General features: G+C 41.2%; 25 protein-coding genes, 5 long non-coding RNA genes, 1 other non-coding gene and 1 pseudogene across 69 annotated transcripts; 17 read left to right on the forward strand and 15 right to left on the reverse strand.

The window, feature by feature from the left end:
* Nucleotides 1-9,445: 9,445 nt before the first annotated feature.
* Nucleotides 9,446-13,958, forward strand: xk (X-linked Kx blood group (McLeod syndrome)). 2 transcript variants are annotated; one of them, XM_077536670.1, is made up of 4 exons: nt 9,446-10,058; nt 11,752-12,014; nt 12,477-12,787; nt 12,866-13,958. In XM_077536670.1, the coding sequence occupies exons 1-4, from the start codon at nt 9,814-9,816 to the stop codon at nt 13,307-13,309; spliced, it is 1,263 nt and encodes a 420-aa protein (XP_077392796.1). In that variant the 5' UTR covers nt 9,446-9,813; the 3' UTR covers nt 13,310-13,958. The 2 variants fall into 2 exon arrangements, with proteins under 2 accessions (XP_077392796.1, XP_077392794.1); XM_077536668.1 differs by having other exon boundaries at nt 12,477-13,958.
* Nucleotides 13,959-14,763: 805 nt separating this feature from the next.
* Nucleotides 14,764-17,194, reverse strand: dynlt3 (dynein light chain Tctex-type 3). The gene is made up of 5 exons (XM_077536632.1): nt 17,103-17,194; nt 16,429-16,470; nt 16,214-16,337; nt 16,062-16,139; nt 14,764-15,880 (listed from the first exon to the last, which is right to left on the reverse strand). The coding sequence occupies exons 1-5, from the start codon at nt 17,127-17,129 to the stop codon at nt 15,810-15,812; spliced, it is 342 nt and encodes a 113-aa protein (XP_077392758.1). The 5' UTR covers nt 17,130-17,194; the 3' UTR covers nt 14,764-15,809.
* A 662-nt stretch (nt 17,195-17,856) lies between these two features.
* Nucleotides 17,857-47,000, forward strand: sytl5 (synaptotagmin-like 5). 2 transcript variants are annotated; one of them, XM_077536433.1, is made up of 18 exons: nt 17,857-17,984; nt 33,387-33,644; nt 34,893-35,108; nt 35,447-35,559; nt 35,644-35,761; nt 36,132-36,254; nt 36,379-36,478; nt 36,563-36,692; nt 36,841-36,941; nt 37,050-37,145; nt 38,932-38,997; nt 40,121-40,299; nt 41,117-41,219; nt 41,304-41,465; nt 42,377-42,485; nt 42,612-42,753; nt 42,816-43,024; nt 44,083-47,000. In XM_077536433.1, exons 2-18 carry the CDS (start codon nt 33,418-33,420, stop codon nt 44,223-44,225), a joined length of 2,337 nt encoding a protein of 778 aa, XP_077392559.1. In that variant the 5' UTR covers nt 17,857-17,984; nt 33,387-33,417; the 3' UTR covers nt 44,226-47,000. The 2 variants fall into 2 exon arrangements, with proteins under 2 accessions (XP_077392559.1, XP_077392560.1); XM_077536434.1 differs by lacking the exon at nt 38,932-38,997.
* A 434-nt stretch (nt 47,001-47,434) lies between these two features.
* srpx (sushi-repeat containing protein X-linked) lies at nt 47,435-66,714 on the reverse strand. 5 transcript variants are annotated; one of them, XM_077536436.1, is made up of 11 exons: nt 66,595-66,714; nt 58,921-59,058; nt 52,168-52,224; nt 51,013-51,201; nt 50,653-50,829; nt 50,343-50,469; nt 50,126-50,247; nt 49,184-49,363; nt 48,248-48,381; nt 47,924-48,045; nt 47,435-47,861 (listed from the first exon to the last, which is right to left on the reverse strand). In XM_077536436.1, the coding sequence occupies exons 2-11, from the start codon at nt 58,979-58,981 to the stop codon at nt 47,678-47,680; spliced, it is 1,353 nt and encodes a 450-aa protein (XP_077392562.1). In that variant the 5' UTR covers nt 58,982-59,058; nt 66,595-66,714; the 3' UTR covers nt 47,435-47,677. The 5 variants fall into 5 exon arrangements, with proteins under 5 accessions (XP_077392562.1, XP_077392563.1, XP_077392564.1 ...); XM_077536437.1 differs by lacking the exon at nt 66,595-66,714 and adding an exon at nt 59,159-59,187; XM_077536438.1 differs by lacking the exon at nt 52,168-52,224.
* On the forward strand, nt 63,773-67,043 carry otc (ornithine transcarbamylase). Its single transcript, XM_077536440.1, has 10 exons — nt 63,773-63,920; nt 64,002-64,140; nt 64,220-64,301; nt 64,553-64,640; nt 65,825-65,978; nt 66,059-66,181; nt 66,268-66,321; nt 66,410-66,559; nt 66,617-66,754; nt 66,880-67,043. The coding sequence occupies exons 1-10, from the start codon at nt 63,838-63,840 to the stop codon at nt 66,937-66,939; spliced, it is 1,071 nt and encodes a 356-aa protein (XP_077392566.1). The 5' UTR covers nt 63,773-63,837; the 3' UTR covers nt 66,940-67,043.
* Nucleotides 67,044-67,545: 502 nt separating this feature from the next.
* gpr161b (G protein-coupled receptor 161b) lies at nt 67,546-74,177 on the forward strand. 4 transcript variants are annotated; one of them, XM_077536163.1, is made up of 6 exons: nt 67,546-68,111; nt 69,310-69,673; nt 70,494-71,215; nt 71,669-71,776; nt 72,613-72,738; nt 72,824-74,177. In XM_077536163.1, exons 2-6 carry the CDS (start codon nt 69,327-69,329, stop codon nt 73,099-73,101), a joined length of 1,581 nt encoding a protein of 526 aa, XP_077392289.1. In that variant the 5' UTR covers nt 67,546-68,111; nt 69,310-69,326; the 3' UTR covers nt 73,102-74,177. The 4 variants fall into 4 exon arrangements, with proteins under 4 accessions (XP_077392289.1, XP_077392288.1, XP_077392286.1 ...); XM_077536162.1 differs by having other exon boundaries at nt 67,568-68,138; nt 72,821-74,176; XM_077536160.1 differs by having other exon boundaries at nt 67,571-68,111; nt 72,821-74,176.
* Nucleotides 74,178-74,225: 48 nt separating this feature from the next.
* dcaf6 (ddb1 and cul4 associated factor 6) lies at nt 74,226-88,453 on the reverse strand. 3 transcript variants are annotated; one of them, XM_077536155.1, is made up of 21 exons: nt 88,061-88,453; nt 86,874-86,935; nt 85,884-85,976; nt 85,109-85,294; nt 84,910-85,023; nt 84,312-84,447; nt 83,885-84,096; nt 82,425-82,518; nt 81,071-81,190; nt 80,664-80,975; nt 79,684-79,863; nt 78,663-78,722; nt 78,067-78,250; nt 77,868-77,971; nt 76,559-76,847; nt 76,439-76,480; nt 75,592-75,730; nt 75,222-75,378; nt 75,052-75,140; nt 74,790-74,895; nt 74,226-74,720 (listed from the first exon to the last, which is right to left on the reverse strand). In XM_077536155.1, exons 1-21 carry the CDS (start codon nt 88,146-88,148, stop codon nt 74,662-74,664), a joined length of 2,826 nt encoding a protein of 941 aa, XP_077392281.1. In that variant the 5' UTR covers nt 88,149-88,453; the 3' UTR covers nt 74,226-74,661. The 3 variants fall into 3 exon arrangements, with proteins under 3 accessions (XP_077392281.1, XP_077392283.1, XP_077392282.1); XM_077536157.1 differs by lacking the exon at nt 79,684-79,863; XM_077536156.1 differs by lacking the exon at nt 76,439-76,480.
* A 467-nt stretch (nt 88,454-88,920) lies between these two features.
* Nucleotides 88,921-99,383, reverse strand: LOC144030148 (NXPE family member 3-like). The gene is made up of 5 exons (XM_077536158.1): nt 99,227-99,383; nt 96,342-97,123; nt 91,601-91,671; nt 91,305-91,511; nt 88,921-89,873 (listed from the first exon to the last, which is right to left on the reverse strand). Exons 1-5 carry the CDS (start codon nt 99,308-99,310, stop codon nt 89,305-89,307), a joined length of 1,713 nt encoding a protein of 570 aa, XP_077392284.1. The 5' UTR covers nt 99,311-99,383; the 3' UTR covers nt 88,921-89,304.
* LOC144030150 (uncharacterized) lies at nt 92,770-94,177 on the forward strand. Its single transcript, XR_013287207.1, has 2 exons — nt 92,770-93,228; nt 93,927-94,177. It is a non-coding gene; the product is annotated as an uncharacterized LOC144030150 (long non-coding RNA).
* A 2,962-nt stretch (nt 99,384-102,345) lies between the features above and the next one.
* On the reverse strand, nt 102,346-108,260 carry LOC144030714 (NXPE family member 3-like). 2 transcript variants are annotated; one of them, XM_077537251.1, is made up of 6 exons: nt 107,983-108,260; nt 106,960-107,108; nt 105,885-106,663; nt 104,971-105,041; nt 104,670-104,876; nt 102,346-103,579 (listed from the first exon to the last, which is right to left on the reverse strand). In XM_077537251.1, the coding sequence occupies exons 2-6, from the start codon at nt 107,098-107,100 to the stop codon at nt 103,017-103,019; spliced, it is 1,761 nt and encodes a 586-aa protein (XP_077393377.1). In that variant the 5' UTR covers nt 107,101-107,108; nt 107,983-108,260; the 3' UTR covers nt 102,346-103,016. The 2 variants fall into 2 exon arrangements, with proteins under 2 accessions (XP_077393377.1, XP_077393378.1); XM_077537252.1 differs by having other exon boundaries at nt 106,960-107,129.
* LOC144030715 (uncharacterized) lies at nt 104,345-106,754 on the forward strand. The gene is made up of 2 exons (XR_013287331.1): nt 104,345-104,545; nt 104,607-106,754. It is a non-coding gene; the product is annotated as an uncharacterized LOC144030715 (long non-coding RNA).
* A 1,451-nt stretch (nt 108,261-109,711) lies between the features above and the next one.
* Nucleotides 109,712-115,493, reverse strand: cep97 (centrosomal protein 97). Its single transcript, XM_077536505.1, has 11 exons — nt 115,033-115,493; nt 114,473-114,615; nt 114,227-114,385; nt 114,020-114,121; nt 113,536-113,649; nt 113,289-113,455; nt 112,958-113,122; nt 112,694-112,857; nt 111,579-112,095; nt 110,802-110,877; nt 109,712-110,334 (listed from the first exon to the last, which is right to left on the reverse strand). The coding sequence occupies exons 1-11, from the start codon at nt 115,064-115,066 to the stop codon at nt 109,933-109,935; spliced, it is 2,043 nt and encodes a 680-aa protein (XP_077392631.1). The 5' UTR covers nt 115,067-115,493; the 3' UTR covers nt 109,712-109,932.
* rpl24 (ribosomal protein L24) lies at nt 115,476-118,499 on the forward strand. The gene is made up of 6 exons (XM_077536506.1): nt 115,476-115,631; nt 115,757-115,832; nt 116,110-116,220; nt 116,930-117,066; nt 117,802-117,865; nt 118,367-118,499. Exons 1-6 carry the CDS (start codon nt 115,489-115,491, stop codon nt 118,445-118,447), a joined length of 612 nt encoding a protein of 203 aa, XP_077392632.1. The 5' UTR covers nt 115,476-115,488; the 3' UTR covers nt 118,448-118,499.
* On the forward strand, nt 116,420-116,599 carry LOC144031059 (small nucleolar RNA SNORA23). Its single transcript, XR_013287430.1, has one exon. It is a non-coding gene; the product is annotated as a small nucleolar RNA SNORA23 (small nucleolar RNA).
* Nucleotides 118,500-118,679: 180 nt separating the features above from the next.
* On the reverse strand, nt 118,680-121,672 carry mpc2b (mitochondrial pyruvate carrier 2b). Of its 2 annotated transcripts, none has more exons than XM_077536509.1 (5): nt 121,308-121,672; nt 120,223-120,263; nt 119,978-120,062; nt 119,626-119,737; nt 118,680-119,547 (listed from the first exon to the last, which is right to left on the reverse strand). In XM_077536509.1, the coding sequence occupies exons 1-5, from the start codon at nt 121,399-121,401 to the stop codon at nt 119,505-119,507; spliced, it is 375 nt and encodes a 124-aa protein (XP_077392635.1). In that variant the 5' UTR covers nt 121,402-121,672; the 3' UTR covers nt 118,680-119,504. The 2 variants fall into 2 exon arrangements, with proteins under 2 accessions (XP_077392635.1, XP_077392634.1); XM_077536508.1 differs by lacking the exon at nt 121,308-121,672 and adding an exon at nt 120,676-121,280 and having other exon boundaries at nt 120,223-120,302.
* A 1,726-nt stretch (nt 121,673-123,398) lies between these two features.
* On the forward strand, nt 123,399-129,887 carry LOC144030654 (NXPE family member 3-like; annotated as a pseudogene).
* A 2,317-nt stretch (nt 129,888-132,204) lies between these two features.
* Nucleotides 132,205-137,142, forward strand: LOC144030091 (NXPE family member 3-like). The gene is made up of 5 exons (XM_077536046.1): nt 132,205-132,294; nt 133,787-134,568; nt 135,124-135,194; nt 135,278-135,484; nt 136,536-137,142. Exons 1-5 carry the CDS (start codon nt 132,205-132,207, stop codon nt 137,096-137,098), a joined length of 1,713 nt encoding a protein of 570 aa, XP_077392172.1. The 3' UTR covers nt 137,099-137,142.
* A 2,801-nt stretch (nt 137,143-139,943) lies between these two features.
* LOC144030330 (uncharacterized) lies at nt 139,944-158,648 on the reverse strand. 2 transcript variants are annotated; one of them, XM_077536541.1, is made up of 3 exons: nt 157,714-158,648; nt 145,924-146,229; nt 139,944-141,572 (listed from the first exon to the last, which is right to left on the reverse strand). In XM_077536541.1, the coding sequence occupies exons 1-3, from the start codon at nt 157,733-157,735 to the stop codon at nt 140,296-140,298; spliced, it is 1,605 nt and encodes a 534-aa protein (XP_077392667.1). In that variant the 5' UTR covers nt 157,736-158,648; the 3' UTR covers nt 139,944-140,295. The 2 variants fall into 2 exon arrangements, with proteins under 2 accessions (XP_077392667.1, XP_077392666.1); XM_077536540.1 differs by having other exon boundaries at nt 157,594-157,736.
* On the forward strand, nt 149,859-152,104 carry LOC144030926 (uncharacterized). The gene is made up of 9 exons (XM_077537589.1): nt 149,859-149,977; nt 150,658-150,718; nt 150,806-150,856; nt 150,936-150,980; nt 151,125-151,189; nt 151,274-151,409; nt 151,538-151,576; nt 151,735-151,888; nt 151,986-152,104. Exons 1-9 carry the CDS (start codon nt 149,925-149,927, stop codon nt 152,102-152,104), a joined length of 723 nt encoding a protein of 240 aa, XP_077393715.1. The 5' UTR covers nt 149,859-149,924.
* Nucleotides 153,473-155,181, forward strand: LOC144030331 (uncharacterized). Of its 2 annotated transcripts, XR_013287233.1 has the most exons (3): nt 153,487-153,965; nt 154,672-154,915; nt 155,009-155,181. It is a non-coding gene; the product is annotated as an uncharacterized LOC144030331 (long non-coding RNA). The 2 variants fall into 2 exon arrangements; XR_013287232.1 differs by having other exon boundaries at nt 153,473-153,965; nt 154,672-155,181.
* On the reverse strand, nt 155,773-157,147 carry LOC144030333 (uncharacterized). Its single transcript, XR_013287234.1, has 2 exons — nt 156,875-157,147; nt 155,773-156,673 (listed from the first exon to the last, which is right to left on the reverse strand). It is a non-coding gene; the product is annotated as an uncharacterized LOC144030333 (long non-coding RNA).
* Nucleotides 158,649-158,809: 161 nt separating the features above from the next.
* Nucleotides 158,810-168,269, reverse strand: me3 (malic enzyme 3, NADP(+)-dependent, mitochondrial). Its single transcript, XM_077536539.1, has 14 exons — nt 167,386-168,269; nt 166,941-167,125; nt 163,954-164,087; nt 163,677-163,826; nt 163,003-163,078; nt 162,657-162,922; nt 162,472-162,581; nt 162,131-162,228; nt 161,935-162,048; nt 161,764-161,869; nt 160,534-160,676; nt 160,260-160,433; nt 160,037-160,135; nt 158,810-159,392 (listed from the first exon to the last, which is right to left on the reverse strand). The coding sequence occupies exons 2-14, from the start codon at nt 167,118-167,120 to the stop codon at nt 159,231-159,233; spliced, it is 1,812 nt and encodes a 603-aa protein (XP_077392665.1). The 5' UTR covers nt 167,121-167,125; nt 167,386-168,269; the 3' UTR covers nt 158,810-159,230.
* A 138-nt stretch (nt 168,270-168,407) lies between these two features.
* On the reverse strand, nt 168,408-174,752 carry LOC144030386 (immunoglobulin-like domain-containing receptor 1). Of its 3 annotated transcripts, XR_013287245.1 has the most exons (9): nt 174,452-174,752; nt 172,611-172,781; nt 172,074-172,223; nt 171,872-171,991; nt 170,520-170,666; nt 170,168-170,293; nt 168,982-169,802; nt 168,671-168,794; nt 168,408-168,557 (listed from the first exon to the last, which is right to left on the reverse strand). XR_013287245.1 is itself a non-coding variant. In XM_077536647.1 (8 exons), the coding sequence occupies exons 1-8, from the start codon at nt 174,504-174,506 to the stop codon at nt 168,546-168,548; spliced, it is 1,602 nt and encodes a 533-aa protein (XP_077392773.1). In that variant the 5' UTR covers nt 174,507-174,752; the 3' UTR covers nt 168,408-168,545. The 3 variants fall into 3 exon arrangements, 2 of the variants coding, with proteins under 2 accessions (XP_077392773.1, XP_077392772.1); XM_077536647.1 differs by lacking the exon at nt 168,671-168,794; XM_077536646.1 differs by having other exon boundaries at nt 168,408-168,794.
* A 182-nt stretch (nt 174,753-174,934) lies between these two features.
* Nucleotides 174,935-186,598, reverse strand: LOC144030385 (immunoglobulin-like domain-containing receptor 2). Of its 3 annotated transcripts, XM_077536643.1 has the most exons (10): nt 186,369-186,598; nt 183,538-183,870; nt 182,174-182,293; nt 180,538-180,594; nt 179,323-179,469; nt 179,065-179,253; nt 177,943-178,059; nt 177,559-177,763; nt 176,660-177,260; nt 174,935-175,289 (listed from the first exon to the last, which is right to left on the reverse strand). In XM_077536643.1, the coding sequence occupies exons 1-10, from the start codon at nt 186,409-186,411 to the stop codon at nt 175,254-175,256; spliced, it is 1,848 nt and encodes a 615-aa protein (XP_077392769.1). In that variant the 5' UTR covers nt 186,412-186,598; the 3' UTR covers nt 174,935-175,253. The 3 variants fall into 3 exon arrangements, with proteins under 3 accessions (XP_077392769.1, XP_077392770.1, XP_077392771.1); XM_077536644.1 differs by lacking the exon at nt 180,538-180,594; XM_077536645.1 differs by lacking the exon at nt 177,943-178,059 and having other exon boundaries at nt 186,369-186,594.
* A 716-nt stretch (nt 186,599-187,314) lies between these two features.
* LOC144031053 (cell surface A33 antigen-like) lies at nt 187,315-190,652 on the reverse strand. The gene is made up of 7 exons (XM_077537760.1): nt 190,601-190,652; nt 189,992-190,158; nt 189,100-189,313; nt 188,843-189,007; nt 188,345-188,461; nt 187,950-188,073; nt 187,315-187,869 (listed from the first exon to the last, which is right to left on the reverse strand). The coding sequence occupies exons 1-7, from the start codon at nt 190,650-190,652 to the stop codon at nt 187,380-187,382; spliced, it is 1,329 nt and encodes a 442-aa protein (XP_077393886.1). The 3' UTR covers nt 187,315-187,379.
* Nucleotides 190,653-192,594: 1,942 nt separating this feature from the next.
* pou2f1b (POU class 2 homeobox 1b) lies at nt 192,595-216,192 on the forward strand. Of its 6 annotated transcripts, none has more exons than XM_077536881.1 (14): nt 192,595-192,679; nt 200,298-200,369; nt 200,778-200,869; nt 203,956-204,135; nt 204,686-204,782; nt 204,881-204,972; nt 205,086-205,259; nt 205,346-205,486; nt 205,597-205,752; nt 205,876-206,058; nt 206,175-206,289; nt 207,716-208,052; nt 208,154-208,227; nt 210,026-216,192. In XM_077536881.1, the coding sequence occupies exons 1-14, from the start codon at nt 192,634-192,636 to the stop codon at nt 210,295-210,297; spliced, it is 2,031 nt and encodes a 676-aa protein (XP_077393007.1). In that variant the 5' UTR covers nt 192,595-192,633; the 3' UTR covers nt 210,298-216,192. The 6 variants fall into 6 exon arrangements, with proteins under 6 accessions (XP_077393007.1, XP_077393006.1, XP_077393003.1 ...); XM_077536880.1 differs by lacking the exon at nt 192,595-192,679 and adding an exon at nt 192,973-193,510 and having other exon boundaries at nt 205,346-205,487; nt 205,607-205,752; nt 205,879-206,058; XM_077536877.1 differs by lacking the exon at nt 192,595-192,679 and adding an exon at nt 192,973-193,510 and having other exon boundaries at nt 205,879-206,058.
* Nucleotides 216,193-219,166: 2,974 nt separating this feature from the next.
* lamp1b (lysosomal associated membrane protein 1b) lies at nt 219,167-223,599 on the forward strand. Of its 3 annotated transcripts, XM_077537368.1 has the most exons (7): nt 219,167-219,349; nt 219,436-219,513; nt 220,158-220,342; nt 220,418-220,543; nt 220,616-220,682; nt 221,778-221,945; nt 222,018-223,599. In XM_077537368.1, the coding sequence occupies exons 2-7, from the start codon at nt 219,453-219,455 to the stop codon at nt 222,155-222,157; spliced, it is 747 nt and encodes a 248-aa protein (XP_077393494.1). In that variant the 5' UTR covers nt 219,167-219,349; nt 219,436-219,452; the 3' UTR covers nt 222,158-223,599. The 3 variants fall into 3 exon arrangements, with proteins under 3 accessions (XP_077393494.1, XP_077393495.1, XP_077393493.1); XM_077537369.1 differs by having other exon boundaries at nt 219,167-219,513; nt 220,126-220,342; XM_077537367.1 differs by having other exon boundaries at nt 219,167-219,513.
* Nucleotides 223,600-224,810: 1,211 nt separating this feature from the next.
* Nucleotides 224,811-232,393, reverse strand: LOC144029979 (DCN1-like protein 1). Of its 6 annotated transcripts, none has more exons than XM_077535781.1 (7): nt 232,265-232,393; nt 228,042-228,258; nt 226,992-227,160; nt 226,711-226,841; nt 226,276-226,358; nt 226,095-226,191; nt 224,811-225,739 (listed from the first exon to the last, which is right to left on the reverse strand). In XM_077535781.1, the coding sequence occupies exons 2-7, from the start codon at nt 228,214-228,216 to the stop codon at nt 225,660-225,662; spliced, it is 735 nt and encodes a 244-aa protein (XP_077391907.1). In that variant the 5' UTR covers nt 228,217-228,258; nt 232,265-232,393; the 3' UTR covers nt 224,811-225,659. The 6 variants fall into 6 exon arrangements, with proteins under 6 accessions (XP_077391907.1, XP_077391906.1, XP_077391903.1 ...); XM_077535780.1 differs by lacking the exon at nt 232,265-232,393 and adding an exon at nt 230,796-231,518; XM_077535777.1 differs by lacking the exon at nt 232,265-232,393 and adding an exon at nt 229,440-229,596.
* On the forward strand, nt 228,652-240,759 carry LOC144029978 (transcription factor Dp-1-like). 4 transcript variants are annotated; one of them, XM_077535774.1, is made up of 14 exons: nt 228,652-231,055; nt 231,840-231,916; nt 233,806-233,883; nt 233,992-234,074; nt 234,173-234,239; nt 235,051-235,172; nt 237,092-237,213; nt 237,280-237,445; nt 237,534-237,680; nt 237,752-237,820; nt 238,095-238,246; nt 238,357-238,523; nt 238,597-238,672; nt 239,296-240,759. In XM_077535774.1, exons 4-14 carry the CDS (start codon nt 234,063-234,065, stop codon nt 239,432-239,434), a joined length of 1,239 nt encoding a protein of 412 aa, XP_077391900.1. In that variant the 5' UTR covers nt 228,652-231,055; nt 231,840-231,916; nt 233,806-233,883; nt 233,992-234,062; the 3' UTR covers nt 239,435-240,759. The 4 variants fall into 4 exon arrangements, with proteins under 4 accessions (XP_077391900.1, XP_077391899.1, XP_077391897.1 ...); XM_077535773.1 differs by lacking the exon at nt 233,806-233,883 and adding an exon at nt 231,633-231,699 and having other exon boundaries at nt 228,653-231,055; XM_077535771.1 differs by lacking the exon at nt 233,806-233,883 and having other exon boundaries at nt 228,653-231,055.
* A 143-nt stretch (nt 240,760-240,902) lies between these two features.
* On the forward strand, nt 240,903-246,142 carry LOC144029977 (rhodopsin kinase GRK1-like). 3 transcript variants are annotated; one of them, XM_077535769.1, is made up of 8 exons: nt 240,903-242,568; nt 243,256-243,383; nt 243,550-243,707; nt 243,784-243,867; nt 244,162-244,286; nt 244,359-244,560; nt 244,883-245,037; nt 245,497-246,142. In XM_077535769.1, exons 1-8 carry the CDS (start codon nt 241,870-241,872, stop codon nt 245,665-245,667), a joined length of 1,722 nt encoding a protein of 573 aa, XP_077391895.1. In that variant the 5' UTR covers nt 240,903-241,869; the 3' UTR covers nt 245,668-246,142. The 3 variants fall into 3 exon arrangements, with proteins under 3 accessions (XP_077391895.1, XP_077391894.1, XP_077391896.1); XM_077535770.1 differs by lacking the exon at nt 244,883-245,037 and having other exon boundaries at nt 241,139-242,568; XM_077535768.1 differs by lacking the exon at nt 244,883-245,037 and having other exon boundaries at nt 244,162-244,560.
* Nucleotides 246,143-246,820: 678 nt separating this feature from the next.
* Nucleotides 246,821-248,634, reverse strand: LOC144029980 (uncharacterized). The gene is made up of 3 exons (XR_013287161.1): nt 248,276-248,634; nt 248,064-248,170; nt 246,821-247,765 (listed from the first exon to the last, which is right to left on the reverse strand). It is a non-coding gene; the product is annotated as an uncharacterized LOC144029980 (long non-coding RNA).
* A 2,491-nt stretch (nt 248,635-251,125) lies between these two features.
* On the forward strand, nt 251,126-256,431 carry LOC144030586 (junctional adhesion molecule 2A-like). Of its 3 annotated transcripts, none has more exons than XM_077537019.1 (10): nt 251,126-251,254; nt 252,401-252,466; nt 252,584-252,694; nt 252,785-252,934; nt 253,560-253,741; nt 253,863-253,971; nt 254,047-254,154; nt 255,030-255,048; nt 255,113-255,164; nt 255,249-256,431. In XM_077537019.1, the coding sequence occupies exons 1-10, from the start codon at nt 251,215-251,217 to the stop codon at nt 255,285-255,287; spliced, it is 876 nt and encodes a 291-aa protein (XP_077393145.1). In that variant the 5' UTR covers nt 251,126-251,214; the 3' UTR covers nt 255,288-256,431. The 3 variants fall into 3 exon arrangements, with proteins under 3 accessions (XP_077393145.1, XP_077393146.1, XP_077393147.1); XM_077537020.1 differs by having other exon boundaries at nt 255,125-255,164; XM_077537021.1 differs by having other exon boundaries at nt 255,128-255,164.
* The last annotated feature ends 9,880 nt before the right edge of the window (nt 256,432-266,311 follow it).

A 266,311-nucleotide genomic window follows, 5' to 3' on the forward strand; every position in this document is an offset into this window, starting at 1 on the left:
GGATTGTATCAATTAAATGTTCTTATAACTGATTCAGTGAGTAGTAAAAATAGTGTGTCAAGTATAATGACATGAAATATAAGGAATACAAAAAACAAAACAAGAACCCTCTAAATTACACATTTTGTTTCAGGCTTTATGTGCGTGCATAGTTTGAGTATACACCTAGGTTTAGGCCAGGAGTGTTCAAACCTTTTGCAAAGAGGGCCGGGTATGGTAAGGTGAAAATGTGTGGGGCCTAATCAACCATTTAGTTTAGCCTGACATAATTTTTTTACATGCATATGTAAATATATATATGTGGACAAATGTGTACATATGTCTACAAATTTTTGTAGCTCGAGCTGCTTCGTCCAACTGGGAACGCTGCATTAAGAAGGATTTTTTTTTCCTTTGCCAACAGTGCATGCCATGACAACAGCGTGCGACGAAATAAAAAGCTTTCAATAACTTTTCATCGTCAACATCTTAAGATGAATCACACCAAGTTTGAAGATGATCGGATAAACTCTGTAGGAGGAGTTCGTTAAAATAAGACCCCTATGAAATGGCCAAAAAAATGGCAACATGTTCCAAAGTAAATCAAAATGGCAGACTTCCTGTTAGGTTTAGCATATGGTTCAAAAAGAGTTTTTTGTACCTCGAGGGCTGTTACATATGTCTTCAAATTTTGGTCACTCTAGGTGAAACGTACAGCCGGAAATGCTTCATTAAGTAAAAATTTTGAAATGCAAAATTTGATGCCCTGCCTCTGGCGGACTTCCTGTTAGGTTTAGCATATGGCACCAACAGGCTTTTTTGTAGATCATAGTCTGTTACATATGTGTACCAATTTTCGTAGCTCTAGATTAAACGTATAACCGGCAATACTTCAGATGAAACATGCCAAAGAATGAAGACAATCTGATAAGTTTTGTAGAAAATATGAGGCCTATAAAAGGCCCCCAAAAAATGGCTACAAATAGCAAAGTAAATCAAAATGCCGGACTTCCTGTTTGGCTTAGCATATGGTTCTAAAAGACTTTTTTGTACATCGTGGGCTCTTATGTATGCCTCCAAATTATCATTGCGCTAGGTGAAAGGTACAACCGGGAATGCTTCGTTAAAGAGGAGTTTTTTAGCTCAAAAAGTGATGCCCGGCCCTTGCGGGACTTCCTGTTGGGTTTAGCACAAAGCAGCAAGAGACTTTTTTGTACATCGTGGGCTGTTACATATGTCTACAAATTTTCGTAGCTCTAGCTGCTTCGTACAACTGAGAATTCTTCATTAAGAAGAATTTTTTTCCTTTGCAAACAAGTGCATGCCACGACAACAGCGTGCAGCGAAATAAAAAGCTTTCAATAACTTTTCATCTTCAACATCTTAAGATGAATCACACCAAGTTTGAAGATGATCGGATAAACTCTGTAAGAGGAGTTCGTTAAAATAGGACCCCTATGAAATGGCCAAAAAAATGGGAACACGTTCCAAAGTAAATCAAAATGGTGGACTTTCTGTTAGGTTTAGCATATGGTTCAAAAAGAGTTTTTTGTACCTTGAGGGCTGTATGTCTTTAAATTTTGGTAACTCTAGGTGAAACGTACAGCCGGGAATGCTTCATTAAGTAAGAATTTTGAAACTCAAAATTTGATGCCCCGCCTCTGGCGGACTTCCTGTTGGGTTTAGCATATGGCACCAACAGACTTTTTTGTAGGTCATAGTCTGTTACATATGTGTACCAATTTTCGTAGCTCTAGGTTAAACATACAACCGGCAATACTACGTTTAGTAAGAGTTTTGAAACTCTAAATTTGATGCCCCACCGCCGTCATATAGTATGTCGAAAACTTTAGATTTTTTACCATGGTGTTGTCCCAGGTCTTGAGATGGTACATCCCAAGTTTGAAGTCAATTGGATTACCCGTGTAGGAGAAGCAGGCAAAAGTATGACCCCTGTAAATGTGCAAAAATTGGCCAAAATTGGACATTTAAATACTCATATCTCACTTCCTGTCTATTTTAGGGTACACACATCAAAGAGGTTTTTGTTCATCTGGATGTGCTACAGGTGCCACACAATTTTCATAGCCGTCGGACAATCGTAGCGGGCCAGGGATCTGTTTAACCTATGTAGGTGGCGCTATGGAGCCATTTTTCTGTTATCACCTATGGCGACTTTAAAATATCAAATTTTTCGCCAGGCCTGACGTGTGTGTAAAGTTTGGTGAGTTTTCGTTCACGTTTAGTGTCTCAAAAATGTGATTGTTTGCGGAAAAGAATAATAACAAATAAAAAGAAGAAGAATAACTAGAGCTGCGAGCAGCTATAAAGGGCCCTCGCAACCCGGGCCACGTTGGGGTATTTGCACGTCGGGGTACTGGCATGTTGGGGTACTGTCAAATAGGAAACCATCTAAATTGTAAACGTTTTTGCCATGCTTTGTGTTTTTAAAGTTTCATGGAAAGGCCAAAAACGATGCACAATTAACAAAATAAAATCAAAATGGATTGGCACATGGCTATATAGAATACTTTTTGAATATATTCGGCATGCCTGCCAATATTCACACATCTAGCTGAATCATATAATCGGAAAGACTTCATAAAAATGTCTAGAGGGCGCTATTGAGCCATTTATTACAAATAGCACAACAAATCTCTAAATAAAATATTCATGTTCTAGACAGGTCTGGTGCGTGTGCAAAGTTTTGTGAGTTTTCACCCATATTTAGACTCTCAAAAAAGCATTTTTCTTCACAAACAATGCATGGCTACAGCAAAGGCGTGTGACAAAATAAAAAAATTCAATAACTTTTCATCTTAAATATCTTAAGATGAAACACGCCAAAGAATGAAGACGATCTTATAAGTTCTGTTGAAAATATGACCCCTATAAAAGGCCCCAAAAAATGGCTACAAATACCAAAGTAAATCAAAATGGCAAACTTCCTTTTTGATTCAGCATATGGCTTTAGAAACCTTTTTGTAAGTCTTAGGCTGATAGGTATCCCAATTTTTACAAATCTAGCTGAATCATAAAACACAAAACATTTGCAAAAGCTTCATAAAAATGTCTAGAGGGCGCTATTGAACCATTTATTGCAAATTGAATAAGAAATCTCTAAAATATTCATGCTGATGACAAGCCTGATGTGTGTGTAAAGTTTCATGAGTTTTTGCACATGTTTAGACCAAAAAAAAAAGTAACATTTTACTTGGCAAACAATGCATCGCCATGACAACGGCGTGCGACAAAATAAATAACTTTCGATAACTTTGCATCTTAAACATCTTAAGATGAAGCACACCAAGTTTAAAGACAGTCGGATAAATTTTGTAGGAGGAGTTCGTTAAAATATGACCCCTAAAAAAGGCCACAAAAAATGGCTACAAATCCCAACGTAAATCAAAATGGTGGACTTCCTGATTGGTTTAGCATATTGCTCCAAGAGACTTTTTTTGTACATCCTGAGCTCTTATGTTTGCCTGCAAATTATCATAGCTTTAGGTGTTTAATCAAAACGCAAAATATGGTGTGCAATTCCCATGCATTGCTATGGCAACAGCGTGTGACAAAATAAAAAACTTTCGATTACTTTGCATCTTAAACATCTTAAGATGAAACATACCAAGTTTGAAGACAGTCGGATAAATTTTGTAGGAGGGGTTCGTTAAAATATGACCCCTGAAAAAGGCCACAAAAAATGGCAACAAATCCCATCATAAATCAAAATGGCGGACTTCCTGTTTGGTTTAGCCCATGGTTCCAAGAGACTTTTTTGTACATCGTGGGCTCTTATGTATGCCTGCAAATTATCATAGCGCTAGGTGAAACGTACAACCGGGAATGCTTAGTTAAAGAGGAGTTTTTTAGCTCAAAATGTGATGCCCGGCCCCTGGGGGACTTCCTGTTGCGTTTAGCACATGGCACCAAGAGACATTTTTGTAGATCCTGGGCTGTTACATATGTCTACAATTTTTCGTCACTCTAGCTGCTTCGTACAACTGGGAATGCTTCATTAAGAAGGATTTTTTTCCTTTGCAAAAAGTGCATGCCACGATAACAGCATGTGACGAAATAAAAAACTTTCAATAACTTTTCATTTTCAACATCTTAAGATGAATCACACCAAGTTTGAAGATGATCGGATAAACTCTGTAGGAGGAGTTTGTTAAAATATGACCCCTATGAAATGGCCAAAAAAAATGGCAACACATTCCAAAGTAAATCAAAATGGCGGACGTCCTGTTAGGTTTAGCATATGGTTCAAAAAGAGTTTTTTGTAAATCGAGGGCTGTTATATACCTCTACAAATTTTGGTAACTCTAGGTGAAACGTACAGCCGGGTATGCTTTGTTAAAGAGGAGTTTTTTTTAGCTCAAAATGTGATGCCCGGCCCCTGGGGGACTTCCTGTTGGGTTTAGCACAGGGCACCAGGAGACTTTTTTGTACATCTTGGGCTGTTACATATGTCTACAAATTTTCGTAGCTCTAGCTGCTTCGTACAACTGGCAATGCTTCTTTAAGGATATTTTTTTTCCTTTGCAAACAGTGCATGCCATGACAACAGCGTGCGACGAAATACAAAGCTTTCAATAACTTTTCATCTTCAACATCTTAAGATGAATCACACCAAGTTTGAAGATGATCGGATAAACACTGTAGGAGGAGTTCGTTAAAATAAGACTCCAATGAAATGGCCAAAAAAATGGCAACACGTTCCAAAATAAATCAAAATGGTGGACTTCCTGTTAGGTTTAGCATATGGTTCAAAAAGAGTTTTTTGTAGGTCATAGCCTGTTACATATGTGTACCAATTTTCGTAGCTCTAGATTAAACGTACAACCGGCAATGCCTCGTGAAGTAAGAATTTTTAAACTCTAAATTTGATGCGCCGCCGCCGTCATATAGTATATCAAAAACTTTTCATTTTTCACAATGATGTTGTCCCAGGTGTTGAGATGGTACATCCCAAGTTTGAAGTCAATCGGGTTAACCGTGTAGGAGAAGCGGGCAAAAGTATGACCCCTGTAAATGTGCAAAAATTGGCAAAAATTGGACATTTAAATACTCATACCTCACTTTCTGTCTATTTTAGGGTACACACTTCAAAGAGGTTTTTGTTCATTGGGATGTGCTACAGGTGCCACACAATTTTCATAGCCGTCGGACAATCGTAGCGGGACAGGGATCCGTTTAACCTATGTAGGGGGCGCTAAGGAGCCATTTTTCTGTTATCATGTATGGCGACTTTAAAATATCAAATTTTTCGCCAGGCCTGATGTGCGTGTAAAGTTTGGTGAGTTTTCGGTCACGTTTAGTGTCTCAAAAATGCGATTGTTTGCGGAGAAGAATAATAATAAGAATAATAATAATAAGAAGAATTCCTACAAAAACAATAGGGCCTCGCAGCGGCACCGCCGCCGCCGCTGCTCGGGCCCTAACTAGAGCTGCGAGCAGCTATAAAGGGCCCTCGCAACCCGTGCCACGTTGGGGTATTTGCACGTCGGGGTACTCGCACGTTAGGGTACTGTTTCATAAGAAACCGTCTAAATTGTAAATGTTTTGCCATGCTTTTTGTGTTTGTTCACATTGCTATGGAATGCTTTATCGAGGTATTCGGCTGATAGGTATGCCTCCCAATATTCACACATCTAGCTGAATCATATAAAAAAAAAAATTCTTTGCAAACAATGCATCGCTACAGCAAAGGCGTGCCACGTTGGGGTACTTGCACGTCGGGGTACTGGCACGTTGGGGTACTGTCAAATAGGACAAGGACCATCTAAAATGTTTTTGACAAGCCTTGTGTGTGCAAAGTTTAATCAAAACGCAAAATATGGTGCGCAATTCCCAAAATAAATTCAAAATGGCGGACTTCCTTTTAGGTTTAGCATACGGCTACAGAATACTTTTTGTAGGTCTTAAGCTAATAGGTATGCCTCCCAGTTTTCACAAATCTAGGTCAAGTCATCTTTAGTTGTGTATCGCTTGAAACATACAATTGGAAATGCTCCATAAAAATGCATAGAGGGCGCTATTGAGCACAACGTTGGGTTACTTGCACGTCAGGGTACTGGCACGTTGGGGTACTGTTACATGGAACAAGGACCATTTAAAATGTTAGTTTTTTCCATGCCTTGTCTGTGCTAAGTTTAATGAAGAAGGCCAAAAATTATGTATAATTCCCAAAATAAAATCAAAATAGCGGACTTCCTCTTTGGTTTGGCAAATGGCTACATAATACTTTTTTGTAGGTCTAGCATAATCATACAATCGGAAATGCTTCATAAAAAGGTCTAGAGGGCGCTATTTATTGCAAATTGCACAATAAATCTCTGAAAATTCATGTTCATGACAAGTCTGATGTGTTTGCAAAGTTCCATGAGTTTTCATGTGTATAAAAAAAAAAAAAGCAGCACTTGACAAACAATGCATTGCTATGGCAACAGCGTGTTACAAAATAAAAAACTTTCGATTACTTTGCATCTTAAACATCTTAAGATGAAACACACCAAGTTTGAAGACAGTCGGATAAATTTTGTAGGAGGGGTTCGTTAAAATATGACCCCTGAAAGTTTTTCCTTGCCCGGTTGGAGGGTTAGATCAGGGGATGTCGCAACTTGTTTGTGGTTAAGTGCTACAGAAGTAAATGTGTCTTAACAACCTCATGATTGAATGTGTTTTCAATTCTCTAGGATGTGATTGGATTGTATCAATTAAATGTTCTTATAACTGATTCAGTGAGTAGTAAAAATAGTGTGTCAAGTATAATGACATGAAATATAAGGAATACAAAAAACAAAACAAGAACCCTCTAAATTACACATTTTGTTCCAGGCTTTATGTGCGTGCATAGTTTGAGTATACAGCTAGGTTTAGGCCAGGAGTGTTCAAACCTTTTGCAAAGAGGGCCGGGTATGGTAAGGTGAGAATGTGTGGGGCCTAATCAACCATTTAGTTTAGCCTGACATAATTTTTTTACATGCATATGTAAATATATATATGTGGACAAATGTGTACATATGTCTACAAATTTTTGTAGCTCGAGCTGCTTCGTCCAACTGGGAACGCTGCATTAAGAAGGATTTTTTTTTCCTTTGCCAACAGTGCATGCCACGACAACAGCGTGCGACGAAATAAAAAGCTTTCAATAACTTTTCATCGTCAACATCTTAAGATGAATCACACCAAGTTTGAAGATGATCGGATAAACTCTGTAGGAGGAGTTCGTTAAAATAAGACCCCTATGAAATGGCCAAAAAAATGGCAACATGTTCCAAAGTAAATCAAAATGGCAGACTTCCTGTTAGGTTTAGCATATGGTTCAAAAAGAGTTTTTTGTACCTCGAGGGCTGTTACATATGTCTTCAAATTTTGGTCACTCTAGGTGAAACGTACAGCCGGAAATGCTTCATTAAGTAAAAATTTTGAAATGCAAAATTTGATGCCCTGCCTCTGGCGGACTTCCTGTTAGGTTTAGCATATGGCACCAACAGGCTTTTTTGTAGATCATAGTCTGTTACATATGTGTACCAATTTTCGTAGCTCTAGATTAAACGTATAACCGGCAATACTTCAGATGAAACATGCCAAAGAATGAAGACAATCTGATAAGTTTTGTAGAAAATATGAGGCCTATAAAAGGCCCCCAAAAAATGGCTACAAATAGCAAAGTAAATCAAAATGCCGGACTTCCTGTTTGGCTTAGCATATGGTTCTAAAAGACTTTTTTGTACATCGTGGGCTCTTATGTATGCGTCCAAATTATCATAGCGCTAGGTGAAAGGTACAACCGGGAATGCTTCGTTAAAGAGGAGTTTTTTAGCTCAAAAAGTGATGCCCGGCCCTTGCGGGACTTCCTGTTGGGTTTAGCACAAAGCAGCAAGAGACTTTTTTTGTACATCGTGGGCTGTTACATATGTCTACAAATTTTCGTAGCTCTAGCTGCTTCGTACAACTGAGAATTCTTCATTAAGAAGAATTTTTTTCCTTTGCAAACAAGTGCATGCCACGACAACAGCGTGCAGCGAAATAAAAAGCTTTCAATAACTTTTCATCTTCAACATCTTAAGATGAATCACACCAAGTTTGAAGATGATCGGATAAACTCTGTAAGAGGAGTTCGTTAAAATAGGACCCCTATGAAATGGCCAAAAAAATGGGAACACGTTCCAAAGTAAATCAAAATGGTGGACTTTCTGTTAGGTTTAGCATATGGTTCAAAAAGAGTTTTTTGTACCTTGAGGGCTGTTACATATGTCTTTAAATTTTGGTAACTCTAGGTGAAACGTACAGCCGGGAATGCTTCATTAAGTAAGAATTTTGAAACTCCAAATTTGATGCCCCGCCTCTGGCGGACTTCCTGTTGGGTTTAGCATATGGCACCAACAGACTTTTTTGTAGGTCATAGTCTGTTACATATGTGTACCAATTTTCGTAGCTCTAGGTTAAACATACAACCGGCAATACTACGTTTAGTAAGAGTTTTGAAACTCTAAATTTGATGCCCCACCGCCGTCATATAGTATGTCGAAAACTTTAGATTTTTTACCATGGTGTTGTCCCAGGTCTTGAGATGGTACATCCCAAGTTTGAAGTCAATTGGATTAACCGTGTAGGAGAAGCAGGCAAAAGTATGACCCCTGTAAATGTGCAAAAATTGGCCAAAATTGGACATTTAAATACTCATATCTCACTTCCTGTCTATTTTAGGGTACACACATCAAAGAGGTTTTTGTTCATCTGGATGTGCTACAGGTGCCACACAATTTTCATAGCCGTCGGACAATCGTAGCGGGCCAGGGATCTGTTTAACCTATGTAGGTGGCGCTATGGAGCCATTTTTCTGTTATCACCTATGGCGACTTTAAAATATCAAATTTTTCGCCAGGCCTGACGTGTGTGTAAAGTTTGGTGAGTTTTCGTTCACGTTTAGTGTCTCAAAAATGTGATTGTTTGCGGAAAAGAATAATAACAAATAAAAAGAAGAAGAATAATAAGAATTCCTTGAAAAACAATAGGGACCTCGCAGCGGTCGCTGCTCGGGCCCTAATAATAATAATAAGAAGAATTCCTACAAAAACAATAGGGCCTCGCAGCGGCACCGCCGCCGCCGCTGCTCGGGCCCTAATAATAAGAATTCCTTCAGGAACAATAGGGACCTCGCAGCGGTCGCTGCTCGGGCCCTAAATATGTCAGACTTGAATCCTCCTGTTAGATCGGTTTCTCAGCAATAATGTTCCTGGGTCAATTTGACCCAAACTGTTGAGAAAACAATCATCACTGACATTATTTTTTTAAGACCAAAGTTGTTCAATGTTATTAGAATTTTACTGTTGCTCAATATTTTGTTTTTTTTGTAACATATATAAAAAGTTACGACGAACAACCCGTTACAAACACCGGAAGCAAACGTCACAACATTTGACAAATGGGAACGACAGTTGTAAGGAGGCGTGGCCAATACCGGAAGTAAACACAAGCTGCTCCCCAAAATAACTCGAAATGATCCTTAACGACAGCGTCTATGATGAGAATTCGTATTGTTTGGTGTCTTCGGATGGTTCTCGCCATAAAGGGCTTGGTTGTGAAGGCGTCGTGCCTGTCGCAACTGTGCTGCGGAGCGCCACGACACGCTTATATTGAATCCACGCCATTTTACTACAACGCACGGTAGCGCCCCCTTCATCCGAGGTGGCCGCTGTCGGGAACTACACCCGAGCTGACGAAGACGGCGCGGACGGTCTGCGGTCGCTAGGGCGGTGTAGCGCGCCAGTCCAGGGCGCCATCCGAGCCGCCGGCCTCCCCCGCTCCATGGCGGTGTGAGCGAGGATGCGAGCGCCCAGCTCCATCTTTTTGTCAGTGTGCCTGTTCACGGCCGAGACCACCGCGGCGCTCTACCTGAGCTCCACGTACAAGTCGGCGGGGGACCAAGTTTGGCAGACGCTCACCTTGCTCTTCTCGCTGGTGCCGTCAATGCTGGTGCAGCTGGCCCTCATCTTCTTCTACCGGGACCTGGGCAGGGACCGGCCGTTCATCTTGCTGCTGCACATGCTGCAGTTCGGACCCATCGTCAGGTCGGTGCTTTTGTTGCTTTGCTTCTTAATTTGGATGAAAAAAAAACACAAAAAGCACACAAAGGGGCTTGCGTGCGTGCTGGTTGTGCGCGTGAGCGCACGCGTACATCATGAGGTCGTTTCCATTTGTTGAGATGATCAGATCAGATGATCAATACACATTGATATCATGTCCATGCCAATTGCCCTCGATCGCTGCTGTTGCCTGACTTTTCTGGACACAAGCCATGGGCGCGATTGGGGGTGGGGATGGGGGGTTTGATGGGGCTCTGGTCCCCCCACCAGATTCAGAATGCCCCCCCAACATAGCAAAATAACTGTGCCAGTTTTATTGTTTAGCATACTCAATCTGTGCCCTACTTACGGATGCGTGAAACTGGAACTGCCATTATGGAGTAAACATTTTTTCACTATAACGTTCACACACATTTCCAAGTACTTTCCAAGTATAAAAAGTTAGCATTTTTCCTATAATTGCCATAGGGTATTGACATGCACATGCGCAAGTTGAAAAAAAAATACTTTTTTTTTGTTTAAGCATTTGGCCTACATTATACTAATTTGTTTGAAAGTTAAGTACAAATTATTTGTTATATTTTTATATCTGCACTACATGATTTATATCGGGCATTTATTGCCATAATGCCACTGTATGCACATACACAAGTTTTTAGCATTTAGCTTACAAGTATGTAAGAACCTGCTTGCAAAATGAATGAATTCTAAAGAAAGACATATTCTCCCAATATAGCATTTTCCCTTAAACTTGCACGGAATTAATGCCAGTTTGGCCTTCTTCGAATTTCTAGTTTGGACTTCCTGATCCTAAAATGGGGACCAGTTCCGATACTTTGAAGGAAGGTACTCGCCCATCCCTGCTATTTTGTATTTTTCATATTTATTTATGTATTTATTTTTACAGCTGAATTAACATGATCTTAAATGAAAAAAAATATTAAATTTTATTATTTTAACCCTATATATAAGGGATGAAAATATATTTTGCATTTTTTTTTATATCAATTTTTTTACAGCCTTTTTTTGAGGGGATTTGTTTTTGTTTTAATTCTCGCTTCTGTGAATGTCACTGATGCATTGACATCACTTACTTTGTGACATCTGTGTCCAACGTGTCCGTCTGCCTCCAAGATGGGAACGTTTCGAATCTTTGCCTGTAGAAAACCTCCCTCAACATATTACACACATTCACCGCTTGTGTGCCTTTTCAGTCGTACGTTTCATGCGCACCCGCGGATGTTTGTACGACGCCGTGACCTTGCGACCTTCCTTTTTCCGATACGCTGGAAAGGGCGATTGCATGTTTCCTCAGTGGAGGGCACGTCTAAGAATAGCATGTGACACCGTTGGCCTTCTTATCTTCTGACAGCACAAGCTGAGAGGGGAAGCAAACGCACGCATTTCCCTTATGTGAGCCAAAAAAAAAAAGAGAAGAAAATACACATGGAATGCGTATATGACTGCTGTCGAAATGCACACCGAATGGTGCACACGAGTGTTTCTCAACCTTTGTTAAGTTAGTTATGTACTTTCTCCCACACAGTGGAAGACTTTTACTTTGTACTTTTTGTCACTACATGTCATTGATATATTGTAGATCAGGCTGTACATATGAATATATATAAAATATCTAGAAGGAGTTCAAGTCACAAATGACGTTGGTTGTCGTTGGAAGGTGTTTGGAGGCCTTCTGGACGTACGGCAGCGCGGGCCGCGTGGAGGATCCTTACGTCAGCATCACCCGGAAGAAGCAGATGCCGCGCCGGGGCGAGCCCGAGGAGGTGGAGCGGCAGGTGGGCCGGGCCGAGGGCAAGTTGGTGACGCACCGGGCGGCCTTCGCGCGCACCGCCGTCATGCAGGCCTTCCTTGGCTCCGCCCCGCAGCTCACCCTGCAGCTCTACATTTGCGTGCTGCAGCGAGGCGTGTCCGTCGGAAGAGGTGACGTTTGGTTTGGTTTGGTTTTTAATGCTCGAGCATACAGAAGGCTTTGATGCAGCCTCTCAACTGCAAACAGAAATGCTAGTTATTACACAAACGGCCAGCAGGTGGCAGCAGAGCAAAGGAGATCAACCAGGGCCATGTTGAAAAAAAGATTTGTGAATAATTCTCATGCTAATTGCTGCAAAATGGAAACAGATAGAAACATACTTTTTTTTCCTGCTAATTTTTTTTCCTGATTTATTTTCCTTTCGTCTTTCTTTTGGTAGCTTCCATGTTTTTATAGAGCAATTGAACACAATATTCTGTGAGTTTTAACATACGCATGACAATTGTATTTTTTGGAAGGTTAAATTGAACATGACTCATTTTAGACCTCGATCTTCCTGATATTAAAGCCGTGAGCCTCGACTCGCTTCCCGAAACGAAAGACCCGGCAGAAGTTGTTGTGTTTTTGTTCAGGCACCCTGATGGCCATCTCGTTGCTGTCCGTCGTGTACGGCGCCGTCCGCTGCAACATCCTGGCCATCAAGATCAAATACGACGACTACCACGTGTCCATGAGCCCGCCGGCCTACCTGTGCATCTTCCTGTGGCGCAGCTGCGAGATCGCCAGCCGCGTGGCGGTGCTGGTTCTGTTCAGCTCGGTGCTGAAAATCTGGGTGCTTCCCGTGGTGGCGCTCAACTTCCTGGCTTTCTTCTTCCAGCCGTGGATCCTGTTCTGGAGGAGCCGCTCGCCCTTCCCGCGGAACATCGAGAAGACGCTGACGCGCGTGGGCACCGCCGTCGTGCTGTGCATGCTCACCTTCCTGTACGCCGGCATCAACGTGTTCTGCTGGTCGGCCGTGCAGGTCGAGCTCGGCGACCCGGACCTGATCAACAAGTCTCACAACTGGTACCGCATGGCGGCGTACTACATGCTGCGCTTGGCGGAGAACGCCTCGCTGCTGCTCGTCTGCTACGTTTACCGGAGCGACTTTTACCAGCTGGCGTCGGCGTCGGCGCCGCTGCTGGTGCTGGAGCTGCTGGGGCTCTACGCCGCCTGCGTTTTCTTCATGCTGCTCTTCTACCGCTTCTGCCACCCGTGCCGGCGGCTCTTCGCCTCCGGCGCGGGCCGGAGCTTCCGGGACTGCTGCTCCCTCGTCCGCCTGCCGCGCGCGCGAGCGGGCCGACGACCCTCGCGAGGAGGCGGAGCCGCCGGGCCAGGTCGTTTGCCGCCTTCCCGACGATCGGGCCTTGAATCGGGCCTTGAATCGGGCCTTGAATCGGGCCTTGAATCGGGCGAGCCAGCTTGACTCTTAATTGTGTCACGCTGACGACGTTCTATGTTTACACTTCATCTGATTGGACGATTTTCTACCATGTGCACGCTTCAAGTTGCAAAATACAGCTGATGTCATTTTGTATCGAACTACAGTTCGCATGAGATTTTTTTTTTTTTTTTTTTGCATGGAGAGAAAATATTGGGATGCCAGTATAGGGCTGAACCATTTTGAAAAATAATCTAATTCTCTCTCTAAATATTGCAATTTCATATGCAATAATAAACACAATAAATGTAGCTGTCTTACAATACAAACAATCACATTTATTATAAATGATTTGCAAAAATAAAGGCAAAAGAACACATAATTAAGATGAAAGATTATTACTTAGCTAAACAGTTTGACTGCAGATTACAAAAGCAAATCCGTACATTTATCAGTTCAAAAAAATATATATATACACACATACGCGATGTTGATTTGATTTCAATTATTATTCAGCCCTATAAGACAAGCCAAACTCTATAAACATTGTAAAGTGAAAATACAAGCTTGTACAACTCCCAAAAATGTAGATACATTGATGCCTTAAGATATGAGTTTAATTTGTTCTGCGACCACGTTCGTAACTCGGAATCACTCAACTCAAATCATCTTTCCCCATTGAAATGAAAATGACATCACAAGGGCTCAGATAACCAATCACAGATCAGCTTGTGAATGTCACATGACCACCTAGAAAACAGGTGAGCTGTGATTGGTTACCTGTTTTCTAGGTGGTCATGTGACATTCACAAGCTGATCTGTGATTGGTTATCTGAGCCCTTGTGATGTCATTTTCAGTCGACAGAATGTTGCAAAATGTGTTTTAAAGCTACTAATTGTACATGAAAAAATAATGAAAGTATCAAATTAATTCTAGACAAAATATTAACTTTTTATTGCTATATTGGGCTAAAGAAGTGAAATATCCCTTTAATTATAATGCAATTAACCTCAAGTATTGTCACGCCTAGCAAACATTTGGGAAGACAACAAGCAAAGAAAACCACAAACTCATCCAAGCGTACAAGTCTTTCATAGAAAAAAAAAAAAAAAAAAAACGTTTTTCACATATTTGCCATGCATGTGGTATGTGCGTGCATGGATGCCCTCTTTTGTGCTTTCCCTTGCACCCTTTTTGGGTTTGACATGCAGCCATTTATTGACATTTTGAGCTTACGTCACAAGTCAAAACTCGAAATGACGCCAAAAAAAAAAAAAAAAAAAAGCTTTGGATTTTGGATCGTTGTCATTTTAAATATGTGCTGCTGCTGTTGTGACGTTTGTGAAACTGAAATCACCAAAACTCAAGACTGCATGCAAATTTCTTTTTCCACGTTTGCACCGGAAGTCCAATCATTTTTTTTTTTTTTTTTTTAATGTAGTGTTTCATTAGTGTGCGTCAATATTTACACTAGGAGCACTCATATATGAATGATGTATTGTCGTTTCAACCTTCCCCCTCATGTGGCAGTGTCAAGTTTTATTTTTATTTTTACAAATTCAACTGAAATGCATTTGAACATTGAATAAATCTATATTTTATACGTAGGGTTGTAATTCATTATCACGGCACTCTACTGACCTCCAGTGGACAAAAGCTGAATTATTTACATGGGCTCAGCAATTGAATGATGAAATATAATTTTTCCTACATAAAACCGAACACTAAAAACGTTTGTAATGTTCATGCATTATTTTTTCTATACCGATGATAAGATTATTATTATTATTATTAGGGTGAGCTGGAGCATATGTTAGCACAAAACCTTCAGGCTTTGGCTACAAAGCAAAAAAAAAAAAAAAAAGTCAGGAAAAGCCTACTTGAAAAGCTAAAATTTATTTGCAGTTAATCAGAAACACTTTAGTTCGATGTGTGCCGAGTCCAATTCAGCTTGTGATTGGCTCATTCTGAACACAGGGTGTGCACACTTGTGCAACCACATTACAGTTGATTTTTTTCTTCACCCTTCAAATCGTTTTATTAAAATCACATCAACAGTGGGAACAGTTTGGAAATGATTCATAGTTTCTTTTTTTTAATTTTTTTTGCAAAACCTAAAATGGCCCCTGATAAGAAAAAGTGACAATTTGTAATACATATTTTAAATATCTATTTTAATTACGGAACAAAAGACATTTGAGGAAATATTGTTGAACACATTTGGACCAAACAAGTAATGAATAAATAACAAGTGATTCCCATGTGCATTTAAGAACTGCAAGGACAAGCTGACTTGGGAACGAAGCAAAAGGAGACGTCAACGCACGGAAACAGTCGAGGGCTCGCGACAAAACATTTAACACAAACGTTGTAAGCGGCGAGTAAGCGAGCTCCTCGGGACGTCGGAATGATCACGTGACTCGTCACATGACTCGTCACGATGATGTCACGATGATGTCATTTCAGTCCCAGGCTGTGAGTCAGGAAAAATACTGTAATCTGGCAAAGGAGGACCGTCATGATCCCGGCGAGATTTCGCTGCCGTTAAATAGCCACGGCAAAGACGCTGACCACGCAGTACATGGTGCGGTTCTCCCATCGGACTGTGCAGCTTCCTGAAAAAAAATGCAATCATCATAGTTGAAGTTAGTGCTTCACTTTTTTTTTACCCTTCTCTGCCGTTTTTGTACTCACATTTTGCCTCACAACTCAAAGTAAAAAACCAAACTACGAAACAGATTTTTTTTGTTTTTTTCCGTCAAGGTCCGAGCAAACCAATGCGGCGGATGATCTCACCATCGGTGGCGTTGTCCCAATAGCACGAATTTGCCGTGTGCAGCCCGGCGCCGCTCTTCTGCATGACGGTGCAGTTAACTGGGCAAAAACAACACGTGTCACATTGAAGCAAGCGCAAATCCTCGCTCATCACACGTCGCGGGCCAAGTCACCGATGTACTTGAACGGGCGTCCTTGCTTGACCAGGTGAGTCAGCGAGTGCTCCACGATGCTGGCGCTCCACTGGTTCACTTTACTTTGGCTGTAGTCCAGAGCGCCGATGACGCCCTCGATGCACTGTGTGCATCGACAACACACGCGAGCGCGATGTTGTCACCATCATCAATCATAACATAATCAATATGGTGGGACGAGCGGGTCCACTTGCCTCTTTAATGTTGTTAGTGGCTTCATCAGCATTGAAGACCACCTACGGGAAAAGTCAGCAGAATCATTTAGTTTGAAATTCAATTTGAATGAAGCAGGCGATCACATTTCAACGTCAATATTGGTTGCGTCAAATTGGAGAAACTAAATTCCAATTTATGGTCGCGAATAACAATTATGAACAATTGATTAATCTGTTGATTGTTTTTCAGGTTGTACCCCGCCTACTGGCCGAAGCCAGCTGGGATAGGCTCCAGCACCCCCGCGACCCTTGTGAGGAGTAAGAAAATGGATGGATGGATTATTTTTGATTCATTGATGACTTTGATCAAAACACTATTTCCCTCCTTTTTTTGGGGGGAGTTGAATTTAATTTAGCTGAATTTAGTGAAATGAAGTTGAGATGAATTAACTTAAACTCACTTAATCACTTAATAATAATAATAATAAATACAATAATAGATGTCGTATTTTACAAGCACTTTAAGAATTATATGCACAACATGCTTTTGCCAAAACGATAAGATAAAATTGTATTTCCTTTCCTCGTCCGACCCAGCCTGGAAAGAGAATTGCCGGGAAATGATCTTCTGTAGCAGAACGACCATCGGCAAATGCAAGCCAGCTACGATTTGCGTCAAAAGGTGACGGCTAATATCAACATGAAGCGTTTACCTCGTCGCCGTTGTGATACTCCTCCATTTGTGTACGAAATGTCGCCGCTGGCTCGGAGTCGAAAGGGAAGCACTTTTCCTGCTGTTCCGGTTTTGCGCAATGCGCATGCGTCAAACAACGAGCGCAGAAAAGAGACAAGTTCAGCCAGTCACTGCAATGGCGCCCCGTAGTGGCCGTATGCGCCACTACGACAATAATTGAAAAAATGCCATATACTGTATATATAAAACAACAACAACAAAAAATAAGTATTATAAGAAAAGACAAAACCAACAATAAAAAAATCCAGCAGCTTAAAAATAGTAAGGTTAAATATAAATAAGGATAAATAAAAATAGAATATAAATATGATATAGGCTTATTTAAGTGTATTATTAAAATGCCAGCAGTTATGACTAACTTAAAGTGACACTCCAGTGATAAAGCCTGATGGCTTGAAGGAAAAAAGCTTTGACAGAACTTGAAGGTTCTCACACTGAATGCTTCTGAACCTCCATATACTATATGTAACATACAATTATTATTATTGGTTAAAAAAATAATTCTTTATCAATATTGTATTTTTATGTGTATTATCGAATACATTTAGTAATATTTGTAAACATTATTGTATAGTTCTTATTCAGAATCATCGATTTATTATTATTATTACTGGACTCTCAAACAGTCGCGACCACGCACGCAAACACGCATCCAGGCCACGCCCCCTCAGCTCCAACCCCCCTCCCTGTGTGTGTGTGTGTGTGTGCGTGTGTGTGTGTTGACGGTGCACTCGGAGGCGCGCCGAGAACGAGAAGACGAACGAAGCCGCCACACGGTCACCGACAGCCGGACGAGCCAGGTGGTGTCGCCGGCGGCCCTCGGAGCTCTCCTGGCAGGCAGGTAAGACGACGCGAGGGAGAAAACTAAACAAAAAACAAGACAAAACAGGTTGTTGTTTTGTCACTGACATATGGCAGCTGCTTTTCGACTTGTTCTCGTGTGCGCGTGTGGGTTAAAAAAAAAAAAAAACAAGGTTGAGAGGAGGGGCGCGATCACGACCGCGGACGTGGAAACTTGGGCGGCTTTTGCACAGGTGCAATGCAGCAAAGAAACCATTTTCTCGCCGCGACTCTTTCGCTGTTGCCGCCGTGGAGGATGTTGGAGTGTCAACTCTTTGCACCGGCAAGTCCATTCATGCTTATTGGAGTGATGTAGTAACGCAGAAGCACATTCAAAGCACCCAGAAGCCTTTGCGGCTTTTCTGAACATGCAGGTCAGGTTCAATATTGCGTGCAAGTGGATGAAGAGTTGTTGCGGCGACGTCATCAGTCCGTTGTGTGACTGTGGCTTGTTGATGCATTTCTATGAACAACGCATGCAACGCGAGCTTTTATTTTGAAAATAGCTACACTATATAGTGGCCAATATCACCGCAAAGTGCCTTCATCAGCCATCACGCAGTCGTCATGAAAATGGAGCAGAATAATGAAACTCTAAAGTCTCAAATCAGATTTTTCTCTCAGTTTCATATTCGAACAAGGACGAGTGGATCTGAGGCAAGTGAGGCAGTGGCGCCCCCTGCCTGCCGTTCACTGTATGTGAAGAGTTCAAATAAAATAAATCTAATGGCGACAGACTCGAATAAAAGCTTGAATAAAAATCAATCAATCAATAAATCAATCAGTCAATCAATCAATCAATCAATCAATCAATGTTATTAAGGTGCTCAGTGCGGCGCGGTGGCTCACTGGTTAGCACGTCCGCCTCACAGTTCTGAGGACTCGGGTTCGAGGCCATGGCAGGTTGATTGGACGCTCTGAATTGTCCCTCGGTGTGCTTGTGAGTGTGAGTGGTTGTTGGTCTCTGTGTGCCCTGCGATTGGCTGGCGACCGGTTCAGGGTGTCCCCCGCCTACTGCCCAAAGCCAGCTGAGATAGGCTCCAGCACCCCCCGCGACCCTTGTGAGGAATAAGCGGTCAAGAAAATGGATGGAAGATGCTCAGTCTTTGACATCAATTTATTTCACCCATATTATAGATGTATGCTAATTAATTTCATTTTATGATAATGAACTAGTTGAATTGATATTTATTTTCATGTTTTATTTACAAATAATGAAGCCTCCCTCATTAATATGTTCCATCTCTTCTCCATGCTGCTGTTCTCGAGTAATGGCTGACAATAAATAAAACGCACGTTCGGTGTAAAAAAAACTCCAAAAAATAAAAGTCCTCCAACTGATTGCATTTGACATTTGCACAACATTTTGCCACAGTGGCTGCAGCCTTGCAGGATTTGCAATGTGATGCTGTGGAACCGCCGTGACGAAAACTGTTTTGCGCGCCAGGCTGGCGAGGGAAGAAAAAGAGGAGAAAAGCCTGCTGGGGACTCCCCGCTTGCTTGACTGTGGACGTGCGGGTTGACTAGAGGTCATTGCGTCATCACCACGGCTGGCATGTCCGCCCGCCCGCCGAACGCACACGCACGCCGCCGCGCCGATTGTGTGCGGGATTTCCCTCCCTCCCTCCCACACACGCACGCGCACGCGCACACGCCGGTGCAGTCGGTGCCTCCCCGCTCGCTTGGTATGCAGCCCCAAACCTCCTGCAGCCTCCGCCAGACAAGCGTGTCCCCCCTTCAGCCAGATGGGAATCAACGCAGCCTGGTATGATTAAGACATGCTTTCATCATCATCATCATCATCATCATCATCATCATCATCTGATGTCATGTCAGGCGTGTTGGCGTGTAGTGTTGAAATTCATGAATGGAGCAGCAGAAGACTCGAGCGAGAATCATGACGAAGTTCGAGCATGTTTGCCGCCTAAACTGGTGGCAGAAGAAATGCAAATTGGAAGGAGGAAGTCGATTTTTTTTAAGGCTGCTTCTTCTTTACTCGGGGTTCTTTCTGCTGCCTGCCTGCAAGATTGCAGATGTTGACCATTTGTTGTAGTACCACTACAATTCGTGGGGGGCAGTGTTGTGATTCAAAGCCAATAGTTTGACGTTTACATCTTTTTTTTGCTAGAAAAAAAATGATTTGATTAGATTTTTTATTTGCATATCCTTGCTACATTTTTGTGACAATCTAGTTTGACTTTTACATCTTTTTTTTCCTAGAAAAAAAATGATTTGACATTATTTTTTATTTATCAAACTGCAAAGTCGTCATCCTCTTGGCTTCTTTTCATGACAGATTGCAGGGAAAGTTTAGAGAGCTCCAGTAAATACGCTCAATTGCTCCACTTGAGAAAGTTATTACTACAGCAAACAAAAAAAAAAAAAAAAAGTATTAGGTAAACATTCGAAACAAGTTTTGGTGGAGCCGGTTTGGCCTGCGTTCATGCATGCTAAACGGTAAAGAATAAATGAAACACATTTCACCTGATCGTCGTGGGGGGAGGGGCTTGTGTGTCTTATTGAAGGAAGGACTGATGGAAAAATTAGTAGTCACAAATATTCTGATTGATATTGACATCACAATTATTCAGTATTTTAAAAACTTTGCATTATTTATCAACCAAAATTCATCAAAACTTCATAACTTAAAACAACAATCCGAAAATAAATTAGTAATAAGTAAAATAACGTAATATTAAATAATACAAATAAATGTCACAAACCAGCTTGTGCGCAGATGTAAAAATACCAACACTGGGTCTAACCCGCCTCTGTGCAGAATTAATCTGTTTATCACGTCAAATTTGTGCTGCCCATGAAAATAAAGCCTTAATCTCAGAAATATTGACTTTTCTGGAAAAAATAAAATCTCTTAGTTTGTTACTTTTCGCATCATTTTAATTTTATTATTATATTAATTTATAATATTATTATATTATTAATTTATTATTATATTCTGCAATTCAAAAGGATTTTGCTACATTACAAATGTTTTGGGGTTTTTTTGTATTTTTTTTTATGACTTTTTTTTCTAGAAAGAATACAACCTTATTTTTCGACATTCAAAAAAAAAAAAAAAAAAAAAAGTCCCCATCCCAACTTGTAATAGTACAGTACTTCTTTCTAAAAAAACAAACAAAAAAAAATTGCAATCTTGTCCAATTCTTGTCCATTACAACTGTCAGAGACAAAAAAATATCTTACTTTATTCTTGTAATGCTTTGAAAACTGATGTGATTTTTTTCAAAACATAAAATATGACTTGTTTATATCCATCTATTATCTCCCCAAAAGTGAAAATTCGGTGTAAACAAGACTTTACTTTGGTAATTAATTCTTTTTTTATTTCTTGAAAAATATGCTTTTTTTTTTTTTTTCTCATCAAACTTTCCAACTTTATTCTCACAACCATACGACAAAATATGTCGTGTTATTTCTGTAGTTGCAACAAAACTGGTTATGTCATATATTAAAAATGCTCAAATATGTTTCTTGAAAATGTTGTTATTTTGTAATGAAAGCATGGAAGTGCTTTTGTGACCTTGAAATCATTTGCAAAGTCACAGCATGTTTTCAAGTCAATGTTGAGCATCCTCGTCTGTCCCTCGCTAAACCGATCATCTGTTTTCCTTCCTGTGGCTTCTGCAACTGCTTTTGGGAGGTGGCGTCCGCTCATTTCCTGAGCGGACGCCACCCTCGCTTTGCTTTTAATTAGTGGCTGAAAGGACGCAAACAAGCCATTAAGGGGGCAAGTTCAGGCAGGTTCACATGTGGGCGCAGAAGTTGGAGAAATGCGACATGTTGAGACGGCGAAAGAAACACTTTAGGTAAAAAAAAATGAGCGGCTGTGCCATGTTTTGCACTCATCCGGTTGGAGCGAACAGCTCGCTATCGACTGAGATGCAAATCCAAATCTTTTTCGGTGTAACAAGAAGTTACAAGTTGGAAGGTTTAGCAAGTGCAGAGAGATGAATTGAGATCATGAATGCAGTCTTGCTTCACTTCCTTAAAAACAGCAAAGTTGGCCAAACCTCAACACGCAAACGCCACACAGGAAGTGACACATTTTGCATGTTTGGTTTTTTTACTCACAAAACAGAACTGATACATACGTCATCATTATCAATATCGTGATGTTGCATCGTTATCCTCCTTCTACAGCGTCAATACACCAAAATGATTTATCAATAATAGGAATGGAAGACAATATCATAATTGCCATGCAGTGACATAATTAACTCTCATATATTATCACCATCAAATATTGAGAAGTAGACAAAATATTGATTTTGGGCAAATATAGAATATTGTAAATAAATGTTTACATTCTTATACTGTTTTGAGTTTTCTAATAATAAGTCACAGTGTTCTATCACTGGTGAGTTATTTTTAGAACACACCCATGACACTCATGTTGTCCCTGGGGCTAACTAGTACCCGCTGGCACTTTCCTTTTTTTTCTTTTTCTCCCCCCCCCCCCCCCCCCCAAGACAATACACAGAGCAGTGTCCCTTCAAAACAGAAAAGAAGAAGTACCTCAGCATTGATATATGTAAATTGTTCCAGGTAAAAATAAATATATATACTAAATAATAAATATAAATAAATATAATAATAATAATAAATACAGTAGCGTTTAATGTTTTGTAGCACACCTTACTAATGTGTTATAATGTAACAGCAAGTGACTGTAAAGAGTTTTTATGTTAAAGTACGTCTTACATTGATGACTTTTTGGCAATTGTCGTCGCATGTCCGAGCGTTTGCAAAGGAGACTTAAGCAGCGCGTCCCTGGAAACACAACATGGCCGCCAGGTGTTGCGGAGACTTGATTTAGCCTTACTAGCAGCTGTGAAGCGGAGCATTATTGAGCCCATGTTGATGCATTTTTAATGTTTTCAACACTTCAACTGGCCCGCGTGTGTTTACTGTTTGCTGTACGTGCATCGATTCCCGCGTGAATTATTCAGGAGGAAATCGTCTGCGTCAAAGGGGTGTCGATTCCACACAACAGCTGCAGTAAGTGTAATGTGTAATCGCTCATGACATTAACACCTTATTAACACTGAAGAAGTGTCAATCAAATGAGATCATGTTATGACAAAAAAAACAAAAAAAAACAAAACGTAGACAACGCTGATTTTGAATCGATGCAGTCATATGTCGTGGTGTGTTTGAGTCATTCCGTGGCCACGCTTGTTGTAACTTCAATAAATTGTATCTCAGATTAACTCTCCCAATTGAAATGAATCGGAATCCGATCCAATCCCACCAAAAAACACCAACAGGCTTTTTTTTAAATAATAAAAACGTGCATTCCTTATTATACAAACGTACAGTAATATCTTTATTAAATACAATATCAAGAATGAACACTATTCCCAGCATTTTCTGCTTTAATTCAATAGAAATTGTGCTGTTCCTTGTGATGTGCGCCCACTGGCCACCAGGTGGCAGTGTGGTACATCACAGTACATTTGTTGTTGTTGTTGTTGTTTTCCCCCAATCTTAACTAATTATGTTGTTCTCTTTCGTGTACCTGATGAAGGTGTACAGTATATTATTCCTCTCACGTTCGCTCTTCATCCGAGTGCCTTCTGCACACGTCTGCGCTTCAATTAGCGGTTCCGTCGTGCCGTTTCCATTTGAACATGGCCGCCCCGCGCCAAACAACTTCCAAAGGGGCGAGCGCACGTGCCCCCGCTAAGGCTTCAAGTTTGTGACAAAGGACTCATTATAAGGCAGTGAGAAGAAAAATCTTGGCAAAAAAAAAAAAAAAGAGTGAGTCACGCATTCCTCCGAGCTCCGTTTTTATTGCGAGGCTCACCAGTGCAATTTGTTTGAGCTGAAAAGCCAAACTTTCTGTCGCCTACTGTTTGCTCAAGGGCACAGTCAAGCGGAATGTGCAAGTTGTGTGTACTCAGGGAGGAGAGCAGCCAGGACAGTTCACCTTCTGTGACACAAACACACAAACTATTGTGAGATAACGTGATCATAAAACTGAGCTGTCCGAAGCGTAGAGATGCAGAAAGTGATGAATTAAGAACGGTCAAGTGAGGTCATCAGTAAAACCCAGAAAGTTAAGAATAAAAGCTCATGGAGCAAATATTTTACGTAGAAATATGATGTCTATTTGAACACAGAGAGACGTTAATATTTGCTTAGCATTTAACCACCAATTCCCGAGTCTATTCAAATGGGTTAAACTTGTGCCAAAAAACACGTACTATAATACACAATTTGTTCAACGCAGTTTTCCAAGCCTCATATTCACTTTTATGAAAACATTGAGTGTAGATATGTGGCTTTTGGTAATGTTTTAAATCCGTTCATGTTATATCTGTCGTAACAGCTAGCTAGCTAGCTAGAGGTTAGCAAAGCGATGTTTCGCTAACAGCTAGCTAGCTAGCTTAGCTAGCTAGAGGTTAGCGAAGCGATGTTTCACTAAACTCTGTGAGTGTTCATCTTTCTGATTCAGCTTCCAAGTTTGCAAACTCTTTTTTTTTTTTTGTGCTTGGACGTCGTCATCATATCAGAGGTGAGAGTCCAACAACGAAGTATCAACAAGGGCGTTGAGACATTGCCTAGATTGGCTTTATTGACTGATTTCTTAACAGTTTAATATGCTGCTCATTAGCCGGCTAAACATTGCTGTAAACACGCAAACGTTTCCGTGTGTCGGGTCTCCAAGATTGTGAGTCACATCACGTTGCCATTCAATTTTTCCTGTGACACTAGTACACACGACAATATACTATGATTAATTCAGATTCAGCATTCATTTTGAACTCACATCATATTTGCGTCACCACCGATTAGTTTACAGCCGTCTCGGCTGCGGTATATTTGGAACTATTCTCTATTTGTTTTGAGGCTAACTCATCTGTGCCCAAAGAAGATCATCCAGTATTCAGTATGACATTTTATAGATTTTTTGTAAAACACATGATAATAAAAGAAGCACTCATTTTAATAAATTGTTCTAATAAACAATAATTGAAATCATTTTCTGGGGCTAAAATTTACTGCGGTCAGGCCAGCCGCCACTCGAAAAGACGAAGTCAAGCCAGCCGCCCCAACGATTGTTAATACTGTGCATTACGGTAACGTGCCGACGTGCCCCTGCGTTGGCCACCTTCAAAATAAAAGCTGATGAAACACCTGGTTTATGGTTTAAAATAAAGAATCATAAAAAAACAACGGTTTGTTATTCCAGAACCAGACCAGTTCTAAGGGACACTACTCCACCCCAGGTATCCAACCAAAGTACTTTGAACAAAATCTGATGTTGCATTTCAAAATAAAACTCATATGAACATTGAAATCTCGACTATTATTGCTGATTTCAAAAAATCATTAAAAAATTATGGTTTGTTATCCCAGGACCAGACCAGTTCTAAGGGACACTACACCACCCAAGGTATCCAACCAAAGTACTTTGAACAAAATCTGATGTTGCATTTCAAAATAAAACCCATTTGAAAATTGAAATCTCGACTATAATCCCTGATTTCAAAAAATCATTAAAAATTCATGGTTTGTTATCCCAGGACCAGACCAGTTCTAAGGGACACAACAGCACCCCAGGTATCCAACCAAAATACTTTGAACAAAATCTGATGTTGCATTTCAAAATAAAACTCATTTGAAAATTGCAATCTCGACTATAATCCCTGATTTAAAAAAATAATAAAAAATTCATGGTTTGTTATCCCAGGACCAGACCAGTTCTGAGGGACACTACAGCACCCCAGGTATCCCGCCAAAGTACTTTGAACAAAATCTGATGTTGCATTTCAAAATAAAACTCATTTGAAAATTTAAATCTCGACTATAATCCCTGATTTAAAAAAATCATTAAAAATTCATGGTTTGTTATCCCAGGACCAGACCAGTTCTAAGGGACACGACACCATCCCAGGTATCCCGCCAAAGTACTTTGAACAAAATCTGATGTTGCATTTCAAAATAAAACTCATTTGAAAATTGCAATCTCGACTATAATCCCTGATTTCAAAAAATCATTAAAAATTCATGGTTTGTTATCCCAGGACCAGACGAGTTCTAAGGGACACTACACCACCCCAGGTATCCAACCAAAGTACTTTGAACAAAATCTGATGTTGCATTTCAAAATAAAACTCATTTGAAAATTGCAATCTCGACTATAATCCCTGATTTAAAAAAATCATTAAAAATTCATGGTTTGTTATCCCAGGACCAGACCAGTTCTAAGGGACACGACACCATCCCAGGTATCCAGCCAAACTACTTTGAACAAAATCTGATGTTGCATTTCAAAATAAAACCCATTTGAAAATTTAAATCTCGACTACTATTGTTGATTTCAAAAAATCATTAAAAATTCATGGTTTGTTATCCCAGGACCAGACCAGTTCTAAGGGACACGACACCATCCCAGGTATCCAGCCAAAGTACTTTGAACAAAATCTGATGTTGCATTTCAAAATAAAACTCATTTGAAAAGTTACATCTCGACTATAATCCCTGATTTAAAAAAATCATTAAAAATTCATGGTTTGTTATCCCAGGACCAGACCAGTTCTAGGGGACACGACGCCATCCCAGGTATCCAGCCAAAGTACTTTGAACAAAATCTGATGTTGCATTTCAAAATAAAACTCATTTGAAAAGTTACATCTCGACTATAATCCCTGATTTAAAAAAATCATTAAAAATTCATGGTTTGTTATCCCAGGACCAGACCAGTTCTAGGGGACACGACGCCATCCCAGGTATCCAGCCAAAGTACTTTGAACAAAATCTGATGTTGCATTTCAAAATAAAACACATTTGAAAAGTTACATCTCGACTATAATCCCTGATTTCAAAAAATCATTAAAAATTCATGGTTTGTTATCCCAGGACCAGACCAGTTCTTGGGGACACGACGCCATCCCAGGTATCCAGCCAAAGTACTTTGAACAAAATCTGATGTTGCATTTCAAAATAAAACTCATTTGAACATTGCAATCTCGACGATAATCCCTGATTTAAAAAAATAATTAAAAATTCATGATTTGTTATCCCAGGACCAGACCAGTTCTAGGGGACACGACGCCATCCCAGGTATCCAGCCAAAGTACTTTGAACAAAATCTGATGTTGCATTTCAAAATAAAACTCATTTGAACATTGCAATCTCGACTATAATCCCTGATTTAAAAAAATCATTAAAAATTCATGATTTGTTATCCCAGGACCAGACCAGTTCTAGGGGACACGACGCCATCCCAGGTATCCAGCCAAAGTACTTTGAACAAAATCTGATGTTGCATTTCAAAATAAAACACATTTGAACATTGCAATCTCGACGATAATCCCTGATTTAAAAAAATAATTAAAAATTCATGATTTGTTATCCCAGGACCAGACCAGTACTAGGGGACACTACACCACCCCAGGTATCCAACCAAAGTACTTTGAACAAAATCTGATGTTGCATTTCAAAATAAAACTCATTTGAAAATGAAATCTCGACATTAATCCCTGATTTAAAAAAATCATTAAAAATTCATGGTTTGTTATCCTAGGACCAGACCAGTTCTAAGGGACACGACACCATCCCAGGGATCCAGCCAAACTACTTTGAACAAAATCTGATGTTGCATTACAAAATAAAACCCATTTGAAAATTGAAATCTCGACTATAATCCCTGATTTCAAAAAATCATTAAAAATTCATGGTTTGTTATCCCAGGACCAGACCAGTTCTAAGGGACACTACACCATCCCAGGTATCCAGCCAAAGTACTTTGAACAAAATCTGATGTTGCATTTCAAAATAAAACTCTTTTGAAAATTTGATTTTCAGACATTAATCCCTGATTTCAAATAATCATTAAAAAATAATGGTTTGTTATCCCAGGACCTGACCAGTTCTAGGGGACACTACAGCACCCCAGGTATCCAGCCAAAGTACTTTGAACAAAATCTGATGTTGCATTTCAAAATAAAACTTTTGAAAATTTAAATCTCGAATATAATACCTAAATTTTCAAATTAGTTTTATTTTGAAATGCAACATCAGATTTTGTTCAAAGTAGTTTAGCTGGATACCTGGGGTGCTGTTGTGTCCCTTAGAACTGGTCTGGTCCTGGGATAACAAACCATGAATTTTTAATGATTTTTTGAAATCAGGGATTATAGTCGAGATTTCAATTTTCAAATGGGTTTTATTTTGAAATGCAACATCAGATTTTGTTCAAAGTAGTTTGGCTGGATACCTGGGGTGGTGTAGTGTCCCTTAGAATTGGTCTGGTCCTGGGATAACAAACCATGAATTTTTAATGATTTTTTGAAATCAGGGATTATAGTCGAGATTTCAATTTTCAAATGGGTTTTATTTTGAAATGCAACATCAGATTTTGTTCAAAGTAGTTTGGCTGGATACCTGGGGTGGTGTAGTGTCCCTTAGAACTGGTCTGGTCCTGGGATAACAAACCATGAATTTTTAATGATTTTTTTAAATCAGGGATTAATGTCGAGATTTCAATTTTCAAATGAGTTTTATTTTGAAATGCAACATCAGATTTTGTTCAAAGTAGTTTGTTTGTATACCTGGGATGGTGTAGTGTCCCTCAGAACTGGTCTGGTCCTGGGATAACAAACCATGAATTTTTAATGATTTTTTTAAAATCAGGGATTAATGTCGAGATTTCAATTTTCAAATGAGTTTTATTTTGAAATGCAACATCAGATTTTGTTCAAAGTCGTTTGGCTGGATACCTGGGGTGCTGTAGTGTCCCTTAGAACTGGTCTGGTCCTGGGATAACAAGCCATGAATTTTTAATGATTTTTTGAAATAAGGGATTATAGTCGAGATGTAACTTTTCAAATGAGTAATATTTTGAAATGCAACATCAGATTTTGTTCAAAGTATTTTGGTTGGATACCTGGGGTGGTGTAGTGTCCCCTAGAACTGGCCTGGTCCTGGGATAACAAACCATGAATTTTTAATGATTTTTTGAAATCAGGGATTATAGTCGAGATTGCAATGTTCAAATGAGTTTTATTTTGAAATGCAACATCAGATTTTGTTCAAAGTACTTTGGCTGGATACCTGGGATGGTGTCGTGTCCCTTAGAACTGGTCTGGTCCTGGGATAACAAACCATGAATTTTTAATATTTTTTTTAAATCAGGGATTAAAGTCGAGATTTAAATTTTCAAATGGGTTTTATTTTGAAATGCAACATCAGATTTTGTTCAAAGTATTTTGGTTGGATACCTGGGGTGGTGTAGTGTCCCTCAGAACTGGTCTGGTCCTGGGATAACAAACCATGAATTTTTAATGATTTTTTTAAATCAGGGATTAATGTCGAGATTTAAATTTTCAAATGAGTTTTATTTTGAAATGCAACATCAGATTTTGTTCAAAGTAGTTTGTTTGTATACCTGGGATGGTGTAGTGTCCCTCAGAACTGGTCTGGTCCTGGGATAACAAACCATGAATTTTTAATGATTTTTTTAAAATCAGGGATTAATGTCGAGATTTCAATTTTCAAATGAGTTTTATTTTGAAATGCAACATCAGATTTTGTTCAAAGTACTTTGGCGGGATACCTGGGGTGGTGTAGTGTCCCTCAGAACTGGTCTGGTCCTGGGATAACAAACCATGAATTTTTAATGATTTTTTGAAATCAGGGATTATAGTCAAGATTTCAATTTTCAAATGGGTTTTATTTTGAAATGCAACATCAGATTTTGTTCAAAGTACTTTGGTTGGATACCTGGGGTGGTGTAGTGTCCCTTAGAACTCGTCTGGTCCTGGGATAACAAACCATGAATTTTTAATGATTTTTTGAAATCAGGGATTATAGTCGAGATTGCAATTTTCAAATGAGTTTTATTTTGAAATGCAACATCAGATTTTGTTCAAAGTACTTTGGCGGGATACCTGGGATGGTGTCGTGTCCCTTAGAACTGGTCTGGTCCTGGGATAACAAACCATGAATTTTTAATGATTTTTTTAAATCAGGGATTATAGTCGAGATTTAAATTTTCAAATGAGTTTTATTTTGAAATGCAACATCAGATTTTGTTCAAAGTACTTTGGCGGGATACCTGGGGTGCTGTAGTGTCCCTCAGAACTGGTCTGGTCCTGGGATAACAAACCATGAATTTTTTATTATTTTTTTAAATCAGGGATTATAGTCGAGATTGCAATTTTCAAATGAGTTTTATTTTGAAATGCAACATCAGATTTTGTTCAAAGTACTTTGGCGGGATACCTGGGATGGTGTCGTGTCCCTTAGAACTGGTCTGGTCCTGGGATAACAAACCATGAATTTTTAATGATTTTTTTAAATCAGGGATTATAGTCGAGATTTAAATTTTCAAATGAGTTTTATTTTGAAATGCAACATCAGATTTTGTTCAAAGTACTTTGGCGGGATACCTGGGGTGCTGTAGTGTCCCTCAGAACTGGTCTGGTCCTGGGATAACAAACCATGAATTTTTTATTATTTTTTTAAATCAGGGATTATAGTCGAGATTGCAATTTTCAAATGAGTTTTATTTTGAAATGCAACATCAGATTTTGTTCAAAGTATTTTGGTTGGATACCTGGGGTGCTGTTGTGTCCCTTAGAACTGGTCTGGTCCTGGGATAACAAACCATGAATTTTTAATGATTTTTTGAAATCAGGGATTATAGTCGAGATTTCAATTTTCAAATGGGTTTTATTTTGAAATGCAACATCAGATTTTGTTCAAAGTACTTTGGTTGGATACCTTGGGTGGTGTAGTGTCCCTCAGAACTGGTCTGGTCCTGGGATAACAAACCATGAATTTTTAATGATTTTTTGAAATCAGGGATTAATGTCGAGATTTAAATTTTAAAATGAGTTTTATTTTGAAATGCAACATCAGATTTTGTTCAAAGTACTTTGGTTGGATACCTGGGGTGCTGTAGTGTCCCTTAGAACTGGTCTGGTCCTGGGATAACAAACCATGAATTTTTAATGATTTTTTTGAAATCAGGGATTAAAGTCGAGATTTAAATTTTCAAATGGGTTTTATTTTGAAATGCAACATCAGATTTTGTTCAAAGTCGTTTGGCTGGATACCTGGGGTGCTGTAGTGTCCCTTAGAACTGGTCTGGTCCTGGGATAACAAGCCATGAATTTTTAATGATTTTTTGAAATAAGGGATTATAGTCGAGATGTAACTTTTCAAATGAGTATTATTTTGAAATGCAACATCAGATTTTGTTCAAAGTATTTTGGTTGGATACCTGGGGTGGTGTAGTGTCCCCTAGAACTGGCCTGGTCCTGGGATAACAAACCATGAATTTTTAATGATTTTTTGAAATCAGGGATTATAGTCGAGATTGCAATGTTCAAATGAGTTTTATTTTGAAATGCAACATCAGATTTTGTTCAAAGTAGTTTGGCTGGATACCTGGGGTGGTGTAGTGTCCCTTAGAACTGGTCTGGTCCTGGGATAACAAACCATGAATTTTTAATGATTTTTTTAAATCAGGGATTACAGTCGAGATGTAACTTTTCAACTGAGTTTTATTTTGAAATGCAACATCAGATTTTGTTCAAAATACTTTGGCTGGATACCTGGGGTGGTGTAGTGTCCCCTACAACTGGTCTGGTCCTGGGATAACAAACCATGAATTTTTAATGATTTTTTGAAATCAACAATAATAGTCGAGATTTAAATTTTCAAATGAGTTTTATTTTGAAATGCAACATCAGATTTTGTTCAAAGTAGTTTGGCTGCATACCTGGGGTGGTGTAGTGTCCCTTAGAACTGGTCTGGTCCTGGGATAACAAACCATGAATTTTTAATGATTTTTTTAAATCAGGGATTATAGTCGAGATGTAACTTTTCAAATGAGTTTTATTTTGAAATGCAACATCAGATTTTGTTCAAAGTACTTTGGCGGGATACCTGGGGTGGTGTAGTGTCCCCTACAACTGGTCTGGTCCTGGGATAACAAACCATGAATTTTTAATGATTTTTTGAAATCAGCAATAATAGTGGAGATTTAAATTTTCAAATTGGTTTTATTTTGAAATGCAACATCAGATTTTGTTTAAAGTAGTTTGGCTGGATACCTGGGATGGTGTAGTGTCCCTTAGAACTGGTCTGGTCCTGGGATAACAAACCATGAATTTTTAATGATTTTTTTAAATCAGCAATAATAGTCTAGATTTTATTTTTCAAATGAGTTTTATTTTGAAATGCAACATCAGATTTTGTTCAAAATACTTTGGCGGGATACCTGGGGTGGTGTAGTGTCCCTCAGAACTGGTCTGGTCCTGGGATAACAAACCATGAATTTTTAATGATTTTTTGAAATCAGGGATTATAGTCGAGATTTCAATTTTCAAATGGGTTTTATTTTGAAATGCAACATCAGATTTTGTTCAAAGTACTTTGGTTGGATACCTTGGGTGGTGTAGTGTCCCTTAGAACTGGTCTGGTCCTGGGATAATAAACCATAATTTTTTAATGATTTTTTGAAATCAGCAATAATAGTCGAGATTTCAATGTTCATATGAGTTTTATTTTGAAATGCAACATCAGATTTTGTTCAAAGTACTTTGGTTGGATACCTGGGGTGGTGTAGTGTCCCTTAGAACTGGTCTGGTTCTGGAATAACAAAACCGTTATTTTTTTTTATGATTCTTTATTTTAAACCCTAAACCAGGTGTTGAGCAGCTTTTATTTTGAAGGTGGCCAGCGCAGGGGCACGTCGGCATGTTACCGTAATGCACAGTATTAACAATCGTTGGGGCGGCTGGCTTGACTTCGTCTTTTCGAGTGGCGGCTGGCTTGACCGCAGTAATTTGTATTGCGAGTTCCCTGCAGGTGGTTAAAAGTCAAAAGGCATAATTGAAGACGATCGATTCTTTATTTCCTACTTGAAATTCTCTCGATGGCATTTTAAAAGGGGAACGAAAATCTCCTCATTGATAGTGCAGCTGCAGCACAATAATGAAGCCACACGGCTTCCCTAATTGTCTGAAAGGGACGAGAGGAACTCTGGCTGTCGGCAAAGAGGACGGAAAATTGAAAAGAAAGTGCTGTCAGGAGATTGCAAAACTGTTCTCAATCAAGGCAAGATCCGGAAGTTCATTACTATTTTCTATCATTGTCTCAATACGTTTAACGTTTGTCGAAAGGCTTCCCAACAAAAGTGAGCGTAGCATGATTTGCAAGTTCGAGATTCTTGTCTTGTCATGAGCAAGAAAAGTCGAGCTGACACTTTGAATGTCACCACCAATTAAATGTGACCTTACAACGACGACAATTCCGATTTTGTCACACCTGAAAATGCCAAGCACATCTAATTGCGGTTTTAATTCTTGCAAACGACATCTAATTGTCCTGATTTGGACTTTTCGTGCGCTGCTTGCACCGACAGAAGTTCACCGGATGTGAAGCTCGGATGATGGATGCGATGGAAAGAGGCGAACGTGGGGAAGCGGAAGTCGGCGTTGACCGCCGTACGGCGTCCCCGCTGGGCTGATTGTGCGTGCGGAGCCCGGGCAGCGATGGACGCGGCCGCCGACGCCGACGCCGACTTGAATCTTTCCTTCCTGCTGGAGCACGAGCGCGACAGCATCCTGAAGGTGCTGCAGAAGGACGAGAAGCTGAGGAAGCGAGAGGAGAAGCGGATACGGTGAGAATGTCACTTGACGGCTTTATCGAACAAAACTCTCAGCACGATACAGGCGTCCTGTCCAAACTATGGCCCGGGGGCCGTTTGCGGTCCACCGCCGATTTTTCTGCGGCCAGCGTCATTGAGTAAAAATGACATTTTCGACTAAAATGATAACACAATTTCTGTTCGAAATATTGTGGACACATTTTAGAAACAAAAATAGTTTATTCCACTTTCTGCTTTGCGTCCATTTATGAAGATAATACATTCATGATCCTTGGGTAACTGTTTTTAATAATGGTCAGCTAGTGTGCTCTTGTTTGGTGATGAATGTGGTGACGGGATTCAGCTGCAGTCTAGTGGGATACAGGGCCAAATGGCCGCCCCACAATCTTGAAAATTCATTAACTCTTTATTGAAAGAATTGATTGGGGAAATAAACAATCAATATATCTATTTTGAAAGTGGCTCTTGCATCCATAATCTGGCTGTCAGATTGAATTGGCCGTTGTGGTGGCAGAGATTGGGAAGAATTTGAGAATCATGTAGAAAATAAAATGAAAATAATTTCTCATTTTATTTTGCCATACTGTATTTAATAGTTTGAAATTCCTATGACTTGAAATCCCCCCCTCGGCCTCCATTATACAATCATTATGATCAGATATGTTACAAACGGAAACATCCTGAAACTTAAGGTGAAAATTCACAAATGAGTTTGCACCAGGAAGTTTTGTCAAAATGTTGTTCTGTTATTAATTTAGTGGGTTGTCCTTCGATATGTCCAAGAACCTTTGGGATGTTCTTCTCACATCTGATTGGCAGGTTGCTCCAAGGACTAACATTTCAAATTTATTCTCAGTCGAGTTTATCTTTGATTGGCGGCAAACAAGGTTGGCTTTGGTCACACCCGCAAGCACAAAAAAAAAACAGAAAATAACAAGCAACTACTCTGAAACGCTCCCAGATGACGAGTTTCTCACCCGAAATCGGCCGCTTGCATCCTCAAGCTTGTTCTTTTCATACATCATCTTATCTGATTGTAACACTTTTAGTTTACTGTAACTTGAGCTCATCTTTTATCACGTCTAAAATGTGGCCTCGCTTTGGTGGTATTACTTTAGAAATGTCCAAGAACAATTAATTTCTGATTGGAATCTTTGGTACCAGGAAATGACAATTTACCAAAAGTTCATACAACTTAAACTGAAGTCACATTCATCTATTGATACTTCTTTTGCTTTATGCTGTCATTTCCACCACCAGGAAGTTGAAGAACGAACTGCTGGAGATCAAACGCAAAAGCTCTCGGCCACCGCGAGACTCGGCGGAGCGTCAGTGCGCCCGCTGCGCCAAGACGCTGGGCCTCATCTTCGACCGCGGCGAGCTCTGCGACGAGTGCCGGCTGCGCGTGTGCGGCGAGTGCCGCGTCTCCACGCCAAGCCGGCGCCAGTGGAGGTGCAACGTGTGTGTCAAGACCTCGTAAGTGACCGCTTGGCGACGGTCTGTCTAGCACGGAGGTCGCCAACCTGCATTACATTAGCACCATAAAGGAAATAATAACTGCATAAAATTTGGCCTGTTTTTTTTTTTTGAATTGTGTAATAAAGATGTAAAATGAATCAGGGTTAAACAAATGTAACCACTGTCCAAACCCAAAAACAACAATACAGTAAAACATGAAGCTGACGTTTCCTGACATTCACTTTTGTCTCTTTTAAGGTCACTTATGACGAAAGCGATGATCTTCGTCTTCGATCTTCGCAGCTCTTTGTTGTTGTTGTGCGCTCGTCTCGATGTTGTTTCCATCGTGTGCGCAGGGAGTTGAAGGTGGTGACGGGCGAATGGTTCCTGGAGGAGCGATCGAAGCGCTTTGAGCACAAACTGTTGAGCAGTGATGTGGTCAAGCAAACAATCCTGAGCAGCCCGACAGGTGAATTTCACGTGCGCGGTCGCGCATCTCGTCTGGCCTTTTCTAAAAAAAAACAAGTCCATTCTCCACCTGTTTTGTCTCAAGCCACGGAGGACAGAAAATCCCCAGAGAACTCGAAGCTCCGTCCTGAGGCGGGGATGGTCGATACACCAAAATCCAGCAGGAGTTCCAAACATCTTGTGGATGGACTGAGAAAGAGAGGGTAAAACTCAAGAGATTTGCTTGTTTACTTTTGTCTTCAACGGGACGTGGGGAGGACGAAAGTCAGGCTACATTCAAATCTTGCTTTGCTAACTGCCAAACACGCTAACTCATCGACTCATTCGGTGACTGACTGTTTGACCTGCTGCCAACTCATTAGCTGATTGATTAACCAACCAATCGACTCACTTAGTGACTCGTCTAATTGGCTAACATTGACTGACTGTCTGACAAGCTGAGTCGCTAACTTACTGATTGCCTAACGAATTGACTTGCTACCTACACTGACTAACCAATCTAAATAGTAAAAATTCTGAGTGAGCTTCCCGTAAGCGCTAATCTGTGTATATGCGTTTGTGTGTGGATGGCAGGCGGATGAGGATGGATAAAGTGGGCAGCAGACCCCCGAGGTCAGAAAACGGCAAATCCGCTTCGGACGGAGACGCCCGCAGCGTGCGAAGCGTTAACTCTGCTCCGAGTTACCATTCCAACAGGTGCTGTATGGAAATGACGTCAACTTTAGCTTAGCGAAGCGCAAATATGCTGGATGTGGCGTTTCACTCAAGTTTTGACAATTAAAGTGGCATTTGACTACTTCCTGTGACTCGTTTCTGTTAGCAAAGGCAGCGACTCCTCCGAGACGCCGACAGCGATTTCTAACCGACGATCCAAAACTCCCGACAGACACTCGATTGGCAGCAGCAAGCGGAGGGTCAGGGTTAGCCAACGCACGCGAGCACGCACGCACACAACCGTGACGCTATCCTGGGTTCATTTGGACTAACGGCCATCTTGTTTGTAGCCTGACGGAGCGGAGAGCGTTTCCAGCTTCCATTCCAGCGGCAGCGCGCCTGAGAAGAAAGCCGAAGGGAATCGTGGGAGAGACTACGGCGCTCCGACCATTTCCGTGTCGCAGGCGTCCGTGTCGTCGGGTTGGTACTGTCGACGCGGTTTAATCAGATCCCGTACAAGTTTTATGTTATAAACCGCTCTAGTAAAATGATGTCCGATGTTGTAAATGTGTACATAGATTATGCTTGTATTCTTAATATTTCTCATTCTTCTTCTCTTGTCAATCAGATCACAGTCGCTCCGAGTTGGACCTTTCGGCTGCGGGTTCCGAGCACAGTGACGACACCTTCAGCCTCAGAAGCCGCTCTGTGCCGGGCCTCAATCAGACAGTAAGAGGAAAATGTTGACATCAAATGTCAAATGGTCTCATCGACTTGACGCAAGCGAGCTGCACGTTCATCCACGTTCACGTTCGCATTCGATGTGACGCTCCACAGCACTTGTCCGACCAGGACGGCGAGGAAGACATCGACGCCCTGATGTCGGCCCACGGTCAGACGGCGGGACGCCACCTCAGCAACGCCGTCTCCACGGTAACGACACAAACCGGCGCTCGCCGCACCTGGTGGGGGAAGCGTGCGTGTGCCTCGTGCAAACGTGCAACAGCTGTCGTGTTGACTGTGTCAATAAACGTTAACAGGCAGTTCAGACATCGCAAAGACAATTTTGCTGCTGCACAAACACACGACACCGAACTCAACATTGTTGTTTTATGATATGATAACGTTGATTGTGGCGTGTTTGAGATCCACACCTCACAGTACGTTGACTGAAGGCGTGGATGGAGGATGCGCTCAATCGTAATCCACTTGCACAATGAACACAACAGGAACTCAGATTATGCAGCAAATAGAACCATAATCAAATGAAGTTTCGATTTTGCAAAGTGATAATATTACAAGAAATAAGTTGTTGTTCTTAAAGAATAAAACGTTTGTTATTGCAATTACGTGTAATGTAATACAGTATTTTTTTTAATTATTATTTTCATCATCCTAAATGTAATTTTCACCTATTTCCATATTGAACAGTATTTATCGCCACACTACAAGCAAAATGAGATCATTATAAATGAAATGACAAACTTTGCCTCAGTTTGCAAATCGACTGTTTTACATTTCGTGAGAATAAAGTTGTAATTTTACGAGAATAAAGCTGGAACATTAAAACCAAAAGTTATTATCTCCTGAAAACAAAGTTGTCTTATTAAAAGCCAAAGTTTGACTATTATTAGGAAAAATTAATCTTTATTTAGAAAAAAAGCTTAATTTCATTTAAGAAAATATTAGTCTTGAAGTTTTTTAAGAATATGCTTTTCAAACATATTTTTTTTTTTTCTGAAAACTATTTCTATTGTTCATAAAGTCACATGAGAAAAAAGTTACATCCTTTCAACCGGTCAATAATCTTGTCAGAAAATAATATAATATTACAAGAATAAAGTTATGAAAACAAAGTTAGATTTTTCTATTGAGAAAGTCAAAAAATACTAATTTTGCAAGGAAAAAAAAAGTTGCAGTCTTATGAGAGGGAAAAAAAAACTGTTGCATTATTTGGAGCAGAAAGTCTTGATGCTGCATGAATAAAGTATAGTCATATATTGTGTAATTTTATTTTGTTCTTTTAAAGTCATGCCAGAAACCAGAAAAAAAGTCATGTTAAAACAAAGTTATTATTGTATTGAAGTGAAATCTTCAATCTATTTCTATATTTGTTCAACTACGCGACATCACTTAAACTGTCTCCAATATGTTTGTTTGAGCGTAATAAAAAAAAAAAAAAATGTTTTCAATTGGGATTAAAAATGTTTAATTAAGTCAATGTTGTCAGCAAATACCGAATTAATGATGCCAACAATGCACACAAATATTAACATTAGCATGTGTGATGGTTAGCATGCTAATGTTAGCAATAATATTTTTGCTCAATCCATACCCGCACACACTTCTTTATGATCTTTATAAGTAATAAGAATAACATTTGAAGGCTGTAATGCGATATGATGGACAAAGCTGAGCAAACACAACGAAGCAAGCGGCCTTCGATTCGATTATGTGCGCTCGTTGCTGATTTCACGGCCAATCCCGGACGAGCTTGGCTCTGATTATCGCCATGGTAACCGAGTGTCACGTCCTTCCTGGATGTACTGCCGGCCATCTCTGCAGCCCATCCTCGGGGGGCCCCCGGAGGGCGGATGGTGGCGGTGGGGGTTGCTTGTGCTTCATTTCCGTCTCTTCCACTGACATGTCAAAACGGCTCAGTTCTTTTCTCTTTCTCTTTCTCTCTTTTTTTGTTTTTCTCTTCTTAACGCTGCGCTAGTCTTCCACTCCCGCCTCAGAGAGGAGGTGGGCCTTCCTCAATGTGCCCGACTCAGACGCTGAGACAGTAAGACTCCCGCTCCACTTTTTACAATCCATCCATCCAAATGTGAAGCATATACAGGGGGGGTCCAAACTTTTTCATTTGAGGGCCACATGCAGAAAATCCGAAGGACGCAAGGGCCACATCATGTTAGGAAGAGAAATTGTGTTTAGTCCTCAAAATTGTACAAATCATTTATTTGTGCTTAAGCATATTTAGAAAAATGCTACAGTATATAAACTTGTAATATGGCAGTAGGGTTATTATAGTTTGGGAATTTTTCATTTTAATTTTTATTTTGTTTTGAGTTTTGTTTGTTTAAATTTAGTTATTTTTAAATTACTTTTCATGGTGGTTCTGTTAGTTTTTTTAAAAATTAGTTTGAGTTATTTAACAAATGCTTAGTTTTAGTTTAGTTAGCTTCAGTATTAGTTTTTTTTTTTTTTAATGTGTATTACTCGTACGCAACATTGAAAAAAAAAAACACCATGGGCGTGACGTCATTATTCCGGTTTATACCAAAATAAATCGACCAAAAGGCTCATGCATTAAATTAATTACCAAAGACTAAACCGAAGATCATTTTTGCTATATTTATAGTTTTATTTTAGTTAGTTTTGGAAACGTAAAATGTAGTTTCAGTTAGTTTTCTTTTTTAAAAAAGGATCTTCGTTTTAGTTTTATTTCGTTCATGAAATTGTTTTTGAATTTTTGTTTTTTCATTTTATTTTAATTAACTAAAATAACCTTTAATAGCATCTGTGTTTTTTGACACCCTCCCTTCTTACTTTGAACATCTCCAAACATTTTTCTTTTTATTTTATTTGAACTGAGTCAAATGCCATTTTTAGCAAGTGTCACGGGCCACCAAAAAATGGACGATGGGCCGCAATTGGCCCCCGGGCCGTAGTTTGGACACCGCTGTATATACAGTATACAATAGAAGGGTCATATTCCTTATTTATATATTTTGTATACAGTCAATTTTCAGGAAGGAAAGTATGAAAGGGTTCCAAAAAAAAAAGTCATTCTAAAGTTTTGAAAATGGAAACTCATCTTATCAACGACGTCATCTCACCTTCGCTCGTCTTCGTCGTCCTCTCGGGGCCATGACGGATCTTTTCTCTCTGTCGTTTGCGGCCACCAGAGCAGCATCAGCAGCATGATGAGCATGTACAGCGAGACGGGCGACTACGGCAACGCCCGCGTCAGTGGCGAGATCCTGCTCAACGTCAGCTACAGCTACAAGACGGGCGCGCTCAACGTGCTGGTCAAGGAGTGTCACAACCTGGCAACGGGGGACGAGAGGAGGCAACGCACCCACGCGTGAGGTCACACGCACACAAACGCAAAACAACCCGAGGCGGCGACATTTCGCCGTGTTCGTATTGAGCTGATACTGAGACATGAGCGAAACGTCATCGTTTGGAAGAGGCTGTTTGCCGTTTGCAAACTGCTAGCAAGATGTGAAAGTCACCAAGTGATCATTTCAATGAGTTTTTCACAGATCATTTTAAAAGAAGTCCATTCAAAAAGTCTTCTCTGTCGCCCCACTAGTCTAAGCAGTCTAAAAAATCTTTACTCCCCTTTTGATAATAAGAATAACCAATTAATTTCTTTCATTGGCGTGTTCACTTAGCCAACAGTAAAAACAACAAAAATGCTCCACTTTATTCATTTGCTCCAAAAAACGTATAAATACGTTCTTTTTCAAATGTTTTAAGTGTCCCGAAGACATATTTATACGTTTTTTGTTTTGTTTTGTTTTTTATTTTGCTAGCGCATACAGAAGGCTTTGATGTAGCCTCTCAACTGCAGAGAACGGGTGAAGCAATGGTAGTAAATACAAAAAACGGCCAGAAGGTGGCAGCAGAGTATAAGAGATCAGCCAGGGTCATGTTGAAAACAAGCCCCGCAATTCTAAACAGATTTGTGAATAGTGATGACATTTAGCTATATTCTAATGATAATTGCTGCAGAACGGAAACAGAAGAGACTCTAATCTTTCTTTTGGTAGCTTCCAAATTTTTTTGTAGCATGTGTTGTAGGAGAAAAACATCTAAAACTTGATTTCGTTTGAGATGTTTCCCTCCGTCCTCGTAAAATAAAGAAGTATGGTCACTTGTTGTTTGTTTCCTGACAGTTACGTGAAGACGTACCTGCTGCCGGACATGTCGCGCCAAAGCAAGCGGAAGACCAGCGTCAAGTCCAACAGCATCAATCCTGTTTTTAATGAGAACCTGCGGGTGCGTGCGTGCGTGCGTGCGTGTCATCAAATTGCAGTTTTTGCTTCACTTCAAAGCTGACTTGCGTCTTGTTGGTCGTTGTAGTACGTCATCAGCCACTCGCAGCTGGAAACGCGCACCTTGCAGGTGTCCGTGTGGCATCATGACCGCTTTGGACGCAACAGCTTCCTCGGGGAAGTCGAGCTGACCTTTGACTCCTGGGAGTTCGATTCCCAAATCGACGAGTGGTTCGGTCTGCAGCCCAAGGTCGCGACTCCACTCCGACACGCGTCCGTCTATGGAGGACCAAAAATGCCAAAATGAACAATAAATTAATAAATAACTGAATAAAAGCGAAAATAAAAAACGGATGTAAAAATATAATTCAAAAATTAAATTAAAAAAAAAAACAGATGAAATAAAAACATGTATGTACATGTATATGAAGAAATAAATACAAAAATAAATGTGGAAGTAGATTTAAATATCAATCAATCAATTAAAAAAAGCTGTGCTGTCAGCATGAAATGCGTCGTGAAAAGTTATTCAAATGAGGAGGCGGTCCTAAGCGTGTCTTAGCTTGCCAACATTTAATTCTACATATTTATTTCCACATTTATTTTTTAGATTTAATTTTTTGAATGTCGTTTTTAATGTTATGTTAGTATTTATTTATTTATTTATATATTTTGTTGTATTTATTTCCATTTATATTTATTTTTTTGTATTTAATTTTTTAATTGTATTTTTTATGTCTGATTTTATTCTCACATTTGAAAAAAATAAAAAATAAGACTCAAAAAATAAACATAATAAATAAGTGTAGATTTAAATATCAATCAATAAATAAAGTGGTGCTGTCAGCATGAAATGCGTCGTGAAATGTTATTCAAATGAGGAGGCGTGTCTGAACATTTAATTCAATATATTTTTATATTTACATTTTTGGAATCTCGTTTTTTTAATGTTATGTTAGTATTTTATTTTTTTTTAAACTTTTTGTTTGTTTTTTTGTTGTTCTTATTTCCATTTATATAGATTTTTTTTTTTAATTCTATACTTTTTTTATTTTGGTTTTTATTTTCACAGTGATTGATTGATTATTTTGTCAGTTTTGGTCCTCCACGCTAACTTGGTCACGCGCGAACTGTACGAGTGACGTGGTCGCGTTTGCGCAGCTGGAGAGCAACATGGCCGCCGCCATGCAGTACAAGGGAGAACTGACGCTTGTGTTGAAGTACATCCCTGCAGAGAAGAACCTCATGCTGCCTCTGGACCAACTACAAGGTATATTCACAACGAGCGTGGCGTGGCGCCTTCAGATACAAGTTCAATTTCACTCTTAACTCAAAGCACCCCGATTATATTAATGGGATTTATTTGATGTTTTTTGTTTTGTTTTGCTTCCGTCAGTGAAGAAAGGCTTCCTGAAGGGCAAGAAGAAGAAGAGCACCTTCACGCCACCCAAAGGGGGAATGGTGGAGCTGCTCGTCAAGGGGGCCAAAAATTTAAGCGCTGTCAAGTCCGGAGGAACGTCGGATCCTTTCGTCAAAGGGTGAGATCGTAACCACGCGTCTTACCAAGAAAGTTGCGCCATCGGGTCAATGTGTTGTGCAGTTACCTGCTGCCGGACAGCCAGAAGTCCACCAAGCACAAGACGGCGGTGGAGCGGCGCACGCTCAACCCGCGATGGAATCACACCTTCACCTACTGCGGCCTGCAGCCGGGAGACCTCCACAACGTGTGTCTGGAGCTCACCGTGTGGGACAAGGAGGCGCTGGCCAGCAACGTCTTCCTGGGCGGAGTCAGGCTGGGCGCCGGCACAGGTGCGTACAAAAGTGCAAGGCGCACTTCCTTCATCGTATTTACATATGACATCATCTTCGGCTTTCTTCATAAAATGTGCCGTCTGAATTATCATGTGGTGCCACCAAAAAAAACAATGTGGGACTTTCATTTTGAAAAACATTTAAAAGATAATCAACTCACATCTATTATGTAAAAAAAAATCAACTGGTATGTTGTGGTCATATTTGGACATCATGTGGTATGACCTGAAAAACAATAATTAATGTTCATTTTGACCAACAAATATATATTATCATTACAATTTTAATTGCTTGCTTGTTTCGTTTCAATGACTATTTCAGGGTTTCTGTAGGTATCAGGTACATTTCTGCCACTATACGGCATTTGTGTTTCATGTTGGACATTAGTGATAGGAACAGTATATTTTTCTTTCAATTGTAGTGTAAACATTAATTGTATTTCAAATTTGAATGCCTCTGGATATCATAGTAATGCTTTTTATTGCCATTTAAGGCCATATTTTGCCTGCTACTTTCTGTTTGATGGGAAATGATGTGAGACCGGATCATCTTATTATCTGGTTGGGAGGGACAGCTGACGTCATGTTTCAAATGGAAAAAAAAAAATAATAATCCATTTTGGAAATTTGGTTTAGCTCCGTTTACATTTCATTTCTGTCCAATGTGACATAAGCAGCAAAAGAAGAACATCATTTGCATAAGAAAAAGCTCCATTGAAAAGAATAAATGTATTTATCGAATTATTGTGAAAATATAAAGCTACAGGTTTGTTTTGTACTTCTGATGATTGATTGTGGAGTGGAGAGAATTTGTTTCATCTGGAATCAACAAAAAGCAACAAAAGTGGAAAAATTGTTTGCTATCTGCCGCTACTGATGATTTTCATTCAATCCGTGCAGAAGATTTCGATTCAACACGACTGGAATTATCATCATACTGTAACAATGTAATCAAAGAGTTTGGCTGGGTTCAAACGTTGAATCTGCCGTGGAAGTTGAGTAAAAGTCATCAACTCAAGAACCCTTTTTTGTTTTTCCTCTCCTGGCCCCCTCAAGGCACAAGTTACGGGAACGAGGTGGACTGGATGGACTCGTACGGGGACGAGCAGCGGCTGTGGCAGCGCATGGTTGAAAACCCCGAAGTCCCCCAGGAGTGCACCATCATGCTGAGGTCCAGCATGCGAAAGTGCACCGCGTGAGCACCAACCATTGCAAACACATTCCGGCCTCATCCGGCTCGTGTTTGGATTTTGTCTCGGAATCAAACTTGACAGTCTGTCACGCAGAGATGTTGCGCAATTGGGTTTTTTGTTTTTTTTAAACGCAGAACCCACGAAAGGATCCTGCTGCGTCTGTGTGCCCTTTTCTGCATCCAATAATCAGATGATACGTTTGCAAAAACTTGCTTGAAAAAGAACTCAAGAAATCAGTGATGAAATGTGGAATTATATTACCTAACTTAAGCACAATGATCTGCCAAGAGATCAACTTTCTTCAAGATCCTGTAAAGTGAATCCACAGATCCAAATGCAGTCATTTGCATACTTTGTTTTAACATGATTATGATTATGATATCTGGACTTGCCATCTGGCATACAGGGCAGATGCCTGGTGTCCTTTAGGGACGATTATTTGTTATTGTCATCCATTTGACCTCCTGAATAAGTACAAATTATTAAATTAATTCGATATTGTGGGGGTTGGCGATAGTTAAAAAAGATCACAATATTGTAAAAAAAGAAAAAGAGAGCTCATACTAATACATAATGTACTTTTGTCTATAACAGACCACCTACAATCTCTAATAACAATATTGAGGCACTTACTTGCTAATGCAAGCACACATTGATCGCTTCACAAGCAAATTCGGTTCCCCTTCATCTGATAATTAGCATCGATTTTAAACATAGAAGGCCAAAACATCCCTCATGAAAATTACATTGCACTAATAAACTAGCCACTAGAGGGTGCTAGAACTGCACAAATGGAAATCAACCTGACTTTTTTTTTTAACAGATGTTCCTTTTAAATATTGTGAACATGACGACGACGATATCACCATTATCAATAACATCCCTAATTTATAACTTACACTAATATTTGTAAAGTGCATGTTCTGTTTATCGTCCATTCTTTTTTTTCTTTCTTTTTTTTTTTTTTTTTTTTCAATTTTGATGATATATTATTAAATATAATAACTTATAGTACATAATCATGATAGAATTTAGCGGGGGTAGGACGAGATAAGTTCTTGTGAACATATGAATTCTGACTTCTCTGCTTCTTTCACGTTTATTTAATCATCTGTATGGCATGTTTGATGTTCAATAAACCAAACCAAACGAGAGACCTGCTCACAATTTAGAGGGAGCCGTCCAGGATTCACAATTTGGACAGCAAACAGTTAACGCCTGCTTGGACCATGTGGAAATACTGCCACAGATCAAAAGTAAAAAAAATAACTAAATATTATTTTCACTTTACAGGGGCTTTAAAACAAGAACGTAGCTGTCCTCAAAAACCTCCAGTCATGTCTTAAATGTAATCCATCCAACTACTCATTGTACTGTTGGTGGAAACGGGCCAAAAGAACGAGAGATGACAAGCGAAGAAACGGCATCGACGTGATGAGAAAGAAAAAGCGTCTCTTTGCAGTCTTACTTTTCCTGACCAACCGGTCTTGCCTTCCAAACGTGACCCATCTGCTCTTTCGCCCCCACCCAAACATCTCATTTCACTTCCAAACACGAAACACAAGACAGCTTTTTAGCTGTATCCAGTTTTAAGCACATCAAGATGGGATTCATGTTTTGGATCATTTTTAGCATGTAGCTATGATGCTATCAGAGACTTAAAAAAAAAAATGTATGAATCAAAGCACTGATAAATGGTCTGCTGTAAAGCACATCCTTGCAAGTACAATGAGTGAAAGTGTCCGTTTAATCTAGCTGGATAACGGCTTTCCCTATTGCTAAGCTAGCTTTCTTTAGCGCAATAGTAAAGCACCTACGACAAATACAAATACAAGCGGTGCCCTGATTTACGAGTGGCCCATCTTTGGAGTTTTTCAAAGTAATGAGCTTGTTTGATTTTTTTTTCTTTTTAGCTTTTAAGCTAATTTGATTCCGATACGCTGCCACTCAAGTGAGTTTATTGAATGGGACAAGAAGTCAAACATAGAAATACAAAATGAGAACACTCACTCGCTGTTTTTTGGGGGTGCTGCAATGGATTACAGGACTCATTTCAATGGATAAAAGTGATTTGATACATGACTCCTAAGTCAAGGTACAACTGTGACACGTTTGGGACCAAAGTTGTAGTCGCATCAGAACATCCGCGGACGTGTTGTCGTCGCCATCTTAGCTTGCCAATGTTAGCATTTAGCACCACTGTGCCTAATAAGCACAAGCTCACGCGGCGCAGTCTAGCTAGCATGATTTAGCCTCTTCTCCACCATTAAATTGGATAGACTGAAATTTATTGAGAACTTTCTTTGACGACATTCCATGCTTGCTTTTGATGAATAAAAAAAAATAAAAAATCTCTGACAAAAGTAAATATTGTATCCGACTTCCAGCTTTGACGTCACGTAAATGTAGATAACACTGTATCAGTGTGAACAGTTAGCCGCATGCTCATCGAGGGAAATATGAACAAAAGAGCACACAGGAAGTTGCATACTGATAACCACATCATTGGTTGGTTCTGATGGTGCCAAATAAACGCTGTATAAGCATTTTCCCATGTGTGCGAGCGTACGTATGTGCGCGTCATAGCATAGCATTTCTCTTAGTGCTACCAAAACATGTAAGCTCCAACATGATTTTAGATGAGAAGCTTGTGCAATAGCGCCTGCTGACTTTGGATGTACAGCATGTGTAATCTTGTGTGTCATGTTTCCAACGTGTCCTACAAATTTCATCTGGTTGCAAAAATATTTTGAAAATTAAAATAAAAACCTTTACACAGATTCCAGTTTCCCTGCATGATATTTTTCTTTACAAAATATTAAACTCGACTAAACACAGAATTTTGATTAATGTTGCATTTGTGAAATATGAATTAAGCAGCTATCTCAAGGGGCGGCCATTTTGCAACTTGCTGTCGAGTGAAAATGACATCACAGTTGCTCTGGGCTCAGGAAACGACCAATCACGGCTCACCTCAATCAAGTTTTTTTTTTTTTGTTCGTTTGTTTAAGCATTCTATGTAATTAGAACATTTTTACACCAGTATAATAAGAGTTAGAAATGTTAAAACGTTACTTCAATTTGGAGTTTGATTTGCTTGTCTGGAGAGTGCGCAAATATGTTTTAACGTACTTGTAGGCTAAATGCTACAAAGTTAGCATATCTAACCCCGAACCCATATTCCATAAATGTGCATAATACAAACAGACACAGTATTATACAAAGAGTGTGAGAATACATTATTATTGAGGAAGTGGGACATAAATAATATAGTTTTCCACTTAATACAGTAAAACTACTTTTTTTTTGTACAAACATACTTTTGTTTTGAAAAAAAAAAAAAAAAAAAACGTACCAGTAGACAAGACACAGGAATCAATATGATTTTCGTGACGTGTGACTTGAACGTCTTAAAAAAAAAATGGCTGCAAGTCCCCGGATGGGGGCGCTAAGTCTCATTATGATTGACAGGTCTGTCCGGCAGCTTGTTGCATCACCATCTCGTCCTTGCGCAAGGGCAAAGTGTCCACGGTGGTGAACAGCTCGGCCGCCGTGATCGGGAACGGGTAACGTTGCGTGTCGGTGCCCTGCTTGTCCACCAGGACCATCTGGAAGGACCTTTGCGGGATCTGGAGCAGTAACCTAGGCGACGCCCAGGACACGTTGATAGAATAAATAGAAATGACGTGCGTGCGTGCGTGTACCTGAGTTGCAAGGCGAGCATGGGAGGGAGGAGCCTGTGTCGAATGCGGCCAATCTGGGCGGGGTAATTCCCGACCAGCTCGATGACGGTGATGTGACGCAGGTCCAGTCCGCACTGGGCGTGCTGTTGTCGAAAAGTTTTGTTGTTGTTGTTTTTAAAAACATTCTACTTTTTGTCCTTTGGACGAAAATACTCAAGTCACATTTGATTCATGTCTATATGTGATGGTTCTAGTAAAAAACGGATGTTACTGATGATTGTAAGAAAACAGGGAGGAAAGCGTGTCATTTGTTCCCGTTTATGAAATCCGCCCTTCACAGCTCACCTGCAAATTGGTCATCTGGAAGCGGTAATTATGATTGGCAGCCGTCGGGGCGGAGATGATGAGGAGCCGTCGCTTCTCGTAGAACTGGTCGAGCAGCGCCGAGGCCCTTCGCACGCCCACGTTGATGTTCATGGCTGCGACCGGCAAAAGAAACAACCAACGCGTGGACCAACGAAGGCAAAGTGCAGCGAACGGAAGGAACGGAGCTCGAACGCAACACGTCGACTTAGCCGGCTCGGTTCCCACTCCCGTCAGGCTCACAGGAAGTGAAATTAGCACGCCAACGGCAAATAAATGAGCCACATGAATAATAGAAGAGCAACATTTGAATACATCACGTCGGTTATGTTTTGGCCTTCATTTGTCATTCTGTGCGCGCGCGTGGGCCAAGAAGGCAGAACATGATTTCACATGATCACAAAACTGCGTCGACTGCAAAGCTCTCAAGAGTGCTCTGGAATAATTACACCAATCATGTCATGTTGCATTCATAACTGACCAAAGAACAAATGAAGTGGAAATACAATTGAGTTAAGTTTCTTATTCTGTAGCAAGATGCACATAGAACAAGATGGATGGATGACACACAGATTGACAGCTAGCTCAATAGCTAGCTAGCTAGCTAGCTAGCGAGCTAGCTCAAGAGATAGATAGATAGATATTGTTATAATTGCTTCATGTTGTGTACGCCTGCCACCACGAACGCAGACGAAACGACGTTGAAGGTCTGTTCTTTTTCAACAGCGCCTTCTGGTGGATGGATAGATAGATAGATAGATAGATAGAATAAAAGTCAAATGCAGGGAGAACTTGTGTAATGTCGACTGTGTGTTGTGATATTTCCATCTCGTTCCTCAACGCACACGCACGCATTTCCCCAAACGATGTATTGAAAATCGGTTATTTGGTCCTCCGCCGATTTGTCGCGTTACGTACGCGCGCAGTTGGTGTCGCTACCGGACCAGGTGAGTCCGTACTGGCACACCCTTGCGGCGCTGCCCTGCAAATCGGCGCCGCCCGTGCAGGTAAATTGGCAGGTGGCGCCGTAGTTATCGCCGTCGCTGTCGCAGTTCATGAAGCCGTTGTCGGGAGGCGACAGTGGACTGCAGCGCCGCACTAAAGAGGGAAAAAAGCCATGGATGACATCGTAATGGTTAGAGCGGTTCTCATGCTATGCTCGCAGGACCCCCGGGGGCCACAAGACATAGATTGGGGGGGTCCCAAAAATAATTTATAATCTATAATATGGTTGTGACGTCAACACATCAATTTGACAACCAACCAAACATAAATAGACTTTTTTGGGGGGCTGTTTGTTGTTTGTTTTTAGAATAAACGGCACATTATTACTACACAAATAAATTTGCTTTCATTTAGGGACAAAATTGTCTTTTCCAAAATAAAAGCTGTAATATTAACACAATAAAGTCATGTTTGTTTGTTTTTTCTATATTCAGGATTTTTGTTTCTCTGAAAAGTATGATAATTCCAATAGCATTTAACAGAAAAATGTCTCTGTTGATAACCCTTAATAAATACATGTCGACTGAAGATGACATCACAGTTGCTCAGGGCTCCATCAACGGCCAATCACAGCTCACCTATTTTCTGAAGCTGAGCTGTGATTGGTCGTTACCTGAGACCCGAGCAACTGTGATGTCATCTTCAGTCGGCAGCAAGTGACAAAATGGCCGCCCCCTGAGATGCATAAAAATGGCTGGATTTTTCTGCATAACTCACACATTTAAAAATAAAAATACATTTGAATTATTGTCATGACTTGTTCTTCCTTTCCTACTGCATCATAATTTGAGAATCAACTTCGACTTCAACATATCAAACAGTTGTAAAAAAAGAAATAAAATAAAAAAATCCCACCTCTCACTCTCACAGTGAATCGACAGGTTGCTTTGTTCCCCGCACGATCCGACACGGCGTAGGACAACTTGTGAAGGCCTTCGGGAAAGTCCGATTTGGGAGCTTTCCCTTTCAGGATCACACTGCAAAAAAGTGGGATGAGCGGCTGTGATGATGCCAACGTGCGCATCCCGAACAGCAGCAGGAGAAGACGAGAAGCGGAGACGGACGCACGTACTCGGTCAGGATGCCGTCGGCCGTGTCGACGCCTTCGGGTGCGTCCCAGGTCACCCGGGCCGTCAGCTTGCCAGGCTCTGCCCACTTGTCCTTCACGTGAGGACACTTGATCTTTGGAGGGTCCTCGTCTGCGGCAAACGCAAACAACAATAAAGGGAAAAAAATTCATCAAGCACTTCATATCAGCTATGAATGTTTGTTTTTTTTAAAAGAAAAGGAGACAATCGTGTGGTTAAAAGTGTGTGGGTGACTGCAGTAACATGATTATCAGTTTAGTTTTTTGGAATTTCCGAGCATGGGCACAAGCTCACCGACACAAGCGGGGGCCGCCGTGCTCCAGGCTTTGTTGTACTGGCAGGTGGCCGTCTTGGAGCCCTTCAGGATGAATCCTGGCGAGCAGAAGAAGTCGCAGCGAGAGTTGTAGTAGGAGCCGTCCGAGCACTTGTAGCCGCCATGAATGGGCATGTTCATCTTGGGACAGCGAATCTCTGCCGAAGACGGACACAGAACAACACTCTCAAAACTGAATGGAGACACGGAAGAACAATGGAAGAAAATCAGCTTCTAAGGAAAAGGAAACGCATTTGATCCCAGAGGAGACGCAGGCGAGCGAGAAAACGTTCAACCTCAAACGTTTTGTTCATCTGCTGAAACCAAACGTTGGTCCTCACCTCGACATGCGTAGTTGGAGGACCAATGTTTGCTGGCCATGCATACGACCTCGCTGCTCTGGGACTCGTATCCTTGCTTGCAGCGGATTTTGCAGCGCGTTCCCATGGCGTTCTTGGAGTGGGATCCTCTTGGCGTGCGGCAGCTCACGTCGCCATGTTTCACCTTAATGGCCGCACACCACGCTGAGCCTAAAAAGCGCGTCTGAAGTCAGTCTGCTGCTTCGTTTGATTTCTTTGACAGTTTGTTCAATGAATCCCTGTTGAATCCCTGAATCCTATGTTACAAGCCCCAAAAAGATGTTTTATTAATTTATGGGCCATCATCTGCTTACTATCTTCATTGCACATTTAAAAAAAAAGTCTTCAATGACTCATTCAAGGGATTGAACTGAACTGCAATTGCTTTTGATTTCCTATTTGTAACCTTGAAGCAGCCCAAGCATATCCGTTTTTGGCTGTCGACAAAGTAGGCGGCTGCCAAGGGCCCCCAAGCCACCAGGGGGCCCCCAAGCCACCAGGGGGCCCCCAAGCCACCAGGGGGCCCCCAAGCCACCAGGGGGCCCCCAAGCTTTACGTGTAGTCTTACCTGAGGGCGATTAAAATGTCTGTCTCGAATTATTACATCCCATTTTGAATTAAAAAACAAACATCGGATATGTTAAGATGCTGTTTTTGTGTCAGTTTGTGACGCTACGTCAATAACGTCACGGTGTGAGGATGATTGGATGATTTTTCTCATAACGTGTGATAGATTGTGTTATCTTAGGAGAGGCTTTAGAATCTCTTCATTGTAGTTTGGCAAACTAGGGGCCCCATGAAGCTAGAAAGGGCCCGAGCCCAAGTTACCATGTCAACCATGGTCACGACATCGAGAAGTTAATCGACGGCGAGTCCGCCATCAGCACGTTTCCTTGCCTCTTCCCAGGTTGGATGCAGCATACGACCACTTATGTAAATCAAATCTTGCTTCGTGGTTTCACATCTGACTTTTCGAATCTGCAGTTTATTTTCCGCTGGCTCAGGATAAACACAAACACGCACGCACGCAGCTTATTCCCAGAATGACGAGTCTTCATTTTGGAGCTTCTTTCGCCATCTTCCAGCCCATTTTGACGTTCGCACATTTCACGGCAACCAAGTAAAGAGTGACGTCACCTTTGAACGCATGAGAATACCAGTCGTCATCATCTCCGTTGGCCTGCTGTCCTGACCCTGGGGAGGCAAGCAAAAGATAGAAAAAAGAAAAGAAAAAAGAAACAGAAAGCAACTCATAAGCAAGAGCGTCCAAGATGTTTGGCAATGTTTTGAGTACACTCTCCCGGAGCCCTTTTGCAAAACAGCTCCGGGATCAAGTTGAAAAAATTGCTTTTACATCTGAGAGCGAGCATGGGCGATGTGTGTGCGTGAATCTTTTGGGTTGAAGTCATGCAGAAAGAGTGAAAACCTCAAATGATCCATTTTGTTCCATCCACTTTGCACAAGGGCAACACTTTTATTTCCTCCAAGAGAATTTGTGGTGATTTTTGCTTCGGGCCAACAACTTCAACAGGGACTTGCTGTGTATGAAAAAAATTCTACAGTGCTGATTAATCTCAACAGTGTGTGTTTAATTGAAAGTCACTTCCAATTCTTTCTGTCCTTTTTCTGAGATGTTGTCAGGGAAACAGCACAATGACTGTGACATTAATTCTGCCCAGAAGCAAATATTATGTGACCAGGAAAAAAAAAATCCAATCAACCTAATTTCTTTTAATATACAAAATTGTTGTTGTTGATTTTTTAAATGGAATTTTAAAGGAAAGACAGACAATAGTAGAACACACCTGCAGTCATACAATTCAGAATTAGCCCACAAAATATTGTCAGTTGACAGTCACTTTAATGTACACGTAATAAAGGTTTTATGGTAGTGACGTCAACTAATTAACACTATATTTCCTGTATGAAAGATTATTTTGACTTCAAGGCTTCCGCAGCATTTGAGTTTTCTGTTATATTTGCCTGATCAAATGTTACACGTCAGTTTTTGAATGATATGAGAAAAGAAAAATACACCACTGAGAGTACATTCAAAGCATTTGGAAGCGTCTTGTTCCAAAATGACTCGTCATCAAGCACACTTACCACGAGCGTCGATTTCTCCTTCGCCGGCTTAAACAACAGTTGACAAGCGTCAAAAGCAGACATGTTTTCAAAGTGTGCCACGGGAATCTCGCCAAGACAGCAACATCGTCATATCAATCGTTTTCACATAGCTGAAGCGTAAAAAAAATAATTAAAAAAAGCTCTTTATATTTCTGAAGCCCCTTATGTTTCACACTTTGAAAATCATGTTCCCAATTTAGAGCCAGTTTTAATGTTAGTGTTTGCGAGCACATTTCAAGTGATACATGTCGAATATGCACAAATGAAGTCGCGTTGGTACGTTTGCGTCATCTTGCGGCGACCGACACAAAAGTGCCACCGGATGACGTCGCTCCTTTGCGACAAACTTTCGATGTTTGCCATCACCGCTTTTAGCCCTGATTTCATTTTTGTAATTTATTTTTTACTTTTATTTACAATTGTATGTGTACATTCTATGTTTGATCATTGTGTAGATTTTTCTGTAAACTACTGTTCCCTTGGCAATTATTGTTGACTTATACTGAAAATCTTTGATCGTTACCATGTTTGTATGTCTTACAGCAAAAAAAAAAAAAAAAAAAAAATCACCGCTTTTAGAAGTCGGCAAACGAGCGATGCAACGTGAGACCATCCGAGTTTTAAGACTTTAACGTTGCCATGCTAAATTTAGATGCAGTGTGATGCACTGCACTTAACTGTACTTAAAAGTCTGTGACGGACATACAGTAACTGTGTTTGATTTGTGGATGGCTGTTTTTTTTGTTTGTTTGTTTTTTTAAATCAATTTTTGGTGTTGAATTTTTAAGTACACAATATGTACCATTAAATCTTGTATAGGGCCTCTACAAGAAATACACAATAAAAAAACAACAACTAAAATTCATTAAAAACTAAACTAAAACCAAGCATTAAAAACAAAAACAAAAAAAACTAACATACCTACTTATTAAAACTAACAAAAAAAAACAACAAAAATTGTAAAACTACTAAAACCACTATCCAATTCCCTGTTTTTCTTTTTCTTTTCTCTGACGCATATCCGAATTGTGCCACCTGAGATGAGGAAAAAAAAATTACAAAAAATGTAATGTTGTCATTTGAAGCATGCATTGTAAATCCAGCCCAAGAAGCAACATGAATATTGATGAGTGAGCAAAGAGGAAGCATAGAAGAGGTCAGCAAGGAGTTCATCTCGCTCCACCTTGACATCAGCACGGTGAACACGAGGATGCACAGAGGAGGCGTGTTCCTTCCTCCTCCAGGCCTCATTTCTCATTGTGGCTTTTTCCTCGCCACGCTTCTCGAACCCGGCCGGCGCGCGCACACAGAACCAAAACAAAGCGCTGAGGTTTTGACTGACACATGAGGCATCATCGGTTTCGCTGCCTCGGAGGAAAACTTTTGATTGCGCTTGTTGAAGAGGAGAAAAGAGGAGGTGATAAATGGAAAATGGATTTCAGAAAATGAGACACTCAAGTGTTCCTTCGATGCCTTGGGGATTTCAAAGAGGAAATTGTCTTTGCAGAGTTTTGTGGCCTTCATTATCCTTTGCATTTTATTTTTTTTAATGGAATTATGGAAGCTATTCAACTTTTCGTTCTGTTTGTGTCTTGTAATTGACTAACTTATACATCACCTCTTGCACAAAAGTCAGCCGTGAAAAACAGCACACAAAAAAAGATGGCTGGATTTTGATCTCCAGTCATTTGTCAACTTGCTAGCTGCCTTCTGACACCAATTCTCATCCTTCCATTTGATACCAATGACAGCTTTCTTCACTGCATCTTTCATGAAGGACGTCGCGATCGGCTCGCCGTCGCTGTTCAACACGTCCACAAATGTGTTTGAATTATTCTGCGCCTCAGCACCAACATTATCCACAAAGTTGATTTGAATCCAAAGCGGTTATTCCGTTTATTTATTGATGCCACAGCGCCTCAACAAACCGTTTGTGGCAGAACATTCCCTGCTTCCAACTGAACTCCCTAATTGTCTGCACGACTATTTGAATCCCGCAAAAGAACAGTTTTGGCTTCACTCGCCTGATCAGAGGCCGTACGAGGCGACTCGCAACAGCGTGAAGCTTCTATTTATCTTCATCCAGCACAACGAACGCACTGGAGGACATGCGCCAACTTCAACAAAACGTCTTCACCACAGCTTGAACTCATCACTCGGCAACCGTTTTTATTGCGCAAGCGTGTCGTGCGTGAAGGCCACACAAAGTGGAGGCTAATAAAACAAGACAACATTTTTGGGGTTATGGACAAGCCAGAAGTCATTACAGTGCTACCTTGATTTACGAGTCACCTGATTTTTTTTCAAGGCCTTTTTTTGCGTGTGTCTTGAATTGTGATCAAAATTTAGAGTTACAAGAGTTAGATGGTGACAGTTTGGAAGAGAGTAAACATCTCTTGAAAAGAGAGGCCAAGACTTAAGCTTGAAGCTGTTTTTTACCACTACCTTTTGACGTTTGCTGCAAAATGAAACGTTAAACAAAGAAAATGACATGTGTATTTGATGAAATGACAACTTTGTCTTGTAAGCGTTTGCTAGCTTAATGCTAACACACAATTCAAAAATTATTGTCTATCCCCTGTGAAAAACTAATATTAGTATTAGCTTACTGAACAGTCTTCTTTGTGTTTATATGTATGTATGACTATAATATTCTGCCCCCTGGTGGCGAAGGCAAGTACCAAAAGCAAGATATTGTGTCACGATGAAATGTTTGATTGTTGATACACGTGTGACTGACCTGGCTTGCATCAAGTTAATGTGAATTAGAGATCGACCGATATGTTTTCTTCACGGCTGAAACTGATACCGATTATTAGTAGTCAAGGAGAACGATAACCGATATTTGGAGCCGATATTCATTTTCACTAAAAGGGAAAATATCCAACCATCCATCCATCTTCTTGACCGCTTATTCCTCACAAGGGTTGCTGGAGCCTATCTCAGCTGGCTTTGGGCAGTAGGCGGGGACACCCTGGACTGGTTGCCAGCCAATCGCAGGGCACACAGAGACCAACAACCATCCACACTCACAAGCACACACAATGTATTGAATGAGTTAAAAAAAAATGTTGTCAATAGACAACTTTGTTGAAAAAGCTCAGCGTCTTCAAAAGTTAAACATAAACTCAAGTAAATAGCTCCCTATTGTTTTTTACAATGAATAAAGTTTTCCCAAAATTCTCTGTGAAGTATTAAAATACACTAATCTTAGTTTTAATTCCAAACAAAAACAGAAGGTGCAGAGAGTGCCCAGGGTCAGCAGCATTCTTCAAAATGGCCGATACTGATATTTGTCAAAATGCCGAATATCGGCGCCGATAATCGGACCAGCTTAGGGATAGACCGATGTCTATCCCTAATGTGAATGTTCAAATGTTAGCTTATAGATCTACAAATCTGACAGGAATCAGGAACTCAAAATGATCAGAAGAATTATTTTAAAGGAGTTGAAGGATGAATTTGTTTCATTTCCCGGATCAAGGAAGAAGAGATGATGATGATGATGATGATGATGATGATGATGATGATGATGATGATGAAGTGTGAATGTTAGTAAGCGAGCAGCGATTGAGAGGACGCGGATACAACAGCCGCACACTAATGATTCATCCTGACTGGCACGTGAAAATATGTCCGCCGAGACATATGACACATCTCCCAGCTAACGAGCGTGTTCAAGTCTGCTCGCCTGCACCATCCTTTGATATTTGACTCTCGATTCAACTTCAGGCCGCTTCCTTTTCCCAGAAAGACGGACGGGGGTTGAAAGAAGTCAAAAGCGTTACCGGCGGAGGCGGCATAAAAGCTCGTCTTCCCGGCAAACCTCGGGGAATGACAAAAACTTTCAATTAGCGAGGCTGATTTGCAATTAGCTTCTCTCTGCGGCCTCGCAACACAAACTGCCATGAAGCGAATGCCAACGTGCGCTTCTGCCTTCTGGTGACGGAGGAGAATTACGATGACATTTCCTTGAGCTTGCAAATGCTGCTGAGGGTGCTGTCGACTTTTTCAACAGAAAGTCTGTTACTTCATCAACGATAACCATCATTGAGCTTCACAGCTGCATTCTTACAGAAAATGTAATGACGAATGTTTTTGATTCAACGGTCTACATGGTTGGAGTTCATATAGGAGAAATGTTCAGAAGGAACTTCAAGATCTGCACTTGCAGATCATGTCAAATTGGACAGGGGGTGTGATTTTACAATAATAATAATAATAATAATAATAATGTGAATTATATGAATTGATTTCTATGATTCAGTTTAAAGAAAATATTTGAATTTCTGTTATATTTATGAATGAATACAATGACGTAAACCACATGTGCAAGAACGGAGAATCTATTTTCCTGCATCTTAATGAAATTGACCAAAATTGAGTTACACCACAACTTAGACCTGCTTTCAGCAGACGTAAAACTTTATTCCTGCAAGTTGAAAATGTCCTCGATGCATCGAAACGCTCAATTCTCAAACATGCTAAAGGAGAAAAATCAAAATGTGCCCGTTTTTACGCATGCGCGTCAATGAAAATAGAGCACAAAGTTGCTAAAACGTGGTTCAATATGGTTCACTTGTTTCATTGCATATTTATAGCTTTTGATAATGGACCGGTACAAGATAGATAAGCGCTGAATTTTGTATACATGAATTATTTTTGACAATTTTATTGTAAACAATCATGAATCTGATGTTTTGGCAAATGTTCATAATGGAAACAATAAATAAATGAATGCAATGTAAATTGATTCTTTTTTTTTTTTAAATCTTAGATTTAATTTTTTTGGAAAAATAGCCCAGCCTTAAAGGAAACCTAAGGGTGCCAAAAAGTACTGCGGTATACATCTTCGACAGCAATTTCATACCAATTCATAACTTTGGACAATGGAAAGGTGAGGGAGACAAGAAAAGAAAGAAAAGAAAAAAAAGTCGTTTGTTGCAGAACAGAACTGGCGGCCATTTAAAGATTTGGACAACAGTAACACAAAGTCTGACAACAAGTCTCAGCTGTTTTGATACCCACTAATACATTTGGACAATTGGAAATGCAAAGATGCCAAAAATTGATCCGTGAAGTGAACTACATGTTGGAACTTGACTTGTCATTTTCAAACTCTGCACTCAACATAAACACATTAGTGGCAAAAGAAAAGAACCACCTGAGCAAATACAAACAAACGCGCCCATGTAAAATCAAGTGCACAAGCAAGCACACTCACAAGCAGATTGAAGACTTTTGGACATTTTCAGCGTGTGACGTCACGTGTGTGATTGCCAGACAGCACGCGGAACTTTCAAGTCAGCCCAGCTGCGAGCCGCCTGCCTCCCAAAAAAAAAAAAAAAGGCCACACTGGCCTCATGAGTTCACTTTTTATACGCTTGTGTGTGTGTGTGTGAGCACATGTCAGTGAAAACGCGCATTAAAGTGGCCATTAATGGCGACCTCGCAGGCGGCCTTCCTCCAAAAAGGGAAAAACGACCAACTGTGCAAGTCCCCCCGCATGCACACTGCACTCCCCCCGTTCCGCACCCCCTCCACGTACACGCCACTTAAAAAAAAAAAAAAAAAAAAAAAAAAGCGGCTTGACCCACAAATCCAGTGCTGAACATCGAACAAGCTTTTTTGCCTTGAGAAAATCCAGCCTATCAAAACGCAAGCGAGCCTGTCACGAGAGAGGAGACAGCAGCAACAGAAAACAAAAAAACAAAAGTAGGGCAAATATTTGTGAATGAAAAGCGAGGTGAAGTTAGTTGTTACCTTCATATGCAGAGCAGAAGCAGATGTGGACGCACAGCAGCAGCACAGACCGAATGTCCATGCTGAGAAGGGAAAACGACGCTCCTCAACTTGTGAAGATTTCCTGCAGGAAAACTTTCAGCGCATTCCTCCTTTTTCCTAAGAGAGAGAAGAAAAAAAAAAGAAGCAAAAGTCCCGCCTCTTCGCTCCACAAACAAGGGAAGACAGTGTGGCTCACCCCAGAGAGCCTTCAACTCACATGGACTCTTCATCACCTGATCAAATCCTCAGAGGGGAAAATCAGGACATTTTGGACTCTGAAAAAACGACGACATTCGGTCCCAGTCTAAACAGAGTCAAACTTATACTCGGAAGAGAGTCAAATATTACAACAGAAGAAGAAAAATGAATGATCAGTTGAGGTGTCAGCCAACCAATCATTGACTCGTGCCACTTCGACTTGCTGTCACTGTCAATATATGGCAGGTGTCATACACCTCCATTTTTTGGTCTCCTTTGGGACACATCAGCAATATTTTGTCTAGCATAGCTCAAGTACTTTTATTCCATGCTGAAGGTTGTGGCATCGTTCCTCAAACCTTGAGCTTTTTATTTGATTTTTTTATTATTATTATTGTTTTTTCTCTCTTCCAAGTGTTAGAGTGGGACCGAATAGTTTTTTTTAGACTGAAACTTACTCTACAAAATTTACTGTCACTTTTTTAATTTTGTAATAACAAATGGACCTTTGGCGTAGCTTAAAAAGTTTCAAGTTTACGCACCCAACATTTTGGAATAAATGATGCAAATCATACACAAATGTGTTGTACACTGCACAGATTATGACATCATCAGTCATGACTACATTATCAGTAAATTGTTCCATCATAGTGTGCCCACATTTTATAAAAAAAAGAAGAAAAAAAAAGCCAAAATTCTGTTTTCCAAAAAGGCATAACAAGATGCTTATTAATATTGCACAGGTGCTTTCAGCCGCCCGCAATAAAAGACCACTCTAAAATGTTGAGGGCGGGTTATGTGGTATGACCCCCAATTGCCTCATGAACTGCAACACATCATTTTTACACACTTGGTGATCAGACCTAATGAAATACTAACCTTTTCTTTTGATTCTTCTTATTATTTGCATAGTTTCTGTAATATGCAACGCAATCGAAAGAGCCGAGAGTCGAAAACGTGATTGGACTGTAAGAGGCACTTTCTGTTCCGCAATGAAGGACATCGTTTGTGCAGAAAAAAACGATTCCGGCTGTTTGTATCCAAGCCATTAAGCAGCTCATATTTCGCTTTGAATGAGGAACACATTGTAACTGCTTCAACAAAATATGAAAATTAGCACCTTTTCAAATTGTAGGACCAATTATGAGAAATTGAACACATCCACTAAGCTGAGTTCAAAATTCAAACCAGTGGGTGTCAAATAATGTCTAAAAAAGGGGAGAATAGTCTCGAAAAATATATACATATTGTCATAATCTTGCAAGAATAAAGTCAGTTACTGTCCAGTTTTAGATTTTTTAAGAAAGTTGTACATTCTTGTTTATTTTGCTAAAAAAAAAAAAAGCAAATTCTTTGGAATCTTCAAGAATAAAATCAATAAAAAATTGAAGTATACATTTTCAAGAAAAAAAAAAAACGCTAAATGTTTTATGTTGTTTAAATATTGAAACAAAAAAAATTCTGCTCTTTTTTTCCCGAGGAAATATGTTTCTTACAAAATATGTAACTTTTCTTTCAATGCGTGCAACTTTATTCTGAAAAGTAATTCCTTTTTGTCAAGGCAAGTCGTCATATTAAAGTGCTTAAGTGATTCTTGTCAGCAAATGCGACATGGCATCAACACTACCTCCATGTTTATTGATTTATTTTGCCATTTATGGATTATTTATTTCAGTCTACTTGCGTGGAGGAAATGGCAGTGACCACAAACTTACATATGAAGACTGAGGCTAGTGACCCACTAACAGCCAATGGAATACTGATTTTGTAACCTGCGATACTGCCACCTACTGGACTGGAGTAGAACACCAAGTGCTGAAATACAGAAAAGTATGCATATTTGTGATTCTGCATTCGTAGATTTCATCTAGAATCCAACAACAAACTGTATTTGACCTTAGATCAGGGGTGGCAAACTGCGGTCCTCGAGGGTCCTGCAGGTTTTGCAGATTTCCCGACTCGAAGTGCAGCTGATTCCAATTAACAGGCTCGTTATCAGGTTTCTGCAGAGCTTGCTGATGAGCTGATCATGAATCAGCTGTGTTGAAGAAGGGAAACATCCAAAACCAGCAGGACTGCGGATCTCGCCACCCCTGCCTTAGATAGTATCTGGGGATTGCTATGATATGTTTTGATATATTAGTCATCTGAAGTTATTCCTTGTTTTAACATTTTGGAAGACGACAGTTGACAGCATCCGCTTCTTTTTTTTTTTTTCCCTTTTGTTTTTCGTGCTTCCACTTCGTCTAATCTAAAGCAGCGACTTTTTTTTCTTTGTCTTTTCCACAGCTAATGTTGAGCTGTGTGGTTTTTTTTTTTCCCAGCCCGGTCAACCATGAGCGGCTCATTTGTTGCCGTCGGTCTGACTCGGCGGTCATCTTCGTCTCCCGCAGAGGACCCGACAGGCACATTTCTCATTTTAGAAACATTCACAACAGTGGCTGCGCATTGTGATGGTTTTTTTTTAGTTTCCTCCATCCTGGCCTGCTGTCACGTTATTGTGTGAGTCTTTTATTACAGTCGAGGACTCGGTTTGTGCGGCTCTTTTGGAATTTGGATTTCTTTTCTTTTCTCATCATCATTTCATTTTTCTCTTTTGGTCTATTTATGAGTTTGAATTAGGTTACAAACATCTCTCGTGACACTTTTGGACCAAAAGTACCGACAAAAGAAATATATTGGAAACCCCAAAGTGGAACATAATCCATATGATGCTGGTTAGCATCTAATATAACAAACATAACTAACATTACATAACATTATTATGTAATTCGAATTTCAAAACCATAAATTTTCGGGAGTATCGTGTATTGTGCGGCAGCCCTTGACTGTTTCTTTTTGTTTTGTTTTGTGCAAGAATGTTTTTTTTTTTAATTCACAAGTTGTTTCATTATTATTTTTTAATGTATTATTCTTATTATTTTGCTGTTGCCATATTCTTATTTGTTTCTAATTCAATACATCGCTGGCGACTTCCGATGTCACAGTTTGGCAAATTTCATGTCTTCACAAATCCAGATTATTGTTCAGTCTGCATGCGTGCGAGTTATTTTTTACAGTGTCGTAAAATGCTTTCTCTCTGTGACTAGTGGTGAACTAATAGAATGCAACAATGTAAGTTTGCAGTTGACGCCTGTGCTTAGTAGTTGACACTTTCCCACAGAGTAAGTTCGATTTTTTTGTGGTCATCATCACACTGGTGGTAACTATCGATGTTGGCATCACACGCAAAAAAAAGAAAAAGCAAAACTAGTGGAGTTCATGCTTTTTTTTTGCTTGCTGATGCGAAGATTTGTTTCAAGCACACGTAACACAAGTTGGAATGACTCTGGAGGTTTATGGGAATTCATGTAATTCACGGTCTAATTGTGATATTGTCAGACTTGCTGTTTAGTTCCACTAAATGGCTCCTCTAATCAAACAAAACAAATCCGTTAATATCCCCAAATGTGCATGTAGACAAACAGGCTGACTTCACAGCACAGCGAGGCCACGAGAGAGTTTGACTCAGCGTCACGCTGTGACACAACTCGAGACGCTTTCATAGCCAGCCAGCGTGCAAACGACTCCAGATGATTTCCAGTACATCGTTTGTGTGCGTGCGTGCGTGAGTCCTAATCTCTGAATCTTGGCGGAGGACGGAGCAACCAGATGAGGCCGAAAAGAGCAAATTCAATGAAAGCAAAGTATTACCCGTAGTGGGAAAAGCTATCAAGTGTGTCGTGCATGCTGAGTGAGGTCCGCACATTTCCTGGAAAATTCTCTCCTGTGAGCATTTACTGTTGAAGCTTGCTAGCCTGGAGCGCACAAAACTGCCACGATGTGTTTCGGAACATTTTGAAACCGAAATAAGAACAAGAAAGCCCTTTTTTTTTGTTGCTTAGAGTAAATGTAGCTCTTTTGCCCTCACTTCGACATATTTCATTGGCTATGTTAGCCCCAAAGGAATATTTTTTATGTTTTTGGAATGGCTTCGGCCTGAACACAAAAAGAGAGTCACACTGCTGCAGTTACCCAAAACAATGTATATATTAAATTATATAACATTTCAACGTTCTGAATTGTCATAAAAGAGTCTACCATAACATTTAATATCAGAATGATTCAACTTCAGGAGTGTTTGGCTTTAGAGGCTCCCCTATAATAAAACACTTCTGCAGGCTCCATGAATAAAAATAACACCATCTCATCTCATCTCATCTCATCTCGTCTGGCAAAATGGAAGCCTTCTAAAGTGCTCCCTTCATGAGGTATGATGATCATAATAATGATGATGATGATGATGATGATGATGATGATGAGTGGTTAGTGTGATCCATCTTTTCAAATCCCTGAAAAACAGCAGGAACTACATTACAGACGTCACTGAGCACTGAAGGCTGGTTTTCTTTTTGGTGCAACACTGCCCCCTTCTGGATGCAAAAGATGTAACTCTCCAGCTATTGAACACATGACCAGACATTTTAACCATTTGAAAGGGGGACTATTTTTGAGGCAGATGTGTTTAAAATAAAATAAAATAAAATAAATTTGACATTCTTAATAGCTTTTTAAATTTATGCTTAACATCCATCTCAATTTGTAGTATATTTTTATACTTGTGAAAATAAACAATCCCGAAGCCACACCCCCTTTCAAGTCCCCCCTGCAGATGAATCAGTTGACAGCAGCAGCAGCAGCACGTTTGATAGTTGCGCAATGTATTTGAAACATTCTGCCTGTCAAAGTTTACTTTGTGGGTGTTTGAAGGCTTTCAAAAACACACTCTTGCGTGGATTTAGGTAAGAGCGCGACATGCGTGAAATAAATGATGATGATTCGAAATAATAAGCAGATGAATTGATTTTGTCTACCTTTGGCAGGAGTGACGTCGCGGCGCATTGCGGTGCGAGTTTGAAGGGTCGCAGCTGCCTGACGTTGAAAGACTTCACTTCACAAGAAATCAAGACGCTTTTGTGGCTTTCCGCTGATTTAAAACATCGCTTCAAGCATGAAAAAGAGGTCAGAGTTTATGCACGAGCTTTTGGCACAACATGGTGGTGCGTTTAGGGAACACGTATTCTCCGGTTTCTATTTCTAGTATCTGCCTCTTCTGCAAGGCAAGTCCATTGCAATGATATTCGAGAAGAGGAGCACCAGAACAAGAATATCCACAGAAACAGGTGTCCTCACATCCACACGTGCACTTCTTCTTTTTTTTTTCACACTTTGATGCCACTTAAACAGTTTGCTCAGCATTGCTGGACACAACAACACTGCTGAGCGTGCACATTCGAAAAAAAAAAAAAAAGCTCAGCTTTACCATTCCTCGGCTTAAAATTAAACTGATCTCACTATGAAGTAGTGCAATGCGAACTACAACAGCACAAAACGGTACAAAAGATGTCGTTGAATACGTCCTATTGAATTGTAGGCTTTGCTTTGCTGGGTGGCCATCCGTGTTTCCTGACGTCCCAAGACTTCCATTTGGGAGTGAATGAGAGCTACACTGACACTGCAAGGTGAACAGGGAACACCCACACACCTTTTCCAATCAATTTCCAACGTGTATTTTTGGGATTTTTCATTTTATTGACATTTTCACTACGTTTCTCTTAATAACTTTCTCAGAAATGATTCATTATTATTATTCATTATTTCGCACCTATTTGAGAAATTTCTCACACATATTTCATGAAAATTAAGAACAAAATTAATACATTTGTGAATTTCAACCACATTTTTGACAAATTTGTCCCACATTTTTGATTAGGTTAGATAACACATTTGTGGAATTTCTCACATTTTTGAGACATTTCAAAAGCAAATTCAATATTTAACTTTTTTGTTTGAAAATATTCACAAAATTAACAAAAAAAATTATCTTGTCATCTCAATGAATTTCTAATGCATTTATCACATATTTTGGCAAGAATTTCAAAAGTCATATTTTTACATATTTATTGCATACTCCCATAGATTTCACACATATTGTTGATTTATTTTTAAAACATTTTTAATTTTTAGGAATATGTTATAGGTTTCTTGCCATTTCTTAAAAAAAAAAAAGAGAAAACAAATTTTGGCCACATTTTAATTTATTCCTTTTCAATAAATGTATTCTTCACTTTGTAAATATATTTCACTTTTTTTTTTATTACTAATTTCTCACATTTGTCAATAAATGTCCCCTAATTTTTCAACTGATACTGACAAATTTCTCACACATTTTTATTAAACTTATGACACAATTTTGTGAAATTTCTCATTCATTTCGTGACAAATAACTACATTTTTATTGACAATATTTTTTATACATTTAAGAATGCATCTCTCTTAAATTTCTGTCATTCTCTAATAGATCATAAATGTATTATTTACCATACATTTTTGGATAAATTCCTCACATATTTTTGACACATTAAAAAAAATTTTTTAATCCATTTTTCCCCATATTTTTCACAAAATCATTAATCGCAAAGTTTTGGATTTCTCACACGCTTTTAACAAATTCTAATTTCTGTCACATTTGTCAATAAATTCCCCAAATTTTCAATTGATTTTGAAAACTTGTGTGACACACTTGTAGATTTATTAGATTTTGCATTCTGAAAAAAAAAAAAAAGCGCTGTGGCAAATGAAAGTGGTTTCCCCAACGCAGCCCATGAAAATATGATTGACTTTTTGCCATCGTTTCCCACCACAGGGTTCTATCGGGAATGTGTGACATCATCCTCGCTCGGGTTTACAATCACTCCACACTCGAGGAACTGGATAAGGAGTCCTCCATTCCTGTTATTAACGGACTATCAGATCTGTTCCACCCAATCCAGATTCTGGCCGACTTCCTGACCTTGCAGGTGCCTGCAAATATTGCCTCTTATCTAAAAACATCATCGAATCATCATTCGATTACTTGTACATTATCGTTATCCTGCAGGAGCATTATGGGTCCCTCGCTGGACTGACGGTGAGCTGGATTGGAGACGGGAACAATGTCCTGCACTCGTTTATGTTGGCTGCACCAAAATTGGGAGTACACTTAAAGGTTGCTACCCCCAAGGTATTGTATGTCTCCACTTAAATATTTTCACATATTGTTGTGCAGGTGCAAGCTGCGTCCGATCGTTTATTTGTATTTTATCTCAGGGTTATGAGCCAGAACGGAGTGTAATTGAAGAGGCTGAGAGACTCTCTAAAAAAGTGAAGCTGATTTTTCCAACTCATCATTTTTTTATTGATTCGAATCATTTTTGAAAAGGTGCATTTCAAACATTTCATTGAATTCCAGCACCGTACGCAGCTTGTGTTGACCTCCGAGCCGACGGAGGCGGCTCGCGACAGCAATGTTTTGGTGACCGACACTTGGGTCAGCATGGGGCAGGAGGAGGAGAAGAGAAAAAGACTCCAAGACTTCCATGGTTACCAGATTACCATGCAGGTAAACATGTTTCCTCCTTCAAACAAGGCGCTTACCTTAACTTTGGATCATCTGCAGACAGGAAGTGTAGCCCGGCCGGACTGGACCTTCCTGCACTGTCTTCCCCGCAAAAAGGAGGAAGTGGACGATGAAGTTTTCTATTCATCGCGTTCCCTCGTCTTCCCTGAGGCAGAGAATCGGAAGTGGACAATTATGGTGAGAACGTGTATGGGCGGAATTTTGAATGGTTGCACGATAAGACAATTTTTTTTTTTTCCAGCAAAATTAATGACAACAGCATTGTGGCAGTTTATTTATCTCAGAATTCTCTCTTTGTATAGGGTTTGACGGTGTCGCTGTTGACTGACTACAAACCAAATATGCCAATGCTGAAGTTCTAATGTCAAGTTTAGATGGATTCAAGCCATCTCCTCCTAAATAATACGATCCAGCTATTGTTGTGTGTTTTGTCTGTTGAATTATACTTGAATTTAATTATATTGATTTCCTTGTGTGGCTGTTTTAATATGTGTCCCACTGAAACATGGCTGTGTAAAAATTTCTCTATGATAGACAAGAGCAATGAAAAAGTATGGTGTCAAAATTTGCTTAATGTATATCAAAATTCTGAACATATTTTCAGGAAACGTTTTCTCACTCGTTCGTTAAAGGAATGTCTCACTCAGTTTCCATATATTCCTCAGATTTGTTTTTAAATTGCTCCTTTTATGGACACCAGTGGGTATAAATAAAAAAATTAAAAAAAGACTAACGTTTCGATGTGTACAATTTTAAGAAGATTTTTAATATGAAACTTTTTTTCCCTTCACATTTGTTGTACATTTTAAAATAGATTAATCACGTATTATTTTACAAATTTCTCACAGCCTCAATGTGTTATGAGCAGAGCACGCCACCCTGTGGACAAAACGGGCAACACGGGGAGCTCTGATTGGTTAAACAAAAAAAATGACGTTTTAGTGCGGGAAGCTTTGTTCCACTTGGGTGGTCCGGACTTGTAAACGCTATTTATCATTTCAGAAATAAACTGACACCGCTATGTAAATAATCGCTTATTAACTTCTACAGAGCCAACATTGTTTGTATAAACTAAAAAGGGATTCTTGTGTGCCTAAATGACAAAATGTAACTTTGAGTTACCACATACTGCAGCTCCACGGTACATTGACACCCTTCAAATGTTGAAATGGCGCAATGTTTTACTAAAACATTCGCCTAAGAATGTTAAGAAACGGGGACAATACGACCCCCAAAGTACCTCGACGACCACCCACGCGCCGTGTGTGCGTGTGTACAAGGAAGGCGTCTGCCGGGGAAGGAAAGAGGGAGGTCGAAGTCGGGGTGGGAGGAAGACGCCATTGCCGCCGCAGCTGGTCGTGCGTGTGGAGGATTCGGCGGCCGGAGTCGAGGCAAAAGAGGCTCCGCCGGCTGGAGTACGCGTATTTCGGCTGAGTGCTCGAGCGGACCCTCGGCCGGCCGGGATGCGGACACGGACGAGTAACTGGAGCGAGGAGATAAAATGCGGGGGCACGTCGTCGACGAAGAAAATCAGGTCAAGTCGGGGATGAAGACGGAGAGGGTGATGAGAAGAAGGGAGACAAAAGAGAACGTTGCTCAACTAAGTTAGCTAACTAACTGGCTAGCCTAGCTGCTAATATAGCCTACTGTTCGAACAAAGTACTTTTTTTTTTTTTTTTTTTTGGCCAACCATACTCTGAGCTAAATTTATTTTCATATCTCACTGCAATTCTAGCACAAACATCGTTTCCATTTCCACTTTCTCCTCGAACTAAAACCACCGCCGCTGCATGCAAATAATGCAAACTAACGGAATCTATGCTTAAAGTCGACACTACTCTTGAAACATTTTGTGCTCCAATGAGTAGTTTTTTTGTTTTGCAAGAGATTTGATTTATTCTTATTCTATTATTTCCCGAAGTTCTGACGTCATTTGTAATTTGCATTCAAGCTCCCATTAAAATAACACCAGCATACATTTTCCATATTTTTTTGTCTCTATTTTTTTTTTGTTTTAATTCCTCACATATTCAATGACTTTCACCACATTTCTAAACGTGTCACGCATACGGTTAAATTTCTCACGTTTTTAAAGCACATCTTTACGTCACTACGTTTGAACTTTCAACACATTTCCCAAGTATTTTTGCTAAAATGATATTTGAGAATTCACTGAGACATTTATCTCGTTTTGAAAAAGTTGTCAAATTTACCATAATTTAAAACCCAAATTACAAAACAGCCCAGGCTATCTGACCAAACCATGTCTTGAAACCCTAATCCTGCACTGAAACCACATTTTGGAACCCTAACCCTTGCTTGATACTCCAACTATTTAATCTCCAAATCTTTAACTTGAATAGATGCAGATGGTAATTCGTGACTTGGAGTGTTCTGGAAAGATCTAAGTTGCCATGGCCTCCACTCTGCCTGCACACAGGTGTGATAAGTGTGTCATGAATTCATTTAAATTGTGCCATCAATGTAGTCCTCAATTAAAGTTAGAATGTAATTAAATGTGCAAGAAATGTTACAAATGTGATACTGACATTGCTTTAAATGTAAGAAATACAAATGTGATCAAAATGTATTGAAAAACTAATGAAAATGTCTGGCAAAAAAATGTAATCGTGTTAGAAAATGTGACGTTTGTTGCAAAATATGTAGTATTTAATGGAAAAGATGTTATTGTTTGGAGCTTTAAGTTACCGTTTCTGTGTGTGCCGTTCCAGTGGGCCCTCCCCTCAGCATGAACACCAGTAGAAACTGCACCCTGGTGGGGGGCGACGGCGGCGGGCTGGCCGTGCTGGAGTCGGTCTCCATCGTGACCATCACCCTGCTGGCCTGCCTGGGCAACCTCCTGATCGTGGCCACGCTCTACCGCCGCCCCTACCTGCTGACGCCCAGCAACAAGTTTGTTTTCAGCCTGACCCTGTCCAACCTGCTGCTGTCGGCCCTGGTCCTGCCCTTCGTGGCCGTCAGCTCGGCCAAGAGAGAGTGGGTGTTCGGCGTGGTGTGGTGCAACTTCACCGCCCTGCTCTACCTGCTCATCAGCTCGGCCAGCATGCTCACGCTGGGAGCCATCGCAATCGACAGGTTCGTGCGGCTTAATGATCTACGACGGCGTATTAGCGCCACGTATCATTTTTGGGGGGCAATATTCTCAGAAAAAGAAAAAAAAACTCGCAAATTTGCCTCTTTGTGTGTCAAATTTGAGAGTGGCAGATTTGCAAGAAGAAAAAAAAAAAAAAACTAAGACACTCATGAGAAATACACATAGCGTACTACTTGAATGTTTGCGCCAATACTCAGGTCAGGTTTTCAAATAAGGAGATAGCAGAGATTAAATATGATATTAAGCATTGGTTACGGCCAGCGACAAAGACGGCTCGCTTTGCGAAGGTCCACACCCTGAGGATCAAACATTTAAGTTCATTTGTTAAAATTGACATTTATGTTTTCAGAATTATTATTTACACATTTATACATTGTGTTTTTTTTTTTTTGGTACAAGTATCTAAGTTGATGTGTCGAATCTGTTTGCTCTCCGTCATTCACTTGCATTTCCCTAAAGTGTACTAGCTTCTGATTGGTTAGCGCCAGTCAGCTGATAGAGGATCAGGAAGTGTTGTCGCTCTCGACGAGTAGTATGACGAGTAAAGTTTAAATTAAGAATGAATCCGTCTCCAAAATAGAGATGTCTGATACTTGAGATTTTTTTCAATCCGTATCGCCCTAGTCTCCATCCTGCATTTTCATTTTCTCGGAATATTGGCCCCGCCCTCTAAAAAAAAAATCTTTATCTTTTTTTTCAATCGCACTCGGCCTGGGGCCTAACATTGAACTTTGATATCAAGTAGGGGAGCGTAAAATATCATTCTGCCACCTCCCATCCCATCCCATCCCATCCCGGCAGGTACTACGCCGTGCTCTACCCGATGATCTACCCCATGAAGATCACCGGCAACCGGGCCGTGGTGGTCATCGCCTACGTGTGGTTGCACTCCCTGGTGGGCTGCCTGCCCCCTCTGTTCGGTTGGTCCTCCTTCGAGTTCGACTGCTTCAAGTGGACCTGCGTGGCGTCGTGGCACCGCGAGCCCGCCTACACGGCCTTCTGGGTGGCTTGGTGCATCCTGCCGCCCTTCCTGGTCATGCTGGCGTGCTACGGCGTCATCTTCCGCGTGGCCCGCGTCAAAGCCCGCAAGGTGCACTGCGGCACGGTGGTCGTCTCCCAAGAGGACGGCGCCGGCTCGCAGAGGAACGGGCGCAAGAACTCCAGCACGTCCACCTCGTCCAGCGGCAGCCGGCGCAGCTTGGTGTACTCCGGGAGTCAGTGCAAGGCCTTTGTCACCATCCTGGTCGTGATCGGGACTTTCCTGGTGACCTGGGGGCCCTACGTGGGCGTGGCTTGCGCAGAGGCCCTGTTGGGGCAGGGGAGCGTCTCCCACGGGTTGGAGACTCTGGTGGCGTGGCTGTCGTTCTGCAGCGCCGTGTGCCACCCGCTCATCTACGGCCTGTGGAACAAGACGGTGAGGAAGGAGCTTCTGGGGATGTGCTTCGGCGATCGCTACTACAGAGAGTCCTTCGCCACGCAACATAGGACGTCGCGCCTCTTCAGCATCTCCAGCAGGATCACAGGTTGGTCTTCAACTTGTGCGCAGTTTTATTCATTCATACATTTTTAAAAGGGGAAGTAAAAAAAATGTTTGCAATATGCAAGCAGCAAAATCAGCCTGTTTCTATCCATCACGGAGCGGCCATATTGTCACTTGCTGTTCACTGATCATGACATCACAGTGGCTAAGGGTCCATGCAACGACCGATCACGTCTCACCTGGTTGCTACGTTTGATCATGTGACGTTCACAAGCTGGAGGACCAGGAAATGAGGTGCGGGTGGGTGGACGATGATGTTAGTCATGGACCTTTTTCAACTGTATGGAAATGGACAAAATTTCTGCAAGTTAAAAACAAAAAAGAAATGGAAAACTAAATCTTTCTGTTGAAAGCACGACTGCATTTTCCCACTTAAAACAAGGCGTCTTGTCTGTCAACCTTGAAATTTTGCAAACTCAAATGTGTTTTTCCCCAGACTTAGGAATGTCACCCCACCTGACTGCCATGTTGGCTGGAGGAGGACAACTGCTGGCCCCGGGAAGCAGCACCGGAGACACCGGCTTCAGTTTCACTCAGGACTCGTGTAAGTGTTGCACACAAGCAACCAGTCATTCCTCACGTTTGAGGAACTACAAATACACAAGAAGTTGATTTTCACTATTTTGACCTTTATGTTAACTCCACTACATTTTCTCAATAAATTGTATACTTTTATTTACACTAACCATCTTTCTTGGTACTCTTGGCTTTCACATCAAATCATGAAGAAAAAAACTAAGTTTGTTGACAGAATGCTTCAACTGCATACCACGAAACAGTCGAATAGTCCTTGCTCGTCAACCTACACAGGGAATGACTAAAGAAATACAGTGGGGCATGTTTGGTTTAGACACGTTTAAAAAAAAATATAATGTATACCTCTAATATGAAAATTGTCATCTTGAATTGTTCACTAAGCTATACTGAGCCAAGACATACTCTGGTAGTCACAGTGCTTACAGGGTCAGACCATTTAGCAGCATATGCAATATTGTAATTCCATAATGACAATGTAATGTAAGCTTACATCTATCTATGCCAGTGACGTATACCGCACAATTAAATTCCACTATGTCCGCAGATATAATTAACCTGCATGGCCACCTGTTGCTGTTCATCCAACAGAATAATGGCTGTGTTCCACTAAGCAGGCCCATATTTTACAATCAGGAAGTAAATTTGACAGTTTTCTTGATGTCCTGCCAGATTTTTTTTTCTAATGTAAAATATGCGCTTCGGCTGACGACAGGTTTGGAAATCACTGTTCTATCCGATGTTAATTAAAAAAAACAAATATTTGATGGATACAAATTGATAATGGAACAGTTTGTTTCCCTTGTGACGATATTTGAGCCCCGATTTGCATCGTCGCCCCCACAGGTACAGATGTGATGCTGCTGGACAACTATTCCATTGATGGCTCCTCCCATCCACATTATTCCTGCCATCCGTCTGGGAAGAGGAGGAGCTCTGTCACCTTTGAAGACCAAGTGGAGCATTCCAAAGGTTTTCCAAGCCCCCCCCCCGTTATTTCTAAAATGGCCAAGAGGTCAACTTTGTGCTCACCAAGCGGCTTCTTCCTCCGCAGCAGAGCACGCGGCATCAGTGCAGGTCCACGCCGAGGTCCACAAGTCCCTGGACACCTTCGCCTCCCGCCTGGCCAAAGCCATCGAGAGTGACGCCAAGCTCACCCTCTTTGGGGACATTTTGGCCGTTCCGGCGGGTCTCTTCATGGCCCGGTCGGCCCCCAGGCCCAGATACCTGGATGGTCAGAGACTGAGGCTGGAGAGTATTGACGAAGGCATCGTCAATGACGACCAGCCTGAGCCTTTTTCCACAGCAATTATCCAGACTGTCAACACTTGTTAGAATTTTATGAGACTCTGAAAAGACAAGGTGCATATTATTTCCTATATTCACATAGGAAAAGCAACCACTGCAACCTTATTGCTGCTCCTCTCTTGCACACCAGCTCAGCTCTACTGTTTATGCCAGTCAATCAGAAGATAATGTATCCACAATGTGGGCAGCAAGAAAACCAGTAAAGCAAAGACTGTTTATTTACTGAAATGTTTACAGGAATTCTGCTCCAACCGATGAGCAACTAGCAGTGGTTTTGCAATAGCAACTAGCTTTGTTAATGGAAAAGTATCAAGAATGTGTAGAGCTGAGTCAAGTAGCTACCGTGCAGTGACAAGGGGAATAAATATGTCATCTTATTTTGGTACTGTAGTCTGTCAACTAAAATGAAACATCATTCAATGGCAAAACTCGAATCAAGGCTAGCTCCCAAATAGTTTACTTGATACATTTGCAGTGGAACCGCCAAAATGGAACACAATCGGCGGCAATGGTTAAATGACGTCAGAGTATTTTTACCGGAGGAAATGTAAAATGAATTTCAGGCTCAAACCATCATCAGTGTAAAAAATAAATGACCCACAGTATTATTATTTTTTTTCTAAAGGTAAAACTACTCACATTTCGTTGACACCTGACAGATGTAATGGAAAAGGAAACCAGACATGTTAGGCCAAAGAGCAAAAACACATTTGTTGAGTCAATATTTTAGATTCAAACTGAACTGAGTCTTTTGTTTGACCTTTTTAGAAATTGTACATGTTTTGGTGCATTCCACTTAAGATGTTCCACTGTGCCAGCTTGTAATTCTTGATACACAATTTCTCTGTGTAATGCATTTTTCTTTTAAGTCTGATGCCAGAGTTCTGACTGGAACTCTGGAAAAATGTTATGTGTAAAACACTTAAATAAGCACATGGATGGTGCTTCAGTTGCCTCGTATGTTGTATTTTGAGTGGTACCATTTTTTATTTTTACACAAGTAAAATGTAACCGTTCCACTTTCACCACATTGTAACTAAAACTTGTATTGATTTCAATAAAAAGTTTGGTACGAGTGTCCACAATGCTGTTTTGTTTGCGTCACAATGGAGTGTGCATGCAGTGAGTCAGCCAAAAAAATGGCGCATCAGCACATTTGTCACACAGACATCTTTAAGATGCCTTGCAGCTTTATTTTTTTTTTCTTCCAAATTTTGAAAAAGTTTTTTTATCGAGACGAGCTGTATTTTTGTTCTCCTCTCCAATAAAAGCAAAGCCAGTACCCTTGTTTACATTGCTTCAAATCCAACATAACACTGAAAACTTATTAGAACTCGCTCCCGACAGAATAATATTGCACTTAAACTTACACACCAGCCACCTCTCACAGTAATGTATAAGGACGCCTTTTTTTTCACACAAACGTAAGTCATTCTTTTACATAAACATTGGTAAGAAAGTCTCTTTACAAAAAAAAAAAAAAAAAAAGTGGCAGGGAAATGGGTATTCAAAAGGTAGTATTCTACACTTGTACAAAGAAGTGCTCTCCAGCAAAAAAAAAAAAAAAAAAAAAAAAAAATCACCCATCTACTGCTCGTCCTCATTTTCTTGGCCTGATCCTTCAGACCGGTCGCCTTCGAGACGGTCTGCAAAAAGGTCAGAAGTTTGGGAATTTGAAGGTAAAAAGTTGACAAGAGCATGTGCAAAGGGTTTACCTGATCTGATGTGATTGAGGGATGCCAGCATTCGCAGCATGAAGGAGGCAGGCACTGTGATTGTGTTCCTCGTCTCCTCCAGCATCAGCTCATTCCGCGTTATCACCTGCCGGATGCAGCCGGTATAGGGAGGAAAAAGAAGAAGAAGAAAAAAAAAAGGGAACATTTGTAAAACTAGACTTTTTTTTTTTTTTTTTTTAAATGGATTGTATATAAATAGCTGGGCCTCTGGCCCACCCATCAAGTTTAAAAATTGTCCTACCTCACCAGCAAGAACACTGTTGAAAGACGGCGACTGCTCCAGCGGTGACCAGATCTTGATGTCATAGTCGATGCCGGATGAGGCCAGAACTGCACGGCAAAGGGAAACAATGAGTGTGGTGGAGTGATGGGTAGGAGGTCAGGTGGGGGCGGCTTGCAAGGGGGACTCACTGGGGTCGAAAGGGTGCGGCTGCAGGCAGTTGACCACGTGATTGTCGGCCTCCAGCAGCATGAGGTGCTCGGCCGTGTGCCGGTCCCAGATGAAGATGTGGCCGCAGTCGGAGCCGCTCATCACAAACTTGTTGCCCCAGAAGCAGGATTCCTTTATCTGGCACAAGATGGACCATTTAGTAAAAATTAACTCACTTTTGCTTTAGAGTTAGTTGTAATGTACTCTAATACGTGTGTCTGAATGCTTGTTTGTCTAGATGTGCCTTGTGATTGACTGGTGACCAGTCCAGGGTCTCTCACCCAAAGTCAGCTGGTTTAGGACAAGCACTATCGAAAACCAATGCAGAAAGCCGTCAAGGCGTGTACCAACCATAGTGCGAGAGTTGCGGTGGCCCTTGTACACCATTTTGACCGAAGGCCTCCTGATGTTCTGCGTCTCGCTCTCTTCCATTTCCCTTCTCTCTTTCCTCCTGCGAAACAACTCCTGGATGCGAGCCGCTGCCGAGCGCCTGAAACACGACGACACCATGTGACTCGACACGCAAGCTGCTATTTTTTTTTTTTTTTTTTAACCTCATGCTTTTGATTTAGAACTGGCTCAAGCTTTTAACAGGCAAAAAATAAAAATAAATAGTTACTGGAAGTCAAGCTCATAAAATCATGACATCAGTGTAAGCGGTGTGACAAAATATTGTAGCGTCATATTGTTATTAGTATCCATCTACACAGTATGTCTGCCTGGTGGTAGGTAGGCACTATGACCAAATATGGTCTTGGTCTTTCACTTGTATAGCGCGCCACTTTTCCACCCGTTTAGTGCTTCACACTGACATCCCAATCAAGCACTGATGGCGCAGCATCCACTGAGCCATGTCACCTCAATATGACGTAAACAACCTTTCAAAACATATTTTCCTAGTACATACGTTTTTTCATGTGAAGTGATCCGACTGGAAACAGATTAATGCCAATATGCAACACTACATACAAATATATTTTCAAACAATCACTTCAACAACATTCCTTGACAATCACAATTTGCCATTACCAGTCATCTATGTTGAAGTCTTTGGGACCTGACGTGTCTGTGGGTACCATGGCCAAGTTATTCTTGTCCATCATTCGCATTGGGTGCACCACACACTCAGTGGAGTCAGTATCCACATGCACAAGTTAGTTTTCTGTGTGTTAGTTATCCTCATAACACACGACGTTACCTGATCATTCTATCTCCGACTGCAGATCCTCTGGAATTTAGTCTAAATATGCAGTATGACAATCAATGATAAACGTTTCGAAATGGCACCATATAGAGATCGCCTGCCCGTGTAACGTACCTCTGACCCTGCCCTCTAAACCTGGTTGAGGGGATGAGGATGGGGTCGTCGTCGCTGTCGTCAGAGTCCTGGTTCCCCCTTGCGGGCTGGCTCTGGCCCTCATCTACGGCAGCAACCGCATCCGGCCCCTCCTCCCCCGGGGGCTCCTGTCTCCGGCAGTCCCCCGAAGTGTCCTCCGGAGGGCCAGCAGGACTCCTCTCCGTGGTGTTGCCCTCCGAGGAGCCTTCCGGTAGGCCATTGTCAGCCCGTCTGTTGCGAGCGCCGGAACCGGAGGCGTCACTTGGACGATCTGTCCCACAGATTCAAATACAATGGCAGTACAGTTGATGCACCTCATTGGGAAGGACCCCCCAAAAATATGTAGACTTTCCATCAATGTGATTGGCTAAAGCACAAAAGCTGATAGTTTGTATTTTATGCACATTTTGTGATACTCTAACATCTTAAATCGCTGATTCGATCAATGAGAAATTACAGCCGCAATGTTTCCCACATAAATGCTTGTGGTGGGCCGCCAACATTAGATTTTGGCGTCACCATCAATATGTAACAATTCTATTTACTTTTTCTTTTTTTTTTTATTTGCAGTGATTCCACACCGCTGTTTGTCTGTATCTGCTCATCCAACCAGTTTTAACCATAGGACTGCGGCCCAACCTTGGGAGATGCGAGTGCCAACTAGTGGACCGCGCAAAAGAATTTTTCTAATTTTCACCTTTGGGCTGCAAGGGCACCATATATAATCAATTCAGTACAACAGAGGTGTTGATTTATAGACATACTCAGTCACAATAATAGCTTTCTGCCACTAGGTGGTGATAAGACATCAGTTTGTGATTTACTTTTACCTAGTAAGTTTATATATATATGAATAAAAATTTGGGCTCCAAGGTAAAAAAAATAAATACATCTTAAGAACTGCTGTGCTAATTGATAGCCATACCACTTTCCTTTCTGGTCTAAAAGTGTAAATACACAGTACTTCATACGACTGAAGAATTAAAAATTACATTATGCAAGTATGAGAATTAGTCATTGTGATATCAGAGGCATTAACAGCTAAAGTAGTCTTACTATTTATCCCCACACCCCTTCCCCCCCAAAATCGCAAATATAAAAATTGTGTTTTGAGTTTAGTGTATTTTTACTGGAAAGAAAATCAGATAAAAAGCACGTTTTTTTCCAAGAGTAGGTTTTTGCCTTGGAAGATGTCTGTGTTTTGTCAGTGCTCAAGTTTTCTTACACATTTCTTATACTATACTAGATCATGGATATGTCAGCAACATTTGATTGTAAAGACATAACTCACGTTGCTCCAGCACAGGGTTCTCTGTGGATACACTCTGTCGGCCCTGCACTGTGTCAGATGCTTTGGGACCGCCACTGCCCTGAGAGCTGGATGTGCTGCTGCTCCTGAAGAAGCAAAACCATTTCACGGTATTTTCTTATCAATTAGTTGCTTGTTTTATGCAAACGAAACGGCATGTATTAGACAGAAATGGGCTTACCATTCATCGGTGAAGTCCAGCTTGATGGTGCTGGCGGTGGTTCCCTCCGAGCTGTAGTGCAAGCTGAGCACCGGTTCCGCCGCACTGGATCGGCTGGTGCTGGAAGTGGAGGTGGAGGTGGAGGTGGAGGGGCTGCACTTTGCTGGCAGAGGAGCGTCATCAGATTGTGAAACAGATGCCCCTCCTGTGAGGTAAGTGCACACACAACACAACATACCAACAGGAAGAATCACAATTAGCAAAACAAAGAAAAGAAAAAAAAAATTATTCTATATTATTGTTCACGTACACATATTGAAGAGATAACTTGTCATGAACCAAAACATTAGCACATAGAGATGCCAGTAAAGAGTCTGCATGTGTTAAATGAGGCCCCTGCGTAGTTATTAAAGATGACGTTTAACGACAATTGGCGTTGCAGTAGACCACATGATCACTTCTTTATGTTGTGTGCGTTCATGTTTATGTGGCCGGGAAGAGCAACACAACTTATTTGTCCTTAAAAAAAAAAAAAAGAAATAAAAAATGTCTTGTTGAATTTTGACATCAATCTCATTAGAGGACATCAATTGGAGCGTGTGGTTTTGGAGACGCACCCTGCTGCTCATCCAGAGTCATGGATCCCAGCTGTTGGTTTACCACCGATGAAGGGGAATCTGCAACATATATAGAAAACAAGATATAGATCAAATGATAAGCAACACGTGGAGGCCAAACATTGGAGTTGCACAGTCATTGAACAAAAGCAATCGACTCATTGCATTCGGACGATGTCCCCTAAATTAAACAAGAGAACAAAATGGTGTCTATTAGAAATTAGTTGTTGCACAACACCACCAGCAAACCTTGACAAGTACATTAATATAGCATCTGAAATTCATACTTGGCAATGCAGTAAACGCTGCTCCTCCTTCACTTACACAAGATGCCAAACATGCGGTGAGCACAGCAGCAATCAGCAAAGGTCAATTATTGGAAAAGGAACTCTTAAAACATGAACTGCCAATAAAGCAAATTGTTTACTGCAGGTGTGTCCAAACTATGGCCCGGGGGCCATTTGTGGGCCGCCGCCCATTTTCTAGCGGCCCTCAGCTTATACAAAAAAAAAATAAAAAATTGACACTGACAAGATGCAAAATACGCACAAGATGGAGCCATGATGAATCGAAGCTCCACATTGCCTACACGGACTAGCCTAGCAAGACTCTCGAACAAAGACTTGTGGCTTAGCTTCTGAATGACACCTCGCTTGGTCCAACAGAAAGAGGCTTTATCTGTCTCAAGATCCACATAACTCAATGAACGACATCGTGCGTAAAAAGGTCATACTGTATATCCCGTAATGGCAGGACATGGGCGTGAAGTTCCACAATCTCTTCTCCCGTCCTGTGATGTTGAATGAATGAAATTGATATCTACGTAAAACAGGCTCGTGGCATGTTAATAAGCACATTGTGGCATTTCTGTGAATGGAGGGGGCGATCACAGTGGGATTAGTGGTCATTTTGGAGCCTAACTGGCTTTGCACAAGCATGTCAAGGGTAAGATGGCAAGGGGAGCGGGGCAGGCAAAAAAAAGAAAAAAAAAACCCACAAAGGGCGTTGGGGCGAGGGTAACCTGAATGGGGTTGGGTCTCAGGAGCAGCAGTGGCTTCCAGTCTTTCTGGGGGTGCAGAGGAAGAAGAGGAGGCAGAAGAAGAGGCCGCTCGCCGCCCCTGTCCTGGGGGGTCGGCCAGCCGAAGTAGCCTCTGCAAACGCCTACACACTAAACTTATGGGCAGTCGATGAGGGCCGTACTCTGACAGAGAGGCGGAGGGAGAAAGGGTGGAGAATAGATTATGGAGGGGAGGACAGGAAATGGAGGAAATGCTGCTGAAGGAGAGGAACTGCTGCTTGAGAAGAGTGGCTGCTTCAACACACGCACATAAACATTCAAAAAGAGACAGATGACATTTTTCTACAAATTAAGCCAGTTTGCCAGGTATTTCAATGTTTCAAAGAACAGCTGTAAGAATTTTATAGTCATGTGAGAGGCCAACTGCAAAAATTCAACTTTGGACAGCTTTTAAAAGGTACATTTTGTGGCATTGGTATTTAACTCATTCACTGCCAGTCATTATAGAAAATTTTTACATTTCCAATACTCACGTGATATTACATTCAATAATTATATATAAACCGAATCGACCAAATGACAGAATAGACTCCCTACTTTTTGTCCCGTCCCGTTCTTTTATAATTGACAGCAGAAAAATGTAGGTTTGCCAAAATACAGCCATTTCTCCCATGGACTCTGAAACTGTGTTTATTTCCTATAAAATGGGGCAATGATGTCATCTACCGGTGGTTGGGCATCAGTAAAGTTGTTTCCAAGTTTGATATTTACAGTGGAGCATGCTCAGATTCGCCCCCATTTAGCACCGCTCTAAAAAATACAATTGACAAGTATACTTGTCAAAGGCAGTGAATGAGTTAAAAAAATTCTTAGCTACATAATTTCACACAACATGGTCAGTCAGCACTCCAGACACCCAAAGAGAGATGAAAAAAATAGCCAAATATAAAAAAAATAAAACAATCAAAAAGTGTAACACTTACCGGACAGCGCCGTTTCCGACACGGCGGGTGCTGTGGTCCCTGCAGTGGGGGTCTGTCTCCGCGACCCAGACGATGACGACGCTGACCTCTCGACTGATGATGTGGTGGAAGAGGGAATTACAGTTGCAGTTGCAGTTGATGATGATGATGATGATGATGTGGACGAGGAAGAGGACACAGGTAAGGATGCCACCGCAGCAGGACTGGTTCGTACAACTGGTGCGTCAGTTGTTGCTGGCCTCTCGGGGGCGCTGGTCCCCTGGTTGGAGGCTCCTACAGTGGCAGCGGGAATATTGGGGCGAACAGTCGTTCCTGGAATCAAGATGATTAAAAATAATAATATTAGACACCTAATAAACAAATCTTGTTTAAAACATGCCTATTAAAAAAATCAAATAAAATTCAACCTCGGGGTCGCGACTGAGGTCGAGTTCCTCGACTGCTCTGAGCCTCACTGGCTTCCTCGAACCAGCGTGACAACATGTCCGACATCCTCTGCATAAGGGACACGTTGGGGCTCTGCTCGCCTGGAAGAGAAAAATAGAAAGAGTCACAACTATAGCATGTGTTTATTTTCTGCATCATTAAGGGGCGCAAGACGACAAGCACAACTAAGAATAAAGGACGTGACAAGTTGATGAAAGAGGTTCGGGTTATATATAACGCACCAACACATTCGTAAATATCAGTAGTTGATGAGATGTACTGTCATCAGACACAACATGAGATACACTTGCACAATCTAATGAGATCCAACAAATGACAAAATCCTGTCGTATTCATAGATGACCACAATATAGCCTGCCAATCATCTTCCAACTGCTTATGAAACTGCATATGTACTGCATGGAAAGTTGTTTCATAGAAAGCTTACAAAATAAATGTCAGCTCTATTATAACTGTTCACTGATGGAAATAACATAACGCCATGACAAGTAAAGCTTGGAACACCATTTTGAGGTGTTGTTGAGCTCTAATTACTGTTACAAACACGGAAACTTTAAACCAAATAAAACTGTGACTTCCTCCCAAATTCCAAAAACATGAATGCTAAGGCAGAAGGCTAAATTAATTCAGGCCCTCTAAATTGTCCGTAGGTGTGGATGTGAGTGTTAATGTTTATCTATTCTGTTACCCCATCCATCTCTTGCTTAAGCTGAGATACTTGAGACTCCAGCACAGGTCTGACCTTAATGACGACAAGGAAAATTGTGACCTGTCCACAAGAAAATCGCTGCGGATGTGAAAAATTAAGCAATGCAATTGTTTTAAATACAGCCAGTCAGGTTCCACACACAAAAACAGAACTGTTTACCCCGCCCACCCCACCTTCACGAGCTGCGCCACAAGACTGGCAAAAAGGCGACATCACGGCAAATGTTAAACAATGAAGGGCTTCTTTAATGAATGTTTATGTGACATGAAAAACTGCTTTGGGCGGGTTTTCAATCTACTATTTAGGCTTAACAAAATGGCATTACTGTTGCCTCCTGTGAAAGACGTTTCTCGGCTTTTAAACTGATCAAAACACAGACCAGACCAGCAATGACAGGCAGCCAACAAAAATACTGAGTGCTTAAACTCTTGGTATGGAAAAAAAAAAAAAGTCACATAATTTGAATTCATTCCTGTACTTTGCGTAGGTGCAGTCAATGAGTGTATTACGTTTGTATGACCTTATTCTGACTTGTTGTAATATTGGCCAAGTGGAGATAAAATTGCAGTCGTCATGATGTTGGCGGCCGACCGTGATAGACTTACCATCTCGCTCCCTCTCGCTCTCGGGACGAGCTCGGGGTCCGGTGTCTGACCAGTCACCTCGCAGACGGAGGCGTTTCACTGGCGGCTGCCTCAGCTGTGGAAACACGCACACGCATGCACAGATACACAGAGATTAGCGGTTTGTCAATCAAAGCGTGTTCAAAAATAGCTGTGCTGCCAAAGCCAAACACTGCACATCTCAGTCAGTACGGCCTTCTCTCACGGCACACCACCGACGTCGCCTTCACTTTCCATTACCCTTCAGCCCCTCCACCCGCACCCATCTCAGCAAGGGCCGAAAATAGAAGACGGAGGTCTTAAAGAGTATCGGCCACTTAAATGAGGAAGCCAGGGCCTGAGGTGGTAACAAGTGGAGTGACGTGCACACTCAATCAGAGGAAGTAGAGCTGCAGGTGGAGGGGGGAAAAGACCCACCCCCCACCACTAACAGTACATCCACTTGAACTATTTGAGGCGAGTGGGAACACAGTGTGCGTGAGTTGCTCTATTTGGAAAGGAATGTTGGGTTGCATCTCGCCACAGCTGAAATCACGAGGCTTTGAAACACTGGCACCATGATGGAGCACATTTAAGACGCAATTCCTCGGACGGATCCCCTTTCCAAACTTAGCGCTGCCATGTCACGACCCTCATGGCTGAGTGTTGGAAAAACACTGCAACAGTGGTTCAAATAAGAGCATAGCAGGCCTGCCTCTTTTCTCCTCACTTTGATTTTCTGGTTGATTTGCTCCATTTGCCATGCTGCAACAATCTAACTACCTTTAGAGGACAGTTCTCACTCAAGGGTCATCTCAAGCCACCTCGATATTGTGTGGAAAAGCCGCTATTTTGCCACGTTGCAAGAACTGACAACTAATTACTACGACAAATTTTCTCTTCATTCAAGTACAAATGATTTCCTCCACTTTCTGCCGTTTATCCAGGTCAAATTAATGATGCTAAAAAATATACTCCTAAATTCTCTTGCTTTGGTTCTCATTTTGGTGAGCGCCATAATACAAGGGCAGATCTAATCTCGTGGGTCCACAATATATGCCAGCCACCAGAAACTTTATGCAGATACATTTTCTGGACACAAAGATGGATGGAAGCGTATGCATAAAGATGCTACATGAAGTAGCATCCATTTTTCAGGTCATAATAGTGCGCTTTGATTGACAAGTTCCATGCAGAATACTTCATTCACTGAACAAGCCATAACAGAGCTAAGGTGACGGCAGAACAGAGGTATGAATTTCGACACATTATACACCTGAAGATGAACATGAAGTCACAATAGACTATAAATTGTCCAATGTTCATAGATGTGAATGTGTCCATAGTTGATTCTCGAAACGTCCACTGCAATCGACGAGCCTGTTGCGACCCACAACCACTACAGAAAACGGGTGTATGGAGGGATGAATGGACTGAATGCATAAATCCTCCGGTGTCCTTACCTCCTCTCTCCTCTCCTCTGAGGGGCCCTTCAGCTCTCGGGCCTGGTCGTCTTTGGGGTCAAACAGGTAGATGTAGTCGGATGAATAGCTGACCAGCACCTCCTGGCCGTCCTCGCTGTAGCATAGCGACGTCACGCGACACGACTTGTTGGACAGATGAGCGGGCACGAACCTCACGCACATGCCCGTCGTCCCGCGGCCCATGTAGTTACCTATGAAAGGGATCCATAGCTTTATCGTGGCAAACCCATAGCCAGCTGGGATAGTCTCCAGTTCCCCCACAGCTGATGGAAACATGGTTTCCCATCCTTGATTTGTGTTAAAGAATCAGGATGTCATTGTTGCCACAGTCTGTCATTAGGATTCACAAATAGAAATTGAAAGGCAACACAACATTATTTTCCCTGCAACTGCAGTGTGGACTTACCGGTGGCCCTGGTGCCCAGCAGACGTCTGTCATAGATGCGCACAGAACTATCCGAGCAGCCCACCGCCAGGTAGTAGGGCATCAGCGGGGAGATTGAGATGGAAGTCGCCGCTCTCCGGCAATTGATCAGTATGTCCTGTCAAACAACAAAGCGACACACGGCTAAAGCAAAGATTTTGAGGCCCGTCTTGGTAGTTGCTCTTTGGGTTGTCTCAGCATTTAATTCTCAGTTTTGATATTCAATGTGTTAAAACGTCGCAAAAAGCACATTTTGACCCACAAACTGCAATACAAAACCACTTATTTCGAGCCTTGTAACTCGTTGAAGTTCACAGCCTGCACAAATAGGTCTTGTACTCGATATAATTTAATTGCACGTGTGCTTCGTGAACTGTCCAGTGAGTGGAATGCAATCTCCAAAACACTGAGTCAGGTGCAAGAAGTGATGTCGTGAGTGAAACTTGAGTTGTTGGAGCAGGATTGTTACATCCACTCAAGTTAATTACTGGTTCAATAAAACACAAACGGTGATAGTTTCCATCTCAGGAGGCTATTTTTGAAGAACAGCAAACACAGTACAACTGAGTCACAAGCGTACATCTTTGCAGTCCTCTTTCGTGCAGCTGGTTTTCATGCGGAGGTCGAACCATCGCACAGTGCCATCCTCCCCGCACGACAGGAAGGTGTAGGGGTCGTTTGGTACAGTCATAATCTGGCAACACAGCCGGCGACCAAATTAGGAGATCATTGTCAACAAAGGGATTTGTCAAGTGTTTTTCGTTTTTGTTTTTTTTTACCTCATAGGCGGTGCCGTAATGGCAAGTAAACTGACACTGTCTGTTGAACTCGGCACTCTTTTCCGTGTGGGTGTAGTAGAGGATTCCATCCCCGGAGCAGGAGATGATCTCCTGGTCGTTTGTGTGGGGCATGAACTTTGCACTGAAGATATTGGCCCGGTGGCCGGACCGGATTGACTTTTTGACCTGAGGAAGTCATGCGGAAACAAGATAGATAACTTACAGTTTCATCTTAGATTACAATTAACGATTATTTCAATAATGGATTCATCAATCAAATTTAAAAGAAAAAAAGTTTTGATTTCCATCCCTTTAATCAAAAACAGGACACTATTTCAAATTGACAGTGCAAAGTAAAAGCAGGCGTCTGCCAATGTCTTTATTTTGAAAAAACAGATATCCGAGAATATTTACTATTCAGAGGCTGAAATTCCTAGAATTCTGACAATTTTAAAACAACTACAATTATCAAAATATTTATCAAATCATTTGCTAATCAAATAGTTGTCAATTAATCTTTGCATCTCAAGTTTCATTGCAGTAGAATGGCTCTCGATTTAATCAATTCAGAATCAAAAGTTACTTTACAACTATGCCTCTAAAGTCGCACAAAACTTTGCATTCAGTATACGTGACATCACGCCAGACGTTAGTGCACCTTAACAGAATTGAGTTCAGTGAGAATTCAGGATTAAAGGACTCTCTGTCTGAGCTTTTTCTCGGTAAAGACATTTCAACCTCCTTTATTTGCCATTTGAACATTTTCCATACAGACCTTTTTGTTGTACGGGTTGGTAATGGCCAGGTAGGTATCATCCGAACCTGACAGGATGTATTCTCCCGTGTCGTTCCACGATATCGTGTTGACCTGAAGGGAGTCAAAGTGTACACTGTGAAAAGAAATGCTGTGGGAAAACTCAAGTGTGCTATAGAAAATAAGTAAGTAAGACATGACATGTTATTGAACACAACTCATATTGGATCTCAGTAAATTGTGCATACAGAGTGTGAAAGAGGGGTTGAACGACTTCATATTTTTGTAGTCGATGGCGCTGAGGCGATAATAGTCGAGTAAATGTCAATTAATCAATGATACGATATTTATTTTTCTGTTGTCAAATCGCTGTGCGTGCTTTTACCTCCTAACAAAATCCCACCCATCAAAGTTGGAACCCGTAAATTTAAACCAATTCACCTAACACAAGTGCAGGGTAACTACTCGCTAAAGTAGTGGCTTATAATGTCATTTTAAATTAACGAAGAAGGGAATGCTTTGCAATCCTGTGCTGTTGCAAATCTGCCGTTTTGTTACGTAGATGGTTGCAAGAGATTCATAAGCTTAGACTGTCTGTGAGAGCGTGAAGGTTGATGTCAATGAGGCATCTGTGCTGCCGAAGCCAAAACACGTGATCGCCAATTAATCAACTTGAAGCATTATCACCATTGCACAGTGGAAGTCAATGCATCAACTACTCAGTTCAACCCCTCGTGCTTATTTGTGTCTATTTGCCTAATGGCTACAAAAGCAAGAAAACTTTCATAATATAAGCAATATATCACTAGAAATGCCATTAAGTTATTTGCTTATGTCTCTGGATTTGAGCTTGGCAGAGCTAATGATAAAAAAAAAAAAAAAAGCACAAGGGATGATGTGCAGCCCAATTTCATCTTCAGTTGTTTGAATGTTTGTGACACAGTTTGACATGCGACTCATCTGTCAGTTTGGGTTTCTCTGGGCCTGAAGTCAATGTTGGCAGGTACTCACACAGCCATCGTGTACGTTCAGTGTTGCTTCTAGTTTCAGTCTCTGAACGAACTCTCTTCTACCTGGAGATTAAAAAAAAAAACATGTTTTAGGACTTCTGCCAGCTGTAATGCAAACAATATTACCATGATTTATTGTCTCTGTCCGCAAGTTTACTACCAGTATATTGCTTCCTGTGTGATTTCTGTGCAGTGTTCTGGTCCGCAGGTCGCCATTTGACACTAATCATCACTCATTTGATTTGAAATGAGAAATGAGAGTTACGTAGGGGTCACTTGCTGTTGTAGTCCAACCATCACATGTAAAAACCACTTTCTGACTCAAAGCAGTTACAGAGATGCATTTACGTACTGTGTATGGACAAAGTCTGGCAACAGTATGTTAATGTTGCTTAAAACCTGAGTCAATAAAGATTTCACGAAAGTACAGTTTAAGCCTGTCACGGTTTGTCAAATATGGTTCACAGGTACGTTTTTTTCTCCAATTGTTAGCAGTACACAATTTTTCGGTCAACAGACACGCAGAAAAGGGGAGCTTTGGTTCTTTTGTTTTTCTTTTCTCTTTGACATGCAGTGCATGTCGATGTTATCAAAAAGATGATATATTTTTTCAAGTGGGGTTGGTTCTGGGGCAGAATCACATTTCAAATGTAGGTCTTGATTGGACAATAAATAAATCTAAGAACCCCCTTCTGCAATGCTATAGTTTGGGACTGGAACACAACACAACCCACAAGTTGTATGCCTTCCCCTTTACCAGGCTAAATATAAACTGGGAGTGCTGCTGCTGCTGCTGCTGCAGTGTAACTAAACACAATGAGCGCTTCAAGTGTATCTGTCAAGCTAAATACAGCAAGTGACTAAAACTCAGCACCTGCCGCACCTATTCGGGACTTTCAGTCTTAAATTAAACCCAATCAGGTGTACACAGCTTGGCGGCACCCCAGAAAGGACTGATAAATAATTCACTTCGTAAGACAAGTCAAGTGCAGTGCAATTTCTCAAGAAAACAAATCAGACACGGCAATAATATAAGACTACAAGTGAGAATCCGTCAAATTGTTTCGATGCTGGGATTGCAGTCTTCTTCTTCTCTGTGGTAAACATTCGGTAGAGGAGCATACAGGAACAACGGATACACTACGTTCCAAACACGCTAGCTTTTCTTAATTTGTGTTATTTTCTTACCTAAATAGTTCGTCCGAATGGTGTTTGGCTCGCTGTATCCGATGAGGCGTTTATTTACATCCCAAACGAGGTTGCCGGAGCAGGACATGTTGACCGAGCGTGGCTTTTATTAATAAACAACCACATTGAAATTTAAGCTAACCGCCGCAGGGATTTCTTTGGCCATCGGTCCCTGTCAGTCGGGACGCTGCTAACGTTAGCTAACCGGGACAGCGCAGCGTTTCATGGCGGGAAGTGTGAAAAGAAGTTCTCTGATTCCTGACCCGGCTGTCTCGTCTTGCTTGTCCCCCGACAGCTCACGCCTGCTTTCCCTGGATCCGTAAATGTGCGTCCGACTAGCCTGGCCTGGTTTATTTTGTCGAGCAGGCAGGAGAGTGATCAGCTGTATCCAAATAACGCGATAAACGGCGAGATTTTATGCTGCATTCGAGGACGGTCGGAAATCGGAAAAATCCGAGTTGAACGACCTCAAAGCGTTCGTCGTGAAAGTAAACAACCAAAATGGCGGATAGTGATAAACTGTTTTTTATTTTGGTCCTCAAAACTCAATGTGACCTCCAGAAAACTTACCTTTTTGCAATTTTTCTTCATTTAATGTTTTAATCTTATTTCATAAGCATTCCATACAGTTAAGTAGGTGACCATAAAATTTCATGCAGGGAGATAGCGGCAAAACTGTCCCGTACAGTTGCCTAACTAAACGTGGAGTTATGTCAGAACGGTCAGGTCAAGTTGATGTTCAAATGAAATCCGCTCTGCCCGCCAACACATCTGCGCATGCCTACCATGCCTTCCTCCACGGAATGACGTCACTTTATCCGGACGGGACTTGATTTTTGTTTTGTTTTTTTTGTTTTTTAACATAAGTCACTGTCCAATAAAATTGAGTTTACTTGTTTTATAATTAAATATACTTCAAGCCAATTGATATTAGTAGTGTATTCTCAAAAATCTTGTTGAAACGTATACAATTATTATTACAAACATTTAAGCAATGTAATCTGTGATTCGAATACTAATTTATTTTAAAGATATAAACTTAATTTTAGTATGAGTATTGTACACAAAGGTTTCTGTTGGATTTCTACAAATAATTTTTGTTGCTGTCAAATCAAATACTCATCCTGATGATATTCTACATTTTTATTAACTACACATACGTATATATTAATGTCACATTTATTTGCTGCTTGATTTATTTTTTTTTCCCCAGTGTATTCTGCATCGCCATAGTTGCACATTTTCTACAGCTTGCCCTGGTTCCTGGTGTTGTCACGACAAACGTAGGACAACATCATGTCTACCATGGTCTTGACAATGGCCCTCGGAGGGTGCAGGTTGTGAGCTTCGTGGGACGCCAAGCACATCTGCCAGGCGTCCACCAGAATAATATTTAGACCCTTGAACATGGCGCGCAGCACGACATCCTGCTGCAGAGTCAACCAGTCGCTGTTGTACAAGCTGATGTCCCGTTCCAGAGACTGCGGATTGGCCGTACGGACCACCACCACCGTCCCCGGGGCCCGGTCCAGGAGTCGCACCACCGCCTTGCGGATATGCCGGAGCCGGTTTATGTACACCTCCATGGGGTAGGTGCCGAAGTGAGCCCAGATGCCGATCGTCACCACCGTGTTGGGGCCGCCGGTCAGGCCGTCCAGCTCGTTGGCGACGTAGCGCAACTCGCTGATCATCACTGGCTCGATGCGGATGGGTGTGCCGTGGAAGTGGTACTGCAGCAAAATGTTGTGGGTGCTGTCCACCGCCAGAAAGGGTCCCGACTTCTTTGGATTCTCCAGGTTGACCTTTTTCAAGTCTGGAGGGCAGAATGCAATGAAACTACATAAGAGGAAACAATGGAAATAGCATCAGATGCATGTACTTTAAACCTCGATAATCTTGAAAGACTATTCGGCCAGTGGTTCTCAACCTTGTCTCAGTGATGTACCCCCTGTGAAATATTTTCTTTTCAGCGCAAAGCATTTCTGATTGAAAAAGAAGAATAAATACAAAATAAAACAGAGTGCTGTGCTATCATTGATTGATTATTAAACTTTGGAATTCTATTTGTATTTATGTGGTCTTTTGAACTACTTAGAAATATAAAACTAAATAAAAGAATAAATAAATAATGTAATTCCAAATAAAGATTTGTGCACATACAGATTATTATCAGCATAGAGTGTCATCTTTTGGGATCTTAGTAAAGCTCTGTTCTCAAAAAGAAATAACTAACTGAATTTTAAATAAAATGTTCAAGTGATTGACGTGATTCTTGGTGGCATAGAACAAGTTGGGTCAAACCATTCTGGCATGGGGGAAATGCTGAGTTTATAGGACAATGACCTAAAATTGCCTACTAAATTCATTTTATTAACTTATTTTTTGAAATATTTACAAATACCTTTTACATATATTTTAAAACTTCATGTACCCACTGGAGTGCCTTCACGTACCTCCAAGGGGTACTTGTACCCCCATTTGAGAACCACTGGATTAGGCTATCTCCATATCGCAGGTCAATTCAGATTTTTTATTTTCTTTTTTGCTCATATGTGATATGCAACGGATTTCTTCTTATCAATGTAAAAAGTAATTTTTTTATTTTTTTTTTGTCAGCTGGCTTCTGGCCTACAAAGGGCGATGTGACAGACACTGGATGACGTAACTTGTCTAATGTATTTTATTTTGTCACATTTACAGAAATAAAACCCAACTCTGGATTCACATCTGTGTTCCGACAACACAACGTAGTGTGAAACTGTGGTCGGACGTGTGGACTGTTCTGGCCGCATATCGATGCCACAAGATGGCAGCAAATGACTTTTTTTTTTTTTTTTTTTTTTCCCCATTCGTCTGTGCTATGTAAAAGTGTAAACTCAAGTAAGGTCGCCTTATCAGCATTGGACTTTAAATCTTATTGAACTTCTATGCGAGGTGAAGCGAGGTACTTTATGTACTCTGTTGGCTTGTTTCTCTCTGAGTACGCAGATAAATATTGTTGTCTAAATTAGATTTCTTCATCTAACAGGAACAACAACAAAATTTCCACAACAAATAAAATGAGTATATCATTGAGAGTTTAAAAAAAGACAAACACTTTTTACATTTGTACCCAAGTACATTTCAGTTTGTAATTTGTTCTATAATTGAAGTAAAAATCTGTCGTTCTACTTTTACTCTAGTAGAGTTTCACACAAATATCTGTCTGAATACTTTTACAACGTAATGAGACAGAAGCACAGACCTGGAAGCATACTGAGAAGGTACTCGAACCACTGCCGCATGGTGGAGTCGCCGTACATGTACACCAACTTGTTGGTCAAACAGCGAGTGATGGCATCCGACTTGTCAAAGTGCCGCATTGAGATGTCGCCCAACGGCCTCCATGAGTCCTGGTAGTAGTATCCAGAGGTTGCTAACGTGACGGGATCTGATTGTTGACTGGTGGCTTCTACTCAATGACATGAACGACATAAACAAATTGCCCCCCCCCCCCCCCCCCCAAAAAAGGTGAGAGTCGACTCATTAGTCTGAAAGTACCTTTCCTGGAAGGCAACACACTGATGTTGACCATTGTGGAAGCATGGATGGGAACTTTGACGTTTTTGCCACTGATGGGGGGAAAAACAAACAAACAAACAAACAAACGAACAAAGAGCTTTAAAATGGTTGCAATAGGAATAGCACCAATACAATCACTAAAACTTAAAAGAGCATCTCTTGCCCCTGCCTTTGGCCGCCGCCCAGCCAACAGGTCACCTGGCTCTCTTGGCCCCTCCAGAGGTCAACTGCCAATGAGCCCCGCCTCTGAGCAAAGGAGTGGCCCAGTGAGCCGCCTACTGCAAACTGAGGTCCGTGTATGTTTGTCATGATAAGGGGTCGTTTGAGGAGCGCTTTGCCTGGTGGGCCCTCAAACAGGACCGGTTTGTCTAATCAGGGTTCAAAAATTCCGCTCCTCGAGGTCTGGAGTACTGCAGCTTTTAAATGTTTCCACCTACCAACACATCGGATACGAACAATCAGGATTGTTATCAGGCATGTTGATGAGGTGATTATATGAGTCAGGTGTGCGAGTGGGTGGAAGGAAACATCTAAAACCTGCAGGACTCTCGACCTCGAGGAAACGGAATTGGTGAACAGGGTTATTATAGTTTTGGAATTTTTCATTTTAGTTAGTTTTGATTTCGTTTTGTGCTTTGCTTTTGAAATTTAGTTAGTTAGTTTTCATGGTGGTTCTGTTAGTTTTTATTAGTTTTAGTTATTTAATAAATGTTCGTTTTAGTTTAGTTTCAGTTGGTTTCAGCATTAGTTTTTTTTGTTTTTGTTTTTAAATGTGCATTAGTTGTGTTCAATATAAAAAAAACAAAAAAACAAAAAAAAACACACCATGGAACCGACGTCATCTGAAGGCGCTTTTCTATTGGCTGCTGCTAGATGACATCACTTCTGTGTGACATACATTCAAACGTCCTTTCCCGGAGTGGGTATAAAAAAAAACAAAAAAACGTCCTTTTTCCAGTTAATATCAAAATAAATCTACTTAAAATCACATTTAGAGGCGGGACGTGATTTTGCACAACAGTTTACTTCCGGTCCGGGTTGCGAACGCGCAACTGAGGGGCACAAAGTTATGGAGAGAAATTTGTGTCTTTATTTTCAATCAAACAAAAAAGGAATTTGCAATCAAAAAAAAATTTCAATCAAACAAAAAGGGGATTTGCAATCAAAAAAAAATTTCAATCAAACAAAAAGGGGATTTGCAACCTCAAATAAATTTTAATCAAACAAAAAAGGGTTTTCATATAAAATAAAAATTTGCAAACAAAAAAAAACATTTCAAACATGGATTTGTATTTTAATAAAATCTTTTGCAAACATTTTTTTCGTTTTGTTTGCGAATCTGTTTTTGGGTTGCGAATCTGTTTTTTGGTTGCGAATCTGTTTTTTGGTTGCGAATCTGTTTTTTGATTGAAACCTGTTTTTTGGTTGCGAATCTTTTTCTGTGTTGTGTGGGCGGGGTCCTCCGTTCAACCGATGATAGAAGCCTTGTCATTGGTCAGCTTGGAAGCCGCTGCGACAACTTTCATTGGTCAGATAGGAATGGGGGTGTGACAATGTTCGTCTGACTATTTCCTGGTTCATTTTGTCCAGTCGCCGCCAGCATCGAGGTAAATATACCCCCCCCCCCCCCCCCCTAGTTTTCCGTTTTGTTTATCTGACATTTATCTAAAAGCAACCCTTGATCTATCGTTTATCCGGTGATTTGTTCTAACCATTACAATTAACGTAATCACTCACTCAGCATTGCTTAGCCATGTTAGCTAGCTAGGTAACTGATGGTCCGATACATGAGTCAGTCATGAAGCTATGTTGTTGGCAGTCAAAACACAAATATACGGCTAATTTGGGATAGCTGTTAGGATGAAGTTTTGTTTTTGTTTTTTTATACTCATAAAGAAACCTTTGCATTTGTTTCACATACAGGCAGGGCTGGGAATCGAATTTATTTACACTAGCTGCTTCCCCTAAATCTTGGATGTTTGAAGTAGAGATTAAATTCGTGATAATTCTGTGATTATTATTTATTGGTCCTGGTTGTTTACTGTATGAGTCAGATTGAAACAGAAGGGGAATCTGAGTTGTAGGTGTACTTTTGCAATTACACTGACTAGATTTTTTCTTTTAGAGTGCGAGCAGACCAAGGGGTAGAAAATGTAGACATAGCGAGATGCATGTTTACTGTAAGAGGAGCAGGCCAGGGCAGTTTTATTGCTGGTAAAAGCGTACATAACCAGAGGAAAAAACTTTATATGAGTAAAAGTTCTTGGAGTTACTGTAGCTTTCATAAATGTATTTGATATTACAGATCCAGCAAGCTGAAGAGACACGAAGAGACCATCACGGTGAACACGGGATCGTTATACCTGACATCCACTGTCGTTTACCTGAGGAAAGACTTGTTGCTTTACGGCAAATCAATCCAAACAAGGAGTCCTTGAGTTTTGGTCGCGTCATTTATTTGCAGACTCTCAATGTTGCTTCTAGTGCTAGTGTCTCGCGGCCCAAAGGGTCATTTAAATTTATGTAAAAAATGAAAATAAATTCCTGTGTAAAACAGTTTGACTTTTATTTCATAAAAAAAGCATGCATATGAACTAACAACCAGTCAATTATTCAGCATTTTATAGATTTTATACAGACATTTTTCTCAAGAAATGATTGGCCTGCCAACAAGAAATCAAGAAAGCTCAGAAAATGAACTGTTAAACTTAAAACAAACATTTTGGTAGGAACAGCCTGTAATTACTCAAAAAAATGAAATGGATGTGATTTATTTATTTTTTTTTTTGCCCTTTCAATTACACTGTGTCAAATCTGGCATCAAAGGTGATAGCAGTCAGTAGATGTGATTTAAAGGAATGGTAATCACTCATATGAGCAGTTGGAAATGTAATGGTGTTTGTGCAGGGGGTAACATAATGTGTGACCTGGCATTTGTACCTCACAATTGTGGTCAAAGTTTATTGATATTTTAAATTGCTCTCTGTCTGACATAAGCAGGTGCTTGTGGCCCTGCTCAGTTATCCACAGCATCACCTCATGAAGAGAGGTGACCAACCACCAACTTCATCTTCTGCATCTAAAAAGTAAAGAAAAGTGTGCTTGAATTAAGTACCAAACATGTAAAAAAAAAAAATCTGACAAAGTTATGTTTGACACATGTTTTGAACATTATTGAAACAGGAAAACTACAATGAAACAATCACAGGAACTAAATGTATTTATATTACGTAATCTCAGTCACTTCCTCTGTATTTCAAACACCCAAGACATAATAAATGTAGCAGAGGCTACTTATTTCAATGACCAGAACTTCTCATAAGTGATTAATAATTAGCATTTTATTAATGTAATGATGTAATGTAATAAAATAATCAGGAATAAGCATAATAACAGCTATCTCAGCAGGCCGTTTATTTGGGCCGTTTCTCGTACCAACAAAACATCACGATTCATGACTAGACTAACCAAAATCAAACGGTTACGTGGCCTGGATCCTAGTAGTAGCAATGTCACCGCTTTGACGGTGCATGAGTTCCCCCTCTTTTTCAACCTGACTCGTACAGTAAACAACCAGGACCAATAAATAATAATCACAGAATTATCACGAATTTAATCTCTACTTCAAACATCCAAGATTTAGGGGAAGCAGCTAGTGTAAATAAATTCGATTCCCAGCCCTGCCTGTATGTGAAACAAATGTATGTATGTATGTATCATGTATCGGACCATCAGTTACCTAGCTAGCTAACATGGCTAAGCAATGCTGAGTGAGTGATTACGTTAATTGTAATGATTAGAACAAATCACCGGATAAACGATAGATCAAGGGTTGCTTTTAGATAAATGTCAGATAAACAAAACGGAAAACTAGAGGGGGGGGGGGTATATTTACCTCGATGCTGGCGGCGACTGGACAAAATGAACCAGGAAATAGTCAGACGAACATTGTCACACCCCCATTCCTATCTGACCAATGAAAGTTGTCGCAGCGGCTTCCAAGCTGACCAATGACAAGGCTTCTATCATCGGTTGAACGGAGGACCCCGCCCACACAACACAGAAAAAGATTCGCAACCAAAAAACAGGTTTCAATCAAAAAACAGATTCGCAACCAAAAAACAGATTCGCAAACAAAACGAAAAAAATGTTTGCAAAAGATTTTATTAAAATACAAATCCATGTTTGAAATGTTTTTTTTGTTTGCAAATTTTTATTTTATATGAAAACCCTTTTTTGTTTGATTAAAATTTATTTGAGGTTGCAAATCCCCTTTTTGTTTGATTGAAATTTTTTTTTGATTGCAAATTCCTTTTTTGTTTGATTGAAAATAAAGACACAAATTTCTCTCCATACAAAGTCGGAAGCGCGATTATTTTTGACGCAGCCCACACGTCACAAACCGAACCGGAAACAAACTGTTGTGCAAAAAAACAGTCCCGCCATTATGTGTCAAATTATGTGTCAAGTTGTTTTTCATCAAAAAGATGAGAATATTTGACATGAAATATAGTTTTAGATCCGAAAAAGTTCAATAAATCTGCTGACAAAAAAAAACAACAAAAACAAACTACACAGGGGTAAAATAGTTGTCCTGACTAAAACTAGACTAAAACCTTGACACTTTTTGTTGACTAAAAATCTGTTCCACTGGTGGGAGATTTGTGGGTGAACGTCTCATTCTGTTTCAAACAGCACTGATCAAACATTGCGCACAAACCTCTGAAATAGCAAAGCTTCCTTTTTGGTGACGATATCTTTGGTGTAGCCTCCCATGGCGTGGTTGTATCTTGTGTCGCAGCCGAGACTTTTGGGCTTGTAGCAGTACCACGGCTCGCCAGTGCGGGGGTCCGTGTAGTTGCACAGTGGCCCCTGGTCTTGCGGCAGGAACATGTTGCACACCATCTTTTCAGAATGGCCACCTCGGCGAAAGATGCTGGAGAAGAAGACCCGATCGGGCCGGTTCTCCCTCAGCCGGTGCAAGACGGCGACGGCCTCGCTCGAGTGCACCAGCGTGACGTCCACCTGGGCCGGGCCCTCCCACAGCAGCGGGAATCGAGCCGAATAAAGTCCGTTGTTGTGGTCCAGCACCTGCCCGGCCACGCCCGCCCCGTATTTCGGGGAGTGCAAGCGAGCCAGCAGCAAATCGCCGCCGTATCGCTTGGGCCGGCCCTTGAAGTCGCGTAGTTGGACCCGCACTTCCAGCTGCTCGCCCACGTGCCAACTGCGGTTGTTTTGGGAGGTTCCGATGGTAAACAGGCTGTGGGCCGGGTCGCTGGTCTGGGCCAGGTCGGGCGATGCGGAGCCAGAGGGCGGCTGGGGCCAGGCGATGGACTCCAAAAGGTCGCGTTCCTCCAGTTCTTCTTCAAGTGTCGGTGGTTGGCCCAAATGTGGGCAGAAAGTTGCCTTGGGATGAAACGTTGGGAGGCTTGCAGAGAAGTTTGATGGTGGAATCCCGTTGTGGACCTTGTACAGTGCAGACAGTGGGTGGTACTTCCAGCTCTGAATGGATGACATGTTATGGATACTTGGTGACATATTTCAACTTTGTAACCCATAAACAAACCCAACCATACTTTTTTTGTGCCATTTTTGTTTGGTGGTGTGCCATGAGAAAAAGCAACATGCGCCTTTTCCAAGTAAAAGTTGGGAAACACTAACTGCAACAGACTAGAGAAGCTCCCATTGGATTCAACGTTGAGATTTGTTTTTTTTTTCTTTTGATGAAGCACCGCATGTACTTTTGGTAGCTAATGACGCATGGAGAAAAGCATGTTGTCATCAACCAACAAGTTGAACTGAAATGCAAATGGAAGCTAATATTTAGCTTAGCATAAACAAGCGTACATTTATTTACACATGCTAATTATATCACATTTTATACTTTGATATATTTCTTGGAATCAATACATCATATATAAACACAATGTATACCAGACGAAAGACCAAAGTCTTAGGTATATTTTCATATTTTGTGTTATTGTAGTTATAAGACATCAAATAGAAGGGAGTGAACATGTGACATGTTGCCCCACCAATGGATACGTTGTCACACTATATGGGGTAAGATGTCACGTTGGATTTTGCAACTAATAAAACAAGGACAAAATTATCATTGTTCTCCTGTTTTGTTTTGTTTGTTTGTTTGTTTGTTTGTTTTTACAGCCCAATAATTTTTTTCCCATTGATCTTGACAATTTACTACATTCATTGAGCAAACTTTAACATAAAATATTATGAAATAAATTCAAATCCTTAGGAACTGCTGGCATGTAGATCACAGCTGTCAGCCTCAAATGTTTGTTTTGCTTCCCTTAAACTGGAAATTTGAGATGAAATTGAATTATCCTGACATGTGGGCATACTGTAGTTCTAACAACTGGAAAATCTATTTTTAAACAATGAAACAAAACTCCTCACGCTTCAGACTCGTCATCTGATGAACAATGACGGCAAGCGTAAACAGACTTGCCAGACGTGCATTTTTTATTGGCCCATTCTTTGCATATGTGACAACAAACCAAAAAAAAAGTTGCCCCAAACTACCACGTTTCTAATACTTGCTCTAGTTCAAAGTTACCCGTGAATGATACAACGAGGTCCGGTCTTCCCTACTTTAAGTCCCTGAGAAGTGAGGAACCGGATTTGGAACCGGAATTGTCCAAATTCAAACAATGCCCAATCCTAATATATAGATGTGCTGTAAATGCAAAGCTAATACTTACCAGGGGTTGTCACAAAGGGTGGCATTAATTAAATACGATTGGCTGGGAGTGGCAATGCTCTGTGAATACAGTGCAAGAATTAAAGGATAATATTTGGAGCAAATTGTCTGTATGGTATTAATAATAATTGCCCACTTCCCCTGGATAAGCGGTTGATAATGGATGGATGATGGATGCTGTAGATGCACAGGCCCAAGATGTAGGACCTTTCAAATTTGACGGGGTTGCTTGGATTTACTTTAGCAGAACTTCAGCTCATTCCAAAATCGGAAAGACACAACTATGGGCTTCTTCTTCACCATTTGTTAGTGTTGCTTCTTATTTTGCGTGCTGATGCGCTCACTCACGCACAACCAACTTCCCAACTGCCAATATCGGATTGGTCAATCGAATTCTTTATGAATACATGCTGGGTGCCTGACAGACAGATTGCCAGACTGACTTGGTAAATTTCATGATCTTTTTTTTATTTTTTATTTTTTATTTTTTTTTTTTAATGCATGTCTTGCAAGAAATCAAGTTCTTTAGAAATCAAGTTCAACCAGGACTCGGCAAAATTATATGAATTTCAGAATTCAGTGGATGAATTAGAATTATTTTTGTTATCCATTCTCAACGTCCAACTTTCTTCTTTCCCAGGAAGAAGAGGGCAACCGATCCAATTCGTGACACTATCCGGCCACCAGGCCTCGTATTTGATTGCGTCAAAGTTTCATTTCAATCCCGTTTTTTTTGTAAATATTTCAAACACCTTTTTCTTTTCTTTTCCCTGATACTTATGTTCTGTTTTAAGAAAGTTACACGTTACAAATTCTGCCAGGGTATGTACAACTTAAGCATGCACACAAAAAAAATGAAAGCTTAAACAAAGTTCTCTCACCTCCCCAATGGTGATTTTGCGCAGCAGGAAGACGAGGCCGCCCAGAGTGAGAATGAATAGGATGAATTTCAAAACCTTTAACATGGTGACCGTGTGACACGACGCTGAAGTTTGCCCCACGGCCGCGCTCGCGGCAAATCATCTTTTCATACCACCTTAAAAGCCCGCAATTGCGCTATCTCGCCTGTAGATGGCAGTGTTTGCCATTGCAGAGGCACCACTCACTTAGGTGAAACTTGTTGACTTTGGAGGACTCCCGTTTCCACAAAAAACGAAATGGCGTTGACTTTCTCAACTGTTTTACACTCTACACATCGGCAGCTTTCAAATGAGACCTATTTTGAAAAATCCGATTGGCAAAAATTGTAATAAAACGGATTTAAACTTGTCAACAGGCGTTTTGACTGCAGAGGCTAATGGATGAAATTGATGGCAACTTTAAACGTAATTTATTCAAATTTTTGCCAATCACATTTTTCGAAATATGTCTTATTTGATAGCTGACAATGTGTAGAGTGTGAAACAGGTGAGAAGGTCAACGCCATTTCGTTTTTGTGGAAACGGTAGTCCTCCAAATAAATCGACAACTTCACCCAAAGTGGTGCCTCTGCAATGGCAACACTGCCATCTACAGGCGTGATAGCGCAATTGCGGGCTTTTAAGGTGGTATGAAAAGATGATTTGACGGGAGCTCGACCGTGGGGCCAACCAACTTCGACTTTACGTGTGTTGATTATCTGCCGTCGCCGCAGTGATGATGACGCCATGACACCGCCCTTACCTGCCCATCAGTCCCACGCAGAATCACATTGGCTCCATCCAGGAAGTAACCTCGCCCATTAGGCAGGAGCGACACAACTGGTGTGCTCGGAAATTCAATCTTCACACCTTCTGTGTGAGTCTTCTATTACATTTAACAACAGAGTTTCGGAACAGTCCGCAGTTTAGCAGAGTGAGCTGCTCGAGCATTTTCAATCACACCCAAAAATGGGGAAAACATTTTATTTTCAATATACTAAAAAATATTTGTATTCCTAGTAACATTTAAAACGGAATAGTTAACGGAGAATCTGTGATTCAGGTGTTTGTTCGTTTTTTTTGTTTGTTTGTTTTTTAAGTTTGACATGTCCTATTTTACTGGCTGTCCTTGAATGCTTTTCACGTCAGGCAAGGCAAAACCAAGCGACAATGTTTTGTTTTTTGTCACTCTTCACAGCTGTAAATATGACACACTGCTCGACAGCCTGTCTTCTCTTCAGTTTCACACCACAACATTTTACGGCTTAATGGTTTTTTTATGAGACAGACCACAGCATTTCTAAATGGTTTTAAGTATAGCCAATTGGTTTTGAAAACAGGACTTCCCAAGGGCTGTGCATTGTCTCCATTTTCCTGTTTACATTCCTATCTCTGGAACACAGCAGGAATTACTCATTTAAAGTGACAGTGTGTGATCTTTGGCACCATCTAGTGGTGAGCTAATAACTCAATTTAAAAAACTAAGTAAATGGGAAAAAAAAAAAGTTCTATCACATCAACATATTTTTTATTTTATTATTATTATTTTTGTAATCGTAGGTCAAGTAATCATGGCTGGAGCCTCACCTTACAAGAGGCTGACATGTTTCGCCACCATCATCCTGCTACTGATGCCCAAAAGACAACTTTGCGAATGTAGTTAGCCCTGGTGGTGCTAGCATCCAATGTCAGAGCCAGATGAATAAAGTTCTATTCCATTTGAATGATAATACAACTTCTTCACTTATAGTGTGTTTTTATTTCCTTCCAGTGAAGCCCTACTGGTTTGCACTTTCATCCTGGTTCTGATTCCGGAAAATCATACAGCGGTGCCGGGCCCGTCACGACAAATGTGGGACACCAAAATGTCCACCAATGAGTTTTTCCCTCCGCGACTGCCGAATTCTGCTCGGCCTGCATCAGGTACCCAAAGGTGAAAAAAGGCCCAAGGACAGCAACTTCACGTTGATATCCACTCAGACTCAATGTCCGCCACCTCTCACAGTATTTGGGCAACGTTCTGCCGGAGGTGGGAGTCGAAACGCCTACTGTGACAGGTGACTCGGCCAGACCTCCCTAGCAGAGCCTCAAAGTATTTTCTCTTGATGGAGGCCTAACAAAACATCATTCCGATGCAACAAATTCACGGATAATTAGTTTTAAAATGAAAAAGTCACGGAACCGTTGTTGGACGTATAAAAAGGCTTTGGTGGCAAAGATGCTTGCAATATCTCAATAGTACTAAAAGTGACGCCGATGTTCAGTTTACAGGTTTTAGCAAGAACAATAAAGTATTTGATTGCTTGAGCAGGCCGTACCAACTGATGTGTCTTGTGTTTGACTGTGTCTTACTTTCATTTGAATCCCATTAGAAACAAAATAATTGTGTGTTTTGTTTTCTTACAAGAATGGGACACATCTGACAAATTCTGCAGGGTATGTAAACTTACGAGTACAAACGCAGCATGCAAGTTGTACGAGTCTCAACTGAATTGTCACCAATATCAAGTACTGATACCACAAATACTTTTGATAGATACATCAAATTTCCTTCACAACACAATGACAGATCATTTTAAAGAAAGATGTAAAAATCCCAATCTTTCATTTTTCCTTGACCTTGCATGAAATTAACGGCAATTTTCTATTCTTCTCATTTCTAGATCCTGATAGTAAAACAGCCACAAGAGGACGTACGATACTGGCGAGTACCAATACTTTGAAATAAGATACCGATACCTGATATTAGTACTTGCTCATCCATACAAAAAACAAAAGACAACAAACTTGTCTCACCTCTTCAATGGTGAGATTGTGCAGCAGGAAGATGAAGTCAACCGGGCTGAGAACGACGAGGACGTATTTCCAAACATTTAATGACATGGCGATCGGGACTTATCCGTCGTCGCCCGCAGTTATGATGATGTCATCCTACCGCCCATATCTGGCTGGCCATTCATATTGGCTCCGACCAGCAAGTAAGCTGGCCCATATGAAAGGATGTGTTCAGAAATTCCATCTGACACCTTCAATCGACTATGACACTGTGAGTTTTAGATTACAATCGAACAAAAAACACATTTCCAAAAAAGTCCGCAGAATGCGCTTGGAGTGCATGTTTGTCCAAAGTATTTTTATCAAACGTATTCATCATTTCTGATTTAAAATTGGTTGATGAAGTCGCAAATTTTCAACTCAGGAAAAGGCGCTTTTTAAATACAGGATTTAAACAAACAAACTGCTTCTCAATTTACAGATCTGGACTTCTCTTCATGTCTGGTGGTGATTTTGTCCAAGCCTGTTGATTTCCACTGATCCGAACCACCAATCACAGAGCAACATTGTGTTTGGGGCGGGCCATGCAACTGTGACGAAACCAGGAAGTCAGCGACCACGCCGGAGCTAACAAACAAGCCTAACATGGATGAATGGACGCTACAATTAATACTGTTGTGGCAGATTTACTCACCGTTTCCTTTTTGAATGTTGAACAGCGAGAGGCTTTTCGTGCATTTCTAGCTGGTGGGATGTTCGTGCGTTTCCTCCTCTTCGACAAGAACGATGAACGGACACAAACGCATTTTCATCCGTGGCCGCGATTGGTTAAAACAAACGTGTACAATCCCGCATCGTCCAATCAGCTCAAATTATTGTACAGAATGTCCCGCCTTTCCGAGCAAATTCCCGTGTCGTGGTACCAGATGGATATTGCGGCGAGCTCCTTTGAGTGAAGCGCAATGTCAATCTACCACTTTCAACCCACTTTAAAGAATCACACGTTGCTTCTGGGCCCATCACGGCAAACATAGGACAACATCATGTCGACCATGTTCTTGACAATGCCCCTGGGAGGGTGCAGGTGGTGCGGTTGGCGGTGCGCCACGCACATCTGCCAGGCGTCCACCAGCATGACGTCGACACCCTTGAACATGGCGCGCAGCACCACGTCCAGCTGCAGCGAAAACCAGTCGCTGTTGTACAGGCTGACGTCCCGTTCTAGAGCCTGCGGGTTGGCCGTGCGCACCACCACCATCGTCCCCGGCGCCCGGCGCAGGAGTCGCACCAGCGCCTTGCGGATATGCCGCAGGCGGCGAATGTACACCTCCACGGGGAAGGTGCTGAAGTGAGACCAGATGCTGAGCGCCACCACCGTGTTGGGACCGCCGGTCAGGCCGTCCAGCTCGTTGGCGACGTAGCGCAACTCGCTGGCCATGACGGTGGAGAAGCGGATGGGTGGGCCGTGGCAGCGGTACTTGAGGAGGATGTTATGGCTGCTGTCCACCGCCATCAAGGGACCCACCTTTTTTGGACTTTGCAGGTTGAATTCCTTCATGTCTGCATGGGAGAACACAATACAAGTACATAAGAGGAGCGTTCAGGAGAAACGGGGTGGGAAACCGGGACCCAGCCCCAAATAGTTCAGTCTACCTGAAATGTATTTCATATAGCGCTATTATGCAAATAGCATTCGGGTGTGACCGCAGTATTGGGCTAGTACAGGGAGGGGTCTGCAACCTGTGGCTCTGGAACCACATGTGGCTCTTTTGTGGTATATATATATATATTAGATAAAATATTCTTCAAATTGATTGTGATTAAAAAAAAGGAATAATGAAATATTAAAAAAATGTCAGAGTCCAGAAAAAGAGAAATGAAACGTAGATGAAAAAGTTATATATTACCTCAAAATGTCCAAAAATGAAGAGGGAAGAATACATGTGAATGAAATTGACAAAAAAAAATGAATTAAAAAAGGAAGAAAAGAAAATATTAATATAAATACATATAAACTAACCATAAAATGTCCAAAAACAACTATAACTGTCTTTGGAATTATCATAAAATTATCATATGTCATAAAATTGCCAAAAATGTCAGAAATTTAACTGAAAGGAAGAAAAGTGTAAAAAAAAAAAAAAAAATTACACACACTAAAAAAATCCAAAAACACAAGACGAAAGGTCGAAGAAAACAAATGTTAAAGTATCGGCTGCTGCATATTTTTCTGTTATTTTTTGTTATTTATTTGGAGTAAAATGACTCTTGACAGTCCAGATTGCAGACCCCTGGGCTAGCAGGACTACATTTCCCATCATTCTTAGACACGGAAGCATGAAGCCGTTTGACGAAATCATGCTAGCGAGTCGATACGGATGGGAATGAGAACGTGATTGTGAAAGTAAATTGGATGGAATTTGAATTCAAGACGGCAAACTGAAAAGCTGACATCATTATATGAGGCAAACTTGATTTTTGAGAAAATTAAGGATTTGTAATGTGCCTTGTGGTCCGAAAAATACGGTAAGAAGTCAAATATTTGATAAGCGCAGTGTCAATGTTCAACTTTTGCATCATGTTCCAGTGGCGTACAATCATATTCGATCCAATTGGAGCTGCCACGTCACTATGAGACGGAAGCGCTCACCTGGAAGCACCGTGAGGAGGTACTCGAACCACTGGCGCACGGTGGAGTCGCCGTACATGTGAACGACCTTGTTGCTTAAACAGGTGGTGATGGCGGACGCCGCGTCAAACTTGCGCATGGCGACGCCGCCCAGTGGCCTCCACGAGTCCTGGTAGTAGTACCCAGATGTCGCCAGCTTTACGGGATCTGATTGTTGACTGTCGCTTTCTACGTCGACGGCAGACACACAGTAGTGACGTGAATAAATCTCCATGCCCGCAAAAAGTGAAAAGTGAGTTATTAGTCTGAAGGTGTGCAGCACCTTTCCTGGAAGGAAGCACGTTGATGGTGTCCGTTGTGGAAGCGTGGATGGGAACTTTGACGTTCACTTCACTGATGTAAAAAAAAAAAAAACAGAGTAAATTACAAAATTTGCAGTAATAGCAAAAAAAGATGTTTTTTTTTTATCGACTAGGGCTGTAACGATAACGGCAATATTGTGATAACGCAATATTAAAACTGAGCACAATATATCGTCATCATGTCACGATATGAAAAACACCACATCTGTTAAAAAAGAAAAAAAAAAGTCAGTTTGATTTCCATTAGGGCAGTTCTAGCACCCGCTGGTGGCTAGCGTTTTAGTGCAGTTTCATTTTCACAAGGCATGTTTTGTACCTTCTATGTTTAAAATCCACACTAATGGTCAGATGAAGGGGAACTTATTGGTTGTGAACCAATAAGTCAACATGTGGAGGAAGTCGATGTGTGCTTGCATTAGCAAGTAAGTGCCTCAATATTATCATTCAAACCACAAAACGTATAAATATGTTGTTGTTTTTTAATACTTTGTCTCCTGCACTCCCCAAAACATATATATGTTGTTGTTTTGTTTTAATACTAGCGCGTACAGAAGGTTTTGATGCAACTTTTTTTTTTTTTTTTTATGAAGTTGGATGTTTTGGGGCCCAATTGTTGTTCTGTTTATGAAACCATTTCAAGAGGTCGTACTGATGTCAAATGGAGTTTCTCCATCATTTTAAGAGAATGACCTCGAAGACTAGAAGAGTGAACTTTCTCGAAAAGTAGCCTTTGCGTTTGGGAAGATTGTGGTCCACAGATTGTTCTCTTTCAAATAACTTTTGAGCAAAAGGTCATACAGGGATCAAAACAATTTGGAGGCGGATAATTTTGAACAGCTCATGTCAATCAATCATTGAGTCAAACAGCACAAACCTCTGAAAGAGCAAAGCTTCCTTGTTGGTGATGATGTTTTTCAGGTAGCCTCCCTTGGCGTGGTTGATTCTGGCATCACAGCTGAGCATTCTGGGCTTGTAACAAAACCACGGCTCGCCCGAGTTAGGGTCCGTGTAGTTGCACAGCTGCCCCTGGTCCTGCGGCAGGCACATGTTGCACTCCGTCGTCTCCGAAAGAAGGCCGAGGCGAAAGAGGCTGACGAAGAAGACCCGATCGGGCCGGTTCTCGCGCAGCCGGCGCAGCACGGCGACGGCCTCGCTCGAGTGCACCATCGTGACCTCCACCTGAGCCGGGCCCTCCCACAGCAGCGGGAACAGAGCCGAATAAAGTCCGTTGTTGTGGTCCAGCACCTGCCCGGCCACGCCCGCCCCGGAATTCGGCGAGTGCAAGCGGGCCAGCAGCAAATCGCCGCCGTAGCGCTTGGGTCGGCCCTTGAAGTCGTGCAGGTGGACCAGCACTTCCAGCTGCTCGCCCACGTGCCAACGCTGCTCCTTTCTGGAGGGGACGATTTTGAACAGGCTGTGGGCCGGGTCAGTCGTCTGACAGAAGGTGGGCAATGCGGAGCCAGAGGGCGGCTGGGGCCAGGCGATGAGGTCCAACAGGTCCCGCTCCTCCAGCTCTTCCATCAGTGATGGCGGCTGGCCCAGATGTGAACAGAAGCTGTGATTGTGCTGGAAGGTCGGGAGGCTTCGGCACGTGATTGACTGGATCTGGCTCTGGAACTTGTACAACGCTGACATTGTGTGGTACTTCCAGTTCTACAGAGATGACATACAGTACATCGTCTGCATATGTGCTCACGTTTTTAACTGGAGCCGTGCATAAAACTCAATAAATTACATCGACTCATTTGAGTGGATTTCAATTTCATTATAATACTTGGATTAACATCCTGCTGGAATTTATTTATTTTTTTGCCAAAATGAGTGACACTAAAGTTTCATAATCATTTGGAGCAATCCCCATGCGGTCTTCTTTCGTTTGGGCATGACTATATTGTTACAAGGCCCCTCAATCGCATTACAAAAAATAAAAAATAAACAACTTCTCTCACCTCCCCATTTGCGATGTTATGCAGCAGAAAGATGAAGCCTAACAGGGTGACAATGATGAGGCCATATTTCAAAACATTTCCAGACTTCATGACTGCTTTGATAGTGTTGAGCCGCTGTCGCTGCAGAAATGATGATGTCATCACGCCGCCTTGAACACATGAGAAAATGTCTGTCAAAAAAACAAAAACAAAAAAAAGCAAACAGCAAAACGAGCCCCATATTCGGCCGAAAACTTGTCATTTGATGGCAGGTGTCATACAATGATTTAATTTGGCCCCCCAAAAAATCTAGGAGGTAAAGATTTGGATTGATTTTTATTATTCACTTATGTTTGATGGTGGTTAAACAATGTTTTTTTGTTTTGTTTTTACAAAGACTTGTAGCTGTTTTCTATAATAGTGGACACAGTTGCATTTTCATACCCTATTGAGATTTGTATTGACAGTATTTATATAGATTATGCATGGCCATTTATTTGTCACAATATTTCTTATTTCATTTGTAATTTACTAATATACCTTTACTATATCCTGTTTTGTATTTTCAGAAATTTGTGTATTTCTATTATTTGCACCCTTCAGTTGATTGTTTCTAGTGTTTGTCAAAATGATTTTACTGCGGTTGTTCATTTGACGCCTTTATATAGACCTTGTGACTGTCGTCTTTTTCTTGTAAATATGTTGACTGTTGTTGACACGAGTGTGTGCGGGATTTGACGTCTGTGCTTGTTGACGGCCACCAAAAGAACAGTGCATGCGATTACAGTACAAGAGTTCAGTCTTACAAATAATAATAATAATAATAATAATAATATTTTTTTTAAATGCTCCCAATCTGGAAAATATAGTCTTATCGTTCTCATTGGCGATTACAACGCAATATTCAGTAATTTAGTCATTCCACTGACGACCCCAACAATTGGTAAGAAAACCATTTGTGCTTTGTTTTAAAAGTAAACAAATAAAATACAAAGGCACAAACACACACAAAAAAAGCCGAACTGATGGAAAACGTGAACTTACACAAGCTTGGGGTCTGTCCACTACTCCATTCAAGGCGACCAGCGGAGGTAGCGGGATCCACGGCTCGCTTCGGGGGGAAAAAAAACAAAACGAGCGTCCTGGTTCTTGACAGGGGTTAGAAATGCATTTCAAAACCCAAATTCCACTGAATATGAATCCCAAATCACACCCAGCGTGTGCACAATTATAACTGTCGGCGTGACACATCATCGGCCGCGTTAAAAAACATATTTTTTTTGTGCTGGTTTGCTCGTCATCGACTGTGATTGGCTGCTTCTCTTCACCGCTTCCGTATTGGTCTTTCTTTTTTTCTTTTTTTTTTCAAAAACTTTATTGAATCCACGATATACATGATAAATGAAAACAAAGATATAGGAGAGAAATTGGCTACTATAGCTTATAATATTTCCTGAATAGAAATCTCTTTAACAATGACAGATCCGAATCCTATCTCGTCCGAATGGCCTTGGGTCAAAGAAGAATTACATTTATCTATATTTAACAATTACTGTACAGACCAGTAAACATCCAAATGTGGGCGTTGGCTTGTCACATTTCTAACCTCTGTTTCACCTATAAAATGTTTCATAGAAGGTTCAAATTTGGAATTGATACAATTATTTATGTCACTCCAAAAGTCTCAGAACCAACGGGATACTGTTTCCCTCTATATTATTGCAGTATATTGATTTTATAATCACTGCACCGGCTTCCCATGTTGCGTATCAGGAATCAGGATCAATTTTAAGTTGCCTTTATTGTTTTTTAAATGCAGAGATTGTATTTGATTAGATTATTTTCTATTTTCCCGAGTATTTTTTAGACTACTTTTTACTTTTATCTGTTACATTTTAACATGAGTAATATGTACTTTTTACTGGATGCACTTTCAAAACAAGGTCGTTATTATTATTATTATTACATATTTTTAATGGATGAAAACGATTAAAATGACAAACTTGGAAGAAAAAGCAGCCGTCAGCTCTGGCCTTCTTCTACAGTCGAGTTTTCATGTTTTCACATTTCTTGATTTGGGTTTCTTTGGATATTTGCTCACACATTCCACAAACCGTGAAGATTGTTTGACTACTCTTCAGTGATTTTTTATTTTTTATTTTTTAACTGTAGGGCCACAATCCAACAAAAAACATTGTGCTGGTCAGTAAATGTTACTTTTATAGAGCAAGTTCAGGGAAATAAATATAATAAATAAAATGAAAATTATTTAACTGCTGACTAACGAGCAGATGTCATTTGAGGCAGGTGTCCAATTAAGGAAAGGAAATTTACTGGGTGTGTCCTTATTTTCTGCTCAAAATGGAGTGATTCCATAGGTTGTTTTTTTTTCCAACAGAAGGGAGTGATTCCATATTTATTTCCCTACACTTGCTCTATAAAAGTAACATTTACTGACCAGCACAATATTTTTTCTTCATTTCTCTTAGTGTTTCTGAAAGCTAAGATGTTGCACTTTGGAATGACCTTATGACTGTTTCATGCTTTTTACCTGAGTTTGATCTACAGAATAAAACATTTGAGTGAATGCTCAAGTAAGACTGGTGATTCCATACTTTTTGCTCGGGGTAGTAAAAGGAAGAATATAAATCAAAGGTGATGACACACGTCACCAAAAGAAAACAAAACAAAACCAACAACTTATTTTTGTGGTGATAAGCTTGACTTCAGACTTTGGTAGAAGTAAACCAATAAACTACTTGTAGTTTGGATGTGTAGGTTATTGTTATTGAGTAGGTTTATTTTGTCAAAATGACAAACATCCAGTGAACAAGTGTGCAGTGATATGCTTTTTATTGCAATTGACGTTGCAGAGTCCTTTGACTTTTTTTCAGCAAATAAACGCGTACTCGTGTGTGATGGACAATAAATATAAGTGCAGTCTTCAGTCAAGCTTCCAAGGGCAAATAGAACATTGTTATGATGCACTTTCTTTCAGCGGACATCTGCCTGGCCATCTTGGCTTGGCATGGACGAGGATGGTCGCGATGTTGCCGCCTCCTCGGCTTCCTCCTCCTCCTCCTCCCTCTGCTGCAAGGAGGTGGCGTAGCGCTCCAGGAGGCTGCAGTCTGTGCCGTCGCCGTCGCCGCCGTCGGGCGCTCGCACAGTCGTCACGGGCCCACTGCTCAGGAAGTTGTCCTCCAGAACGTCCTGCTCCTCGCTCGTTGTCATCTGGAAGCCCGAGTCGGGGAAGGAGACGTCCGTGGCCACCTGGTTTGCTGCGCAGCTAGCGACGGGAAGGCCCGCCGCCGGACATGGTTGGGGAGGCGTGGCGACATGAGTGAGGCAGGCCAGCTGCTCCTCCACAGACTGCTTCCACTGCTGCATGGACTGGAGCTGGGTTGAGGCAAAAACAAATGTCGGTCATGCAGCTTTGAAATCAAGCTAGCGGGAAAAATCATTTGAATCGTCGGACATGGAACTCAATTTGTAGAAAAGATTCGGGCTGCGCCCAGTTTTGGTTTCTACTTCCTGTTTTATGTTCCCTTTCTCGACTGTCGGTTGAAATCTGTATTGACCGTAAATAGGACTTTGATTTGAATATTTTGATATGTTGTGTAATAATATTTGTTATATTTGACCCCTTTCCTGACTTCTGATTGTTGGAGATATTGATCACACTTCAGTGTTGCTCCAAGCATTCGAGTATATGCACAACGAGCTCCCTCCCGCATTCGGCAACAGTACGCAGCATTTCTTTCGTGCTTGGTTCAGTGGAAAAGCCTGATGACAGGAAACTTGTCGACTCACAAACATATTGCAACTCTCAACTCAAAGATGTATTCAAAAGTAAATCAGCTTACCTTTTTCCACAGAAACCTGACCGCTTCCTCTTGAACCATCCTTTGTATCCGCTCCTCCTCACACTGCTTTTGCACCCTGCAAATAAATGAATATTTAAGTCCTAATATCTAAACGTCATCATATATTAGGGGTGTCAGGCACTTACATTTTTTTTAATTGGAATTAATCGCATGACTTCAATAGTTGCGATTAATCACAAATTTGATACCTGTTCTAAATGTACAATAAAATATATTTTTAAGTTTTCATACTCAGTAACAAAAATTGGAAAAAAAAATGTTAAACTAATAGAAATATGGCTGCATCTTTTAGTCATTGATAAAGCAATTTCATAATCATTCAGAAATTGAGTTAAAATTAAAAAGATGTACTGTATATTGATTTGTGTTAAGGTCATTGTCTGCCACTAGATGTCATAATTGCATTTTTATTTTTTAAGATGTTGACAGCTCAGTGCATTTTTCTTTTCATATTGAGAGGCTATTACCGGTGAAGTAACATGAAATTCTGTACATTGCAAAAATACAACTTGATGCCAGTCTCCATAAATAATATGCATAATTAACAAATATATTACTGCTAAAGTTTGACTGGACGTCTCTGCTGCGTTGCCACTGGAATTCCCCCAGTAGAGACTTTACAAGTAAGGAGCGGTTATTAATTGTGCGTTTAAAACATTTGTGGCATTAAAGGAACTCTGAATTAACTCAAAATGAATGCACTAATTATATATACATGAATAAGACCAACAACAAAAAGGTGTCTATTGAGCGTACCTGTCGAATTTTAAGGACAACGATACGATGTGATCTTGCATCCTGCGCAGTCGGATCTCACTGCGCACCTCTCTGGCCTTGGGGTGACAAGACCGCGTGTACCGACCCCTCCACCATGACTGGATCTTAACAGCTGCTCTTGTTGCTTCCTCTGACTTGTTGACAAAATGTAAAAACATTTCTTGCTCTGGTGCTTCCAAATGTGGCGGGACAGTGTCTTTGTCCTCCGGCGGGGGGGCGCACCGGGGGGACGCCGGACGCCCGGGTGCCAGCGAGTCGGCTTCAAATGTCTCCGTCTCGTCCTCGCTGTCCGAGTGTGGCGGCCGTGGCTCAAGGTGAGGCGTGACAGGCATGAAGGTGGACTCGGAAGACAGCATGCTGCTGTTCAGCTTGTCCTCGTCGGTTTGCACGTCTTCCAAATGGAGGTTCTCATCTCCCAGCGGTGGGCTGCTTATACACGGAAGCAAAGCTGTGGACGAGTCATAGCTCATCCATGTGTTCAACTGCACTGCTCGCCCTGTGTGGAAAGACCCAAAAGTCTTGACATTGATTTGCCTTCATTTTTGGGGGGAAATAGTTATTAGCAATTTATCCCTGCTTATTCAAGAATTTGGGGGGTTAACTACTGTTAATGTTAAAGCGGAAGCGGTTGCTCAGGCAACAACCAATCCCAGCTCACTAGTTTTCTGAAGCTGAGCTGTGATTGGTTGTTACTTGCGACCTGAGCAACGGTGATGTCATTTTCACTCGTCAGCAAGTGGCAAAATGGCCGCCTTCTGATATTGATAAAACTGCTGGATTGTGCTGCTCAACTCATATTCCACTAACGCAATATTAACCAAAATAACATAATTATACTAGTGGGGCTAGATAGAACATATTGTCAACGTTTTTTGGGGGGTTGGCTTCCGCTTTAAAGCATTTTTGAGTAACATTGTACAGTAAAGTGAATATGAGCGGAAATATGAATATTGACTTCACAAGTGAATTATTACACGCAATTTTACATTGTGCTTTACACCCTGCGATTGGCTGGTGACAATAAATTGTGTAAGGAAATACAGAATATCAATGCTAACTATGCTCATGTAAGAGAGCAAACCGCCTCCTCTTGCCTTTTTCCCGGTCTGTTAGGACAGCCGCTGGTGGTGCTGGTGTTACTTTCGTCGCCTCTACAGTGTTCCCTCGTGGCGATGTCGTTTCCACAGCTAGTTGAGTTGGCCGAGGAGGGCTTGGACATTCCCCGCGGGTCTCTTCTAACAACTGCATTTGGTGAAACCTTGGGAAAGGAAGTCACGACTCATATCAAATTCAGGATTTTTCTTCTTTTTTTTTTTGCTGACAAGTATTTCCCACAAGGAAGGAGCTCAGGTTTCCACCTTTGCTTATTGAGGATCTTCTCCAATTTGGCATCTTCCGCCATCACCATGGGCGATGAAGTGGTCCGGAGGCAAACGGTGGAAAGGTACCGAACAAGTTCTACATGCTGGCCTGGTCGATAGAAGTGACCTTTTCCCTGACTATAGAGCCACTCCGCTTTCAGTCTGGAATTGGTTACAGAACATACAAAATGTTTACCAAAAACATTTAGCAAATTGTGACATTCTAGCACCAATGCCAATGAAAAGTTTATTTGAAGAAAAACACGATGTGTGTAATCTCCATAACTTTGAAAGTGGACAGCAACAAGGTCAAAATCGTCTTTCTTACCCTTCTTTTTGGGACACCACAAAGCCATCCAAAACTTTGAGGCTCTGACACCAGTTCATCACATACGGCCGGTAATCGAATCGCGGTGATGACGGGGTTGGCATCACACACGGGTTGTTCATAATGGACAACTGCTCCAGTTTGTGGAGGGGGGCCAGGTGTGCCACCTTTGGACAAAAGTGAGCATCTATAAAAGTGTACATGAAATCTCTGGATGCTTCTCAAGCAACGAATAAGGAGGATTTACCTCATTGAGATCTGTTATCTCGTTGGATGCTAACGACAGGATGGACAAATGGGCGGGGAGGTTGGCAGGCACAGTGCGGAGTGTTGTCACGCTGTTTCCATGCAGCAGAAGTGTCTGCAAAATTGAACCAACAATGATCTCAAGCCTTCTAGCATACAAACCGAAATAGTTAAATTGCACTTAAGTTTTATTAGAGAACATAGAATGGGAAATTATTTCAGTGTTATATAATTATGATTATTGAGCATGATTATTTACTCATAGACGGTCTAGGTAAGTTCAGTATTTAAGAAGTGCAAGTCCACATGCTTATGTTGCATGAAACATGAAAAGTTGGATATGTGGAAGTGGCAAATGACAAATTTGCTTGTATTACTGCGATAATCAGCACTTTAATTTGTGATTTATTGCTGATTTACAATATATACTATTTCAAATTAAAAAGCACAATGTTTCCTTTTTTCTTCAAGAATGCCATACACACCTTCAGCGCCACAAGTTTACTCAGATCCCCGATGTTAGATATGCTATTATCGGAAAGATCCAAGTGTTGAAGGGAAATGCAGTTGTTCAGCTGCTCAATAACCTGCACAAAAACATTCACAATTTAATACATATTTGAGAGAGTGAGTTAGTGGTTTAATCCATTTATATTGTATTTTTGTAAACAACAAAATCAGAAAAGCTTAACCTTAATTGCATTTCCTGACAGGTTCAGCCATTTGAGGCTCGGTAGGTCCCGCAGTCCCTCAATGTAGCCAATACTGTTATTGGGAAGATTAAGGACTTGCAACGCTTTGAGCTGAGAAACACCCATCATCCTGACAAGCCGATTGTTGGCTACAGACAGCTAAATAAGAAGAAAAGACCAAGGAAACACATGTACCAAGAGGGATATAGTACTGCATTGGTTTCGCGGGTTGGATAAGTTACGCACCTGCTGAAGGCCTGGGTTCCTTTCAAGATAGTCCAGTTTCATGATTTCATTTTGGTCCAGGATGAGTGTGTGTGTTTCCTCGGAGCAGATGAAACTGGGGTCAAGCTTCCGCATACCCCGAGCTGAAAGATCTACCACAGGCCCTTTTGGGATGAAATGCAGGGAGATAGAATAAAACGATGAGCAATGATTAATCACCATTATGAATTTTATGAAGTAAACGACAGGACATGGTCGTTAACGTTATTTACTAGCTTTAGATTAAATAAAGTGGACTAAAAAAATGTGTTGTTTAAGTTAAAGTGTTCAAAAGACCACTGAGACACGACTACACATTAAATATTCATATATGTTGCAAATCCATGTGCGATTAAATAAAATGCGCTTTGAAAACTGGCTGATTAAATTCTTCATTATTTGGCAATAAAAGCAGAAACTCGCAAGTGACAGTCCACTCAGAGAAAACAACACACCTTAGCTAACGATGGTGGAATTCAATATTCGTGGAGACTAGCCATGAAACAAAAACGCTTATATTAAAACATAAATGCCAGACTTACCATTTGTATCAAACTGTATATCTGATATCCCCATTCTGTCGCCACACACTCATAGAAAAATAGATGGTTAGCGTTAGCCTGGGTTACAAGACGCGTCTGTCGCTAGCAAGAAGTTCAAACGGTACGGAAAAAGTAGCATTACGGGAAATGTAGTTTAGATTTACTGCGCTCTTCGGTGTGATAGCTGGTCCAGTATGTCGTAAAAGACTACACTTCCTTCTCGATGTATACGGCAGGCGCGCACAACGACGCAATACCACGGAATATGTTGCCACGGCGATAAGTAATCGTGTGTTAATTGTGTTAACGTGTTAAAATGTCTAGTAATGATATTAGTCGCATTTTTTTTCTTATACATTCATTACCCCAAATTTCGTGACACTTCCGAGGACGTCAAATTGCTAACTGACGTTTTCTCGTGTATGATTTTTTTAAGTAAATAATATTAAACGTTGAATGTATTTTAGTCACCCATGTTATAAATCGTCAAGTGATTTAAAACAAAACAAAACAGTGAATTATTTTACAAACCCCTTTATTCAACTTCCGTTTCCGTCATCTTTCTTTCCGGTTTTGAGCCCTCTCGTAGCCGTAATGAAGTGAGTTTACCGACCACAATCACAAGCCATCTCGACATTTAAAAGACAATATTATTCTATCATGTCATTTAATAGAATAAACAAACACATTTCTTTCAGTGACGCCTTACATTTTTCGTTTTCAGGGTCGAGTTGTGCAGTTTCAGTGGGTACAAAATATACCCCGGCCATGGACGCCGATACGCCAGGATAGACGGGAAGGTAACCGTCAGCGCTGTCCTCGTTGTCACCCCAACATTTTTTGTCACTTTTAGTGTTCATATTGTGGCTTAAGATCCACTGAAATATCTGCGAAACAGTTTTGATATGCTGTTAAAGGTATAAGTTGCTTAAAATACAGACGGCCGACTGGAATAGGCCTACCCGGTTGACGCTAAATGATATGTATGCTAGCTAGCCGCCTGTAGCAAAGCGAGCACGCGTATTAAATAAACGTCAAGTTCGCCCACTTCTTCCTCTAATGAATTTTATTTCATAGGTGTTCCAGTTCTTGAACGCCAAATGCGAGTCTGCATTTTTGGCCAAGAGGAACCCTCGACAGATAAACTGGACAGTGCTGTACAGACGCAAGCACAAGAAGGGACAATCTGTAAGTAATAAGTCACTAACAGTGACCGTTATGTTTTACCAATTTTACTTTAAAAGTGTATACACAATAGTCAAACTAAACACCTCAAAGCCAGATACAGCTCACTCAGCGAATGTTTTACTTATGTTATACATAAAATAAATGAGAAAATCAGCAAAGCTTCACTGTACTTGTACAGGAAACTGAGCAGTTTGGCTGCGGGGGACGGTGTGCATGGTGTCCCTCTATGTCATGTGCTGTTGCTGGACTGTGTTTTGCAGGCTGCGCATCAGCGCTCACTCCACACCCCGCAGCCATAGAACACATGGAGATCATAGTACTGGCCTTTGTTGTCATTTGTGACACTACCAATGGCCGGCCTCCAAACTCTCCGACATGCCTTCATAGTTACGAATTATTTGAACGTTTGGTCTAGTTCAGGTAGGGGTGCGAGATATTGCAAAACTATCATTTTTATTATTATAGTCACAGTTTTTATTTTACCACATTTTTAGTAAAAAGAAATGCAAATTAAATTACACATGATATAAGAGAAGTAATGAATACACTTATTAGTTGATGAAAATCAACTATTTGTGCTTTTTTTCCCCCTCTATATGACTCAGTCCCTCACAAGTACATGTGTTCGCTGTACTTGCAAATATTGTATGTTTTGGGTGTCTTCTTTTTGTGACTGGGGGTTGGTGCTAAACGTTTTGTGTCCAAACAGGAAGAGGTGAGCAAGAAGCGTACCCGCCGTGCCGTCAAGTTCCAGAGGGCCATCACTGGTGCCTCCCTGGCTGAGATCATGGCCAAAAGGAACCAGAAGCCCGAGGTCCGCAAGGCCCAGAGAGAGCAAGCCATCAGGTAAGAGCACAATCAACATTTGCACGGTTATTGAACGGAAATTAACATTTTGTGTTATCAGCTGATAATGTACATCCTTTGAATGTCTGTAGTTCATGTCCCCCCCCAAAAAAAATCAGATGTTCTAATAAGTGAATATGAAGTGATCTTCATCATTTACTTTATGGTGATTGATTGTAACACATTTGATCACGGTGATGCTGCTGAGGAATTGAGGCAAAAATGAAGAGACAAAAACTGAACGCCCTAAGATTTGAAATCAACGCGTAGACGAGAAGGATGAAGGCAACAAAGAAAACAAGGGCGATTAAAATGCATGATGCTTTCTGGCATATAAAAAAAAAAAAAAAAGTCAAACAGGAGCAGAACACTTACCTGTTGTTTCTCATGATAGCCTGCAACAAATTTGTGCCACCACCGTCTAGTTAATAAATACCAACAGAGTAGGCCTGGGCCATTAATCGAAATATAATTGTGATTTTGATTATGATACCAGAGTTCCTAGATTAAGCGCAATAAGAGGCCGGGCTTGTGGAAATGTAACAACAAAATAAGATAAAAATGACAATTCTAAATGAATATGTGCAAAGATGCAAAACATCAAATCAGTGAATCATTTTATTAATCGTGCTTGTGATTATTTTTTCCATAATTGTCCAGCCCTACAACAGAGTAAAGTGTTGCCAGCCTGAGCGCTAGCATGGATTTATGGTTTTCTCTCTCTTGATTTTTCAGGGCTGCCAAGGAGGCCAAGAAGGCAAAGCAGGCAGCCAAGAAGCCCGCTGCCCCCAGTGCAAAGGTGAGAGCCGAGTTGACAGAGGATTTACAATGCACATAAGATGAGATGAAACCTCGTGAGGCTTTCAGCCAATTGGTTTGAGAGGGTTTATTTCATGATTGGATCTTAAGTAACCAATCACAAGTTGATTTGTATGATCATGTTAAAAATGTTGCATATAAGCTTGGTCAGTTTAGAACACATTACAGCCATATTATCCTGGCGTCCACTATAACTAAAACCATGAGAAATATTTTCCATGTTGTCTTTATGTGGGTGGTCAAAATCAGCCAAAAAAAAAAAAAAAAAGTGCTCAGCAGAAGAAAAAAGAAAAAAAGTGGGTTTGGAGGGGCTACGAGGAATTAAATCCATGTCAATATTGGCATGTTGAGAAACTCTTGAGGCTAGCATGTTTTATGTAAATGTTGATTCACCATGTTTTGTGTTTTATTCACTTTTTCTCCGTCACTATGTCTCCCTGAATTCAAATCTAAAAAGCGCTTCTATGCTAATGTCCTGCAGGCTACCAGCAAGGCTGCACAGAAGCCCAAGATCGCCAAGCCCATGAAGGTGAACGCGCCCCGTGTTGGTGGAAAACGCTAAGCCCTGGCTCCTCGTTTTTGGTTGTGAATAAAATTTTGTGGGTTAACCATCATCTGTGAGTTTTTATTTGAAATGTGGCAATCCAATATACGATACACTAATCTGAGGTTTGTATAGCATTTATTATAAACTGTATATATGAATAACATAACCTGCAACCATCTCAACAGATATTTAAACCTACTTATTGATGTTAAATCATGCAAAATTGAAATATGAACCAACAAAATAGCAGTTTTTGATCAAGATTTATTAGCCTTACGTAACAGGCATTACATTTCCACAGTGCCTCAAAGTGCCATTTGCTCCATCAATCAGTAGATAAGGTGACAAAGATCAATTATTGCCAATACAGTGAGGGCATTATAGTCATGGTGGGAAATAAACTATGATTTATAAGTTAATTTATACACAAATACATAGACTTCCCTAATAGCTAGAGGCATTTGATAGATATTAGCAATTTGGTACTAATGTTTGCTAGCAACCCTTGTGTAGCATTACAAGCTGCCCAAATTGAATAGAAATGTTGTTCTACAGCTAGCACTACTGGAAGGAAAAAGTGAAGCAATGAACTGATTATGTTCTCACAAATTTAAAGCCATTAAAATGAATGACAATGTAGTAACCATATTATAAATAAAAGAGCAATGTGATGACGCCCTTCTACAGCTTTGGACACATTCTTCAAAACCAAACATGTTTTTGGGAAATGATTGCATGAGGTAATGATTGCTACAGCTTAAAAATGATCTACAAACTAAATATACAATCAGTAATAACTTGTGCGTTAGAGGCCATTTTTAAGCATGTTGCTTGCACTTTTTAATTATTTTTTTAATTGGTTTTAAATGTCAACTATACACACCCTGAGGAAACTTTGAACTTTTGGGGAAAGTGCACATTTCCAGCAGGGAAATAGATGCTAAATATGGTCGGATCATGTTGCTGGCATGGATGTTAGGTGGAAACGGCGACGTGATGACGTACAAATGACGAGACGGACGTGTCGGGCAGGTCGGTCGGTGGCCAGGCCTGAAGTTGCCACTGTTGACGGTCAGGATTGTGTTGCCCCCTTGGCCTTCTGATCCTGCTTGTATCTGTTCGGGAACACAATGAAATGTGCTATATAAAGCAAGTTGGATTGCCTTCTGTCCTGTTTATATACAGGTAGTCACCTCCAAATCCTGTAGAGCTGGGAGCCTCCGGCGCTGCCCAAGAAGAAGTTGACGGCGAACAAGTTCCAGTTCTTTGGCACGATGACCAGCGAATATCTGGACCAGATCAGGCCTAGCCGAGGACAGCCAAGGTTATGCACACGTGAGTGTTTTGTCCAAAACGACAGATAACATTTGTTTGAAGAAATACGTCACCAGAAAAAAACAAAAAACATGAGAAACCTTGGATACCTTTGACCTGTATCTGCAGAATTGCAATATACCCTCTATTCAATCTAAGCCATTAAAACAGTAACAAAAAGGTATAACTACATATAATCGTTAAAAGTCTGACGCTGAAGTCTAATTTTACCTGTTGCAGTCAGTACTGCAGACTGGGAGGTGCTCAGCTTGTCTGCTGGCCGCGTCATGTCAGCCAAACCAGCTGCAACCAGGCCCTGAATAGGTTAAGCCACCACTTGAAATATCAAATACCACTAAAAGAAAAGCATCATCGGGGTTTGGAACAATTGTACTGCTAATCTGACCACTGGCCGGAAATCAATCCCCTACAAGCTATGTGAAACCTTCTATTTTGGATTGAAAAAATGTACTTACCCATTTGAACATCGGGGCCCAGAAAAAGACTGTTTTTGGACCTTGAATGGAAATAGAAGAAAAAGGGGTAAAACATGAAAGGTTTCTCTAGACATTATTTTGCACAGCTGGTTTGGTTGTCACAAATGTCAAACCTTCAAAGACACACTCTATAGGTTTACGAACAATAAAATGTGAAACCAGATGTGTACAGTTTGAACAGAGGCGGTCCATGACACTGTTAAAGACCTGAAAAATCTTCAAAATATCCTCCAAAAAAAAAGTCACAGGAAGTCTGAATGATGGCCAGGGCCCACAATTCTCAATGTTAACACAATTCAATATTTTTGTTTTAATCACAAATCCTCATCAGTGACTGGTCTCTCACATATAACTTGAGTAAAATCTCAGTCTCTGGACACCACGCAGTGTTTTCTTATCATGTGGGTCATAGGGTCTGTTCAAAGCTGCTGGCATGCATGTACTCCGCATAAAAAAGGTGGCAGAGGCCCATAAAAGGCTGGCAGCCTGCTTTCATTGTCTATCACCCACCAGTGCTGAAGGCTTAACACAAAAAAAAAGGACACTGTTTCTGCAAATCATTTTGGGAGGGAGGTGTTTCTTTGTTGCCGCCCCTTCATACCTGGTCACAAAGTTGTCCTTCACAGGTCCAATACCCTTGGACAGGGGGAAAAAAAAGAACAACAAAGACTACACTATAAAGCCCTCAAGCATGAATGTGAATTAACATTTTTGGACGCTCCATTTAGTTGTTGATGTTTGATTACTGGTTGGTTGGTTCTGTTGAAAATGAACACAAGACTTTTCCTCATATTCCTAAATCAGCGACAACCTAAAATAAACAATGGAATGGAAACAGTACACTTGACACTTGGCTTCGATCACTTATCTTTGTGGTTTGGACCTGAACACACCACTCATATCTCAGTTGTATGTAAGATCGCTTACCCTTTTCTGCATTAAGTTACATCAATCTCGGTGCTAGTTTATTGCAAATACGCGCTACTGTTTTTAAGTTATCGCGACTTTTTTTTTTTTTTTAAAGCTTGCTTTTATCGGAATGCGGGCCGATAAACTAGCCTTACCTGCTGGATGGTTGTACAGGGGTCTCAGTTTGGCAGGCAGCATATGCTCGATCCTGTCCAGAATCCTATGATAGGACACTCTCAATGCAGCCATGATAATAGTAGCTTGGTGGATGACAACCTGGAAACTGGAAGCTAAGCTAAACGACAGTCGCTATAATACTGAAGTACTTCGTATTAAATTTACACACTATTATAAAATCTTTCGCGACGTTGATATATACATAAAATTGAGATTAATTTAAGGTTAAGAAGGGAAATTACGCTATCGGACTTCTCTGCTAATTCTGTGTACTAGCAAGCAATGCTAGGCTAGCTGTCATTCGCTTCTCCCTGACCCAAAGAAGAGGTGACTTTCCGTTTGTACAGCAACCTTGGCCAATAGGGCGGGGCTAGAGAGTGTCACTTTTCCGATTGGTCTGTCTGTTGAGAGACCGTATGTGATTGGTTTAGAGTGTGACTCTTCTGTTTTACACCACGGCATATCCCGACTGGGTGGGGACATCGCCTCAAATAATTTTCTATTCAAAAATGTAAATTGTAAAATTTGTTGTAAAAAAAAAAAAAAAAAAGTAAATTAATTTGCTCTGTCAAAACCAGTTTTTTTGCTATGTTTTTGAAAGAGATAGATGTACAGTACGTTTACTTTATATATTCGGTTCTAAAAATGAGAACGCTGTCAAGACTTGGTTGTGTTCGCATTTTGATGTTTTCAATGTTTCTTAGTTTGAGACCCCTGCCAAATAAATAAATAAACAAACAAATAAATCAATCAATCTCATTACAGTGTGGATGGTTGTTCGTCTCTGTGTGCCTTGCGATTGGCTGGCAATCAGTTCAGGGTGAACCCCGCCTACTGCCCAAAGCTAGCTGAGATAGGCTCCAGCACCCCCGCGACCCTTGTGAGGAGCAGGCGGTTCAGAAAGGGGATGGATAAAACTCATTACATATATTTATACAAATTATTGTTTATCTTGTTATTGACATTTTGGTTTTGTATGTCTTGGATATGCTCATTGTATTTGCTTGTGTGAGCTGTATTTTGGCTGCATATCGCCAGTTAGAATAATCTTCTTCAGCAAATGAATTATTATTATTATTAACAACAACAACAACAACAACAATTTGTTGTCTACGTTTAATAATTTTCACAAAATGAATAGATAGAGCACAATTTCCACAACTAAGAAAATTAAATAAGCTATTATTTTATTGCCAAAAACAGTGAAAACTACAGAACTAATAATGTTCAGTTCTGATGATGGTCACTTGGGTCATGTCACTTGTGTGCTTGAGCCAACCACAGCTGAGTTTTGGGAATATCATGAAAAAAAATGCTAATCTTGCATTGCACAAATGCAATTTAAAAAAAAAATCGTTTTAGTTATAATTTTGACTTTTCCCCAGTATGATTAATGTTAGGAATGAGATGCTAAATGATTTCCTTGATGTAAAATGTTCTCGACAATACATGAGAACTTGGTAATTGATGACTTAACGATAGAACCCTCAGCCATAATATATCAAAAACCTGCGACATTGATGAGTTTATTTGGGAGCGAGCAAACAGACCATAACTTCATTTAGGGGAAATGAAATAAGAGGAACTGTTTATACATCAAAGAAACAAAAAATAATTGGTAAAATGTAATGATAAAACACATACTGAGTTTTATCAGGTGCCATTTATAAATACTTAATTATGTGCATACTAAAGATTTCTTCGTATAAGGAATCATTCGCGAACGACACATTTACTAAAATTTCTTTTGACTAGACTGAATCGGCAAACTCCTACGAAAAGATGACTCTGTGAGCTTCTACATTTTGAGAGTAGCTTCTATTGAATGAATCAACTGAAGGTTTTGTGACTCTCCGCGGAGGTCCTGCCTGTGGGCGAGGGTACTTAATTTCTCGCCCTGCATGGTTGCTGTTCCTTCCATTTGATTCTTGTGCTCGAAAAGGATTTCTCAACGCACGATCACTGTTCCGAAACTCGAATGCTGTTTGAATGGGACACTCGCGCTCGTATCAGGCGAACACGCCTTTTGTGTCGGTCGCTCGAGGTCCAACCACATCCAATCTGGGCCAGGTAAGGGCGCTGGGGTGACGTCATCACAACCGCGGCGACGGCAGATCAACGCGAGCGATGTCACGGTCACCATGTCATTAAATGTTTGGAAATGCGTCCTCATCATTCTCACCCTGTTCGGCCTCATTTTCCTGCTGCGCAACATCACCGTTTGGGAGGTGAGACAAGTTTGTTCAGAATTATTGATTGATGGATTTATTTATTGATTTATTCATTTATTTACATGCTGAAGATGTACTCGTAAATTTACATTTAGCCAGGCAAAATGTGTAAGATGTTTATTTAAAGAAGCCATAAGAGAAAACATTTATTCCGTTTTAATGGGTTCAATTGATGGTATAATTCATTTCCGAATAGCACACAGCCAGTGACGGTGTTTGCAAACGGCAACGAAACTGCGATAAGGAAAACTTGCCAGACTGGATTGTTGCCGAACTGATAAGAAATACTTTCAATGAGGACATATGCTGTTATTCTACAGCTTGATGGCACAATTGTTAACTGCCTTTTTTAGGTGTGGGATTTTGGGCATGGTTAGACCAGCTGCCACTAGAAAAAAACGTTCCACGTGTTATTACCCTTTTTTGAATTGTTTGTTCAATTTTGTAACTTGATTCCGCAATTGACAAAATCTCAATCCATTTTCAGCCAAAGCAGATTTCAACAATATGCACTTATTTAGGGTCATCTGTTTTGTTTATGAGGTCTTTAAATGCTCATTCAGCCATATTGAGCTGGTTGAAATGAAGTCAGTCCACTTCCTTATCTGCCATTTCCTCATAAAGAAAGATGCTCATAAAGATTTGTAAGTCGGCCACTGGCTTGTGGAAAGTACACTTCAGCCCTGTTTATAGACTTAGACTTGACTTTATTGATCCCTTTGGGATGGCTCCCTCTGAGAAATTTACAAATTCATATTTCTAACATATTCCAAGAATCAGTCAGGATTTGTTTTTTTAGTACGTTTTCTAATGTATGATTTTGACCTTACACAAAAGTGTACATATTTACTAAAAGAAGGATAATATCTTGTCAGTTTGCTCCGAAATGTACATCTGGCTCTGTTTAGTTTAGTGGATGTTAACCTGGGTTCGGTGAATCAGTCTCAGGGGTCGGCAAAGGTCAAGACACACCTAACTGGATTGATTTGTGATGATCAATCCCGCTTGGCCATCGTTGGCTGCAGGTGATCATTGCTTGGCCTATTGGAGCTGCAGGGAATTTGGTGTGCTCAGTATTCGACTTGTGGCGTTTGTGATGGTACGTCGTGTGATTTCTTAATGATTGTATTCCCTTCATATTATGACAAGCAAAAAAAAGAAAGTGGTCGGACAAATATGTGCAATATGAAAGCACATGTATAACTGAACACATGGTGTTCCACAGGGTTTAGTTCTGAGGACTCTGCTGTGTTCATTGCTGCCCCTGGGTTCCATCTAAAGAAAACAGCAGTGGTTGTTTTAATGTGCTCTAATAAGTTGAGCAATTCTAGTCCAGCACAACTAATAACTATCTAGCATACTAATCGAACAGTTTTCTTGTTGTTTTTGTTTTCTCTCCAGAACTCGAAGAACCAAATAGTGTCTGCACTGTACAAGGTCCACAACGGGATTCAACCATCAAACTTCTCCCAACGTTTCATCCCAAGCAAACTTTCTGTCCACATGTGGGCCAACCGCCATCACCTGAAGACCAACTGGAGGAACGCAACCTGTTGGAGTCCATCGCCTGGCCCCAGCCGCCCTCTGGCTCCGCATCGCCCGACCTGGCCCAGACCAGCGACCCGGCCCACAGCCTGTTTACCATCGGAACCTCCCAAAACAACCGCAGTTGGCACGTGGGCGAGCAGCTGGAAGTGCGGGTCCAACTACGCGACTTCAAGGGCCGGCCCAAGAATTACGGCGGCGATTTGCTGTTGGCCCGCTTGCACTCCCCGAAATACGGGGCGGGCGTGGCCGGGCAGGTGCTGGACCACAACAACGGACTTTATTCCGTTCGATTCCCGCTGCTGTGGGAGGGCCCGGCCCAGGTGGAGGTCACGCTGGTGCACTCGAGCGAGGCCGTCGCCTTGCTGCGGCGACTGAGGGAGAACCGGCCCAATCGGGTCTTCTTCGTCAGCCTCTTTCGCCGAGGTGGCGATTCTGAGACAACAAAATGCGACACGTGTCTTCCGCAAGGCCAGAGGTCGCAGTGCAACTACACGGACCTTCACTCCGGCGAGCCGTGGTATTGCTACAAGCCCAAAAAGCTCGGCTGCGACGCCAGAATCAACCACGCCAGGGCAGGCTACCTCAATAACATCATCACCGACAGGGAATCATTGCTGTTCCAGAGGTTTGTACAATCGACGATTATTTGACGTCAGTTGTTCAAAACGTATTTCAAACAGAACAAGCTCGACATTTCATGCGTCAACGTCATATTTTGTCCTTAAAATTCAAGACAATGCAAGAAAATGTCCTCAATCTAGTCACATATGTCGTATGTCAGTAATTTGGAATTGGTTCAGGACAGTGCGCACAAAAAAACAGGCCGCTGCAAAGTACGTTAAGCTTTTGAAACCAAAGTGAGTAGCACGACCAATTGATTGGAGTATGTAAAGCAGACGCGCGGCAGCAAATGTTGCTCCGCCCGTGACACGGAAGCATTAAAACTCCCCAAAAAAGCCACAGAGCGACGAAGGTTGTAGTGGATGTTGACTTTTCTCAAGGAAGTCTTGAACAAGGTCAAAATTTCTCGGTAACAAGAATTAAAACTGTTGCTGAGTATTTCTGCGACATTGAAGTTACTCGTCGTGGAAAATCAACAGCCGCTGCTACTCTTGCAAACAATCACAAACCTTTGACGCTCAATGGGATATGCTTTCAAAGGGGAAGTCAGCCCCAAAAGTCTCAACACAGATTTCTGATTAATATTACTTTGTTTGTGGAATATGAGTTCAGCAGCAAAATCGACCAGTTTGTATCAATCTCAGCGGACAGCCATTTTGTCACTTGCTGTCAACTGAGAATGACATCACAGTTGCTCAGAGCGCAGGTAACAACCAATCACGGCTCATCTTCAGAAAACAGGTAAGCTGTGATTGGTTGCTACCTGTGCAACTAGTGATGTCATTTTCAATTGACAGCAAGTGACAAAATGGCCGCTGCTGAGATGGAGAAGAAAATGGGTTGTTTTTGTGTGTGTGTGTGTGTGTGTGTGTGTTTGTTTTTTTTAATTCCACAAACACAATTTTTGAGTGGAATTTGAAGAGCTCAACCATTAAATTGTCTGAGCAGAAGTATTTTTTTTCCCTGTCAAGTATCACGATCATATCTACTTGTTGCAATCTTTTTTGAATGGACTTTTTGACATCAGTGGTGTGAACCTCAAAGCTCCCATTGGCGCAAACACAACAAGCACCATCACGGTGCTGCCATCCAGGAAAGGTACTGCGCACCTTCAGACTCATGACTCTCACTTGTTGTCAAATGGCCATTTATTTACATCATTGTGTCTGTCCTCATTGTGGAAAAAGGCAGCCAAAAATCGGATCCCATGAAGTTAGCGACGTCTGGGTACTACTACCGGGACTCGTGGAGGCCATTGGGCGGCGTCGCCATGCGTCAGTTTGACGCGGCGTCTGTCACTCAGTGCTTGACCAATAAGCTGGTCTACATGTACGGCGACTCCACCATTCGACAGTGGTACGAGTACCTCGTCGCTGTGCTTCCAGGTGAGCTCTTCCATCTCATAGCATTCTGGTGGCTTGGCTCGGGTGGTGGATGGAGATGGGGAAAATATTCACACTGTACTTGAGTACGTGCGCACAGATGCTTGGGGGGAGGGGAAAAAAAAAAAAAAAAAAAAGACTATGGAACTGATTTGACTTTAGTGAAGTTTAGTGAAAAAGTACATTTCACCAAGTCAAACATTATCACAAGCTAGCAAAATAATACAGCACTTCAAATCACCCAGTCATCATTCAGTTACCATGACAGAATTTGACGCAGTGGATGAAAAGACCAGAACAGATTTGGTTCAGCAGATGAAATCGTCCACTAGTTCGACTCAATACCATCTGACTCATCAAAGCTATTTTGAAATATGTTCAAACCAAATGACAGTAAATAATTAACTGCTCAATTCAGTCAGCCGATGTTTCTAAACTCGCGAAAGTCGCCGCCATCAAAAGGAGAATGCTGAATGTCTCCTTATTAGCACATTATAGACCAGGGGTGGGCAACCGTTACTCTCAAAAGTGCCATTTTAGGCCAAGTATATCACAAAAAAAACACAAAAAAAACTGTCTGGAGCTGCAAAAAAAAAAAAAAAAAGAAGATTGTGATGAAAGAATCTGTGTTAGTGTAATGTGAAGGTCCAAGAGCTAATTAGAGATGCACAACAACACAAAAATATAACCGTAGCATCCAATACATAGACATTCATTTTCGTTTGGACATAAAATCATGCTCTGCCTTTTTCTCTTTTTTTTGGAAATTTTATAGCTATTTTTGAGAGAAAAAAAAATGTTCTGGCGTTTTTGGTATCAATTTTTCTGACATTTTTGGTGATTTGGGGATTTCTCATTTTATTTTTGGACATTTTATGGTTATTTTTTGAAGGTTTTCTTTTTCTGCCTTTTTTAAAGTCAATTTTAGGACGTTTTTTGCAATTCCAAAGACATTTTCTGGTCATTTTCTATACCTTCTTTTGTTCATGGACATTATGGTTACTTTTTGAATTTTTTTCTGCCTTTTTTCCCTCCTCTCTGACATTTTTGGCAATTTCCTGTTTTTCCTCTTCATTTCTCTACCTTTCATCTCTCTTTTTCTGACAAATTAAAAAAATTGGATGACATTTTTTGAATATGAATTATTCCTTTTTTTAAATCTTAATAATTAATTCATTTTAAATAATATTTTATCTAAAGAATAAAAATGTAATAAAATATTAATTTCTACTATTTTTTTAGAGATCAACAGGGAGTCGCACAAGTAGAGATGTCACGATATCCAAGCATCATGATACGATATTATCACGATATGGAGCTCATGATACGATAATTATCACAATATTGTGGGGAGGCTGGCAATACCAAAAAGGTCACAATATTGGGGGGAAATCAGCTCGTACTAAAAAACACACAATATTTTTCTTTTGAACATTACAGCAATGCATATAAACAACCTCCAATCTCTAATAAGACTTAATATTGAGGCACTTACTTGCTAATGCAATCACACATTGAGTTCCTCCACATATTGACTTGCTTCACATATTACGTTCGTTCCCCTCCATCTGACCATTAGTGTGGATTTGAAATGTGGCAGGGCCAAAACATGCCTTGTGAAAATGAATCTGCACTAAAAGAACTAACCACCAATGGGTGCTAGAACTGCACAAATGGAAATCACCCTGACTTTTTTTTTTTGTGCTGCTTTTCAAATCGTGACATGACGACGATATATTATGGCAGTTTTATGATCGTGATATCGCAATATTGCCGTTCTCGTTACATCCCTACACAGGAGTGGGACGGAAGAGCCACATATGGCTCCACAGCCGCAGGTTGAAGACCACTCTTATAGACCCATTCAAACGTTCACCAAGATGATTGAAAAAGTCCTTTTTAATCAACTCAGCAAATTCTTGTACTCAAACGAACGTTTGATCAGTTCCAGTCAGGTTTCCGACCTCATCACAGCACAGAAACAGCTCTTATTAAAGTACTAAATGATATAAGATTGGACACAGACACGTGGAAGGTTGTCGGTGTTGGCTCTTATTGGATCTTAGTACAACATTTGATACTGATAATAAACTGTAACTTGGGCGGGGTTAAATGGAACCGTCGTAAAATGGTTCTTCAGGTCCTAGTTGGAGGAAAGGAGTCCATTTTTGTTTCCTCTTATGTAGCGTTATTGATTGTGTTCTGTCTTGCAGGGATGAAGGAATTCAACCTGCACACTCCCAAAAAAGCGGGGCCCTCACTGGCGGTGGACAGCAGCCACAACATTGTGCTTGAGTACCGCTGCCACGGCCCGCCCATCATTTACAGCGCCGTCATGGCCAACGAGTTGCGCTACGTCGCCAACGAGCTGGACGGCCTGACCGGCGGTCCCAACACGGTGGTGGCGCTCAGCGTCTGGGCTCACTTCACCCCCTTCCCCGTGGAGGCGTACATTCGCCGCCTGCGGCATATCCGCAAGGCGCTGGTGCGACTTCTGAACCGGGCGCCGGGGACGGTGGTGGTGGTGCGCATGGGAAACCCGAGGGCGCTAAATCAGGCGGTCAGCCCGAACCACAGCGACTGGTTTTCGCTGCAGCTGAACGTGGTGCTGCGCGCCATGTTCAAGGGTGTCGACGTCATGCTGGTGGACGCCTGGCAGATGTGCGTGGCGCACCGCCAACCTCACGACGTGCACCCGCCGAGGGTCATTGTCAAGAACATGGTCGACATGATGTTGTCCTACGTTTGCCGTGATGGGCCCAGAAGCAATGTGTGATTTGGTTGTGATTGCTAACTGTGTAGGGCCTCACTTAGAAAGTTGCAATTTGAATGATTATTTCTTCTTAAATGCAAAAAAAAGAATCCATTTTCCATTGATGTGTTGTGGCTATGCAGAAGATGGGTGAGTTGACGTTGGTGTTGGACAGACATTGTTTTGCAGCAACAGTTGTATCCAACAGATGTTTTCCAAACGGTACATTTTGAATTCATTTTCACACTTCCATCTTTATTATAATAAAGCATTTTTAGAAGCCAAGCCACGAGCATGATTATACAATTTGTAGCTATCTACGATTAAACAACATATTCATATCTGATTCCCTCTAAGGTCCGTGTCTCTTTTGGTCATTGGATATTACGTTTGGAAACAAGATATTGAAAATAGAAAATTTTCGTTTTAAAATAAACACCAAAATTGAAATACAGCTTGATTGCCTCATTTGTCTGTCTGGGACGGGTAAGGAAAAGTCTAACAACAGTTTGATTTTCAATTTGTATTTCAGAAAAGAAAACAAGATACAGCATGAGACACACACACACACACAAAAAAAAATTGCCGTAAGTTATATAATAATAATGGACAGCACGGTGTGAGTGGTTTGCACGTCCGCCTCCCAGTTCTGAGGACTCGGGTTCGAGTCTTCCTGGGTGGAGTTTGCATGTTCTCCCGGTGCCCGCGTGGGTTTTCTCCGGGTACTCCGGTCTCCTCCCACATTCCGAAGACATGCATGGCAGGTTGATTGGGCGCTCCCAATTGTCTCGAAATGTGCTTGTGAGTGTGGATGTTTGTACTTTACTGTGTGCCCTGCGATTGGCTGGCAACCAGTCCAGGGTGTCCCCCGCCTACTGCCCAGAGCCAGCTGAGATAGGCGCCAGCACCCCCGCAACCCTTGTGAGGAATAAGCGGTCAAGAAAATGGATGGCTGGATGGACTAGTTTTTCTATTAATATCTGTTTCCAAACGTAACATCCAACGACGAAAGAGACACGGATCTGAGAGGCTCTCAATACTCCATAGCGGTTTCCTGGAGTTGCCTAAATCACACTCTGAAACCAGTGTTTTTAATGTAAACAACAGAAGTTGCCACTATCAGTGGCAATGTAAAATGGCTGCCATCCTATGCTGCATTCAATGAAGGTGGGAAATCCGACTTATTGTATCAGTTGCAACCTGATGTAAACAATGAATGGCTGTTTCCAATACAATACATCCTTTTTTTTTGTTTTGGTGCATCACTATGGAGCCACAACAAATTTCGACTTCCAGCAAAACGTCTTTCATAATTTCCATCGGCCAATATAAATAAAGGTGTCGTAATTCCTGAGCATTTCATACATGTCACCAAATAATATCATGCATTATTCCCCCACGGACTTCGCCACTCGGACCAGTGCTCGGACCTTTAGTTCTTTGAGATGTTCCAGTGTCACAGTTCTTGGTCTGGGATCTGGAAATTCCCAAATTCCCACTTTCTTTGAATGCAGCATATAAATCCGTGCGCGTGCCTCAACGGAGTTTGATATTTTACGTATAACACAACTACAAACGTGAATGACTACACGCAAATTAAAAGGCAAATTGCAAAAGTTAATTACATGCACTTTTAGAAGCTGTCGGTCCAGAAGTGATGCCAAACAAAACATCGACTACGTTGGATTGTGCACCCACCGCCCGAGGTGCGTTAAAGGTGCGCCAGGAAGGTAAAAATTTGAAACTTCAACGGCAGAAAAAAATAAAATGAAATCAAAATAATTAAATAAATAAATAAAAACACACCAACAAATTGCTTTACATTTCAGGAGTTGTAGTAATAGCATATTTTGTAATAGGATAATTGTTTCAAATTTTTCGCATTCTCTTTAAAAACTCATTCACTGCCTTTGACAAGTATACTTGTCAATTGTATTTTTTAGAGCGGTGCTAAATGGGGGCGAATCTGTAAATATCAAACTTGGAAACAACTTTACTGATGCCCAACCACCGGTAGATGACATCATTGCCCCATTTTATAGGAAATAAACACAGTTTCAGAGTCCATGGGAGAAATGGCTGTATTTTGGCAAACCTACATTTTTCTGCTGTCAATTATAAAAGAACGGGACGGGACAAAAAGTAGGGAGTCTATTCTGTCATTTGGTCGATTCGGTTTATATATAATTATTGAATGGAATATCACGTGAGTGTTGAAAATTTGGCTGGCAGTGAATGAGTTAATTCCAGCCTAATGGGTGAAGTTACTTCCTGGTACAAGGGCCATCGACAGGCCAGGTAAAGCGGCAGGTAACAGCACGACAATAAAATCACGCTCACCATGTCCCGAAATATTTGGAAGTATATCCTGCTGATTTTTCTCACCTTGCTTGGCCTCGTCGTCTTGCTGGGTAACATCATCGTTGAGGAGGTAAGAGTTTGGTTCCCGGTATTTTCTTCTTCTCCTTCTTCATGCTGTAATATATTCATAAATTCACATATTTGTAGGATAATAGATGAAAACATGATTAATCAAGTCATTTATCCTATTTTCAAAGAGATTCAATCTGGACAGTGAACCTCAACTTCTAGGTCCATTTTGGGTGGGTCGCAAGAAAATAAAAATAATTAAAAAAATAAAAAAAGTATTATAATAAGTATTGTGAGGCAAGTAATTGTTAATCACTTGTGCTCTATTCACTGACTACTTTATAAAGAGCTCAGCCTAACTGATGTCATGACATTTGTCAAACTCAGTTGAAACTTTGTTGAAAAATGTAACATATTCTACATGTACTATTTTCAAGACTATTTCTAAACCAAAACAAAAGTTTGATCATTTGTAACTTCTAACTGGATTATGTCACTTGAGACTTCTTCCCAAACATCATCAAGTTTTTGCCCTAAATGGTGCAGAGCTGACCTTAAGAACTGTCCTCCCACCATGGAAACTTTGCTCTTATCCATTCATATGGCGTAGTTTTGTTGCGCTTGTTTCGGGTAAACTTTTTCCGGAGTTTGATGTTTGGCATCTCGCCCATTAAGGCTTGTTTTTATTAAGGCTTCTCTTCATTTTGAAATCCTTTAAACTTTCGAGTAAGTCTTTTCGTACTGGCCACACCTCTCATCATCCTCGACCTGATAGAAAACTTTGTGAAGTGGTTTACCACTGAGTTCACTTCCGTTGCCTTAGCCGCATGTAAGCGTAGCTCAGGGTAAGTTGTTTTGACATCTTCCACCTTTTCCTTCTCATATGGAAGGTTTTGCCGAAGAAGACAGTTGGGTCCTATCAACCGCTCGGACTGTTCGAGCTGGATTTCGGAGGTTACTCGTCGAACTATAACTGTGACTGATTTCCTATCGCATCACAAGCATCCCTTGTTATATTTGAGGAACCAAATGCTCCAACCCGGATCTGTCCGCTGTCCATATGGTTGCTTCTTCCTTTCTTTCTTGTGTTGCGGTCTCGAGCCACTTCATCTAGATAAAAGTAGTACTAATCTGCGTAAGCAGCAGATAAACTCAAATTTCCTGTTCAGGCTGTTTGACTGTTACAATTGAGGACGTTTGCGAAACAAAACAAATACCTCGTTGGCCGCTTGCCGTAAAAAGAGGTAATAGTGTCCGTTAATAGCCACAAAGTTTTTTTTCATTCCTTTATCATCTCTTCAGTCCAACTCGGAGCATGACCTATATAGCATTAGCACTAACAAGTGGACATGCGCAGTGAAACAAAGATTTCGGACATGAGCAAAACACAAAACTGTCCAAATTAGCATATTGCCTCTTTTGTTACGTTATCCTATTAGCAAAATGACACAAAATTATTACTTCAAGTTTATGAATATTTCTCAGTAATCTCGGAGTCATTCAAGTTTAGCAGCAACATTTTCAAATCTGAACGTCTCATAAAATTTCTTCAGAATTGGAAGTACCAAATGGTGTCAGCACTGTACGAGGTCCAGAGCCGGAACCAGTCATCAAACCTCTCTGGAAGCCTCCCAAGGTTTCATCATGAGTACACCTTCTGTCCACATTTGGGCCAACCACCGACACTTGAAGAAGAACTGGAGGAACGCGACCTTTTGGAGTCCGTCGCCTGGCCCCAGCCGCCCTCTGGCTCCGCATCGCCCGACCTGGCCCAGACCAGCGACCCGGCCCACAGCCTGTTTACCATCGGAACCTCCCAAAACAACCGCAGTTGGCACGTGGGCGAGCAGCTGGAAGTGCGGGTCCAACTACGCGACTTCAAGGGCCGACCCAAGCGCTACGGCGGCGATTTGCTGCTGGCCCGCTTGCACTCCCCGAAATACGGGGCGGGCGTGGCCGGGCGGGTGCTGGACCACAACAACGGACTTTATTCGGCTCTGTTCCTGCTGCTGTGGGAGGGCCCGGCCCAGGTGGACGTCACGCTGGTGCACTCGAGCGAGGCCGTCGCCGTCTTGCGCCGGCTGAGGGAGAACCGGCCCGATCGGGTCTTCTTCGTCAGCCTCTTTCGCCTCGGCCTTCTTTCTGAGACGACGGAGTGCAACATGTGCCTGCCGCAGGACCAGGGGCAGCTGTGCAACTACACGGACCTTCACTCCGGCGAGCCGTGGTACTGCTACAAGCCCAAAAGTCTCGGCTGCGACACCAGAATCAACCACGCCAAGGGAAGATACCGCAAAAACATCATCACCGACAAGGAAGCTTTGCTATTTCAGAGGTTTGTACGCTCAATTTGACATGAGCCGGTATTTTAAACAGAACAAGCTGATATGAGCCTCAAATTTGGGTAATTGGATAGTTAAAAAAAAAAAAAAAAAAATCTCTTTGGCTTTGTTAGTTAAACCTCAAATTATTTTATACATTTATCACCTTCCATTCTATACAGTAATTTCAAACATTCTCCAGATACCAAAAACAATTGTTACCCTTTTTACAGTCACAAATCATTTATCCTTGACTTCTGAAAAAGTTATCCATCAATTTCTTGTGTGTATGCAATAATATGATGACGCAATTAAACATGTATTTGGATTCACCATCATAACGGCCATCTGGGGGATGTCGTAACTACAATGTAGCTTGCGACAAAAATGAGTTTGACACCCCTGCTTTTAATGTTTGGCTGCCAACGTTGAAATGCTCAACCATAAAAATTGGCTGAGTAGAACTCTTTTTTTTTTTTATCCCTGTACAAATACCCCTGTCATATCTAGTTGTTGCTATTCCTGTTGCAAACTCTTATCCACTTTTTTTTCTCCTTTTTTTAAATCAGTGGCGTGAATGTCAAAGTTCCCATCAACACATCCACAATGGACATCATCAATGTGCTGCCTTCCAGGAAAGGTACGACGAACTTTCAGACTAATGATTCACTTCTTTTTGAGGAGGGCGATTTATTTACGTCATTGTATCTGCCGCCAATGTAGAAAGCAGCAGTCAAAAATCGGGTCCCGTGAAGCTGGCGACGTCTGGGTACTACTACCGGGACTCGTGGAGGCCATTGGGCGGCGTCGCCATGCGTGATTTTGACGGGCCGTCTGTCATCACGACGTGTTTGACCAACAAGTTGGTCTACATGTACGGCGACTCCACCATCCGCCAGTGGTTCGAATACCTCCTCTCTGTGCTTCCAGGTCATTACGTGTCTTATTGTGTTGTGATGGAAAGAGAGGTGGCAAAAGTGAGTACACATACTACAAAATTAAAAGTAGAAGTACTGGTTCTGCTCATTTACTGACTTATGGGGATAGTTTGGATTTTTGGACATGAATCTGTATTTCATCCACACCTCCGACCAGCACTGACTTTCCCCAGACAGCGTTCTGTGACACGAGTTCCGGTCCGGTTTTGGTCGAGAGGAAAGTAGTCCGGCAAGTTGGCTGGGGTCACGGAAGTCAAGCGTTTTTCTTCGAAAAACAATTTGTGTTCAAAAGAGTCATACATTTGCATCACAAAATTTCACCCTCGAAACAAGTCAGACTCCATTATCTGTTCGTACATATCACTGCACGGCGCGCTGCATACAGCTGATCTGCGTGACTTCCACCATAATTATAATTTCAAAAAGACAAACAACTGGTAGATTAGTGCGCATCTCTCAGCGTTATGCAGCGCACTGCGCAGTGATACAAACAAACGGAAAAATAGTGCCCGGCGGTATTGGAGTCTGACTTTTTTTTTTCTCGGGCTGGGTTTTGTGATGCAAATGTATCACTCTTTTGAACACAAATTGTTTTTAGAAGAAAAACACTTCATTTCCGTGATCCCAGACAACTTGCCGGACTACTTTCCTCTTGACAAAAACGCTGTCGGGTAAGTCAAGTGCTGATTGCACACCACTGGAGGTGAGGATGAAATGAAGATTCATGTCCAAAAATCCAAACTATCTATTTAAACTCCACATTGCACCCTTAAAGAGGAAGTCAACCCCAAAATTTTCTTTACAATATGTTCTAAGCGGCCCCACCTGTCGAAACATTCTCATTAATATTGCATTTGAGGAAGAGAAATAGCGAAATCCACCTGTTTTTATGCATCTCAGGGGCGGCCATTTTGCCACTTGCTCTTGACTGAAAATGACATCCCGGCTTTTTTTCAGTGCTTGTCCAAGTGTTCTTGTGAAAGATACTGAACCCCCAGTTGCTCCATGACCACTTGTCACCTCTATTGTGTTCTGCCCAGCAGACATGAAGGAATTCAACCTGCAAAGTCCAAAAAAGGTGGGTCCCTTGATGGCGGTGGACAGCGGCCATAACATCCTCCTCAAGTACCGCTGCCACGGCCCACCCATCCGCTTCTCCACCGTCATGGCCAGCGAGTTGCGCTACGTCGCCAACGAGCTGGACGGCCTGACCGGCGGTCCCAACACGGTGGTGGCGCTCAGCGTCTGGGCTCACTTCACCCCCTTCCCCGTGGAGGCGTACATTCGCCGCCTGCGGCATATCCGCAAGGCGCTGGTGCGACTTCTGAACCGGGCGCCGGGGACGGTGGTGGTGGTGCGCATGGGAAACCCGAGGGCGCTAAATCAGGCGGTCAGCCCGAACCACAGCGACTGGTTTTCGCTGCAGCTGAACGTGGTGCTGCGCGCCATGTTCAAGGGTGTCGACGTCATGCTGGTGGACGCCTGGCAGATGTGCGTGGCGCATCGCCAACCTCACGACGTGCACCCGCCGAGGGTCATTGTCAAGAACATGGTCGACATGATGTTGTCCTACGTTTGCCGTGATGGGCCCAGAAGCAATGTGTGATTTTTTAGAAATCAGACTAGGGTGAGAATAATTAAAAAATAATAATAATATATATATATATATAAAATGTAAAATGTAAAATGAGATAACAAATTAATGGACTAGACTCAATTCTTAGTTAGAGACCAATTGGTGTCCAAATGGCCTCTGTGTGTAGCTCCCCAAAGCAACCACTAGATGCCGCCAAACCTATACAACCAAGCCGCCTACTCAGCATAGCCATAACAGCCTATAGAAAGATAAATACAATTTAGGTATAAATAAATGGAATCCTAAATAATACACATATACCCAATCTAAATTCGACAATTGTTAACCTAATTTATGGATCGATCATTACAGCACATTGACGCCAACTATGAAGTTTTGCTGTCTTTTCTTTTATTTTCCTCACAAGCGATGCTGTCTTTATCGCTGATAATATTGCTGTAACTGCATTGAGTGAAAAAATGACCTGTATGTATTGCTCTCTCTCAACAATGACATGCATGATGTGGACCAGAACTAGAAATAACCTGTTAAGTGTCCCTGAGAGACTTTGGGATTTAACATGTCATGTATATACATGTTATTCATGCTTGCTTAATTATGGTTAGAACATTAATGTCACGATGTGGGGTGTTGAAGGCAGGACCCAAATGCAGGAGGCAACCAAAAAACAGGGCAAGGCAGGGATGCAGGTAAAAAAGGGGATTTAATTAACAAAAACAATAAACAAGGTACTATGAAAAAATTAACAAGATCAAAAAACAAACACAAGGCATGGCATGGCATGGAACACAGGGACAACAACAGGCACCACAGATACTACAAGCACAATGACTCCACCAGAACCGAACGGAAAACAGGGGACTAAATACACACAGGCTAATGACAATGACTAGACACAGCTGGGCAAGACACAAGTGGCAGGGGAAGCTGATTGGTGGATACACTGGGAAGGGAAGAAACACTCAGGTGGACGTGGTTTGACATAACGGGACAAGGGAAGAAACAAGGAACACATGACAAACGACCAAAAGACAACAAAAACCCACCCCCACCAAACCAAAACATGACAATTAATACATATATGAAGTTATTGATTTTAATGTTTATGATTGCTGAATAGAGCCAAGACCTTTGACATATTTTTATTCAACGTTGTGCACTTATGACTCATCTGTAAAGTATTTATGACTCATCCTTATGGCCCATCTGTGTGGAAAATTACTCAGAATAAGTCTCAACAAGTCTTTGCGCATTGATATGACGAAGGACGATGCGGAAGGACACTCACCTGAGGAAATCACTGATACGACCCAAAGTGATAAAAAGTCTTCACCAGCTGGGATCTCGGCTCTCTTTTTTCCCCCTGCGATGTGGTCTGGATGGAGTTTGTTTCTGAAGACGGATTCGCTGCTGTTTGGGACTTAGTTTTTTTACGAAGGATCTTGAATGGAACTTTCTTCACAGATTGGGTAAAGTACAAAACTTTTATTAATAAGGTGTTTAAGATGAAGGTATGAAAGATTAATCGCGTGTAGGGTGTGAGCCATTTAACCACTCCCATATCTTTAAATAATTTTTAGCCAAAAACATCTTATTCTGAATCAGGTCTTGAGCTTTTTTGAGAAATGATCAATCTTAGAAAGCTCTTATTAAAGGTTTGAATATTATTTTTGATCTCCTGTTTCCTATCTCATTTAATTTTTTATTGATTTTATGTTTTATTTTTAAATGTGACTTTTATGATTTACATTTGCTTTTATTATTGTCAATAAAATTGTTAAAAGACAATTTTCGAATCAATCATTTTATTGTTTCGTTTGAATTTTTATGTTATTCCTTTTGGACGTTTTTATGAGTCCAAGGTCATTTTATAAGACCAAATAAAATAATTAAAAAACCCAATTGTGAATTAATAATTTTATTTGTTCCTTTTCATTCTTATTTTTAGTAATCATTTTATTTGTTTATTTTAGTCTTATTTTATTTATTTTTTTAGACATTTTATAAGTCTAAGGTCATTTTATAAGACCAAATGAAATAATTGAAAAACTAATTGTGAATTAATTAGTTTATTTGTTTCATTTTAATTTTTATTTTATTCCTTTTGGACGGTTTTTATGAGTCCAAGGTCATTTTATAAGACCAAATAAAATAATTGAAAAACCAGTTGTGAATTAATTATTTTATTTGTTTCTTTTTATTTTTATTTTATTCTTTTTGGACATTTTATAAGTCCGCATTATTTTTCTTCAAGACGGACACAACAGCATCGGACGTCCGGAAGAAGGTAAGTGCACTCGAATAACATCTAACCAGTGTTTCCAACTGTATTAATAAAGTCAAATACTCCTGCTTGATATGAAACAAATCCGTATGATCCTCACAAGGATTATTAAATGACTAGGTCAATAACAAATGCAAACAACTCAGAGAAGTGGAGCTGCCAATGTAAGTGAGGTGTTCAGACTATTATTCCTGGGCTCTGTGTGGTTATTCACTCAGGATTGATAGGTGGATGGAAACGGATTGGCCTCATGATAAGAAGACAGTGAACAAACCTCGGTGAATCCACTTTGATATATCGGCTTATCTAATTCCCGTCTCCTCACGCTGACGCCTTAGAGCTGGTGAGGGAAAAGGGGAATTTCTAACCCTTTAATTGGAGAGTCGATCAGGACATATTTCCCGATTTAAGTCCTGCGGGTAAGCGGAAGTTGACAATATATATATACATATATGTATGCACAGTGCATATGATTGAATGAGATTGGAATCTGCAGTCAGCCCTTGTCAGGTTGATGTAACATTTTAAAACATTCAAATTCAAAATAGGGTAAGTCAAGACACATACAAGTCAACAGGTCATTCGTTCATTAAGCGGTCAGTGGTAGACATGATTTCTGCATTTTAAATGTAAATTCATAGCACCATGAAGATGAGATCAAATCAAGCTTCATTAATCAATGCTATTCTTTATAAGTGGCAGCGTGGATCAGTGGAAGAATGGTCGTCTAACAACCCAGAGGTTATGGGTTCGATCCCATGCCATTGTGACCGCGTCAACTTGAGCAAGACACTGAACCCGCACTTGCTCCTGACGCTCCGTTATGAGTAGTCAAATGTAAAACGCTTTGAGGGCCTTGTAAGGTGGAAAAATGCTACATAAATAAAGTACCGTTTACTAGCACGGGTGTCTCTTAGCATAGTCATTTTTTGGGAATTTTTTTACCACAAACTGAGCTAGCAAAACGCTTCGCGCTAGTGTGGGTTCTTGTGTGCATTTTTAAGTATTCCTTCGCAGCAAATGTTTGACCACAAAGTGAGCAAGCAAAAGGCTTCTCTCCAGTGTGGGTTCTTGTGTGGATTTTTAAGCTGTGATTACAAGCAAATTTTTTACCACAAACTGGGCAAGCAAAAGGTTTCTCTCCAGTGTGGGTTCTTATGTGTATTTTTAAGCTGAGATTACTAACAAATTTTTTACCACAAACTGAGCAAGGAAAAGGCTTCTCTCCAGTGTGGGTTCTTGTGTGTAGTGTTAAGCTTGGATTCTGAGCAAATTTTTTACCACAAACTGAGCAAGCGAAAGGCTTCTCTCCAGTGTGGGTTCTTGTGTGTTTCGTTAAGCTTCCCTTCTCACCAAATTTTTGACCACAAACTGAGCAGGTATGCGGCTTCTCTCCAGTGTGGGTTCTTGTGTGTTTTGTTAAACGTCCCTTTTCAGCAAATTTTTGACCACAAACTGAGCAGGTATGCGGCTTCTCTCCAGTGTGGGTTCTTGTGTGTTTTGTTAAGCTTCCCTTCTCAGCAAATGTTTGGCCACAAACTGAGCAAGTATGCGGCTTCTCTCCAGTGTGGGTTCTTTTGTGCCTTTTTAAGCTTCCCTGTTCAGCAAATTTTTTACCACAAACTGAGCAGGTATGTGGCTTCTCTCCAGTGTGGGTTCTTTTGTGCTTTTTTAAGATGTAATTACAACCAAATTTTTTACCACAAACTGAGCAGGCAAAAGGTCTGGCACCAGTGTGGCTAATCACATGTTTTTTCAAATTATGTTTGTAGCCAAATGTTTTTCCACACTGAGAACATTTCCAAGGTTTGCTGTCAGTGTGACATGTCACATCACCGTCAGACTGTTCATAGTCATCAGTGTGAGGAGAGTGTGACGTGTCTTCACCATCTGACAGAGCTAAACGGCTGTCTGCTTGTGATCCTCCACGGGGGTCCTCATCAACTTCGGTTGTTTTTTCTTGTCTTGAGCCGCTGCTTGGAGGCTCCGCCCCTTTGTTCTCTTCATATTGACATTCATCTTCAGTCTTCAAATGGACACCAGTCACGGGCAACTCTGTGAAATCCTCCTCCTCTTTTTTTATGTTGGGTACCTGTGGCTGCTCTTCTTTAATTTGTAGAGGCTCCAAGTCCTCCTCCTCTTTCACACCAGGGAACTCTGGCTGCTGCCGCTCAGGACAAAGATATTCTGCACTGACGTCTGTGGGACACAAGATACACATGGTTTGATAAAGTCACTTTATTGTGAGTCATTGTATTTCATATGTAAGATTATCACATGGGCCACATCAGCAAAAGAATAACAAATCTGGAAAATATTGCGTATCATCTGCATTTTGTTCCGGAAATCACTTAACATAACTCTGTTAGAGGTCAGAGGTGCCAACACTGATGATGTGTCTTAAGCTGCACCAAAAGTGTATATAATAACTATTTAATCTGGCTAAGCCAGCGACCTCCGGGAAAGGCCGGATGACACCATGAATAGTATGGCGACTGCTGGAGAGACAGCTGACAACTGGAAAGACAGTAACCGGGGCAGAGAGGGCCAGCAACCCAAACTGCAGCATCCGTGAGGGTGCACCCACAAACAAGCTACGGAAAGCCATAAAGAATCATACCCCCAGGAGTGCCCGAGAGGGGGGGAGGATGAGCACTCCAATAGGACTGATAACCAGGTGATGAAACGGAACGGAACAACGACAATGAGTGCAGTCTGTCCATGTGGCAAAGTCTGCAAGAACCCGCGTGGTCTGAAGATCCACCAGACCAAAATGGGATGTCTGACGAGGACGCAGGTGGTGCAACGCACAGGTCTAGTACCTGGTGAGACGCAAGAGGAGCCCGGCCGGGAGTCAACCCACAGTGCCCAGACCCTCTACGCCCCACAAGCCCTACCTCGCTTCAGGCATTCTGAACACCGCCGGGTCTTGTGGCCTGCTGCCAATAAAGGAAGAGAGTGGCACCAGTTTGATGAGGATCTTGACCAAATTCTGGACGCTACTGCAAGAGGAGGAGCAGACCAGAAATTGCTGTCGATGTCCGCTATGATCATCAGCATAGGTGGCGAAAGATTTGGCGTCAAAGAGCAACGGGCAACCAGACCCCAAGGGGAGCCAAATCGACGGGAGGTGAAAATCAGCCAGCTGCGGCAGGAGCTTAGACTGCTTGGACGGCAGTTTAAGGTGGCAAGGGAGGAGGATAAGGCTGGGCTAGCAGAGCTCCGTAGCATGGTGAGGAAAAGACTAACCACCCTCCGCCGAGCAGAGTGGCATAGGAGGAGAGGCAGGGAGAGAGCCAGGAGACGGGCAGCCTTCATCTCAAACCCCTTCGGCTTCACCAAGAAGATCCTCGGGCAGAAAAGAAGCGGCCATCTCTCCTGCACCGAAGAGGAAGTCAACAACTACCTCAATGTCTCCTATAGTGACAGTGCAAGAGAGGAAGAACTTGGGCCATGCAGAACCTTGATAACCCCGCCAGAACCCATCGTGGCATTTAACACCAAAGAGCCAACTTTGAAAGAAGTTGAGGAGGTTGTCAGGGCAGCTAGATCAAATTCAGCACCAGGCCCTAGTGGAGTGCCATATGTAGTCTTCAAGAGGTGCCCCAGACTCTTGAAGAGGCTATGGAGGATCCTCAGGGTCATCTGGAGAAGGGGGAAGGTTGCCCAGCAGTGGAGACATGCAGAGGGTGTATGGATTCCAAAGGAGGAGAGCTCAATAACTATCGAGCAATTCAGAATCATCTCACTCCTCAGCGTAGAAAGCAAGATATTCTTCAGTATTGTTGCCCGGCGCATGACGGAGTTCCTCCTGAGGAATACATACATTGACACCTCGGTGCAGAAGGGAGGAGTTCCAAAGGTCCCAGGATGCATTGAGCACACGGGAGTTGTCACCCAGCTGATCCGGGAGGCACGAGAGGGCAAAGGAGACCTGGCAGTCCTTTGGCTTGACCTCGCCAATGCCTACGGGTCTATCCCACACAAGCTGGTGGAAGCCTCGCTTGATCGACACCATGTCCCAGACAAGATCAAGGACCTCATACTGGACTATTACAGCTGTTTCAGTTTGAGAGTCACTTCTGGAGCTGTGACATCTGCGTTTCATCGCCTTGAGAAGGGCATCATCACGGGGTGTACCATTTCTGTGGTGTTGTTTTCCTTGGCTATGAATATGCTGGTGAAGTCAGCAGAAGTGGAATGCAGAGGACCACTAAGCAACTCAGGTGTGCGACAGCCCCCCATCAGAGCGTTCATGGATGATCTGACGGTAACGACAACATCAGTCCCGGGTTGTAGATGGATCCTCCAAGGCCTCGTCCATCTCATCAGCTGGGCCAGGATGAACTTCAAGCCAGCCAAGTCCAGGTCTCTGGTGGTGAGGAAGGGGAAAGTCTCAGACAAGTTCCACTTCTTTATAGGAGACACCCAGATTCCATCAGTGGGAGAGAAGCCAGTTAAGAGCCTGGGGAAGATCTACGATAGCACCTTAAAGGACACCGCAGCACTCCGTGCAACTTCAGAGGAGTTGGGGGCCTGGCTGACAGCGGTGGATAAGTCAGGGCTACCAGGCAAGTTTAAAGCTTGGGTATACCAACATGGCATCTTGCCTCGACTCCTCTGGCCAATGCTGGTCTACGACGTGCCAATGACCACCGTCGAGTGCCTCGAGAGGAAGGTTAGCTCTTTCTTGAGGAAGTGGCTGGGCCTTCCACGAAGCCTCAGCAGCATCGCACTGTACGGGAGGAACAACAAGTTGACTCTGCCCTTCAGCAGTCTGAAGGAGGAGTTTATGGTGACCCGAGCGAGAGAGGTGCTGCTGTATAGGGACTCAAGCGACAACAGAGTCTCCTCGGCTGGCATACAGGTGAAGACCGGCAGGAAGTGGTGTGCTCAAGAGGCAGTCGACCAAGCTGAGTCCCGCCTGCGGCACAGCGAGCTGGTGGGACCAGTGGCATGCGGACGAGCAGGACTTGGGAGCAACCCAAGACCTTCCTACAACAAGGCACAGGGGAAGGAGAAGCGCCTGCTTATCCAGGAAGAGGTTCGGGCAGGGGTGGAAGAAGAGCGCTGCAGTAGGACAGTAGGAATGCGGCAGCAGGGGGCGTGGACCCGGTGGGAAGAGGCAGCTCGCCGGAAGATCTCGTGGACAGAGCTTTGGCGATCTGAGCCACACCGGATCAAGTTCCTCATCCAGTCGGTCTACGACGTCCTACCAAGCCCATCCAATCTCCACCACTGGGGCCTGGCTGAGAACCCACTGTGCCCGCTTTGCCAAAGGGTCGGATCGCTGGAGCACATCCTGAGTTGCTGCCCACGAGCACTGGGAGAGGGACGTTACCGCTGGCGTCACGACCAAGTGCTGCGAGTCATTGCGGAGACCATCAGCTCAGGGATCTCCACCAGCAAACACCAACAGCCAGCAAGGCAATCCATCGCCTTCGTCAAAGCTGGGGAGAAACCACAGCAGCATCGGGGTGAAGCAGTTGGTCTCCTGGCAACAGCCCAGGACTGGCAGTTGAAAGTCGACCTAGGGAAACAGCTCAAGTTCCCAGAGAACATCGCGGTGACCACACTCAGGCCTGACATCGTCCTTGTGTCAGAAACAACAAGGCAAGTGGTCCTGCTGGAATTGACTGTTCCCTGGGAAGACAGGATGGAGGAGGCTTTTGAGAGGAAGAGAGCCAAGTATGAGGAGCTGGCAGGTGAATGCCGAAGTAGGGGATGGAAGACCCGGTGCACTCCCATAGAGGTCGGATGCAGAGGATTCGCTGGTCAGTCACTCGTCTGGGCACTCAAGATGTTGGGGGTGAAGGGTCTGCACAACAGGCGAGCCATCAAGAACATCAGTGACGCAGCAGAGAAGGCGTCAAGATGGCTGTGGATCAAGCGGGGTGACACGTGGTCACATGCTCTTAAGACACAAGCCGGGACTTGATCAACCCCGGCTGGGTCCCCTGGGCGAGGGTGTCTGTTGTGAGACCCGAAACACCCAATGAACCCAGGTGCCAACACTGATGATGTGTCTTAAGCTGCACCAAAAGTGTATATAATAACTAACTGTAACCTCTGTAACACTGATTGTTCCTGACATAAGAAAATATGTGACCGGCTCTGGCAAAGGGGTCCTCATGTGCCAAAAAATAAATAAATCAAAATTGGTCGATTTCTGCACTTAATTTCTTTAGGTTATGGGTTCGATCCCATGCCATTGTGGCCAAGGTGTTCTTGAGCAAGATATTGAACCCGCAGTTGCTCCTGACGCTGTGTTTTCAGTAGGGGAATGAGTAGTCAAATGTAAATAGCAAATGACACTTCATTTATATCGCGCTTTTCCACCTTACAAGGCCCTCAAAGCACTTTACAAGTTGACTACCCATTCACCTTCTGATGATGCAGCATCAGGAGCAATTGGCGGATCAGTATCTTGCTCAAGGATGCTTCAACGTGGTCACACTGGCATGGGATCGATTGCTGTAAGTGTGACATGTCACATCACCGTCAGACTGTTCATAGTCATCAGTGTGAGGAGAGTGTGACGTGTCTTCACCATCTGACAGAGCTAAACGGCTGTCTGCTTGTGATCCTCCACGGTGGTCCTCATCAACTTCGGTTGTTTTTTCTTGTCTTGAGCCGCTGCTTGGAGGCTCCGCCCCTTTGTTCTCTTCATATTGACATTCATCTTCAGTCTTCAAATGGACACCAGTCACGGGCAACTCTGTGAAATCCACCTCCTCTTTAATGTATGGTGGCAGCTGCTCCTCTTTAATTGGAAGAGGCTCCAAGTCCTCCTCCTCTTTCACGCCAGAGAACTCTGGCTCTTGCCGCTCAGGACAAAGATATTTTTCACTGACGTCTATGGGACACAGATACACATGGTTTGGTAAAGTCACTTTATTGTGACTCATTGTATTTTATATGTAAGATTATCACATGGGCCACATCAGCGAAAGAATAACAAAGCTGGAAAATATTGCGTATCGTCTGCATTTTGTTCCAGAAATAACTTAACATAACTCTGTAACCCCTGTAAACACTGATTGTTCCTGACCTAAGACATTATGTGACCGGCTCTGGCAAAAGGGTCCTCATGTGCAAAAAAAAAAAAAAAAAACCTTTGTCATTTTTTTTATTTTTTATTATTAGCTACATCCATGTATTATTTTAAAGGGAATTAAGTGCATAATTCGAATATATCAATATCTCATTTTGATTTTTTGGCACACATTTTTTTTGCCAGAGCCGGTGTCGGTACCATATGTGTTCGGCCTGCCATATCTATTCGGGGTCCTTCGCCTACAGATGACGTTACGCTACAGGATTGGCTGAGACGTTTTACGCTACAGGATTGGCTGAGATGTCGACGATTGTGATTGGTGAGGCAACTTTCCAGTCGTTGGAGGGAAAACACAATTCTGAGGAGGTGAAACATGGATGATTTTTATGAAGAAATTCATTATTATTTATCTAACGGGACTTATCATAGCCGCACTTCTGCATCAAAGTGTTCGGCGACCCGAAAGGCAACGATTCGTACCGCGTCAAAATCCTACACAATTCAAAGTAAGTAACGTTTTGACTTTTCTTTTTTTTATTTACAACAAATGGAAGCCGTTTAATTCTTCAGCTGCACCTATTTATTTAACTACGCGTACCCTCAGTAATTGTTTTTCTTCGACTTTAGATGAGAAGTTATATTACAGATTCAAGGGCAAGCTCCGATTGATCGTGTATCAGTCACAAGTCAGAGATATTTTAACCATCTGCCACGACAATCTGGGCACTGGGGGTCATCCAGGAAGACGCCGTACAGTGGAAAAAGTATTAGCATCCTACCACTGGAAAACCCTCAGGGAAGATGTTAAAAAATGGGTAAATTGTTAGTTTTATTGTTGTAGCTGTTATTATTATTATTGTTATTATTATTATTATTGTTGTTGTTGTTGTTGTTGTTGTTGTTGTTGTTGTTATTATCATTATCATCATTTTGGGGTGACTTAATTCGACTGGTATAATTCTCATGGCAAAATGAGCTATGCTCATTGTAGCTGCTTCCTTAAATCTGATGAAATTTTTTTGCTGCATCTTACTCAGTAAATATATAGTAAATATATAGTCCCTACTTTGCTCCAAATATACACTATACTTGTGAGGAAACTAGCAGAAATTAATTTATTTATTTTTAAGGTTGATGAGTGTCCTCGCTGTCAGAGGCATGAAAAAATAAAAACGGTTGCACCTGTCCTTCATCCAATTGAAGTGAAGGAAGCATGGAGTGTTCTTGGGATAGATCTAATTGGTCCCCTTCCTACCACCACAAAGGGCAAAAGGTAGCGTGAGTGAGTGAGTGAGTGATTGAGTCAGTGAGTGGGTATATTTGAAATTGATAAATGCAAAATATTTGGGTGAAAAGAACATAGAACATGGCTGTTATGGATGTAACAGATGGTTTGAACTATCTGCATTTTTATATTGCAGGTTCATTTTGACAGCCACAGACCTTTTCACCAAGTGGGTTGTAGCGAAACCTCTTTACACTAAAACTGCCATTGAAGTGTCAAAAAAAATTGTTAACATTCTCCTTGACTTTGGACTTGTTGAGAAGATCATTACTGACCAAGGGCGAGAATTTGTAAATGAGGTACAGTTGTGTATTTGAAAACAAACGTTGTATTAGTGACATATAATATTTGGAATGAATCATACTGAATCTTTGAAGAGATGGGGTCATGCCTGCAGGTCAACCATGGTGTTTTTGAGGCTTTGGGAGTCAGACACTGCATTACCTCAGCATACCATCCCCAATCCAATGGACAGGACGAGCGCACTAATGCCAACATAAAGGCTGCACTCTCTAAATACTGCGGGGAGGATCAGAATGATTGGGATGTCCATCTAAGGGGAATTGTGGCAGCTATTAACACATCGAAGCAGGTAATAATTGTAATAGAATGTTTGATGGAACCAGTTTCACAAAGACAGAGCAACTGTAAAATTATATCGATTTGTCCTTTTTTTGTGTGTCTAACAGCGATCAACAAAATACACACCATACTGTGCTCTTTTTGGAAGACACCCTCGCACACCAGGTGTAATAAACGTCACTCAAGAAGAGGGGTGTGACAAAGGTGTTGTGGTGGTCAAAGAAACCGAAGAACAGCTGGAGGACAAAATTGCAGAAGTTGCCAATCTGCATGCAAAGGTGATGATAAAATGGAAATGCTCGCATCTAAAAACGCTAACTATGACATCTAAACCATTTAATATTTTCTCAGGTTTACCAGAACATTCAAAACGCACAGGCCAGACAGAAGAAGTCGTATGACAATAAAAAAAGACTGAATGTGAAGGCTTTTAACCTTAAAATTGGTGATGAGGTCCTGAAAGCAAACAAGAAAAAGGAAGGCCGAAAAGGAGGGCGATTGGAGGCAAACTGGTCTGGACCATACCTAATCGCGTCACTTTCAGAGAAAGGGGTGGCAACACTTTCATACACAACTGGGGCTCTCCTGAAACAAAGCATAAATGTTGCACACCTGAAGCCATTCATCAGGCCGAAGTTGAGAGGTATTATAATTACTGTTAAAAAGACACTGCAGTAGAAAACTTGATCTGCAATACTTGCATAATAATGTTTTCTTAATTCCTCAAGGTGACAGCCTCCAAGGTGACAGCCTCCAAGGTATGCACATAATTAAATGTGTTTTGTTTAGGTCATAGCCAGGGGCTATGTCGGTAAAGAACAAAACCTAACTATACTCCAGATGTCACTTTTTGTTTTCAAAAAGGATTATTATTTTAAAGTGTTCTTTAATCACCAATAGTTGAGCAGGTGCCAATTTCTGGTAAACTACTCCTACATGAATCTCTACATGACCACGACTATTGGCTTGGCCTGGGATATTTGAAACCTATCAAGCCTGTTCAAGACATGCTGGTGGGTACAATATACTGTGTATGTGTGCACTTCTATTTAGGTTTTGAATACGTATTGTTTCGATTTCACTTTGTTTTATGTATTTTTTTTTCTCAATATAATTGTAGCTCGATTATGTGCTTGACAAGAAACGCTCTGGTGCAGAGATTCTTGTCAAGGATGGGGACATCTGTCTAACACGGCAAGACTTCTGGAGCTTGGGTCTTCCTCAGTATATGGAATCCAATGTAAGTATTTTAAAAATATATTGTTTTGGGCTACAGAAGACTGCACATAGTACTTCACGGTACTTCTGACACTCTGTTGCAGATTGGAAACGCATGCTTCAAGCTCATTGAAGAAGCTGCCAAAATACACGTATGGTTTTGTCATGTATTAAAATCTGCATTTGTAAAAGTAGGCCCTTATACTGTAGTTATCTTATTGTTACTGTTTTTCCTCAAAATAATGTATTGGTATTCTAAATAGTTAAACATAGCTGCTGTTTAAGCCTGTTTTCCATGATAAATGTTTTTTTTTATTGTTGTTGTCGTTGTTTGTTTGTTTGTTTGTTTGTTTGGTTGGTTGTTTTTGAAAATCAATGCAGGGAAACGACATCCACATTGTGGACATGTATGTTGTTCCAACATGGAAGGACAAACAAGTGGACCCAACAGATGCTCTTCCTGTAGGTTCTTATTACTTGTGATCGTCTATATTTGTTGACATAGCTTGACATACATCTTTGCAAATTCACTTCTTTAAAATGCCAGTGTGACATAATTTCCAAACACTTACTAATCATTCCTGCCTGGAGTCGACAACCTGGAAAAGCAGATCACTATTTACTTTGCGTGAGTCTATTTTGAATGCTTTCAGCAATTGAAGATTTTTTTTTTCAATTATTATTCTTAACATTTTTACAGTTTCTGCTGTATGTAATGTATGTTCTTTTGAAAACGATTTGCAGGTACTGAAGCCAGCACAAAAAGAACTGTATTTGCTGGACTCACTTAAACCAGATGGCTTTGGCGACCCTAATTTCCATACCATCTTTAGGTTTTGCAACATAACAATCAGCCCTGTTCTGTGGCTTGTTCTGCATGAATTCAAAAGTATTCATAGTATCCACAAAATGCAAGTAAACAGCTAATTGGTCTGATCTACCACAAAACCTCATTTTTAACCATTGCTTCACATCTGTCAGGTCTGATTGACAGTACTATGAATTCTAATTTGGGCATGCGTATGTTTGAATCTTCAAGCCTCGTTCAAAGGCTGTTTTAAAGGTTAGCCTCGTTCAATGGCTATATAAGGTATACTCTTGTTAAAGCCCTGAAGCCTTGCTATTTCTGATGATTTTTACAGTAACCTAGCTCATCACATTAATCCAGGCCAGTGGACAATTAAGTTTGGCAGAGATATTCAGGTACATCTAAGTACATTGGATTGTATTTTAAGACATTGATTTTACAATAAGACTGCTATATTTGTTCTTTAATATCTTCATAAACAGGGCTTTCCAAACCAAACAAGTGGCGACAGTTGTGGCATTTTCATCTTGATGGTAAACATTTTTCTGTCTGTTTAAATATGTTGTTGGTAATATATTCTTAAATGCTTGAACATATCTTTGCTTTTTGCAGTATGCACTCAGCATGAGCACAGGTGTGCCATTTTTGTTCACTGAGGTGGGTATTTATTTTAATGACATAGAAGGAAGTTCAGAAATTGATCATAAATTAAATTTCCTATACAACAATGTTTATAGTTGGCCAATCATAAACCAGAAAGTGTGTTGTTGTTAGCATGATATTTAAGATAATGTCTTTTAGGGGGATATGGCACACATCCGCAAATGGTGGTGCATCAGCCTGATGGAACGGTTCCAGATTGATGGGTAATATAATCTTTCTAATTTAATTTACTAAAGTACTTTCCAATTGGTTAACTTTTTTTTATGTCACTAATACATCACTTACAGCCATGGACAAAGATTGGCATACTGGACCAATGAGTCCAGAGCCTTGCTCCAAGGGTCACTGGAACCAATTTTCAGGATCCCAAAGGCCAGAAAGCGAGGCCATGTGGAAAGCTTGGCAGTAACACCAAGTGTACCGGTACTTATAGCTGAGTCATGTGGAAAAATCAGATTATTTGAAACAAGTATTTTATCATCCTACCTACAAGCTTGCTTGCTTGTACCTGCTTAATCACTGGGTCACTAATTGTTTTTTTTTCCTCAAAGGTTGAATTTGAAAAGGCCAACAGGTGCTTCATATTGCAGGTAATCTGAATTTAATATTTTATGCTCAACAAAGCGTCTGGTAAATGTTTTATTGTAATAGACATTTTACTTTAATTTTCCAGGTTTATGTGTTTGACAGATTTTGCCCACTCACTCTTAAAATTTTGGTTTTATTGTGCCTGACCTATATTTTACAGTTGCCAGTATGTATCCTGTCAGACATACTTAAAGAAGTGGTCCTCATTGAAGGAGATGGAGCAATCCTGAAACTCGCCGTCGTGTGCACTGCATTCAGGAACACAGTCTCCACTGTCAGCTTCAGGAGACAGGCACATTTCCAGTGGCTTGACAGTAAGGCCTTAAATTAAAGCTACACAACACAGAGTTTCATGTTTTTACCAACTCTAATTGAAATGTTCATTTTTGCTTCACAATTTATTTTCCACAGGTGTTGCTCCATGGAACAAGTATTCTGCTTCCCATGTTAATGAATTTTATACAATGTACAAGATTCAGAAATGCTGGGAATGTGGAACCCCTTATAAAAACAGCAGTCCTGGTATATAGCTTTCAGTGGATATTCTTAATTATGTTATAGAGCATGGTCTTCTCCGTGTATTCCGGTCTCCTCCCACATTCCAAAAGACGTGCATGGCAGGTTAATTGGGTGCTGTGAATTGTCCTTAGGTGTGTGTGGGGGTGGTTGTTTGTCTCTGTGTGCCCTGAGATTGGCTGGCAACCAGTACAAGGTGTACCCCGCCTACTGCCCAAAGCCAGCTGAGATAGGCTCCAGCACCCCCGAGACCCTTGTGAGGAATAAGCAGTCAAAAAAATGGATGGATGTTTTTGAGCATTGATGTTCAGTGTCATAAGTAGTCATAGAACATGCCATGCCGTCATTTGCCATTGGTCAGTATGATTGTTCATATAATCTGTATGGTATTTCAATCTTATTCACAGGATATGTTGGGACAGGGAAAAGAGAAGTACTACAAGCCTTTTACTCGGAAAACCCTCATCCGGGGTACTGCAGTCTCGTCTGCAGCCAAATGCAATTGGTAAACAAAAGTTTAACACTCTCAAAAACAAACACTGGATGACCTGATTAAAAGATTTACTATTACTCAAAGTGACACAGCAAAGAACATCTTTGTCGTATTTGAGTCAACTCTTTTTTCAAATGCACATCAAGTATGTTACTAGAATTGTGTTTTTGTTTTTTCTTTCACCTCCGTAAATCAATAAGCGCCATCCCATTTGATCCGCTAGTGACACACAGGTCATAATTCATGTGTTTTGTTACATCTCACCGTGGCTATTCTAATGTATTGATCTCTGGTCTTCCCTTGTCTAGGATTAAAGGTTTGCTGTGAAACCCTTTCAGACTTGTTTGTTGTTGTTTTGTGGATAAAGGAAGAAAATTCTGAACATATAAAGAAAAGTTGTGCATTCATTCATTCATTCACGTGTCATTCATTGATTTGTTAATGAATTTGACATCTTTAAAGAAAAAGTAAAATGTGCTACTGTAGTTGATTAAGTTAACTTGTGAGTTTCTCAAGTATTAGGTTATAGTAAATGTTTTGACTTTACGGTAGTAGGCCATTACCTTTGATTAATATTTATATCAATAGTCCATGAGACACACATGCAGGTTACAAATAAATTCGTAGTTACCTAATAACCTAAGGCTGAGTACAGAACATATTGGTGAGGAAATGTCACATCTCAGGCAATAATTGCATCATTTCATTATCATCATCATAGTAATTATTTTCTGCAATACGCACGACCCTCCGCACTTCATAGTGCAGTGTCACCTCTGAGGAGACATTGGCAAGAAAATATTAAAGATGTAATTTAAATAACAAAATGTATGGGCTGAGATTGCAAAACCGTAAATAAACCTAAGTATAAAAGCAGGATACTTTAAAGGTACACTCAGTATTATACAGTGGCATCTAGTGGTGAAATAATAAATCATTCGAAAAAAAAAACAATTGTTTGTGTTAGTAGTATGTAAAAAGATATGTTGTATCGCATAAACGTACTTTTTTAAAATATAACGGTTAGTCTAGAAATCGCAAATTATCTTACATGTCCGCGCCTCGCCTGCTAGTGTCTGCCATGTTTCGCCGCCATCTTTCTGCTACGGGTGCCGTCAAAGACAAATTTCAGCGCTCCATTTCTTAACGCGTTTTTGGAACGCACTTCCGGTTTGTATGGCGACCGCATGTCCACGAAGAAGAAGAGTTTCCGGTCCCCGAAGAGAGCATTATCAAGCATCACACTTACTTTGGGAATTTATTTTTTTTCAGCGCGACAAAACAAGAGTTTTTATTGTAGCCGCATTTGCCAGATGGAGAGAAATGAGGAACAGACTAGGTTTGGGACGTGCCGGTGCCTTCGACTGCTTTCTACTTGACCGGTAAGTAAGAGTACATTTGTGTTTACGTTTTGAGAGCGAGAGAAAAAGTATACTCCGTACTAATTAATACGATGTTCGTACCTTTGTTTTACGATCACTGTATCTGTTGATTAGCAACTCCGCACCACTCGAACGATTTCGTTATGTAGCTACTTGCTTTGAAAAAAAAAAAAAAAGATTCCCGCTGGCACGTTATATTTAGAGTAAATGCGCAAGTTATTGTGTAATGTAATGTAACTGTGATTTCGGAGGTATATTTGCCCATAACTTCAATAGAGAATCTAAAGCATACTGTATTAGTGGAGGAGTTGAAAATTATTTTCGTTGTGGTTGGTGAAAATAGGGTTCTCGAAATTAATTTTCGGCAGGGAATAACTTTCTGGACTTAAATGCTGGCTGTACCGTAAGCACTGCTAGAGTCTGAACTCTCTCACTCAAGTGTGTACTGGTCCATTGTGTAATTGGGTGCACAAGAATTTACAGGCTGCCACGTTTTCCACGGAAATTCGACAAGCAAGCAGCCTTTGCATATTCTATGCAGTATGCAGTCAAGTTACTTTTATCTAGCTAATACAATGTTTTGGGCCCAAAAACTAAAGATCTTACCTCTATTTTGGGGGCTTTGTTGGAAAGTTGGTGACATATAGTAGTATCATCAATTATTCTATTTTATTTTATAATTGTGTTTTTGTTTGTGTCACACTAGATCAACAGCCAAACTTGAGGGGTTCCAGAACCATATTCTGATGTATACAAGCATTCATGCACCGTTTAAATACATCACCGACCTGCAAGAAAAAAAAATATCAAGGGGAGAGTCAGCAGCCATATTGGAATGCCCCGAATGAGGACACTTGAATGGAGGACCCCAGAAGGCTTCGGTGTTGTACCACCAGTATCTCCACCTACCATATCTGAGCTGCAACAAACTGAAGTCAGCCGACGTCTTGGTATGTCATTTACATACATTGCACACTACATGAACTTTTTGTGTGAAGCAATACGGAATGGTCACATGTACAAGCACCACTTGTTTTACACAGGACCTGCTGACCAGGTGTCTGAAGCCATGGAGTGACTCCTCCCTCACTTTCCTCAGCAAGCCTTTGAAGAATATGATATCATCGTTGGTGGGAACATGCCCTCACTCCATAACATGTACTTGTGCAGTCAAGGAGCATGTCAAACTTAATAAAACCAGCAAACATTGAAGTGACTTCATTTTTACTGCAGTCTGTTCACACAATCAATGGACAAGCCTTCCTTAATTTTGCCCCAATAACATCATAGAGTAGGCGAAAAGTAGTGTTACAGATCATACTGTGTTCGGGAGAGTTTGAGGAATGTTGCAATGTTAATGGGGGGCAATGTCAGCACACACACACACACAAAAAAAAAAAAAACATCATGGTATTGAGTTAATCAGATATTTTAGCTGTGTACAACACATACCTGCTCTGTAACACTACTTTTGGCCCAAACCTGTATGTCTATTTTCCATATTTTGAAATGCACAGCGTATTGGTAAAATTCTGGAACAACTGCAATTCATGTATCTCATTATATTCTAACAGCATTTTTTTTTTTTTTTTTTAGTTAATATGTTCATTTCATGTAGACTTTTATTTTACTTTATTTTATTCATTCATTTTCATGTACTGTACCTTACATTCATTGGCCAATGAAGAATTCCTTGTCATTGCAAGCATTTATAATAATTCTCCAGGCTTTTGATGTTTTACATTTCTGGTCATGTAAAATAGTGTTAGGTTAGGTGTCGAATGAACACTGCATGTTGACGCCAAAGGAAATAGTATTTTTTTAGTTATTCAAAATGTACAAATTAACACACAACAACAATATACAAGTTATACAAACTACAACAACAAGTGTCAGACATGGACTAATTATATGCCAGGTAAAAAACCTTTGTATTGTCCTCGAGGATCTGGGAAAGTGTCACTTATTTGCTACAAGTCCACCAAGGTGCTGCAGTCTGGGATCCAGGTACAGGAAATCATGGTGGTGCTGATGTGGGATCCAGGTACAGGAAATCATGGTGGTGCTGATGTGTCAAAAAGTATTTCTTGGTGTCAGTCTATCAGCTGGACTTGGATATCTAAATGTTCCTCCATGGTCATTTCCTGTACGAGTCTCTGCAAGAAGGTAACAATTGTAGGTCAGATGAGGTACCAAACAATGAACTGAAAGTCACTGAGCCAATGAAGTACATTATTATATGAGCAAGACTATTTGTGAAAGCCATGTAAATTCCTGCACATCGAAGTACAAGGAAGCTGTTGTATCTTCAATCAAAACTAATTAAGTTGCTTAGTGATATTTATTAGGTAAAATGGTTCAACATGGTGACAAATCGATATCTGAGTAAAGGGTTTCAAATGTTTTTGTAAGCAGCACTTTTCTGAGTGGTTAGTAGCAACAAGACACGGGGGGAATTACGAGTCTGAGTTGCAGGTGTGTAGTTCAGTTAACACCATTATTTTTGTACGATATACTAAACATCAGCAAACGATGTAATCTAAATACCACATATTCCAAGCAAAGGTATGTTTTGAGCCATTCACATGCATGCTCGAATGGAATTATTTTTCCATGATGACATAATTGTACGTTACGAGACACCGCGTTCTCTTCCTCCTTTCTCTTCCTCGTCGTCTCTCTCGCCCCCTTTGAGATGGTCCACATGTCTATAAAACATAACATAACTGTGTGTTCTCTGTTGCATGGTTTAGTTGCACTAACAAATATGAACATAGATAGCCATTATCATTAGCTGACGTACAGTATTTCCAAACAATGCCGACAAAAATATTAATTCTGAAATTAAATGACTAAATCACAATTATTAGGGATCTGTACAGTATGTCTAACAAATGCAATTCACTTACGTCATCACTCGAGGGAATACCAGAAGTTGTTTGCGTTCTGTTCCGGTGAAATTGGTGGTAGGCTGTTGAAGTAGGGTCTCTCTGGGACGCCGTAGTTCGTGTGCTTAAAATCATTGCATTATCTTGTTTGACCGATAGATGGCGGTCGTGAGCTACACACTGGGGCTTTAAGATTGAATAACTAATGAAATAGATTGAAAAAATACATTAGAGAAGATAAATATAAAAGAATGGAGGTCAAATAGCACATAAATGCAGGAAGGAAAACTAATATTTACTCAAATCAATTTACTGCGATGCGGCGAAATATTGTCAGTTGACGTGCTAATGTGTTCCTATAATCATTACGACTGTTATTTGTGATGTATTGTGATACGTGAACAGGAAAATTAGGAAACCAAACCAACGTGAACACATTTGACACTGCTCGCTTGCTGTACTGACGTCATCGGCAAGCGCCGACCAGACGCAAAGGACCCCGAATAGATATGGCAGGCCGAACACATATGGTACCGACACCGGTCACAAAAAAACAGTTGCCCAAGACGCTAGCGCAAGCTAGCAGCTCGGCTAAAAGCATTCCCTAGTTAAGATGTATACTGTCTAATAATTACTCATTTTCATACACTTGTATTACATTTTTTACTTTTGTGCTGCTGCAGGGTCTTCAAAACAGCACATACCGTCCACTTATTAAACAACAGTGACTAGGTCTTTACCGTCTGAGCCCGCAACAGGTTTCAGCCAAGCGGCAAAGTGGGCCCGGCTTTCCCACTCTTTTCTGTACATTTGTGGGCGATGTTGCTTATTTGTCTTTCTTGCCTCTCGTCCCTACTCACCATCTCCTTTAGTAGCATTCATTTTGCTTCTGTTTATCTCTCCTTCTCCGTCTTCTGCTTTTGCCTCTCATTCACGTGTTTGGTGGTTTGAATCTTGCTCGACTTCCTGTTTGGTCGCGTGTCTGGGGCGGGTGCTCACCATTCAGCCAATCAATGCGTGGAGGTCACTCGTTGCTCACGCTCAGCAAAGCGCGATTGGCTAGTATCATGTCACATGAGAACAGATACCTTCAGGGTAATACTGTAATATGAAATGATCAAATTATCGTACATTTGCCATTTTTTAGGATTATTGATCATACAGAGGGACAAATTATCGTACAAATACGATAATTATCGTACACCTGGCAACACTACCCCCACTCCTCATACGTCGTTCGACTTAACCCTTGATTAATTACGCAAATAAAAATCAAAAACGAATAATTCTTTAAAAAAAAATAAAAAATACGCACATTGTTCGGGGAAAACGGCGGCTAATGGAGATAAAATCTCCACACAAAACAAAACAAAACACTAAACTAAGAAAAAAAAAAGAAGAAGAAGAAAGAAAAAGAAAGAAAGAGGGCGGTAAGGTCTCTTCAGGGGTGCTGGAGAGGAGCTCCATCGGGAAGTCGAATCTCGGATTCAGGAGGAGCAGTATAGTTTTTCGTCCTGGCCCTGGAACAGTGGATCAGACCTACACCCTCGGCAGGGTCTTCGAGGGAGCATGGAAATTCGCCCAACTATTCCACATGTACTTTGTGGACTTCGAGAAGACTAATTCGACCGTGTCCCTCGGGTAGTCCTGAGGGGGGTGTTTCAGGAGTATGGGGTACCAAGCCTCCCGATACGGGCTGTTCGGTCCCTGTACGAGAGGGAGACCTCTGGGATAACCCAGGATACGCTGGAGAGAGATGATGTCTCTCAACTGGCCTGGGAACACTTTGAGATCCCGTCGGATGAGCTGGTTGAAGTGGCTGGGGAGAAGGAAGTCTGGGCTGCCCCCCTGAAGCTGCTGCCCCCGCGACCCGACCCCGGATAAGCAGTAGTAAATGGATGGATGGAGTTGTTAATAATGGATACGATGGAAAAAAACACACCAACAAAACAGATGCAACTTTGAAAGTTGAATAGAAAGTGTAATGTTCCCTTTTGAAAACTTGAAGCACTAAATAACATCAACTCTTCACCACGCTTTAAAAAGTCACATCGACACGCTCAGTCTGCATCTTGACATAAAAGACATCCGTTTGGCAGGGAGTGCTGTTAGCCCGGCATGTCACCCGAATGCTGCTCGGTGCTAAAAAGATGACATTAGTGGTGGTGGGCTTGGAGGGAGCAGGAAGAGCCACAAATAAGTGTTTGATGGAAGGAGTGATTGGGACGCAAAACGTTTCCATGGAGACAGTCAGGAGTTGGAGTGCTTTTTTTCCGGTATGTAAAGAAACCCTGACTAAACTATATCAAAACAACAAACTGAACTATAATAAAAAAAAAACATCAGTAGTATGCACTTTTGTTTTAGGAGGCGATGGTCACACGTCCTGCACCTTCATGGCCTCCTGCGGCCAAGCGTACGTGTCCAGTGTGAACGAATCGTAGTCTGGACTGTAAATGTGAGAGAGAACAAACGCCTCTTTGTCCTTCGGCTCCGGGTACACCGACGCCACGTTGTGCTTGTACGCGTAGTTGACGATCTGCAAACAACACATACACATCATCAGGAAGTTCCTCTGCGTGATGTTTTTTTTACGGACTTTGTTTCAGACTCAGAATCGGCAGAGTTTATTATTAAATGCAAGTATTCATTTTTGTATTGTTTCTGTGGTTCACGTGCTCTACATGAGCCTTCTGAGGACCTCGCCTATGAATTTGGACACCACTAATGTCTCTTGGTTGGCCTCGGAATGTCTCGGGATCCCGCAGAAGAGACGGATGGATTGTTGACGTCACAGTTTCTCAGCTCCGGTCCTCGAGTACACTGTTCCGCTTGTTACTTTCAGCTGATTAGCGAATCGTTTGAAACACCTGTGTTGGCTGTTGGAGACATGGAAAACAGGCTGCGATGGGGTACTTGAGAACTACTAGTTTACATGGTCCGGTAGGTGCTGCTGTTTTGGTTAGCAAGGGTTCAAACGTGCTCAAAAGTATTGAATGTCACGTGTGAACGATAGCTAGGAACTCAATAATGCATTTCTTTGAGGGAGGCGTTTATTTGCCTTGAGTGGATGACGCACCCGCCAATTATGTCTGATAGACTAGCGAGTTGAATGTTTTTTCTCCCCCAAATTAGTGATAGTTGAAAAAGATAAAGCAATGAGTACATTATTTCATATCCAACCTTGACAGCGATCTTGAAGGACACCTCTCTGATGGATTTAAGAGGAGGGTAGAGCCGCCCCTCGGCCAAGTGCTCTTCGGTCACCATGTCAGCGATGGCCTGACAAAAACACCACAGCTGATCATCGGCATCGTAGAAAAACAGGAAGTCACGTGGAAATGATCTTTGGTGGAGGCCATAATAATAATCATCTTCTTTTTTTTTTTTTTTTTTAAAAAAGGACCTCTGCAGTGGTCAGGAAGATGTCGTCGGATATGTGTCGAACTCCGCAGGCGATGATGCCCAGTGCCACGCCGGGGAACACGTAAGCGTTGTTTCCCTGGCCGGGGTAGAACGAGCGTCCGTCGGCCAACGTCACCTTGTTGAACGGACTCCCGCTGGCGAAAATCCCGCGACCCTGATTGGGAGAAACAAAAAGCCAGCGCGACCACAAAGTTTCATCTCAATATCCCGTTCTGAGCGATTGCAGTGTTTTTTGATACACTAAGTGGTCTCACCTGAGTGATGGTGTAGCATTGCTCGGCCGTGCACTCGGCCTTGCTGGTGGGGTTGCTCAGAGCAAAGATGACGGGCCGCTCGTTGAAGGTCGCCATGTCTTTGATGATCTTGTCGGTGAAGGCGCCTCCGATGGCGGCGACTCCTTCGCAGCCGTCAAAACAACACAACGCTTTACGTTAGAGGCCAACAAAAAGATTTGTGTGTGTGTGGGGGGATAATAATTTGTTTTCTTTACAAAGCGCAAATTGCAAAACATTCTGAACAAAAGAAAACCAAATCACAGGATGTGGTGATTTTGTTATTTGTTTCAAACTAATGATGGCCAAATGAAACTTTTGTGAAGCTTCTACCCACTTGGAAAAATTGCAATGAAAGTGGGGCCATTCTTCACTGCCCTCTCCTGGCGAAAATCAGGACTGCACTGGATTTGAGACCATTTGAAGTCTTTCATGCAGTACAGTCGCGCACGCTCACACGCACTAAAACTCAACGAATCCATCCATCCATTTTCCGAACCGTTTATTCCTCACAAGGGTCACGGGGGGTGCTGGAGCCTATCGTAGTCTATCGCAATGAAACTGCAAAGTGGCCACTTGGTCCGGAATCGTAAATCAAGACCTGCGTTGCTCGTGCCACCTCAAAGACTAAATATCATCCGATTGGACCGCAAACCAGTCAGGTGGTTCATACGTCATTTCAGGCTCGGCAGGTGCTGCGGAATTGAGGAAGCCCCACAATTTTCCAGGTAGGATGAAATTTTGATAAGAAATGTGGCTCTTTTTTCAAGCTGTATTGTCAAAAAAACTGAAAATAATAATAAGGAGAGAGAGGAAGAGAGATTACAATAGTCCCGCACTACTTTGTGGTTCGTTTCATGCGGACTCACGCTATCGCCGATTTTTATTTGGGTCCATTTATGCTGCAATTTTTGTCTCTTTTTGCAATATTTGAGTAAATCAAAACTCTTTCTTTCATTCGCCACAACCAACAAAATATAAGTTGACATTTTTCATCTTTTAATTCCTCTTAGCCAACATCCCTGGTGAGCTATTTTTAGAACAGGCCAGTTGTTACTCTAATGCTTGCGTCAGTAAATTTAGCAACGTATGTTGAACAGCTCAGAATTCAGCTGAAGCCATCAAATGATGATAAAAAGACAGATTTGGTTTGACGTGATTTTGGGAACAACACAAATGTTGGTCATCCTTCGGCTCCGTCTTCCCACTCACCGATAATGGCGGTGGGCTTGATGTTGTGCACGGCCTCCTCCAAAGTCTTCAGGTGGGGGTGCTCGTGCGCAAACTCCTCCTTCTCGTGGTTGAGGTGACTTCGCCCCTGAACGAGAAGCGTTTTTGTCTCTACGGCAAAGCCGGTCAAGAAGCGCAACGCGCGTGCGTTACCTTCACAATGAGACCTTTGGAGTCCACCATAAAGATCCTTTTGGCGGCTTCCTTTCGAGACAAGCCCTCCTTGGCCATGGCCATCATTAGCAGGTGAGCGATGCCCAGAGCGGCCTTGATGGGAGAACAACATAACGTTTGGGAGAAGAATTCAAAGTAGACGCAAACAAGAAAAGAAAAGAAAAAGAAAAGTCACCTCGCCGGCGCCCTGGAAAACGAAGGTGTGTTGCGACAGTTTGTCTTTGGTGATCTTTAAAGCTGCCAACAGTCCGGCCACTGCGACAGAGGCTGTGCCTATGACAGAACATCAACGTTTTGGACTTTGGCTCGACTATGGCTCCATGCTACAAGCTAATAAGTTAGCCACCATTCGTTAGCGCTTGGATTCATATTATTGTTGGGACATTATAACTTCCATACATCCATTTTCTTGACCGATTATTTCTCACAAATGAGTCAATAAACATGAAGCAAAAATGAAGTCAAATATCGCCGCTACCTTGGCTCAATAACGGCGATAACTGTGCTAGTAGCTACCTTGGATGTCGTCGTTGAAGGTGCAATAGCGATTCCTGTATTTGTTGAGGATTCGGAAGGCATTGCTGTTGGCGAAGTCCTCAAACTGAATCAGGCAGTTCATCCCGTACCTGCAGGGTGACGGCGAAACGCGTCACCAACGTGAGATCACAGGCGATCACATGGCCGCCGCTTTTGCTTCCTACTTGTCCGTCACGGCCTGCATGAATTCGTCGACGAGCGCGTCGTACTCCTTCCCTCGGACGCGCGTGTGCTTCAGGCCGATGTACAGCGGATCGTTGAGCAGGTTCCGGTTGTCGGTTCCCACGTCCAGCAGGACGGGGAGGCACTGCTGCGGACGGACTCCGCCGCAGGCTGTGTACAGAGCCAATTTGCCCACGGGGATGCCCATGCCGTAGCTGCCCAGATCTCCGAGCCCGAGGATGCGCTCGCCGTCTGTCACCACGATGGCCTGGATGCAAAACAAAACAAACCAACAAATGACTGGAAAGAGGAAAGGGAGGATGCGGGAAGGAGGACGGCCAGGTTTGCCTTTATGTTGTCTTCAGGCCAGGAGTCGAGCAGGGTTGCAACGTGGCCTCGATCGTGGATGGTGATGAAGAGTCCTCTGTGAAGGACAACGAAAGACAAAACTTCGATAACACCGATTTCCTCTCCAATCTGATGCTGAGTCGAATTCAAACTGGTATCGGATTCTTGTAACATTTAAACTTACTAATCATTATATTAGGAATTTATTCCTGTAACATGAAAGGGATACTTTGCTTATTTTTGGCAGGCAAAAATGTCTAGAAAACAGGTGAGCTGTGATTGGTTACCTGAGCCCTCGTGATGTCATTTTCACTCGAAAGCAAGTTGCAAAATGTGTTTTGAAAGGTACTACTTGTACGTGAGAAATAATGAAAGTATCAAATTCATTCTAGACAAAATATTAACTTTTTATTGCTATAATGGGCTAAATAAGTGAAGTACATATTTAAAAGTTCACTCTTTTAGCATCACGTCTTTTGTCAATTTTTTTCCATATCCTCCGTCTCTTTTCTTCATTCTCAAGGTCATTGACTCGGTTTGCAACATGACTGCTGTGGTTGCCTTCGAAGCCGTTTTGATCCTCGTCTCATTCATGATGTCATAATCCTTGATAGTGCCATGCGATCGTGAAATGAAAAAACAAAAAGGGGTGTGCGGTTGTGCACTCCTCTCACCGCGGCCTCCTGAAGGCCAGGCCGTACTGCTGGCAGGCCAAGCCCACGGTTGGCGTGTAGACGATGGGCATGAACTCCTCGATGTCCGACGTGAGCACACGATAGAAAAGCTTCTCGTTCCGATCTTGTAGCGTCATCAGCAGGATGTACCTGGAAAGAACGAAGGAGAAGCGCACAACAAACCCTTTTGTTGTAACGACAAACTGAGGACAAATAGTTTGTTGTGGGCAGATATTTGTTGTACTTTGACTTTTGGAGTTCGAAATTGTGTTCTCACTTGTCCAGAGGATTGACGCGCGTTTCATAGCTCTTCATGACGCGCAGCACTTGGACATCCTGGGACAAGAAGCAAGGAGGCAGCAGGCCGTGGATGCCCAGCTGCAAGCGCTCCTCCAGGGTGAACGCCATACCCTGCGGCCCGGGACGGAAACCCGCCGGGAGGGAGTCAGCAGATTGCAGATACAGTTGTGATGGAAAAATCCATTCGGAAATATTTGAAGCGGCAATAACGGATGTAGTTTGTCTGTTGTGAGGCTGGAGCTGATTGTCAACAGACTCGCAGCCGAGCGTCATATTGATGCTATTTATTTCTGGCCAATGGTGCGACAGGCTGAACTCACTCCCCTTGAATTACCTTCACTTGTCACTTGCACTACAATATTTACGACTCCAGAGGAACGCTTTCAATTTCATTGCGAAAGTGGTTTGGCAGGCCTGCCGCAACGTCCCAGCGGTCACCAGCAGAGGGCGCGAGGCTGATTATTTTCACGCAAAACAAGCGACAGTCCGAACAGTTTCGGCGCTACCGAACAAGAAGAAGAAGAACGTGAACACAGATGATATTCCAGTTTCCTATAATTGAACAAAGTAAACCTGTTAAATATGCCATTAACTCCAACCCACTAATGACGTTCTTGGACCAAGAACAGTGATAGCTGATTGCTGTGAATAGCAAAAAGCCACAAGTCCATAATTGTTGCCCACCCCAGAAACGTTTCTAACTGCCTTCAGGTGCCATAAGGTGTCGGTGAAGCATTTTTTTTCTCTATTACACAAAGCTATGACCTGACTAAATGAAGCTCCTCCCTCCATTTCAACATTGTTCCTTGCACCCAAGTTGCCACAAGATGGTGCTAAAGCAATAGTTTTTTTTCTATAAGACATAGCGTACGGCTTAAGCAATTTCTTTCCTATTGTGGACACAAAACCCAAAATTATTTCATGAATCGTCTATCAGTAACCTACACTAAAAAAAAAAGTAATAAACTGAGGAAATGTAGTAAATATTTGTATGAAAAACACTTCTAGGTCATACATATAAAAACGAAAAGCAAAAAATATGTTATTAACTGAGTGTGCCTTCTTCGGCATGACAACATATCTTCCAAAGTCAGACACCACTTTGGAATTAAACAAATATGTTAATTAAACAAAATGGCTGATGAGTTTTGTTTCATTTTAGTCTTAATATTTGGCATTGGTTATTTTTTGCATTGTTCAGAAATGTCACCTAAAAATGACTTTTTCTGTTTTGTCTCTTTGTGCAAAAGTACTTTTGAGCTCTCGGAAATGAAAGTACTCTGCTTAAAACTGCTCTCATACTTCATTGCAAATGCAACTCTTTTGTGAAAACAACATTTCAGCTACAAACTTCTACTGTATGCAAAATAATAAAAACTCTCACTGTCCAAATACTTGTGGACACATTTCCTATCGCACGTGAGTCATCATGGAAACGCTGACTTGCGAAAGAATTTTGACCTTCCTCGTGTCGAGTAAAACCAATAAAAGTTTGCAAACTTCAAGAGTCTCGCTGAACACATCAAAATATTAAGGGAGGGGCATTTCCTGTTTTATTTAAGGTTGGGAACAACAGCCCCCTCCAATCCGCTGATGACTCGTTGTGGATGTTTAGTTTGGCCAAAGTGTTTGACTTAAAAAATATATATATATTTCCTGGTTTGTACCACTAATTATGCGTTGTTAAGACATAGGCTCAGTGAAAGTATATCAATGCTGTTCAGCAGTTACCTTGCTGTGTTAAATGAACTTTTAAGGTTCATAAAACATCCACTATAAATGGATATAAAGTTTTGTTAAATATTTACCAGCAACGCTTTACCACTTAATGTTTATCTATTAATCTCGATTGCGGTTGTTCTTAAACTTTGTACGAGGGCCACCTAAAAAAAATGCTGAACTCTCCAAGGCCAACCATCATGCTCAACATTAAACTACAGTAGTGAGAAAGCGATTTAATTCCAAAATAAAATTAAAACATGAGAGTCAAGACAGCTTGGAAAATTACTTCCTATGTCAAACACACAAATGACACATCAGTAGTCTACAAAAAAATAAGCAGATTTCCTCAAATAGTGGTCTATTTTACACCGAGTGAAAGAAAAGATGACGTTACTTTTGCTATGGCCAATACCAGCCACGTGTCCTGGTGGACAACTTTACTGCAACACACATCAACTGTTCACATGCCAAAGCCATGTCCAATAGAAAAATATTGTTTTGGTGCCATCTAGTTGCCAAGGAACTATCTTGGTGGGAGGGAGCCTTGCCTAATTGAGAAACATGCTTTGTCAATATCTTGTGGCATCTGTTAGGAAAAAAATAGATGCCTTTCACGTGGGATTGCTTGTCAAATAATTGTAGATGTTCGCTATGCAGCGTGGTTTGGCATGCTTCGAGGGGAATCACAGTATAATTATTAGGTAACAAAGTACTAATCAAGCGACTGAACACTAATATGGATGAGGAAAAAAAAAACGACAGATAATTGATATAGGGTTTTAAGTGTACTGTAATTGCCAACAGATGCCAAACAATGGTGGCAAATGACTATTTTTGTCAAAATGAAGCTCCACAACTCACTTTAACAGTTCCTTGGTTCCAAGATGCCAAAAAGCAGCATATTTATTCATGGAAAACAAAAAGTGACATTTTCACTAAATCTGAACAGGCGAATTTGTTTATGCCCGACCATGAATATTGGAGTGTATTAGCTAGCAGTCAATTTCACCTATTCATTGATATTATCCCTGATATTTTTGGGAAAGCCCCTGCATATTGTTGTTTTGTGTGGAAAATGATTACAAGCTATTTAAAAAAAATCGTTCTAATTTAATAATAATAATTTTTTAAATAGCACGACTTTGTGTTTTTCCATTTAATTGCCTATGGCCTAGAGGTGCTTCATCACAACTTTTGTGTAGGTTAGTGAGAGGTTCCGTCGTCCACTTTCCGCCAGCTCACCTTGTTGAGGTGGGGGTTCCTGGTGATGTCATAGCCACGCTTCTTGGTGCTAATGCTGCTTTTGTTGCTCGCCCCGCCGTGGCATCCCCTCGCCGCTTGAAAGGGAAACCCGCCGGCCGCCACGACCGCCGCGGTGCGTCTACACAGATGCATCGCCGCTCTTCCAGTGAGGGAATTCATGCTGCCTGCGCTCAAACAAACACAGTCACTCGCAAACTGGCAACAAGAAGCCGCAACACTGTCATTGATACCGACGCCTGTAAACAAACTGCCTCGTGAGGCTTCTTGTCCTTCATCTTGTGAATCCAACTAGTTTTTACTCAAAACGTAAATAAAATGAACCTACGTGCTGTTTAAATCACCGCGAATAACAAAAGAACATTTTCCTAGTAAGATGCTGCTAGCAAGCGGCTAAGCTAGCCCTCATCCCCCTCCTCAGCTTTACCTGGAGACTAATAATGCAACGCCGCCGTATTTGTGACTCTTGTCTTCATTAGCGTCGATCCCAATTTAAACGGTCCTCTCGGCCTGAGTGGATTTTCGAGGTGGATCTCGTGGAAGCAGCTGATCCCGGATAGTTTGACATTGACTCGAAAGATGTTCTACAGGAAAGATAGTCATGTCGTAGTGGTCACAGACGAATTAGAGAATGTCCGCTTTCTTGCCTATTAATTATTTGCACTTGACGTGTTTACATAAAAAACAAACAAAAAATGCTCTAATTTAGTGGAAGTAAACAGTCAAACAGTAATTCGCCGATTTTCAACTAATTCAATTTATTGACCCAAACTACAAAGCTGTAACCCCAGAGAACGATCTTGTAGTTAAACATCTTTGGTTCTACTTCCTGGTCAGAGCGCTTGACACTGAGAGCACCAATCAGATCACAGTACGCCAGGCTCGTCAAAGCTTAGTCCCGCCTCTAACAAAACTCACGCAGTAATTTATTTTTGGTACTTGGGAATAATGTTCACAATAAAATACATACATACATTTCCCGTCTGAAAGTAACAAAAGCACACCGTGTAAGTGGGAAAAAAAATATGGTGCAAAAAAAGGCTTCCATTATTTCTTGCGGTTCCCCAAAAGCACTAACCAGGGTCGACCCTACTTAACTTCGGAGATTGGCTGTTTTCAACGAAGTGTGGCTCAAGTCGAATACAAGTTCCGGGATGGGGTTTGTGTTTGTAAAGCAATTAGCATGTATCCCGATGATTGGGGATTTGTAGAGACCGAACTAGTTTTACTCAGCCAATCCAAAGTCCATAGCCCAAAACAAAACCATTCCAGCCCACCGCCACAATACGACGAGCAAAGAGGGTTTTTTTGTTTTGTTTTGTTTTTTAAATTAACATTGATATTCAACGATGGAAAGTGAACTGAACTCAATTGACAATTGCGTCCTCTGGTGGACATTTTGATGTACGGTCGTTTGGAGACAGCAGACCACAAATCCAACTCACAGTGTCTATCTAAACTGTTTTATTCAAAACAACATTTCATGGCATAACACTAACAGCAAAAACATTACAGTAAAACTGATAAGAACAGTGGTTCCTTGCGAGGTCCAGTTTTTCTGCCCCATATCGTAGCAGAGTTGTCAGTCTATTTATGTTGCTAAAAGAAGAAGAAGAAGAAAAAAGAAAGAAACAACTTACAGTATTTTGATGATGAAATGAACAGACATGAACACAAAAATGATTAGGTTTGGCATCAAAATATTGACTTACTACTAAAAATCACAACAACTAAAAAGTCCCTCCTTGATTGACAAGCAGAAAATATGGAGGCTACTTTTGCAATCAAAGAAATGTTTCAGATGACTACGCTGGTGTTGCTACGGTTGCTCCTATCCTACGGAGAGAAGTGAAATAGACGTGGTTAGGTCAAATGCCATAACATGCAAACAAAGCAAAAAAAAAAGAAAAAAAAAGGTGCTGTCATTATTCACCTCAGCCTAAATTAGAGCAGTTAAAGAAAACTCCACACCCAATGAAGGAAAGAATAAACAGAAGAGACAATGTGTGTTGGTGTTGCTTACGGAAAGTCGGATGTGGTTCCTGCGGTCGTTGGCGTGTCCATGTTGACTCTCCACAGAGGAGTAGCTGGGGGGCTTCTCGGGCCAATCCTTCCCTCCAGCCGCCCTCCGCCTGCCGCTGTCGTCTTCATCCGAACTCCAGGAGCCTTTGCGGCGTGGGGGCGAGTAGCTCTTCTCCCTCCGCGTGCTTCTGCTCCGCAGCTCCTCCATCAGGTCGTCCCGGCTGCGGGTCCGAGGCCTGGAGCCGCTTCTGCTCTGCTCCCTCCAGGTGCGGCGGTTCCCTCTTCCTTGCCTGCCATCCCGGTCAGAGTCGTCGCTGTAGTCGCGCAGGTTCCCCCGTGTTGGGGGAGAATGGTCTCTGTATCTGCGTTGTTGTTGGATGCTCCTCCCAGAGGGGTTGCTGCTAGCGCTGGACTGGCTGGAGAACCGTATCCCCCCCCTGTCCGGCTCTCCACCTCGCCGCCCCCTACGTGAGGAGAAGCTGGCAACACGCTGGACGATGGGCGGTAGCGTAATCACCCTCCTCTCCGTACCCCTTACGGCCATCTCATCGAGGGCCGACAGCATGCTGGGGGGCCCGGGGGTGTAGGGCACAACGGGAGGCGGCGGCTGGGGCGGAACCGCTCGCGGGGGCACATTCTGAACGGGATGCATCGGCACATCCAGCCCCCTCACCTGGTTCTCCAGGTAATCCAGCACGTGTCGGTTGCTTTGGAGGCTGCCGTTCAGGTGGTGCGGGGGGGCGGGCTGCTGCGGAAGCATGACGGGGGACAGCTGCATGGGCGCCATGGCAAAGTTCTGTTTGCCAGGGTCTGAGAATGAGCCTGAAAGGAATGTGAAATTAATGTAAGACTTTGGCCTCAATCAACTCATTTGCTCCCCAAAAAGTATAAATACGTTCTATTTTAAAGGTTTTAAGTCTCCCAAAGACATATTTATAAAAAAAAAATTGAATGCTAGAGCATACAGAAGGCTTTGATGCAGCCTCTCAACTGCAAAGAACGCTTGCAGAAATGGTAGTTATTACACAAACGGCCAGCAGGTGGCAGCAGAGCAAAGGAGATCAACCACGGCCATGTTGAAAAAAAGCTCAATTACTCACAATTCGAAATAGATTTGTGAAAAATGATGAAGAAAATGGATGGATGAATTAAATTTATAAAAAAAAAAAAACTAGTTTGGGACTCACCCGAGTACAACATGGGCACGCCCTGCATGGAGTTGTTGGAGCTGATGGGAGCGTAAATAGGTTGGCCGTGCATCCAAGGTGCCATGGCTCTCTTGGCCTCACGCAGCATCCTGTGTTGCATCACAGCTACAAACAAAGAGGAGACTCAGTGATATCATTCGAATGAAAATGCACTCGTGCCTTAGATCAAGCTCTCCATTATTGTCGATTTGTGTTTACAGAAATGCATGCCACATTACAGGGAAGGAAAACACGTCAACTGAGATCGTGATGATTTTAATATGCTTTTTGTAGGCCCTCAATATGTTGGAGTTATAAAAAGTAGCACACAAACGGCAATATTTTTGTGCACCTTTTTCCGGGCAGCAGCAGGTCTTGGGACAGCAAGGGCAGCGCACGTAGCAGCAGCACTTCTGGGGGCAGCACTGACAGCAGCAGATGCACAAGAGCATGATGAGCAGCAGGGCACCCAGGATGATTAACAGCACCGTCAGCCAGTCTGGCGCACATCACAAAATACTCCATTTTAAAATACAGTCAGGTTTATAAATATTGGAAACATGGAGTTGGTTCTCATCTTCTTTTTTTTTTTGCTCTAAAAAAACACCACAATGGATTTGAAATGACAACAAGAAGGGTTTTTTTGTTTTTGCAGATTTTCAATTTCAAATTAAGGGTATTTACTTCCAAAATGAGTGAATTGTGTAGGGAATTACAACAGTTTGTACGTATATACGTGTCACGCTTTTTAAGGGACCAAAAGTATTATTATTCCACTTATTTGCCTTAAAAATGAACTCAATCTTAAAATTGTCTTTTCAATAATACGTTCTATGCAGCCCCACGAGGCAAAACAAAGTATTCCGATTAATATTGTGTTTGTGGAATATGAGTTAGCAAAATTCACCCATTTTTATCAATCTCATGGGTCGGCCATTTTGTCACTTGCCGTCAACTGAAAATAACATGACAGTTGCTCAATGCTCAGGTAACAACCAATCACGACTCGCCAATTTTTCTGAAGCTGAGCCGTGATTGGTCGTTGCCTGAGCAACTGTGATGTCAGTTCCAGTCGACAGCAAGTGTTAAAATGGCCGCCCGAGATGGATTAAAAACAGCAAGATTTTGCTATTTGACTCCTATTCTACAAACAATATTAATCAGAATGCCATGTTTACACTAGTGGAGGCACATTCGACATATTGTAAAAAAATCAAATAAAATTGTGGGGTAACTTCCCGTTTTAAAATCTCCTGTTGCTTTCACACTATGCTTTTGGTCATCGTCCATCTGCACTGTGAAGCGCAGTCCAATGATTTCTGAAGCTTTTGGCTAAATACAAGCATATAATATTGGCTGAAACATTCAAGAATTCATCCTGCTGCTTTTGTCAGCAGTTCACAAAAGGGCACCAGTTCCATTGGCGACAATGATATGTTCAACATGATAGCACCACAAGCATTCTTCACTTATGAGGTGCTCATCAGGTCCATAAAAAGTGGATGCACATATGAAAACGGTTGTACTGTACAGTAATTTGTCCACCGGTCACCTGATTTGGACGTAAACACCCTCAAGTTAAAGCTGAAAGTATGAAGTTAAAGCAAACTGTGTTCGTTATATTCCAAATCAAATGTGGTGGCGTTTCGAGCCAAAAAAGATTCAAATATTTATCGGCCGCACTATAAAAGTGAGGATGCTTACGATACACGATGAGTTTCACTTCTCGATCCGAGTCACCCGATGTGTCGCCGGCGGCATCGATGGTGCAGAAGTACACGCCGTTATCCCACCACATCACCTCAGTGATGACCAGGTTGGCCTCTGTCAGGCCACACAATCACGTCATATCAAGTCTGGGTCCGATCATTACTGGGAGGCGACTTGGTTTCACATGCAAACTCACTGTTTTGAATTGTAATTTTGCGGTTCTGGTACTCGACGCCCAGGATGGGCTCATTGAGGCCTCTCTTTTGGACCACGGTGCGGACTGTGCGTTGGCGGTCCGGACAGTCGTTGGCGGGGTCCTGACCCAGCTGCAGAGCGGCCTGGTAGCCTTCGTGGACATACGGAAGCAGACAATGCAAACGCACTGGCGAGCTTGTCAAATAATACATTTCAGGGAAACTATTGAACAGTATAAACAAACCGGTTTCTTCCGTGTGTCTTGCCAACAATGCTTGCTGTACTAGTTGCAACACAACTGCCAATTATTTTGCAATCAAAACAATTTGATTGTTTTGAGGTTTCATTATGATATGATCAACATATTTTTACACTTGTATGTTGCCTTAGTCAAACCTTGATTCATTTGTACACTTATAACAGTAAAAATTATATATATTTTTTTTGATTGGTGACAAATTCTGAATCCAAACTAGCAGATTGTGTTTAACATTCAATTCAGTACTTCTCGGGAGATTGACGCAGTAGGAGTATTCACCTGTGGAGTAGTACTCCAGAATGGGGTCTTTACAGAAGGATTTGAATCTCCAGGTAACCAGCACATCCTGAGGATTCGCAGAGGTGGAGAAGTCGCAGCGAAGGGTCACAGACGCAAACAACATCGTACTTCGTTCTGACTCCGGAACGATCACCTGGATGCACAGCACCTCTAATGGGGGAAAAAAAAAAAAAAAAAAAAATCATTCACGTTTACACAAGACTGAGGTCCTCAAAACGGAATCACTGCAAATGGGACTGAACAAGATGACATTTGACACCCTTCCATTAGCCACAATAACAGCTGTCAGTCATCAAGGCCATGATAAAATCAGATGAGCAGCACGTGCCACTAATGGTTTTTGACACTGATTAAAAAATATACTGTACTGCTTCTATAAGATGAATTCTGATCAAATAAACTGTATACAGAGTGAGAAAGCAGACTGTATTTAAAAAAAAAAAAAGTGAAACACATAACTAGGACAAAGTTCAGACAGTCAACGCACATATTACAATATGCACTAATAGAAGAATCACGTTGCACACAACCAAACAAAAATGTCACAAAGTGGATATACAGGTTAAATGAAGTGTAATTACCGTAATCTGCCTGTCACTATAAATTGCTGGCCTAGATGAACAGATACTTTGTTTATACTACATAAATACTAGGTTTACCAATAAAGTGAAATTGGATCATTTCCCACAGCACAACTGACAAACAGTTGGTCGGGAATTACTGCACATGCAAAATGGAAAATCATGCAGACGTTGAATTCAGCATTACAAGGTTTTCTGACATGTTGCATTCAATAAGTTACTGCAAATGGCTGTTTATTTCATACAAATCTCAAATGTTGCATATTGGTGACACACACAATTCTATACTTGCATTTAAACTAAATATATTTAGGTTTGTTTGTTTTTTTTAAGGTTGTTATCTGTTATTCTACATGTCAAAGATTTAATGAAACATCTCTTCATTGATGCTTTGTCCACATTTTATTGTGGTGGGACTCCTTTCTTTCCTTTCTGGCCTGCATGGGGCGACCTGGATCTAGAAACGCATCTGCCTAAGATGACGTCACCCGGGAGGCTGAGCAACTCCTCAGGGCAGCATTATGATGACCGAATATGTAACAACAACTAATATACAGTGACCTGGAAAAAACAAAACAAAACAAAAAAACAAAAAAAACGGCATTTCTGTTGAGCCATTAATATTGCATCTTCTAAAAAAAAAAAGTTAACAACAGATGAGCCAACTTCAGGCCCTGTAGGAACATGAAACTGACCAAGTTTTTGCATAAGTTTCGAACCGACGGCATCAAAGTATCAATCAGAAGTATCCAATCATTTCTTAATTAGGCTACAATTAATTGAATACACATAATTGGTGCTTATGGGGATGCTTTTTAATGCAAATAATTACTGCAGTTGATTTTATTAGTGTGCTAGCGATGATCTAATAATTACTGCAATTACTATTTTTGTTAGCGTGATCGTGATTACTATTTGTAGATTTGATTGTGAACAACTACGACACGATCCGACTTACGTACACATTTACCCCTTCGTAAACCGACGGCAGGCTGCTGTATAATTATGAGACGTTGTAGGCCTACCTGTCGATAAAGCAGTTTAGCAATTAAGAAAAACTAAATACTAAGCGAACTAATCAACTGACGCAGACGGCCTTGCCCCAGTTGGAACTGTTGATAATTAACTTCAGGCTCGTCTGTTTGCTTTGCGTGAGTTCGCCCTGCATTCACAGGAGTCAAAAGAAACAATGGCGGAATGAAGGGGGGAAAAAAAAACCTCCAAATAATAAAGCCTCACCTGTTGGAAAGTAAACCAGCAACAGCAGCAGCGTCACGGATATCAAATTTCCCATCACCGCGTATAGTTCCCTCGATTTTTCCGTCCTTCCGCTACAGCGTCGTCGTGTATCGCGTCGAAGTTCCAAAACCCGCGAAAGATTCCGCTATGTGGGCAATAAACGCTTTTCCACATAGTGTGTGAGATTTTCCCTCAGTAAAACATGTTCTTCGAATGAAGTGTCATTAAGTGGAGACACTAGACAACAAACACTCGTTTATGTTCCCACAGGTGTACATGAGGAGGCGGGCCGGAATGTCTAGGCCCATCCCCCTACAGCCAAAGTGACGTCACCGACTCCGCCTCACTCAGATAGTGTAACAAGGAAATACAGTCATACAATCATTTGGAATAACATTTTCATTTTTGTAGTGGATACATTTTCAAACTAAACTTGTACTATGTACCGTATACTTGAACTATTGAGCAACATGAAACATAAAATATGCAAAATGTTTTTTTTTATTAACATGAACCACCAACAAAAACATGACAGCATTTCACACAGTTGTTTTTTTGTTTTTGTTTTTTCTGAAGTGTGTCAATAACCTCTGCAGAACAATTGCAACTTTCATTGTACAAACATGAAGATGTATACATTAATTACAACAGACACAAATACAAAATGAACCTGAGTTTCACTTTTGTAATAATACAATTGTAGCACTCAAAGGTAAAGGTCATGTAAGTCGTTCATGTGGCACATGCTGTGCGGTGGAAGAGATGGCGTTATCGATCCATCAGGACGGATGTGAAGCTACGGTCACACTTGCAGAGTGTTCCTGCTCAGTGTTGCGCTCTGTCAAGGAAATACAGTCACGGGTTAAGGGACCATGCGTTCATGCTGGAAATGAAGCGTGAGTCAGGCTGGGTTAATAGCAGGTAAGTGGAAAATAGGGATGTGGAATAAGTGATATTAAAAAAAAGCAAAATCCTATTATTGACTCTGTGTGAATGCTGAGATGCTGAAATGAAGGATTAGAGCGTATGGTGCAATGCCATGCAAATATGTCCCGCTTAGGTGATTTCGTTTTTCGGCCGAACAAATGTTAAAAGGTTTGTATTGTCATTCCATGGACTGGGGCTCGGATGACCTCGACTTTTTGCTTATCTCTGTTGACAGCAAGAGCAAAAATGTAAACTATATGTACAGAAGTATTTGGACACGTGGTGATTCCAATTCACACAAGTCAAAATGGGAGAAGATATTCAGTTGTGTTCATTCTAAATAAGACTCTGCGTCATTCCGGTCAACTGCTTGGCTTTATTTGTATTTTTTTAAATATATATTAGTGCCTAGATAAATTGAGGTCGTAAGAAGCGCAGTCCACATGTTAAATATCATTTTTCATGGATCATGAAACATGAAAAGGTGAAGTGATGAAGCCAGATTGGTTTGCATTATTGTTGTAACCCGATTTAGGATTTACCGAGTTATTTTTCAACCACACTTGTTTGTGAGAATTTTCTTGAAGTTGTCATTGCGAAAACTTAAAAACAACTGCAAGTCAATTAAGTCGATGGTTCATTTGCCTTTATCATTTTTGAATACATCTAATCTATAAACCCAAAACATTTATGTCTAATTAATCTGATTGTTTTTTGGAACGGAAATTAATGTATTGCTTTTGTTTGTTAAAAATAAATGGAAGGAGGATCTTGAAAAAATAATTGCATATTAAATTGGACTAAAAATAATTCAATGAATTCAATCAGATGACTTTTCAAAATTTTCAAAACAGCCCTGATGGTATTTGATGTCCACAGAAGTTTGTGTAACCAAACTGAGCTTTTTCCCTAAACTGTCATAATTGTGAAGAGGCACGTCCCAATACTTTTGTCTCTACTGTCATCCTCGAATGGACGCTGTGTTGTAGAATTATGAATTGTCGAATTATGCGGAGACAATCTTCCTATTATATGGACTTATTGTGTGAACTTTGGTTCTTGCCCATGACTACATAATAGTTCCGTTTGTTTGTTTGTTTGTTTTAAAGCCTCCTTTCGTCCATAAATAATGCAAACTGCACTCACATGGAGCAGACCCCAAAACCCAAAGCTCTCCACTACAGTACCATGACATGAATACTGTAAAAAATAGAATAATAAAGTAGTGGTGGTGCTCCATGACGGAGAGGGAGTCGTTTGGTCTCGCTACAAATAACTCACCAGGTTGCATCTTCTGTCTTTGTCCTGCGACGGGACGGTCATCGCCCGCTGGGGCCTCGCGTACGAGAACGAGCTGCTGTCAGGCTCCGAGGCGTCAAACTGCTCTGTTCTGACAGATTCTCTGGCACGGTACCTGCGGTCGCGCTCCGCCTCGCACTCAGAATACGGAGGCAACGGGTCGTCCTCCTCCGGACGGTTGCTCGGTGAGCGGCTGTAGCAGCTGTTGCCGCCCTTCCCTCTGGAGCTGCCTTTGGAGGGCGTGTCGCTGTCCTCATCGGGCCTTGCGCCGCCTCGGCCCCCCCTCGCTTTTCTCTCCATCGCGCGGGCGAGGAAACCGCCGTCGTATTCCCCGTAAGCGGGCGGTCGGCAGGCGAGTTCGCCGTCCCACGTGCCCCTCCTCCTCTTCTGGCGTAAAGGCGCGGGGCTGGCGCCATCCCAGCCGGCGTCTTCATCTCGAGAGCGACGTCTCGGAGGAGGGCTGCCATCGTGAACGTTTAGCGGCTCGGCCCGACGGCTGCGGGAATCCAACGAGCGCGCAAATTCCTCCAGTGAGGCGGCGCGGCCCCTCCTGCTCAGGAAGTGTTCCGAGCGAGTGTTGGACCTGTTGGGAACGAGCGGGACAGGACATGGATAAAAAGATTGACTCCAAGTGTGCTGCTTTTTCAAGAAGAAAAAAAAAAAAGTAACCCATATATCATACAAAATGTTATTCTGAATTTGAGTTTTCGGAGGCATTTATTCCAAAACATAACAAACAAGTCTATGAGTTGAACAACTTCAGAGTTTTAGTCCATTTATACATAAATCCATGTCCAAATCCTAAACAAAATGAATCACATGGTTTCTATGCTCAACCCTGTTTGTGATTTCTCCCGCAGGCAGAACGACCAAAAACGCACCTTCGGTCCAGTTCATGGTCAGAGTGGTTGTCTCCTTCCCGCCCGTGTCTCCTGGCCTGCGCGCGAGGAGCCGCTCGCAGCGCTGACGACTGGTCGTCAGCGTCGGCGATGGGCGCAAGCGCCTTCATCTGGACGGTGTGGTAGGTGTGTCTGAAATCTGCATTTCCGCCATCATGGAGAGAGCTGACTTCTGACAGGCTACTGGCTGTATAGACACACGTATTCAATCATGCAAATGAGGATATATCTCATGTTGTGAAATCAATAGGATGGTTAGAACGGAAACCAGCACGGCCTAATTTGGACACAAATGGAAAACGAGACACAGCCACGATGGCGCTACGCTACGGATTACACACAACGCTCTCATCTGCGCTGGCTTACGTTGGGGTGCAGCCATCTTGGCAGAGGGAACCTGGGGCAGCTCTTTTTTTATGCGGTACAGAACTTTCACAGAGCCCCTGCGGTCCCGACTGGCTTTCGGCCGATAAGCACTGCACGCTGTGGATGCCAACACACATATAGACGTACGCATACACATGCAAGGACTGCACACGCGTACACTCACGGGTCACAACATTAGGTACACCTGCACATTCAGTTATGAGGAGGAAAGTCATGCAAACATATACTGTCAGTAGACGGAACACAAACATGCTTCTACAGTTCTGTGCAAAATTATTCGACCACTATTTCTAGCCTTGTAATTTTAATGACCAAAATGGCCGCCCCATGAGAAGGATTAACCATTGATCTGTATATATTGCTGGATAGCCAATAGATTTGGCAGAGACATCTTTTATTGAATTACAGGTATAATTCTTTTAATTCAAAATATACACTGCGATTGGCTGGCAACCGGTCCATGGTGTCTCCCGCCTACTGCCCAGAGCCAGCTGAGATAGGCTCCAGCAGCCCCCACTACCCTTGTGAGGAATAAGCGGTCGAGAAAATGGATGGATAAAAATATCCAAGTTTCCTCCTGTAAACATCATGAAGCATATCATTTATATATGTATTTAAGGTGAGTTGTAAAATGTCTGAAATACTCTTTTTTTTTTTTTTTTACATTGAACAAATTTAAAACATCATAAATCATGCTGTTCCTGCTCATTTCGATACTGTAAATGTATCGAATGCTGTACTGAATGCAGCCGTATGCTGAGTAATAGATACAATTCAGTGGAAAAACTCAGGTGGATTTTGCTGCTTAGTTTATATTCCACACACGTAATATTAATCAGATATCGTGTTTAAACTAGTGGAGCTGCATTGAACTTGCAGTTTTATTGTCAAGAATTGTGGGAGCAGAAATTCCCTTTAATCTTTTTTTTGTTTGTTTGTTTTGTTTTTTGCTGCGTTAACAACTGATAGCATTGCTAAAACTACAAAAAACAAACAAAAAAAACACCAGTGACCTAATATTTTGCACTGTATTGCATATGAAACTACATTCGAGATGACGATGAACATGCCAGTTGATGAGTTTGTTTTAATGACACTCACCTCCAGCCAGGTTATTTTCCACTGACGGGAAAGTGGCCACGGACGGGATGGAGGCAAGAGAGGTGAGCTTTGGCTCCGTGCGTGATGACGGGGCAAGAGGCAACACGGCGGGAACGCCGGGAATGAAGTAGGGATACATTTGCATCTGAGCGGGCGGCGCCTTCGTCACCTTCTTCCCGGCCTCGTAGACTGCAAGGGCGACAGCAGGCGGTTCAAAGTCGGAACGAGTGGCCGAAGACGACGCGTTGCGGTCCGTACGGTGTCGTGGGCAGCAGCAGGTTTCGGGGCAGCAGCAGCACCTCAGGTAGCAGCAGCAGGTGTGTGGGCAACATTGGCACCAGCAGATGCCCATCAGCAGCAGGAACAAGACGCCGCCCACGGCCACGCAGCCGACAAACGCCCACTCTGTCACACGGACGCAAACAGATGCAGATGATGACGCGACATGAAGTCACTCAAAATGTTTGCCGCATAAATATCGTAAGGTGCAGTTCTGCAATATGCGATATGAATCGTGCTGTGCCATCGTCTATTGTGTCATTCAGGCACGGGACAAAGACCGGTTTGAAAAGTCAATTTTTGATGAGAAACTAGGAGATTTTTTATTTTTTTTTCGTCCTCCTCGGCTGAGCAGAGAGGGAAGGGGTGAGCAGTTACACACACAGGTTTTGAGGAAGACGAGAGAGAGCAACTGCGCAAACACCAGAAGACTTACATGGACGCCTATTTGATATATTGATTAATGCGGATTGTCCAAAAAAATTCAATACAACTTTTTTTTTATTAAAAAAACAAACTGGTGCCACTCATAAATAGTTAGCATGATGCACTGTTGTGAGATACTATATCCTCTCATACTGCAATGTATCTGTGTCCTATTGTTATCATATTGTCCAACATCCTGTCATATCTTATAATCTACTGAACACAATTATACGCTAACAAATTGACTGTAGAATTTATAAGAAATAACTGGCAAAAAAGTTGCCAGCTAACTCTTGTAAACTCTCATTTCATTACTGTGAAAATCTGTTACAGTATTTTACTGTATTTTCTTTTTTATAAGCATTTACTGTATAATAAGTACAGTTTCTTACTGTATTTACATGTTCTTAATAAAACAGCAATTCACTGTCATCTAGTTCACAACTATTTCTTGTATTCCAGTTTACAAAAGTTGCCAGTAAATTCATGTAAATAACGGGCTATATGCCACGGAAGAGGCGGGACTTCCGACTTCCGTGATTTTGCACTTGAGCTTTGATTCCGGTCCGGTCCAGAGAAAAGCCATGCAGGCATGGGGAGAACATGCAAAGACTCGATTTCACACGCTCAGCACTGTGAGACGGACTAACACGTCATTGTCAAAATAGTGGTTGAATGAATTGACCAGTGGAAGTAAAAACTAAAAAAAAAGGAGGTCATGATGCAGAATGAGGCAAAGCATAAAGCTGAAAAGTGTTGAAAATATACCTGGCATAATCTCCACATCAAACTCAGGTAGGATATCATCCGGCTCAGATTCCCTGCCTGTAGAGAGACGCAGATAAGTGGGGAAGGTCCGCAGAGGGAGCAGGAAGCAAGAGTGGAAGTCAGGTAAGAAAGATCACGCCAAATTGGCAGCAAGTATTGCTTGACGAGCGGGCGACACTCGCGCATCATATATGAAGATTCATTTGAAAAATGATCCAAAATAAACCAGCATCACTGAAGAGCAGTTTAATAGTTCAGTCGTCGACACACGCAGAATTAAAACAAATGACTTCACTTGCACTGTTTTGAACAAGCTAAGTCTCAAATTAGCAAAGAAAACTGTTAAGTCTCAAATTAGCAAGGAATCTTCCTGAAACACAAATATACAATTATCAAAACAAATGAATGATTTAAAACAACACAACCGACATTAAAGTTTGAAAATGGCTGAACTAAATTACTTGCTCTCTTTTTTTTGTATTGGCATGCTCGCCTGCTGAAAAGGTGTTTGCAGTTTTACAGCAATGCGATGTGGGAGGTAACAACCTAACAATCGTCCGACCACAATATCACTTTTGCGCTTCGTAATATTCAAAGGGAAAAAGTAGCATGCAAAGATGTTAACCAGCAACTATGAAGCAACAGAAAAAAAGGCAGCATGTTTCGCCTCAGATCAAACGTAACTCTGGCCTGCCACTCACATAACACAAAACTTCCTAACAAAGAGAGAGTGGAGGATTTGTGCAGTGAGTCGAAAAATGAAGAAGGGCTCAGAAATGTGGCGATGGAGGAGAATGTGAGCAGAAGGGGTGAATGTCATCATCAATCTATCATGTATCCAAATGAAAAATGATTAAGTACTACTATTTGCTAAATACTTGATATTTTCAGTAGATACATTGTATCTATTGAGGCATGCACGACATATATATTTAAAGATATAACCTTCCTAAAATAATGGCCTAGGTCATTTTTTCTTTTTTGCACTTCTTTTTTGGGTGAAAGTTCAGAAAGACGGCAATGTCTGACTGTAGCAGGTTTGCAGTGGTCTGACGTCCATTTCAGTACGACTGATCGAGCAGCGCGACCTCCTCGACAGCTTCAAAAGCTTGTGACATTTTTTGATATCATAATACTGCTTTAAACTTCACAACTTTATCCCGGACCTGCCTGGTGTGGTTTTCATGATGCTGTTTCCTCCCCAATATTCTTTTAACAGACCACTGAGACGATCACAGATCACGTGCATTTATACTGGGACTAGATTACACACAGGTGAACGCTTTCTTTTTTAATTATTATTATCATTAGTCATCACGGAACTTTTGGAGTCAGTTGGCTGCATAGAGAAAAGGGGGTGGGATCATTTTGCACGCCATTCTTTTCAGCTATTTATTGATTTTTTTTTTTTAAATGAAAATATCATATGAATTTCGTTCCGCTTCGCTATTGTGTCCCCACTTGGTGTTGACTATTCACCCAAAAAAATAAATCTAATTTTATGTCTTTATGTTTGAAATGTGACAAAAGATTAAAAAAAAAAAAAATCACTGGGGGGGGCTAATACTTTTGCAAGTGACTATTTCTCACGTGATGAAAGTGTTGGTGTCTCCAGGTAACGAAGCGATTTTCATACCTAGCACCAGTAACTCCAGGTAGGCCTCGTCCGTCCCCACCAGGTCGTCAGAAACGATGACTTTGCAGAAATACACTCCGCTGTCACCCCACTGTACCTGGCCGATGCGCAGGTCTGCTTCTGCACAAAAAGGAGAAAAAAAAACCATTTTAGGAACCCATTGAATGTGTCATACGTTGAACGTGTATGAGGTTCTACTCATGACGGATGCCGTCACTAGAGGGAGTCACACGCTACATTTACTTGGTTGACTTTTGGAATACATGTGTTCTTGTCATAGTAGTTTTGATGCAACATGCTTTTTGCCTTTACTTGAGTTTCTGTGCTAAATGCAGCCTGGCAGTCACATGATTCAACAATGCGTTTTTTCGCCTGTTTGCGCATTCTTCGATCCTTGATTGATTCGCGCGGAACTGAAGCGTTGCATACTATGATGATCTCACGTGACATCATGAAAAAATGAAGGTTTGAAATAGTTTTTCTCAAATATTCTTACATCAAATTTCAAATTGCAGGACTTTAGGATTCTTCATCTTAAAAGGGTTCCACTATCACCTGCATATTGTTGCAAAGTGCGTCACACCCGCTTGTTGAATGTGGTACACTCGCATATAATCAATAATAAGATGTGTGTCTTTTCCTGATAAGGCTTTGTGTTTAAAAGGGGTCCGCGGTTGAATAGAAGTCATAAAGGGGTCGTCACAGGTGGTTTGGGCCTATTGTGACGGAAATACAAAAGAGATTTATTGAGGGCAGTAATTGCCAACCATTACTGTTGTGGCAAAAACTAATGTGCTGTGATTGATCATCAAGTCATGGCTTCCGACAATTCTATCAGCTTTGGATTCAATTCAATTTCACACTGACAAAGTCATTTTGTGAATAAATTCAGCCATTATTGGCATTATTTTAAGACTTTGAGGCCACTCTGTTCAACAAGCCAGAGTCGTGTAAAAAAATAATTGAGCAATTTTTCAAAATTATTTTGTACTTCTTTATTTAAATAATTTAATTGATTTATTGTAGATAATAAATACAAAATATTTGCAAAATAAAATACAATTTATTGAAATAATTGATTAATTATAAATTCAATATTTCTTAACAATTAGCATCAATTATTTTACTATTAGAAATAGACATTTATATTTAAAAAATTAGTATTTTTTTTTACATTTTGTTACAAAATACTTCATCAATTAATCTGAATTTGATTATTAAAAATGATCATTTATTATTATTATTATTATTATTTACCTATAAAAATCAAATGTTGGACTGAAATGGATGGATGTAGGGATGGATGGATCATTAAAGGATGGATGGATGGATGGATGCCTTAAAAGACGAGAAAATGTTGTTACTGTTTATGATGGCGATATTCCTGTTGTCGTAGTGCTCGGCCAGCGTCACGGTGGTCCCTTGCGCCGAAGCCACCACGCGAACTGTGCGGCCGCTGTCGGAGCAGTCCAGGTGGGACTTGTCGGCGGGTTTGGAGGCGTGCGAACCCAGCAGGCGCTGAGCCATGTCGAAGGAGTCGCCGGTCCGGTCGCGGCAGTACGACTTGTACCACCACTGCACCACTGGCACTTGGGCGGAAGACGTCTGGTAGTGACACGGCAGGACCACCGACTGGAAGAGCATGACGTACTGCTTCTTCTCCGGCACCTTGACGTGCATGCAATCGCAGAGGCACACTGACAAGAAGAAACGACACAAGAATTCGATGATGTGGGGGGGGGGGAAAATACTCGTTTCCGAATAGCTGAGATAAAATGCAAATTAAAGCCCCAGTGTGTCATAAGTGACCACGAGATGTCTCTATCACCGCCAGTTCTTATTTTGTGTGAGCTAACGAGCATCTCGTCGAGTGATCGCGACTTGCCAGCCGTTGTGGAGCCCTGCGAGCGTCGGCGAAGGACTAAGTGAGCCGGATTTAGCCGGAGCAGCTAACAAGTGCGGCTAGTGGGAGAAGCTAGTTAAAAAAAAAAAAAAAAAGCTAGTAAAAGCTTGTGAGAGCAAAGCAAGTGACAAGCGATTGGGAGCTTTTCTTGATCATTTGAATTTGGGTGACACGATAGGCGCCTCTAAATAAAATTTCCAATTAATTTGACAGTAAAGTTCAACTGAAGTGATGTCACTTGTCACTGAACTACTTGATGCCACTTTTTCAAGGAATAGTTCACTATTTGCCAAAGTGCAGCTTATTGTGTATTGAGTTGAATTCACTGCCACCATTCAGCACTTGTAGGTCAAATTTCGACTTGCAAATCAAAGCCAAACAAAACAAACAAAAAAAATGGCAGAATTTTCTTTGGTGATGCGTCCCGATATTTTTCTGATGTAAAAACTACTTGCTTAGTAAAAGTTTGGCGACACCAACCAACCAACCAACCAACCATTTTGCAGCTGAATAAGCAGCCTTGGGAGATAACTTGTCTGGTATCAAAACAAAAGGCAGACGGTCGGTTGCCAGTGTGTCAGGAGGGTTAAATTCCAACGTGTGTGGGGGGAGCGGGTGCATTCGGAGGGGGTGTAAAGAGGCAGGGGGAGTCATCACAGACACTTGTTGCTGCTTTCTACCGTGTTAACTGGAGGAGGGGCAGGAAATCGCTGTAAACAACTCCTAAACACGGGAAATGACCACAAAAAAAGGAGCAACCGCCCTAAAAATGCATACCTGATAGCAAAGTCAGTTGATGATGATGATGATGATGATGATGATGATGATGAGTATGTCGTTTCTCAGTCCGAGAGGTGACTGAGCTCTGACATTCCTCCCACAAGTCTTTGCTTTGTTTCCCATTGTTTGTAAGCAGCACCCCCCCTTCGCCTGTCCCACTTGAGGACCAGAACGGGGGCAGGAGTTTACTCCCTCTGAGCCAATGAGAAGCTCAGGCCTGAGCCAGCTGCACTTGAACACACCAAACGACGACGAACCGTTCGTTCCATCCCACGAATACAGTCAGCAAGTCAAGTATGAGCAACGTGAGCACGTCGTTGGAATGAGATGTTAGGTGTCGTTTACAGCTCAGCTGCTTTCAGAAAAGGTTCAATTAGTAGCTTTTGAAATGAGATATTAAAGCATGCTTTCTCAAACATGCAAGGCCCAAAATGGGCGTTTTCTTTCAACTAGAGGATTTGATTGATTGCAAATCAGGCGCATCATTTCTTGCTTTTTGAGTCCGTGTTTAGTTGTGCTCGTTTATGTCACGGCATGACGGGAAAGTCTGTTTTAAACGTATACCAGTGACAAAGGAGCACATTTCCTGTCTGTCTTTTCCTTTCCACATTTCCTGCTTTTACTCAGTTGGACATTCCTTCAGATTGACTCATTTTTCTCCAACAAAAACTGATAAGACTCACTATACAGCTCCATGTTTGATAAGAAAAAATACACTGTTTTGAAAATACAATTTCAAATGTGTTCGAGAGGTTTTCAAGGTAGAAAAAAAAAGTAGATATTTCATGTAACCCATGTTTCATTATGGGGTGCCAATTTCATAGGTCATATCTCTAATGTTGGGCTGAGACCTCAGAACTCACAATTTGGAACATTTGTTATTAAAAAAAAAACAACAACTTTTGGTCATTGCACAAGCGTCGGTATAAAATGACTTGTTCTCTTTGATGATGTTAAACATGTTTAGGGGTCTCCTTCAGTTGTCACTTTTGTGGTTATTTAATCGTAATTACTCATTATAGAAGGAATTATTCTTATTATTCTTCTAAGTTGTGTGTATTGATACTATTAAGTAATTAATTGTTTTTGAAGTTAATATAACCTTAATTTTAAATAGGCTAACGTATTTTTAAATAAATTACATATAACAGGACACAGAGGGGAAATTTATGAACATGTATTCTGAAAATTCTGGACAATCAGTTCCTCTTCATTCGTTGATAATTAATGCGTAAGCACACACACAAGATCTGCAGTTTGCTAACCACAATCAGCATATCATAAGGCCATTACAGGTGTTTATTATACACTATTTTCTAACTATTTATACATTCATAAACAAGGTAATGGTAAAAACCAACCGCCGCCACTGCAAAAATCTAATAATTTGACGCAAATCTCTTTGATATGAAGCATCGTGTGGTTATGAAATGTTTCAGAGTCTTCAACAACCTGTTGCGCTGATAGTTGCAAAGACGCTAAATCGATGTAAAACAAAACAATTGCACTTACCTAAAGCTCCCGTTAAAACAGCCAAGCGATAGAATTCCATCATTGAGTCCGTTTGGCGATCAGGAGAGGGCGTTTATTGGCATTTCGAACGAACGGTTCGGTTGTCGACCGAGCGAAGAGACTCCGACCACCACAGTCGACGAACGGGACGGACTGTACCACTTCATTGCGAGGGGGAGGGGTCGAAATGTTCAGCCTTTCCCTCTGACATGAAAATGATGAAAGTAGGCTTATGCCTATACAAAAATGGAAGATAAAAGAACAAAGGAAGATAAAAGAAAAGTGTTCGAGCGCCTCACAGTGGCACAAGCGCAACATCACACATCAACAGACACTGAGGACAGAATCTCTCAACATTATGTAAACCCCGATTATGGAATCACCCACATACTGCATGTCTGATGTTTCGAACAAACCATTCTGTGTCAAAATCAATAAAGACTTTGATTTACGATGAATTTATTGGAACCAAGCAAAGCAGCACAAGTGAATGGAAGAGATTCCCAGTGAGTGGAAGGCTTACCAAGTGATGTCAAATAATCAAATTAGAACTCAATAAAGCACTCAACATGTACAGCATTTGAGAAAATATATGTAAGGAAGAATTACATAGGTGTATTTTTGGCTAAAATTCCACAGTTTTATCAAATTTCGCACAAAAAAACCCAACCTCATCACTTAGATCAGGGATGGGCATGGCAGCATCACTCTGAGTAGCCCCTTGATTCATTGTTTGTTTCAATGCTGAATATTGGATTTTTCTTACACAAGCATTGAGGAATATATAATGAAATATATTGTATGTTTTGTTCATATTGAAAATGGCATTTTTGTCAAACATACATTTAGTTAGGAAGTGCAAAAGTACTGATGAAAAATCAATCATTGAAGTTGCCCATCCCCGACTTAGATGTTAAAAACAAGCATATTGAAAAATAAAAAATGACATTAAAAACATTTCATAAAAACACTCCCATAGTTAGTTTTCTTAACATCAATAGAAGCTTCAAGCTAGTGATCATAGACATCATTATGGCGATCACGACTTCCACCATAGCGACCGCGCTGATCGTCGAGCCTGTCGCGACTTCCTCTGTCGTCGTACCGATCATCGAGGCCTTCTCTACTGCCACCGTAACGATGACGCTGATCATCGAGCCTATCGTGGCAGTAGCGACCGCGCTGATCGTCCAGCCTGTCGCGACTGTCACGGTGCTCTTCAAGCCTGTCGCGACTTCCTCTGTAGTCATTCCTATCGAGGTGGTCACGGCTGCCACGGCGTTGATCTCGCTGGCTATCCTGCTCTCGCTCGCTAACATATCTAGCGCTATCGGAAGCGTGACGATGATCCTCCTCCGGTGTGAGTCCAGCAGCTGCCATCTTACGACTGTCTTGAGGAATGGCGTCTTTGTATTCCGACTGCTTTGTTTCAACAGACTCTTCATCCCGATATTGAGTTCCAGCTTCGGGAGCATCGGAAAATTCAATTTCTTTGGGGGAACTGAGGCATCGAGAACAGAAACAGCACGGTTAAGAGTTGATTGACTAGATGAGATATATTCGGGACGAAACAGGACACACCCTTTAGCATTCTTGTTCTTTTGAGACCTCTTCTTGCAGCAAAAACAGATGAGAATGCCAAGAATCAGAAATCCAGCGACAACACCACCAATTATGCCCGCGGTGGCTCCGAAGTTCATGTTGGCTAGAATGCAAAAGAAGGACAGACAAGATGTTTTGTTCTTATGTTCTCAATTTTCTCTACATGTGCCCTGTGATTGACTGTTGGCCACGCAGTTCTGGCTGTAGTTTGACTTTGTAGTTAAGTTTCACAGCTTGTACCATGTTCTTGGTTTTTCCAGCTGTTGATTGGAAGCAGTGCTTGTTCAAAGTAGGCTAAAATCAGTTCCGGCCTAAAGTGTAGTGACTTGTCCGGGTCTATCACCCACACAGGTGAGCAGGATGTTGACACTCACCAGGCATCACTGCTAAGGTGAAGTTGCAGCTTTCAGAGCCAACTCGATTTGTAGATTCGCAGATGTAGAATCCAGACATCTCTCTTGAAATGTTAAACAGGGAAAGCGTTCCGTCCTCTGAGGTCAAGAAAAAGTAGATGGTAAATTTTAGGATTATTCACATATAGTAAGCTCTTGTAGTTGAACCTGCTATGCTGAATGCAATCTGTTCTCTCGTAATTAGTATTTAGTAATCTAGTATTTAGTCATTTAAAACAAAATCCTGTATTTGTTCCATCACGTTATAAATGTTATTAACTCTACAGTTGCTGTTTTCTGTGACATTTCAAGCGACCCTTTCCTACATAGCAGAAATTTCCATAGCAAAAGCAAAGCCCACAGATGGAGTTAAATGTTGGCTTTATATTTTGCCAGTTGTGCCACTTTTGGGGTTGTGTGGCTAATTTGGAGGTTTTCGCGATAAATGAATTGATGAAAATGTGGTCAAAGGAAACATACTCTCAGTCGTCTTGGGTGGAAAGTGTCTGGGTATGTTTTCTACACTGTAACTCTTCCATTTATACGTCGGTTTCGGGGAGCCCTCCTGAGACATGCAGGTGAGGGTCACATTGTGCCAATATTCTGCTGTCCCTTGCAGCCTGCACAGAGGCTTGGATGGAGGAACTGCAGGAAGAGAAAAAGAAAAGAAAAACATGAAGTCATGAATAATTGTGTTGGATAGAGCAGTGGCCACAAAGCATATGAATTGTTCTTACCCAGTACCAGAAGAGAAGTGGAGGCCGCGGTAGTTCCTTCATCGTCATTTGGTATTTTGACGCTGCACTGAAAGTGCCGACTGTCCTGTACGGTCAGTTTTGTTAGACGCAGTGTGCTCTGCTGTGTGGCAACGTCTACTTCCATGAACGCCCGACCTTCATATTTGGGTGCAATGTCGACTGCGTTGTTTAAAAAATAGCTGGCCACTGTTATCTGGAGAATGGGCATGGAAAAAAAAAAAAAAAAGAATAAATGAATCAATGTTTTTCACCTCGGTTAGTCAGATAATATACAGTACTCTGAATGGTTGTCGCAAACAGTAAAGTTTATTCTTTGAGAAGCTTTCATTACTCCATAAACTGATAACAGTGTTTTCACTGAACAGAAATCATCAGTAACTCTGGCAAAGTAAGATGGCTGCCCAATGATTTCAGGCTAGCCGCGAGGGCCCGCGCACTCTTACAATGAGAGCGCCACTGCCACCTACTGTACTGGATGTCAATGGCAAGTTATTCCAGTACTGTACAGCAGGATAAATATGAAATAAAATAAGTACAATGCTTAGCATGAGGTTTATCAAAAAAAATACAATATTGTTTATACATTCAGAGTAAACACAAACAATATGAGGAAAATAATTACAGATTAAACTCTCATACATTTCAGAACAACAAAAGACAAAAAAAAGTTAAAATAAATAAATAAAATTGGGAGTTACTTTTCAATCATCCGATCTAACACGTTTTATTAAAATATATTTTTTACGAATACATCCTGGAATGTTGTATAACAGAACATAAGTACTTTCACTTGGTGAAAGCTCCTGCCTTTTATTTTTATTTTTATATATTTTATTTTACAGCTCATGGGACAAATGCAAAGATGGCTCACCATCGGCTCATCAGCCACGTCAGGATATGCTTCCCATGTGAGAAGCAGCATGTTGTAGTCAGGATTTGCCGGTGTAAAGGAACATGTCAGAGTAATATCTGCTCCGCTTGCCGCCTCATATTCTTCCTGTGGGATTGAAACCTGCAAACTCATGCAGGTGGGAAGCACTGAAATGAAAGTGAAACACGTGCGATTCATCTGGTGTCGCTTGAAGTTAATGTACACATCATATTTCACTTGACTAGAAAATGAAAACTAGTTTGTGATTATTTGTCACACATATCGTCATTGTCCACACACAAAAAAAGATGTTTTTACTGTCTCGTTTTTTTTTTCTTTTTTCTTATTAATTATTAGTATAAATGTGTTGTTGTTGTTGTTGTCGTTGTTGTTGTCGTTGTTGTTGTTGTTGTTTGGACAACAACAATAGAAAAAAATTGAATATTTTTTTTCTCTGGTTGCATTGGGAGTTGTCACTACAAAAGCAAATGAACCATCTTCCGGTTTAGTGGCAAACCGTTGTATTAATGATTGACACTCGTGATCATAAATTCAAGGTGTGGTGTGGATTTTAAGAAAAAGCCCCCCCAAAAAACACATAAAGTGTACCTGTTAGGATCAGAAGAAAATTCTGCCATTGAAGTTGCTTCTTTGCTGTCATTGTTCAAATCAAATGTAAAACATAGAAGTGATGTCCTTGGAAGAAAAGGCCGCCAAACCTTCTCAGTGATCGCTCAGTCAGGTGTGGAGTGTTGATTCTTCCAGGTAATAAGTGAACTGTTATAGGTCATGTGACAACAAACCACCAATAAGGGTTTCGAAGAAACTCGTCTACCTCGAGCAGCTCACGGTGTGGAACCTCCGAAATGGAACACAATCTGTTCCCTGACATGTTTCATCCTGTATGTAATTAAAAAAAAAAAATAAATACATTAAAAAAAAAGATAAAGGGTCTAGCTGCTGCCATCATAAAATCATTACGATTAATAAGCATCATGTACTAGCATATAATAACTGTATTTACTTTATCATCAGCTTGAAACAATTCATGTGTATGTAATTAATAATTAATAGTACTGAGGAGACAGACCATATCTGATATTACGGAAAGTTCCTTATCGGGTCAATGGTTATTAAACAAAATATGCACAAAAAAGCCATAGAAAAAGTCAAACACACTTATGGAGTCTTATTGATGCTATTTGCTGAGGCCTGAAGTATTGTTTGACTTTTGATGCATATTTATTCATAAGATTTTGGTTGAACTACAAATTTTACCAATTTTGGGCCACGCAGCTTTGGAGACTCCACTGATGATACATATTTATAATACAAAAAATATTTGGAAATTAAATATTACGTACGGTTCGACCTCCAACCCTTTCAATAAATCATGAATACATGTTTTCCTCATTTTGACCTACAGGGTGTAGTATTAGACCAATAACACGCTCTCGAGCAACCGTTTTTTTTTGTTTGTTTTGTTTTTATTGCTTTATCAGGAAAGAGGAAATCTACCGCTATATAGCAGATATAAAAACACCATACATGAAGTTGAGTCATGGAAGTGGCCTTTGAAAAACCTGTTTTATTATTAACTTCCTTCCACAGTCTCTAGTTTTTACACTGTGTTGATAAGACTGAAGGTATTAAGTGAAACTTCTCTGGAAATGAAGCATATTTGCACTAAAAAAAAAAGACATTATGATTATCAGATTTAAATTACACGGTTACGTCAACCGGTTCCACACAACTGCATATTCAGAAAGAATATTTCCATTCTAAGACATCAGACATTTTGTCAAGCCTAATTTTCCTGAAAGTTTGAAATGTGAATTGTTCGATGTCAGATGCACATGAAAGTCGCTGAGCATCCTCATAAGCTAGTGTGTTGTATACGCTCTGTGCCAAGAAGTAGCACTTGGGCCTAAGTGACCTCCTCACCCCTGTGATGAATACTCTGCTCAGTACAATGTGTTTGCACTCTGTCGCCTCCAAGTTCCCATCAAATAGCTCTCCCACACTTTACTGGCACCGCTCTGCTTATATAATACGCTGTGATAGTGTGACCAAAATGGACTGCTTTGCCAGAAACAAAGGGGACAATATGGCTACATTTCTGTTGTTGTTTTTTTTTTTAAAGGTACAGTTTATTCTAATGTAGGTAGGTCTAATTATTGCACTCCGAGGGAAATCTGTTCCTGGGCCAAGCAGGAATAGGTACGGGAATGAAAAGCCATGATTCTGAGGATAACAATACAGAAAATTAACAAACCACACAACCACCATCGATAGGTTACATTTTTGTCCCATCTTTTCTGGCATTGTGAGTTCACTAAAAAACTATGGAAGAATCTTGTAAGATTTATTTGTAGTAATGTTATTGAAAACAAATAGATCTGCTGTTAAGGCTTGCTGAAGACTACATTACCAATTGAACCCACTTTATTTATTTTTTTACGTGATACTTTTTACTCGATTTCCAGTACAGAATAAGAGAAATAAATGAAACAAACAAACAAAAAACGATTTACGTATGTAAATAAGTCACTCCTTTTATTTAGGTTGCACAGGTTGCGCGTGCTTGTACGCGTGCGCGCGCCCAGCAGGCAGGGCTGGGATTTTCGGGTTAAATATTCAAAATGGCGGACGGAGGAGCAGCGAGTCAAGATGAGAGTTCAGGAGCAGGTAATCATTACAGCATTTTACATATTCATACTCCTATTCAAACGCCCGCTACAATTTATGAGAAACGAATACACACGCGGGGGGCAAACGTCGACATAGCGGCACGGGGCGATAAAGTCTCCCACCGGTTCATCTCGCCAAATGCTAGCCAGCTGTAGTTTGACATAGCAGGAAACGAGCTATTGGCAGTACGACGACAAATTACACGGGAAAACATGCCTCCCCCTTTGTGTGATTAGACGCCTGTACGGCCGCTACATATTCATACCTCCGTCGACAAACACAACTTAGCATATTTTATTAATAAACACCACGCCGCGTCCGCGTGTGACACATTACTGGTTTTAATCAAGATCCACGGTTAGGTTGAAATGGCGAGCTAGCGTTAGCCTCGAATGCTAAGCGCTGCTAGGCTTTGTGTTGATGGCAAACGGTGTGCGGTGCTTTTTGAACGAGCTTTGCATATTCATTTTTTTTTCCGCGAGAGGAGCGTCGGGCTACGCTGCTTTTGTTGTCACGAGTTGAAACAAAACGTCCGTTCAATGCTGTTGTGTTGTGCGATTAGTACCTGGTCACTTTCAGTGTGCTTTTTTTTTTTTTTTTTTTTTTGTCTTTTTTTTTTTTCCCCCCTCACCATCCTTTTGTGCTCAGCGCAGTTTGGATCTGTTGTGTTATTCATGCGGGGCTTGCTCGAGCCGGAGTGCGGCGTTGAGCAGATTTCATCGTCCGGTGGCCCGCCCGGAGCTCGGCCGCTGGCAACAACAAGCCGAGGAATGGGCTATGAATTCGGCGGCGTGTGTTTAAAAGGCCGGTTATTGTTAAGCAAGCAAAGTAAGTGCAGTTCCATTGTGAGGATTGTTAGTTTGACGTTGTTTGGTACACTTTGAGGACAGTTAACGCTTCACCTGGCATTTCCTCCGTTTTCAAAATGATTTAAACAGACTTTTTGGCGGCACCTTTGTCTCCCTTCACAGGTACAAAGGTAGTACCTGTACCCCCTCCTCCTCCCCTCTCCCCACCCTGGGGCAGTGGAGAGGCCCACTTCCCGGAAAGGAACAATAATAACAGGCAGTCAGGGCATTCTTAACTGTTCACTGGAGCTTTCATGGCTGGGCAAGACACAGCTTGATGTCAGTGTTTTGTTGTTTAAGGGGGGGATCGGCTTTTTTGACATGTTAAGACCTCAAACTTGTGTGTCAAGTTTCCCTTCAATAGAAAGCTTAGGAATAATGGTGCAAATGCAAAATTTGTCATTTGTCAGTACAACAGTTTTTTTTTTTTTTTTTTTTTTTTTTTTTTTTTTTTTTTTTTTTTGGGCAGGGGTTAATAATGGCGGCTTTGCATACGAGTGACCAAGCATTTTCCAGATACTGTATGAGGTGTTCTGTAGTTGTTTTTGCTTTGACTGGTGAACAAAAAATTGAGATATGAGTGCTTTATGATGGAAGAGATCTCAACTCGCTTCTCAACAGTGGTTTGGCAGAAAAAAGTTGAAAAGAGGCTTCAAGCCATTTGTTGCCCCTCTTTAGCTGAAATTTACTACTGTCAAATTAAACATAAAACAACCACATAGCTTTCCCTTAGAACAGACAGTTTAGCTTAATGCTAACAGTTCTAAACGCTGCAGGTGGACTAACGAATAGCACAGGAGTTGCTGTTACATAATATTTAAGCGACAGATGTTGAGTGCAAACAGCGGCGCAAGACACGTCTATAGACAATGTAACAGTACTCACAGTACAGTACTTGCATTTTTTTTTCTTTTTTAAATCATCTTAGAAAACTGACTACCGGTAGTTTACTGAGGAAAATCTGCATTTATAGCTGTATGTATGTATTATAAAGGTACTTCTCCCAGGTGGCCAAGGTGCACATGCCAGAAGGTGCTGAAATTAATTGCCATACACAAATGTCTAATTCTTTACTCTTTTTTTTTTTTTTTTTTTTTTTTTTAATTGTTTTTAAAAAGTACAATATTATAGAGTTTCTTGACTAGATTTCATTTTTTTGGAGGCTAGAAGAGATGAATGGTATTTACATTCACTTTAGTAGAGAAAGCTGATTTGAGATTCAAGTGTTATGAGTCTGGTGACAGGCGACATTAAACCTATTTACTTATCTTATCGTATTTCGATGCTCTTGGAGTATTACAGAACAAGCACACAAGTAATAGGGGATGGGTTAAAAAATGATTTTGGACAGGGTTATTGTAGTTGCAAAAATTTTCACATATAGGGTTTTCCTAAAGTTTGTAAGTCATGAAGATATTCTTTGCTCCAGTTGTATAAATGGTGTTAAAATGTACTTTCTTAGAGTATGCAAATATGCTTTTGCATATGTCCAGAATAGTATGTACTATGTATGTATTATGTTAAGACAATCATTATTGTTATTATTATTATTGTTATTGTTATTATTATTTATGTATTTATTTATTTTTTTGCTTGTTTTTTCTTACATTTTGTGTGGCACCTAGACGACTGATAGAGGAAATGTTCCCCACTCCTGGCATTCTGTTTGCATGTGTGTGTGCAGGAAAAATACGCAGTCTTTGCAAGTCAAAGCAGGGTATTGAAAGGAGCTTGGGTCTCATTCCTGACTTCCTGTATTTTATTTAAATTTGGTTTGCAGGACTATTAAAATGTACAAAGATCAAAACTAACTATGTCATTGTAACTCAATACTTTGTATTTGTTTTTCCACTTCACAAATTATTTTAGTATCAGTGTGAGCGCAAGTTTTGTTCAGTGATGCTGCTCTACATTGGTTGACTTTTGAAATTAAATTTACCGTTGTGATTGTAAAAACCTTCATTAACTTCTAGTGGATATTATTCTTCTGGTGGGTTCTTGTTACATTCCTGGTCTTGAGTTAATCCTTTGATGGTGGCCGAAGCCGGCCAAGTGATGCGTGTCGGCATCTTTAATGATATGGTGATATCGCGTGATGTCATATTGTGACTGATTAATTATAAATTACATGTGTCTTGTAAATTTTGGTCAAACTTTAAGAGGGCCATTGATGGACCTCTGTACTTGATTCTGACTAATTTTATTGTCTTGTGTAATAATATGCACCCTAAAAAAGTACAAGCGACGTATTCAACTCCTGAATATTTACATCAGATAAGAAGCCCATTTGCCTCCTCCCCCTTCCCCCCATTTAATCAGTTATACAGTTCACCCTGATTCCAGCCTTGTAGTTGCATCATGAATATTCATTGATGTAAACAAGGCTGTTATGAATAATGCATTAGCGGCAGTAATAAATTCAGAACATGCCTTCCCGAAGGTACAGGGAAAGCTCCAGTCACACAAGCTTCTCCGCCACGGAGGACAAAAATTGTAACGAATCACAGTTGTGTGCTTGTGCGCTGAACAGATAACTCCTTGTGTTAGATCTTAGACTTATTTATGTGCCAACAAGACAAGTTATATCTTTACACAGCCAGTTCCATGCCATATGTGTTGTTTTGAATTTTATGCCAATGAGTTGAAAATTACTTGGGAAATGTTTTGACTAGGAAGTAGCCATGACATTCCTGATTTCCTTTTGTGGTGGATCACCAAAAAAAGCCAAAGAATAAACAAAATAGGTGATCCCCAAACTGAAGTTTTGTGCCAGTTATGATTTTTTTCTACAATTCCTTGTTTGAGTACAAACCGTCTAACCTTTTCACATTGTTGATTGATTTTTAATGCCACCCTGACCCATCCATTTCATGTGAATTATAACTTATCCCAGCTGACTTTGAGTAAGAGAACTCGTCATCATTCAATCACAGTGTACATACAAACATTCACACTCTCATGTACAATTTAGTCTTCACTTAACCCAAGAAATCATGCATGAATGACAAGAACATGCAAAATCCACACAGGAAGGCCACAGCCTGGATTTGAACGGTTAACTCCCTCAAGCTCAAATGTTGTCTATTATAATATCCAGCACGTTTCACAGTCAGCTCACTGCTCAGACATACACACGTTATCTTGACGTATTCAGCGTGTATGGGGAAGATTATATAGGCGCTTGAGGAGAGTGCGGGTGTACTAATTAGGTTTGGTCTCAAGTCTTGTGTTGAATCTCTCCGCTCGCATTAACCACTGACAGCCTTTGTCGTATAACTGTGCTAATGAGAGAGCCATTTAAAATTCTCTGTCCTGGATAGTGGATAATATTCTCATGCATTCTTACATGGCAGTCTTTTTCTTTCTCACATTGACCGGCCGAATAACTACATGGAGCTTTTGCTGTCTCTGTCACATGGTGTGACGTTTGTGAACCCATGTTAGACAAAAGGCTGTATTGTAAACTGAGATGTGGTTCTGACTTTAAAAAAAAATCAATCAATCTGTAAACGATCTAGCAACCTCAAGTTAACAGAATGCATAATACACCGCGTTCCAAATTATTATGCAAATTGATGTTTTTGTCTGATGTTTATAAATAGTCAAATGGCACTAAGCATAATTTTTGAGTCATCTGTTAAGAGAATATTGTGACTATTTTCAACAAACCTCCAAATGATAACAGTATTTTTCTCTAAAATAGAAAATGTAGTTTTTGTTAAAATTCATTGATTAAAGCTGTTGGTTGCTAAGCTCCTCCTCCTTTGGACTGTGCCAAACATTCCAATCCAGTCGTTGGGCTCCACTGGACACATGTGGACCCCCACCACAAACACACTTCCCCCACTGTATTAACACACTGGCTAAAACGAATTCAAAGCAGCTTCAGAAAGGAAACACTAATGAAATGTAAAAGCTAATCTAAATATGCAAATTCCCCCCTCACAACCACCTCATAAACATCAGGGGCAATCTGGATGCCACCCACTTGCTGTGGAATGCTTGAGCCACAGGGGGTCCTACAAGTAATGACATGCTTGTGTTGTATTAATGTGAAGTTATTTCTTTCCGATTGACTGAGTACCCTCACATCCCTGCAGCCACCCCCATAACACCTCTTCCCTTGGGTCCGTGAATTCTGTGTATTCTCAGTAGCCACCCTCCCGTTAATACAGCCTGCCGACAGGAACCTTACACTGCTGTCTAGGATAGCTCCAGCCTCTACCTGCTCTGACTCTTACCTAATTAATTTTTAGCTCTGCACACCCCTTGCTCTCTGCAGCTCTTCCCTTGTTCTCCTTATTCCCTGTTTTTTTCCTATCATCCTCCAAAAGACATCCAATTAATATGCTAATGAGCTGATAAATATTTATAGGGGCCTTTAAATTATGCAGAAAGCTTTCATTTCGTCCCGGTGTGAAATGCGTCACCCGCAGGACTTCAAAGACTTGCATCGCTAACGAGACGGCGGAAGATTTGCATGCGGCTTTAATCAGCTGAATACTGATTATGCATCATTATAGAGTTGGAAGAAGCGGCTTGAGTTGGGGTGTGCCAGCTGCACTTGTCATTTGTTTCATTCCAGCAAGAGAGGAGAAACTTTTTTTCACCATTACACTGAAAGCTCTAATGTCGAACTCAGTTGTTCTAAATTTGAATCCGGTTTTCCCAACTGGATAAAATGTAAAGTGAATGAATCAGTTGCATACACACTTACCGTCATAAAATATTTCAATAAATTAAAATATAGAACAGTTGACTAGTTGTACTTTTTATTTTACAGTAATTCTTATATTCATCATGTATTTCATTTTTTTTTAGGTATGCTTGTGAAATGCAGTAGTATTGTGAAATACAATTGTCAGTAGTTTAATTGAAAAAGTTTAGTTAATTAGATGCAGTAGACAATGAAATATTTCATGTTTATATATTTTTTGAAATGTATAAAAAGTTATGCTAAAATATTTTCCTCTTAGTCTTGCGTTATTTCTACTGATAGCAGCTGAACTTCGAAACATTTAGTTATTTATTTTTTAAATACTAATTCCTCCACTGAATATCCATGAGTGAGATCGGCCAATACTGGTCACATTGACTGTGGCACTCGCATGGAAGCTCCGCACGGCACCATGTTTGTTTAGTTTGCCAGCGTCCATGCAATGTGAAGGAAAGGGGAGGGGCACACATGCTGGTGGTCTCTAGTTGCTGGCAGGCTGCAAAGTACCAGGTGCGGGTAATGTTTTATTTTATTTTATTTTTATTTTTTATTTTTTTGTGCATGGCATTGAAAATCGTTGGTCAACATATGCACACTTTTTATTCCGAAAATCAATGTAATGGGTCGTTCCATGCCAACATTTGACATGAAATGTAATCTCTCACATTCTCTAAAACATATGAAAGTTTCAGAGATATTTGTTTTGTTTTTGGCAGCAATAAGGACTCAAAGCATGTATGAATATTCAATTTTCATTGCATATTCAACTTCAATGCATATTCGATGAATGTTCACCTTTCTAAGACTATTCAATGAATATATGAAGTTATGGATATTTGGTACCCGTTTGGTGAAACTTGACCCAGTAAAAGGTATAAGGGTTCAAATGTATGGAAGGCGGCCACACTCCTTTTTTTTGTTTTTTTAAATTTATTTATTTATTTATTTAAATTGAACCTTTATATAACCAGGATAGTCCCGTTGAGATTATGGTGATAGGCTTGTTCATTAAAATTCTTTAAATTCCACTTAAAAATAATACGTGGTTTAGATTTAGGGATTTTTGTATCCCTGCACGCTGCAACAACACAATGATCATCACTCAGGTCGTTACAAAAAACACCCACAGATGAAAATTTATGTGGAGCGTTTGTAAGAATGAAATCAATCAAGGTGGACTTTTCAGGACTTTTAATATTTGGCCGAGTTGGCTGATTGATCAACTGGCTTATATTTGCAGAGTCACAGAAAGATTAAAATTTTTCAGAAGAAGTGGTTTCAATTGAAATAGTGCTTTTTTTTTTTTTTTTTTTAATCAAATAGTGCAATGAATGTAAACATAAATGGTAATGAACAGCCTCGGTTACTTTAGTTATAGTGCCAACTGTGTATGAACAGCGCTTAACACCACAATAGAAATTGAAAATGTTTTTTCCTCAAACTATAGACAAAAACAGTTGAGAGAGGGAGAGAGAGAGAGAGAGAGAGAGTTGGGGGGGGGCAGAGCAGAGCCACGAGAAAAGGAGGGCTGTTTGCTTAAACCCTGTTAACGTTGCCTGTGCGCGTATCCCAGTGTTACTCAGTCAAGCGCTACTGCTGCTATTGACCGCTGCTCGTGGGACACTGAAGAGCTGAAGAGCGGGAGGGGAAGGGGCAGTGGGAGGAGTATCGCGCCGGACGCACAGTCGGTGGGGAGAGTTAGCCCATCAGAGGTATTTTTTTCCGCCTTGATAGTCTCTGCAACTATGCTTGAAACCACAGGTGGAGCTTTACACTGGTGAGTTAATGGGACTGTGATCGAGTTGATTGATAGTTATGGGTCCCGTGGGAACGAAAAGCACCAACCTGACAGGTTTTAAGCACTTAAAACTGTCACATTTGTTGCCTTTTCGTTCCAAATAGTTATTTTATTGTTTTGGGCTGCATTGGTTGTATCGTGGACATCATGCCCAGACGAAATAAATTCAGGCTACTAGAATGGGAATAGAATAATAACTGTACGTTTGAATTGGATCATCATTGCTGTCTGTGTCTTGTCTGTCTCTTGCAGATGTTAAAGTGAATAATAATCATCAGTCAGAAACTACTAAATGTGCAATGGAAAGTGGTGACAGGAACACTGGTAAGTAACCTCTCCATCATTCCATTGCTCCTTGATTTTCAACAGGTCTCTTGTACCTGTAACAGTTTGACATTTTGTATGACTTAATTGGAACAAAGCAATGGTCAAATGTTGCAGTAACTTGTTCTTTGCATCGAGCAAATGAAACTAATGATTTATAACCATCATTCATTCTTTCTTTCATTCATATTCATTGCATAAAATTTACAATGAAATGCTTGTGATTATGCATGGTTCTATTGATAAACTAGACCCACTGAGGTTGATACTCTCTGACAACAGATGTCTCCAACCATGATGCGATTTTTCTTCATTGTGGGCTTCCATTGTCATGTTTGGACTTCGTTGTAAAAGCAAAAGCATCCTTAAACTCACCAGATGTCTGATTGACTGAGTTACCATCCGCAGGGATCCCAGTCAATGGATTGGATTTTCAGAGGCCGACCGTGCCAACCACAAGTGCAATCAGCAATGCACACGCACAAGCCCTCTTCCAACAGGTAACAAATGGTCACATGCTTCATTGTGAAAATCGGATTAGATTGAGGTGCAATGCTGTTATTTTAAATTTCTACAGCACTTTAACGTTCACAGCTGTACATAAGATGCAACTTAAACATTGACACAGTAATGAAAATGAGAAGAATTATAATGACAAACCAAACAAATAAAATAATCTTTTTTTTCAGCTGAAATATGCAAAAATTGCTCCCTTTACGTTTGCCCTTGAACATACAGAGATTTCCCTCTTGTTGCACAGTTTACATGCTGTCTGAAGTGGTTTGTAGATGGAAGTCTCCATTGACCGTTAGGAGGGTGCTGGGATGTCGAAATTGTAATATGGCGATCTCGTACAAAACGTCACTTATGTTGGCTGCTGGGTGAGGTTTGAATTTAAGCAACTAAAGTACTACAGTACTGTTGTCATTTGGCGATTGGCATTGGTTAAACCCAAATCACACGTGTCTTGCTCTTATTCTATGGATTTATTTTTTTATATTAATTTTTTTACCAAGCCCAATAACACTGAGACATGACAGTTTTTTCAGTCCAGCAATATTCATAAAAATCCACAATCTCTTGAAAGGTTCGGGCAGTTTTGCTTTTAGTTTCACTTTTCTCATGCTAACTAACCTTTACATTTGACATATCGCAATTAAGAATGTATAATGTTACTTTGCTAAGGTGTCATGTTAGTGATGGAATATTAATAAAAATAGATAACAAATTGAAGTCCCCCAGTGTCACAGAGGAGACCGGGATCCCTAGAGTTTCGGTTGTAGTGGAAGAAGGAATTTAAGTTAAGTTTGAAGAGGTTTGCTCTTCGGCGATCATGTATGCACACACCGGCAGAAAGAGCTCATTTAAATGAGCCCTGGCTCTTTTGGCGTTGCCAGGCAACAAGGCAGATTAATCAAGCCTGTATGCTAATTAGCTGCTCCCGCCGTTGCCCGGAAACAGATGGCAGGGAATATGCAAATCTATGCAGGATTTACATGCACTGCATAACAGCTATTTTAATTAGCAATTGCGGCACCTCCCCTCCCTCGCCCTTCCCTTGTCTCAAAAGACTGCGGCACATTTTTAAGTGCTCGATCGTTGCACTTTTTCTTTGACTTGAAATCCTCTCCCTTACTTACAGACTTTTTTTCGCTCACCAAAGACGATCAGTGTGTAGATAGCTTAAAATTTGTGATCTGAATTACACATGATCTAAAACATCTTCAGTGATAGTAAAAAAAGGCAAGCTCACCCAGTCAACAATCCTCATCTTATACCTCTCCCCATCCACCTGTCAAAGTTGGAAGACTTGGGAAGTGATCTTCCCACCTCCGTCCAACAGAGTGTGTTGCCTCAAACCCAGCGCATGTTGGCTGGGGGACAGATTGCAGGAGTAAGTGGCCTTTTGCCTCCATAGCCTCGTTTGTGACCATACGACTGGCTCAAGTGAGAAGGCTTGCCCTGATTTTGTTTGTAGAAGTGTCACCTTTGCCCTGTCTGCCTGCTACATCTTTGTGGCCCTCAGACTGTCTTTGAATTCTTCCTTAAGCAAAATATGTTTGGCCTTAGAAGGGTGAACCACATCTCGGCTCAGTGGCTGCGTTTCACAGCCGATGCCACCATGTGGTTGCAAAGAGTGGTCGACTGGATTGATGGAAGCAATTTTGCTGTGGCACCTTTTGATTTGAGTTACATCATAGATGTTTGCATTGAACGCTTGACTCACCTGCATGAGTCTCTCCTCCCCATTTGCCTGCTTAGCCTCATTTGTCTTGCTTTGACAGAAAAAAAAACAACTTTGATACCTTTGTCAGAAGTTAAGAGGATAAGAATATAGTATAATCAACAGTCGACACTTTCAGTAGTCCAATCTTTCAAATCTATAGCTAGAAACTTTTTCTAACATTTTGGTGTGCAGTCTGCAAGTTGATAATCCCATTTCCTTAAATAGTGCCTGTCTCTCAGGCTCTAATAGAGTTTTTGGGCGCATCATCAATTTAAGACAAATAAATGCCTCCCTCAAATGGGCACAGGCCATTTCCCCATCACAGATGAAATTTCTCTGTAATTAGGGTATTTCAAGTCTAGAAAGAGTTTCCACTGAGCACAATGAACTCCTTTAAATGTCAGCATCTACTGAAGCATGGAAACAGTCTCTTGAAGTGTGCAGTTGTAAATGAGTCGCAATATTAATGAAGTCCATTCTGCCTCTCATCTAATATGTATCCATATTGGTCACAATTTATTAAACTTTAAGCTTGGCTTCAATTAACCTAATTTGTAATATTCCAGCGAAATTATTATTATTATTATTATTATTATTATTATTATTATTATTATTATTATTATTATTATTATTATCATCATCATTATTATATAAATAAAGGCTATCTAGTATCTCCAATTGGGTAAATAAATAACCACAGCCACTAACAGTATACATGAATGTTTTACATATTGAACAGTGAACACAGACCATTTAAAACTGTAACTTGCCATTTTTAGGACTTACTTGCCAAAAACTTGGGAAAGACTTGACTTCAACTTGGTAACCAACAGACTTGCCTTGAATTTGACAAGAACTACCTGACTACACAAGCCATCTTGTTTGTAGTTGGAAATCTCCATTTTTAACAGTTTGTCTTTTACGAAAGAAACAGTTCTTGTGTCTTGAGTGTTAGGTTTACTGGAGAAAATAAACATTGTATCCCTTCAATGTTTGTTGTGACTGAATAAGATTGTATGGCTTGACTTGCCGGTCATGACTCGACTTCCTTGAAATTTGGTGGCGACGACTTTATTTTTATTTATTCATTTATTTTTTGCAAGTTACAGTAACTTGGGATTTGCTTGAGACTTGAAGGGCACGACTTCAGACTTGCTTGTGACTTGCACATAACGGTGTGTGACTTAAATTTGAATTATGTTCTTCTGATGCAATCCTATTTAACTCTGCACAGGTATTAAAGGCAACAGGGGTTTCACAAAAGTACCAACTCATCCATTGTCAAGTGAATTGTGTACCTTTTTATACCCTTCAATTCTCCCTTGGCGAAATCTTTTGTGTTGTTCTCTTCTCCCCCAGCTGACTCTGACCCCGGCCCAACAGCAGCTGTTGCTCCACCAGGCCCAGGCTCAGCTCCTGGCTGCGGCTGTGCAGCATTCAGCCAACCAGCAGAACGGCACTACTGGGGCCAGTATCTCAGCTTCCGCAGCCACACCCATTACCCAGCTACCCCTGTCACAGCCCATCCAAATCTCTCCTGTAAGATACAATCACATTTCCAGCCAATTTTCTAATTATTTTGATTTTTTTTTTTTTAAATGCGTTATTATAGTCCATTTCTCGAATTTCCTCATATAGTGACTGCATGCATTTATTTACTCAACTGCAAGCCTATGTTAGATATGGTGTTAATTTAAGGAAGGCCTAAAAGGGGAATGAGAATTAATGTACTCATAAATGTATAGGCAGCGCCATATTAGGGCAAAACAGTCATCAGCTGCAGACCTGTAGTGATCATGAAGCACCAGTAGAGGGTTCCCTGCTTCCACAGCGCTTAATTGAGCTGTGTCAAGGAGTCCTTCTTGGCGACATCAAAACTCTTGACAAACATCTTGATGATTTGCAACCATAAACGAATAACATCCAGCTTAAAAACTTTTATTTCAACTCCACTGTGAACATCGACTTTACAGATGCCATGTCTGCTCTGCAACCTGCACATGTTGCAGTAACGAGTGTACCGCAACACATAGTTTCAACGTCATCATATTTTGTCTTACCATAAAAAATATTGCCTTCATCTCGGCAGCTGCAGCAGTTTGTCCTGGTGCAACCTGGTCACCCGATCGCCACTCCGCTTCAACCCGCTCAGTTCATCATCTCACAGACACCGCAGGCCCAGCAGAGTAAGTGCAGAACAATCGCAGTGGGGGAAAAAAGATGATTTACAGTAATAAGCTGATTTTTTTTAATCTTCCATCCCTTCATGTTGTTCATTGTGTAGGCATATTGCAAGCGCAGAGTCTTCTCACTCAACTACCTCAAAGCCAAGCTAACCCCCAGCCGACGCAACCGAGCATCACCCTTGCAACACAGGTTGGTGTTGTATTACACTTATTGTTTTCAGATAAACATGTTTCATAATAACCCCTTTTGGCACTCTCTCTTAATCTAATTGCCGTGTTGTTTTTTTCCTTTGAAACATGCAGCCTGCCACTCCTACACGTACCACGGCAGCCACACCCATACAGTCGCTGCCCCACAGTCAGACGCCACCCAAACAGCTAGATACGCCCACTCTGGAGGAGCCAAGCGATCTGGAGGAACTGGAGCAGTTTGCCAAAACGTTCAAACAGAGGCGGATCAAACTGGGCTTTACACAGGTACCTTTCCAATGTAATGCATTTTATGGCACCTGTAATATTGAGGCTTTCTTTGCATTACATTCTGTGTCCCTACCTGTGACCAGGGGGATGTTGGCCTGGCCATGGGTAAGCTGTACGGAAACGACTTCAGCCAAACAACCATCTCTCGCTTCGAGGCCTTGAATCTGAGCTTTAAGAACATGTGCAAACTCAAGCCACTACTTGAGAAGTGGCTTAATGATGCAGGTTTGTCCCTGAGCCACCTCATATGTATTTGGTGTGTTCTGTGCGATTGGCGCGGTCATCTTGACAGTTCCTCGCCTTTACCTGCCTCTCCTTCCGATGCCTCGGTGCTGTTTGTGCAGAGAATCTGACATCTGACCAGGGGCTGTCCACCCCCAGTGCCCTCGGCTCTCCTGGCATGGGCATTGAGGGGATCAACCGCAGACGGAAGAAGAGGACTAGTATTGAAACCAACATCCGTGTGGCCTTAGAAAAGAGCTTTCTGGAGGTTAGAAACCAGTTGAATTTTCAGAAATGGTTCGCCGAAGGGTGGAGTAAGATGTTAAACGATGTGAGGGTTGCAAGTGAGCTGTACTGACAAGGTCTGTCCGGCTTCTTTGCCCTCTTCAAGCAGAACCAAAAACCTACCTCTGAAGAGATCACCATGATTGCTGACCAGCTCAACATGGAAAAGGAGGTGATCCGGGTCTGGTTCTGCAATCGCCGTCAGAAAGAAAAAAGGATAAACCCTCCGAGCACAGGCGGCATAGGTGGTACCCCCATCAAAACCATCTTTACACCCAGTAGCCCTTTGGTGAGCACGCACATGCACAAGAAATACAGGCTCAGTTGGCTCATTTGCCTTTAGATTTACATTTGGTTTTTGACAAATGTTGGCGTTGCAAGTAAGTCATATTTTTATTTTTCAAGGTGGCCAGCACAGCAAGCCTGGTGAACAGTCCGACTATAAACACATCCACCACGCTGACTGTAAATCCAGTGATGCCTCTCACCAGCACCAGTGTCTCCAGTTTATCCTTCACAGGTATGAGTGTCTTGACTTTTGCAATATTTCCTTTGTAGATTAATTACATTTGGAATAATGTGTCCAAATTGTAGCCATCCGAAAAACAGTCAAAGATTTTGCAGGTAATTTTACAAATATTTTGACATTCTTTAGTGTCAAATCAGCATACTCTAAGCAGTGGAATAAAATGAGCTCATTCACTCACAGCCATTTTCACTGAAACAGTCCCCTTCGCTCCCAGCTGTTTTCACTGGATTTTGACTGATTTTGCAAGGCCCACAGAATATTGTGTTCTATTGCTATGAAAACATGGAACCTACCAAAAGAAACATTAGACTCCCTTCTTTCATCAGGAAAAAAGTATATTTGTCTGTTTCCATTTTGCAACAATGAACATTAGAGTATAGCTAAGTTTCATCATTAGTTACAAATCTATTTAAAACTGGGGAAACTGCTTGTTGCAACATGGCCCGAGTTGATCTCTTATACTCTGCAGTAGGGGTGTTAAAAAAAATCGATTCGGCGATATATCGCGATACTACATCGCGCGATTCTCGAATCGATTCAATAATAGGCAAAATCGTTTTTTTTTTTTTTTTTTTTTTTTTTTTTTTTTTTTTTTTAGGATTCACACCTTAGGCATGGAAAAATGTTATATGAACGGAACATTAAGCCTTAATATTTTATTTTAATGCTGTTTAAACATGAAACAGATTACAACCTCTATAAGACTGAAATTTCAGATAAATAAATAATACATTTTCATATAAATCTTACACTCTACAAGCTTACTGATTAGTATTTTCTAAATTTGAATGAAAAAAAATCGCAACAATCGACTTATAAATTCGTATCGGGATTAATCGGTATCGAATCGAATCGTGACCTGTGAATCGTGATACGAATCGAATCGTCAGGTACGAGGCAATTCACACCCCTACTCTGCAGCCACCTGCTGGCCATTTTTGTAATAACTACCGTTTAACTGTTCTCTTCAGTTCAGAGGCTGCATCAAAGCCTTCTGTATGCTCTAGCATACACAAACATAAAAAAAACATACATACATATTTGGGACACTGGTAATATTTAAAATGGAACATATTTATACATTTTTGGGAGCAAATGAGTTAAACAACTATAATCAGCTTACTTACGTATGGATTTTCTTATCTCACCTTCGAGGATTATTTCTTAGTGTAATACTGCGAATAATATACAAAACACACAGGAAATGCTTTTATGCTGACTGAAGGTAGGTCAAGTGAGACTTTTGAGCATTCCTGATTGTGTGTGATTTGCTGTTACATCAGCACACATTTGTACACATATTCTGAACATTTTAGTACAATCCCTGGACCGTTAAGACCTTTGACTAGAGAGGTTCTACTCTATAAAGCTAATTTCCAACTCGAAATAATGCCTCATGAGCCACCTTCCTTCCCAGGCACAACAGTTGGAGCCACAAACACCGCATCTGTCATCTCCACAACACCCGTGATTACCACAGTAACCAGCTCTCCATCTCTAAGCCCGTCTCCGACGTCCGTTCAGTCCAGCACCACTGAGAATAAAGCCAGTACTCAGGCGCAGGCCATATTCACCCAGGCCCCGACATCCATAGGCGCCACCCTTGGGACGGGCCAAGTGATGGTGGCCGCTCCGGGTCTGTCCACAGCGTTTCAGGGGGCTGCCCAGTTGCCCACCAGCGCAAGCTTTGCGGCCATGGCTGCCGCGGCAGGGCTGAATTCCGGATTAATGGGCTCCGCTTCTTTTTCTCCAGGGTGAGTAGTTCCTCACAATGATTGAACTCCTATTATCATCTCTTCAGTGTTTTCTTTCCATTCTTCACAACTGATGTATCTATTTTGCTGCACGTTTCCAGTGGGGCTGTGCTCAGTCTGACTCCCAGTGGCCTTGGCAGTGCCCTAAACCCTACTCTCATGGCCACCATTCACGGTAAGTATAGTCTCATGCTGCATCTACAATATCCTACTATATATCATAGAGGAGCAAGCCCCAAAATCCTTGAACTGAGAAATGGCACTATGACAAAGGCAAAGAACCCCCAAAACCAACCCACAAAATATTACCATTGATTCCATTGATTGCTTCTTGCAATTATTTTAAAATTGTCTTCATGAAATTGATTTCATTATCATTTTACAATAATATGTTCAATGTGCCCCCACACTCCTTTGTGAACATCACATGACCAAACCCAGAAAACGGGTCATCCATCATTGGGTGTTTCCTAAGTCCTTAGGCACTGTGATGTCATTTTCAGTCCACAGCAAGTGGTTACGTGGCCGCCCCCGAGATGAATAAAAACGGATGGATTATGCTGCTTAATTCATATTAAAAAACTGCAATATTAATCAGAAAGCCGTGTTTAGTTGGGGCGAATAGACCTTATTGTTATCAAGGAAAATTTTGACTCCACTTCACTATAAAAGATTAATGCTACATAAAGTGGTATTATAGTGGAAGAAAATAGTCCAGCTCAAGGATGTTTTACTGCCATAATTTAATTTGGATAGCCTATGACAAGGCTTACTAGTGTGTGCCTCAAGGGTTGATAAATCTTTAAATGTATTAATAAAATATCAAGCAATTAAAAGAGTTTACAGATGAACACTACATGAATATGTACTTGGCATAAAGGTAAAGGACATTCCACTACAGTGCTATTGAGTTAAATGCATTCCCTTGCATACTTAAAGATAATTTAAACATCCCCTCCAGACAGGCAATCTAGCCCTACTTGGAATTGTAATTTGTGTCTGATGGATTTTCCCACTATAAGTTTAATCACCTCATTAAAATGACATCTACACCTTCTCGCCTCATTAAAAATACAGAATCAATGAATATGCAAATAACAGTTCCAGGGAAAAGGTCAGCTGATAGACAAGGTGTCTCCTCAGGGAAAAGTCGTTTTGTTTTTTCCTTCATTGTTACTATTATGTAGCATTCAGCTTCCTGCATCCCTCTCCCATCCATGGCAATTGAATTATTTATTTGTGTCACAAATTACGGTCCCACATCCAATATGGTTAAACTGAATTCATAGTTTGCCCTGAAATGTAGCTATAATGAAGCTCACATTTTACCAAATGAATAAATAAATGTAGTTATCATTTTGGCCATATTCGTACCTCCTGCTTACTGGACAATGCACTTTACTAACTGTGCTACCGAGCAGTATCAGACACCTGGTAATGATGGTAAGTTATATGTACGGAAGCGGGCGTGGAAAGTGATACTTAGAAAAAGTTCATTGTCTTTGCCATTGAAAATGAATGGGGAAAAAGGTTGATATTAAATGTTTAATTGTGCAAATACTGTAAGTAATGTGGAATCAGACGATATATACCCCGGGAGGTGTGAATTTTTGAAGCAAGTTGAAATTTGAATAGTGTAAATTGGAACTATTACATGGGAGTTGTTAGGCGGAAAAAAGTGTGGAGAATAAAAATCACAATAACAAATGTGGGAATTCTTCAGATTTTCTGATTGTGGAAAATCTGTTTAGATTTGACGAGCTGAATCACATCTTTACATTTAAAAACCATTGCGTTGCTGAATTCTATCGAATCGTCTTTGGTGGAGCGATGCACACCCCTAAGCATCACTCATAAAATTAAAGTGATGTGATTTTGGAAAGATGCGGCGAAGACTCTTTTCTACTAACAAACTTGGTTAAACTTAGTTCCTTAGCAGTATTTCTCATTTTTCACCACCAATGTCTTTGCAGCCCTGGGGTCAAGCGGCACAATCCCGATACCGGCACTGGATGGCAGCAACTTGCTGTTCGCCAACGCATCTGGCGGCAACGCGCCCAACCTGGTGACCACGCCCCTTTTCCTCACCCCCCAGAACCTGTCGCTGCTCACCAGCAACCCCGTCAGCCTGGTGTCGGCCGGGGCGGGCGGGCTGCAGGTCACCGCCGACGCCCATCACCAGGTCTCCACGGCCGCCGTGCCTGTGCAAGCCACGACCATTACCACTGCCTCCAAGGCGCAGTGAGTCCGGCTGCATCCGGAATGAACGCCCTGTTTCTTGAGCTGTGCACTGCTCTCCTCACACGCGGCGCAGGAATTAAGCAAGCGTTTTTGATTTTTGGCTCTGCGCTTCACTAACAAACACACATCCGCTCCATTGTATCTGTTTTATTATTGAATCTAATTATTTTTATTTTTATTTTCAACAACACAAAAAACGACAACGTAGTTGTTTCTGGGTTTTCCTCTCTTGTTCTCTATGATCCGTGGACACAGTTCCCAAATGGACACTGGCGTCCTCAAACCAGGAAGATAATTTGCTGATACCATCAAGCTCCTCACATTTTGTACATACGTCCTTCTATTTCAAGCGTTCTCACTTAACGTTTTTTCTGAACAACTTCGAAAGAAAAAAAATAGGATTTTATTCTAAACTTAATACTAACCTCATAATACACATTATCACTAACGGGGATCACCTTTTATATTTTTCGGGTGGGACATGCCTTGACATGAATCATATCAGTTTTATTTTCATTTTTTAATGCATTTTAATTTATTTTTATTTTTTTATTTGTTTGTGATATATTTCCCAACTTTAAGTTAAGTTTTAAATATCTTGTTTAAAAAAAAAAAAAAAAAAAGTGGTTGTATGGCTTTAAAAACAAGTAATAAGTGGCCGATTTAAAGGTTATCATTGCTTTAAGGCGTGTAGGGACCTGTGAGTCTCCGAGTTTCTCTTTCTGGAAACACTGACTTTTTACAGCCTCCGAGCTTGTTTAAACTGTTGCCGATTGTAGACACTGATGGAAAATGACTGAAAGCTTTTCACAGCTTTAAAAACACATGGCGTGAAACGATGGTTAACGACGGACCCCTGCGTGTGTTGTGTAAAGCTCAGAGTGACACTGAGACTTAAGTAACCAAATGATCCACAAAGCTCAGCGGTTTGAGCTAAGATCACCTGTCAGGGGGTGTGGTCCTCACACTAAATGTATGGTGATGTTGGCTAAATAGATTTATTTTGTTTCTATCTTTTTCTTTGTAATGGTAGTACCGGCGTTTCTACTTGTGCACAGTATCTGTACCAAAAACTGGATTTATGACCTTTTCTTTTTCCCTTTTTGTCTGCAGTTGTTCGAGTGGCTGCATACTCTAAGATACCAAAAATATTTGTTAAAATAATTGTAGTCGGTGTAGTCTAGTTGATATATTTATGAACAGAATCTCTCTTCATTTTGTCAGTGGAGTATAATAATGCAATATTTTGATCATTTTCCAAAGAGTGTTTTTTTTTTTTTTTTTTTTTTTTTTTTTTTTTTTTTTTTTTTTTTTTTTTTTTTGGGAGTTTATAATTGGCAGCACAATTGACCAAAAACGAAGGATAGGGCTAGGTTGGAGCATGATAAACTTGTTTCCTATTTTGATTTCACTGGGCCTCGCCCTAACATTTGCTCCCAGAGCCATTTGATGGCTCTGATTGAACTGTTTTAGTAGCAGCTTTTTGGGCGTCTGTGAAGCAGGAAAAAAACTCCTTTTTGGGGGGGGTTTGTACTAATATTTCAGCCATAAAACAACAGCTTGAACCAAAGTGGTTTTCCTCAATAGCGGCCGTGCCTGTCTGAGCACCGCAGTTGCTGTTCACAAATTCTTGATCTGGTGCAGTTGGAAAAGGACGGATGGAATGCCAGCTTTAACAGCCTGCACCTCCGTGTTTTCCTAATAGCTTTATTAGCACATTCTGTGAAGAGCAGTCTTTGTGACTCCAGATTCTGGAAGCCTCCAATATGTTGACACTAGGGATGGGCATTGGCATTGAGTAAGAATTTGGTGATTTGTTTCAATTGAAATTAAATGCACTACTAATCCTCAACCAGTTTGCTCTCGAATGAAAATCTGACATCTGCTAAACCATACATCCCAACTCTTGAAAAAGAATTTCACAACATAATCTGTTGCATACTTCTATTTAAAAAAAAACAAAAAAAACGATCATAGCAAAACCGGTTAATAGAAGGCTTTGGTTTGTTTGGAATTTGCATTAATAGTGTCCTGAAGTATTTGAGGCAAATGAGTCCACTACTTAGCTGTAACCAGCAGAGGTGGTTAGTGTAGTTTGCTCCTGTAAAAGAGAGCAGTTCCCATCCATTCCTATATATATTAGCTATGATCGATATTTTCTCCAAGCAAATATTGTCAAATGCCCATCCGTAGTGGACAATTACCGTAGATCTGATCATCACTACCATTTGAACCATCATGTAAGCGTTGCAGTGCCCCCGAAACCTTTCTCAAAGACCGGCTTGGCTTCTATTAGTCATTGCATCTTTTTTGGCTGAGTACTGTTATGTGCCACACATTCAACTAAACCCCACAAAATAGCATCACTGTTCTGCTGCTTCTGACTAACAAAATAGCGGTGATTAGGACATCACTGAGTGCGTAGGCAGCGAGATATCTTGTACTTCTTTTCTGTCAACTAATTTTGACTGAATATACCTCAGCAGCACTTAAACATAAGGATCACCTTTTTAGAAATGTCTATGTATTGAACATTGTGGAATGTATAAGTAATGTTTGGCTTGCCATTCACACGTTATACTGCTACATAGGAACCGTACATAATAGGACAACTACTGCTTTTTCTAGTACTACTATTTAATTTTTCTCTTCGGCGGTTTCATGGTGATCGACGAAGAGATGATTCTTGCCAAAGTAATAGCCTTTCTCCTTGCAGCTCGGCCAGCGTATGGCTGCTTGTGTCTTTGAGGCCGCCACGCACCGATGGAGGCCAGTTCTGTTCCGCTGCCGTTTGTAGTCACGCGACATCCAAACGCGTTAGTGAGACAAACCGGACGCCATCGGTGCCATAGGATGTTACTGATCGAATTATCTGAGGAAAGACCTAAGAATCAGAGAAAGTTTCTTTTCTTAATTCTATACATATAAATATATATATATATATATAAACGTGTAAGATATTCATATTTTATATTTGAACCTGTATGTTACTAAAACTGAATGTAGTGTTTATGACTCAAAAGAAATTTGCCCCCAAAGCTTCCTTTACTTTTTTTTTTTTTTTTCTTTGAAACTGTCAAGACCAAAAAATGAAAAAAACACTGCGGTGGGTGCGCTAGTTACCGACTTTGGTCTGTCCGCTGGGAGGAGGCGCTCTGATGTACAGGTTGTCTGGCTGGTAGAGCGGAGACTAAAGTATGTTTTTAATTTTTTTATTTTTTGTTGAATTTATATATTAATGTTTTTAGTTAAGTCATTTTGGACTTGATTTGCTGTGCTGTTTTAAACAATCATTTGTTTTTATTACTTTATGCCTTTTAACTGATTTGTATAGTATGAGAGGGCACGATCACTGGCTTTCTTAGTTTAACAACGACGGCAAATGTTATCATTTATGCCTTATTTTGACATAGATGTATGATTGCATTGTAGCACGTGAGTGTGTTTGAGCTTACTGTCGCCAGGTGCATTATCACTGACACAATACGGTGTACTTGGGACATTTTGAGTGTGCGATGCTTACATTGCTGCCTGTGTTTTAGGTGTGACTCGGACAATGCCTGTAAGAAAAGCTTTACTAATAATTCCAACAGGTAGGCATGCGTAAGTGAATGAATGAATGAATGAATATTGTAAAGTATAGAAGCGCCGTCTGTAACCCATTGTGCGTTTCTCCCACCACTGAGTTTTTAAAAATTGGATATGGATTAGGGCTGGGCATAATCTTTTAATGTTAGAAATTGGTTGATTCTTTTGTAATGATTGATTCATATTTTCTACAATGTTTTTTAAGAAATTGGGGCAAACAAAGCGTACGCATAATTATTATTAACTGTATATATACACTGTAATATGATACAGTTTCTGATTTGGTGAAACAATTAGCCCTTAACTTTTCATGGGAGTGCCTCACGGCTCTAATCTAGGTCCACTAGTTCTTTCATTCAGAATGTTTGGAAATACTAGCACTCATTCATTTGTTTTGTTTTTTTATTTCCTGGTGGATCAGTTGACCCACCATGCTGTTTGTTTTTGTACTTTTTTATTATTTTTATGTTGTCAGATGAAGCGTGGGTGCACCAGTATACCTCATTTCTAACTCAAAACTGAGTGAAACCTGCTTTAACGTTCTTAATAAGAAAATGTTTAAAAACAAATGAACGTGTCATCGGAGAAGCCCGCTCATTCTTGATGTGAAGCGTCCTCCGCGGGGTTCACGCCAATGTTTTGCTGTCTAACAATGTTTCTCGCACACATTTCCTTTAGACGATTACGACCCCTCCTTTTGAGTTTGACAATCCCGCTTATGTTCTAACTGTAACCTGGTGTGTGCTTTATAAGCCCCTCCCCTTCCTCCCACCCTCTTTGCAAGGTGGCGCCATCCTGTGGTAACAACATTAACCAAAGACTAATAAGTGATTGTACATGAATGCGGCCCACCCTCCTGCCTCGCTGCTCCTCATCGAGCACTCACCCACTCGTGTTTGGGCTTCATTAGCTTTGACTGCATGCGAATGTCTTCGCCAGCTGGCCCGTGTCGGTGCTGCGGTTTTCAGTGCCTGTGGGTGGGCAGGGGTCCACGGGGGGGAGAGGGGTGATTGAGAGGGCTTCTTTGACGGACATGTATTGGTGGTAGCTGGGTGATGTTTGTTAATACACATTGAGGGTTCATCCTGTGCACACTGTACATGCTCAGGACGTCATGTCTGTCTGTCTGTCTTGAACGCTGTTGCTAGAATACACGTTTCACCCTCTTGTCTTTCTCGCTCTAGGACTTTGGTTTCAAAAAATAAATTGACAAAAAAATAAAATGTCCATCCCAGGACAGACACATCCCACACCGACTAGTTTTGACTGCTGTAAACATGTCACATGCTGCCCCGTCCGTCCGTCCGTCCGTCCGTCCTTCCTTCCTTCCTTCCTTCCTTCCTCCCGTCTTCACTCACTCACTACAGACTGATCAACTGTGACACTATGCATCCCCCAGTGGGGCATTCGGTGACACTTTGCTCAACGCTTTACTCCCGAGTGAGGGCGTCGGGAATCCTCACAAGCGCTATCGATCCCAAAGCAAAACTCCAAATATTTTACACTTGTGTGTATGGACAAAACGCAGATACCAAAGATCTCTCTGTCAACTGTCTCTCTCTTCCTAACCGCCCTGCAGCATGTGTATTAAGAGACGAACCCAGCACTGGCTTTGAGTCCAAGCCTCAGTAATTCCAAAGCTTAGATGTATATTTTGATATATTTCTGTCAAGGAGGAAAAAAAAAAAAAGTTTGTGGAATATTAGTCTGTTTCTTGTTGTCATTTTTCTTTCTCTGTCGCAGCATGGAACTAATTGCAGAACTGACTTAACTAGGTTCAAGACATAGTATTTTTGTATGTTTTTGGGTGTGTTGTGTGATAGCAGCCCAAGTGACCATGGCTTTTATCAAGAGAGATAAAATACAATAGAAAATAAGGAAAAAAAAAACAACAACCCTGTACATATTCTGTCTATTCAGAAACTACTCCCATTGGACACTTGGGCTCATCTAAAGGAATGTTTCTCCATTTTTTTTCTTACTCTGCAGTCTAATATTTCTAACAGAACTCTTAATGTAAAGAGTTACCACCTTGGACTAAAAACACTGAGGGACACTGTTCCGAAAAATGAAAATACAAAAAAAAAACAACGCCTCCAATCATGGTGGCATAGAATTGAAAGACTGTGTAGGAGTTTCAAGTATGTGAATCAGGATATATATATATATATATATATATATATATAGTAGATTTTGATGCGTTTGTCTGCTGTATTTTTGTTTTTGTTTTTACACATATACAAATAATCTTTTACTGTAAGTGTGTACAGTTCTTTTGTTGTAAACATTAAACCATTTTCAAGTGTTTTGACATGCGCTTGTTTTTTTTGTTTTTTTTCTCCCATAATGTAGAATGCCGACACTCAATTCACTCATAACTACAGTGGTATGAAAAAGTATCTGAACCTTTTGGAATTTCTCACATTTCTGCATAAAATCACCATCAAACGTGATCTGATCTTTGTCAAAATCACACAGATGAAACAACAGTGTCTGCTTTAACTAAAACCACCCAAACATTTACAGGTTTTCATAATTTTAATGAGGATAGCATGCAAACAATGACAGAAGGGGGAGGAATAAGTCACTGAACCCTCTGCCTAAGGATACTTAAAGAGCAATTGAAACCAATTTTTACCAAACAATTTAAGTCAGGTGTGTGGCCAATCACTGATGAGTGGCTTAAAGCTGCCCTGCCCACTATAAAACACACAACTGGTCAGAATTGTCTTGATGAGAAGCATTGTCTGATGTGCACCATGACTCGCTCAAAAGAGCTGTCGGAAGACCTGCGATCAAGAATTGTTGGTTTGTATAAAACTGGCAAAGGATACAAAACCATCTCTAAAAGTCTGGATGTTCATCAATCGACAGTCAGAGTAGTTGTGTACAAATGGAGAGTTTGGCACTGTTGCTTCTCTCCCAAGGAGTGGCCGCCCACCAAAGATGACGCCAAGAGTTCAGCGCAGACCACTCAAAGAGGTAAAAAATAACCCTAGAGTGTCTGATAAAGACTTACAGAAATCACTGGCACAGTCCAATATCGCTGTGCATGCATCAACTATATGTAAAACATTGGCCAAGAATGGTGTTCATGGGAGGACTCCACGGAGGAAGCCACTGCTGTCTAAAAAAAACATTGTTGCTCGTTGATGTTCGCAAAAAGGCACTTGGACACTCCACAGAAGTTTTGGCAAAATATTTTGTGGACTGATGAAGCCAAAGTTGAATTGTTTGGGAGGAACACACATCGTCATGTGTGGAGGAAAAATGGAACAGCTCACCAACATCAACACCTCATCCCCACCGTGAAGCATGCTGGAGGGTGCATCATGGTTTGGGGCTGTTTTGCTTCCTCAGGGCCTGGACAACTTGCAATCATTCATGGAAAAATGAATTCAAAAGTTTATCAGGATGTTTTGCAGGAAAACCTGAGGCCGTCTGTCAGACAGTTGAAGCTAAAAAGAGGATGGATGCTGCAACAAGACAATGATCCAAAACACACAAGTAAATCAACTTCAGAATGGTTTCAGAAGAACAAAATACAGGTTCTGGAGTGGCCAAGTCAAAGTCCAGACTTGAACCCCATTGAGATGCTGTGGCATGACCTCAAGACAGCGATTCATGCCAGACATCCCAGGAATCTGACTGAACTACAGCAGTTTTGTAAAGAAGAATGGGCCAAGATTAGTCCTGATCGATGTGCCAGACTGATCTGCAGCTACAGGAAGCGTCTGGTTGAAGTTATTGCTGCCAAAGGGGGGGCCACAAAATATTAAATGTGATGGTTCAGTGACTTATTCCTCCCCCTTCTGTCATTGTTTGCATGCTATCCTCATTAAAATATAAAAACCTGTAAATGTTTGGGTGGTTTTAGTTAAAGCAGACACTGTTGTTTCATCTGTGTGATTTTGACAAAGATCAGATCACATTTGATGGTGATTTTAGGCAGAAATGTGAGAAATTCCAAAAGGTTCAGATACTTTTTCATACCACTGTAAGTAAACAACTCAGTGTGATGCACAAGTACAAACGACAATATTGCCTTGAGAAATGAGCTTCAATTTTTCGAGTGACTACACTCGTTCAAAACACTCGGATCGAATCTTTCTTTCACACTCATATCGAATTAATTAATGGAAGTGCCAACCTAACTCCAAAAATTGAAATGTTTAAAAAACAAAACAAAACACGACTACATTGTACTTACAAACATACTCTTGACATAAACATAATTTCAAGAATTTTAGCTATTTTTTGCTACATTTTTTTTTTCAATTGGATTCATTGAGCTGCTCTGTCATGGCTTGTCACCTTACCTTGGCCACTTGGGGGCAGTATCATAGAGACATGAAGTAGACAAACTGCTCAAAAGAAAACTGTTGTTCTTCGCAGAGGATAAAGACTATATGCCTCTTTGTTTTTTTCCCCTCTTACATGTTGCTGCACTGTTTGTGATCATATATCTGTTGCTTAAAGGATAACCCCGCAATACCAATACTCTTAGCTCATCTAAGGTGTTTTGCATTGCTTTTTTTTTTTTTTTTTTTGCATTCAACAGGTTGTTTTAAATACCCAAAATGTAATTCTTTTGTGTGTAATTTGATTGTAAACTTGCCTATTATAGTGATTCCATCCAGGGTGCTGTGGCGGCACTCTGCCATGCGGTGCCGCAGGAGAATACTCAAATGTTGCTTAATTTGTCACAAAAATATGATTCACTAATTGCATATACAGTATATTTTTCTATTCTCTCTACCATCGACGTACAGTAATGGGCAGAACATTCAAATGTTTTTCCATTAGATATCAAAAGGTACAATAAACCTGTCTTCATGTTGCCATTTGTATAACAGCAGAGATAGGAAATCCAGGTCCAGAAAGTAAAAACCCAGTCACCGTTTGGCTTTAGCTACAGGTACTTGTACTCAACCGGCAGGTAAACGAGGTTATGACGAGAAGCACCTGTGGCAGGATTTTGACTTTCTTGACCTGGTTTTCCCATCTCTGTATAACAGACTGAGTCACGACTTCCTGAGAGTCTTATTACATTTGTGTCTATTAATTAACGACGCCCACATTACACACTAGTGAGTGAGTGAGTGAATTTATACAAAAATTCAGATTTGCTTTGTTTTTGAATGACAGGTCCTTTATGGGCCCCAGGGCGGGCCTACGATGGAAAGAAGTTGTGTTGATTGACATGTCAGTTGTCAAATCAAAAAGCGACTCTTCTTGTCACGTGACTATGAAGGCGTTTCATAAGCAGGAGTCACATGATCTGCTTCTCAGTCTATCTGGCGGCGCTCCAGTGAAACAAGAAGGAACGACGCTAGCAGCGGCAGCGCAAACCTCGCTGCCACCACACGCTAACAGCTTTACTCACTTGACTGGAGTTTTAGCAGCAATAGTAGGACCTTGTCGCTTTTTTGGGGGTTATTGCCAAGGGCTTTTAACAGTCTTCCGGGGTTAGTGTTGGTGCTAAAGTTAGCATCCAGACAGTTAGCTTACCAGCTCTGTTAGCACAAGTTGTCGTTCTCATTTTCGCCCACAGTCGACTGGGAGACAAACATGACGACCACCGGTGGTGTCCAGACACGGTGGCTGACATTTACTCTACATCTTATTTTAGGTACGTATTGATTTATCCGAGGTAAACAAATCACTTTTTTTTTAAATCGACGTCACAAAAGTAAGGTCACAAACATAATGCACGTGACCAACAAGTTTTATGTAACATTATCTTAAACACATGCATTTCGACATTAAAAACAAACAAAAAAACTAATGGCTAAGAAGGGGAAAAAAACTCGTTAGCTTAGTCACGCTAGTATGTTAATAATTCCACATTTCATAAACTTGCATCATTTTGTTACAGGCTGTATGATGTGAGATTCAAACGTTTAATGGGGGCAGTAGTCCATACGTGACGTCACAAGCGCGTAGTTAAAGAAAAGGTTTTTTTTGGGGGGTATGAATCCAATAATTGGCTTCCTAAAAGTGTATTTGCACCACATGTACACTCATATTTGACACCTCCTCAAATATCAAAGATAACCCAAGTACACATAAAATTCCTCCAACCAATTTGGAAACCAATTTGGATGATGTCACCGCTTTAGGAATGAAGCAGCGTCATATTTCTCATTCTCAAAATAATGCTATCGTATTACAACTTTTTTTTTTTTTTAAAGCCAAAAATAGCCTTTTTTTTTGTAGCACGCTGTCCTCTAATATTCCAAAGTTGTGTAATATTTATGGTCCGATTGGTTGAAGCCGCCGTAGCCGTGCAGCAGAGTCCGGCAACCGCGGCGCCGCCCAGTACGGTGGCGCCGCGCAAGGGGCCCAGCAGACCAGAGACGGGGCACTACCAGGTGACGGGCACCAATGGCAGCGTGTGCTTACTGGCGTACATGGGCCTCCAGCTCAACATCAGCTTTAGCTCCGCCTCCTTAAACCAGGTGCTCGCAACCGAAAATTCTGCTATTTATCTCATGCTTAACGGATATTATTAAATATGCTTCCCGCGTATTTAGACGGTGACGGATGTCGTCAACATCGAACCCAACACCACAAAGGCCTCCGGGTCATGTGACACAGACAGCGCCATGTTGCGAATCTCGGACGCCGATAAAACCAACCTGACCTTTTTCTTCACCCTGGTACGTTTCATCTTTGAACACGAGAAGGCAGCAATTGCACGTGTAAACATTTTGAACTCATTTGTCCTCCAGAACACAACATCCAAAAAGTACCATGTGAGTGAAATTTCCCTGTCAGCAGCCTGGCCGGACATGAAAAGTGAGTCTCCTCGCCACAACATTAGGTACACACACGTCATCAAACCCTTTGATGCAATTCATTTTGCTTGAATTATTATTTGAGCACTTTTTCACACAGTGTTAATATAATAGTAGCTTAGAATAATTACTTTTTGGGAATACAGCCTTATTTTTGATGAACACGCAGGTCATGCTACTTCTAAGTATTTTTTGAGAAAGGTGTAAAAAAAAAAACCCCAATGGATTCTTCAGTAGTGATTAAAAATTGGTCGAATAAGCGATTAGCTGTTTGCTCTTTTTCTTAAAGGGGAAGTTAACACAATTTGTTGACAATGAATTATATAGCCCCACTTGTCTAAATACAGTATTTGGTTTAATATTGTGTTTGTGGAATGTGAGTTGAAGGGATACTTGACTCATTGAGCCATTTACAGTATTAAAAAGTTCATATTTCATCTACAATTAATACCTTTTAAAGAGTCATTTTTCTGTCGACTGATGATGACATCACCTGTGCTGAGGAAGTAGATAACGAGCAATCATGGCTCCGTTTAGGGTTGGGTGGTAATACGGTAATAAGTTATCAGGTGGTGTCTAAAAATAGAAACGGTGTCATCAGCAAGTCGAAAAATGACTTTTTAAAGGTATTAATTGTACGTGACAAATAATGAAGTTATCAAATTCATTCTGGACAAAATCTGAACTTTTCTCTACTGAAAATTGTTCAATGAGTCAAGTATCTCTTTAAGCAGTCAAATCCATCAATATCCGAAGGCGGCCATTTTGCCGCTTGCTGTCTCGTGAAAATGACTTCACAGTTGCTCAAGTTACAACCAATCACAGCTCAGCTTCAGAAAACAGGTGAGCTGTGATTGGTTGTTGCCTGAGCAACTGTGATGTCATCTTAAGTCGACGGCGAGTGACAAAACGGCGGCTCCCTGATATGGATAAAAACGGCTTCCTTTGCCGCCCGCATAAGTCATATTCCACAAATGTAATATTAATCAGAATGTCATGTTTGGACTTGCAAAGTCGCATCAAACAATATTGTCAGGAGATGTTTAAGGTTGCCTTCCCCTTTAAGAAAGAACACGTGTCGCCTTTCCTCCGTCAGAGCCCTTTTCGGCACGTAACGGCAGCCTGGACTACCTTCGGGGAACGTTGGGCTTCTCGTACATGTGCCACGAGGAGCAAACTCTCACCGTCGTCCGGGCCTTGTCCATCAACACCTTCCGTTTACAGGTGCAGCCCTTCGGCCTCACCAAGAACCAGTTTGACGCAGGTGAGCATCTTCAGCTCATGACGCTTTGTTGACACCCTCCAGTCTTGATTTTGACGGCTTTAATTTGTTTAGCCGAGCGGTGCCGGCTGGACGAAGACGACATGCTGATCGCCATGGTGGTCGGGGTGGCCCTCGCCGGCCTGGTCCTCATCGTGCTGGTTGCCTACCTCATCGGCAGGAGGAGGAGCCACGCCGGCTACCAGACCATCTGAGTTGGCGTCGGCTCGCATGTAACTCCTCCCCTCCCGCCGCAAACCGACCCGTCACATTTAACGCGCCACATCCGCACTCCTTAACATACACGCTTTATCAACTGACATTCATAATCTCAATAATAATAAAAGGGATGTTGTTAGGAGATGTGGGGAAATATCTGGTAAGCAGAGGAAGAATTGTCATTATTTGTGTTCTGTTTATGAGTTTTGTAAAGGGAATAATGGGATTTCAGGCACTTGTTTTTTTTTATTTTTATTAAGGGACGATAACCGGTGTTTGTTGTAATAAAGATACTATATTTTAGTCTGGAGTTTCACATTTAGTTTAGTTTAGTTTAGTTTATTCATTTTTTCCTTTCGGACACATTACAGTTTACATCAATCACATCACATCATTTAGTATTGACATCGTCTCTCGCTCGGTACCTCAATATCGGCTGCTTGTTTAATCGTGATTGTGAAGTCTCAGGAATGGCCGGTGGCAACGTTGTTGCATCTGTTACAAGAGTGCACTGATGATTGATCTAAGAAAAGGCCATTTTTGCTGCAGCCTCAACAAAACAAAACACTCAAATAGTTCGCTGGTTCCGATAATGAATTGATCATCAAAAGGCAGCTCAGCAGCTAAAACATGGCAAGCGCTCTGCACAACTAGCATGCTAAGTAAGGTTAGCCCAGTTGAGCAAAAAGCCACTTATGCTCTTTCTTAATGAACTTGTGTGCTAATTTTGCCCATTATTGATGAAGCAAAATTCATCAATCCTTCAACATTTTGCTTGAGTGCCTCTGGATGCAATTTTGATTTTTGCTTGACTTTTTTTTTATCTTCAACATTTGGTTTAGCAAGAATTAATTAATTGAAGCATTTATTTTCCCATCATCAATAAATGGAATTTTTCCTTGCCATTTTTTCAAAAGGGGCTCTTCTAGGTCCACTTAGTGTATGCTAAAATTAGCCTACTTTAGCATAAATCCTGTGAAATCGCCATGTTACCATTTTTTCCCCTCACTTTGTTAGTGAAGAGTATTTTTTTTTTTTTTTCTGTTACACATCACTTGTCCACTTTGTGCTGCTCTCCCTTAAAAAATGCTTTTACGTCAGTATTTTTCGTATCAGTGCCTTCCTTCCCTTCTGCAACATGTCAACTAACATTAATACAGAGGTACCTGCTATTTTCTTTCTCATTGTTTCTTGTACAGATGTGTATGTATAACGGGCACCGTTAACACGTTGTGTAAAAACGTGCATCATTAACATGTCATATGTCAAACGTGCATCGTCAACATGTTAAGAGTGCATGCATTTTTTTTTATTTTTTTTTTATGTTTGTTTACTGTTCCACAACTGGATCCCTGTTTGGTGTTTATTTTTGTGTGTTGGTTTTAATGGATTGAGATGTTTTCTAAATGATGGTCAATAAAAGTGATTTGAAAGTTCATCTTTTAATTCATGTTTTATAGAATGTTCCCGCTTCATTAGAATTGGGTTTGTAAGTACTGTAAATGCATGTTTATTCACGTGTCTTCTTCATAACAGAATTGAGGCAAATACATTTCTTTACATTCAGTACTCGATATTCAAGTGGTACATGAATGCCCAAGCAAAAGCTATGGAGGTGGTTTGGGATCAAATTAAAGTTCAATATTACCTGTCACTTCTTCCTTTTGTGTCTTCCTCCATTGCGCTCAGCAATAATCTACAAGTCCGCCTGCGAATTAAAAGACATCTTTGTTTCCTTGGGGGAGGTCGCACTGGTCTGTCATAGGCTGAGCTACCTCACCTTTAGGCACATATGGCGGTTGCAAGCAGACACGCACTTAAATGCAAAGGAGATGCAAACAGGCTAAATTTATGTTTTATTTTTTCCAATTGATTTTCTTTCAACGGGAAATGAGTCCCCTCCATTTTTATTTTTTTAAAGACATGCACATATTTTGTCCATTTAAATTTTTGTTAACCTTTGGTTGTCGTGCATTAGTACATGGCTATGAATGCCACCTCTACAAGTGAGGCAGGTGGGCTCCCCCTAGTGGTATGGGAAAGAATCCCTGCCTCAGTGCAGTTGAGCTGTATTTACTTTCCAAGTTGGAAACATTTTCATTTACTCTTTCAAGGGGAAGTCAACCCAGGAATTTTCTTGACAATACGTATAACGTTCTACTAGTCTAAACATAATATTCCGATTAATGTTGCATTTATGAAGTATGAATAAATCATCAAATTCTTTATCCATCTCAGGGGTGGCCATTTTGCCACTGGCTGACGACCAAAAATGGCATCACAACTGCTCAGGGTGGATTTTGTTACTTAAGTCATAATCCACAAAAGCAATATTAATCAGAATGTCAAGTTTAATTCAACTAGTGAAGGTGCATAGGATATTTGATTGGAAAGAATATTTTTGCATTGACTTCCTCTTTAAAACATTTGCATTCAATCTTGAAAAACTCATTTTTTAACTAACTTTGAGGGATGTCAACATTACTTAAGTAATTCATTTTACTATTAATCGCAGTGCAATTTTTATTTTTTTTTAATTGAAGCATATGACACCACCGTAGTCACTCATTATAGTGGTACTTGGACAAACGTGACTTGGTGTAAAAACTAAAAAGTTAAGAGTGATAGGATAAGCGCTAAATCCATGTATGATTATGGAAAAACTCATGCTTTTATTGACCGTTAAATGGAACAATATATTGTACTTACATGAATGTTCATGTCTCTACCTTTAACAATATTGAAAAGAAACGCCACAATTATAAGGCTGGTTTAGCATTCATTTTTGCACTGTAGCTTCAGAATCGCTCTGAACTGCCTCTCAACTTCAAAATTCGGTTTTTTTTTGTCTTGAATGTTCTGAACAAATCAAACTATAGACTGAAAATCACTTGGTCGCAGCCAAGTGGTGCCCCAGTTCACCTCCATCCATTCAAGAGATGATTCATCAATTCCGAGTGTTCAAAGTGGTTTGGACAAAACTTTCCTTTCCTTTCCTGAAAGGAAATCAGAACAAAACATAGCTGTGAGTCGTGACGCTGATTTTTGTTTTGGACACTTCACGTTGAGTACCAATGGAGCAGACGCGCTACACCGACAGATCATATCAAACCCATGAGACATCTTTAAAGTGTACATAAAAGAATGGTTTATAAACAGGATCATATTTATATTATTCTTCATATAACTCTCTTTTGTAAATACAGTATGTGCGGTCAAGTTGCGGTGCTGGTGTCGCGAGCACTCCGTTGTCCTTTCTTTCCCGTGCCGTGCGCTCGTCTGCGTGCCGCGTCCGCGTCGGTGTCCGTCCCGGAGCGGCGTGCGCTCGCGGGATTCCCAGGATCCGGCAAGAGGAGCGCGGGATTGTTCCGGAAACGTCCTTCCTCCGCCCTCTCCTCCGAGTGCTGCTGTTTGTTTCAATTAAAAATAAGAATAATCCTCCTATCAAGTCTCTGTCAAAGAAATATTCTCCTTCCCAGTTCTTTGTTTGTTTTGTTTTTAGAGAGTTTTATGTTTTGTTCCTGTTACGATCGGTCGAGCGAATTCCACAAAGTCGTCGATAAGCACTGGCCACGCTCCTAAGGGAGGGAGAAAAACGCACTTGTATCAGATATGAATTATTGTAATACTCTTCACCTGACTTAACATGAAATTACAAGTTACATTTATTCGATTAGAACTCAATTTTAACAAAACTTTTCAACGGTTCATTTTCAGTACACATATTGGCATTCCATTGATATTGTATCACTCATTCGCTCGCAGCCATTTTCACACAAGCGATCCCGTTGGCTCTTTTACTGGATTTGGACGGATTTTGCAAGGCGCACACAATATTGCCTTCTATTGCTATAAAAACATAGAACCTACTAAAACAAAGATTAAAGTCTCTTCTTTCATCAAAAGTATATTTCTATCCGTTTCAACTCTTACCTTCCTCGTCGTAGTTGGACAAGTCATCCGCTATCATGTTCCCAAAGTCCAACAGCAAGTTCCAAGTGTCTTTTGGGATGGATCGTTTATGATGTTCCTGAAACGACCCATCGCCATCAGAGATGCATTTATGGCAAACACGTGCTTATTGCTTTTTATTGCCGTGCACGTTTGGACTCACCAAAAGAAATCTATTCCAAAGATCAAGGAACTTAAATCTTCCTAACAGAACCAAATTCCAGTAAGCGACGGCCATCTCCAAGTCTGCAGGAAATGAAACAAACAAAAACTTTTTCCACTAATATGTCAATTATTTCATGTACATGATTATGTCATTTCCTATTTTCGAGAAATTTCACATTTTCATATGAATTGACTTTGTTCTGGCAATATGTTGTGAATTTTCCTTCAAGTCTCCTCGTAAAATTGCACCGTTGATGTATTTAATCCATTTGTGTCTCCTAATTTCCAATCAGATTTTTGTGAAATGAAAACCTTTTTACGCTCACTTTGTAGTAAAAACAAAAAAAGCCATAATTTCCAGCAACATTCTCGTAACATGGCTTGAGTCCGAATATTTTTTGCCGGCTTGACTTTGGAGCTGCCTCCTCCTTACCTAAACCCTTCTGGCCGGGATTTTTGGCAAAGTTGAAGGTGAACTGGTAGAAGTCCTTGAACTTGTTGCCGTCTTTCAGCTCCTGCTCCAATCGGGGCAGGAGGGCCTTGAGCTTGTCGGGGCTGTCGCACCTGCGAGGCGGGAGAAGCGGCAAACGTGATGAAGCCGTTGGCGCAATCGCGGCATGCCAACGTTGCTAACAAACAAAATCTGTGACGCGTGAGCCGCTTGCTGCTGCGACACTGAAGGGAAACGGCTCCATTTTTGCGTATTGACCTTACCCGACTTCCGTCATGCCGTCCATGAACTCCTTCTTGGAGAACTCGCACTGAGTGGCGGCGCGAAACTTCCACGCCACCACCAGAACGCTGATACTGGCCGGATCCAGCACCAGGTCGTCGCAAAACTGCTGGATGCCCTCGATGCCGATCTTGTTCTCATCGTGGGGATCTGGCGGCAGGAAGTCGATAAGTTATTTCAATATTTCTGACATCTTGTGATGGGCTTGGTGAACTCGCTACCCCAAAAAGCTTGATCACGTAAAGTCGAATATAGACAATCAAACTCAAGAAGGTGCTACTTTTTTTTTTTTGTTTTTTGTTTTTCTTCAACAAGATGGCGTGCGTCGGCGTGTCTGGCGACTCTCGTGTCTTGGCTGTTTGTTGACGGCGCCGTGAGCTGCAGCAGCCGTCTTTGTCGCTCTTCTTGTCATGTGGCGTCTCCTCTTTTTTTGTGGACCCGATTTGGACTGGCCGGTTTGGCCGTGATATTCCTCGAGGGAGGGCGTTGGCGCCCGGCGGCTGCGCCCATTCAGCGAAGTCGGCGCTACTGGACAGTCTACGGCGGTGAGCGAAGATGGATGGCGGCGGAGCTGAGGTCGTGAACGTCACCGCTAAGCGCAGGTCGTGGACCGGATGGCGGTTCGGCGCTTGGAGGAGACGCAGTTTGGATGGGACTGGAAATTGGAGCCTTCTTTTTGCAGTCATCGCGGACGCGGCGACTGCTTGTTTATGAGCTTAACTTAGCTTGTAGCAAACGTGTGTGACGTCATCACGTCTCTGATCAACTGCTGAAAGGAGACCGATTCTGTCCTCTTTCATCTAAAACTGCTTCAAACGTCAAAGCGTATGTTGGGATGGAAGAATGTTGATTCATGAATGTATTGGTGTTAATGTTTTATGTAACGTTGTATTTGTTTTTTCGTGTTTATGTAAAGCGCTTTGTGACAGCTCAGGCTATTTGAAAGCGCTATAGAAATAAACTTGCCTTGAGTTGAGTACTTACAGTATTGGTCCTCGCACTTGTGCGGTTAAGTAATCAATCCCACCTACCTTTGTAGCGGTTGAAAAGTTGCTCCAGCTTCTTGCGGTCCACCGACGTCTTCATGGACTCCTTAGAGTAGAGGTCCGGGTTCTGGAAATAGTTGTCGGTGGCCACCTCCAGCTTCCAGTCATTCTGCATGAGGCAATAGACGGCTGTCTTCTCGCCCGCCTGCGTGAAGGACATGAACTGCCGCACCTTGTCCCTCTGCGACGACTTCAACTTGTGCTGTGTGGACAACAGGACAAACGGGCGGTCAGCAGCGAACAGAACCCACATCAAGTAAAGACCAAAGAGCGCTGAGACACACAGCAGCGCGCACAGTCCTGCGTCCACAGGCATTCAGGGCGCATGACACATCTTGTCAACACTTGAAGTTGTCCTCACATGACTAATGTAATGGGAGCCACGCTGACTATTTGCAGGGGTTTTAATAACAGCCCCCTCTGAGCTGGAATTTGTTTTTAGCTTCACCCTGAGGCCCACGAGCCGCAGGTTAGCCACCTCTGTGCGACAGCTTTGAACCGGGACGTCCATCATGCATTTAGTGAAGTGATAGTAGGCTGTCATAAGCTCTATGACGTCGTGGCGAGCTCTGTAATACGGCGGCTATATCAAAGGCGGTGGTGGGAATGGGAATCGCCGGGTTAGCATTGCCGAGCTACTGGCTAGCTGCCACTAAATTAGCTTCGGTGTGTCGTTAACGTTAATAACACGCGTGGTGTGGTGGCGCTGAGTTTGCGCGTGTATGCGTGCCGTAGTTCGGGGTTCGTAACTACGGTGGCCGAGCCTGTGTTATGTTGGCCGACAAACTGGGAAACGTCGCGGCTAGCTGCGGAGCTAGCTGCTGCCGCCCCATAAATATCAACTGACCTTCCGTTGATAAACAGCGAGCAAAACGACACGTGTTGGTCAACGTGGAGTTTGGACGCGACGCGAGCGTTGAAAGGAACGCGTGACGGCGCCACGCGTGTTCGAAACTGCAGCGCGGCGGCGAGCGAGACGAGGCAGGATTGTGTTTATTTTGGTTCCTTACCATTTTCACACCCGCTACTTCACCAGTTTGGGAGCCGATCGTTATGCGCATGCGCGGAAGTCGACGAGGAGAAGGCGCAACTCTACGTATTTTACTGTATTTACAAGTTTTGCGTAACGCTGTAAAGCCATTTGAATTTCAGCCTGAAACGCCGTCATTAACTTACATTTTAAACTGTACTCTTAACCTACACTACCCAAAAGTATGTCGTCACAGAGACGTGAGCAGCGTATATTTCGATGACAAATGACGTCAGACGTACGTACAGTAGTTGTGCTGTCATGGCCAACATAAAATTGTCTGGGTGAGCGAGAACTTTAAACATGAGTGTATATTCAATTTCATGATCAAACGCATCGGCATGTTAACTTACTACCAGGGTTGGGGTATCCTGGTCCAGAAAGTAAACACCCTGAACTGTCTGGCAGGTAAACGAGCTCATCTCCACCTGTTGAGTAGAAGAAGCCTACCTGTGGCTAAAGCTGAATTCACTGTTTCAGGATTTTTGACTTTCTGGACCTGGATTTGCCAACCCTGGTTACCAGTGAATAGTGATTGACAATTCCGAACATCCGGGCATTTGTGATATTTCCGCAAAGCAATGCGAATGCTTCCTTCACACGGTGAAAACAAACAACGTATTGTATTGGTTTTGCCTGTGACTCGCATACAAAACAGGCAGATTGTTACAGTGTAGTCAAATGACACTTCGTCACATTTTGAAATCAAAATAATCCTCACAGATCAAATTACAGTGATTCAAAGTCCAATTCTTTTCATTGGATGGAGAGGGTCATTTCACCAAATAAGTCATTTAGTCAAAACGATGCCTAATTCGTGACGTAAGCGCGGAATTGTCAATAAGAATAAGAATGCCTCTTATTCTTAATGTTTCATGAATGTTTCCGATTAACTCTAATTCTGAGTCCTCTGTGAAAAGTAAACCATTATCATCATCATCATTAGGAATGGGCAAGTACCAATACCATCCTTATTTTAAGGTACCGAGTACTTATGGAAGCTGCCGGTACCAGGCATTGGTACTTAAGGCAGAAATATATATATATATATATATAAAACAATAAGTAATTTCTCAGCAGTAGTTGGTGCTACACTGCAATAGTTTGACACATAGGCGAGCGAACCATCATCTGCATCAGAAAGAAAAGTATTTGTTCCAACTTTTCATCATGCTAAATTTTGAAGTACTAGATGTGTTGTTAACACATTGAATAACGAAGGCTCATCTTATAGTCCTGCAGTTAGCCAAATACGATACGCAGTTCTCCCTCCCTGTTAAGCAAGCTGTGCTGCAGGAGGTTCAGCTTTTTATCTGCATGAATGCACACCGCAACAAGTGTGGACAGTGGACGGCAAACACAAAAATGTTGCTGATAGACTATCTGCCAGTGTCAGCCTTCCCTCATCTTTTTTTTTTTTTTTAAGGGACCTTAAAAAATAAAAAAACACACCATTGCGTGATATAGCAGTACTTATGCTCCTTGAACAGTTTCAATATACATGTACAGTGAATAAATAATCATTCACACCTATGGACCATTTTTTAATATTGATTAAATCTCAAATGTTTTTGCAATGTGGGCAGAAGCCCAAGTACCCGGAGAAAACATACAAACGCCACAAAGGACGGCTGGGGACAACATTTATTACTCAACTAAAACAACAAAATGTATTACTCAACTAAAACATGATAACCAATGGAACATACCACGCTGCTATACCGCCTCCTTTGCGACAGGTGGCAGTGTCCTCCATATCAAACGTGCGCCGTCCAATCAGAACGTCGTTGTAGTTCGTGGGCGGGGCTAGTTTGACTACTCTGCTTTCGTCTAGAGGAGAGCGTCCAATCAGAGGCAAGTGAAGACAGACACCGCCAAGATCAGATTGTGAGTCTCGCTGCCGTAGCAAGGCTAGCCGAGAGTGGATAAGAAGAAGCTAACAACACTTGCTAACTTGTGGAGTGCACCGGTAAGCACGTGTTTTAACTCCTCTCTGACCTCGCCGCCGACATTGTTTTTTTGCGACACGGTTCGGAGACTCTGTGGACGTTAGAAAACAACTGGGCAAGAGACAGCCAACGGAGTTTAAAAAGCTAACTCAGTTGGTCTTGTCAATGACAGCTGTGCTTAGCCCTACGGCTAGGTGCTAGCTAGCACTGTCCGCTAACAAAGCGCCGGTGGCTCTTCATTGGCGACCTCGAGTTAGCAACTTGCTAACAAACACAGTCACCGCCAACCAGCAGTGTGGGTAGTTGTCACTAAGTACTTGAGACTACTTTCTACAAGCAACCCACCCTTAAAAAGTGGCCGAGTTGTGATCTTAAGCGTTTCGAATGCGTGCCTATTTAACGACGAAGGATTGCAACACAACAGTGGCTTCCTGAAAGTCTTTAAAAACAAAGTAGACAGTGTGGAATGCGGACTAGCAAAACCTAATGTTAAATTAGTTATGAAGTTTTATCGGTGTACACATTTACAACGCGTAAGACCAGTATAAATGCATTAAGAAGTTGTAGAATCAACGGGCCATCATTTGGCTTTGACAGGTGTGCATATGGCGATTATGATCAACCCCACATCAGCCGATTGAAAGGCTTGATTAATTTTCGCACGGTATGTTTTTATTCTTTCTTCCTGTAGTACACGCGAATAAAAAATACAAAACTCAAGTGTATAAACATTAAATCATTCTCCCGACAACATGCCCCCAAAGTATAGTTTGACTTTGCTCGCAATGTTTCCTGTTTGCTAAGGATTTAGACCTCCTCTTCCTCCGCTCTCAAATGCCAACAACAACGGCAGCCGTCGAAGCAGCAGCTCGAGTACACTCGTAAGTGCACACAATCTCGCCCGTTTTTTGCCCCCCGTTCATCCGAATGCTGGCCCAAGCGGCTCACCGACCTCTCGACTTTCGTGGTGAGGGGGGTTCCAAAAAAAACTGGACCGACGTCGTCCGGAATCGCTTTCAAAGCGTGCGTTTAGCTCGCGAGCTAGCAGCGGGGCTCTATCCAGCCATGGTGGGTTAGCGGGATCAGTTAGCTAGCCGCACCTCAACAAAAGAGTGCACCGATGGGGGATACGGGCCTAGTGTGCGGTTAGTCGTTCTATACATTTGTCGGAATGCCATTGTTTGTCAGTGTTAGTCGGTGTACGTGAAGTTCGTATGTTTTGCGAAGACCTGTAGCAGAAGTTCGCCTCCTCTCTTCCATCTGAAGTAGGCCTTGTGCGCTCACAACCACAAAAAGTTCATAACCTCTTTCCTATGCTGGGTTCATTCTTTTCAACGGAGATCCAAACGTGGTCCGGATCCAAAAGGAGTTGAGGGTCAATTTTAATTGGGTCAGGGTTTGATAATTTGAGCTATTTGACTGTATCAGGCACAGCATTTCTTTGGAGAAATTATTTGCCCCTTTGTATAGTTACAATAAGTTTCATTGCTATATGTACTGTACCTATGTTTATTATATTGAGTTTTGGTCCTAGGTGGAAACCACTTTTATAATTGAGCTGATCCTACTACACAATAATAGGGCTTAAAATTGCTATTAAAAAATAATTTAGCTTTTTTAGGGGACCCAATTAGAAATTCTCCCTTTATAATTTTAACACTTTTACACTCCCCAGTACATTCATCAATTGTAGTGGGCGGGGCTAGTTTGACTACTCTGGGTCGCGGGGGTGCTGGAGCCTATCCCAGAACTGGTTGCCAACCAATATTAGGGCACATGGAGACAAACAAACACAAGTACACCTAGGGACAATCCAGCGCGCCCAATTAACCTGCCATAGCAATATCGAATTAAAATCACAATATTTGTCTGAAAAATTGCAATTCAATTGTGTCCTAAAATCACGTAGCCCTGTACTACTGATTTATTTATTTTTCAATTTTTATCTATTATAATGCTTATGACAATAATTTAATTAGAAATAAGACAAATATTCATGGTAAGATCATATGTAGTTTTTGCATTGGAGTAGTTCACCCCCCAAATGACTTTTTTTCTGTTGATTACTGGTGCCATGGAGACTTGAGGACAGTACAATATATTTTTATTTTGTATTTGCCACATTCCTAAGACAAAAAATTTGATTTGAAAAAATTTCTTGTGTGATATGTGTGACGAGGAGAAAAAAAAAGTGTTTGCAGTACGGAGCTGTTGTGTTTTGGCGAGTCACAGCCAACAGTAACAAATTGGCATGAAATAATTGCCATGGTGATGAGCCAACTTTCCACCCGGCTTTGTTTCTTGTTCCAGAAACGAAAAAAAAAAAAAAAAGACGACTTCCTGAATTGGTCATAAAATGCAGAGAATCTCCACTCTGTGGCATCCTAGCCAATAGCAGCTGTAGCGACACATCGACAAGGGGTGAAACTGCAGCAGAACATGATGTGTATTACGCACAAGTATGAAGGCAAACACACGAGCGGGGCTCCGCCGTAGCCTGATGCAGAAATATAACGAGGCCTTAAGACCAATCACGGCTCACCTGTTTTCTGGATTTGGTCATGTGACATTCACACACTGAGCCATGAATGGTCGTTACCTGAGCACACGTGATGTCATTTTCAGTCGATAGCAAGTGGCAAAATGTGTTATCAAAGGTAGTGTTTGTACATGAAAATGAAGTTATCACATTAGTTTAGTTTAGACCAAATATCTTCTTACTGGTGAAAATAGCTAAATTTTCACGTATTCCTTTAACATCATTGTCCAGGCATTGCAGAACTCTGGTGTTCTGTTCTGCACCGCTAATACTATTAGTGGCTGGGTTCTATGTAAAAGGCAAAAGCAGGTAAAAACTGCAATTTCACAGGATCTCTGTTAATGTTTAACTATTAATGTTCACGTTGAACATTAAAGTTATGCTTGCTATCTATAATCTAGCCGTCTATCTCTTAAGGGTTTGAATAGTGAAACAGAAGAAGAAATCCCTTTCCAACTGAGGCTCAGCTTCCCCGGTCCTTTGGGATCATGGCTAAAGATGTAAGTGACTATACACCCATGTCATGACACGAAGACATGACCTACTTTGTATGATTGGATTATGAGGGGATATTATTTGACATTTCTGTCCTTCGCAGGCTAGTCTAATAGAAACAAATGGAGAATTGAAGGTTTTCATTGATCAGAATCTGAGCCCCAGCAAAGGTAAAAGCTGTTTTTTGCAGCGCACTTTAACTTGCACATTCAGAAATCAAGTACAGTGGAACCATTAAAGTTGAAGTCTTGAATAAATCTAATAAATTACCTAAAAACTTAACTAGGAAATCAGAATTACCGACTTTCGATTTGGGAAATTACTACTCAAAATTCTGAGTGTAAAACTCAGGGTAGCACTATGTACCTCAAAGTCACTCTGATGTAATACAACAATGAATCTAAAACATCAATTAAAAGATATAACCTGTATTTATTGACTATACTTCATACCTGAATTTACAACTACTTGTTTGCCATGACAACTGGTATGAAGTCAGTTGCTGTAATGCCAAACATGCTTCTTGAGGTTGTCAGCCATGTTATTTGTTTCGTTTCAATCTATTTCGCTTCACCACACTTTGGATTCCAGCCACTGTCACTGCTTTCAAGAAAGATCTATTTTACACAACATATAATTAAGTAATAAAAGTAGAACATAAAGTACACCGAAAAGTGGCCTGTGTTAATTCCATATAGTATAGTGGGGTACACATATGCCGATAATTAGGCTAAATTAAATAATGTTCCCTCCACTGCGATCAAGTCAGTAAATACCCTACAAACATAAGCCTCAAAGATTATTCTCCTTTGGCGTGTTGAGTGATGCATATTTTTTGTAATTCTTCTTCTTATTATTATTATTTTTTTTACCCCCAAAAAGATTGTGTTCAATTTTATAAGTTCCACTATATTTGTGTCTTCTATCAGCACTTGAACAACAGTAGGGACTCATTGCATGTACTCTCACGTGTTTTGTTAGGTGTCCTGTCTTTGGTTGCTGTCCAGCCTGCCACTGCCCCTGTGGCTAAACAGCTCCTGCCCAAAACGCTTGGGCCGTCCAATGTGAATATTGCTGCACACATGCAACATTTGCCACACATGGTAAGTCCTCACTGCCACAAAGTATTGTCATGGATTTCACCAGATGCTCACCATCAATAAGATTTATACTGTATACAGTATGTCAGACAGGCTAATAATCAGTGACTAATAATGCACATATCTGCTCTCCGGACTTCTCTGCCATGTCTTGCTGTTGTGTAAGCCCCCTCCATTATCTTTGTGAATGTGACCTGGTGGGAGAGTAGCTGGGAGTTGATCCTAAGCTTATCAACCTCTACAGTCAGCAGGATTACATCCAACATCCCATTATATACATGGAATGTATACATCATGAAAATCAGCTTAGCTATCACCTTAGTAAGGAATCGAGTGCCAACTTTCACAATACCTCAGTTTCAGCACAAGTGAAAGTTGTCATCCCCATTATTGGTATTTGAGTGAGACATCACCTCCACCTTACCCATATACTGTTCTGGGAATGTGTTAACTGTCATGCAAACGAGTTCTTAAAATGTTAATTTGAACTTAAATAGTGTATAGCGATGTAATTCCTTAACGATCGTAGACCAATTTCTGCATTTCTTTTTATTTCTTTTGTGTTGATTTACCTATAAATTTTACCTTTTGGGATCATCGTTACCCTTGTGAAAGTGGCCCGTGTACATTTTCATTCTGCACTCTTAACTCATTCACTGCCTTTGACAAGTATACTTGTCAATTGTATTTTTTTAGAGCGGTGCTAAATGGGGGAGAATCTGAGCATGCTCCACTGTAAATATCAAACTTGGAAACAACTTTACTGATGCCCAACCACCGGTAGATGACATCATTGCCCCATTTTATAGGAAATAAACACAGTTTCAGAGTCCATGGGAGAAATGGCTGTATTTTGGCAAACCTACATTTTTCTGCTGTCAATTATAAAAGAACGGGACGGGACAAAAAGTAGGGAGTCTATTCTGTTATTTGGTAGATTCGGTTTATATATAATTATTGAATGTAATATCACGTGAGTATTGGAAATGTAAAAATTTTCTATAATGACTGGCAGTGAATGAGTTTAATTGACTCTCAGACTATATCTACCTGGAAACAAACAAAACGAACAAATTTTAATTGTTCCACTAGCTCAAGATCAAGGGTCCACTAATCCAATAACGTTCCATTGGTTTGAGCATCAAATATCTTGTCTTTGTAGTGTATTCAATTGAATATTGGTTGAATAGGTTTTGCAAATCATTTTATTCTCTTGTTTACATTTTACATAATGTCCCAACGTCATTGAAATTGGGGTTTGTAAAAATGGTTAATTTGAAGATGGTACAAATCGATTCGGCGATATATCGCGATACTACATCGCGCGATTCTCGAATCGATTAAAAAAAATCGCTGAGAATTGTTCATTCGGTAGTCTTACCGATTCAACGTCTTATCATCATTGCCTTTTTTTTTTTTTTTTGTGTGTGTGAGAATCGATTTTTAAACTTCCATTTTTAATGGAAAAATATTCAACAAAACGTCGGGTTAGGATTCACACCTTGAGCATGGAAGAATGTTATATGAACGGAACATTAAGCCTTAATATTTTATTTTTAATGCTGTTCAAACATGAAACAGATTACAACCTCTCTAAGACTGAAATTTCAGATAAATAAATAATACATTTTCATATAAATCTTACACTCTACAAGCTTGCTGATTAGTATTTTCTAAATTTGAATGAAAAAAATCGCAACAATCGACTTATAAATTCGTATCGGGATTAATCGGTATCGAATCGTGATACGAATCGAATCGTCAGGTACTAGGCAATTCACACCCCTAGTACACAAGCACAGTTCCACAATTAAAAGCCTCGCCGCAATACTCTGCGGTTGAGTGAATAACCACACGGTGTTCACTATTTGAGGAAATATGGTATGTTGAGAAGGATATTATTGCAGCCTTTTCTTTTCCAGGTGATTGGAACACCTCAGAGGCCAACAGTATCCAATACTATACTGGTAAACAGCCCACACACACCCAATTCCCAGTTCCTCACTCAGACTCAACCTTCCGATGCTTCTCCTTGGTCATCAGGGTAAGTCCTCACATGCTTGGTGAGGTGTTCTTCTGTTTTTGCAAATCACATGTGGATGTTTTGCAGGAAGCGTGGCAAGAAAGGCGAGAAGAATGGGAAGGGCTTGAGGCATTTTTCCATGAAAGTATGTGAAAAGGTGCAGAAGAAGGGAGTTACTACGTACAACGAGGTGGCGGATGAGCTGGTTGCAGAATTCAGCTCAGGTGACAACCTCATGTCACCCAATGAGTCGGTGAGAGCTCCTGCTGCAGAATGATGCAAACTGTCAACTACAAGGTAGCGTTGATCTTGCTGATGTTTGAAATTGTTTTGTCCTTTAGCATGTATATGACCAGAAGAACATCCGGCGGCGCGTGTACGATGCCCTTAATGTCCTCATGGCCATGAACATCATCTCCAAAGAGAAGAAAGAGATCAAGTGGATCGGCCTGCCCACTAACTCAGCGCAAGAGTGCCAAAACCTTGAGGTACTGTTAGAAATTTGACCGCGCGTCACTTCTGTGGTGTCTCCTTTGTAAGTTATTTTTGTTAATGGCAGGTGGAGCGACAGAAGCGGATGGAGAGGATCAAACAGAAACAATTGCAGCTTCAGGAGCTCATACTACAGGTAGGAGTGGCTGAGAGCCATGTTTCCACATACAGAACTGCCAAATGTGAGGGATCATCCGTATTTTGTTTTGAAATCATTCAGCACTAACTGGCTACACCCATATCATGGCTCAAGCATTTGCTTAGGATACCTTAAAAATAAAAAAAATAAAATAAAGAGCTCATTTACCAGCGACAGCCTGTATTAGCGGAGCGGTTATTGAAACCATGACTTGTGCTATACGCCACAGTGATCCATGTTCAGTTGTTCAAAGCAAATTGTTGTGTTTCAGCAAATAGCCTTCAAGAACCTGGTTCAGAGAAACAAGCAGAGTGAGCAGCAGGCAGGCAGACCTCCACCACCCAACTCCATCATCCACCTTCCCTTCATCATCGTCAACACCAGCAAGAAAACTGTAATCGATTGCAGCATCTCCAATGACAAGTATGCCATTTAGTGACAACACACGACGACAGCGCTCTGAAGAAATGTATCTGTGCATGTGCCTTAAAAAAAAACATCTGTTGAAAATATTTTCTGTTCTTGATTGGCAGGTTTGAGTACTTGTTCAACTTTGACAGCATGTTTGAGATCCACGATGACATTGAGGTGCTGAAACGTATGGGCATGGCTTGTGGTTTGGAGGTGGGCAGGTGTTCGCCGGAGGATTTGAAAGTTGCACGCAGTCTGGTACCCAAGGCGCTGGAGCCCTATGTGATCGGTCAGTGCCACAAGTGGCTCTTATTTCACATCAAGAATCATGTTTTCACGTGATGATGTCTCTCCTTCTCCAGAGATGGCAAAGGGCCCCATCAGTAACGTCTACATCACTGGGGAGTCCTCAGCTAACGGAGCCCCTTACACATCCAGGTGAGAGGCTTTTTATCCCCCCCCCCCCTCCATTACAGTTTGTGCTTTCTTTTAAAATTGACTTCCAACTATTGGAATTGTTGGAGGTAGTTCTAATTAGCCATAAATATCACTGATAGAACAAATGTTTTGCCCATAAATGTCCTTGAATAAATTGTAACAATGTTTTTAAATTGACAGTCATTGTTTTCCCAGCACTTTGGACTAACTACACCATGCAATAAATGTAATAATTATTTGGATTGAGTCAATTTTTTAGCCCTCCGATTATTGATGCAAGCAGTCAGTGAGCCTGAAAAACAAAACAAAATGGTTCTTTGGGAAGGTTTTTGGAGTGTCATGGCTTGGCAAGGAAAGATATGCCAAACGTGCTTATGAATAGTGGCTGCTAGAGGATAATGCAATATGATTGCAGAAACGACAATGTTTTTAATTCACATTCTATTGTGTAAGTTTAGAAAAAATATTCATAAGAAATCTAAAAACTGACCATCTTTTTTTCTTTTCTTCTTTTTGTTCAAAAACACAAAAAAATGGTGGTCCATTTGGGTGCCTGAGGGCATAATTGTATTTATTTTTTAAACCCCTGTCTAAACATGAACATCATTTTCTCCTTTGTGTAGCGATGGCTGCCCTGATGGCACCATGGCATCCAGCTCTAACGACTCTCACTACAGCGGCTCCCGCGTGGAGACCCCAGTGTCTTACATGGGCGACGACGATGATGAGGATGACTACGACGAGAATGATGACGATGACTAACCTGTGTTCACCTTGCCACTCCAATAAGCACACTCTCTCAAAAGCGCCAACATGAGAACGTACCCTACCCACACACAAACACGCACCTCCCGCACCCTCCACCTCTTTCACCCTTCCCCCATGCTCTCCCCTGCCTGTTTTTCGGTCTGGCTTTCTCAGGGCTGTAGATGAGTATTGAAAGAACGAGGGGAGCCGTGCGTGAGGTTCCCCCTTTCCTCTTGAATCACTTGTACATGCACTGCAGCTTTGGAGGATCGTTTTGTCCCTGGAACTGTAGTGTGTGGCCTGACCTAAAAGCTGAAGTCTTTGTGTGTTTAGCTCATTTTTCTCAAAGCCAACCCATGAGAAACAAAACCATAAAAAAAAACTAATGCTGTTGCAGAATGACAAGAAAATGTTTGTATCGTTCTACCGCTGTTCCCTATGGCAACACAATCTTTAATGTTCAATGATGGTCAAAGTATTCACTCAAACAGGTTCACAATGGCCCGTTAAAGTTGGCATCCTATGATGGGGCTCCATCATGCATGTTGTTTTTGTTTTGTTCTGGGCAAGAGGTTAAAATGTTTCTTTCATTTCTCACTCAAATGGCTTCCTTATATTTTTGTAGGCAGCTGCTTATTTTTACGAAAACATATTGCATTCACTTTAAGGTTTTCTGAATAATTTTTGGGAGAGCTTTTTTTTTTGTATATTTTTTTTTCTGTTTTTCTGATTTTTTTTTTTTTTTTTTTTTTCTTAAAATATTCTGGAAAATGGGGGGAAATCATCTGGGAAAAACAGGAGGAAAAATTCAGGAGAACAAAAAAAATCAGAAAAAAAGAAAATGTAAAAAATAATACACAAAAAAACAAAGCTCCCTAAAAAATTAGTCAGTGAAACTGTTTTTTGTTTTTTTTCATCTTCAAGTGTATGCAATACGCTTCCGTATAATTTACCTTATTTGCATTTTTTTTTTTTTTTTTTTTTTTTTTTTTTGGTATGCCGCAACCCGGTTTAACACCTTTTTAGTGTTTACAAAGTTAACAGCACCAGCAAGGTAATGTTTTCATAACCCAGGTTCCTGATGGGTAAATAAGCTTTGTTAATGACGTGTTCGGAACTCTGTTGATGATTGTAGCTTATAGTATCCTTAGAGGCCAGCGATATCGATACTAGACCATCCGACAGTATCCATGTAACTGTGTGGTTGTGCAGGTCTTTGTATACTCCCATCAAAGATCTCCCTTTCAAAACTGAGCAACACATGTACTGACTTCTTCCAAATAACTTTTTCTGTATTCTAATATAAGTTTTCAAATTAAATATAGATTGTTTTAAAAGTTTCTGGAAATGGTCTGAGTAATATACAATCACAAAACTGGTTTCAATTGGGGATGGCTGTTATAATTCAATTAAGAATTGTCTTATGAATCAATTGTGTGGGATTTACTGTTGATTTTGCGACGCTCTTTATACGGCAGAAACACTTTTGGTTCACTCTAGTTTGCTGTCTAAAGAAAAAAATGTGACTGCAGGCATCATTCTGATCTACACACAACATGTACCATCGAGTTTAGAACATTAAGAGTCAGAGATTAAGACAATCCATAAATGGTTAATTGATTTCTAATTTTCCCCACTGAGCCAAAGTACCCTAATGTTGACCTCGAGATCAAACTTGCAGTGCCACAAGGCTCTCATTTTGATCTTCCCTGACTTTAGAGTAACTTAACAAATGTAGTTTATTAGGGAGCTTTAGTTAGCATAGTCATATTCCTGGTTTTTGTCTCTTATGGCTGAAATTTATGAGCCAAGATGGTCCAGTGTTTCACATTTGTTTTAGACTTGTTTTTTTTCTTTTTCTTATGAACACTGCCCCAAAGTCACTCGGATTACTCGATGCTAGAGACATTCATAATAGGAGATGGGAGGGTTAGGAACTGTATTTTTACCACCGGCTCCGTAACTTTAAATTTGAAATGCTTGTCATTGTTCTTCCAGTGTATGTTTGTCCATCCAACGATTTATTTTATTTATTTTTTGACAATTCGAGTCTTGTAACTGAGAACCTCGAGTTCTAATGCCACGTTCTATGAGGCCGAGCAAAGGCTGCTCAAACATGGGATGACTTTAAATTTGACTCCGTTAGCAGTCCTGCATTGGTCTTGTGTAAGATTACAATTAGGACGGACTCAATTTAAGGCTGTCTAAAATCTCGTTGTGAAAGCGTCCCCTGCAGCCAGTGTTGTTCTGTTCCAGTATGTGCTCGCACTCATTGTCTGGGGCATTGGGGTGTTAGGGGATTAACTAAAAGGTGTTGACTCAGGTGTGTGCATGTGTGCGCACAGTTGTCGGGTGTGCCCAGAGCGCTGGTTCAGATACCGGCACCGGTCCTCTCTCTGTTCTCCTTACGCCTTGCCATGTACCCCCGTTGCGTGGCCTGAAAGTCCAGCATGGATATCGGGGGGCTGACCACTGTGGTGGCCAATTCCGCTTACATCAATGCCCGCGGCAGCATCGATGGCTCCAACCCAGCGGCGGCTCGAGACAAGAAGTACCACTCCCGCCTCAAGCTGCCTCACATCACCGTGTGCGAGGACCTGAAGGACACGCTGGATTTGGCTTTTGACAGTGTCTGCGTGGAGCAGCCCATCGGAAAACGCCTCTTTCGGGAATTCCTGGAAACCAAGCAAGAGTACCATGGGGCTTGTCGCCTGTGGCGGGACATTGAGGACTATGACCTGGCAGAGGATTCGGATAGAGCGAAGAAGGCCTCGAAGATTGTCCAGCGCTACATGGACGCCTCGGCCAAAGGTTTCTGCCCGTTCCTCTCTGAGAACATCATAGCCAAGGTGAAAGAGGGCCAGGCTGCTGTGGGTGACAACTTGTTTGCGGCGGCGTTGGCCACTACTCTGGACTACTTGAAAGAGGCGCCCTACGCGTTCTTCCTGGAGAGCATGTACTTGAAGAGGTTCCTCCAGTGGAAGTGGCTGGAGATGCAGCCCATGGACACGGACTGGTTCCTGGACTTCCGCGTGCTCGGCAAAGGCGGCTTCGGCGAGGTGTCGGCATGTCAGATGAAAGCCACGGGGAAACTTTATGCCTGTAAAAAACTGAACAAAAAGAGACTGAAGAAACGGAAAGGCTATGAGGTACGTTGTTCTGTCTTAAAATTAAACCACTATTGTCTGATGACATTCGCTGCAAGAGCCGTGTCACAAGTGTAGTTTACAAAGAATTCTCATTCTGTTCTTGACACTTTGGCTTTATGCTTGTCGTTTTTGGAAATGTTAGCTTGACAGATGCCATGTTTGCTGTTCTCACCAAAATAACCGTACTGGGTTAGGGTTACCGTTACCCCCGTTTTCTATACCGTTTATGTCCCACCTGACTTTGGGTGAATCAACACCCTGGACTGGTCAGATTTCATAGCAACAGTGATATCCCTGTGTGTCTTACTACATTAGTTTTGAATATATAATGTAGCCGTAGACTCCATAATAGACCCTTTATCCATTTAATAATATTGCATATGTTTTGAGGCTATTAACGTGAGTCATTATTTCATTGTGCAGATCGTTCTTAGTTGTAATTGCATAATGTTTTAGCTTCTGTTGCTACTGCTAATCATATTTATCCTTAGCATAGGCACGATATTAAACCCTAAGACAGGGATTGAGTGATTAGTGGGGGCTTTACCGAGAAGCTCATCTAAATGGAACTGCTTGGCACGGTTGCATCTCGCCCTTGACTTATCTGAGGCCATTGATGACAAAGTGCTTCAAACTCGACATCGCTGAATTGTACTTTAAACCTGCTTCTCCTTCTTCCTCCCCTAGGGGGCGATGGTGGAGAAGAGGATTCTGGAGAAGGTCCACAGTCGCTTCATTGTGTCACTGGCTTATGCCTTCCAGACAAAGGAAGAGCTTTGTCTGGTCATGACCATCATGAATGGCGGCGATCTCAAGTAATTTCATATTCTGAAAAGCTCAACTAATGACATGGGTCTCATCCGAGCAGGCTTTATGCAACAAGGCACCAGTTTAGGGCAACCAGAACAGTCCATTGACATGATGCAACTCCTTTTAGCATATGGATCTCTAATAGTTGGCGGCTGTGTCTCTTCCTTGAAGGTATCACATCTATCTGGTGGATGAGAACAATCCGGGCTTTGATGAACCAAGAGCCTGTTTTTATATAGCGCAGATCATTCAAGGCATGGAGCATCTGCACCAGAAGAGAATCATTTACAGAGATCTCAAACCTGAGAACGTGCTCCTCGACAATGATGGTAACACAACAATGAACACGACAGTAAATGCTTCTCATTGTCATGAAAAGTTTGTAACGACTGATGTGTCTGGTAGGGAACGTTCGTATATCCGACCTTGGTCTCGCTGTGGAGTTGAAAGAAGGAAAAACGATGACCAAAGGCTATGCCGGAACACCAGGTAACGCTTTATTTATGTGTTTTTCTCAAAAATAGTCCCCCACTCTAATACAAACGTCAATTAACTGACTTGACTCGGAGCGACCACGAACACTGCAACTCAAATGGGCGACTCCTGCTTCTGCCCAAGTGTAGTACAGTAAATATCACTGAGAAGCAATTTGAAATCAACATTCTGTCAAGCTGGATTCCAAAAGTAAAATTCGCATAATCTTTCCAAAACTGCAGTCCGTTTTTTTCTAAAGGTGCCAAATGTGAGGCCATTTTTGCCGTTGTTCCCTTTTGTGTCTTGCAGGCTACATGGCTCCAGAAATGCTGAAAGGAGAAAAGTACGACACATCCGTCGACTATTTCACTCTGGGTGTGACCTTGTTTGAGTTCCTCGCCGCCAAGAACCCCTTCAGGAACAGAGGAGAGAAGGTTTGCTTGCACTATTTTCAAATCAAACCGCGTGACACTTGCGTGAATGTCTTTTGTTTGACTTGTGTTCAGCTGGAGCGTGAGGAGATGAAAGCGCGAATGTTGACCCGCGAGGTGATCTACACGGACCACTTCAGCGAGAATGCCAAGTCTCTGTGTAACGGGCTGCTGGCTAAAGAAGTCGACAAGAGGATGGGTTTTAAGAACGGCTGCTGTGACGAAATCAGAGCGCACCCCTTTTTTAGTGACATCAACTGGAGGAAGCTGAACGCAGGTACGCTCGCGTCTAATATCTGATTTCCACCTACTGAAAGCTGAATCGAATATTTTGCTTTCCCTTAGCGACTTATCACCACAGAAATTGTGTCTAATGATCTTGTTGACTTTGGGGAATAAACACGATACAGACTGGACAACCCGCATAACATTTGAATACATTTAGAATATTTAAAATAGTGCTATTTAATGGGGATGAGTAGTACCAATACCAGGTATCGATATTGGTCCGATACCTGGAGGCCGGGGTAGGTTAACCCTGGTCCTCGAGAGCCGCTGTCCCGCTTGTTTTCCATGTCTCCCTCCAATGCCGCTGGCAGGTTATCATCATCATCATCATCATCATCATCAGCAGCAAGCTCTGTCGAAGCTTGATAACGATCCAATTCATCAAATCAGCTGTATTGGTGGAGGGAAACATGGAAGTCAGCAGGACAGTGGCTCTCGAGGACCAGGATTTCCTACCTGTTTGAAGGTATCTGTATTGGCTACCCCCAATTGGCCATTTTATGAACAGGAATTAAAAATTAGAAATTCAGAAGAATTAAAAAAAAAAATGGGGGGAAAAAAAACGGAAAAATGCAATATTCGGACGTATAGGTCTTTAAAATCACTTTTTTTTCTTTTTTTTTTTCCTGCATTTTATTTATCAACAAAAAGAAAAGTGGCATTGAACTTATTTAATACTGAGTAGTAGCATGTTTATGATTTGAAAAATATATTCTGATTTAAAACAAGGGAAAATGTGTTTATTTTATGACAAATAAATCAGCGTGTTTATATTTGTGTATGTAAATATTTGAACTTTTGAAAGTAGTAAAAATCTTTAGTGAGATGTCAAAGGCATAAACATCACATGCATTTGCGCCTTTGCGTGATGTTGAGTTGAGGGACGATACGGACGAGTCAGAAGTGACTGAAATGCCGCCCGCAGGCATCGTTTCCCCTCCGTTCATTCCCGACCCGAGGGTGGTGTACGCCAAAAGCCTGGACGACGTGGGCGCCTTCTCCTCCGTCAAGGGCGTCACGCTGGAGGACGCGGACAGGAGCTTCTTTGACGACTTCTCCTCGGGCAACATCGCCATCCCCTGGCAGGAGGAGATGATGGAGATGGGCCTTTACGGCGAGCTCAACGTGTGGGGCCCCGAGGGCGGGGTCCCCAACGATCTGCGCAGGGAGTCCGTACTCGAGCAGCCCAAGTCGTCCACCTGCTGCGTGTCCTAGCGGAGGACTCAAACGCTCGGGACTGCCGCCTGGCTGACTTTTCTTTTTCTTTTGTGGGACCAGGAAGACCACGCGAGCAACCAACCAGGAATGAATCGTTTCTCGTGCTCCCCTAATGCAAAATTTCTCCAAGTCGTCTTTTTGTTTCGTAGTAATTGCTGAATTCTGCTCAATGTGATGCTGGTGATGGATCATCCAAAGACCAGATAAGCAAGTACTGTAAGTTTCATCATTCATTTTTGGGGACTTTTGGGGAATAATAAGGCAAATTTCCATGTAGGAAAAATGTTCTGGGCAGGTAAAAAAAAAAAAAAAATCCCGTAGCTCTTGAGTTGTTAAATAAAACTTGGAATTGAGGTGTGTAACTTGTTTTTATTTCTTCTGTAAAGTGAAATTCAATCATTAGCACTTGTTATAATATGAGGACATATTTCAAGTATTTATTCCTGTATATTTTTAATTGAAACCTTTTTTGGAATACATATAATACTTTATTTGCATAATCTGTGTTTTTATCTTTCTTTGTACTTCAAATTACAACCTTACTTTTGTAGCTCAGTAATACTTATTATAAGTACATATATATATATATAATCCAACTTTATTCTTGTAGTTAAAATTTTTTGAGGTAAAGATATTCTTTACTATTCTTTAAATACTCTATTTTTTTTCTGTTATTCAAGTGGGGGATTTATGACGTGATTTTATTTAGTTTGTATATATTAAATACTTTTAGAAGTAATGCAAGCTTATTGTCACATTATACTTTTTTCTTTGTTGTAGAATTCTGACTTCTCATTTTGTAACTTGAAAAATGTATTCATTTATTTGAATTTAGCCTTGTAACATTGCGATTTTTTTCTATTGAAACGTTACTCCTGTAATATAAAAAAAAAAAATTCAAAATATTACCCAATTATTATTTTTTTTAGATTTGCTTTGAACATTTTATATATTTCTTTTTAACATATCATTTCAATTGATATATATATATAATGTACTATTTAATGACAAATCAACATTATCATCATCACCATTATTATATTTTTCCCACTGTTTTAATAATGAAAAAAAAAAATCATTAGCGTCTTCATAAAATATGAACATTTGACTGAGAATAAGCAAATATCTTGAGGCACCATATGGAAAGTAACAGAACGTGATTGTTCCATATTGTATTAAAAAAAGAAAAAGCGCTATATAAATTTGATGCATTATTATTATAACAAATTGACAATAATTTACAGTTACATAAATATCTCCTGTTACAGTATGGTGCATCTACTGTAGCTTTGCCCTGCAAAAAAAATTGTTACTCTCTACTATATTAGTAAATATGTGCGAGTACTGACACCTGTTATCAGTACAGGTAGCGGTACTCGCAATGGCTCCCTCTTGTGGCTGTTTTGTGAACTTGAACTAGAAATTAAAAGTACAGAAAACGATTCATTTCATGCAATTTTAAGGGAAATGCTTTTTTTGGGCTATATACAGTAAGTTTTTTTTTTATTTTTTTTTTTAATCTGTCTTTTTGGGGGGATGTATGTATTTATGTATCGAGTACTTGGCATCGAGAATACTTGTACTGGTATCGGTCTGGAAAAAAAAGTGGTATTGAACATCCCTATATTACAATTGAAAAAAATACAGTATATTTTTCTTAAAAACATTAGCACCTATCAAGACAGATGCTCTACAAACAAGAATTTACAAAAAGTAACTACATCAAATAAAAAAAAAATCATTTCTTTCTCTGACTATCAGAAAATATCCGTTTGCAATGAAAAATAAAATGCGCCCTATGTTTACTATATGTACAACCATTATATTGTTGAGAGATTTTGTGCATGCAGGTGATTGGCGCTATCAGCGGCGCCATGTTGACCAGGAAAACATTTCAACGAAGCTCACAGATTAGCCTCGCATGGGACAAACTTGTCACGGAGCGACAGCAAAGTTTCACTTCATCCACTCGTGGCCTGGAAAGCAAAACACACAAACTGTTTGGCTGGTGTGTAATAATGCGTCAGATGTCATCTAACAACATAAAATGTCTGGATATGACAGATGGCAAGCATCATCATCATCATCATCATCATCATCATCATCAGTGAGTTTCACTGTGTAATAACCAGTCAGGGCATTAGCAGATCTCAACTCTGGAGGATTACAGGCGGCTCCATTTCAATTGTCCGCTGCCGCATGATGACTGATTTACTGCCACAAAAAAAAAAAAAAAATAGCCCACGCTGTTTTAATTGCTTATTTGCGACGAACCTCTTTAAAAATGTTTGTCACAATTCATTCGCCGCAGTGGAATCACATCCATCCATCTGGCTGATCCTCATTCGAGTCATGGTTGTGCTGGAACCTATCCCAGTTGACTGTGGGCGAGATGAAATGAAAAATGAAAGTTAACCAATGGAAATCAAACATTGCGTTTGAATTGTGGTTTATCAGGAAGCGCCTTTTTGAGGAAACAAACTTACGAAAAATACAAATAACAAAGATGGCGTCCCTTGACCAAGGTGTGTCTTCAACTTGTAATCAGTCAGTGTCGGCTTGACTAAAAGTGCGACTAGTAGGCTACTTCCTGTAAATGTCTCATGAAAGTTTGCTCTCAGAGTCTTTCAACAAGATCCTGAGCCAAAACGCACAGCTCGAAACATAATGTGGCATCAGTAAAGCAGATGTTTGCAGTGCGTTAGTGAAAGGAAGGAGAAAGAGCTGCTGTCAATCAAACGTAGCCGACGAATCATCTTGTACGTTTGGTAAGCGGGCTGGTGGACAAATAAATGATGCTTCATCCGGCTCAGCACAGCAGGTGCGAAGGTGAGAGGAATTGCAGTTGCACAGAAGCTTCATGCTGACAAGAATGTGATGCATTGTGTTTATTGTGTTTATTATTTTTCTTGTTTGCGATGACCTGCACTTCGGGCTAATTTCAATTTCAATATACTGTATTCATTTGAATCGTTTTGAAACACCATTAACACATGCAGGAAATGTCAATATGTTCTTCTCGTTACATCTTTGCTTTATGAACTATATGAAGTCCAACAACAGAACGAGCTCCTATCTCAATTGTTTTAGCCTTCGATGACGTCGTTGGCGTCGTCATGGCAACTGGAGAATCATTCCAGGCTACAAGACAAAAGTTCAGTGATGATGGAAGGAAAACAACCAAAATGGCACCTGAGTGCGAAACATTCGTGAGCTACACTTGGGCCACAGCACCACCATGTGGACGCAGATGGGAAGTGCAAACACTCTGCTGTACTTTCGCGCCCAACATGGACTCTTCTTTGCTTTATAAGACAGACAGACGGACAGATCAATGAATTAAATAAATAAAACATGAATGGAGTTTGCAATACACCAGACTGCATAAAACTACAAATACAAGGCGAAGGAATTAAAACGTTGTGTTATGTTGCAGGTTAAGCCCAATTTTATTCTTAATTATTACTGCATAAACTGTATACTGTATTGATATTAAAATTTGTTTTAATTTTGCTTTGCTGATTAAATATGGAGCCGGTCAGATTGTCCATTTAAATATGCCATTGTGTGTTTTTATAAAGCTCAATATTATGGAGTCCCATTTTCTATTCAAAATGACATTTTAGTTGTTTTTGTTTGAAATCTCAAGGGAAGGAAAGGGCAACTTTTAGCACATTTCATATACAAGGTTCACATAGTAGTTCAAAATTCAATTTACTTACAAAACAATTTTATATATGTAAAAGCAAAGGGCACCCAAATATCCCAGAAAGCAAAATCAAGAAATAAAAAGTAACTTACTAAAATTACAAAAAGCGCAAGAATACAATTTGGGGGGAAAAATATGTTTTATACGCACCATACCTATGAATAAGGTCAATTAGTTTTAAGTTATGAAACAATTAAACGCATATCTGAAGGCACCACTGTATGGTCATTTAGGTTGTAAAAATGTCGAAGAATAGAAGGCCTGACGAGTTCTGACCTCCATCGAGTTGACTTGTACATGTCGCGATATAAGGCAACCAAAATATTAGGAACGCCTCCCCAGTCTCCACTCTGGTCGCTCCTTCAATTGTGCAGCTGTAGCGAAAGTGTTGACCTGATGATTCGCTTACAAGAGGATTTCTTATATGTGAGGGGGCAACGCGCCTGTGCAAAGTGTCATGTTGGAAGTGTGTGCTTGTCGCAGGACGACAGTTGACAGCGTTGAACAGCTGCAGTGGCGAAGATCTGCTGTGTTTGGATCCTCATTTGGGCCAAACGTAAGCATGTGGCGCAGGCGAGCGGCATGGGCCACAATGGGCGCTTGTGTGCGCCATGCAGGAGGGAAACCCAATATGCAAGGACACGCTTGGAGCTGCAGCTGCAGCTGCTGCTTCTTCTCCGGAATCAAATAATGGCGACGACACCGGCAGGCCTCAGCGAGAACAACTGGCACGCCGCACGTTTTGTTTTCACATGCAGCGATACTGTACATGCATGCGATCGATCGATCGATCGATCTGGCGTTGGTTGTGGTGTCCCTCAGGGGTCAATGCTAGGTCGCCAGCTGTTTAACTTAACTACATAAATGGATCTACATTTTTAATTTATTGACTATATATCCATCCATCGCGAACATATGAAATATATGTTTTATTTATCTGCCTTTATTCTCTTCTATTGTTTTCTTCATACTTTGAGGGTGATTGGATTGCTTTTTTTTTTGTCATAAAGTCTTTACTTTTCTGACTCTTTATTGTAAAATTACAACTGCATTTTCATATCACTGCAACTCTGTCATAAAATACTCTTTTTCCTTGTCAAAATGACATTATTTACATCAAATCTTATATTTTTATTCTAAAATGACCACATTACTGCTGCCATAAATGACAACTTTATTCTTTCAAAATGAAGACGTTTTCCTGTAAAATAAAATCACAATATTTTATTGTAAAATTCTTCAAATCTACAACTACTATTCTGCTTTGATTTTATATTACTAGTACTGCTACTAGTAGCCTCCTTCCAAAAAGCTGCAGCTGTCACAAAACACTACATAACATAAACCATGAACAATAATACAATCAAAACAAACCAACTACAGTGATTCAACTTCCTGTCAACAGCATGCATGACGTCAAACGTCTTCTACAAGTAAAGTTTGTAAGTAAACAATAATACAAAGTTAATTAGAATCAAATTGAAAATAAGTAATAATGGACTCAATTCATTTCCATTGTCATGAATTGTGTCTGGGGATCACGTGCCACTTTTGATGATGATGATGATGATGATGATGGTCACGTGTCGTCATCTGCTGCACGACCCTCGCTCGCGCCTTTTTTTTTTTTCTCCCCCTGTGAAACTTCAGCAGGTCCTCACGAATTTCCTCACATCGAGCACGCGACGAGCGAACACGGAAGACGACAAGACGACGATGATGATTTTCACGCTCTTTCTTCTACTCTGCATACATTGTGAGTGTTACAAAAAGAAAAAGAAGACACTTGTTTGCATGTCGCTCTTTTCAATTAACTTGCATGTGCAAAATGTGCAGATGAAATCAGTTTTAGTGTCGCAGTGTTTGTTTAGTTAACTTACGATAACAATTGTGATTTTCCTTTAGGATGTAAAAAACAAAATTGAACCGACCTAAAACTGTGAATGAACAAATGTGCGTGCTTTTAAAAATGTTCAATCAAATTGTTTTCGTTTCTATGAATTACAAACATTTTTTTGAGGCAGGTCGCGGTTTTTGTTTCCACTGATGCTGAAGCTGATGAGAGACGTTCACGTGCTCTTTCTTGATCAGGACAAAAGTCCCGTTTCAAGTTGGGTCGCTTCACAAGAACTTCAGGCTCAACTTCGAGCTCAGATTTAACCCTTGAATGTCCAATGCAACATTTGACAAAAATAGATGACTCGGTTTTGATCGAGACTGTCTGAGAGGTTCTAACATAAAGCTGAATCGATCAAAGATATGACTTACTTACTGTATAGTGTAAGTTGTTTCAACTAGTTTCATTCTTCATTCTGCTCCGTCCTCTTGTGTGTGAGAAAAGAGGTTATCAGAATGGGGTTGAATCCGCCCCTTCTGAAAGTCTTCCATCACTTCGACATTCCAAAAGAGCGGCGGCGCTCCTGGTACCGCCACACACAAACACACCAACACACCAACTTGGAAATTCCCCCACGAATCGTGTTCATGTTGACATGATGAGATATGAAAGAAAAATCAACGAAAGGCTCTTTCATCAGTTTTCGTTGTCGTTTTTTCAAAAGCATTTTCCTTTTTTATATTTTGGTAAGGAATTTTTTTGACATTTTAGTCTTTGTTATTTTTTGCTAACGAAAACGACCTCGTTTGCTAGCAAGATCAAAATGAATCTCTGCCCTGTTTTTAAATTTGCCGAGTTTCCCATTTGCATGCGTTTGCAGAAATGAGCCGATTTGAATTTGGCGCCGTAATCGTGCCATCGAAACGTGAGCCGATATTCAGTCCGCGCTACTGAAGGGTCGTTTGTTGCGATTGGCCGGGCACGTCGCAACTGGCGCCGCACGAAACGAATGTGGATGGCTGAAGCCACAATGGTGGAATTTGTTGTTCATTTTCCTTTTTGCAGGTCCGGTCAGCATGTCAGTGACAGTGAGCGCTTCTAAAAGCAAAGTGGAGGTCCATGAACACACAGGTAAGCAAGTAAGAGCTTGTTTTTCTTTTCTTTGGAAATCCTTTCTTGAACAGAAGCCGTCGACGCTCCCTCCAAAGGCAGAAAGTCGGCGTACATAAGCGTGTCCCGTCCTTCCAGATGCTGTTCTGTCCTGCGACTTCCACACCGAGAAGGATCAGAACCCTCGAATCGAGTGGAAGAAGAAAGGAAAAGCTGTGAGCTTTGTCTACTTTCACAACAAATTCACCAGTGGGTGACGACCTCTCTCGCTCTTTTCTGGCCTTTCAAACAGAAATGACTTCTTCTTCTTTCTTGATGGCTGATTTGCCATCACCGCAGGCTCGTACGCAGGCCGGGCCAAGATGGAGGGCGCCACTCTGACCATCCACTCGGTGACACAGAAAGACTCCGGGGAGTTTCGCTGTGAGGTGACGGCCGGCGACGACCACGTCAGCTTCGGAGAGGCCACCGTCGCTCTCCACGTACACGGTAAGCGTCCGTCGGTGATATTCGGCACGCGGGCGCAATGCCAGGCAGAAGCTGGACGCATTCACGCTCGCTTTGAATTGAAACTGTCACACGGGACGAATTCAACAGCGGCTTCGGGTTATATTGACATTTTATTTCGTTTTTATTATTTATAGTCATGTGATTTCATATTTATTTTCAATATATATTTTTATATTGATATCTTTTCAGATTTGATTAGAATCTTTAGAATATTTCAATCACGGTGTTTGAGTGGGATGCTGACAGCATTTTTATTCGATTTTTTCCGACCGGGAAAAAAATATGGAAAAGTATTAAGTTCCCACATGGAACAGAGCAGCTAAGTGACAGCAAATGTTGGCTCTAGTTGCAGCGAAGTTGCGGCGAAGCGAGCTAGCAATGTGCTATTAGCAGTATCGTTCCATTCATTTGAAAGAGGGTTGAAACCCGTTTTCCAAGCAGGCACTTCCTTCCTTTTTTATTTTTTTATTTATTTATTTTTTTGGCGCTTCCTTCCAATTGGAAGCACAAGATGTGTGCCAGCGAGTTGTTGTCGAATGGTGTCACTGTTCCCGTTTTGAGCTGTTACGTGAGTGTTGTTGCAGTATTGCGTTTGTTGCCGCAGTGCCGCCCCACATCCCGTCTTGCGAGGTACCCCGCTCGGTTTTTGTGGGCTCCGACCTGGAGCTCCTGTGCAAGGACCAGCAGAGCGCGTCCCCGGCGACGTACAGCTGGTACAAAGACAACACGGCGCTGACGGTGTCGTCCGACACGCCGTACAGCATGGACACGCGCAAAGGCACGCTGGTCAGTGAGCTCGCGCCCGCTGCGGGACGCACGTCGCAAGAGGGGCGCTCTCGTATGGACACACGTGACGTGCAGCCGGCGCTCTTTCTCTTTTTTTCTTTCGTTCGTTCACGCTTCACAGAAGTTTGCGAGCGTTTCCAAAGTGGATTCTGGGATGTATCGCTGTGAGACCTCCGACAGTGTGGGGGCGCCCAAGAGCTGCGTGGCGCAACAACTAAAAGTTATTGACCGTAAGTTGAGTTGATTCCCTCCTACCTAACTCGTTCTTGATTGTATTCCATTTTATTTGTATTTTGTGTGTGTAGACCCGGCGGAAATCTCCATCTTGATCGCCGGCGCTTCGGCGTTTGTGATTCTCGCGTTCCTCGGCGCCATCTTTGCGTGTGTGTGCCGACGTCGAGGATTCTGCACGAGTGAGTCATCTCATAGCGGCGTCCCCATAATTTGGAAGCATCAAGCATGTACAAAAGACACACATTGAGAATTTGTGATCATGTACGGAAGTGTGGAACTGCCAATGTGGAGTAAATGTTCCAACGTACTTGTAGGCTAACTGCTAATAGCAGCATTTTGCCCTCATAATCTTCCTGAACTCCTTTTGTGCTCTATCGAGGACATTCGGAGCTTTCCAATCATAGCAAATGTGGAGGGGCGGGGCTTTGCCACCTTTGATTGCATCATAAAAGAAAATGGCTTCCCTCCGTGCAAGCACTTTTTAGGGAAGAGGAAAAGTTTTTATTGAACAAATTTAGGCTTTAAATGTTGTTCGCATTTTTTTTTTAAGACTCTTAAAAACACAAAGTATTGTTTGAATTATTATAACTGAATTTGAGCCTAGCATTTAAGTTTGAAAAAATGTCCTCTGTAGTGGACATATCATAGCTTAAAAATATAGATATATTTTTTTTCCCCAAAATTTCTTTTGCAGTATTCCAGTTACTTCACAAAGATTGGGGAATATCAAAATAAACATGATTGGACAATATTTATTTTTCTTGGTAGTCAGGAGATAATGCAACAAGTGCACAAATTATGATGATGATGATTATGATTATTATTATTATTATTTTATTTAGCATTTACTTACATTATACAAATAAGTTTGAAAATTAAACATGTAAACTGTTTGTTCTTGTTTCTTATGATTTATCGTTATGTCTGCAGTGCAAGATTTCTACTTTTAAGAAATTCAAATGTATTCAAATGTTGGTTGAATATATTTAAATATGTTCAAACATCACAACAATGCAAATGTCTGAGCATCTCCCATTTTTCTTCCTTCAACCAGAAGAGAAGAAGTCAAAAAGGTGAGTTGCTCGTCTGGCTTTTGTTTTTCTCAAAACCTTTTGTACATTGAAGCAACTTGTACAGTTTGTCTTGCAGCAGCAAATCGTACAATCCGCCTCCTCCAACCATCCACAATGTGAGTGTTTGTGCTGCTGCTAATCACAGGCAGGCTCATTCAAACTACTGATTTTTTTTGTGTGTGTGTGTGCGTTTTTCACAGATCAAGACCTACAAAGCGACTCAGTCCTTCATGATCTGATTTGTGCAACGACGTCAAACCAATCCAGAATTCAACATTTATTGTCCAATGCACTGGACTGTTTCGCCCACGCTGGTATTTTTTCCTAAAGACCAAAACCGAAAGCGAAAGCAAACTTTTGTCCTCATCATCCAGTTTCTGCCAACACGGGGTTCAAATGCCTTCAAATTCAAATTTGAAGGGTTCAAATGCCTTTTTTATGAAGATGTTTGGATTATTTGTTATTTTAATATGTTGATATACGTATTGTGTTTTTCAATCCTTTATGTGTTTGCGTGTAAATGTGTTCTAGTTACTCTCTTTCACTTTTGTTTGGGTGTAAACGAAGAAACAAATGAACACTGAAAGATTTTTGTAATAATTTCAACATTTAACTTTTCACAAATCTCACATTCACATTAGTAGAAAAAAGGCAAATTGTAATTTTTTTAATTTAAGTGTCACATTTCAAAATGACTCTTGAGCGTCTTTTTTTTTTTGTCTTAAGAGTATAATTGGATTAAATAAATCAATACATGAATTAAATAATTACATGAGGTCAACAAAATTCCCATTTTAATGTGTTAGAACTTCATAAATAGTTAAAAAAAATGTTTTTTAAACAATAGTCACATGAACAGAGACCCTAAAATTCCCATTACGTCTTAATTTTAAAATAAAAGAACTGTATGAATAAATCCAACAAATTCCAAACAAATTATTTGTTAATGTTGAAATAATATCAATAATGCGCACAAATTCCAATCTTTTAGTTTAAAATAACCCAAATTTCCCGCAGTTTATTTACTTTTAAATGTCATGATTGATGTCTGTGTAGAATATGTGCAACATAAAGTAAGTTTCACTCCAAGCTATGATGCCCTTTATGTGCACATTGTACGTTGACATCAATATTTGGCATCTTTTACTGTTAAACGAGCATTTTTCAAACGCCTTTGAGCATACGCCGATGAGATGAGATGAGATGATTGTTGTACCACTGGTACATGGCCACGAGAGGGAGACATTGCACTGAGTGTTGGTGGCCTGATAACGTGAAGGTGCCTTTCTTCATTTTGCATGAACTGGATGAACAATATTGCATTTGATTTTGAGTTCTCCTCTGTTATTGTTGTCCAAGTCTATTAAATGTTTTGACATGCAATGTTTTTTTTGTTTTTTTTTTTGTGTAGGTTTCCTGTTACACACACAAACGCAAATATTTGTTAATGTTATTTTGAATGAAAAGGTAAACATTTTCAGTGGATGTGATGGCGTGTAAAGTGCTCCAATCGGATATCGAAACACTTTTGGAGGGAATTAATAGCAAAGAAGGTCTTTTGAAAAATGAAATCGAGATGAATGAAGAAAAAGTTGCATTTCTCATCCAGTGCTTGAGCATGTTTTGAGTGAGTTTTGCTTCCTGTTGGATCTTCTTCTTGGATTACATTGAACTTGCATCCCATTTGGCGTGCGTGCGTGGAAAGCGATGTGTCAAAGGGGCCGAGAAGTGTGAAAAGAAGTGTGAGAAAACGGTCAAATGAAATCTCTGTCAGGGCTGCTGCTGTTTTATTAAGATGAACGTTAGCTCGGCCTCCATCTTTGGCGCGCTCCATCGTGAGTCGCTTAATTTCCTTGGATTGAAGGAATGGGAATCATTGAGTCCACTTGAAATATAAACGATAATATCTTAGGTTGATACTTATATTACTTGCACTTTATGGTCGTGGACAGATTCTTCATGTTTCCCATAAGAAATGGCCCGACAGCGTCTGAATATTTTCATTCACTGCACAGCCGTTTGAGAGCATTTGGACATTTTTAAGACCTCCATGATGCGTTCACTGATTATTTCGGCTACAGCGAATCTACCACATGCAAGAAAGCAACTTTGATGTCAATGTTCCATCACGTGGACGCCTGAAGGCGATTGTTGCGACAGGAAGTGGACCAGCGACACGGCAGGAAAACCCTCCCGAAAATAGCAACGTTGAAACATTTAAAAGCTCGCAGACGGCGTCCATGAAATGTTGATGTCGCAATGGCAGCAGGCCCGCCGAGTGACGCTTGCTTGACGTCTGCGAGAGCTTTTAGAGCGACTTTCGCACTGTCACAAGGCTGTCGAAAAGTGTCCCAATCGATCCCCAACAAGTCACCATCAACACCGGCGCCAAAATGCAGACTGGCCAATCAGAGAGCAGGAAGAAGAGAGGTCAGAAACTTCCCTACAGAAGCATTGTTACTCCTTAAAGGGAAACATTACTTGACTTGTTTTTGGCAGTCAAACATGAACATTTTGACTATAATAAATGGGATACTTTCAACATTTTTCACATAGCTTTAAAAAGACATTTTGCAACTTGCTGTCAGCTTGTGAATGTCACATGACCAAACCTCGACAACAGGTGAGCTGTGATTGGTTACCTGAGTGAGCCCTTGTGACGTCATTTTCAGTTGACAGCAAGTTGCAAAATGTCTTTTTAAAGCTATGTGAAAAATGTTGAAAGTATCCCATTTATTATAGGCAAAATATTCATGTTTGACTGGCGAAAATGTCAAAATAAGTGAAGTATCCCGTAAATGTCAAGCGCAGGTGTTGACGTTTTGCGATCTGCCACAACACGAACCGGCTACTTTCACTTTGAAGGCACTTCTGGAAGCTCCTTTCGCGGTCGATATTCGGTCGAGGTGTGCGAAAGCTCATGCGGAAATCTTGTCCGACATAGCAACAGTAACTAAGTGGGGCTGAAATTGTGCACTTCATCCCCATCGTCAAACTCCGACTGTAGGACGAGTGTAGGCAGCATGAAATGTTGAATTTGTGCGTGCGCGACTTGCATTTGCCAAAGTATTCGAGCGCATCTGAAGCATGAAAAGCAAGCAGGTTTGTCACACTTTGTAAACCAAAGTTCACATTTGGCTCCGATTTCAACAGCCGCAGGAACCTTTCGAAAAGTGTCAATCAATTCGATATATATTTTTCTTCCCTGCGCATTTTGTGTCATCGTCAAGGCACGACGTCATGAAATCTGAAAAACCAAATCAGGCCTTTCCAAATCTGATACTGATGAAATATGTGCCAATGCAAATGTGCTCCAACAAACATCAACGTATTAAAAACAGCTGCTGTAAATCGTAAATATGGTCTAAATATGCTAAATCTTTAAATGAGATCAATCATTCCAGAAGGTGGTCTGTGGCCTAATTTGGAGGTTAACTCATTTGCTCCCTAAAACATATAAATACGTTCTATTTTAAATATTACCATGCTCCCAAAGATGTATTTAGAATTTTTTTTTTAAGTTTTTTTTTTTTCTTATGCTAGAGCATAAAGAAGCCTCTGAACCGAAGAGAATGCTTGAAGCAATGGTCGTTATGACAAAAACGGCCAGTAGGTGGCAGCAGAGTACAAGATCAACTGTTTCCCAACAATTCGAAGCAGATTTGTGAATAGTGATGAAACTTATATATTCTATATTCTAGTGATAATTCCTGCAAAACTGAAACAGATAGAAAGATATTTTATTTTATTTTTTTCCTGATGAAAGAAGAGACTTTAATCTTTCTTTTGGTAGGTTCCATGTTTTGATAGCAATAGAACACAATATTGTGCAGGCCTTGCGAAATCCGTCCAAATCCAAACAGCCGAGAGCGAACGGGATTGCGAAATGTGAAAATGATTTGGAGTGAATGAGTTCATCAATATGAGAAAAGCAATCCCGGGCCAATTCAACTCCATTGAACACTTAATTACATTGCTCAGAAGGAGAGTTCCCACTTCACATAAGTGCAGAAAATGATCCAGCCGAGGAATAGGATTATTTATTTATTTGAAGTTTTTTGGGGATACAGTAATAATGTATTTTGTTGTTTTGGTTTTCATCCTTGGTTTCCTTATTTTTGATGTTTTGTTTTGGCCAAACATTTTCATTTGAATGCATCGCAACTAAACAAGTTCTGTGCTTGACTGCATTGCTTGAGCGCCGCTTCTCCATGCTCAAGTGCTCCCAGTATTTTGCCTTCAACGTTTCCCCGCTTACAGAAGTGGGAGAGAGAAGGACAGAAATGTCGACAAATAAAAACCAGCCGATTGCCATTGGGATTCTTGGCACAATATTATGGAGTTTAGTCGCGCCACTTGCTGGATTGGACTTCACGATGGCATCCGATCAACAGGAGGAAGTACGAGAGCACACCAGCGTTTGTGTGAAAAACGAGACGGCGGTCTGGCCCGATTGCGACTCGAGCATCCTCGCTCGCTTCATCAATCGCGTTCCGCCGCACCCGGATGAATATTTATCAACGCTATAAAAAGGCAGTGGAAAGAATTGATTCAGCGCACTCGACACAGCGAGCGCTTCACATCTTCTGGCCACATTTGAGAAAAGGTGGACGGGAGAACTCGGAGCTCCCAAGGCCAAACCAAAACTTGTGTTGGGTTATTTCTGGATGAATTGGACATCCTGTGGATTCATGATCAATCATCAACACTAGCTAATGCTATTGCTAGCTTCCCTCACAGCGGGATGCAACTTCACGAGATATTCTTTTTAACTGCAGTCTTCGCTTTTGCTCCGTGTCACGTAGATTCTCAAGGACAAACAAAAAAACAAAAAAAAAACCTTTTTTTAAACAGCAAAAAAATACAATACAATAAAACCAAATAAAATAACGACATGCAAAGTGCCCAACTGCAAATATGCATCGACTTTAGTTTTGAGTTACATTATCACCATTCACCACTAGATGGCAGTCAGGCCTTAGATTAGTTATGCTTTTACTTTCCTCAACTCCAACATGAGTAGATCTAATAATTTTTTTGTGGATTTGAAACTTGCAGGACAAACAAACATAGTTTTCGGTGTCCTACAAATTTCAAGTGAGTTGATTTTGGTGAAAAAATGCACAAAAGGACATTTTGTACTTGAGCTACAGCTTTGTGCTGTACTTGAATTGCAATTATTATTATTATTTTTTTTTAATGCAAGAGAGCCCTTCGCTTTGGGAGGAGGGGAGGATGGAATCATTTTGTTGTGCTTCAATTGAACTTTCATATATGCATTGATAAATACATATACCTAAATATATTCATATATTCCATATGTAAAATAGCTTCTTTTTTTTTTGTGTCATACATGTGGTTAGCGAGAGTTCCACTGATGCAAAATCGTGCCCCCCCCCCCATCATTGAAATTGCTCATCCGTGCTATAAACAAGCAGAAGAACGAACGCGGCTGCCCTCCAGAGCAAAACCGCTTGGCGGAGGTCTCGCATGTCCGTTCTCTGGCTTCACTTTCCAAACATGCTGCAGCTGATCACAGCATGACGGCTGATTGGAATAAATCTCATGAAAGAGCCAGGATGAGGATTCGAAGGTTAGCGGTCCCAAAACGCAACATTCCCCCCCACATCCGCACGCTCTCCGAATCCACCTTTAAGCTCGCCGCAAACACAACTCGCCTGGTGACTTGTTTTGTTCTTCTTTTGCGAGACGCCCTCCGACTTGTTCAAGCCCTCCAGCAAGAGTTCCCGGCGCAGTAAAGCGGAGGTTGCGTTTCCTTCAATTTGGCCTCATTTCTGTGCAGTGTGCAGAGCAGCTCGTCTTCTTCCTTTCAGACACGTTTTGCTCTTTCGTCCCTCAGATGATGAAATCAAAAACAATCTGTTCTCTTTTTTTTTTTTTTCCTCGTTTTGGCTGGCATCCACCAAAAATGTTTTTGTGTCTGATTAAAGGCTTGAGTGCATTTTTCCTTTCTCTTGCCACACTTTTGCTTGATTGGAGCTTGTTTCCTCTCGTTGTTGAGAGGCAGACGGACCTTGACGAGAAGAACACAAGACTTCCAGGAAATATTCAATCTTTACAAGGAATAATACTCACTAAGATAGAAATCAATTAGCGGTCCTACGCTAACGTGTACGGTGGAAACAAAATGGCGTGACTCGCCCATTTTTGGCGGGTGCTCAAGCACCCTTTATAGTTAATCCCATTTTGCTTATCCTCACTTGGTGAGCCGGTGCAGACCCTCGCCTGGTCATATATACTGTACACATATTCAATTCAGACAAGTAATAATTCATTCACATTTCACTGAAAGCAGACCAGGTCTAATAATTGGCGCAGGTAGTGTAACATGAATTTGATTGAGGTGGAGACTGATTCTGTTGTCAGAAAATCTTTTCCAAAATTGCATTTCCTCACTTTTTTTTTTTAAATTTATTTAATTTCTTTCATTTATTTTCATTAAATTCCTTCTTAACATCAATTGGACAACAGTCGTAGGCTTAAAATACAGTATTTGCTCATCATGATTTTAACATGTATAATTTAAACTTAAATCTGTTGTTAAATATATTTCATAAAAATAATAATGAGGGAAACCATAAGTACATGTGGCCCATGAGGACAATGAGTTTGACACCTGAACAGACTCAAGAAACAGAAAAATCCTTTCTTCTTTTTCTTAAATAAAAGTTCAAAATCAACTTCGGCTAACGATATGCAAAAATGAAAATTATACATGCATAATTAGGACCACAGTGAGCTCAGCTCAAAATAAAAACACACCGTTGATAGTTTCTGTCTGTTTGTGCTTTGCGGCCTTTCAAATTGTTTCTATGAACAATTTCAAGCTTGCCATGGCCGCTTACAGCCTGAAATTGTCTTTATAATTCGGAGCATGTGCGCACTGTACAGTATAGAGGACAAATAGCTGGCCCTCGGGCGCCGCATGTGGCGACGTCTTCAGCCATTTTACTGGTGCCTCGCCTCGTCTCGTCTCGTCTCGTCTCGTCTCGTCTCGTCTCGTCTCGCCTCGCCTCGTCTCGCTGCGTCTCGTCTCGCCTCGCCTCGCCCCGCCTCGCCTCGCCTCGTCTCGTCTCGTCTCGCCTCGTCTCGTCTCGCCTCGCCTCGTCTCGCCTCGCCTCGCCTCGTCTCGTCTCGTCTCGCCTCGCCTCATCTCGTCTCGCCTCGCCTCGTCTCGCCTCGCCTCGCCTCGCCTCGCCTCGCCTCGCCTCGCCTCGCTTCGTCTCGCCTCGCCTCGTCTCGTCTCGCCTCGCCTCGTCTCGCCTCGCCTCGCCTCGCCTCGCCTCGCTTCGTCTCGCCTCGCCTCGTCTCGTCTCGTCTCGTCTCGCCTTGTCTCGCCTCGCCTCGTCTCCCCCTTTCAGACTATGATGCGTCTGCAAGAAGCCGTCCATGCAAGGACAATATGAGAGCACAGCATTGTGCAGACACAGAAGGAAGTGTGAAAATGACTGTCTGCCCGCGCCGGATTCATCCCAGAAGAAGCAATATGGTATCTCGCTGATCATTTTTGCATGGTGTGCAAGATGAAAGGCAACTGGCTGCACGTTTGATTTCAGGAGGAAAAAACACAGCCACACGCGGCGTCTGAGTCTGAGGGAATAAATAATACAAGAGCGTGAAATGCAGAGAGAAAAGGCAGAAGAAATGTGCAGGTTAGAGGGCAGCAAATGAGGTGTTTTGAAAGCTGCTGTGGAAAAGTGCTCTGTTTAAAAATGGAACGGGGCGGTTTAAAAAAAAAAACAAAAAAAAAAAAACTGGAGCATAGTATTTTGAAAATATGTAATGAATAATTGTCAGAATTGCCTTTAAATGATCTGTGAAAATAAATAAATAAATGAAAAATTTGTACCTCTGCTTTCATTTTTAATGTGGAAGCCAACGATAAACATTTCTTGACAATAATTTATTTGCGAGCTCACTAGTCTAACCATGTCATTCTGATTAATATTACATTTGTGGAATATGAGTTATGAAGCAAAATACAGCCATTTTTATCCATCTTGCTGCAGCTATAATTTATTTATTAAATGCACGTATTTGTATTATCCATATCAGTAGGTGGCCATTTTATTTGATTTTTTTAAAAATACACTCACTCACTCACTCACACGTACAAACATGGTCTCCCAGGCCGCCTGCATCAAAGGCAAGCGACGGTAACCAGTCCGCCAGCCAGAACCCGGGCGGCCATTTTGCCACTTGCTGTCGACTGAAGATGACATCACAGTTGCTCAGGGCTCAGGCAAGGACCAATCACAGCTCACCTGTTTTCTGAAGCCGAGCTGCGATTGGTTGCTCCCTAAGACCTGAGCAGCTGTGATGTCATTTTTCTGCGACAGCAAGTGGCAAAATGGCCGCCTTTTGATATTGATAATAACTGCTGGATTTTGCTGCTCAACTCATATTCCACGAACGTGATATTAACCAGAAGACCGCGTTTAGATTAGTGGGGCTGCATAGAACAGATTTGTCAAGAAGAATTTTTGTTTTTTGGCGGTTGACTTCCTCTTTACGAAACCACCTCATCCCAATAAAAACAACCAATTAGAGACAGAAAGTGTGACGAATGATGTGTCAAACATTTTGAGCGCACTCGTGGAGCTTTTTGGACTTTCATGGCAAAGGCAGATCAAATTCTCAATTCATGTCGACTCTTTCAAATACTTAAATCCGCATAACACAAATGTTTCTTGCGTTTACATTTGAGTCCAGTCCAGGATCGTATCTTGGCTGAGTCCTCGGTGGTTGCCTGGCAACCACACAAGTGCCAACAACCCTCCAGGGAGTCACTTGCCTGCATGGGAAATATTTCTGCCCCCATTCTTATGAATGAACTACATTTTGTACATTATGAATGGCTTCAAAATGTCAACCACCAAGAGGGCAAAGAAAGAAGCAACCTTCTTTCACATCCCACTTCATTTGATGCTTTTGCATAATATATGATAACATTCAGTACAAAGGAAGTTTAAAAAAGTGAGGAACAAGCGGTCAAGCAAATGGATGGACGGATATTGATTATTGGTCAAGATGGGAAAAAAAGGTGACAATAAGTTTTGTGTAATAAAGTTTGCAAACGACTGTTCAAGCTTCCTTCTTCCAAACAGCCATACTGAAATCAATACTTTGAAAATTGACATCAATGGCTCATGTATGAAATGAATTGACAAACAAAAAAACAAAGACATTGTCTCTATGATTAGAGTTATTTTGATTTACATTTAGAAACTGTAGTTTCAGACACACTTTTCAAATCTTTTTGTTAGTTTGGGTAACCTGTAATAACCCTTTGCTGATTGTGTTTACGTTGTGGAGGTGGTCATAAATCACAGCGTGACCCTTCCCCAACTGTCGTTTCCCCTCATCTGCTCCACCGCCTTCACTGTCCACCCGAGAGCTCAAATTTGGACGACTTGTCATTGGCTCAGCTGAAGGCCGGAAGTCACGCAGGAATCGTGACAATTCCAGCAGGAAACTGTGAAAAGGAAAGACGACGTTTGTCTGTGGCAGTTGCTCGCCTCATTAGTTGCAGTGTTACTGAAGTGTTGACCAAATGCTTACTTTTTTTGCTTTTTCTTTTTTTGCTATTCATTCATTTCACATGGATTTAGTCATTCAACTTTCCGGTACTCCAGATCAGTCTTGACCAAACACTTTAAGCCCCAACACATAATTTCATTGGGATTTTTTTCTTTCTCCTTGACTATTGCAATCTTATAATTAATCAACCAATTATTTATGTACAGTAAAGCCTCTCCTGCTTATTTGAATTTTCTTCTTTTTTGGGATGTAATTCCCCCATGACCACTAGGTGGTGTCATACAGATTTCTATGTATAAAACAACCCAGAAGGTTGGATCAATTTGACCCATAAAGTGGATTGGTCCATTTTTGATCCATAGTTAGTGTCATGACTAGGGTCATGCAAGGGTTACGTTTTGGGTCATGACCGTCAGCTCAAGTGTCTGTTTCGAACTGATGTAACCAGCATTTAGTTTCAACTGGTAAGAAGCTATGTGATGTCAAGAATTTTTCATCTCTTTATCTGGTCGACAGCCAATCAGATCATTTCATGTCAGTCCTGTTATCCACATGTCGAGCCGCAACCAATCAGATCGATTCGCTGTCTATATAAGCCTGTCTGAGCAGTGCGTGTTTTTGTCGGATTATTGCCGCTGTTCTTCTGTGTAACTCCACAGCCCAGGTTATCTCGGCGTCTCATGATTTTCGATACATTCTCGTTATTTCTCGTCTCGTCACGTTTGTTCCACAACTCTCGATGTTATGCGAATAAAGCGTTGAAATCTTATTTGTGTCTGCGTTTTTGGGATCCAAATCCAGAACAGAACAATTAGCTTACTTTTGACCCAACTGTGTGACTTCATTGTTGGAGAAGTCATTTTATTTTTCTTCGAATAGTTCAGCTTTCTTCACAAACTGGACGTGCTCTCAACTCTGACAAAAGTAGAATAATAAAAAATCCATATCATGAAAAAAAAGTTTCAATGTTTTACAACATAATCCATAATCTTGACCTGGTAGCGTTTTTAGATACGTTTTCATTTTTTGAGCAACTCTCAAACATTCTTTGTCTTCCGACAGCCTGCATATCACACAGAAACAGTCGAGCAGCTTTTGATGAGTCGTGCAAACTTTGTGCTGAAGTTGGAGATATTTGGTCGTGAAAAACATTCCACTGATAGAGATTAAAAAAAAAAAAGCCCCCCAAAGCCACTGCAGCATCATGTGGAAATGAAGTGTAACAAACAAATACATGCGTGCACGTCAAAATTCATGTTTCTTCAAATTGTACCTATAAAAGTGTTTTTTTTTTTGAATAACATAATTTGTGACTTTATCACAAACAACCATTTTTGTGGTACTCTGACTTTATTTTTTAGATGACTTTATTCTTGTAAAAAAAAATTTTTAAACAAAAATGATAGTACTGTTTTATGAGTTTCTTGTAATAAAAGTCTCATTTTTAACTGAGATTATTTTAAAAAAAATTCCATAGAAAGTCCCCACTCAGAAATCTCAAAATTTGACGTAAATTTTCACAATAGTAAATGTTTTTCATTCTATAATTACAAGAGTGTTAATTAAAACAAAACTCGCAATGTTCTGACTTCATCATCGTAACATTTTCTCCCCCCTCCGATGATATTGAGCTAAATTCCCCTCCAGTCTTCCTCCTGGGCACCGAAGCCAAACGATTACTGTCGAATTGTGCCGTCCTCGT

This window comes from Festucalex cinctus, chromosome 11 (assembly GCF_051991245.1).
Source record: "Festucalex cinctus isolate MCC-2025b chromosome 11, RoL_Fcin_1.0, whole genome shotgun sequence".
Classification (NCBI taxonomy): domain Eukaryota; kingdom Metazoa; phylum Chordata; class Actinopteri; order Syngnathiformes; family Syngnathidae; genus Festucalex; species Festucalex cinctus.

What these genes read in the sequence shown, in the direction of transcription:
- lamp1b (XM_077537367.1), top strand. Translation starts at nt 219,453, where the DNA reads ATGACGACCACCGGTGGTGTCCAGACACGGTGGCTGACATTTACTCTA. An exon ending in TACTCTACATCTTATTTTAG is followed by an intron (nt 219,514 to 220,157) that starts GTACGTATTGAT and finishes GATTGGTTGAAG; the next exon opens with CCGCCGTAGCCGTGCAGCAG. An exon ending in TGACCTTTTTCTTCACCCTG is followed by an intron (nt 220,544 to 220,615) that starts GTACGTTTCATC and finishes TTTGTCCTCCAG; the next exon opens with AACACAACATCCAAAAAGTA.
- LOC144030926 (XM_077537589.1), top strand. Translation starts at nt 149,925, where the DNA reads ATGTTGTTCCAACATGGAAGGACAAACAAGTGGACCCAACAGATGCTC. An exon ending in AGTTTGGCAGAGATATTCAG is followed by an intron (nt 150,719 to 150,805) that starts GTACATCTAAGT and finishes CTTCATAAACAG; the next exon opens with GGCTTTCCAAACCAAACAAG. An exon ending in TGCCATTTTTGTTCACTGAG is followed by an intron (nt 150,981 to 151,124) that starts GTGGGTATTTAT and finishes AATGTCTTTTAG; the next exon opens with GGGGATATGGCACACATCCG.
- LOC144029978 (XM_077535774.1), top strand. An exon ending in GAATCTGAGCCCCAGCAAAG is followed by an intron (nt 234,240 to 235,050) that starts GTAAAAGCTGTT and finishes GTGTTTTGTTAG; the next exon opens with GTGTCCTGTCTTTGGTTGCT. An exon ending in TGCAGCATCTCCAATGACAA is followed by an intron (nt 238,247 to 238,356) that starts GTATGCCATTTA and finishes CTTGATTGGCAG; the next exon opens with GTTTGAGTACTTGTTCAACT.
- gpr161b (XM_077536162.1), top strand. Translation starts at nt 69,327, where the DNA reads ATGAACACCAGTAGAAACTGCACCCTGGTGGGGGGCGACGGCGGCGGG. An exon ending in CATCTCCAGCAGGATCACAG is followed by an intron (nt 71,216 to 71,668) that starts GTTGGTCTTCAA and finishes GTTTTTCCCCAG; the next exon opens with ACTTAGGAATGTCACCCCAC. An exon ending in CCAAGTGGAGCATTCCAAAG is followed by an intron (nt 72,739 to 72,820) that starts GTTTTCCAAGCC and finishes CTTCCTCCGCAG; the next exon opens with CAGAGCACGCGGCATCAGTG.
- cep97 (XM_077536505.1), bottom strand. Translation starts at nt 115,066, where the DNA reads ATGGGGATATCAGATATACAGTTTGATACAAATG. An exon ending in TATACAGTTTGATACAAATG is followed by an intron (nt 114,616 to 115,032) that starts GTAAGTCTGGCA and finishes TCATCCCAAAAG; the next exon opens with GGCCTGTGGTAGATCTTTCA. An exon ending in TCAGGTTTCTGTGGAAAAAG is followed by an intron (nt 110,335 to 110,801) that starts GTAAGCTGATTT and finishes GCCTCAACCCAG; the next exon opens with CTCCAGTCCATGCAGCAGTG.
- LOC144030330 (XM_077536540.1), bottom strand. Translation starts at nt 157,663, where the DNA reads ATGTACAGAAAAGAGTGGGAAAGCCGGGCCCACTTTGCCGCTTGGCTG. An exon ending in ACCTGTTGCGGGCTCAGACG is followed by an intron (nt 146,230 to 157,593) that starts GTAAAGACCTAG and finishes TGTGTCCCATAG; the next exon opens with ACGTCAGTGAAAAATATCTT. An exon ending in CCGTTTAGCTCTGTCAGATG is followed by an intron (nt 141,573 to 145,923) that starts GTGAAGACACGT and finishes TGTGTCCCACAG; the next exon opens with ACGTCAGTGCAGAATATCTT.
- xk (XM_077536668.1), top strand. Translation starts at nt 9,814, where the DNA reads ATGCGAGCGCCCAGCTCCATCTTTTTGTCAGTGTGCCTGTTCACGGCC. An exon ending in CAGTTCGGACCCATCGTCAG is followed by an intron (nt 10,059 to 11,751) that starts GTCGGTGCTTTT and finishes TGTCGTTGGAAG; the next exon opens with GTGTTTGGAGGCCTTCTGGA. An exon ending in AGGCGTGTCCGTCGGAAGAG is followed by an intron (nt 12,015 to 12,476) that starts GTGACGTTTGGT and finishes GTTTTTGTTCAG; the next exon opens with GCACCCTGATGGCCATCTCG.
- mpc2b (XM_077536508.1), bottom strand. Translation starts at nt 120,739, where the DNA reads ATGAAAGCAGGCTGCCAGCCTTTTATGGGCCTCTGCCACCTTTTTTAT. An exon ending in TGCAGTACTGACTGCAACAG is followed by an intron (nt 119,738 to 119,977) that starts GTAAAATTAGAC and finishes GTCCTCGGCTAG; the next exon opens with GCCTGATCTGGTCCAGATAT. An exon ending in CAGCTCTACAGGATTTGGAG is followed by an intron (nt 119,548 to 119,625) that starts GTGACTACCTGT and finishes GTTCCCGAACAG; the next exon opens with ATACAAGCAGGATCAGAAGG.
- LOC144030091 (XM_077536046.1), top strand. Translation starts at nt 132,205, where the DNA reads ATGTCCCGAAATATTTGGAAGTATATCCTGCTGATTTTTCTCACCTTG. An exon ending in GAAGCTTTGCTATTTCAGAG is followed by an intron (nt 134,569 to 135,123) that starts GTTTGTACGCTC and finishes TTTTTAAATCAG; the next exon opens with TGGCGTGAATGTCAAAGTTC. An exon ending in CCTCCTCTCTGTGCTTCCAG is followed by an intron (nt 135,485 to 136,535) that starts GTCATTACGTGT and finishes TCTGCCCAGCAG; the next exon opens with ACATGAAGGAATTCAACCTG.
- LOC144030148 (XM_077536158.1), bottom strand. Translation starts at nt 99,310, where the DNA reads ATGTTAAAGGTTTTGAAATTCATCCTATTCATTCTCACTCTGGGCGGC. An exon ending in GAAGCTTTGCTATTTCAGAG is followed by an intron (nt 91,672 to 96,341) that starts GTTTGTGCGCAA and finishes TCCCCCCATCAG; the next exon opens with TGGCAAAAACGTCAAAGTTC. An exon ending in TGTGTTGCCTTCCAGGAAAG is followed by an intron (nt 91,512 to 91,600) that starts GTACTTTCAGAC and finishes GTCATTGAGTAG; the next exon opens with AAGCCACCAGTCAACAATCA.
- rpl24 (XM_077536506.1), top strand. Translation starts at nt 115,489, where the DNA reads ATGTATTTTAGTCACCCATGTTATAAATCGTCAAGTGATTTAAAACAA. An exon ending in CCTCTCGTAGCCGTAATGAA is followed by an intron (nt 115,632 to 115,756) that starts GTGAGTTTACCG and finishes TTTCGTTTTCAG; the next exon opens with GGTCGAGTTGTGCAGTTTCA. An exon ending in CCGCTGCCCCCAGTGCAAAG is followed by an intron (nt 117,866 to 118,366) that starts GTGAGAGCCGAG and finishes AATGTCCTGCAG; the next exon opens with GCTACCAGCAAGGCTGCACA.
- otc (XM_077536440.1), top strand. Translation starts at nt 63,838, where the DNA reads ATGTATTTGAAACATTCTGCCTGTCAAAGTTTACTTTGTGGGTGTTTG. An exon ending in AGCTACACTGACACTGCAAG is followed by an intron (nt 64,641 to 65,824) that starts GTGAACAGGGAA and finishes TTCCCACCACAG; the next exon opens with GGTTCTATCGGGAATGTGTG. An exon ending in ATCGGAAGTGGACAATTATG is followed by an intron (nt 66,755 to 66,879) that starts GTGAGAACGTGT and finishes CTCTTTGTATAG; the next exon opens with GGTTTGACGGTGTCGCTGTT.
- LOC144029979 (XM_077535776.1), bottom strand. Translation starts at nt 228,600, where the DNA reads ATGACAGCCTACTATCACTTCACTAAATGCATGATGGACGTCCCGGTT. An exon ending in ACTTTTCAACCGCTACAAAG is followed by an intron (nt 227,161 to 228,041) that starts GTAGGTGGGATT and finishes TCCTGCCGCCAG; the next exon opens with ATCCCCACGATGAGAACAAG. An exon ending in GTCCAACTACGACGAGGAAG is followed by an intron (nt 225,740 to 226,094) that starts GTAAGAGTTGAA and finishes TCCCTCCCTTAG; the next exon opens with GAGCGTGGCCAGTGCTTATC.
- LOC144030385 (XM_077536643.1), bottom strand. Translation starts at nt 186,411, where the DNA reads ATGATGGAATTCTATCGCTTGGCTGTTTTAACGGGAGCTTTAG. An exon ending in TGTTTTAACGGGAGCTTTAG is followed by an intron (nt 183,871 to 186,368) that starts GTAAGTGCAATT and finishes TCTTCTTGTCAG; the next exon opens with TGTGCCTCTGCGATTGCATG. An exon ending in GGAAAATAACCTGGCTGGAG is followed by an intron (nt 178,060 to 179,064) that starts GTGAGTGTCATT and finishes TGGCATCCACAG; the next exon opens with CGTGCAGTGCTTATCGGCCG.
- srpx (XM_077536436.1), bottom strand. Translation starts at nt 58,981, where the DNA reads ATGGACATTCGGTCTGTGCTGCTGCTGTGCGTCCACATCTGCTTCTGC. An exon ending in TCCAGATGACCAATTTGCAG is followed by an intron (nt 48,046 to 48,247) that starts GTGAGCTGTGAA and finishes TTTCGACAACAG; the next exon opens with CACGCCCAGTGCGGACTGGA. An exon ending in ATGCTCGCCTTGCAACTCAG is followed by an intron (nt 47,862 to 47,923) that starts GTACACGCACGC and finishes GGCGTCGCCTAG; the next exon opens with GTTACTGCTCCAGATCCCGC.
- LOC144030386 (XM_077536646.1), bottom strand. Translation starts at nt 174,506, where the DNA reads ATGGGAAATTTGATATCCGTGACGCTGCTGCTGTTGCTGGTTTACTTT. An exon ending in AGTGAAACTCATCGTGTATC is followed by an intron (nt 170,667 to 171,871) that starts GTAAGCATCCTC and finishes GATGTGCGCCAG; the next exon opens with ACTGGCTGACGGTGCTGTTA. An exon ending in GGAACCACATCCGACTTTCC is followed by an intron (nt 168,795 to 168,981) that starts GTAAGCAACACC and finishes TTCTCTCCGTAG; the next exon opens with GATAGGAGCAACCGTAGCAA.
- pou2f1b (XM_077536876.1), top strand. Translation starts at nt 193,075, where the DNA reads ATGCTAAGCGCTGCTAGGCTTTGTGTTGATGGCAAACGGTGTGCGGTG. An exon ending in GTTATTGTTAAGCAAGCAAA is followed by an intron (nt 193,511 to 200,297) that starts GTAAGTGCAGTT and finishes TGTCTCTTGCAG; the next exon opens with ATGTTAAAGTGAATAATAAT. An exon ending in GCATCACCCTTGCAACACAG is followed by an intron (nt 204,973 to 205,085) that starts GTTGGTGTTGTA and finishes TGAAACATGCAG; the next exon opens with CCTGCCACTCCTACACGTAC.
- LOC144030714 (XM_077537251.1), bottom strand. Translation starts at nt 107,100, where the DNA reads ATGACATCATCATTTCTGCAGCGACAGCGGCTCAACACTATCAAAGCA. An exon ending in GAAGCTTTGCTCTTTCAGAG is followed by an intron (nt 105,042 to 105,884) that starts GTTTGTGCTGTT and finishes TTTTTACATCAG; the next exon opens with TGAAGTGAACGTCAAAGTTC. An exon ending in CCTCCTCACGGTGCTTCCAG is followed by an intron (nt 103,580 to 104,669) that starts GTGAGCGCTTCC and finishes TCTCCCATGCAG; the next exon opens with ACATGAAGGAATTCAACCTG.
- dynlt3 (XM_077536632.1), bottom strand. Translation starts at nt 17,129, where the DNA reads ATGGAGGAGTATCACAACGGCGACGAG. An exon ending in CCACTAACAACATTAAAGAG is followed by an intron (nt 16,338 to 16,428) that starts GCAAGTGGACCC and finishes CGATGCACACAG; the next exon opens with TGCATCGAGGGCGTCATCGG. An exon ending in ACGCCCGTTCAAGTACATCG is followed by an intron (nt 16,140 to 16,213) that starts GTGACTTGGCCC and finishes GTTTTTGCCCAG; the next exon opens with TTAACTGCACCGTCATGCAG.
- LOC144029977 (XM_077535768.1), top strand. Translation starts at nt 241,870, where the DNA reads ATGGATATCGGGGGGCTGACCACTGTGGTGGCCAATTCCGCTTACATC. An exon ending in ATGAATGGCGGCGATCTCAA is followed by an intron (nt 243,384 to 243,549) that starts GTAATTTCATAT and finishes TCTTCCTTGAAG; the next exon opens with GTATCACATCTATCTGGTGG. An exon ending in AGGCTATGCCGGAACACCAG is followed by an intron (nt 243,868 to 244,161) that starts GTAACGCTTTAT and finishes TGTGTCTTGCAG; the next exon opens with GCTACATGGCTCCAGAAATG.
- sytl5 (XM_077536433.1), top strand. Translation starts at nt 33,418, where the DNA reads ATGCGATGGAAAGAGGCGAACGTGGGGAAGCGGAAGTCGGCGTTGACC. An exon ending in AGGAGGCAACGCACCCACGC is followed by an intron (nt 40,300 to 41,116) that starts GTGAGGTCACAC and finishes GTTTCCTGACAG; the next exon opens with TTACGTGAAGACGTACCTGC. An exon ending in GGTTCGGTCTGCAGCCCAAG is followed by an intron (nt 41,466 to 42,376) that starts GTCGCGACTCCA and finishes GCGTTTGCGCAG; the next exon opens with CTGGAGAGCAACATGGCCGC.
- LOC144031053 (XM_077537760.1), bottom strand. Translation starts at nt 190,652, where the DNA reads ATGACAGCAAAGAAGCAACTTCAATGGCAGAATTTTCTTCTGATCCTA. An exon ending in CACTTCTCTTCTGGTACTGG is followed by an intron (nt 189,008 to 189,099) that starts GTAAGAACAATT and finishes CTCTTCCTGCAG; the next exon opens with TTCCTCCATCCAAGCCTCTG. An exon ending in CACCTTAGCAGTGATGCCTG is followed by an intron (nt 188,074 to 188,344) that starts GTGAGTGTCAAC and finishes TTTGCATTCTAG; the next exon opens with CCAACATGAACTTCGGAGCC.
- me3 (XM_077536539.1), bottom strand. Translation starts at nt 167,120, where the DNA reads ATGAATTCCCTCACTGGAAGAGCGGCGATGCATCTGTGTAGACGCACC. An exon ending in TTTTCCAGGGCGCCGGCGAG is followed by an intron (nt 162,049 to 162,130) that starts GTGACTTTTCTT and finishes TCTCCCATCAAG; the next exon opens with GCCGCTCTGGGCATCGCTCA. An exon ending in AATGCTACACCATCACTCAG is followed by an intron (nt 160,434 to 160,533) that starts GTGAGACCACTT and finishes TCTCCCAATCAG; the next exon opens with GGTCGCGGGATTTTCGCCAG.
- LOC144030586 (XM_077537019.1), top strand. Translation starts at nt 251,215, where the DNA reads ATGATGATTTTCACGCTCTTTCTTCTACTCTGCATACATT. An exon ending in TCTTCTACTCTGCATACATT is followed by an intron (nt 251,255 to 252,400) that starts GTGAGTGTTACA and finishes TCCTTTTTGCAG; the next exon opens with GTCCGGTCAGCATGTCAGTG. An exon ending in CTTTCACAACAAATTCACCA is followed by an intron (nt 252,695 to 252,784) that starts GTGGGTGACGAC and finishes CCATCACCGCAG; the next exon opens with GCTCGTACGCAGGCCGGGCC.
- dcaf6 (XM_077536155.1), bottom strand. Translation starts at nt 88,148, where the DNA reads ATGTCCTGCTCCGGCAACCTCGTTTGGGATGTAAATAAACGCCTCATC. An exon ending in CGAAAGAGGACTGCAAAGAT is followed by an intron (nt 84,448 to 84,909) that starts GTACGCTTGTGA and finishes GTTGTTTGACAG; the next exon opens with GACATACTGATCAATTGCCG. An exon ending in GTCGGAGATAGAATGATCAG is followed by an intron (nt 75,731 to 76,438) that starts GTAACGTCGTGT and finishes GTCGTGTTTCAG; the next exon opens with GCGCTCGGCAGCGGCTCGCA.